This window comes from Eumetopias jubatus, unplaced genomic scaffold (genome assembly GCF_037043125.1).
Source record: "Eumetopias jubatus isolate StellerSeaLion01/CBP00866 unplaced genomic scaffold, mEumJub1_p1.0 scaffold_3, whole genome shotgun sequence".
NCBI lineage: Eukaryota > Metazoa > Chordata > Mammalia > Carnivora > Otariidae > Eumetopias > Eumetopias jubatus.
The window spans coordinates 856,169-1,099,961 of NW_028274809.1; the positions used below are offsets into that span (position 1 = coordinate 856,169).

At 57.1% G+C, this 243,793-nt stretch overlaps 11 protein-coding genes across 15 annotated transcripts; 4 read left to right on the plus strand and 7 right to left on the minus strand.

Annotated features, from left to right (window-relative positions):
* The first annotated feature begins 22,209 nt into the window (after window positions 1-22,209).
* Window positions 22,210-25,022, plus strand: FAM240C (family with sequence similarity 240 member C). The gene is made up of 2 exons (XM_088021941.1): window positions 22,210-22,355; window positions 24,923-25,022. The coding sequence occupies exons 1-2, from the start codon at window positions 22,210-22,212 to the stop codon at window positions 25,020-25,022; spliced, it is 246 nt and encodes an 81-aa protein (XP_087878067.1).
* Window positions 25,023-30,322: 5,300 nt separating this feature from the next.
* Window positions 30,323-34,060, minus strand: RTP5 (receptor transporter protein 5 (putative)). The gene is made up of 2 exons (XM_028105364.2): window positions 33,894-34,060; window positions 30,323-31,947 (listed from the first exon to the last, which is right to left on the minus strand). Exons 1-2 carry the CDS (start codon window positions 34,043-34,045, stop codon window positions 30,525-30,527), a joined length of 1,575 nt encoding a protein of 524 aa, XP_027961165.1. The 5' UTR covers window positions 34,046-34,060; the 3' UTR covers window positions 30,323-30,524.
* Window positions 34,061-41,858: 7,798 nt separating this feature from the next.
* PDCD1 (programmed cell death 1) lies at window positions 41,859-53,156 on the plus strand. Its single transcript, XM_028105022.2, has 5 exons — window positions 41,859-41,983; window positions 49,724-50,083; window positions 50,448-50,609; window positions 51,786-51,820; window positions 52,044-53,156. Exons 1-5 carry the CDS (start codon window positions 41,908-41,910, stop codon window positions 52,275-52,277), a joined length of 867 nt encoding a protein of 288 aa, XP_027960823.1. The 5' UTR covers window positions 41,859-41,907; the 3' UTR covers window positions 52,278-53,156.
* Window positions 53,157-58,991: 5,835 nt separating this feature from the next.
* Window positions 58,992-61,687, minus strand: NEU4 (neuraminidase 4). Its single transcript, XM_028105029.2, has 3 exons — window positions 61,487-61,687; window positions 61,135-61,390; window positions 58,992-60,013 (listed from the first exon to the last, which is right to left on the minus strand). Exons 1-3 carry the CDS (start codon window positions 61,685-61,687, stop codon window positions 58,992-58,994), a joined length of 1,479 nt encoding a protein of 492 aa, XP_027960830.2.
* A 7,178-nt stretch (window positions 61,688-68,865) lies between these two features.
* GAL3ST2 (galactose-3-O-sulfotransferase 2) lies at window positions 68,866-74,650 on the minus strand. Its single transcript, XM_088021942.1, has 4 exons — window positions 74,505-74,650; window positions 71,742-71,825; window positions 70,361-70,625; window positions 68,866-69,692 (listed from the first exon to the last, which is right to left on the minus strand). The coding sequence occupies exons 1-4, from the start codon at window positions 74,648-74,650 to the stop codon at window positions 68,874-68,876; spliced, it is 1,314 nt and encodes a 437-aa protein (XP_087878068.1). The 3' UTR covers window positions 68,866-68,873.
* A 16,421-nt stretch (window positions 74,651-91,071) lies between these two features.
* D2HGDH (D-2-hydroxyglutarate dehydrogenase) lies at window positions 91,072-114,576 on the minus strand. Its single transcript, XM_088021445.1, has 10 exons — window positions 114,520-114,576; window positions 113,271-113,638; window positions 107,823-107,880; window positions 107,009-107,148; window positions 106,163-106,356; window positions 105,472-105,640; window positions 103,399-103,542; window positions 99,141-99,283; window positions 96,101-96,266; window positions 91,072-92,133 (listed from the first exon to the last, which is right to left on the minus strand). Exons 2-10 carry the CDS (start codon window positions 113,626-113,628, stop codon window positions 91,874-91,876), a joined length of 1,632 nt encoding a protein of 543 aa, XP_087877571.1. The 5' UTR covers window positions 113,629-113,638; window positions 114,520-114,576; the 3' UTR covers window positions 91,072-91,873.
* A 1,607-nt stretch (window positions 114,577-116,183) lies between these two features.
* Window positions 116,184-139,034, minus strand: ING5 (inhibitor of growth family member 5). 3 transcript variants are annotated; one of them, XM_088021446.1, is made up of 9 exons: window positions 138,962-139,034; window positions 136,760-136,831; window positions 134,165-134,331; window positions 132,550-132,661; window positions 132,292-132,385; window positions 121,528-121,663; window positions 121,328-121,389; window positions 119,818-119,980; window positions 116,184-119,588 (listed from the first exon to the last, which is right to left on the minus strand). In XM_088021446.1, the coding sequence occupies exons 1-9, from the start codon at window positions 138,996-138,998 to the stop codon at window positions 119,139-119,141; spliced, it is 1,293 nt and encodes a 430-aa protein (XP_087877572.1). In that variant the 5' UTR covers window positions 138,999-139,034; the 3' UTR covers window positions 116,184-119,138. The 3 variants fall into 3 exon arrangements, with proteins under 3 accessions (XP_087877572.1, XP_087877575.1, XP_087877574.1); XM_088021449.1 differs by lacking the exon at window positions 119,818-119,980 and having other exon boundaries at window positions 119,461-119,588; XM_088021448.1 differs by lacking the exons at window positions 116,184-119,588; window positions 119,818-119,980 and having other exon boundaries at window positions 120,650-121,389.
* Window positions 139,035-146,569: 7,535 nt separating this feature from the next.
* Window positions 146,570-157,758, plus strand: DTYMK (deoxythymidylate kinase). The gene is made up of 5 exons (XM_028105205.2): window positions 146,570-146,718; window positions 147,319-147,427; window positions 151,634-151,724; window positions 152,861-153,058; window positions 157,321-157,758. The coding sequence occupies exons 1-5, from the start codon at window positions 146,589-146,591 to the stop codon at window positions 157,429-157,431; spliced, it is 639 nt and encodes a 212-aa protein (XP_027961006.1). The 5' UTR covers window positions 146,570-146,588; the 3' UTR covers window positions 157,432-157,758.
* A 2,003-nt stretch (window positions 157,759-159,761) lies between these two features.
* On the minus strand, window positions 159,762-183,907 carry ATG4B (autophagy related 4B cysteine peptidase). Of its 2 annotated transcripts, none has more exons than XM_028105108.2 (13): window positions 183,799-183,907; window positions 175,700-175,801; window positions 175,480-175,551; window positions 173,524-173,622; window positions 173,039-173,140; window positions 172,333-172,405; window positions 169,280-169,359; window positions 165,279-165,472; window positions 164,884-164,962; window positions 164,430-164,575; window positions 163,002-163,058; window positions 162,449-162,542; window positions 159,762-161,419 (listed from the first exon to the last, which is right to left on the minus strand). In XM_028105108.2, exons 1-13 carry the CDS (start codon window positions 183,806-183,808, stop codon window positions 161,346-161,348), a joined length of 1,182 nt encoding a protein of 393 aa, XP_027960909.2. In that variant the 5' UTR covers window positions 183,809-183,907; the 3' UTR covers window positions 159,762-161,345. The 2 variants fall into 2 exon arrangements, with proteins under 2 accessions (XP_027960909.2, XP_027960910.1); XM_028105109.2 differs by lacking the exon at window positions 183,799-183,907 and adding an exon at window positions 183,231-183,368.
* Window positions 183,908-184,390: 483 nt separating this feature from the next.
* THAP4 (THAP domain containing 4) lies at window positions 184,391-223,739 on the plus strand. Of its 2 annotated transcripts, XM_028105251.1 has the most exons (6): window positions 184,391-184,542; window positions 186,793-187,940; window positions 208,558-208,717; window positions 209,720-209,829; window positions 210,690-210,793; window positions 223,475-223,739. In XM_028105251.1, exons 1-6 carry the CDS (start codon window positions 184,466-184,468, stop codon window positions 223,592-223,594), a joined length of 1,719 nt encoding a protein of 572 aa, XP_027961052.1. In that variant the 5' UTR covers window positions 184,391-184,465; the 3' UTR covers window positions 223,595-223,739. The 2 variants fall into 2 exon arrangements, with proteins under 2 accessions (XP_027961052.1, XP_027961053.1); XM_028105252.1 differs by lacking the exons at window positions 184,391-184,542; window positions 186,793-187,940 and adding an exon at window positions 200,978-201,493.
* A 6,540-nt stretch (window positions 223,740-230,279) lies between these two features.
* Window positions 230,280-241,620, minus strand: BOK (BCL2 family apoptosis regulator BOK). The gene is made up of 5 exons (XM_028105275.2): window positions 241,540-241,620; window positions 240,865-241,116; window positions 238,093-238,221; window positions 232,223-232,386; window positions 230,280-231,078 (listed from the first exon to the last, which is right to left on the minus strand). The coding sequence occupies exons 2-5, from the start codon at window positions 241,085-241,087 to the stop codon at window positions 230,953-230,955; spliced, it is 642 nt and encodes a 213-aa protein (XP_027961076.1). The 5' UTR covers window positions 241,088-241,116; window positions 241,540-241,620; the 3' UTR covers window positions 230,280-230,952.
* Window positions 241,621-243,793: the final 2,173 nt, after the last annotated feature.

Here is a 243,793-nt window from a genome sequence, read left to right on the forward strand (position 1 = left end):
GTCCTTAGCAATGTGGAGCTTCAGCTCCTCTCGGCCGAAGCGGAGTCCATCTCCCAGCCCCTGGCAGCCGACCTCAGGAGGCCTGCCTGCTCTCACCTGCTTTCCTGCCCCTACGGGGAGGGTGTGTGGGCAGCTCCCAGCAGTCTCTGGCCGGCCTGCTGAGGACAGGGACACGGGACAGCCAGGCCAGCCCTCACCACACCTGCCCACTGAGCTCAGAAGCATGGTCAGGCCTTGCCCGGTCAGCCCAGCCCAGCTCGGGCCGGCACACCCACCGGCCTATCTGCAGGCTTGTGGGAAATGAATACAGTTCTGTGGATGGTTTGTTACACGGCAGGAGCTAATGGACGCGTGCATAGTGAGTGTTAACTGCTTTTCTCTTGCTGCAACAGGATCGGAGGGGGCTGTCTGACCAAGACTTCCTTGTCATGTATAAATTCATCAGTATGGACACAGGCTGGACTCCCAAGCAGATGAGAACCCCACTCTCACCTCCGGCTCCTTGACATGTGTCATGTGTCATCAGCCCAGCACTGAGTGTCCAGCTCCAGAACCTGCAGCTCGTGTCCCTCACGTGAGTCCTTCAGTTCCCGGCGATGGAAGGGGCTCACACCCATCCCCAGGCCTGCTCTGAGAAGTCAGCTATGGAAAACACACAGTAGGCCACCATAAATGTGGTTCAGTGCCTGTTGGCATCCTGAATCCTTCAAAACCTCATCTGAAGCCGCTGAAACCAGCAGCATGGAACACGGAGACCTCGAGCTGCTTTACTAACGCATGAGGCACTGAAGACGGGCGCAAGAGGGGGAGCCCAGACTGCCCTCGCTCTCGGTGGCTCGGGCCTCAGTGTGTTCCTTTCCCTTTCACATGGTTTGATGTGAAAAGAATCTCATCCAGAAAACCTCCACCGCCACCAGGCACCCCATCCTTCGTGTCTCTCAGAGAAGTCCCACGTGGTGATTCCCTTTAATCCGTCTCGGTAAAGCCCCACATCCTGGAGGGCAGCTCCGGAGCCAGTGGGGACGCTGCCGGGACTCCGTCTGCGCCCATGCTGCCCGGAAGCTCTGGGCCAGGTGGCAATGCGGCCGTTCCCTCTGAACAGTGGTAAACACCCTATCTGACGGTGGTGCTCGTCTGTGTATTCTCTACTTCCAAAACGATCCTTAGGGAGGTTTTAACACATGACACAAACTATTAAAATAGAAAACCAAAGCTGCACGAGAAGGGGTCAGTGAGTGTGATAAACAGAGAAGCCCGGCGGGCACAGCCGACCCCAGCTGAGCACACAGCCGACCCGTGGGCCCGGGAGGGGCAGGTGCACCCCCAATGCCCAGCAGGGGTGGGTGGATGTACTGAGTGGTGCCGCCCCCGCCCTCCACTGCCCCGGCTCCTTACATAACTGCAGACGGACCTTCGGGAGCCTGGCTAGAGGACCTGTGACTCCTTGTTGCTGAGTCTCCCAACAGCCCCTCCCATGGATTAATAGGCACTTGAAACTTGATCAGCTCTGTTCCATTTACTTAAAATGATGGCGTGACTTTAGTGCTGCTCATAAACCCCAGGGCTCAAAAGAATCTGTCCTGATGTTTGCAGTGCTTTCTTAAAATCTTAAAAGGAGCTCTCAGTCATCTGACGCCCCAGCTTCCATGGGCTGTTCTCCTTCCCCATGGGGCGGTTTGAACTGGATCACAGCCCGTCTCCCTTCAGGGGATGAACGTTTGTGGTCCAACCACAAGGGGAGAACGTGTGTGGATTTATGCGCTGGGCGCTCAGTGTTTACGGCCTTTCAGCCTGATGCAGGCAGCTGGAAGGAGAGGGGGCAGCATTTCCCATAAACATGCCCTGCTAAGAACTGCTGAAACATGAAACCAGCTTCACAGTTTCTGAACAGCGAGTGCTCCTCAATGAAACCCCTGAGAGGCACATCTTCAGCGCTGGGGCCCCGACACATGACTCATTTCCCTTGTGATGCCACATGGCCTTTCCGCTAAGCAGACGGATGCACCGTTTGGAGCTAAGATTCGTTCAGTCGATCCATCCACCCAACAGTCACTGTCCAGCAAGGGCAGGGGGTGAACACTGGGGACACAAGGGCCCCTGCTCTCGGCACCCCTGCTAATGTCTGGCCAGTCGAGAGTCTGAGGGACCCAGGGGAGTGGTCCTGGGTTCTCAGAGCCCACCCCTGGGGTTTGCCTCCCAGTGTCCACGCCCCTCCTCCTTTGTTGTCAGCTGCAGATGCACTTCTCTTCCTCTGCCGGTCATGTGCTCCAGGTGGGACACCGAGGCAAGAAGACCTGCCCGGGTCTCCTGGGACATAACAGCTCTCTTCCCACCGGGTTTGAACAAGGGCAGGTGAGCTGAGAGGAAAGAACACCTGAGAATGGTCACAGAAAGGAGCAGAACCAACAGACCAGAAAGAAGAAAGCTGCTCCTCATCACATTGATTCCCTGGATCCAGCTGTACCTGAAGGCAGCCCATGCTAGATTTTTCAGCTTTGTGACCCAATGATTTCTTTCCCACCTGATTTTTTTTTTTTTTGAGTCAGTTTTTTGTCATTTATGGACAAGATCCTGACTTCTCTTCCCTTCTAAACAGACTCTGTGTTTGATTCCTGCAACGTGGTAGTTTGGAGATACGGTGAGCCACGGGAGGTGAATCTCTGGGGTCACAGGGCTTCTTACACCCACACTTTCTGTGCTGAGGGTGGGACACCTGAGGATATACTTTCAGGGGTCAGGGAGTCCTTGAGATTTTTTAAATGCTGTGTGCTAATCTTAGTGATGATCTGAAGCCACAGAGAACAACACTTTGGCTCATACCAGTGACACTCAGTGTGGAAGTTTGCCACCAGGTTTCAGAGCTGAGTCTGCAAGCGGGCTTACCGTCACATCCTCGCCAGTGGGCCTGGGGGGCCTCACAGGGCACTGTAAGGGCCAGGTGTGCATGTGGTGTGAATACAAGAAAGCGGACGGGTCTAGTCACACCCAGCACTAAGCAGAGCAGGAAACACGAGACGGCAACGTCTCCTTGGAAAAGTCATCTTCATTTCTCAACATGACTTTGGGCATGCACCATTCCATTGATTATCCCATCAATTTGATGTGTCGATCAGTAAAGTTACTAAAAATGAAAAATAACCATGGTAATGATGAAGATCCAAATGACAGTTTGTCTGGGTAGAAATTCTAAAATCCAGGTAGGACACTAAGAAAGCATAAATAAAGAAGCCAAATACGCCTGTGCTTGAATTCAGCACCGGAATTTTGTTTCAAAAGAACGTCACCACGCCACTAAATCAGGGCTGTCACTCGGAAATGGACTGATGTTGTGGGGCATCTAAAACTCCATTTGGTCAGTACCTTTGTTCTTGCTGTGTAGCTGGAAAGAGGTGACAAGAATTAGATGTTTCTACCCCGTTTATGTTTGCACACAATTTAGCAACATGAATAACAACATGTTGATACTTTTCCTTGTCAGCTGCTACAACAAAATACATTCACTGCTCACAGTTCTGCAAGATCAAGGTGCGGGCTGGGCTGCCTCCTGGCGCCGCCACATCCTGGTTCACGGCCATCAGCTTCTCGTTGCGCCTGCCCAGGGAGAAAGGGTGAGGGAGCTCTGTGGGGTCCCCTATAAGGGCTCTAGCCCCATCCTGAGGGCCCTGCTGCACTTGCATCACACTGGGGTCAAGATTTCAACACATGAACTGGGGTGGGGGGGACATAAACATTCAGACCATAGCGTTTGGGTTTAAGCACTTTGATAATTTTGCAGGAAGGATCCTGAGCCCGAAAAGTGGAACAGTCTTCCCCAATCTCAGAGACAGTTTTGCGCAGGGGCTGGAGGGGCTGGAGGGTGGCCAACCCCCACCCCCACCTGCTCGAGCATGTGTTTCTAGCAGGGAACGGAAGGCCCTGACTCCAGCCCCACAGGACAGGGGCTGTGGCCCCCAACCCGCTCCCTGCACCACACAGCGCGGCAACACCATTTCCAGACAATGTGCCCCGCAAGTCCACCATGAGATCCCACAACTGGTGGGGTCGGTTAAAGCCCCTTAGCGTCCAGTTGCGACCTCAGGATAGCAGCCTCCCTGGAGCATCAGAAAGGCAGGACCTCAGACCCAAGTAGAGCCTGCGGCCACACGCCCAGCTCTGGGGAACCTGCCGTCCCCGTCCCGAAACTCCAGTGAGGGGCCCCCTCCGAAAAAGCCTGTCTTTGTGCTTCTCCCCGTGAACCACCACTTATAGGCCCCTGAAGACAAATCAGGGAGAGAGGGTAACCCTCAGGAGCTAGTGCCGCTCCCATGACGGCCAGCCATAAACAAGGTCACGGGGTGACACCTGTGTCCTCAGGAAGCCACCACCTTTAATTGCCCCGTAAACTCACTGACTCACTTCAAAATGCAAGGGATAAAAAGCAAACTAATGGTGAAGGCGCTCCTGGTTTCGAGGTCACAGATTAACCTTCAGAGAAGGCAGGAAGTCTCCGCCTTTTTAATCTGCCTCCGGGAGCTCACCCACCAGCCCCCGCTGTCTGACTGGGATTTAACCAGAATCACCCCGAATCGTTACAGAGCTCAATGGTAGTCCCAGCCCCCCAACCTCCATCCCACCTGCACCCCTACCCCCACCCCTACCCCCCATCCCTCTACCTCCCACAGCCTCTCTCCAGGCTAGGTCTGCACACCCCATCTCCAGGCTGTGACCAGGAAGCCCAGGCGCCCCCGCCACCCGAATGAAGGCCCTGCCACTGCCCAGCGCATCCAACCTGCCTCACAACAGCCCTCGCCCCACGGCCCAAGCCGGGGGACACATGGCCCTGGGGGCAGAATCTGTGAACGCCATCAAGGGACAGTTGGCCCCAGACAGCCGTGGAGTGAACACTGACCAGTGGCCATGGCTGTTATAACCGGTGGCCACAGACTTGGTGGCTAAAACCACGGAGAGGTGTTCTCATAGCAGCGAGGGCCAGCATCCTGGATGTTCTGGGACAGTCCCTCACGCTCACATGGGGGGTTGCCAGCAAGTGAGACACCATCTGCTTACGACTGCTCCCCTGCATCCCATGTCTCCTCTTCTTGGAAGGACACCAGCTACTGGATTTGGGGTCCACCCTTGAATTAACTGATGACACCTGCAAAGACCTTTTTTCCAGATAAGGCCACATTCTGAGCTTCCAGGTAGACATAGGCTTCGGGACACTGTTCAACCAACCGCAAACATCAAAGAAAAAGAGCAGGAAACTGGACCCTATTCCCTCCTACAGCTGCTCATCCCCAAGAAGAATGGCCGTGTGGGTGCGTCCACTCAACCAGCCACCGTCCCTGCAAACCACACCCATGCCCTTCAGTCCCCAGCCCCCAACTGCCCGCTCAGAGCTCAGCACTGTCACCCTTCCCACTGTGGCTCTGTGATCTCTGCTCTCAGACCGGACGAGCTGGCCAAGGCCGCACAGCTGGCCTGTCCCCACAAGTAACCACGTCAGCTGCGTGCGTCTCCCCCTGTGAGGTCTGAGCTGCCCCTGCACTGTTCCTCGGGACCCAGGCCCGCCCTGACACGGGCCCCAGCACACTGCCCGGCCACATGGCTCCCAGGGCTCCAGTCCCCCTCCCCTTCCCTGAATGCCAACCCCACCCCAGCGGAGGCTCCTTCCATCCAGGGCACACCCCAATTCACCCACCAGGGCCAGTCCTGGGCTTGAGCCCAGCACACCTCCCTGAGGGCGCCTCCCTCGTGTTCCCACCTACAGCCACACACAGCACTGCATCCGACACCCTCAACACAGCCCCACACATGCCCACGGCAAAGGTTGGACCACTCACACAGGCTCCTGCTGGGTGTGCAGCACCCTCTCCAGCTCCAGGGGCACAGTGAGGGCAGGGTTTGGCGCTGTGATGTCCGCAGACTCTGCTCCTTCTTCCAACCTACCTCCCTGCACCTGCATGGCCCTTCTTCATTTAAAACGACTCCCTTCTTATCTCCAGGAGACACTCCAATGGCCTCCTGTGTCTCAGGGTCTCCTACCCGAGCTGTGAAATGGGACAGAGAGAGCGGGGGCCCGTGAGATGGAGAATCGCAAAGCCCCATTCTAGGGCCAGCAGCGTGAGGTTTAGAGAGGGGGCCAATCACAGGGTTATAAATGATTCATGGAAAGTTGGGACATTTCTAAGAGCTCGTCAGCATGTGGGGAATGGTCAGCACACCTGGGCATCTCTTTCCAATCAAATCTGACAAGTTTCAGTAGCACTCCGCGCCCTGGGCTGGAGGAAGGAGCCCAGGAACCCAGGCCCCCAGAGCCAGGAGGTGAGGCACTGACTGCCCCAGCCCCCAGCTCTGCGGCCCTCGGATGCTGCACAGGGAGGACCTCAGTGCAATGAAGCAACATGACCGAGGCAGGCAGTGCGCTGGGTGGCATGAAATAGGCAGGAGGTCCTCATTCCTTGTTTCTTATCACAAAGATTGTTATTTTGTTGTGGTGGTTATTTCTACCTCCGTTTGTCCCACGAGAGTTTGAGCACTTTCTTGTGTGTCTCCCTGGAAACCTGCAGCTTTCCAAAGCAACTGGTGTATGGTGTCTGCCCTGAAGCCCGCCCCGCCCGCAGGAGCCCCCCCAAGGAAGGACAGGCTGTGGGGTTCCCCAACGCGATTCAGGTTTCTCTCCGGGGTCATTACAAATGGACCTGCTGCATCATTTGCCTGCAGGTCTTTGCACGAGGGGGTTTGTTTCTCTGGCGTAAATTCCTGGGAGGGAAATACCTGCACCACGGGGCAGGTGCATGTTCACCTTTGTAACAAACTGCCAAGCCGTCTTCCAAAATTTCACGCTCCTTTTCCCCACAGCCTTGCCAGTGCTAGACAGGACCCATGCGTCCACTCCAGCACTAGAAGCGATGTGTCGTGGGTTTACTGTGCGTGCCCCTAATGCACGGGGAGGGTGAGCATCTTTCTGTGTGCTGCTGAATCTGTGAAGTGTCAGTCAGACCCTGTGTCTCCCCTTTCACTCAGTTTCGGGAAGCTTTTATATGCTCAAGATACAAGTCCTTCATCAGATCCATGATTTGCAAATGTGTTCTCATCTGTGGGTTGTCTCTTCGTGCTCTTAACAGGGTCTCTCAAAAAGCAGAAGTGTTGGGTTTCAACGAAGTCCAGTGAACGTGTTGTTTCTTGATGATTGTGCTGTCCAGTGTCACTGCTGAGGAATTTTCCCCGGCCCGTAGTCACGGAGATTCTCTTTCCCCTTAGCCCTCCTCTGGGTGTGCTAAGACTTGGTCGTCAGGAGATGCGCTGGAAGGGATGCCTGGAGCCACGGGGCATTTGCAGGCCCATCCTGGCTCTTCACTTCCAGGCCCCCAGGGTTGGGGCAGGTTCCAGAAGGAGTCTGGACTCCTGCACACCTGTCCATCTGTGTGATGGCACAAGGTGAGGCAGCTCCCCGTGGCCCAGCCACAGACACATGGTCGTCTGAGTCACCCACAGGGACACACAATGAAGCTTCTCTAAAATGAGCAATCAGGAACTCCTTCTGTTTTCCGGTAACACACACAATTAGGCCACTCTTACTTCAACTTTAAAAAATGCACCCATGTCGGGGCTGCCTGGGTGGCGCAGTCGGTTAATGGTCTGCTTTCAGCTCATTTCATGATCTCAGGGTCCTGGGGATGCGGACTGAGCGGAGTCCCGAATCCTAATTGGCTCCGTGCTCAGGGGAGTCTGCTGCTCCTTTTGCCTCTGCCCCCTCACTCGCTCTCTCTCTCTCTTGCTCTGTCCCTCCCCCCCAAATACATAAATAAAATCTTTAAGGAAAATGCACCTGTGTGTATATGTCAGGAAAAGCCACTCCTTCCACCTTTACAGTCTTGCTTGAAGGAGAGCATCTGCCTTTTCCATTTCTCATGTGGAGTGGAGAGTAGCAGGCTTCCAAAAACCCAGCAGAGGAGAACATCTCCCAGGAATGGCCTGTGCCGTTTGGAACGGCAGACAGTAATACCTGTTAAAGGGAAATACCTGTCTTAGATGAAACACTGGGGTCACTTGACAGATCGATGTGGCTTCTAATGCCCACGAGACCGTGCCAAGAGGTTGGCTTTTACAACGTATTTTGCCAATTCAGCAGTTCCTAATTAACACATTCTCCTACTAATTAAACACCTGTGTACAGCTTTTTCAGTTATGTGGCCCCAAGAACTTGTGAATAGCAGAATTGTTTCACCTTTTCCATTTTGAAATGACCAAGTTTGCAGCTGGAAAGTGGCTGAAGTCAACGGTCTCGAATGATTCCACTCCATATAAAGAGAGCGAACTGTTTTGGGGTTGATCCCATGACACACGCACACGGAAAGGGGTGTGCGTTCCCCGCATGCAGCTCATCGGACCGCCGGTATCGAGGACCCCGGCCTGGACCCCTGCGGGACCCTCTGGACTCCGCACACTGGGAACCTAGTGCGTCTGTGCCTCTAGCCTGGCTTCTCTTATCTCCCATTTGTCAGATTCAAACGCATTGTTCTGTATGTGGTGTTGCTAATTTCCATCACTGGGTAACAATCCATTGTCTGAATACAACACACCGTTGACTGGTCCGCCGCCGAGGACATCTGGGCTCTGGGGGAGGGTCTGTGCACGTGCCGAGGAGGGGACTTGCTGGGCAGGCTGTGCACATGTATGATCATCAGGCCGTGTTCTGAGCGCCGTAAACACCTGTGGTCCCCAGCAGTGTGGGAGGCAGCAGCCCATCCCCGCCAACACTCGATGTTCCGGGCTTCTCCCTGTTGGCCACAGGCTGCCACAGGCGTCGTGGGGTCTAACTGTGGCCGCGCTCCGCGTGGGGCCAGTGCTTTGTCCTGAGCCCATTGTTCTTCCCGTTTGTGAGGCGTTTGGGATGACCTTGCACTGATTCTTCAAGTCCCTCAACTGCTTCTTCCGCTTGATTTGTACAAGTTCTTCCCACGTTCTTCCCACGTTCTTCCCAAACCTGTTACAATGTCTTCTCCCATCCTGTGCTTGCCCTTTGGGTTCTGTCTTTACTTTTGGTGGTTTTCCAACCTGAGTTTTGGTTCAGTGCTGTGCACCTGCTCACCTGTAACCAGTATTTCTGAGTTTCTAGGGTTTGTGCTTCAAAGGCATGCTTCACGCCCCGGCCGCATGTGCGGCAGAGTGAGGACGGCCTCCACAGCCTGGAAGAGCATCGCTGCGTGGAGACGGACGTTCAGAGGACGCGCCAGCAGAGCCATAAATAGCTCTCAAGCCTGGGCCAGCTTTGAGAACTGACATCATCTAGCTCTGTGGAGGTTGGGGTTTTCCCTACTTCCCTAAGTCTGGCTGAGTAGAATTTCTATTTCTCCCCTTAGAAAGTAGTCGGTTTATGTACTTACAGCAGCTAATTGCATTTGAGGGGGGCTTATTGAAACTGAATCAGAATGAAAAATTAATATATTAATATGTTAATATATGAAAAAATCAGGGTCCAAGGAAAATAAAGGCAGAAAAAGTCAGCAGTTTCCTGTAGATGGTGGTCCCGTTTGGTCTGGGGATGAAATTCAGATTATCTAGAATGATGTTAATATTCAGCTTGTTTACCAAAGTGTCAAAGCATGTGCCCCAGGATGTTGATAGGCCTTCCACAAACTAGAGCTGGGTCCCATTATCAAATACATTCAAGAGATGTAGGGTTGGACTGAAATGCAGGGGCCACCCAACCCTAGAACACTTCCAGCGAAGGATCGTACCTGAACCCATAAGATCCAGCATCCCTGAGTGTAAAGTCCTCTTCTGCGTGCTCTACAGGGCACAGATGGGGAAACTGAGGCCAGGAACCCTTAGCCCGGTGACCAAGTTCCCGGGACTCCAGTCCCCGGTCAGCACCGGCCAGGAGTTTCAGTCATATATCCCGACAAGGACCCAGAGTGCAGGGATGCTGCCCGCGGGGCCGGCCACCCTCGAAGTCACCCAGTGAGAGCTGGGCCCAAGTGTCTGTCCCCGCTGAGCCCGCTCCCATCACACTGGTAGCCTCCTACATCCCCAGGCAGATTTAAAGTAACAGCCAGAAAGCGCTGGGAAACCACCAAAAGCAGACAGGAACTGGCAAGGCCGTGGTCCCTGGAGGAAGGCATGCGCTGGACATGTTTCTCTTTTGGGGGCGTTTTGCCTGTGAGCAGCTAGCCCCACACAGGCAGACAAAACCTGCCTTAGAAAACCCACATCCAGCCGGTGCGAAGAACCAGAGCACGGCTGGGCGGCCACCATGGTGGGGGGGGTCCCAGAACGGGGAGCAGGAGAGGAGCCCCAGCTCAGCTGCAGACCCCAAACACACACGTGGGACTCTCAGCAGCCCTCGGGGACTGGTCAGGGAGTCGGGGACTCAGAGCTTGGAATTTACCTGATTAACCTCATTCGACAAGAGCCTGACAGAACACACCGTCTGCACAACACACCATCCAAACGTCCAGGACGCACTCCGCGGTTACGCACTCAGGAACGGGGAGCTGTGACCCTCATCTTCACAGAGGCGGCGAGCCCAGCCTGCCCCGTGGCCCAGGTGTCCAAGACAGCAGACTTGGGTTCTGAAGGGTGGGTAGAATTATGCTCATTTTGAATGAAAAGAAAGGAAATTTCCAACCACAATGAAAACGATAGTCAGTGATCCAGTAGGAACCGCGGAACTCAGAAACACAGCATCTGACGGGCTCAGGGCAGATGGCAGGTGAGGGAAACGGGGCGCCAGCATCCAGCCAGCCCAGGAGCAGGGGGGCCTGTGTGGTTGGAGCCACAGACGGAAGATGACATGGGAGGGACACGTCAGAGTCATCCTGCTGTGATGAGAGGTGGCAGACAGCTCCTGCATGGTGTCCCCGGCCACATCACAACATCAAGCACGCACACGGTGCTGGGGGAAGAAACTCAGTGCCCAGCTGGGCGCCCGCGTGCCCGTGGAGCCCTCCAGGGACATAGCGCAGACAGCAGGCCTTCGAGGGACCTGGAGACACTGCCTGGGGCGGCTGGCACGCCTCGTCAGCCCTGGGCCGGGCCAGGCCTGTGCTCAGCACCCCTCTCTCCGCCTGGAGCCCGGGCCGAGCCCCGTGCCACCTCAGGCCCAGGATCTGCCATCTCCTTGGGAGCTCTGGACACAGCCCAAGCTTTGGGGTGAGCCACTGTCCCCGGGGAGTCCATCTGGGCCTGCTCTCCACCCTCAGGGGCCCCTGCTGACCCTTCCTCTATGGGGGCACTGGCCTTCTCCAGGCCCCAGGAGCTGAGCCCAAACTGGACCCCCAGCCCAGCCCCTCTCTCCCGCTCCTCCCCTGTCTCTGCCCTGTGCAGGCGGCCCCACTGCGTCCGGGTGCTGGCCCCCAGGTGGCCCCCAGGCTCGGCGTCATGGCACCTGGGATGCACTTTGTTCATTTCCCCGGGGGCCCGCCCTGGAAGGGAGCAGGAGCGTCTTCCCCCACAGGCAGGTGCCCCCGGTGTGGACTGGGGGTCGTCACCAGGTGAATCATCCGGCCAACGGGCTGGAAGCTCGCTCACGGCCTCTAGACCCACTAACCGTCAGGGGTGCCTCTCCGGGGCCGTGACCACAAATGGGCGGCTTAAACCACCAGACGTTTATCGTCTCCAGGTCAGGACCGCAGAATCCCGAGCTCAGGTGTGAGCAGGGCTGGTCCACTCTGAGGCCGAGAATGTGCCCCGGCGCCGCGCCCCGGCTGCAGGCACGCAGTGTGGACACGAAATCTCCGCTTGCCTCTCATCTGAACCCACAGCCCTTATCCTCTTGTGCCTGAAGCCCCTCCTGGTACCCCTCTGGGGAGAGGCTGGCCGCACTCTAGGAGGCAGGAGGTTCGGGGCATGGGGAGAGCCTGACCCCCAGGCCCGGAAAGCTTTGGGGTGTGGCCCGGCAGCCCCCGGAGACACAACCCTGCCGGCAAGATGGTGGCGCTGGTCGGCTTCATCCCCACGTACTCCTGTCGGGGACATTTGGGAGGAAGAATACAGCTTCTGAAATACGTTTGGGGGGAAAACAGCTCGATTTAAATAAAAAATTACATCAAGCAAACCAGGGCGTCTCAGCAAAGATGTTAGGAAGCTCTGGGCTTGCGGAACAAGTCACCGGGCCGCCGGAGCTGAGGCTGCCGCCGGCAAGTCCTCAGGACCGGCCACACAGGGTGAAGGGCAGGGCCGCTTTAGGAGGGAGCCTCTCGATGCCAACACACGGCGCGGAGAATACGCCACATGGAAAATAAGGAAGACCCCTAACGAGACACGCGACCCTGGACATTCGAGAGCGAGGCTCCCGGGCCCACTTTGAGCTATAGCCAAACACACACATGTGCACACGCACGCACACCCCCTCGTTTCTCCTGGCCAGGGTCGGCCAGCACTCAGCTCCTGTTCAGCACTGTAACGAGGCCAGTGGCCCCTGGGGCTGGTGGGGAAGCAAGCTGCCCCTTCGGGCAGAGGGGACACGTCTCCTGGGGGCTGACCCTCCGACCTGGGCCTCTGACCCCGTCAGGGGGCCTGTCGAAGCCGTGCGTGGCAGCCTCAGCCAGAACCGCCTGTTGCCCCAGCCGACCGCAGCTGGGGAGGGGTCCCTGACCAGGGGTGGGGTGTCGCGGCAGACCTGGCATGCACCCCTGCAGGCCACCCCGGGCAGCTCAGCGAGGGCTCAGAAACTCCAGAAGAAGGGGCTGGTACCCCAGCACCCCAGTCAGTGAAACGCAAAGAGAGGAGGCGGCCGGGTGTTGCTTGCTCGGCACAGGCTTGGCGCCTGCCCGTAAATCCCGACAGACCGCATCCCTGCTGGCCTAGAAAAAATAAAGCATCTAGGTAAAACTCCCTTGACAGGTGGTTCTGGTCAGGAAACTGATAATAAAAAGGTGGTTCTGGTCAGGAAACTGATAATAAAAAGGTGGTTCTGGTCAGGAAACTGATAATAAAAACTCACCTCCCACCCAACACCCCATGACCTGGGAGCTGCCCGGCTCCTGTGTGTGTCCGTCTGTTCCCTCCCGGCCGTCCTCACGCAGTGCGGCTGGAGGTGACAGGCCCGGGGCTCCTGAGCGTCTCCAGGCAGGGGCTTTGTCTCCACCCGGAGCCCGGATCCCCCGCGGTCCCGGCGGGCGCCCAGAGCTCCCCACGCCTGTTGGTCTGGCCCTCGTGCAGTTGGCTGGCTCAGTGACTTCACGTTACATAGTGTCAACACTTAAAATCTGGACATGTCACCTGAACGATCCAGACTTGGAGCTTCTACCGAGAGGTGTCCTCCGAGCCTCAGTGAGCCTGGGCTGACAGCCAGCTGCCCCTTCCTGCACGGCTGGGCGTCCGTTTGCCACAGACCTCACCGCCCCTCAGCGCTCCCGACACTGAGCCAGGTCAGTAAAGGGCATAGACGCCGGGGCGGTGGGGGGAGTCCCTGCCCCCCGCCCACTGCCCTGCCCAGCCCCTCCCCTGCCTCACGGTTCCCTTCCCTGTCCTCCTTGAGCTGCCGCTGAGACCCCACTTGTCTCTCAAAACCCAGTGCAGAGGCCATCTCCCCCTGTGGGGCCTTCTGGGATTTCTCTCGCACCTTGCGCTCCCATGGCACTGGGGCCTGCTTCCGTGGGAGCACGTACAGCTCTGGGCACTCATCCCTTCGATGGCCAATGACTGTTACAGCCTGGACACCGCTCCAGTGAGCACGGCAGCAAACCCCTGCCTCCGGGAGCAGCGTTTTAGTGGGAAAGCATGGTGCAGTCGGAGGGACAGGGGGCTGTTTCTATTTGGGGATTCGCCCAGGGAGGGCTTGCGGCCACCAGGCTGGCGGGCTGAGTGCCAGGAGACCCATGCACCCCTGGAGAGCAGAGTCCAGGGCAGGCTGCTGAATCCTGAGGACCCTGCCTGGGCATCCGTGGAGCCTGGAGCGTGGCTGCTGAGCCTCCGGGAGGAGCGGGAGGCCGGGCCACAACCACAGGGACCACGCCAGCCTCCCCGAAGCCTGGGGGTTACTGAGGGTCCCGGGACCCTCCCTCCACGTGGGGGCGACTAACGCAGACACAACAGAGGAGGTGGCCAGGTTCCCCGGTTTTAAGGGAGGGTGCTACGGATCTGCTGGCGCTGTTTCCTGGTCTTCTACCACCATCTGTTGGCAAAGGTGGAATTCCAGAAGCGGGAGGAGACGCAGAGTCCTCGGGCAGGTGCCACCTGGCAGCCTCAGAGCCCACCACGCCCCAACGTGCTGCGTCCATGCACTCACCAACCACAGACCCACAGACACGTGGGGACATTTGGGGTGAAGGCATTTCTCCTAACAAAGCACCTCATCGCCTGGCTTGCTACTTAGTCACAAGTGTCTCCCAGCTTAACCAGGACGGCAGCACGCACTGACCAGCCCCTCGTGGCTGCCAGGAGCCGGGCTCGCACGTCCAGCTCCCAGGGCCCCGCTTCTCGCCGCCCATCTGCCATCACCCTGCTGTCCCGTGACCTCCTGTCCCTTCCCTGTTCCATTTGCAAGTGGACTCCACCTTATTTCCCTGCAAAAGCTCTTTGCATGTGGTAGACACTTGTCATTTCCCTAGCATCCGTTCTGTGAGGTTTTCCCAAACACATCACTGGCAGGCCATCTCTGCTCGCTGCCTCCCTGCAGTTGAAAACCCATGTCTCATTTTAACTTGACCACCTCATCATCCAATTGGGGGTTTTTGCAGGAAAAGTCTATTCGGAATATCACAGATCCGACCCCTAGGTCATCCTGGGTCATGCACCAGACTTGGGAAGTTCAGAGGAGAAGCCAGGGAAGTTAAAGCCTCCACCTGGGGCAGAATGTGTCCTCCCAAATGCCTCCCATAACTCTGGTTTTCCAACTGGACAAATAACTTGTGCTCAACACAAACACTTCATGACCTGTCAAGGAAAGGAAGGCACACCTGATGACCTTTCGACCTTGATGGAGCAGGATCTGCGCTGTGGAGACTCTTGTTCCAGAGGTCCTGCCTCATATGTATTAAAATAAAGGGGTCTCATCCAAATGGCCAACAGGTACATGAAAAACTGCTCAACATCACTTGGCATCAGGGAAATCCAAATCAAAACCTCCATGAGATACCACCTCACACCAGTCAGAATGGCTAAAATTAACAAGTCAGGAAACGGCAGATGTTGGCGGGGATGCGGAGAAAGGGGAACCCTCCTACACTGTTGGTGGGAATGCAAGCTGGTGCAACCCCTCTGGAAAACAGTGTGGAGGTTCCTCAAACAGTTGAAAATAGAGCTACCATACGATCCAGGATTGCACTCCTGGGTATTTACCACAAAGATACAAATGTAGGGATCCGAAGGGGTACGTGTACCCCAATGTTTACAGCAGCAATGTCCACAATAGCCAAACTGTGGAAAGAGCCAAGATGTCCATTGACAGATGAATGGATAAAGAAGATGGGGTGTATATACACAATGGAATATTATGCAGCCAGCAAAAGGAATGAGATCTTGCCATTTGCAACGACGTGGATGGAACTGGAGGGTGTTATGCTGAGTGAAATAAGTCAATCAGAGAAAGACATGTATCACATGACCTCACTGATATGAGGAATTCTTAATCTCAGGAAACAAACTGAGGGTTGCTGGAGTGGTGGGGGGTGGGAGGGATGGGGTGGGTGGGTGATAGACATTGGGGAGGGTATGTGCTATGGTGAGCGCTGTGAATTGTGCAAGACTGTTGAATCACAGATCTGTACTTCTGAAACAAATAACGCAACATATTTTAAGAAAAAAGAAAAAGAAGAAGATAGCAGGAGGGGAAGAATGAAGGGGAGTAAGTCGGAGGGGGAGAGGAACCATGAGAGACGATGGACTCTGAGAAACAAACTGAGGGTTCTAGAGGGGAGGGGGGTGGGGGATGGGTTAGCCTGGTGATGGGTATTAAAGAGGGCACGTTCTGCGTAGAGCACTGGGTGTTATGCACAAACAATGAATCATGGAACACTACATCCAAAACTAATGATGTAATGTATGGTGATTAACATAACAATAAAAAATTAAAAAAATAAAATAAAATAAAATAAAGGGGTCTCTCACACTGTTTGCTCTGAGTCGGAGACAGGCACTTTGGTTTCACTGGTGGGCAGGCTGGCTACCCCTGTCTCTCCTCCGTGGGCCGGCACCAGACAGGGCGACCCAAAATATCCCTGGTGCCATATTGGGTGCATCTTGGTTGTTGTTTTAATGTGATCTGCAGCGTATCAGGTGCGAAGGCCACCATTCCCAAGACACAGGCCTGTGACCCCGCATGATGTTCAGCCAGCCCGCATGCTCGGGTGGCGGTCACGCCCGGGTGCCACAGTCTGCTCGCCCTCCAGCTCCCTGTCCACACACCAGGCTCCCTGGGAGCAGCATTTCAAGAGGACAAAGCTGTTGGCCACCATAACACCATCTAGCAGGGAGCTTGCTCAGCAGACTCCACATTCCTGGACAGAGGACCGAGGGATGCATGTCCACCAATAACTATGTGCCAGGAGCCAAATTATGTCTCCAGAGTCTGCGGCCAGACAGGACGCAGCTCATCTTTCCCAGCGACTGAACTGATGCCAAATGCCACATCACGAAGCCCATATAAGAGTGAGCGAGCGCAGAGGAAGCCAACCCCAGGAAAGACGCCCTCTGACACCCAGAGATCTGGCTGAGGAGTGCCTGAAAAGTAAGCTCTGTCCGATTTGCCAGACAGCACTAACCTTGGGGGAGCCAGGCTTGGAGTCTGAGGGGCCCCCATAGATGAGCACAGCAGAGGAGAGATGGGGCACATGAGAACTGGCGTTTTTCCAGGCGAATTTCTGGTAGTGAGGTCCTCCCACGTCTGCCTCCAGGGTCTGTCGGCGCTCTGTGTCCTCCGCTGGCTTTCCGGTTTTCCCTTTGTCTGTTGGCTGGTTGTGTCTACCCAGGAGGGCTTGCCGGGCGGAGGATAGCAGCCTCAAGCTTTTACTTGCCGTGCATGAACCCAACACCAGGCCCTGCTTTCTCTCGGGGGGCTTCTGCCCAGACACCCGAGGGGTGCCCAAGCTCCCTGTGGACTGCTGGGGGTGGGTGTGGGGGCAAGCCCTGTGTCTCAAACACTGCTGTTCCCTTAACTGGGACAGTGCCGTTGTGTTCCTCCCCATCAGGATGGAAGTCAGCCATTATGGGAGGGCCCATCCTGAGATGCAGGCAGGGGCACAGGGCCTAGTGTCGCTCCCTGGGCCCCGACAGCCGGGGCGTTCCCGGTACAGTGCGGGGCTCGGGGGGCTGCGGGCTCCTCCAAGAACCTGGTGCTGGAGCATAGGGCCAGCTGCCCACGGAGACCTGGGCCAGGCCACGGCGGGCACCCAGGCAGGACCCAGGACCTGTGTGCCCTCACAGGGGACCTGAGAGCAGGAGTCCAAGAGGATCGGTCACAGAGGACACGTCAGGCAGCCTGACTGACCCCTCCTCTATCCAATAGTAGAACTGAAATTTTTAGTGTGTTCTGGCACATCCGACCCCACAGCCAGGAGTATTTCAGACCAAGGGTTAGCCGCCATCAGGAAGCCGAGTGAGGGTCACCCCAGGGGCTGGTGACGGGGTTGGCCCACAGTCAGTCCATCTGCTGCACAGCCATGAAACTAAGTCTGCCGGACAACCAGTGGTGGTGGGCTTGTCGGCCACATGGACGGGCCACAGCTCCGCGGCCACGGCTCCACGGGCCACAGCTTCACAGGCCACGGCTCCACGGCCACCTTTCCCTGAGACCAGAGCACTCCGAGGGCTGAGCGGGAAGCAGGAGACACACAGAGAAGCTGGCCTCCTGGGGACCCTGCCCTTCTCCAGGGAACTTGCCCTCCTCTCAAAGCTTCTGCCTGCTCCCAGATCCCCCCGCCCCCTCCTCCCAGCATCCCTGCCTCTTCCAGAACCCTTGCCCCCTTCCAAGGACCCCTGTCCTGTGCCCGGACCCCACCCTCTTTGGAGGCCTGGGGAACAGCACTGAGTCACTCTCCAGAGCCCAGGGTCCCTCCTCTTGGGTCCCATACTTCCTGTTGTCAGAACACAGAAGTCTCAGCTTCTTAACTGACAATCCCCAAATCCTGCAGTCTCCTCCTGACCCTGATTAGGTGTGAGGGACACAGGTCTTGACTTGCTTCTAAGAACCCCCAGAGAGCACGGTTGGGGCAGCCCTGCCAGGCTGACCACCCCCCACCTCTGGGCTCATGTCCTGGGCCTGGGCTTTGCTGCGTGTGCCCACAGGGCACCCCCATATGCCCGACCCTGCCCGCCCAGGCATGGAGCCCAGAGGCCCTGGGGAGGGGGCTTCTCTCCCAACCTCCACACCCTCTGGCCTCAGGCAGGAAGCCCCCTCACTGCCTTCACCCCCAAAGGTCACAGGGTTGGGGTCAGGAGGGTCCTCAGGGCTCCGCACCGCGTGCTGGCTGCAGAAGGGGCTGAGAGCCAACGATCACCCTGAGGTCTGGCCCAAGCCCTGCACACCTTCACGATGCTTTCCTTGTGAGCCTTTCATTCACGTCCTGCTCACTTAGCCGATGTTTGCACGTTGCTGTGGGCCCCAACTTTGTAGGTGTTACCTGGGTGTAGCCATCCTGGGCACTGTGGATGCTTCCAAGAAGGATCCCTGCAGCCAGAGAGGAAACGACAGGGTCCCTAAGGTAGGTCAGGCAGGCAGGGACACTGGTTCCCCCAAACCTCAACTTCCGGAAGGAGCCGCCAGCTCCAGCCCGTGGCCACAGCTCCTGGGCTGCTCGCGGTCAGTGGGCACGCAGAGGGCGCAGGGGCAGGAGCGGTCAGCGGAGGCGTGAGGTGGACAGAGAAGCCCCCGGTGGAGCGATCTGGACAGCATGCCCGCGGGGTTCCTCAGAGCCACCGTCCGCGGCCCGGTGGTGTCCAGTCCGTCATGGATGGGCACTCTGGTAAAACACAATAAAATAAATTGTAGAAAATGACATTTAAAAGACATCAAATACAAGCCCAGATTTTTTTTTACGGAATCCACACAAAATTCCTGTCAAACAGCCGTGAACGTTCCTAGCCTCTTCCCCGCTGTGAGCCCTGAGGATCCCTGGTCCTGAAGGTCCTGCCGCAGGGCCGGCGGGAAGGGCCAGGCGGGGGGAGGCATCCGACCGCGGAGCCAGGACCTGCGGAGTCAGGACCGGTGCCTGACAGTGGGCGGCCCCTCGTCCGCCTCGCTGTTCTCGGTCTGTGCCCGTGTCCCTGCGCCCCCAGGGCGTCCCCGCTGTGCCCGGCCGTCCCTTGCCCTGAGCACAGCGGCTCCGTTTCCTGTGAGGAAGCCCAAGCCTCCAGCTTTGGAAGACACATGTGTGAAGCACGATGTCAGAAGATGGGTTTTATAAAATGTCACTTTAAAGCTCCTTATTTTTATTTGTGTGCCGCTGACGCACGCTTAGAGGAGTTGCGGCGTGCAGCCGAGTGCCTGGACAGGAGCGTACGTTACGCTGGGCTCGCCGCACGTGTGGCCCCACCTGTCACCACGTGACACTCTCGCGGGGTCACTGACCGCAGCCCCCGTGCCGCACCTTCCATCCCCGGGACGTACTCGCTCCATAACTGCAAGCGGCAGCTCCCGCCCCCTGCCCCCTGTGCGTTTGTGGGTCTGATCCTGCTCTTTGTGCGATTATTCATTTGTTTTGTGTTAGATTCCACATACAAGTGAAATCCTGCGGTATTCGTCCTGCTCTGTGTGACTTAGTTCACGGAAAGTGACGCAGTCTCGGGCCACCGGTGTTGTTGCCGATGGCAAGATTCCAGTCTTTTTTATGGCTGGATAATGTCCCATTGTGTACACACCACACCTTTATCCGTTCATCAGTCGATGGGCACTGGGGCTGCTCCCACGTCTTGTATATAGTGCTGCGATAAACATAGAGGTGCGTTATCTTTTCAAAGTAGTGGTTTGGGGGTTTTTGGTGGAGGGGGCAATACCCAGTCATGAAATTTCAGGATCATAGTGTAATTCTATTTTTAACTTTCTGAGGACCCTCCATGCTGTTCTCCACGGTGGCTGCACCAGTCTGCATCCCCACCAACGGCGCGAGAAGATGTCTGTTCTGTGTTGTTGACTGTAGCCACCCTGACAGGTGTGACGTGGTATCTCTTGTGGTTTCCATCTGCATTTCCCTGACGATGAGTGATGCTGAGCATCTTTCCACGTGTCTGTTGGCCATCTGGATGCCTTCTCTGGAGAAATGTCTGTTCATGTCTTCTGCCCGGTCTTAATGGGATTGTTTGGTTTTTGTTTTGTTTTTTGGCGTTGAGTTGTAGCAGTTCTTCGTATGTTTTGGATACTAGTTCTTTATCTGATATGTCATTCACAAATATCTTCTCCCATTCCCCAGGCTGTCTTTTAGTTTTGTTGACTGTTTCCTTCACTGTGCAGAAGATTTTATCTTGATCAGTCCCAAAAGTTCATTTTTGCTCTGGTCCTCCTTGCCTCAGGAGACGTGTCTAGAAGGGAGTTGCTGCGGCTGATGCCAGAGAGTTTACTGCCTGAGCTCTCTTCTAGGATTTTATGGATTCAGGTCTCCCATTCTGAGCTTAGTTTTGTGTATGGTGTAAGAAAGTGGCCCCATGTCATTCTTCTCACGTGGCTGTCCATTTTCCCAGCACCATTTGTGGAAGAGACTGTCTTTTCCCCATTGCATATTCTTTCCTGCTTTGTCGTAGCAAAGGGCTTATTTCTGGGGCTCTCTGTCCTGTTCCATTGATCTGGGTCTATTGTGGGGACAGAACCGCACTGTTTTGATGACTACAGAAAGCTCCTCCTTTGTCCAGGTAAACACCAAGTAAGTTACGAGTCGTCCACAGGTTTCCGTGACAATCTCGTAACCCTCTGGCGTCCTTCCTCCGTGCCGCCCTCCACCCACCCTGGGCCGCTCTGCTGCTTTGTGACCATGTCCACCCTGACCTGCTTCCCCGCACACAGAAGGCTTCCGCAGGACTCCCATTTCACTTCCTTCCTTCCAGGAGTGAGCATCGCCTCGCATCCCCGTCGGGGTGGGCTTCCTCTTCTCCGCTGTCTGAATCACTTCCGTCCATGTGTTGGTACAGCCCCGCCGTCTGATGAGAAGTAACTCAGTGTGCAAAGCTCTGCATTCATGGCTGGGTTTTAACCTCCCTCCGTTATCACGGGAAGGCATCTCTGATGAGCCGAGCGCACCCACAGCCGATGGAAGCCGAGAGCCCCGAGGCATGCTGGACGGCAGTGCTCTCGGGGGCAGATGCTTGGGGCAGCGTCGTCTGTGCTGTGAGCCTCAGGCCAGGCCGGCGCCGGACGCAGGCAAACCTGGATGTTGCTGGCAGGGGTGCCTACCTCCCTGGCAGATCCAGGGCTCCCCAGAGTCGTGGGGCCTGCAGCTAGATGTTTATTAATTACCGATTCGCGGCAGGCTCGGCTACCAGCCGCTCTCTCCTTCTGGACTCCCCAGTTTTTGCCAGAAGGAAGGTAACCTTGTCCTTAATTCTACCCTCATTATTCAGTAGTGTTTCACACTGCGTGGGCCTTCTCTCAGGCGTCGAGCTAAGGAAGAGAAGTAAGACCGCTGTGAGGGGAACTCTACCCTGACTCACAGTGGGGTTCCAGCACCCATTGTGGGGGCTCTGCTGCAGGGACGCATCCACACGCCCGGCTTATCGCACACGGTTCCCACGTCTCCCGCTTCCACGGCGCGCATAGGACACCCACAGCTGTTGTCGAGCCGCTTCTAAAGGCAGGCGAACAGGGGCGCCGTCTAGGAAGCGTATCTTCCAACCACTTGAGTCTGCCGCGGCTATTCCCGAGCCTTCTTGCCGCGTGGCTCTGCACCGCCTCGGGCTCAGCCACCTTGCTCGGCCGCTCAGCTCCCAGCTTGGGTCACGCTGCGGCAGCGTTCCAGACAATGCCCACCCCCAGCCGGACCCCCTGAAGCCACCCACGCAAAAGCACTAACAAAACTAGAGCCTTATTTGAGTTTGAAATAACCCAAAGCCCCAAACGGGATTTGCTGTTAGCTGCTACTTGCATTCGTGCAGGAAATGGTTCGGAGGGCAGAGCGCCTGCTGTATACAGCCGCGTGCCTTCTGACGCCTGACTTCCCGACACCATTTCCACAGGACGCTCCCAGAAGCGCGGGGGGACATTCCGGTGTGTGGGGCTGAGCCAACCCCATGGTCGTTACCACGCTGTCCCATCCACAGAGCACAAACGCCAAGTCCTGTCAATTTTCCCTTTTCCAGAAAATGAGTAAGAGCCACGCTCTGAAGCGCCCGGGAAGAGTAGCCTACGATGTTGGTGTGATAACGGTGTTTTGGGAGAAAAAAATTGAGCTGCACGCAAAACACCTGCAGAGTGAGGCCACGAGGACCTGCAGCAGCGCCCTGGACAGGTGAGCTCGCAGAGCAGCAAGGCCTGGGCTGCTGCCGACAGGAGTCGCCCACGCCGGGCCGCCTCCACCCTCACCGCTCGCAGCCCCAGGCCACACCGGCCACCACACGGCCCCCCGGGTCAGCGGCCACAGCAGGAGGGGCTGCAACTGCGAACAGCACCACAATAACTCAGCTTACAACCACCACCTGGTCACCAAGTGGGAGAGGGGAGCACCACACCCCCTCCATCCCTCACCCCACCCCTCCATCCCTCACCCCATCCCTCCACCCCTCCATCCCTCCATCCCTCACCCCACCCCTCCATCCCTCACCCCACCCCTCCACCCCTCCATCCCTCACCCCACCCCTCCACCCCTCCATCCCTCACCCCACCCCTCCATCCCTCCATCCCTCACCCCACTCCTCCACCCCTCCATCCCTCACCCCACCCCTCCACCCCTCCATCCCTCACCCCACCCCTCCACCCCTCCATCCCTCACCCCACCCCTCCATCCCTCCATCCCTCACCCCACCCCTCCACCCCTCCATCCCTCACCCCACCCCTCCACCCCTCCATCCCTCACCCCACCCCTCCACCCCTCCATCCCTCACCCCACCCCTCCACCCCTCCATCCGTCACCCCACCCCTCCACCCCTCCATCCGTCACCCCACCCCTCCACCCCTCCATCCCTCACCCCACCCCTCCATCCCTCCATCCCTCACCCCACTCCTCCACCCCTCCATCCGTCACCCCACCCCTCCACCCCTCCATCCCTCACCCCACCCCTCCATCCCTCCATCCCACACCCCATTCTGCATTCCCCCCACCCCCCTACTCTGGAGGGTCTTGTGGGAAGTTGTCAAAGAAGCCGTGTCTAGTTAGACTGATTTTCTGACAGTTGCCCCCACTGAGTGCAGGACAAATTCATCATATTCCTTCCCACACATTAGCAGGTCCAAAACCCCTTTCATCCCTGGGATGGAGGCCAGGGGCTGTGGGTGCTGAGGAGGGTCTCCTGGGTGACCCCGAGCAGACTGAGTGCCTGGTCCCAGGGACAAAGCTAGGAAGGCAGATTAACACATAATTCGCACCTAGACGAAGGCTCAAGTGGACAGATAATCCAAAATGGTCATGGCTTTCATCCCCAAATAGCACCATCAGCTGCTGCCCTGGGAGCCCAGTTGGAACGAGGAAGCCTGGCAGCCACGGTGGGACCAGACTTGGTGCTGACCTTGCCAGAGGTCCGGCTGCCGGGCAGGCCACCCCCACCCTGTCATCCAGGACATCTCCCCCATCCGGCACGGTACGGGAAGCCACGGTGCCATTCCCCAACCTCTCAGGCCGGGGGTCCCGCACAGAGCCCAAACATGGGGGGACGGGACCTGCACTAAGGCCTCCTACCAGCCCTCAGCAACCTCCTGCGGTCCCCACGGCGTCCTCCTTGTGTCCCACACATGCCATCAGGCCCTGGAAACTTCTGGGTCTTCTGCCCACGGGTGCAGGCCCCAGGGATGGGCTCCAGGGCAGACAGCGAGAGCACGGTCAGGTACGGCCGAGTTAGTCACCAAGCATCTGGGCTGCTCAAGGACAGACTGTGGAGTGACATTCTGTGGGGGACGTGTGGTTGGTTATTAGGCCGCAGACCACAGCCAGAAAGATTGTGCCCTGTCCCCTGGACAACAGCAACTCCTCACAGCATCCCCTCAGCCATCCTATGGGCCCCCAGGAACCAGGGGCTCTTCAACGTGTGGCCCCAGGTCCAACTGTCAGCAGCCTCGGCCCGGTGAAGGGGCAGGAACGGGGCCTTCACATGGGGGACCTGCTGCTGGGAGACTCCTTCCTCATTTAGGACCCTGGGTATGGGAACAAGTGTCCATGTACCTGCCTTTTACCAGTTTGTCCTCCAGCCCCTGAGGTCTGCAGGAGCTAGGCCCCCAGCCCACACTGCACCCTCCAGCCCAAACCACACACGGGGGCCTGAAGCCGTCGGATGGCCGTTGCCTGCTCACGGTCGGCCAGGCCCTTCCCACCCAGATCGCCCCTGTGGGTCCTGCTGGGGTCCCAGCCATGTGCCATCTTCCCAGGCAGGTGGGCTGGGCAGGCGGGCAGCACAGGGAAGGAGGGAACGCCAGGCAGGTGGGCTGGGCAGGCGGGCAGCACAGGGAAGGAGGGAACGCTCCAACAGGGTCACCGGTGGGGGCCCTGGCCTACCCTGGGGACGCTGTCGAGTCTCGGTGAGCACATACTCCTATGCAACAAACCAGTTCAGGACATGGCTCAGTCTCTCTGGGCCTCAGAAGATTCCAGAAGCTGCTTCCCGGGCAAAGCACTTTCCCTCTCCAGGCTGGAGACCCGAGTGAGGCCCTCCCTGTGGGGATGTGGCCCCCCGCCAGGACTGGCCAAGCCAGGGAGGCTGCAGGGCTCTCTGGGACCCCACAAGGTCACAGTCACGCTGGCAGCACGGGGGCCGGGGGGGGGGGGGGTTGCTGGGCCATGTTGGAACATGTGCTCAGGTGCCGACAGAGGCCTGGCTGCCGCCTGGCCCTAAGACATTGACTCACAGGCTAAAATTATCGCTGTTCCAGGCTCCGCGGCGAGTGGGCTCGGATGCTGGAGGGGAGGAACAAGGCGCCACAGGGCCCCCCGGAGGTGACCTTCCCCACGCAGGACAGCACCACCGCCTGAGGCCTGCACACTCATCCTGCCCCGGGGTCCAGAAGCGCCCGAGGCTGAGTGCGCATGTCCCGGCACAAGCATGACGGGGGACAAGGGCAGCTGATGAGCTCACGGGCTCTCCTGGCAGCAGGGCCCTTCATGGTTTTGCTCTTCTAGCACATGGCAGGTGCCCAATAAAACCTAAGATAATTGGATTACATGTGTTCTGCAAAATTTTCCCCATATCGTTAAGTCTTGCACACATTAGAAGCTTACTGTGATGCTGCTAACCTGGGACAAGCCACTGGAGGAAGCCGGAGCCCAAGGGGGACCGGTCTGTGCGCCTGTCTTCTCTGCCTGCCACTTACACACGTCCGTCCTCCCTCTGATCAAAATATGCATGTTAATCTCCACACCGGGATACCGCCCGATGTGACTTTGTGTAAAGCTTTGTGCTTGTCTGAATCCCCCTGAACACTTCGTTCTTGACCCAGAACATCTCAGGAGACTACACATCCCTATTTTCACGGTTGGAAAGGTGTGTATTTCCGAAGTCCGTGAAGGCCCTTAGTGCCGGGATTCAGTGCTTCGCCGCACTCCGTCCTGTCTGGGGCCCCTGCGGTGGCTGTGACCGCCCTGGAGGGGCAGGGGTCCGAGCACACAGCAGAGGCCAGGCCACAGGAGGCCCTGGGCCACATCGACCGAAGGGACCCAGACTGCAGCTGGCACCAGTCCCGACAGGGGAGCCCAAACCCCACCTACTGCAGGCACCCACTGTCGTCACTGCACCCTATCCTCAGTGACACAGGACCCCAGCGTGGGGGATGGGATCTAGCCCCGTCCTGTCTCCAGACACAGCTACTTATTGGGTTTGGGTCTTGTTCTGTTGTGACCCCATGATCGAGTTGGCTTCGCCAGTCATGGGACCCTCCCCAGAGAAAACACACTGACCAATAGCTACGGGACATTCGGACCCGAGCACAGACTCCTCATAGGGCACTTCCAGAGCTGACCACACAGACCGAGCAGGAAGGCACGTCCAACCCGACACAAAGCATGGATGTCTGGGTGGCCAAATGAGCAAGTGGAGCGAACCCAGCCAGTGTCCCTTATGACACCAACCCATGAACACGTGTTCCCCGGGTCGCCCCCCCCCCCCCCGGGCTGCCAGTCATCACTCGTGACTCAGGAGATTCCACTGATGAGCTGGGGAATGTGGCCATTAACAGCCCCAAGTGGTTCCTGAATAGAGGTCACTCACTGACACCCGCCAAAGCCCCAGGCTGCCGGAGGGTAACTCTACCTGATGATACCCTTAGAACACTATTACTGTCAACACTTATCAGCTGAGGGGTCCAGTTAGACCGTGGTGGGCGGACACAGCGGCCCTTGCCGCCAGGCTCTGAGGAAACTTCCAGAACAGCCGTGCCCTCCTTGCTGTATGTCAGAGCCCATTCCCCTCCGATGACCCACTGCCTTCCAATGCCAGGCAGTTGACCAGGTACGTCTGTGCTCCCTCCACCACTACGCGGCCCCCGGACAAAGCCGAGCCAGGCTCCCAGGCAGGAGGCACGGGGTGAGGAAGGGGTGAAGCATGGGGGGCGGCGAGCTGGATGCAGCTCCCCTCCGCACGCCCCCCTTCAGGAATTTGCCTCAAACCTTGGCTCTGGAGCTTGAATTTCAACAGACACTTGCTGATGAGAACAGCTGGACCATATGATAGATGTGTTTTCTAATCGAAGTCAACAAATTGTCCTCTGACTTTTCAACTCAGAGAAAAGATGATAGAAATCAGGTGGGGCAGCTCAAAGTCAGAAATGCAGCAGGTGCCGTTTGCAGAGTGGGATCCCCGCTGCAGGGCTCAGGCGAGGGCAGCTGGTACCTGCAGGATCCAGCCACATGACAGGGCAGGTGCTCTGGGCTCCTCCCACATCCCTGGGCAGGGCATCACTGTTCACCCGGCTAATCAGGGTCCGTTTGGTGGAGCCCCCTCAGCCCTACCCTGCAGATGATCTCCTTGAAGTCCTCCCTCAACAGAGACAGGGCCCTTGTTTCTGCCCCCCAGCTTGAGACGCTGGTGTCACCGTGCCCACTGCCGATGGCACAGTAAGTGTGACTCATTCCTTCACCAGAACATCTAGCAAAAATCAGGAAACTGTTCACATTTTGAGGTCCCCAACTTTGGCTGTAAGCAATTGCATTTAAAATGTGTCTCCCTTTGGTTCTCTTTGAGATGTTTTAGACATTCCGTGTCTCCATTATCGAGTTCCCAAAAATAGTTATTGCTACATCACCCTGAATTAGGATGTATAAGAGACAGGTGTGGAATCAGGTGCAGACTCAAGTACAGGCTCAGGTGTGGGCTCAGGTGTGGGCTGTCTTAGATTTGAGTCCCAGGCTTGCCCTTGGCGTCTTAACTGGTGTCTGAGCCCAAAGTTTCCCATGATTATGAAGGTGAGCATGGCACTCAAAATACCTGATATGCTAACATATGGGTCTGCCCCCGAGCAGGTGCGTAGACAGCATCCGCTCTCAGTGTTATTAATGAACCTTAATTCTTTTCTTTTTTTTTAAAGATTTTATTTATTTATTTGAGAGAGAGAGAGAATGAGAGATAGAAAGCATGAGAGGGAAGAGGGTCAGAGGGAGAAGCAGACTCCCTGCTGAGCAGGAAGCCCGATGCGGGACTCGATCCCGGGACTCCAGGATCATGACCTGAGCCGAAGGCAGTCGCTTAACCGACTGAGCCACCCAGGCGCCCACCTTAATTCTTTTCTGTTAAGGTTTTATTTATTTATTTGAGAGAGAGCGAGCGAGCATGGGGGGTGGGGCAGAGGGAGAATCCCAGGCAGACTCCCCACCAAGCAGGGAGCTGATGTGGGGCTCGACCTCACGACCCTGATTTCACGACCTGAGCTGAAACCAAGAGTCAGACATTCAGCCGACGGAGCCACCTGGGCGCCCCTGATGAAACTTAATCCTTAATGAATTAATTAATAATGATTTAGTGAAATTTAGCTACTCATAAAGACTACTGTTAATGATGCTGATGATGGGTGGAGTTTGTTGGGTTTTAAAGGGAAACAGTTAAAACAGGCAATCCATCCCCCATCGCGGGGCTGCGGTGCCCGCTAGCGGCCACACGGGGGCGCCGCAGGACAGCGCGGGCTGCCAGGGCTGGAGCAGGTGCGGGATGGAGCAGGAGCCCGGGGTCTGGAGGAGGAGGGTTAGGGGTGTCCCGGGACCAGGGGCCGGAGAATGGGCCGGGGGGCTGGGGGAGGGGGCGGGGGGGCTGGAGGGAAGGGCTGGGCGCTGGAGGGCGGGGTTAGCGGCCTCCGGGACCGGGGGCTGGAGGAAGGGACCAGGGGCTGGAGAAGGGCCGGGGGGGGGTTGGAGGAGGGGGCGGGGTTAGGGGCAACCGGGGGGCGGGGACCAGAGGCTGGAGGAGGGGGGCTGGGGGCTGGATGAAGAGGGCCCAATGAGGCCAGCAGGGCGGAGGGACGAGGCAGACTGCCATGTCCTTACTCCCACCGGGGTGGACTGGCGTGGATCCCTCAATCAGAAGAGACGCCAGGCTGGACACCCCCATTTCAGATATTAATCCCCTCCCCAGGGCGGCCCTGTCTGGGCAGGGTCCCTGAGCTGCAGGAAGTCCGCCAGAGGGTTTCCTCCACGGGGAAGGGCAGGTGCCTCTGACCAGCCCGACGCCCCCGCCCACGCAGGGCAGGAAGGTCTCCAGCCGCTGGCCCAAAGGGATACCCCAGGACGGGGTCCGCCCTTGGACCCGCGCCACTGCGGGCGGGATGTCCCTGGAAAGAGTCCAGCTGCAGTGCCCACGGTGGGCACGGCTACCCCAAGCAGCCAGTTCCAGGGAAAGCCAGTGAGCGGGGCGGGTGCCCCCGCTGTGTGGGGACTAGACAGAGAGCCTGGCCACGTGGAACCTTCCTAAGCAGACACACCCTACCCAGCCACCCAGTTAGTCTTCACACCCAGTGTAGACAGGACACCCAAGGTGGGAGGGTGCCACCTTCCTGCCCTCGGACAGAGGGCTCTCACCTGGGGTAGACAGGCCCCTGAGGGTGGGCAGTGGGTCCTGCCCTTACAGTGAGGGTCCCACCCGGTGTAGACAGGGACCTGGAGAGTCTGGGTTTAGGTCTTTCCCGGATCCCAGGGGTGTGAGGTGGGGGCTCCTGTTCAGGCTGGTGGAGGTCTGCAAACCTGTCTCACACAGGTTTGGCCTTCAGTGTAGGGTGGAACCTTCCGGGTCCCGGTGTCTGTCGGGTTTCTGTGAGCAGGCGTGCAGGACTGGACATGAGGTCCCAGTGCTGACATGCAAAGCCTCGCCTGCATCTCCCCTGTTCCCGCCAACAGCGCCCGCCCGTGCGGGCGCCCCCTCTCCCCGCACCTCCCCCAGCGGGGTCCGGTAGCTTCCAGGTCAGGCTCAGGGCAGCTGGGCAGAGAGCCCTGGACGGAAGTCTCCATACACTCACCCCTCCCCACAAGGCAAGGCTTCCCCAGACCGTCTCATCTGACCCCGGGGTCCCTCCAGACAAATCCCAACCTCCCTGCGGCCCTGGGGGCCAGGCCCTGCCTAGAAGAAAAGGGTGTGGTGACCTGACACCATCGTGCCCGCTGCCATAGCCCCACCTCGCTGGGACCCGCCCCTTAGAAATGGGCCGTCTGGTCCTTGAAGATGGAAGTCCAGACTGCGACTGACGGACGGGAGGGTTCTGACTTCTGGCATGGACGGCCTTTCTCAAACCACATCAGTGCTGGAGGGGGTCCACAGTCCCGGGGTTCGGGGGGCTGGCCGGGCTGTGTCTTGGGCCCTCCCCTCTGGGTGGGATGTGCCTTCTCAGCTGGGGGCCAGGGGGGACACCTTCAGTAAAGATGCATGCGGGGGGGGTCACCAACCAAGCCTCAAGGGGGGCTTTCATCTTTCCCCAGAGTCGGGGGCGCACCCAGGAAAATCCCGTGGGTGCCCACGGAACGTGGCAGATGCGTAGCGGGCAGAGCCCTGTGCTGAGAAGGCACAGGTTGGCCTGGGTGTCCTGTCCCGCCGCCCTGGCCAGGAATCCAGAAGCCATCAGAGGAAGAACCCGCTCCCCACCGGGACTGATGGGGGACAGTGACGTGCCCACCACACCCTCCCACCTCAAAACCTTGTCCTGGGGGCTGGCTTCCTCGCAGCCCAAGCACACCGTGTGGGTTTTTTCCTTTTCGCTTTTATTTTATTGGACTGTAACACTCACACGGACAAGCGCCTGGACCACGCGTGGGCAGCTTGGCGGATAATCGCGGTGTGGACATCCATGAAGCCACAACTCACATCAAGAGACTACACACACAGAAGCAGGGGGTGGAGGGGAAGCCTGAGGGCGCACACTCGGCTTAGGGAGGGCAGGCAGGGGTGGCCTGGGGCCCAGGGTGCGGGCCGGGGCAGGGGGTCCCACTGCTCGGCTGCCCGGGCGGCCCTGCTGGAGGGGCATATGGGGGGACCCCGCCAGGAGGCGTCAAGACTCGCACGGGCCGTCAGGGGCTGGCCTGGTACAGGTACATGATCCAGAGGATGCAGACGGTCATGGAAACCCAGACCCACACTTCCTCGTAGGGGTCCAAACGCGGTGCGCAGCAGGCACAGCCCAAGTCCCCCTCCCTGCCGAGCCCGGCCCTCGGCTGCCCCCTCTTCTTGTCACAGCCCCGCGTGGCCAGGCCACCGCTCCGGCGGCCACTGGCGATGGAGCCGGGGCCCTTGTACTTTATGATGTCGAAGACGGAGAAGGGGATGGTGATGGAGCCCTCGCTAATGGTGACGGGTCTACGGGCGCGGGTCCCTGGAAGGGGCTCACGGCCAGCAGGGGCAGGGCCGTCACCGCCATCCTTCTCTTTGCCTTGGGTGCTGTTGGCGGAAGCATTCTTGCCTTTGTCTTCATCAGTGAAGATGAAGGGGAAGGTGACGGAGCCGTTGATGTTGGGGAAGGAGTCGTCTCTGATGATGTTCGCCAAAGACGAGGGGAAGGTGATGGAGCCCTCGCCGTCATCCGTGAGGCCAATGATGTAGGACACCGGCAGTGGGCCATTTCCGGCGGAGCTGGGGACGGAGCCCTGGCCTTTGAAGATGAAGCCTTTCAGCTCGAAGGGCTTGATGCTGCTGATGAGGAGGCCTCGGCCATGGAAGATGGGGCATTTGATGTTCACCAGGAGGCCTCTGCCCTTGGGCGTGGCTGTGGAACTGGCCGGCAGGTAGATGGAGCCCTTGCCGATGACGAGGGGCCCGCCGGGGTCAGCCGCTGGGAGGGAGCCCGACCCTGGGCTGACACGGCCCTTGGCCCCAGCGGCGGGCCCCTTGTCCCTCCCCACATCCACAAGGGAGAAGGGGACAGTGACAATGTCATCATCCTGGCTGAAGAAGTTGCTGCTCTCGGAAATCGGGTTCCTGATGAAGTCGGCCACGGAGAGGGGGATGGTGATGGAGTTGGGGGTGTAGCCCCTGGCGCGGTCGACCACGGGCCCACTGCCAAGGGTGAGCAGCTGCTTGCCGGCGGCGGTGCTGGCCAAGCCGCCGCCTCCGTACAAGGTGTACCTGCCCTTGATGGTGGTGGGGCTCTTGACCTCGGGCCCCCAGGCTGGGTCTGGGGGCTTCTGGAAGAAGCAGACGCCCAGGTCGCAGGCCTCGCAGCGCTCACCAAAGCAGATCTCGGGGCACTGGTCTGAGCTGAGGCTCTCGCCATAGCACTTCTGCAGGATGAACAGGACTAGCTTGTTGAGGAAGAGCCGGACATTCAGAAGGCTCACCTGGCAATGTCCCTGGGCGCCCGGTGGGCACAGCCTGCACTGTTGGCCCCAGATGCGCATCTTCACCAGCCCCAGGTGGCTGCCCTCGTCCAAGCACGTGTGGAAGAGAATGTGCACGTGGGCCGAGGACCAGCCCCACTGGCAGCGGCCACACTGGAGCCTGGGGGTGGGGAGGAGAGAGGCGGCAGTGAGTGCAGGGGAGGGGGACGGCCCTGGTCCCCCCCCCCCCCAGCTTGGAGGCCGGCCCAGCACAAGCTCCGGGACCGGAGACCCGGAGACCCCTTCCGCAGGGGTGCACCCCTTGCCTGCGCGCATAATCTGGAAAGCTGAAAAACAAATGCCTTTTCACCGGTTTGGCTCAGAGCCTGGCTTGACACGGTGGGAGTTCACTGCCCTGCTGCTTTTCTGCCCTGAGGACATGTCACCAAGAGCCAAAGGCAGCCCTGCGGATACCTGTGGGCTACCTGTGAGCTACCTGTGAGCGGGGGAGAGCCTGGCTCCCCCAGGGGAGGCCCCTTCCTCCTCCGCCGCCCCCCCTCCCCGCAGGCCCCTGCAGGGCAGGCCATGCCTGGCTGGGTGGGGTCCCGGCAGGCCTGGCCCATCCCTGGGGCTGTCCCCGTGACAATGCAGAGAAGCGATGGGGGGCCCTGGAAGGAAGAGCCCCATCCCCGTGGAGAGAAGGTGAGATGGAGGGGCGGGGGAGTCTCGGGACACAGAAGGCGGGGAGAGCCCAGAGGGGCTGGGGGCTCCCAGGACGATGGCGAGTGAGCCCCTTCCACGGGTCCGCTCTGACTCCAAACACCTGAGCAAGCTGGCCGAGCACCACTGGGGCTGAAGAAGGTGCCGGTCTGGGGCCTCTGCGGCCGTGTGCCCCAGGGCCGGCAGGGGGGCCCTCTCTCCAAGACCCTTAGGTCACGGACAAGCGACCACATGCACGTGCACGTGGGAAACCTGCCCAGCATCTCCCAGGCAGCACCGTCCCACGGGACTTTCCGCGATGGTGAGGATGGGCTCCGTCCTTGCGGCCCAGCCAGCAGCCTGCAGCCACAGGTGGGGCAGGACACGGCTAGTGCCCTTGGGGCTGGACTTTCAGCTTCATTTCAGTGTGGCCAGCTGTGGCCAGGGGCTGCTGTGTGCAGAACGAGGGACAGTGCCCTGTGACCCTCCCACTCCCCGGCATTTTTAGCTGTATGAAAGCTGAAAGGCAAGGGAACAGTGCTGGTGACCCTCTGCCACTGAAAGCAGTTCTCCAGCTTGGCCGTGGGAACAGGTGCTTCTCGGACACGCCAAGGGCTGATTCTCCTAACACCTGGGAAAGCCAGCGTCCCACTAAACACCTGGCCCCAGGGGTTTCAGACACTGGGTGGGGGCTGTGGCATCCGTGTCAAAGGGTGGCTGCCCAGAGAGTCCCCGTGGTGACCCCTTCCCCCACCGCCCCCCCTCCCCATGGGCCCCTGCAGGGCAGGGCAGGGCATGCCTGGCTGGGTGGGGTCCCCACAGGCCTGGCCCATCCCTGGGGCTGTCCCCATGACAATGAGGAACGGGGCTCACATGGTGACCCCCACGACACTGGGGCTCCCAACCCGGCCCCTGCTTGGCCGGCAGCCCAGCCCAGACACAGCCCCCACCTCTGGGCCTGTGCCCCCCTCAGGCACGACTCAGCCTCCCTCCCTTCAGGCCCCTGTGCAGGGTGGGTCGTGAGCACAGGCGCCTGCCCATCCCCTGCTCTGGCCGTCAGCGCTGCCATGGAAACCAGGAGATGCGGTGAACAGACAAGCCTCTCACGCGTGGGTGGCCGCGTCACACCCCCAGCATCCACCCCGCCCCCACTTCTGCCGGGCCCCTGACTGGGGTGGCCGGCACCGAGGGACTGCACAGAGGTGGCTCCCCAGCCCCCCACCTCCCGGAAGGGAGAATGAACACCTGGTCCACCTACCTGTCGGCGGCCAAGAGCCGGCGGGATGCGTGCCCCTCTCCGGGCCCACATGGGCCATACTGCACCAGCCCGGCCTCCGGACTCAGGGCACCCCAGGCCGGTGCTTAAGCAGCTTCAGCCCCTCCCTGCCCAGCACCCCACAGCCCCCCCCCCCTCCGCCTGCAGCGCACCTGGAAAGCCCCCTCAGCCGGTACTGAAAACCGCCGCCCTCCGTGTGCCCGGAGGCCAGGTTCTCCTCAGGGACCAGCTCCCAGGTGTCCTGGGGTCTCCTCTTGGCCATCAGCTGGGCCAGGGTGCTGGCCCACACGTCCACCCCGTCCATGCTGGCGCCGGGCTCCGCAGTGCGGTCTGGAAGCTGCCGCTCCAAGGAAGCCTGGGATCCCACATCCTGCGTCCTCACCAGCCAATCACCGCCTTGACAACCGTCCGGTCTCCACGGCAACCAGGGCCGGCTCCGGGGAAACGAGAAACAGGCCTTTTTTTCTCGTCCCCTCGCATGTTTTCTTGTTACGCAAGCGATACATTTTCATTTTAGGAAAAATGAGAAACAAACAGATAAATGCAAAGGAAACAGACAACAGAAAATAAACTGGTACATAATCATCACTGTGGTGCTGACGTCCGCACATGGCCCCACACGCACAGGCATGTGTAAATCTTCGTATTGTTTCTCACAAGCAGGAAATCGCACTCAACGTGGCCTCCTTAGCCCACGACACGCCTCGGACAGTGTTGCCCACTCGTCCGCAGCTGAGCCGCATCTGCTGCCCGGCCTCTATCCCGGCTGCTGGGTGCTCCTTCTTTACCATTGGAAACCAGACCGGGAGGAAGTGCCCTGAATATGGGTCCTTGCAAAGTTCCCCATGGTTTTTTCTCAGACTTCATATTGGCTAGAATGTAGAACATTTACGTAAACAACGGCTAAAACATAACACAGAGCATCATGGTTACCGTAAAGCCTCGCGGGGCCCCTGAAGGGCAGCCCCCCACCACGCTCCACGGGCTCCTCCCTTGCAGAGGTAGGGTCAGCCTGGCCGGGACCCCCTAGGGCTCCACAACCAGAGACATTCCCCTTTGCTACTTTGGGCTTTATGCACACAGAATCATGCAGGACACATCTTGTGCGTGTGAGTCTGGGCCCCCACCCTCCCCGTGGGCGGACGGAAGCATTGCTGCAACCAGCCACCTCTCACGCACGGGGCCGGGCTGCTGTGTGCCCCAGGCGAAGGTCATGCACCTGCTGGACAACCATCCTCAGGCTTCAGAACTCCCGCTTTCATGCCTCCCGGGAGCTGGGCTCCCTGGGCCTTTCTGGCCACCCGAGCCTCCCCTGCTCTGGAGGACCGTCCACCTGTTCCCATGTCCCCGTCCCCCTGCATCCTGGCGGGGTCACTGTTTCATCTTTCACTGCCTCTCTAGGGCTTCAGATGCTGCGCTCTGGTCCTGCTGCTTTGGTGGTGGCCCCAGAAGCTCCAGCGTGTGAAGGGAGCCCACCACTTTCAGAGGGTCGAGCAAACGCTCTGCCCACCACCGGCCTCATCCCCTGTGGTGCCCAAAACCCCTCACTCACCCTCAGTGCCTCCACCACTGTCTCTCTGACCTGCACGCAGAACAATCCTTCTTTCTCAACGGCTGACGAATTCTCTGCTCATCTTTGTCCAGTCTGCAGCTAATCCTGGCAAGTGAGTGGATGTCCTTTTCATATTTTGCATTTTTCTGAAGCTTGTTTTTGGCTCTCTCAGCTATATGCGCCATCTATCTGCCTTGCAGCAAAGCGTGCTCACGGGATAGGAGAGGAAATTATTGGGATGTGCTCCTGGGAAGGCTCCATCCTGCAGGACCAGCTAGCTGGGGAAGACCCACGCCCCCCTGCACTGTCCCCTGAGTCTGTTTGTTGATGCAGACGTGATGACTGGCACTCCTGCAGCCCCCTTGGACCATGAGGTGAACTTGCAGATGGAAGCCATGTGTGGAGGAAGCAGAAAGGCAAGACTTTGGACCCTTGATGACAGTCGGGGTCACTGTACCACCTCAGGATCGCCTACCTCTGGATTCGTTGTTCAAGAGAGAAGTAAACATCCAGCTCCCACTGTTATCGTAAGGCCCTGTGCTCTGGGTTTTCTGGCTCATCAGACAGCCAATTGCAGCACTTCTAACTGATATGCTGGGCTGTGCCTAAGGTCCTGGGTTTTGCTGGTTGGTCTAGGGCCATTGTGTGTAGGTGGGCATGCGTGTGGTCCTGGTCACGTGGCCAGCCGGGGTCCGAGGGAATGGCTGTAGCCTGGAGGCTGTGCGGAGGTCCCCACAGGGCTTTTCCTCTCCATGTGGCCTCTCTGGACCCAGCGCCCTGACTGCTTCTACACCATGCTGGGCGTGGGAGCCCACGCTCCGCCCCAGGGCTGTACCACAGCCCCGTCCACCCGGCCCACCCCACTGCCTCCTCCGCTCTAGAAACCACAACCTGCCTCTGAGTTTAGGGAAGAGTCTTGGTATCATGACTGACCACCACCACCCAGAAACAATCTATTTCGCTCCGGAACTTCCTTATACCTCTCCCAGGAGACTGCTAGAAAGGCATAGGTGGCAGACCCAAGGGAAGCCAGCCTCCACGTGCCTCTTCCCACGCCCGTTTATCCATCTCCGCAAGCCCCTAAACCAAGCTCTCTGCAAAAGCTGCTCACACGGTCAGCTAACAAGTCAGTTGGCTTCTTTACCAGAGGGGTGACGGATGAGGCAGAACACGCACAATGCTCCGCCGACGCCCAAGCTGGTCAGCGGTGTGTGGTCCACATGCATGGATGCAGGTCCCTCCGACATGGACTCTAGGAATGAGGCTTGCTAGCAATCCCTTCCGCCCCTGCTCTGTCCTCCACCCTCTGCCCACCACTCTGTGACCAGCCTCCCCGACGCATCGTTGACTCCAGAATGGGTTGGGCTCGGGACAGAGAGTGATGTCAGGGGCAACCAGGTACCGTTTCAATGCTACTGCCCCACCTCACGGAGACAGCGCTCTCCTGTCCCCCACGGACACTCTCCTTTTGGCTTACACCGACCGGCCTGGCACTCACTTCTTGAGTTCAGCTTTTGGAGAAGGTGGCTGGAAGGCAGAGGTCAGCCCTCACCACTGGGTGACCTCCAGGTGGAGCATTTGAAAGCAGACCTTCTGGCAGCCCTGATGAGCCATGAGGACCGTCTCCTGCAGGTGACGATGCTCAGAGCCTCTGTCCCCCTCTTGGCCTGGGCGTGGCCTGGGCAGGTTCCCCCAAAGCCGCTCCATGCCATGCTGGACCAGAGGAGTGCCAGCTTTGGGACAGGACAGCACAGCAAAGGAGTCAAAGCAGGAGACCAGGTTGGGAGAGGGAGGGCATCCCAGGGTCCAGCTCCAGCAAGGCCAGCTAGCTAAATGGACCCCACCCTGTGTGTCTGGAAGGAGAAGGGTTGAGAGAGACAGACAGACAAGGAGAGCAAATCGGGTAGAAATAATGATGCCGGGTTCACCCCTGCCCTCCCCCAAACCTCGGCTCCAGGGACACAGGGCAGCTGGGCAGACCCCAGGCCCAGCCCCCAGCATGCAGGCACGGTGGGTGTCTCTGAGCTGCCGGCGGGCAGGGGCCCCGGAGTCGGCGGCCAGGACAGCCACATCTGCACGCCGGCAGCCCCTCGTCCAGCGTCCCGTCCCACGGGCTCTTCCCACCACCTCCCCAAGTTCCTCGCTCTGCTGTCCACCGAGCTGCTGCTGAGCAGGGGGCCAGTCTTGTCTGCCAAGCCCTGGTGGCGTGGGGGCTCACCCTGGCAGGAGCAGTGAGAACCACAGAGACCGGCCTTGGGCCACAAAGGGACAGACCAGGGACCTCAGGGCCAACGAGGCGGTACCCGGGTGGCTGGCCCTTTGGCCGTGGATATCTTGGCTGTAAACATGTTCCCCACATAACTGACTGGCCACACGGCAATTTTGTGAAGGATAAAAAAATAACTGGCTACTAACAGCTTGGTTTGACAGTTCCATTTCCTGACGCTGGTGGACAGTTTGGTTTCATGTCTCCATTGAAATAAGCAGGTGTGCGCAGAGCAGGGCGGGAGACCCTCCCTCGGCCACGTCCGCCGTGTGGAGAGCGGCAGTCCCGGGGTCAGGTGGACGGCGTCCCAGCCCGCGGGGGCTGCAGCGGCACCACCTGGCTGACCAGCCAGCAGGCAGGCCGAGCGGTGTCCACGGCGAGAGATCAGACATGACGCACGTCTCACACACCCATGCGAGCACACGCACGCGAACACACAGACACATCCAGGTATACACACAAACACACGTGGAAACTTAAAGTGCAAGATCACTTTCAAACAACAGCATTGTAGCAAGTTGGAGTAAGGAGTAAGGTGAGTCGGGAATTCCCGTGTTTTTGTGATTCTGCCACCTTAGCAAACAAACAACCCAACCATCTCTATTCTTGTGTATAACAAACGGTGTCATATTTTGTTCAAATTTTTAAAATCGGGTTCTTAAATTGGGCAGGTAATTTGGGTGCTCTTTTTTAACTTCTGGGAAATGCTTCAAAAACAGGATAGAACAAAAAGTTTTTATTTGCAAACACTATTAACCATTTCCTGTTCCGACCTCAGAAATAGCTGCGAACCTGCTGCCACCTCCCGGGGCCACAGTCGGTCCAGGCCGGGTGACATCACCTCCCTGCCAGCTCAGAGGCAGTTTCGGGATGATCCTTCTGCTTCCTGTGTTTTACCATAAATGGAAACTTCCCTGTGACTAGGCTGCTGCCTCGGGAAAGCGCAGGGGGATCCCCCTCTCCCCCACTTTCCATCGTGCTGGCTCATGTTCCGGCTCCCCCGCCCGCCCGCACACCCTTGCTTGGCGTCACAGTCACTGCTCGCCTGGCACCTTGGAAACCAGACTCGCTTCTCGGGAGGGTGGGAGGCACCAGGCAGGAAGCTTCTCCCGCCCGGAGAACCAGACCCCGCTTTGGGAGGGAGGGCAGCACCCACCTTGCAAACAACCCTCCACCCTCGGGGCCTCCTGAGGGGCCTCGGTAGCTGGTGGCAGGCTTCCCCAGGCAGCGCACGGCCAGGACAGGAACACGGGCCCACGGGCCCACGGCGCGGAGCACGCAGGACAGGCAGCCCTCATGGGACAGAGTCGGCAGCTCACAGACTCCCTGAGCGTCTCCGCCCCATCACAGGCCTCAGCCCAGAAGGGCCCAGCTGTGCTCAGCCCGCACAGAGCACTGTGCGGGCACAAAAAGGAGCCCTCTGGAGACACGCACGCGTGCAGTGCAGGAAGGAGGACCGGGTCGTGCCACAGGGAACCCAGCCCAACAGGCCACACGCCAGATCACCCACGGCGTGGCGGTGCGCAGACATGAGTGGACAGGAGGGAGGGGCGGGGACTCCTGTGTGCGGAGCGCAGGGTCGTCCCAGAGCGGGCACTGGCCACACAACACCCGCCATAACCCCACACGGGAACCCTGACTGTGCGCAGGGGACAGCACCCGTGTCAGCGTCCTGGTTGAGATATCAGTGCCAGCTGTGCAACATGTTACTGAAAGAACCCCAGCCACGTGTGAAGGGCCGGCTCTCCCCTGTTTCCGAGACTCCGAGAGAACCTAGTTACCTCAGTGACCACACGCAACATCCTTCTTCATCAAAGATCCCATGAACTGGGGGTCCTGGGTTGCCCCTGACGCCCGGTTACAGGTGGGGACAGGGACGGAAAACCCCAGGCTGGGACCTCCCAAACCCGAAGGGGTGAAGCCAGGACACAGGGCAGGGAGGAGAGGGCTAGCCAGTGGGGGGCACAGGCAGGGGCAGACGGGACCCTGACCTCGCCCCTCCTTCCAGCCAGGGAGCCTGCCCTGTCCCTAATGAAAGATGGGGAGGGAAGGGGACAGCGTGTGGTTTGAACACTAAGCAGTGGGGGCAGTGTGTCTTGGGGGACAGTGTGTGTGACGGGGACAGTGTGTTTTGGGGGGACATGTGTGTTTTGCCGGGACAGTGTGGTAGGGAGAGTATGTGTTTGGGGGAAAGTGTGCTGACAAGTGGTGGGGAGCTCCCCTTGGGAGTACAGCACCCCAGCAGTCCCTGGGACTCCCGCCCCCCTGCCCCCCGTCCCAGCCTGCTCCCCAGGCTCTGATCCCATCACCGGCTGGTCCTGCCACCCCAGGGTGCAGTGTGAGGCTCCTCCGGGCTGTGTCCCCCTCCCTCTCCGGCCTGCACAATCTCTGTGCCCTCCTGTGCCTCCATATCGGCCTGCCGACCCAATACTCCCAGGGTGCAAATGCCCCTTTCAGCCTCTTGAGTGGGCCCTGCACATAGCCCACCACCCCAAGGGAGAGGTTGGAGGGAGGAGAAAGGAAGCGACAGAGGGTGGTGGGCAAGGAAGGGGACAGTGCATCCCCATATTCTCTGGCGGGCATCTCTGGTCATTCATCCAAGCTCTTGCAGATGGAATCACAGCTGGTGTGGCTGGGGGGTGGGAGGTGGCCAGGGATCTGACGCTGTCTCCCATCCCAGAGCACACCCCCCAGACTGCCCCACCGGCCCCTCCAGCCCCAGGCCTCCGAGGGCGTGACCCCCAGCGCAGAGCCTCAGGCTCCAAAGTGCAGGGCGCCAGGGGCAGGTGCCCACGGGGTCCGAGCCTTCCTGGGTGCCTGGCAACCCCAAACCTGACCTGACCCACGTCCCCAGCCCCGGACCCTCCGCCTGACGGCGGAGGGGAAGCCACGAGGGCGGGCGGGCCAGGGGACACCTGTCCGGGAGGGGCGCCCCCACAGGCCGGCGGTGCCCGCACACGCCAGAGCCCACGGGGCCGCGCGCCCCGCCCGCCAGCCGCCCACGCGGCCGCGCGGGGCTCGGGGAGTGGCCCTGCGCTCACCGCCGAAGCTTCCTTTGCTCGCCCTCGCCTGCAGACACCATCTTTGATGCTCTTTTTCCACCGTTTCAGTTTTCTTTAATGTTTTCCCTCAGCAGCCGAGCCCGAGCGTGAATGGGGCCGGGGCGGCGCCAGCTGTCGGGCTGCTACTCGGGCTGCGAGACCCACGCACGGGGCTCGGGGCTGCGGGTGTCAGCAGTTTCCTCTACCGCTTTCCATTCATCCCCCAGAACCGCTGACAGCAAACCCCCCGCCCGCCCCCCCGCTCGCCACCGCGCGGCCCAACATACGCTGCGCAGCGAGCCCGGCGTCCTGGACACCCCGGGCCACGACCGCCCCCGCCCCCGCGGGCCGGGCTTAGCCAGCGCCAGGGGCGCGGGCTGGGGGGCGCGGGCTGGGGGGAGCGAGGGGAGGCGCGGGGGGGGGGGAGGGGGCGGCGCTGCAGGTTAAACCCCCAGCATTGGGTGTCCTCAGGAGGCCCAGCAGGTGGCCCCCCTGAAGCTGGAGGGGAGGGGAGGGGAGGTGCCAGACCTCCTGCAGCAGCCCCTCCCCTCCCCCCCCCCAGGGACAGGGCACTCCAAGGCCTGGGGCAGGGCTGGAGGGGAGGATCTCACTAGGCCTACCGGAATTACCCGGGCATTACCAGGGCGCAGCCCCCGGGCTCAGGCAGACCCTCGGCTGCCCCAGTGTGGTGGCCTTGCAGTCCTGGGGGGAGGGGCGCGCCCTTGGCAGTGGCTGTGCCCCCACCCTCCCCAGTAGTGGCAGAGTGTGGTGGGTTCAACCCCTCAAAAGGAGACAGGGTGGGCATGGGGTTGAGCCCACCTCTCACTGCAGGCCCAGGGGCGTGAACCCAGACAACCCACCTCCCAAGGGCAGGACGATGGCTGGGGGAGGGGAGGGCAGAGGGCCCAGTATCCCTCATCAGCCTCAGCAGAAAGGGAAAGAAGCAACAGTAAATAAAGGGACAAGTCGCTCAGATGGAGAGACCCCACAGTGGAGGAGGGGCGGCTGGGCCTCCCCCTCCTCCCCTGCCTCCGCCTCTCTCTCTGTGTCTCTACCCTCCGTATTTCTCGCTCCCGCCCATCCCCCTTCCCCGCCCTCCCCTACTCCATCTCCCCCATCTCTCCCTCGGTCCCCCAGTCTCGCTCAGGCTAGCTCCAATCCCCACCCACGTGCAGGAAGAGGAGGAGGAAGAGGGGGCGGGGCTAGGGCGTGTCCCCCGTCCTAACCCGGGGCAGTTTCCTTTCCGCTCACACCTATGCTAGAGCAGTGGAGGAAACTGGCAGGGGAGGCTGGCAGGCGCTCTGGGCATGGGGAACCCACGGGCGCCCTGGCCACTCATCTGGGCCATGCTGCAGCTGGGCTGGTGGCCAGGATGGCTCCTAGGTACGTGGGTCAGGGCTGGGTGGCACAGGGTTAGGTCTCAGGGAAAGACTTCTCGCTCTTGGTCCCTGGCAGATAGATAGGGAGGGGGCTGTGCTGGGGCCAGGCCTGGGCGCTGTGTGGCTTGGGCAGGTGAAGTGCTGTCTCTGGGCTCCAGCTTCTTGCCTGCCCACCTTACTTGGTGGTGAGTCCAGGCCTTGCCTCTGAGCAGGCAGGAATGTCTCAGCTGTTCCTCAGGGTCCCGTGGGACAGGCTTGCCCCCCTGTAGGATGATAGGGCTGGGCTGACTAGAGCCCCAAACCTCAGCCCAGATGCCTCATATTTTCCTGGGGATGGGACCAGCCCCCCAGGGGTCTCTGCAAGGTCCCAGGCTGGATGGCCAAGAGACATTTCTCTGATTATATCAGAAGTGTAACCATTCAAGTGGAGACTGTTCACCTCTCCAACCCACCAGCGGTGGGCCTGGGGTCTCTGGTCGAGAGAGAATCTTGGGTATATAGTGCCTGGGTATGGCTGCGAGCATCCGTGACGGGTTCCGGCAAGGGGGCCCTGGCCCCTAGCCCCCTTGCACAGGTTGTCTACCACCGGGCAGGCCCTGGAGGCCCTTGGTCGAAGCCCGATGGTCAGGGAGGGGGGCCCAGCTGCCCTTGTCCTCGGCTACTTCACAGACGGCAACACCGGGAAGGTGGGTCCCTGGGATGGGCCCAGGGTCTCTCCTCTGGACCTTGCTGGGTTGGGAGGTGTGACGGCCCCCAGAAGGACCACGACAAGGTCCCCACTGGGGCTGCCCATCCTGGAGTCTTGGTGCCCCTCCCGGGCCTGCTGGGCAATGGTGGGTGCACCAGCCTGGCCTGGCTCTCCAGGAAGGCCTGTAGGCGGCTCTCGGGATCAATGGTGGAAACTCAGAGCAGAGGTCGGTGGTCCAAGGGCATGCGGCCAAAAGGTGGCCTGGGGGAGTGGGCCTTGCGGGGGAGCCCAGACACAGAGGCAGAGGTGTGGGTATCACCCCAGGAGGGGGAACCGAGCAATAAAGGGGGGCCTGACTCACCCCTGGTGGCCCACGACTCACTAGGACCCCTTCCCAAAGCAGGGGAAGGTAAGAACGAGATTCTGCAACCGCTCTCCAGAGTCAGAGGCACCTGCTTGTGGCGCAACATGCCTCAGTTTCCCCATCTCAGCCCTGAGCACTGCACGTTGATGATATCATATGTTGGGTCGTCCTCCTGCTCTTCAAAGCAGCAGACTCAGCTCCCGGCTGCGGGGACGTTTGGTTCGAGCCATCTCTCTCCCTTCCTAATTTATTCGCTGTACTTACGATTTTGGTCATTCCCGTGGATGTCTCCCCCCATACTCCTTACGTACAGGTTTCTCTTGCATTTTATGCACTATCTCAAAGCCAGTAGTTGGCCGACCCCGATCCTAGTGAACGAGAGTTAGGAATAGTGGAAGGGGACAGGCTTGAGTTCAACCAAAGGCACGGTTGACGAGATCTCTGGCAGGTCATCTCCTCTCACTGAGCACGGGTGCTCTCCCCTGCGGCCGGGACCCTACCTGCCTTGCACTGAGAACTCAATCCGATCAATTCTAAACACCATCCGTACAGCCCAGGATATGTCTTTTGAAGGCAGATTTGTTTTAGTTATTTTTCCAACTTAAATTTTGAAAAATGTCTGAAATATAAAGGAGAGTCACAAGAACACAGCCGTGAACACCATTTACCCCGGGTCGTCAGTTGACAATATTGGCACGTTTGCTTCTGTATTGATTTGATGGGGCTGCCGGAACAAATACCAGCCCCCGGGAGGCTCAGCACCTGAAGGTTGTGGTCTGGCATTTCTGGAGGCGGGAAGTCTGAGACCAGGTGTGTGCAGGGCTGGTTCCCACTGAGGCTGTGAGGGAGGGTCCCTTCCAGGCTCTCCCAGCATTTGGTGTTTGCTGGCAACCCTTGGGGCTTCTCAGCTTGTGGATGCATCGCCCCATCTCTGCTCCAGCGTCACATGGCGCTCTCCTCATATGTTGGTGTCCAAATTTCCCCCTTCCTGTAAGGACACCAGCCATGTTGCATTAGAGACCATGGGTTCCAGCTTATCTTAAGTAATTAGGTCTGCAATGACCCTGCTTCCTTTTTTTTTTTTTAAGTGGTCTCCACACCCAGTGTGGGCCTTGAACTCAAGACACTGAGATCAAGAGTCACAAGCTCTACCTAGGGAGTCAGCCAGGCGCCCCTACCCTATTTCCAAATAAGGTCACATTCTGCAGTGTGCTGAGGCTTAGGGTTCCAGCACATGCACTGGGGGGCACGGTTCAGCTCACCTCACTCACAGAGGTCAGACCTCTCTGCTAATACTCCAGAGGCTCTCCTCCCAGGATGGTAGCTTTGACCCAGGCCCTTCGTTCAGATGCTCCCGCATCCCAGTCCAGCCCTCTGGCTGGATTATCTTTCCCCGATGGGAGCCAAGTCAAGGGCCGCCTGCCTCGTTGGATGTCACTGTCCTCGGCTTCTTCGGACTCTGGCCAGACCCCAGCTCTCTCTGTCACCACCCCTGCCATTCTGGTTGGTTTTTTTTCCTTTTTTAAATCAAATCTTAATTTTATTTTCGATACGGAAAACTTAGAATTGGGAATATTTTTATTGAGGTATAATTGACAGCATTATATTAGTTTTAGGTATACAATGAAATGATTCACTATTTGTATATATTGCAAAACAAACAGTTAACACATGTCACCACACATAGTCACAAAATTTTCTTCTTGTAATGAGAACTTTCATTATCCACTCTTCTAGCTACTTTCACATATGCGATAGAGGATTATTAGCTACAGTCGCCATGCCGTACATCACATCCCCGTGACTTACTCATTTTATAACTGCAAGTTCGTGCCTCTTGACCCTTTCATTCATTCCGCCGAAGCCCCACTCCCCACCTCAGGCGGCCACTAATCTGCTCCCTATATCCATGCGCTCAGTTCTTATGTAATTTGGTTTTTGTTTTTAGATTCCACATGTGCATGAGATCACCTAGCATTTGTCTTTCTCTGAGCGACTTACTTCACTTAGCATAACACCTTCCTCGTCCACCGTGTTGTCACAAATGTGGCAAGATTTCATTCTTTTTAGGGCTGAGCGATATCCCATTGTGTGTAGACGCCACACCTTCCTTAGCCATTCATTTCTGGATGGACACTTGGGCTGCTTCCATACCTTGGCTCTTGTAGATAATGCCGCAGTAAACACAGGAGTGCACATAGCTTTTTTCGAATTTGTGTTTTTGTTCTCTTTGGGTAAATACCCAGTAGTGCAATTGATGGATCTTAGGGTAGCTCCGTTTTTAACTTTTTGAGGACCCTTTCCACGGTGGCTGCACCAGCTTGCATTCCCACCACCAGTGCACGAGGCGGCCTTTTTCTGCACGTCCTCACCAATCTTGTTGTTTCTTGTGTTGTTGATTCTAGCCATCCTGACAGGTGCGAGGTGGTATCTCATGTGGTTTCCATCTGCATTTCCCTGACGATCAGTGATGCTGAGCATCTTTCCACGTGTCTGTTGGCCATCTGGATGCCTTCTTTGGAGAAATGTCTGTTCAGGTCCTCTGTGCATTCTTTATCAGATGATTTGGGGTTTTTTTGTTCTTGAGTTATATGAGCTCTTTACATGTTTGGGATATTAACCCTTTATCAGATAAGTGATTTACCAATATTTCCTCCCGTCCTGTAGGTTGCCTTTCCATTGTGTTGATGGTTTTCTTTGCTGCGTGCAGCTTTTGAGTTTGGTGTAGTCCCACTTGTTTGCTTTCACTGTTGTGCACGGCCCTGGCGTCCCTGAGGGCTCCTAGCCAGGTGGGCAGGCGCGTGCCGGGTGGGCGCGTCTGACGTGTGTGGGAGATCACAGACATGTTGGTCCTTCTTGCGGCACCTTCAGGGACCCCCCCAGCAAAGAGGTGGAGGCACCCTGTCCCCCTCCTGATGAGTGAGAGACCCGTGGGGGTTGCTGGAGCCCCGACCGTCCACCGGGGGGACGCTTCCAGCACCACCAACGGCTCTTGTGTAAATCAGCTTCCAGGGGGTGGATGTAGCCTCTGGGACCGCAGGGGTTGCTGTGGGCGCTGAGCTCGTGCCACGCAGCCTGTCCCCACCACGCTGGGCCCCGCCCTGAGATCTCCCCTCCAGACCCGGCCAGCGCACACTGCTTCCTCCTCAACCCACTCCCCAAACGATAACGACCCTGGGGGCCCCTCGCCAACACTTTATTATCAAATGTAAGGTAAACAGATGACATTTCAGTGTTTAAATCCAAACAACACAAGATTTACATATGTCCCTACCGTAGGGATGAAGTGAATCGCACCCACTGCACTCAGAAGTGGGCTCTGCCACCAGCACTAATCTGGGAAAGAGTTGGGGTTGACTGAAAGGTGTGCGTACGCAGGGTCCCAGTCCCGTCTGGTTGTCCTACCTGCTCCCAGGAAGCAGAGAGCCCAGGGCCCACCTAGCCCCACTCTCACCCCAGTGAGGTCTCAGCTCCGTGCTCCTGCTGATCCTCTTCCCTGGGTGTCCCTGAGCTCCCGTTCCAGGGAGCCCATCTTCCTCCATCTGCGCAGGCCCCTGAGCACCCAGCTGGGATCCCCGCCGTGGCCCTGAAGGCCAGCCAAACCGCCAGAGCCCTCGACAGCCACCTTGTGACTTCGGGGAGGTGGATGCTCCCTGGTCAGAGCGGGTGCTCCCTGGTCAAGGTGCTCCCTGGTCAGAGCGGGTGCTCCCTGGTCAGAGTGCTCCCTGGTCAGAGCGGGTGCTCCCTGGTCAAGGTGCTCCCTGGTCAGAGCGGGTGCTCCCTGGTCAGAGCGGGTGCTCCCTGGTCAAGGTGCTCCCTGGTCAGAGCGGGTGCTCCCTGGTCAGGATGCTCTCTGGTCAGAGCAGGTGCTCCCTGGTCAGAGCGGGTGCTCCCTGGTCAGAGTGCTCCCTGGTCAGGATGCTCTCTGGTCAGAGCAGGTTCTCCCTGGTCAGAGCGGGTGCTCCCTGGTCAAGGTGCTCCATGGTCAGAGTGGGTGCTCCCTGGTCAGAGCGGGTGCTCCCTGGTCAGAGCAGGTGCTCCCTGGTCAGAGTGGATGCTCCCTGGTAAGGGTGCTGCCTGGTCAGAATGGGTGCTCCCTTGTCAAGGTGCTCCATGGTCAGAGTGGGTGCTCCCTGGTCAGAGCAGGTGCTCCCTGGTCAGAGCCGATGCTCCCTGGTCAGAGCAGGTGCTCTCTCTGGTCATAGCAGGTGCTCTCTGGTCAAGGTGCTCCCTGGTCAGAGCAGATGCTCCCTGGTCAGAGCGGTGCTCCCTGGTCAAGGTGCTCCCTGGTCAGAATGCTCCCTGGTCAGAGCAGATGCTCCCTGGTCAGAGCCGGTGCTCCCTGGTAAGGGTGCTCCCTGGTCAAGGTGCTCCCTGGTCAGAGTAGGTGCTCCCTGATGAGGGTGCTCCCTGGCCAGAGCAGGCTCCGGGGCAGCAGCAGGGTGAAAGGGTGCCCCTTCCCGCACTCCCCACAGGGAACACTACCGTGACCTGTCTCGGGCCAGACCCACAGCAGCCGCTGCATCCAGCCCCTGCCCCCCAGCTGCCGTGAGGCCCCGGGGGGGTGCAACAGGCACAGAGATAGGGGTGTCCTGGGGAGGGGTCCAAGGAGAAGCAAGAAAGCCGTGGCGCCCAGAGGGAGTGGGGCCTCGAAGGCCACCAGGAGGGACCTCAGTCTGCGGGACCGGAGCAGGACCAGGAGGCTGCCATGTAGAGACCTAGGCAGAGGCTGGGCTGGGTGGACGGGGGTCCAGGCAGCCCAGTGTGCCTTCCTTGCCAAGTTCAGATTCCCGGAGAGGTGCCACAAAGAGCCAACCAACAGGCAGTGACCCAAATGGTCTCAAATTCAGGTGAGGGGTGGGGCAGATGAGGGCCTGAACCAAAGTCCACTCGGGAGCCCTGGGGAGGCCTGCTGGGGGGGGCCTCTGCAGGAGGGGAGGGGATGCCATGCACCACATGGACCCCCAAGGGCCACTTCTCGGGGGCCCTGATGCCGGGAGGGCAAGGGTCTGTCTGGAGGCCTCGGTGGGGGTGTGGGTCTGAGGGCGGGGCACGCAGAGTGGGGATCCCTGGAGGGCACTTGTGAGGAGGCAGGTGCACGCACACCTTGGGTGGGAGCTGGGGGGCATGGTGCCGGGCGGGAGACGCACAGAACAAGGTGGGTCAGCGGGTCCAGCAGTTCAGGACCGAGGCTGCGCGGCCGACTTCTGCCTGCTTGCACTGTTACACGACGCTCTCTTTGTAACGTGTGTACTTCTCAAATAAACGAATCAAGAAGACGTGCGTTAGGACCGGCAGGGAAGCCCTGCTGTGCTGGGCCGGTTCTGCGTGGGTTGGACACGCAGGTACAAATAGGAAAGGGGCTTAGCGTGGGCCACCCTGTTGTGGGGGTCACCCTTGGGAAGGCCAGGGTAGGGTCTGTGAGCAGATGCCTGGCTCCACAGGGCAGTGGACCTCTGATCATCGCAGTGCTGGGGGAGCTGAGGGGCATGGGACGTGTTGGGTGGGCCAGGAAATGACCTCACAGGGCAGCATCTCGGGTCTGGGTGTTACGTCCCAGGCGAGGAAGCCAAGGCCCAGAGCAGTGTGGCCGGGAGGAGCCCATGGGTCCCAGGCACAGCCCCCTGGCAGGGGCCAGAACAGCCGGCTGCAGACCCAGAGCTGGGCCTGGACAGAGCAGCTTGAGGCCTGCTGCGTCCTCCCTCTGAGCCTTAGTTTCCCCATGTGTCGATCAGGGCTCATGGCCCAGCCTCCCCGGTGAGCCGACGACAGACACTGGAAGGCTCGGCACGTGTGGGCTTGGCCGTGGCTCCCAGCCCAGGGCCCTGGGAGCCCCTGGCCCGTTCTTGTGCTGCCTTGACCACGTGGGGTACTGCTGGTGTGTCCCCTGGGCCCAGATGGGAGGGCCTTCCTCTGCTGCCGAGTGTGAGCAGGTGAGGGCAGGCACACAGGTGAGGGCAGGCGTGGGTGCGTTAGTGAGGTAGGCCCTTGGTGGAAGGAGCCGGGAGCCCCTCCAAGGATGTGGTGGTGTCCCCGGGCCAGGGCCTGGCAGTTGGGTGTTCTTGCAAAGCCTTGTTCTGTGGAGTGCGGGCCAGAGCCCAGGACCATCAGGGGCAATGGCCCAGCTGGCCTCTGAGCTTCAGTCCCAGAGCCGTGGCAGAAGACAGAGGGCCCCACCTTGACCTGGTCCCAGCTCTGAGCTTGTCCTGCGATGGGCCAAGGGCTGGACCCTGAGCCTGCCGGACACTGAGCTTTCCATGGGAGGCCCACACCGGCCCGCCCCAGCATCCCAGATGCCCACCCCCTCCACCCTCACGGTGCACACAGGACCAGGCTGGCCCCCGATGAGCCGGGGACCCAGGATGGTGGAGCTAGGAACATGACCGTTAGGCCTGCAGGGACTAGCAACCTGGAGTCAACAAGGGAGGGAGGAAGGCCCTAACCACCACTGTTTGGGGGAGAAACGGGGGACCTGGGCGTCAGAGCCGGAACACAGCCCAGGCCTCGGGTCTCAGTACAGTCAAACCCCCCCGTGGATTTGCTTGTTGGGAAGTGAGCACCTCATCCCTGGGGGTGTGTAAGGAGAAGCTGCAAGGCTCTGCGGCCGTGCGGCTGGGAGTGCGAGGGGAGGAGGGTCTGGACGGCCGCCAGGCCCACCACCCTCCCTCACCGGCTGCTGGTTCTCCCCCCAGACTCCCCTGACAGGGCCTGGAGCCCCCTCACCTTCTCCCCAGCGCAGCTCACAGTGCACGAGGGGGACAACGCCACCTTCACCTGCAGCCTCTCCAACATCCCCGAGAGCTTTGTGCTCAACTGGTACCGCATGAGCCCCCGCAACCAGACGGACAAACTGGCCGCCTTCCAGGAGGACCACATCCAGCCAGGCCCGGACAAGCGCTTCCACGTCACGCGGCTACCCAACGGGCGGGACTTTCACATGAGCATCGTGGCTACCCAGCGCAATGACAGTGGCACCTACTTCTGTGGGGCCATCTACCTGCCCCCCAACACACAGATCAACGAGAGTCCCCACGCAGAGCTCACTGTGAAAGGTGTGGCCCTCAAGCCCCAAGACTGGGGGCGGGGGGGAGTGGGTCACAGCGGGCAGGGACTCCCCAGGCTCTTGTCCAGCTCTGTCCACACCCAGGCCACAGTGACCAGTGGCCGCAGCTCTCGGGATGGGAAGCGCCCCAGAACCACTACTCCTTAGGGAAGGCAGAGGCTGAGGGGGGCGGCAGGTGGGGCGCTGCCCAGGAGGAGGCTAAGCTGGGAAGCACAGCAGAGGTGCGGCGGGGGTCAAGACTGCTTAGCGCAGGACTAGAAGCCAGGCCCCTCGGGACAGGGAGAGGGGAGGGGAGGGCGCTGTGTCCCCATTACCAAGTCGCCTGCATGAGTCTCTGTCCGTTTCCCCCCCAGAGAGAGCCCTGGAGCCCCCCACCGAGAGCCCCAGCCCCCCGCCCAGACTCACGGGCCAGTTACAGGGGCTGGTCGTCGGCATCACAAGTGTGCTGGTGGGAGTCCTGCTCCTCCTACTGCTGACCTGGATCCTGGCCGCGGCCTTCCCCAGGGCCGCCCAAGGTAAGGCCCCGGCCCAAGCCCACTGCTGCCTCCTGCCCGTCAGAGCCCGAGGCGCTGCCCCCAGCCTCATGCACCGGGGACCCCCACCCTGCTTCACCGTCCCCCCCGCCCAGTCTTGCGCCCAGTGCCCTCCATGGTGAGCACCCCTCCGCAAGGGCCTGGGGCTGGAGTGGGCGCCCCAGGTTCTGGGGTCCCCTCCCCCGGCACCGGCTCTAAGGAGGGGTCTGAGGGGGTTGCAGAGGGGGAAGGCAGTGGCCGAGGTCACACAGAAAGTCAGAAAGCAGCCCCCCCACGGGCTGAGCCACCTACACTGACCACAGCAAGGCCTCCCCCAAACCTCAGGCCACACACAGCCCACAGAGCACTGGAAGCACCTCTCACAGCCACTAGGCTCTGCTTTTGACAACCACAGCCACTGGGGTGGTTGCTGTGAGCCCCCGCCAGCCCCGCTCACCCCCACTCTGCACACACCCTGGCCCCCTGGTGGTCCCACACAGCCTGGGGCTGGTGCTGAAGGGAGGAGCCCACGGGGACCCAGCCCCGGGGCCAGCTCCTCTGCGGGCCCGGTCGTGGTCTCCTGGGCCAGGAGGCACTTCAGGGGACATGTGGCCAGAGAACAGGAGGCTCCACAGGGTCCCAGACGAGCCCCCGGCAGCCGCTGGCCTCCACGATCTCCCCTGCTCACCAGCCAGGGGGTCTGCACCCCTGTGGCGGGTCCCCAGTGGGCATTCACTTCTCTGCTGGCCACAGAAGGGGGACATGTAGCATTTCTGGGTGGCCTCCGTTGGAGAGATGCTTGCCGCGGCTTCGCTGACAAGGCGCCCACTGTGCTGTGGGTTTGGTGTCTGCTGTGGGCACGTATCTCAGTCGGAGGTTTGTGGCCAGAGACGGCAGGCGCCCGTGGCAGGGACGGGGACTGGAAGCCAGTGTTCCAACCCGCGCAACTCACGGGTCCGCGTGGGACCTCTGGTTGATGAGCAGGGACTCAGGTCCTCGCGTGGGGGGTGGGCGTAGCCAGACCATCGGGCGGCTGAGAGGACACTCAGTCATGCCGGGCGGGAGCCCCTGGGGAGGAAGGGGCTACGAGCCCCCCCCCCGCCAGCTCGTGGGCCGTGGGGTGTCCTGGGCCTCTTCAGGCCAGATGCATTTATTCAGTCCAGACGCATTTCTTCATAGGTACCTGTGCCTGTGGCAGTGAGGACGAGCCCCTGGTGAGTTTCCTTCCCTTTGCCACCCTGGGGTGGTCCACAGGGCTCAGGAGCTGCCACGCCACTGAGTTTGAGCGTGGGGACACCAGGCCCCAGAAAGGGTCGGGAGCACAGGCCCCACCCCAGCCTTGCTTGGCTTTGGCCCCACGTATGCACGCGTGCCAGTGTGCACCTGCCTGTCTGCCCCCCGGGGACAGCTGACACCTCTCTCCTTCTCTCCCTAAAGAAGGAGGGCCCCTCTGCGGCACCTGTGTTCACCGTGGACTACGGGGAGCTGGACTTCCAGTGGCGAGAGAAGACGCCAGAGCCCCCTGCCCCCAGTGCCCCCGAACAGACAGAGTATGCCACAATTGTCTTCCCAAGCAGGCCGGGGTCCCCGGGCCGCAGGGCCTCAGCCAACGGCCCGCAGGGACCCCAGCCTCTGAGCCCCGAGGACAGACCCTGCCCCTGGCCCCTCTGACCGGCTTCCTCGCCCAGCCTGAGTCCCTCAGACCCTCCACCAGGAGCCCAGACGGGGAGGAGTGTGTACTGGGGAGGCAGTGAGGGCCGCCCCAGGGCTGAGCCCGGTGACCAGCCCTGCCTGCACCAGCCCTGCTCGACTCTCCTCTCGGGACTCGCGCGACCTGGGGGCAGGAGGTGTCCCTGTCCCTGTGGCTGTGGTCGGGAAAGGAGACTCACCCAGGACTCCAGGCCCAGCCCCCTGAGCCGGTCACTCTCCAGACCTGCTGCTCTGTGCCTCCCCGGGGGTGAGGGTGGGCTAGCGCTGTGGCCTCCTGAGGGTCAGGCTGCAGGAGTCTCTGCGGCCCCCCACCGCCTCCAGGGGAGCCTGATGCCTGGACACGGGGGCACAGGGACACCAGCTGGAGACCCCGCCTTGGAGTGGCCCGGTGACATGCCCCCACAGCCAAGGGTCCCTTGTGCACCTGGAGGGGCCCACGCATGGGGTGGGGGCCTCGTGCTCCTCCAGGCCTGCCTGGGAAAGAGCTCCCGGCACGGCAGAGCAGGTGCCCTTGGGCCACCCTCATGCCCGGCCCAGCCCACCAAGCAGCCGGCGGGGGCGGGGGTGGGGGGGGGACAACAAGGGAAACAGAGCTGGAGTCACCCCAGCGAGGCCGTCCTGGGGGCCCCTGGGAGTCGCCCTCCCCTTGGCGCCCGTGCACGGTGCTATTTAAAGGGGCCTCAGCCCGGCACACGGCAGGTCAGCTTGGGGCAGGCTGGCCAGTGGCTACCCGGGTGTCGGGGACTCAGGAGCACATATCCTGGGCCCCACAAACACTTCAGAACCCCTCACCCTGCTCTGTTCTATCATAATTAAATAATGACGAAAGCTCTAAGGAAATCCCGAGTTCTCTCCTGCTCTCGTGGTCGTAGGGAGGGGGGTAAGGTTCTGCCGCAAGATGGAGGACGCAGCCAGCCCTCCCCAGGCCTGGCCCTCACCCACCAGGCCCTCGCCTTCACTGTCCCAGAAACACACAGACCCACCGAGGCCTCTCGTACCCGCTCCCCCGGCATGCACACCCCACGGCCTCCGCGGGGTGAGTCCCAGGATGCCAACAGGCGCCACCCCCAGGAAGCCCGTCCCCAGACCGCCTCAGCCTGGCGCACCCGCCCCCCACCTGAGAGTGCCTCCTAGGCAGTGCCAGTGCCCTGGACTGGGGCGGGGGGCGGGCTGCACAGGGGGAGGGAGTGGAGCGGCACCAGCGGGGAACATAGCCCTTCCCATTCGCAAAGGGCACGTCGGCTCCCTCCTCCGGATGAAGATACAGCACCGCCGTGAGCACCTCAGTTCTCATCCCCGACCGCAGTGACAGACACCCACCCCCGGCCTCTCCCCTTCCGGGTGCTCCTCGTCCAAACCTTCAGGGGCCGCACACACAACTGCCCCCCTCCCCACTCCCCAGCCCCCTGCGTGCACACCCCGGCCGGCCACGCTGGGGTTCTGTCCTGGGTGTGGCCCAGGAGGTAGGAGCACTGCGTCCAGGACAACGCAAGGGTGCCACTTTGCTCTGGGGCTGCCGGCAAGATCACCATCGAGGGAATGCTGAAGTTTGCAGGCTTGTGTGCCTGGAGAACCCGACGGCTTCTGTGGAGAAACCAGGACAGAAACGAGAAGATGTAGTCAAGTGGCGCATCTAAAATATATTGAAACAGTAAGCAGTCAGAAGGAAAAGTGGCCCAGAGCATCTTCCACCTACAACAGCAACAGAGAAGATGAAATGCCTGAGGCACCGGTTTAATGAGAGCCGCACAAACGCACAGGCAGGAGGGCAGAGCAGTCCTGCCAGCGGGAACACACCATCGAGAGGCCAGCTCTCCCCACGTTAACTTGTAGATGTAACACGATCCCAATAAAAACCCACATCTCTGCAACTGAGAAGTTCATGCGGAGACATAAACAAGCAGGTAGGAGCCAAGGAAACCAAGAAAAGAAAGTGAAAGACAGCAACTTTATCAGATGTACAACTCACAATGGACGGTGGCTCCCTCACACCAGAGGACGGCCGTTGGCGGAGAAAGACAGACGTGGTAGTAAGTGGTGTTAAGAGCTCTTTGAAAAAGTATTAGGCAGACTCCCCCCTCATGCCATGGACTTGCACAAATCCCAAATAGAAGTATAAAACAGAAACCCTGCAAGACCCAGAAGGCGGGCGTGAGTTCCTTTGCCGCGGGGCAGGAAAACCTTCCTAAGGCTGGCTCGAAATCACAGCGCCATTAGAGAGAAGATAGAGACATTCAATTCTACAAATTGGGGAAAACACTTTAATGTGGTAAAAAAAAAGTGTCAAAGCGAATTAAGGGGAAGTATTTGTAATATTACATAAAAGGTTAACACTCCAATTAAATAAAGATCTTCTAAAATATGGAAAGGTCCAAGTCACAGTGGAGAAGTGAACAGAAGATAGGAGGCACTTTCCACCTTCACATATGTGCATGTACACATGCAAGTGCACACACACACGTGTACACACATACATGCACACAGTGCACACACGTGTACACACATGCACACAGTGCACATGCACATACATGTACGCACATGCATGCCCAGTGCACGCACACACGTACGCACATACATGCACAGTGCACATGCACACACGCACGTGCACACATAGACTATGCACTCGTGCAACACAAATCTGCACGTGCACACACATGCGCATATACACACGCATATGTGTGCACACGTCTGTGCATGCAAATGCACATGTATGTTCGTCCACACGTGTACATGCTCCACACAAGCCACAAGCGCTATACATACGCACACATACATATATTCCATGTATGTATATACATATCCCTTAAGCAACAAACGGATGTTCCATTTTACTCATAAGAAAAATGCAGATTATGGGGCGCCTGGATGGCTCAGTCATTAAGCGTCTGCCCTCGGCTCAGGTCATGGTCCCAGGGTCCTGGGATCGAGCCCCGCATCGGGCTTCTGCTCTGCGGGAAGCCTGCTTCTCCCTCTCCCACTCCCCCTGCTTCTGTTCCCTCTCTCGCTGTCTCTCTCTGTCAAATAAATAAATAAAATCTCAAAAAAAAGAAAAGAAAAGAAAAACACAGAATTCAATGAACCTATCCATGGGCAACACTCCGAGCGCATGACTCTGCACTGCTGGCAAGGATGCGGAGACACAGGCCCCTCGAGCACTGGGAGCATGGCGGGCGGGAAGGTCAGACTGGAGATCTGTGTACTAGCCGGCAGTTAGCCAAGCATTTGCGGTCTGATCCACGAACCCCACCTGTGAAATACCTCCCAGGGGTGAGCCATGTGCCGGGGAGGGCCCCAGGGGAGGCGGCCAGAGCAGGAGGGCCTGACTCAGGCTCTGAGTGAAGGGACCTTTGCCCATGCTGGTCAGTGCGGGCCATGGGCAACTCGCTGCCCCAAAAGGAACCAAGTGGGTGTCCTATCAAAAGACAAGGGAGCACTTTGAGCATAAAAAAAAAAATACCAAAATTAAAAGTAAAGATCTAATTGATTAACACATTTTGAGTATGTTGTTTTTAAAAATGAGTTCAGTGGTTGGCTCCATAGCTCAGGGGTTAGAGCACTGGTCTTGTAAAAAATGAGTCCATATTCTGGAAAAAAAAAAAAAAAGGCCAAAAATGCACACAGCAGAGAGGGCAGGAAGCGGTGGCCTCAGCAAGGCGCCGGCCGGGCCACCCACTGGCAGCACGGCGGCTCAGATAAGAAGCCAGCGAGCCGGGCACAGTCAGCACTTTTGCTGCTCACCTTCCCGGAACGCGGCCTCGGCAGCCCGCCCTCACTCACTTTTTCCGTCCCCTGCTCTGCCCCAGCCCCATGTGTCAACGGCCCCGGCTGGGGCACCTCGCCCACCCCCACCCATGCCCGCCCAGCGGGTCCCTCCCTGACAGCCCCGCGCATGCCCCGGAGGGTGGCCGCCAGAGGACCTGGGGGTGAGCCTGGGCTTCTCGAATGAGGCCTGAGACCCTGGCACAGGGAACACAGAGCATAAGGCCTGTGCCCCCCCACAGCCCGGGCCCACCAGAGCCCCTCTTTCCAGGAGGACAACCCCTCCCACTACCTGTGCCCACCATCTCCTGGTCTGCAGAGCTGGAGACAAGAGCTGGTCACCTCCAGTGAGGGATCCGAGGTCGTGTAGGACAGAAAGACAGGAGTCCGAGCCCTACCCTGAAATCCAAGGTGGGGGCCCTGGAGGACCAGGTGGGGGTGCTAGCGGGAGAAAAGCACAGACCGCAAAGGGACCCTGGCCTGGGATCACGAAGGCAAAGCTGGCGGCCTGGGCCCTGGGGTCTCAGCCCCAGTAGGTTAGTTGTTTGGTGGGGACAGTTGCCTCTTCATGTCAGGGTGAGGCTCCTGAAGTTTTGGAGAATTCAGCGGGGGTGTCCTCCTGAGGGCAGTCAAGGTGGCAGAGCCAGCACGATGCCGACCTGAGTCGCTGGAGCCCCTCCACTGCGGCTCAACCGCCCCCCTCGTGGCGGGGTCCTATGTCCTCTGACTCCAGTCCGGCAGCACCCCCCCGCCCCTCGTGCGGTCTGTGTCCGTGGCTCCCGAGCTGACTGACTCGTGGTGAGAAGGCTGATGACATTTTCTCGAGTCCCCTGGCCACTTGACTAGGCTCAGGATTCTACAACTCTCACTATGCACTTTCTCCTTTCTTACTTCCTGAGTTTATAGCTATAGTGCTGTCACAATTGTAGATCCATTTTAAAGCAGTTTTAGGTTACAGAAAATCGAGCCGTGATTCTCAGCTTAGATCACACCCCCACGCCCCCACACATACAATTTCCCCTCGGTTAACTTCCCCCATTGGTGGGGTACAACTGTTGTAACTGATGAGCCAACGGCAAATACAGTATCATTAACCAAAGTCCATCGTTCACACCAGGGCTCACTCTCCGTGTCGCGTACTCTGTGGCTTCGGACAAATGTCCAGTGACACGTCGCCACCGTGACAGCCTCACACGGAGTCTCTCTGCACCCTCACCCTGCACCCCACCTGCTCACCCCTCCTCCCCACAACGTCTGGCAACCACCGATCTCTTTACCGTCTTCAAAGGCCTGCCTTTTTCCAGAACGTCATATGGAATCACACAGCATGTAACCTTTCACTTAGTGGCACACATTTCAGGGTCCTCCATGTCTTCTCTGTCTGGATGGACCACCGCTGGTGCATTCATCTGCTAAAGGACATCCTGATTTCTTGCAAGGTTTGTCAATTATGAATAAAGGCGCTATAAACATCCATGCGCAGGTTTTTGTGTGGACATGAGTTTTCAACTCATTTGGATAAGGACCAAGGAGCGCAACTGCTGGATCCTACGGTAAGAGGCTGTTTCTTGTAAGAAACCATCAAACTTGTTTTCCAGCGCGGCTGCCCGGTCCCCGAGGGAGAGCGCCTGCCGTTTTCATCCTCACCACCAGGCGGTGCTGGCCGCGTTCCAGATCCTGGCCCTTCTGATCGCGTGCAGGGGGACCCTACCAACCCCCACCCCCTTGACATAGGATGCAGAGCGCCTTTCAATATGCTCAGTTGCCAAAATTTACAAACAACGCTTAAAACTCACCAATAAAAAAACAAACAACCCAATTTAAAAAGAGGCAAAAGCTCTAAACAGACACTCATGCAAAAGACATACAGATGGTGCGGCCCCTTTGGGAGACAGGCTTGGCAGTTTCTTACAAAGCGCAACTCTCCGGTAAACCAGCGTCGTCCTGAACCGTTCCACAGAGTTCACGGGGAGAGCCAGGCCACCTGAGCGTTTCCTAGTGTGCAGATTTTAAATTACGGCTTCTGAGTCTTCAATAGGATTTTTCTGACTTTCTAGTTCCTCTTTAATAAGTTGCATTTTTCCAGGAATCGTGCATTTCATCTAGGTTTTTAAGGGTATTGGCATAAAATGGTTCCTAATATCTTCTTGAAATCTTTGGACATCTGTAGGAAACTCGCATGCCCTCTCTCATTCCTGATGCTGGTTATGCGTGTGTTCTTTCTTTGTCACCAGTCGCACAGGGGTCATCAGCTCTGTAAGTTTTCTGAAAGCGGACCCTGGCTCCATCCACCCCTCTACCCTGCGGTTCTTCCCATATCCACTAGTTTTGCTCCTGACTCTTCTCTTTCTGCTCCTCTCCTTGGACTCAGTTTCCTGCCCCTCTCTACGGTGGGGGCGTCAGCGGCGGACACTCTTCAGCTCATCTCACATGTTCACATAATTAATTCCAAATTCTGTTCTCATTTTCACTAGAGCTTCTTCTTTGAACCAGGAGTTATTCAGAATCGTGTTTCTCAATTTTCAGACACAGGAAGATTTTACATTTCATTTTTATTTCTAGTTCAATTTCACTGTAATTTTCAATCCTTCCAAGTCTTGTAGAGACTTGATTTCAGGATCCAACATGATGTCAAATTTATATCCGGGTATATTTGAACAGACTGAATAATCTGTGGGGTTTTTTTATTATTATTATGTTAGGTTAGTGTTCTGCGGTTGTTTTATGCTGTGTTCTGTATGTGTCAATTAAGTCAAGTTTGTTAGGCAGGTGGGCCAAATCTTCTGTGTTCTCACTGATTTTGTCTGTTTGCTCAATCGGTTACCGAGACATGTGTCTAAAATTTTCTATGACAACTATGGCTCTGTTTTCTCCTCTAGGTCTGCCCACTTTTGTGTCATATTTTGAAGCATAGCGTTAGGGACATACAAATGGGTCTGGCCAGAGAGCCCATCGGGAAGGCTGGCAGCGCTCCCGAGGCTTGCCCCGACGGCTGGGCGGTGCAGGGCCCGCCGGCACGTTCTGCAGGACCTCAGCAAGGGAGAACATGCAGAAGGAGATCTCCTCGTAGGAGACCCTGGCCCCACTCTCATACAGACAGGCAAAGGTCAGGGCTCCCTTGAGGGTGGGCCCGATGGATGCCAGGTCAGAGTAGCCACTGGGGCCCTCATAGATCACCCAGGGCTCTGTCCAGCTGTAGGGGTCCAGGGGGGACTGGCTCAGGTGGATTCCCATGTGGAGCCGAGCCCTGCGCCCCGCCGGGTGGGAATACAGCAGCCAGGTGGGGCTCTGAGACAGGGTGGCAGGGGGCCCAGGGAGACTCAGAGCCCAGGCGTCCCTGGTCCCACTGAGCCCAGGCCCCGGGCCGGGCTCCTCAGGGCTGTCCTTCCACCCCTCCATCCCGCCGAGCCCCTGGTCCCCTTGGGTGTCTGCAGTACCCTCCTCTGAGGGTTGCTGGACTCCAGGACAGAGGCGTGGGGACTCGGGGTGGTTCCTGGCACCTGCCGACCATCCCTCACCCCTGGGCCTGCCGGAGAGTGGGGCAGGAAAGCCCAGGATGCTGCCCTGGCAGCCCCGGGCCGTCTCAGCCAGCACCGGCACGAGCTCCCCAGGCAGGAAGGAGGCGCCCTCATCTGCGCTAAGCGCCTGCACGCGGCGGCCCAGGGGGCTCCGGGCGTTGCAGTAGAGGATGCTGCCCGCCTGCTGGCCGTCCACCGCAGCCAGCTGGCACTCGCCCGAGCGCAGGTTGGGCACAAGGCCTCCACGGTGCCAGGTGCGACCGTGGTCGTCGCTGTAGAAGGTGAAGGCATGGGGGCTGGTCCTGCAGATCTTGCCAAAGCACTCCCGCCGGTCCACGCGGTACGCGTAGGCTGGCACCAGCAGACGGCCTGAGCGCAGCTGGATGCCGTGGCCCGGGCCGACAGCGAACGTGGCCCAGTCTGCAGAGGAGAGGGCCTGCGGTCATCCCAGCAAGGAGACGGCCATGGCCGCAGCCAGGCACCACCTCCCTCCCTGGGGGCTGGGGAGGGTCCACAGCCAGTGCCTCAGATTAGGGGACAGCTCCTGAGGGAGTCACCCCGGGTTGTGCCCTCACCCCCCACTCCTGCTGGCCACTCTGGATCGTCCAGTGCTGGACAAGCCTCTCTCCAGCATCAGCAGGAGCCGGGAGCCCAGGCAGGCTACTTGGCCAAGTTCTCAGCTCGTGAGCAGGTAGTTAGTCCCTGCATGTCGATGGACAACCATCGACATGCCCAGTGTGAGCACTGTCCAGACAGAGGGGCAGCCAAGGGCAGAGGGGGTATGCGGACCTTCAGGGCGGGCTTGAGCCCTGGGCCTGAATCCCGTGGAGTAGGGTCCACAGGAGCAGACAGTCCTTTAGACCGGCTCTGTGTGTCCTGTCCATGCCTCAGAGCCGGTCACACCCCTCAGCTTAGATCCCACCTACAAGGGTGAGGGTGACCCCTGGGTCAGCGTCCCCATGCCAGGAGTGGGGTGGCCTCAGAGGGCAGTGGGTAGTCAGGCCCCTCAGCAGGAGTGGAGGAAAAGCTTTAGGGTCAGGCCACCTGCACAGCCCTGGACCCTAGGGTGGACACCCCCTGGGTGGGGGACACCCCTGGGTGGGGTAAGAAGGCAGAGGGCAAGTGGTAAAGGTGAGGAGCCAGTGGGGTTGGGGTGCTAAGAGGGAGGGGGCCCCAGCGCTCAGGCAGAGACGGTCTCAGTGAGATGAGCCTGTTCTTCAGGCCCAGTGAGGGTGACCAACACCCACTTACAGGACTGAGGGGTTCAGGGAAACGCTGTGGTGGCCCTTGGCTTGGGGGGTGGAGTAGGCAGCCCTGTGACCTGTAACGGACCCTTTCCCCGCCCCTCCACCGTGCGGACCCCGGACCCAGTGCGGATACCACCACGCCACTGTGCAGACACCTCCCGGCGAGACCCCGCCCGCCGCTCTGCGGGCCCCCTCCCAGTGCAGACACAGCCAGGTCCGGCCCCCGCCCCTCCCCTGGGAGGCCCGCCCTGCGCCCCTGTGAACAGCGCACCCGCCCACCCACACCCCGCCTACCCTGCTCGGCGCTGCCCACCGCCTCCTCAGTGAGGTCCCTGGCGGCGCCCCAGCTGCGCCCCGCGTCTCGGCTGGTCACGCAGCAGAGGCGCGCGGCGTTCCTGCCCGTGGCGATCTGCGTGGCCTCGGGTGTGCGACCCCGCACCGCGATGAAGAAGAGAAAGATGGTAGCCGTGCGGGCGTCGTGCACCGGGCAGGGGTTCATGGACCGGTGCTCCTCCAAGGCCGCGGTCCCCAGCACGTGCGCGGCGCCCCACTGCCCGGGGAGGGAGGGCGGGCGACCTCAGTTTACCTATGCGCGCGGCGGTGCCCCGCCCGCGCCCTGCCCGCGGTGCGCGCCCCGGCCACTCACCCGCACGGAGCCCCCGGCCAGCGTGCCGCTCCTCTGCACCAGGCGGTGGGCGTGGGCATCGTCGGGGCTGAGCCGCTGCTCCGCGAAGGCCAGCAGGGTGGGCGCGGGGGGCACGGGCAGCAGCGCGGGTACGCGGTACGTCAGGCCGCTCCTCTCGCGCTGGAAGAGCACAGTCCGCTCGGGGACACGCGGGGCCTCCATGCTCTGCCGAGCGGGCCCAGGGCCCCGGGGTCAGCAGACCACAGGGTCAGCGGGTGGCGCGCGCTCGCTCCCCTCCTGTCTGCCTACAGTGGGGAGGGGGCTCTGCAGGTGCAGACACCCCCCAACCCGCGTGCCTCTCTGTGCCTGCCTCCTCGGAGAGGGCCCCATCCCAGGCTCCTCATCCCAAGACTAGGGCAGCCCCTACCCCCCTCCCTCCCTGCCACTGCACCCCGGAATGTCTGCAGTCTGCCCTTCCTCCTCTCAACCAGGTCCCCGGAGCAGGGGCTGCCTGGCCAGAGTCCCCTGACTCTGCCCACCCTATTCCTGGGACACCTGCCCAGCAGGACGCTGGCCGAGAGGACAATCAGGGCCCAAAGTTTTGGACCCTCAGGGGTTCAGTTTCCCCAAATAGGGGCCCGATGACCACAGGCCACACAAGCATGGGGAGACACAGACACACAGAAAGAAAGTGACACAGGGAGAGACCTAGGCGCGAAACAGAGGCGCACACAGATGCATGCACATTCACCACGCGCAACGCTGGAGACAGAAAGACACTTGCATTCCACACACTCGGACACATACTTCTTGGAGAAGGTGCCCCAGCTGCCGCTACCACCCTTCTTGGGGGGGGGGGGTTGTGGGATTCTTGGCAGTGGCCAGGAGGGATGGGGGCAGGGGAGTGGCCTGCTGAAGGCAAGAGGGGAGTGCCAGTGAGTCTCCTGCAGGGAAAGGGCCCGGAAGTCCAGATCCTAGCAGGACATCTGCGGGTGCAGGGAACCAAACACCCTGCCCTTTGGGCTCCTGGGCAAAGCTGGGGGTCATGGGAGGTCCAGCAGAGCCGCCCCACCCATAGGTGCCCCAAATGGCTCCCACATGTGCCCCAAGGGAGCTAAAGGCAGTGCAGGCCAGAGGAGCAGTGAGAGGGACCCCCAAGGAGGCCAAAGAGGTCACCCACCCTGCTGTCCTGCCCCACCCCCTCCTGGCAGAAAGGGGGGCCAGGACACTTTAGTCTGTGCACTGGGGGTTGCCCTTGGAAAGGAGCTGCTCCCCACAGTGTTGGGAGGAAGATAAACACCCCCAGTGTCCGTCTGAGCCCTGGCAAGCTGCTGCCCACAGAGGCCAGAAGCCAGGCTGCGGGAGGGCGTGCTGAGCCTGGGGGCTTCCAGGCTGGGGGGGCCTTCCTGGAGCCGAAGGCTAAGAGGGGATGGGGGAAGGGCAGAGAGGAGACCACATCCCAGGCACCAGGGGAGCCCAGGCTGGAAGGACCCCGGGAGGGACTCAGCAAAAGGACAAAGAAGGCCCTTCCCGCTGCAGTCCTGGCCTCTCTTCCACAACCCAGGCCCCAGCCGCTCCTGCCCCTGCATCCCGTGCCCCTACACAGCCCAGCTCCCTGAACCTCGGCCGGTCCCCCGGCCCTCCCTTACCACAAGTCAGGGCTCCTGTAGGGGTAACAGGCAGCAGCCTAGGGCAGCGTTTCTGGAGGTAGCCTCATCCCGGGAGTATGCTCCCAAGGGAGGCTCATGAGGGGGCATATTTGGGGTGCCCCTGGGGTCTGCAATCCCCCGGATGGGGGCCTCTTTCTCTAATTTGCTCAAAGGCAAATGTGGGCTGGCCTGGCCCCCTGGAGGGACGTGAATCAAGGAGCGCCCTGGTGGTCCTGCGGGCGGCAGGCAGTAGAAGGTGGTAGAGCCACGTGCCAGACCTGGAGCAGGCAGAGCCCGTGGCCAGGCACTGGACGGTGGCTAGCACACAGCACCGAGGGAGGAGGGGAGAGCAAGACTCCCACATCGTACTCAGGAGCATCACTCTCAGAGCTCAAGGCCCTGCACACAGGGGCTTGGGCAGTGCACGTCAGAGGAGACAGTCGGAATGGACAGGGGCTGGCCGGTGACGGGAACGAACACCCCTAAACAAGAGTGGCCTTGCTCAGACACGTGGGAGGGTGTGCTGCCTGGCTCAGCCTCCACTCCCAACATCCCCAAAACATGCAGACACCTCCACCTCTGTCCACCTCTGCCCAAGGCCACCTACTCCCGAAAGGCTCTCGTGGGCAGCACATTGGCCCACTCCACAGCCCGCTGAGCCCAGCAGACCCCCTGCCAACCTCAGGCCCGCCCCCACCCCCACCCCGCCACAGCCTCTGGGGCTTCGAGAGCAGCTTGGTGTGTCTGGAAGCCCTGGGCTCCTCCCCGGTCTGCCTGCAAAGGGCAATTGTGCCCCAGGGCAGGAAGCAGCTGCAGCTGCCGCCTGTCCCTCCAGGCTGGATGGACAAAAGAGGACATTCTCTGCCCTTGGCTTACTCCGCAGGGCCGGAGCCACCTGGACTGCTGTCAGTGAGAGCAGGGGGTCTGGGCCCACCCCCGCCCAGCCTGCAAAGCTGCACAGACCAGCTCCTCACTCTGCCCACTGCACCGAGCAGGACGAGGGCACCCAGCGCCACCCTTGCCTAGGCCCCAGGTCTCTGCAGAGCCCCAAAGTCCCGGGGAGACCCCCCAAATCTAAGAGGAAGAGCAGAGCCTCATGGGCAGCTGGCCCAGTTTGGCCAAATCAGCGGGGTCCAGGGCTTTGGCTTGACCAGGATGGGATGGCTGTGTCCCAACATCCTGTGCGGACTCCACCTTGGAGCCCTCCGGACAGCCCAGGTCCCCCACCCACAACCTCCGGGTGAGCACAGCCCCTGTCGTCTGGCCTGGGATCCCAGCCTGTAGGGCACTTAAAGGCCCGTGTATAAAGAGCAAAGGGCTTTGAATACAAGCTGGGCAGAGGGGCCTCCTGGCTCTGTCACTTCGGGAAGGGTCTCCAGTCTGACCTGAAGGACCTGTGCCGTGTGAGGGGCCAGGACTCAGTTACAAAGCTCGGGCCTGGTGGAGCGGATCCCACACACCCGTCGGCTCCCACAGGCCCAGCCCAGTGTACATCACCCAACCTCTACCTCTACCCCGGGGCCCTTCAGCACCCCTTCCCCTCAGACCAGGCAATGATCCCACGGGGGGCTTCCATGTGGAGCCTCTGGCTGGACAGCCCTCAGTCCACGCATCCTGCCCTCGGCCCGAAGAAGGGCAGCCAGGGAGGGCAGAGGAGCCCATTTCTGGCCCTCAAGGGCTGGGGTGCAGGTGAGCAGGGAGGGGACTCACCGGGCACCAGAGGAAGGCTGCAGAGCTGGAGCGGCGGCAGGAGCGCCTGCTTCTCCAACCCGGCCAGCAGGGCAGAGACCAGGGCCTGCTGTGTGGGCGGGACCCGAAGCTGGCTGGATCCCAGGGCTGCGTCAGGACCCAGGGCCCAGGACCCTCCCGCCTGCAGTGTGGCTTCAGGGAGTGCAGGGAGAGGGTGGTGGTGCAGGAGCACCCTGGGGAGGGGCCCAGCACCACGACCGCATCTCTCCGCCCTGGGGTGCTTGGGATCTGGGGGCTCGCCCTCCCACAAGGCTGTGCTGGGGCAGCCGGCTACAAGGGGCCACGGCTGACCTCTGAGGGGCACAAAGATGTCCACTGCCCCCAAGCCTCCTCCAGAGACCCCCTCCCACGAAAACCCCAGCGAGCACTCAGACTCCTGGGGAGGTTCTTCCCGCCACAGCCTGGATGCCCAGCTGTGCCCCCGCCACTGGCCCCCAGGACACCGGCCCCTTGGGCTCTCCCTGGGATCCAGCTCCATGTCCATGCTAGGCCCCCAGCTCAGACTGCACCCCACCCCCTCCCCAGCACCAGCCGCCTTGTCAGTGCTCCTGCCAGCTGGCCCCTTCCACCAGTGACCACGTCCCGGTGACCGCTGCCCAGGCCAGGGCCTCAGGGGAGCCCTCAGCATCCCAGCCCTATCAGTGAAGAGGGCTCTCTAGATGGCCGTCCCCCTCAGGGGTTCCCTGGGCCCCACCTGCACCAGCAGGACCCTGCACAAAAGACCCCAAGACCTGACCTTTACTGCCCATCTGCTTGTACCCACTGACCTTCATCCCACATTTTTCCTGAAGCTCTTCTTTCCAGCTGATCTCTTAACTCAGGCAAAGACCCAACAGGTAAAGTATTTGGTGATGGAGGCTGAAACTGCTCCCCCCCACCCCCAGGCAATATCAACTGCTCGGACCACCGGGACCAGTGGGAGCTCAACCCCCGACTTATGGACTCACACCTGTGCAGATTTATCTGGTGCAGTTTCTCTGTGGGACTCACCGAGGAGTAAACTCAGGTCCGTTCAGTTACAGTAGGACTTCAAAGGGAAAGCAGGGCTCTGGGAAAATGGAGACATCCTATGATGTCCGTGTGGAGATGATAATAAACCTGTCGAGTGTTCAGGTCCTCCGGGGAGCTGGGGAGGGGATGGATGGAAGCCCAGGGCTCTGCCCCAGAAGAAAGGGGGAGACTGTGGGAAGGAGTCACTGATGTGGGAAACAAAGGCAAAAGAAAAATTAAATTTCCTTACTACCCACAGCCCATGGACAAGTCCTTGAAACAGGCAGAGTGACCTTCCTCTAGGGACTCACCTGCCTCAACCTTGATACTTTGCTGAGGGCAAAAGGCAACCTTACCTTGACCCCCAGGATCCTGTAAGTCTACTTTAACATATAGAACCTTCCTTTATCTCTAAAGCCCCCAAGATACATGCTGGCAGTCATCCCCCGAGCACATGACCCCCCGATGTACATCTGGAGGGTCTCATGACTCAGCTTTTATTAGACGGTAGAAAATGACTTTTCCCCACCACAGCTAGCCCCCTCAGGACCCTGGAAACCTTGCTTCCTAATCCCTTAGAGACTTACGCTCTCCCTAACCCCCTCCCAACTCAAAAGTATATAATGGGCCGCCCCTCGTGGCCCCACGCCTCCGTCCTTTCCCCAGGCTTTAATAAAACCACCTTTTTGCACCAAAGATGTCTCAAGGATTCTTTCCTAGCTCTTCATTCCGGACCCCAACGTTTCCACATCAAGTACAATCTCCCCCCTCTCAGGGCCTCACCCAAACCATCCCCCTTCCGCTGTCCCCCACGGCTGGGCCTGGTGCAGTCTGATGGGCCCCCTGCTGAGCCTCCAAGCCCCCAAAGACCCCAAAGCCCCCCGGGGCCAGGCAGGGCTGTCTAAGCAGGATGCCCACTGGGGCCATGGAAGGAGGCGCCCCACACACGGGCCTCATTCCCTCTGCTTAGGGATTTGGGGTTTCGGTTTGCTGTTTGTTTTTTCATTTTGAACAACACCGAAGAATGCTTAATAAATAATTTAATCATTTGAAAAACTTTTATTCATAGAAGCTTTCAACAATACGGTGAAAAAATTGTAAGTAAGCTATTAACAATCTTTCGTGTCAATCAATCCAGGAGCTAGCTGTTTTTCCTATGTTACAGTTACCTTTCCTCTACAAACAGAATAAGAGATCTGTGGGTTTTGTTTTGGTTTTTGTTTCCTCTTGAAGTATAGTTGACATAAGACGTCATATTAGTTTCAGGTTAGAACACAGTGACTCAGCAATTAGGTACATTACAAAACGCCCACCACCACAAGTGGTCACCATCTGTCGCACACAGGACCACTGCAAAGTGACAGATTATATTCTCTCCCCGTCCACCATCATTACTTGTTCATCCCTAAACCGAAAGTTTGTATCTCTAATCCCCTCCCCCATTCACCCGCCTCCTCACCCCCTTAATGTTTTAACAAGACACCAGCCTTTTTTTAAATGTGGAGAGTTCACAAAGAAACCTGTATTTCCAGCTTCTCTTGACAAATCAGAAGGGCTGGCTCCTGGGTGTCTTCCGTCCTCCATGGCCGTCATAGACCCTCCCAGCCCCCTGCCCCCCCCAACCTCCCCTCAGCATCACCCAAGCCCCGAAATCCCTCCGCCTAAAGGGAGTTTCTGCAGACTCAGTGCTCCCAACGTGTATCGGCTGCACACGACTTCAGCGTTTGAAACCTCCCTCCGGGATGGAGTTCCTGAGCAGGCTGTTTTCCGAGCTGTCTCTTGCAAACCACACACACACTTTACATTGTAATAAATAACCCCGAATTTCCTCCCAAAGAGACAGAACGAGTCTATGTTCCCGCCAGCCACAAAGGCAGAGCGAACACCCTTGAACTTCTACCGTAACCTCGTGGTCCTGGTCAGCGTGCCAGAACAGACGCCCTTCTGTGATGGCGGGGACGGAGGCGGCCACCTGTCTCCCTTACCCTGGGCTGGCAGGCTGGCCCGGGCGACTCGTGCAAAGGCCTACACATGGAGCCCCTCCCCAGGTGCCCCGGCCAGGGTCCTGGGGTCTTCATGGCTGAGGACCCTCACGTGGAAGAAAGACCGTGGGTACTGGGCAGAAGGGACACAGGGTCTACGGCACTGGTGTGCACCCCACTCTAACCTCTGGGCCCCCAGGCAGCCAGGATCACGTCCTACTAGGCAGGGGACCCTCTGTCCCCCCCTGCAATTGACAAACAGCGGTGCCTGGAAGCCACCCTCCTCTGGGACTGCATCCAAGGTGGTCTCCAGGGCAACGGGGTCTGCCGTAGGTCCATGGGAGCTCCTCTAGCAGGTCAGACGCCGCACATTCCAGGGCGGCTACCCCAACAGGGAGCTATGGCACGAATCCTCAGCTTGCGCTCTGGTTAAACCATTTGTCTCCTAAGCAGTTTCAACATTTCTCAACCTAAAGCCATTCTTTCTTGCGAAGAAGCCTCCTCCAGCCCTAGATGGGAAGCCAAACATTCCAGATCCTTGCTGCCTCATACCAGCTTCCAAGGGCTACCAGTGGGTGTTCCGCAAGGTCTCTGTGACCAGCGCCATGTTCCACAGCAAGCACATTCGGAGAGCCACCTGGGCTCCTTCGGGGACTCCCGGCCCTGCTGCCCAAGCCCCTCTGGATCCCCTGGGTTCGAGTTCTTCTGATGGTCAATGTGCCCACGTGTGTTCTTTCCTGGGGCAGTCTGTCACCTTGTAATTTAGTATCAGTGACTTTCCCACCTTGTAAGTCTTTTCTACCTGCTAACAAGGTTCACACCCTCGGACCAAGTGTGCCTACTGTCCCAGAGTGGGGCCCTCACCAAAACGGTGCCTCCAAGAGGATGGATCACTGGTGGGTGCCTTCAGAGGGGTCTTCAACCTGACCAGCAGCTGTCCCAGGAAACCCACTCCTCACGAATTGGTGCCTTGGTCTCCCAGGGATGACGGGGGGGGGGAGGGGCTGGGACGGGGACCCTGTCCCTGGCGCTGTTCCTCTACTCCAGGAAGGGGATGTGTTTGGGGTCCTTTTCCGGGAACTGCAGGGCATACAAGTGGGCCATGTACTGGAGCTCAGGCATGACCATCCTCTGACACATCCGCTGCGTCTGGTTGTCCAGGCCCTGCCTGAGGTTGTAGCCCAGGATGTCGGCCTGGCCCGACTGGAAGGGGCGCAGCTGGGGGTCGGTGATCTGCGACTTGTTCTTGGCCACGCCGTCCTGCAGGCACTGCGCCATGAGCTCGCGCCGCCGCGCCCGCAGCCGTGTCACCTCGGAGCGCAGGCGCCGCGGACCCAGCTCGGCGTGCACCCGGGCCCAGAAGGTGCGGTTGAAGTGCTGGTAGAGTCGCCAATCCAGGGCGCACCAGCGCTTGGCGCGCGCCTGGCCCTCAACTGTCACACCGGCGACGCTGTGCGCGCTCCGTGAGTTGAGCCGGAAGGCCACCACGTCGTCCAGCCCCCAGCGCAGCAGGTGCCGCAGCAGCACCATGGACTCGTCAAAGTACTCCGCGATGAGCACCAGCTGGAAGCGCTGCTCCACGTCGGCCAGGCGCGCGCGCACGTAGCCCTCGTCGTCCTCCTGCCCATTGTTGTCGAAGCCCAGGTCGAACCACATGTTGTTCCTGGCCAGGGCATTGTGCAAGCTCGCGCTCCGGTTGTAGTAGGTCCAGGGGGAGGCCAGGAAGGCATCCAGGCTCTCCACGCCCCTGAACGCAGGGACGTAATCCCTGTAGTAGGTGAAGGAGGACTCCAGCTGGAAGATGGGGTTTCTGATGATGGAAAAGTAGAAAGTGTCGTTGGGCATGACTTTCTGCACCTGTGTGGAGATGCAGTGGGAAGGGCTGGTGACTCTTGGGCTCCTTGGAGCAACCCAGGAGGCTGACGCTCTCTTCTCCACCTCCCCTCGGCCTCGGCCTCGGCCAGTGCAGGCCGCCTGGCTCCCCGCCGCACCCTCCACCACTGTCCAGAGGGAACCTCAAACACTTGATGTGGGCCCCGACCTTCCCCTAGGCGCCCCCATCTCCTTCTCCCCACCCCCCCGGCTAAGCCTTTGGAAGGCAGATCAGGAAAACCCCCACCAAGGAAGTGACCTCTAAACTGAGATGCCAGTGACCCAGATGAGGAGCTGTGACGTGTCCCCTCAAAAGCAGACCACGTGCAAAGGTTTGGGAAGCCAAAGCAGGGGTCCAGAGAAGCAGACGGTGAGAGCGGCAGGCCGAGAGGGTGCCCACATCTGATTCCAAGAGTGATGGCAGCCGACTGTCAGCAGGGGAGGGGAGCAGGGTGCGCGGCCGCCCCCCCCCCCCCCCGCCCCCAGGTGAGGCTCTGGCAGGGACTGCACGTGCACACACGCACGGCCGCGGTCTCTCCAGGGTCGAGGCCACGACCAGCCCGCATGCTCACACCTCGAAGGCACAACCACATGGAGAGCCTCAGATCGAGTCCTACCACCCGCACCACTCCCCTCCTTTCCATGCCCCGCACCTCGGGCAGGTTGAACCTCAGGTGGTTGCACATGATGTTGAAACGCTGCCGTGGTCCGTGGGGCTCTGAGCGCTCCACGTAGCGTGCCAGGAAGTACCAGGGGTAGCCCAGGTGGAAGTGCGAGCCCACGGGCAGCGCCACGGACAGGTTGTGTGTCTCTGCGAAGCGGAACAGGATGTTGAGCACCGTGCTGCTGGCCGTCTTGTGCGTCTTGAGGAACATGACATTGATGACGGGCGGTCCCTCGGCCTGGCCCCCGAGCAGGCTGGGAGGAGAGCATGGCCACCGTCAACCAGGGAGGGTCTGTGGACCCCCAACCCCGGAGACCCCCAAACCTCTCCCCGACCCAAGATCCCCTAACCCACACTTTCCCTACCAGTGACGCCAAACCCTGCACCCCCAGCCTCACTGATCACTGTGCTTCCACACACCGGGAGACCCCCCAACACTGCAACCCCAGAGGACCCACGGGCACAGACCTGACTGCTCCCTAAGCGGCCGCTTCCTCTGTCCCCCCACATGCCACAGGTTGGGCCCCCGGGCCCTGGCACCCCCTCTCTGGCCCCCAGCCTCCCCTCTGGTCCCCAGGGCACCCGACATGGCTCTGGCCCTGTGGTCTGGCCTTTCCTGGCTGACCTCCGTGCTGGGACCAGCCAACCTGACTGCAGGCTCAGAGGGGTGCTGGTGCCCACTCTCGTGACCCCAAGACGGCACCGACCCAGCTGCGCCTCCAGCCTGGAGCAGCAGGTACCTTTCCGGCCCCAGTGCAAGGCCAGTGATAACCCTGGAGAGAGGGGGGCAGGGTCCAGGGGACTGTGCCAGCCCTGGGGACAATGGGGGGACGAATGGAGAGACCCAGGGAGTTTGGTGCCCCCGGGGAGACCCAACCAGAGAGGTGGTGAGGCAGAGAGAGGAGACCTGGAGCCACAAGACCTCACGGCAGGCAGGCCAAACACTGGGCCTACATGGCCATCCCTGTGGACCCTGGGCCTCACAGAGGATGAACCACTGGCAGACAGGGGAGCAGGGGACCTGACCTTCCCAGAGCCACCATGGACCCTAGCCCTGCCTCCTAGCACCTGGTCACCCTCTGCACACAGCAGCTCTGCCCAGGATATGCCCAGCCCGGCCCACTCCCACCCTCCCAGAGCCTTGCCCAGAGGCCTGGGCAGCTTGTTGCCCACAGGAGACACTGGAGGGCTCCAGAAGGCTATTGGATCCCCAAAAGGAAGGGCCCACCCCTCACAGGGAGGAGGAAGCGGAGGCCCAGTGGAGAGGCGTGAACCTCCATGATCACAGCCAGTGCTGGATGCGACCCAGAGGTGGACAGGCCGGGATCACAGGCACTGCCCTGGGAGTGGGCACCCAATGCAGAACTCACGGTGTGAGCAGCCCCACATCCATGTGCAGGATGCCGGCCAGCAGAAGCATGATCAGGGCCAGGAGGAGAACGGCCTGGAAGCACCTATGGGGAAGAGGGAGCCCTTCAGCCCCCAGGCAGGGGCATGGGAGGGCCACCACCCACCACCCCCACCCCCAGCCATCACTGTGTATCTGTTCCTATGGAGTATGTACCCGCACCCGTCCCATGGGGACCCTGGGGTAGGGGAGCTGAGGCCCAGGAAGAGCCTGAATCATCAGATTCCACCCCTCCTCGGCCCCCTAGGGCATCCTCTGTGGCTCAGAAGGCAGGAGAAGCTGGAGGGGCGGGTATGGAGAGGGGCGAGCTGATAGGCTCTGAGCAGGGTCGCCTGGGAGACTGTGGCCCAGCAGAGGCCCCTGAGCTCACACACCCCCAGGGGCACAGCAGGGGAGGGGGCTGAGAGGTGGGGCATCCTGGTATTCCACCACTGGGGGAGGGGGGCCCCACAAGAGAGGCTCTTTGGAGGGTCTACGTGCGTGCCAGGCACTCAGCAGGTGGGGTGGGGGCATGGGTCCCTTCCAATCCCCATCACCCAGGGGAGATGCTGCGACCAGATCAGAGAAGAGGCAGGACTGGGAGAAGGGGAGCCCCACGGAGTCCGGTGGGCACCCCCCTTGTCCGGCCATGCCCTGGACAAGGGAGCCGCCGCAGCCGGACCACCATCCCACCCCGCCCCACTCCTGCCTTCCACCCTCCAAGGTGCCCCTCTTAGGGCAGGGCACTGCAGAAGCACTGGACGGCAAGGGAACTGGCCATAAGGGTCCCCTGCCCCTGCCCACCCCGAGGCTCCATGGGGGCGCAGGGAGTGGCGGCCTGGGAGGGCACGGAAGCTTCTGCTGGTCTCCTCTACAAGTATTACTGGTGCGCAGGCCACCCCAACTTCACATCCCCAGCCTGAGCTAGCCCCAAATCCCCACTGGGGTGGCAAAGGGTCCAGACCGCAGCTCCTGATCTGCCCCCCAAAGCCCCTTGCCCTTGCAGACAGCGGTGCCTGCCACCTGCTCCGGTTCTGTGGCCCCACCAAGTGCCCGTCTGTTCAGTCTTGAGCCACGGCTGCTCCCCTCCCCCTGCAAGGCTCCTGGGACCAGGGCAGCCTGCTGCCCCGGTGGTCCACATGCGTTCCTGCCCCCTCCCACATGCGGCCCACTCTCCCTCAGCAGCCCAGGTGACCCTTGCATTCAAAAGCCCAGTGTGCTCACACCCACACCCTTAACTAAAAAGCGACTCTCCAGGCCCCTCCTCTCTCCAGCCACCCCTTTCCCCCAGTCCTCGTACACCTGGCCTCAGGGCCTCTGTGCTTACTGAGGATTCAGCTGCTGCACGCCTCACCCCCAGCTCCTCCAGTCTCTGCACCATGCCCACCTTCCCCAGTGACCTCCCTGACCCTCCTGCAGGAGCGCCCACCACCCTGACTTGTTTCTCCCCACAGCCTCCCTGCCACCCGGAGGGGTCCCATACGCCTCTGTCCGCTTACAGTCTGTACTGCCCACTGGTGCGTAAGCTCCTCGGTTCCTGGAAGAGCAACTGGCACGTGCAAGATGCTCAGGTCACATTTGCTGAGTGAATAAATAAAGCCAAGCACACATTCCCTCCCCCTGCTGTAGACTTCTCAGTTTGAGATGGCATGGGATGGAGGAGAAAGAAGGTGATGCGGCAGAGGTTCGGAAGGTGGGGGAGCTAATCTGTGGGTACAAAATGTGCTGGGACCCCCAAACGGAGATACCAGCCAGTGGCTGGAAAAGGAGTCAAAGCTCAAGGAATTGTGGGGGCTGTGAAACACATTTGCACGTCAGCATAAAAATACCACATCACTTAGCTCCTCGGTCCCAAGAATCAGAAAACAATGGTGGATTTCCCTCACCGATCTAGGAGTCTGGAGAGGGGAGGCTGCTGATTCTGACAGACTCAGCCCCTCCACACTGAGGACGTTGAATCTCTCCCATCTTGGTCACAAGATGGCTGCAAGTTCCAGACATCACATCAACATTTGGATCAACAAGAAGGGAGAAAGGACAGGACCAGCCATGATAAAGACTCAAAAAGCCTTCTAGAGGCCCCTAGCAAACCTCTACTTGGCCAAAATTCGGTCACATGATCACCTCTAGCTACAAGAGGGTGCTGAGAAAGCGTTATCCAAGTGTTTACAGCCTCTGTAGTGGGGGCACAGGGAGAAGGTGGTGAGTGCTCTATTTCTATAAATCTATGGGAATGGTGGGCTGCCGACTGGGCCCAGGCTGGGCCTGCTCATGGAGGCAGACACATCTCTGAAAGAAATACAAGTGGCTGCCTCAGATGTGGCCTGGCTCGTGGCCCGGGACCCACGTGGCCAGGCCAGCAGCAGGGGTCCCTCGCAGCCCAGGGCTACCCGGCAGTCAGGCCTCTGTTCATCCCAACACTGGGGTGGCAGGCACCTCCCAGACGCCAGGTTCTGCAGACAGGATTCGTGAGCCCGACGGCCCGGGACATGGAGCCACGGCCCCCCACCTGCAGGCATACGGCAGCGCGCTGGGAAAACCCCCGTCTGCAGGGCCTCGGGCAGTCCGGGTTTCCAATGATTTTCCTGACATCTGACTGATAAATCCCTTATGTTGCTGCCTGTTACTGATTCCAGCCCTAGAGCACGGAAAACGTCCATATGCATCGAGGTATCTTGGGCCGTGATCTCCAGCAAGCTGACCTGCCACGTGGCTGCTCAGCGGAGAACCACGTGGACCTGCTCACTGGACAGTGGACAGTACCACCCCCGCACGTCTCACCAGCGCCTTGCCCTCGTGCAGACGGGAGTTAAGCTGGGGAGAGGCAGGGGGCTCTTCTTCCGCCTGAGTCAGAATGCCGCCAGGAGGCGCTGCAACCTCTTTGGAGCCCATGGCCCCCGTCACGCCCGGCACATGGCCCGGCCATCCGACAAGTGACCTATATGGTTTAGTGGACTGTTGATTAGATTCGTTCTGCATCCTGACTTCTTGGAGAGCAGAAGCACCTACACAGACCAACTTTGTGGATGACAACCCTGGGCTTGGATTCTGAGCTCTGAGAGGGGTGACCCGGGAGGGGCTGCCCAGCGCAGACCCAGGAAGACTCCACAACCGTCCTTCCCAGGTGGGTTCCAAGTTTTCACGGCCTTCTCCAGAACACCTTCCCGGCCACCTGTTCCCCACAGACACGGATATGCCACGGAGTGGACTCCCAGGCCTCTCCTTGGACAAGATCTGCGGTCAGAGGGAGAGTTGCAGATGTCCCTGTGTTTGAAGACAGAAAAGGACAGAGGGGTCTCTCCGGGAGCCTGACTCTAGGGCCTGAGTCTCCCCAACAGGCTGTGCCTGGCAGGTCAGACTGTCTCATGGGCTCCAGCAACATGGAGGAGCAACTGGTACCAAAAAGGCCACCGAGCAGGGGAAGTGGGGCCAAGAGGGCTCTGCCATGGGGCCCTTGGCCCTTAGGAGGTCAAGTTATAGGTTATGAGGGGACTAGATGCCACAGTTGGACTCTAGAGCTTAGCATCTGGAGAGGACAAAGAGAGGAGCTTCCTGCTTGGACGGGGGTTTTTACATAGGGCTTTACAGAGTGCATAGGAGTGTGACAAGCAAATGGGGACGGAATTCCAACCAAGGGGAAGTAGGAATGAGAAGCTGGCCTAGAAGAACCAGGCAAGAGGTGGGCACCTCCCTCAGGGTGACACTGGAGCAGCAGGGAGACCAGACTTGGCTAATAGGACACCTCTCTTAACCTTCCCCCGGCACAAAAGTGGATTAGTACGGGCTGACGCTTCAGTGGCAGAATATCTGTCCACGCACCACCCAGGGGAGTGGGAAGGAGGGCACAGCATGCCCGGTCACAGTCCTCTGGCCCTGAGCCTGAACGAAGAGCAACAGGAGGCCCTCACCCCTGTACGGCTGTGGCCAGCACCCCTCCATCCTGGGGGAAAGGAGATGACCATATTTCTGCAGAAAATACTCTCAAGTTCAGGGGCATCCAGGTGGCTCAGTCGGTGAAGCGTCTGCCTTCAGCTCAGGTCACGATCCCAGGGTCCTGGGATCGAGCCCCGCATCCGGCTCCCTGCTCGGTGGGGAGTCTGCTTGTCCCCCTGACCCTTCCCCTGCTTGTGCTCTCTTCCTCAAATAAATAAACAAAATCTCTCAGGGGGGAAAGAAACGCTCTCAAAGTTTAATAAAAAAAAAAAAAAATAGGGCGTCTGGCTCAGTTGGTAGAGCATGTGACTCTTGATCTCGGGATTGTGAGTTCAAGCCCCACAATGGGTGTGGAGCCTACTTTAAAAAATAAATTAAATTAAATTAAATAAATAAAATAAGATACAAAACACTCTGGAAGTTTAACATAATTCCCAAAAGAGCATTTTTAACTAGTAAGTCAACTTTAAAGTTCAAATGGAAGCAAATCATACAGGAATAGCCAGGGAAATCCTTAAGTGATAATGAAGAAGAGTACCCTGTCTATACCACAAGGCCTGGAAAACCAGTCTCTGGAGCTCCTCGGTGTTTGAACAGGACGGAAGGAGCCCAGGGGCAGGGGTGGGAAGGTGGCTTTCTGGGCAGGGAGCAGAGCAGATGGCACGAGCATAGCTCTGGAAAAGGATTATGTTGGATTTCTACCTCACGCCATCAATCAGAATGCATGCCACATGGGCCGCATCTCAACGTGGCCGGTGTGAAGAGCCCAAGGCTGTCCCTCGATGTCACTGGTGTCCCGACTGGCACCACCTCTTGGGACCTCTGAATTAAAATGCACAGGGCCCTTGCCCAGGGAGGCTGTGTCCCAGGACTCATCCCATGGTCACCATGGATCCCCAACCTCAGCACCCAACCTGCTCTACCCTGTGGAGTCCCCACGGGTGGCTGCTAGCCACTGGGTGGAGGGAAGTCGCGTGCCTGGCCCGAGGCCCCACGCCGGGATGCAGCGAAGAGGCCTGTGGCCCAGAGCTGTGCTCCCGGAAGCCCCCACTGTCCCCACCTGTACAGCCTTCGCCGCGGCCCAGCTGGGCAACAGAAGGAGGAGTGCATCAGCGTCCCTCCCTACGGAGCAGGGCCAGGACTCCAGGTGGAGGACGTGGCCGTGGTCAAGAGCCACAACGTGTCCGGTAGAGAGAGAGCCAGGTCAGAGCAGCGCCTGTTGTGGGGCGGGCAGAAAATGGGGGACCCCAGAAGCCCGGGAATGGAGATGAGGGGGAGTTGGTGCAGACGTGGAGCCGGGGCTTCATTACAATGTTGCCCTCCCACGGGAAGCACCGTGTCCTCTTTAACCAGATTGTCAACCTGGGAGCTGGAACACAGTCTGGCTGTTTTCATGACAGAGGTCCTGTGCCTCACATCGCATGTATCCTGGTTTGCTAGCTTTCGTTGCCACTGTCAATGAAATATTTATCCAGCTCCCATTTCTGGGTGCCTACCACTAGAGAAGAAGACCACGTGTTACACATTATGGCTGCCACTTCCGGCCACGCCACCACGCCACCTGTTTACCATGCGTCAAGGTTTCATTCCAGAATTCTGGTGCCCCTGCCATCTGGGCTTGTCTTGTGCTGCTCCTGGCCCAGGCCCAGAGCCAGCTGCATCTCCAAGGGGCCCTGGGTCCTCCTGGTAGGAATGGTCTTTAGGGACCAACATCGGCAGGCCGGGGTGCTCAGGGAAGGGGGTAGTTTCGGGGCCTGTCAGGCGAGAGAGGCCAGAATCCCTCATGAGCTCACACTGGTATGTCCAGCTCCAATTTCAGCTAAAACCCCAAGCTGCAGCTTTTGGAAGGAACCTCTTTCTACTGCGTCTCATCCCCATTCTTGCATAGCAGTGTGGTCTCAACCTCATGCGAGAAGGCAGAATCGGAGTCTCCCATACTTACTCAGTTGCTCCGTCCACACTGCACACACAAAACCAAAGCGAGGCCACGTGTTGGCATATTCTGTCCCTCGCCCACAAAGGCAGGAGAGCACACCACCAGCACGGGAGCGGGGCCCCAGCTGGACGTGCGTGATTCTCAGGGGGCCTGGGCACCTGCAGCAAGTGACCAAATGGGGGGTCCTCCAGAAGGCCACACCGTGGTCACGGGCTCTTGCACTAGGTCGAGCTGTTTCCACTGAACCCTTCCCTCCCGGGGAAGGTGGTTTGGGGCCCCCTTGGGCACGAGTGCTGAGGAAGCCACAGAGGTTTACAGCCCCACATGTGACTGTTCTAACCCCAGCTGGGTAAGGTCCACATGGAACATCAACCAGGCTGGTTCTACCCCACGATCTTACTGAAACACCACACTGTTCCACCACATAAAACTCCCTTCTGCCAACACCACGTGTTTACTGGCCTCCTGCAGAGGGGCTCAATAAAATTCCTGCACACGCTGACCATCTGTTTGAGATTTCTGCTTCAACATTTACAGTCACCCCTTTGGCCTTGAGGCAAGAGGAATCTGTCTCAGTTCTTCCCAGCTGTACGACTGGAACAAACAGTCCTCAGAGAAATCTGTTTGTAAAGGGAGGCTCCTCTTTTGCAGAAAGGCCCTCTGGTCCAAACAGCCACAGGGTCCGCAGGGTCCTGGGTTTTGGAGCCGCCAGGGTGCCAGGTGGCCAAGCCTTGGGGCTGCGGCCGGGAGCCACTTCCGGGCCTGCAGGTGGGCAGTGTGTTCTGCCGAGGGGCGAGACGGGGTGCCCGAGCCCCTCTAGGGCCTGTGCGCTCCTCACACACAGAGCTTCTCACAGACACGCATTCTGTAAGGAGAGCCCAGTGCATGCGCAACTTTAAATGGGTCCATTGTCTGGTATATGAATTACACGTCAATAAGACTGTCTAAAATGATAAAAAAAAACAAATTAAAAAATATTCTTAAAGAGCTCAGCTGCCAAAAAAATTGAAAGCCAACAATTGTGGGAATAAATAAACAAATATAGCTGGAAATGATTACCATGTGACATGGCTTCCAAGGGGTCTTAGCTAAAAGGGGCTTCTTACAACCCCCAGGGCCTCGCCACTCAAGCACGAGGGTCTCTGCCGAGCTCCCTTTCCTTTGGGGGTCGGCCTGCATGCTCAGTGGACAGATTCCAAAGAGTCTCAGACTTCCTACATCTGGAATCACCGGGGAGGGGGCTCCGGGCCCAGCATCCAGATGGCGGGCCTGCTGCCTGCCTCAGGAATGTCTGCAAGGCTCGTTTCCAGCAGCGGCCGGGGGGGGCCAGCAGGCTCTCGGTCAGGCCTTGCCATTAGGGGCCACACAGTCCCAGCCCGTGACACCAGAACCCCAGCAGCAGAGACCTGACAGCCGATGTTGTCCGTCAGACGCGGCACTGGCCCGGTTCTGATGGGACCCAGGGAGAGCTCAAGGTCCTCAGGCCCCAGAGCCCCAGGTGAGCAGCCAGGAGACGGGAAGCGCCTGAGTCCCAGGTGAGCAGCCGGGGTGTGGGGAGCCCCTGAGGCCCAGGTGAGCAGCCAGGGGACGGGGAGCACCCCAGGTAGGTCTGCCCTCTGGTCCCTCAGGGAGAGTTCCCCAGCACCTGGGTAAGAACCAATCAAAGATCTAAAATCATGGATAATAAACAGTGTTAAGACATCCCCAGCACCAGTTCAGGGAGCTTCTGGTTTCACTGAGCTTGTTTACTATGAGGGAGACTCAGGAGGGTTTTTATGGAAATGGATTTTTTATATCCAGGATCTCTCACATACACACACACACACAGAGTTCCGTCTGAGCAGCTCCTGTTAGACAAACATCCGCCTCAGTGGGACTGTAGAAGGACACATGTCTGACGGACATCCAGTAGCCAACCAATTTTAGCCAAAATCTAGAGGAACAATACTGAGCCTCATCTCAGGAGCTGACAACTCAGCCCCACAAAATGCACCCGGCCACCTGCCCAGCCACCCTGACTCTTCCCTCGGTGGCTCTCGGTGGCCCCACGGCCTGAGGGAAGCAGAACAGACTAGAAAGAGCTAGCCCCCCATACACACTCGTGCACACAATGGTCAGGTTACAAAGCCCTCTGTCTGTCCTCTGGGCCCCCGCCCCCAACCACGGGCTTTTGTAGAACACGTTCTCCCTCAGCACATCCAGGGCCCCGACTCAGAGCTCATGCGTAGGATCCAAAGTTGTCAGATAAAGCAGCCCCCGCACTGTTCACCCTTCACATGGTCCTCACTGAGCCCCAAGTGCACTGTAGAGCACAAGGGGCACAGGTGTGGTAGAAGCCTTTAATTCGTGGGGGCCAAGGAGAGGACTGGCCGCTGCCCAGGGCTCCCTCCCCACAGCCAAACACTTGGCCTGAACGGCTACATCCTCAGGAAACCAGGCCCTGCAGGCCCCTCCCCGGCTCAGCAGCCCAAGAAACTGCAGTGAAGAACTGGCCTTGGACCCGCATGGTAGATCGAGGAGTGCGGGCCCAGGGCAGGGCTGCCCAAGGTCTCCCCGAGGCTGGGCACAGCTCCCAGCGCTGAGACTCCGTCAGCGCCAGGGTGGGGAGAGGCTACCGGCCAGGGAATCTGAAGCACAGAGCCGTCCATATAAAGGGCAAACCAAAAAGGAACACGGATGGATGTCAGACGCCCAAACTCAACATCTCCCAAATAACAGAAGGGGATGTGGGCCACCCTCCACCCAGGGGCTTCTTCTAGGAAAAGAAAAGCAGGCCACGTCATTACTGTCTGCTGGGTACGTCAGAGGAGAGATGTGGCCACAGGCGCCCGTCCCTACACCCACCCCACGGCCGCCTCCCTCCCATCCGGACTATTGGAGCCCATTGCCCCCCAGGAGTGATGCCCGGGCTCTGACCAATAGAACGTGTCCGAAGTGATGCTGTGAGACTTCTGGGGGGGCCATAAGAATCTTGCAGCTTCTACTTCCGCTCCCCTAAAACACCCACAGAGACGGCCCCCCAAGGAGGCTGCTATACTTCCAGAGGAGCCCTGAGGCGGCCCAGCCAGAAGCCAGTGAGTGAGGCCGTCCAGAGCCTTCCAACCTCACAACCACCCAGCAGAACACAGCCACCGGGGATGTGCCAGGCAGGACCCCGGGAAACAGCACGTCATCACGTCCAGGGCTGGGTCTTGGGTGGCTTGTCGTACAGGCATCCCCAGGACAGGCCGTCGGCTCGGAGGGACGGCTTCAGGGCCTCCTTCCCTCCCACCCCAGAGCTAGGGGTGGTTCCTGGGTGGGTGACCCTAAGGATGGTGCCCAGCCTGGCCCTGCTCCCGCTCGGCCGCCCTGGCTTCCCCCACCCTGCCTGAGGAACACCCCGCCCCCGCCCCCCACGTCCGAGCGCAGCCCGGCCAGCACTCAGCTGTGCAAAAGGACAAACACCGGCATTTTGGAAATAAATGTAATCCTCCCTGGTGCAGAAAGGAAAAAGGATCCCCTTCCTTTTCTCAGAGCATGGACTTTAAAAACTCGTAGTTATGAATTCTTCCTCTGTACCCCTGACATGTGTGTACATTTTTAAAGAGCGAAATGGCTTCTTGCCAGTCTTACAAGCCGGAAACTTCCGTGTTCTGCTCTGAGGCGGGGTCAGGGTATCAGGTGAGCCCACATGGGGTGGCACGACTCCCAGGTGATTCCACGCCCTGTCCGTTTCCCACTGAAAAGGACGCCACACCCCAAGGCCGCAGCCCAGCAACCTGGGCAGAGCCTGGTCCCCGAGGCCCTCCTCAGCCTGAGCCTCCCACAGCGAGCTGACCAGCTCCTTGGACCCAGAGCCCACTAGGCCAGCCAGGAGGACGCCCCCTCTGTGCCAGGCCCTCCCGTCAGAGCCCCACACAGCCAGACCCACCCCCGCCCGGCCTGCACCTTCCCTCCTCATCGGCAGCCAGGGAGGCCCCACCCCTTCTGCTGCAGCCCCCTCACTGACCTCAGGGGACCCCAAAGTCTGCCTGATGCCTGCACGCCCTGTGGCCATGGGGCTGTGGGCGCAGGGGGCATGTAGCCGGCCCCTCCTCTGGCCCCGCAGGTGCCAGTGTCCTGGGCTCAGGACCCGCAGACCCAGGAGACCTGCTGCCTTGGTGGGTCAGGGAAGGTGCCGCCCACGCCCCACCAGCAGAGGCAAGAGGTTCTGCCGAATCGGCAAGTGGATCCTCTCAGGGTCTGATGGGGGCAGGCAGGACCTCCTGGTCCCCCTGAGCTCCCGGGGTGGCCCCCAGGGGGGAGGCAGCCTCAGGTCCCTTCAGCAGACCCCGTGGAGAGTGGCCTCCTCTGCTGGCCACCCCACCCTGCCTCCACTAGAGCACCATGAAGGCGGTAGGGCTGCAGCCCTGCCCTCTGGACCCCTGCAGCGTGCACGGCCACCAGGCATGAGTCCAGGAGGGCCGGTGGTCGTGGCTTTTGCTGCAGAGGCCAAATAGGAGGCTGGTGCCTCCTGTCTCCCAGGCGGGCCACTCCAGCAGGCACTGGTGGACTGTAATGCTGGGAAGGTAGGAGACAACTTGCAAAGCATGCCCCATTTGTCCCTCTCAGAAGCTTCCATGGCTCTGAGAAGCCTCGGGGCAGACCCGGCCCAGCCCTCAAGGGGTGCCTGGCCGGGAGGCTGGGAGCCAAGCCTCTTCCGGGGCTAGGAGTGGGGAAGACACAAGCTGAGTCTTCAGACCTCCGCCCGCCTCCCAGCCCCGCTCCTGCCCAGCACAGACGAGGCCCGCGGGGCACCAGCCGCAGGGGCCAAGGGCCACATCTCAGAGCTGCAAACACAGGGCCTTCCGGAAGGCGTGGGCCTGAATGCTCCTGAGCACGGCAGGAGCTCCCCTCTAGGGTGTCTTCCAGATGGTTCATTCCTTGGTCCACTGTCCCCAGACCCACACGCCCCCCCCCCCAGCATGCCCCTTCCTCGAGCAGGAGCCTCGGGGAGACCTGCGCCAACCGGGGTCGGGGGACACCTCGTCTCAGCCAGCCAGCTCAGCGGACACCCGTCCACGGCTCAGTCAGGGATGCCCACAGACAGGCCAGAACACTTACTGTGGTGGGGGGACAGGTTTCAGGCAGAAGCCAGGCTTTTCCCAGGAGCACTGGTGACTCCTGACAGCACTAACCCACCGGACCACAGACTGGGGGCGGCATCCTGGCTGCGGCGGTCAGCCCCCACCCCGGCTCCCACTCCCGCACCCTCCCTCTGGGCTCCAGCCCATTCACAGCCCCCATGGTTGGGCACCAGCAGACTTCCCAGGTTCCCCTGCACCGACCCCCCCCCCCACTACTCTTAGAACTGACCCCAAGGCCGGGAGCCACAACCCCCATGGGTCACACACCTCCCATGGGGTCACACACGGGGTCACACAGCCCCCCCGGGCAGGACTCCTCAGGGCTCAGCACTCCAGCGGCTACTCGGTTCCCAGAAACAGAGCTGAGTCTCAAACCAGACACACAGGTTTTCAGGAGACGCGCCAGTGAAATTCTCAGGGCCAGGACTTAGAACATCGGGGTTTCCGTTCTGCCGTACAGAGACTCTGCCACCCGGGGCTGGGGTCCCTGGCAGCCACAGGAGCCTGCTGGGGATGCCACCCACGTCCAGGGTTGCTCCAAACCTTGAGGCAGCTGAGGAGGATTGTGCTTTGATCCATCACAAGCCCTGGACTCGCTGAGATCAGGGAAGGTCTCGTCTCTGCTCCAGGCAGCTCCTCGGACCGCCCAGGGCCACTGGATACCTGCGCAGCCACCTCTGCCCAGGGTTGTCTCCTCCCTGTGCCCAGGGCCTCTGTGTACCCACCTGGCCAGGTCCACCTGGGACCATCCCCCTGCCCTCAGGGCCGTGGCTCAGTTCACCTGTCAACCCACTAAGCACACTGGCCTACGCAGGAAGAGCCTCCAGACGTTTGCACAATTTGAGGAAAATAAACAAGAGGTTCTGGACAGTCCGTGCCTCTTAGGCTGTGGGGCTAGTAAGTGAATGTGGCCACAACCACCCAGGGAGCCCCTTCCTCCTGGGCTTTGAGCCAAACTGGGGAGCCCGGGGCACGTGAAGCAGCTGCAGTTCCAACCCTGTGTCAGAATGGTTCCCTTCGGGGGCGCCTGGGTGGCTCAGGTGGTTAAGCGTCTGCCTTCGGCTCAGGTCATGATCCCAGGGTCCTGGGATCGAGTCCCACATCGGGCTCCCTGCTCAGCGGGAAGCCTGCTTCTCCCTCTGCCTCTCTCTCTCTCTCTGTCTCTCATGAATAAATAAATAAAATCTTTAAAAAAAAAAAAAAGAATGGTTCCCTTCGGTAGGACTAAGACGCGCCATCCTGCTGCCCTACCAGGCAGTCTGCTTCCTGGGGCTCCCCGGGGGCCCCTCACCTTCCGCATCACCAGAGGCCTGGCAGCCAACGGGCCCCAGGCTTGGCCTCCAGCTAGCAGAGCGATCCCTCCCAAGCCTCCATGTTTCCTCCTCACAGCGTGCTGACCCCGTCCACCTCCACGGAAGGGGTGGACACCTGGACCCTCCCCCTCGGCTGGCTCCTGGGGGACCCCGGTCCTCACCCGAGGAAGGCAGGCACATCTTCAAAGAGATTGGTCATGCCCAAGCCCGGGGCCCACGGTGGGGCATGGGGGGCACCCAGAGGCACCGGCTTCTCCCCAGAGCATGTGGGGTGAGACAGAGGAGGAAAACGCAAAGCACTTCCAGGCACACCCACCTCCCCTCCACACCTAAACTGTGTCAAAAAATCCAACTCCTTCTGTGTATACTAGAGGAAACATAGCGCTTAGGGCCCAGAGCCAGCAGGGCCGGGCACCTGGACCCTGTAAAGGGGACTTGCTCTAAGCCCCTCGGACCCCCCAGCGAGCACCCTAACACACACACACAGGTAACTGGCCCGAAGGACCAGGGGCTCAGGCTGGCAACTCCACCGATGCGGGAAAGCCCTTGACGCAGATACAGGGACTTGGCCGTGGCGCAAGGACTACAGGAACGAGGCCCGGAGGTCCCGGACCCCCAGCTGCTGCCCACCCAGGCCTTGAGCCCAGACACCAAAACGTTGTCCTCTTGGCTCTGAGCCCCGTAACCCTCAGAGGCCCAGGACCAGGGCTGGGCCTGGGAAGACAGGGAGGGGTCACTCACTGTCTGAAATGAAGCCCCAGCACGGTGAGTTTGGGGCAGCATTAGAGAGAAATAGCCCCAAATCTAGCGACTCCCTTTCAGAGACACAAACAGCTTCCTTCTGCCAGGTCCTCAGACTACCCAGGACTTAAAGAGGGGCTCTGTCTCTGTGCTGACACAACGACCCCCAGCTTACCTCTGTGTGCCCCCTGGCAGGGGCAGCATGCTGGCGGGCCAGGTGGACAGAGCCAGCTCTCGGCCCCTGGGCGCAGGCACCAGGCAGAATGTGAACTGCACTCCCAGGGGAGTTGGCTTGCGACTCAGGTGCGAGGCCACACCCTCCACCCCAGTTGGACAGCTTAGACTTTGGTTCCCAGGAAGAACTGGACTTCCCTGGGGCCCAGCTGACGGGGGGAGTCTCCCCTCCGGGCTCACCCCCCCCCCCAGGCTCCCACCTACTCCCAGGGGTTGGTCAGCCCAGGGTGGGCTGGGGAGCCGTGGGCAGCTTCAAGGGCGTCTGGATCCAGAGCTCAGGGTGAGGTGGGAATATTCATACGTGAGGTGAAGCCTGAGGGTCAGCCGATCCCTCGGAGGATGAATAAGGGAAGCACGGGATCAGACGCAAGACCTGTTCTCTCCTTCCTCAAAGCTCGCTTTATGCGGGGAGAAAGTTTAACTATTTTTTTACATCTTGGGATGGAAAAGAACTTTAGAACAGGGACATTGCAATGCAAGACAGAAATGAGTACATCTTACTGCATGCAAGTTCAGGTCAGGAAGTAAGTAAACACGCTTTGAAGACAAAGGACAGACGGGGGGGCGGGGGGGAAGGACCTGCAGCTCTCACCCAAGCGTTAAGTCTATCAGAAAAGGACAAAAACCCCTTAAGAGCCAACGAGGCAGCACTTGGTGGAGGCCCCTCACCACACTGGCCGCCCAGCACCTGCAGTTTCCTGCATCCTGGCCAGCCAGCGAGCCACAGGACATCACCCCCCGGCCCGTGGGCCCCCTTCCCACACGGCCCCCTCTCCGGGCCAACCAGCCCCCAGACTGTCCGAGCCCCTCAGCAGCCTCCCCGTCCTGGCCGGGTGGCACAGTGAGTGCATTAGAAATAAGGTGGGTGAGCCGAGGGCTTCGAGGAGGAGAGGGGTGCCGTGGGCGGAGGCCGGGCTGGGGACCGTCCCATGCCCTCTGCTGCCGGGACTTCCACCCCTTCATCGGCCAGCAGGAGCATCTCCCCACCACACATGCAGCATCACGCAACTCCTGGGTCCAGCTCAGAGGGCAGGGCGTCTGCACCCCCAGGACAACCCTCAACTAAATGGGGTGGGGTGAGGCCTGTTTCCACCGTCCCTGGGGTCCTAGGAGGGGTCTTCAGGGAGCTGGAGCAAAAGCACCCGTCCCCAGGCTCATGGGTCTGAGGGACTGGGGCTCGGTCCCCCGTGCTGCTGCAGGTTGGGGGCTTGTTCTGGGCCCGAGCATGCGCTCAGACAGCTCTCTTCCAGGAGGGGTCACAGGGAGGCCAGAGCGCACCTCACCCCCCGCTGCAAACCAGACCCTACATCTCACAACCCGCGAAACCACATGACTAAGCCCAAGGTCAAGGGGAAGGGTGTGGGGCCACCACGAAGTGACGGCCTACACAGGGGGTGGGGAGTAGCTCCCCCACGGGAGGCCCCTCCTGGGGGTGGGTGTGACCCGTGGGACATCCTGTGCAACACCCCCAGCCCCAACCCAGGTGCCCCAGGGAGGGTGCTCACAGACGGAGGGGCCTGGCCCCGGGCCCTGGACAGACTGAGGACCCCCTCCCCTCTGTCCAAGTCCCTCGTCCGGTCCTGGCCACCATGTCCTCGGCCCCCTCCCCACAACGGGGAGCCCAGTCCAGAGATGTCCGGTCCTTCCTGCAGCGCAGGGCCTCCTCTGCTTCCTTGGGGTCACCCCTCCCCGGGCAGAGATGCAGGTGCTTGCCTGGCCGTCCGGGAAGGGCTGCCGTGGGGCTGATAAAGCAGGGCAAACGGCCATCACTGTAGCTTCAAAGTGTCCTTCGTCCCCGTCAGGAGGGCCCCCAGCCCCCTTCAGGGAAAGAACCCTTCTGGCTGACTGAGGGCAGCCGTCCATCTGTCCACTTGGAGACGGAAGGAGCCCCCACGTGGGCACAGGGCCAGGACTCTCCGGCACGGAGACCCCACTTCCCTGCCTGCCAGGGCCTCCGATTTCGTTGTTGCTGGGAACAATTCCCTTCCTCCCGATATGCTGCTTCTGGGACCCTGATTGTCCACCAGCCCCCAGGTGGGCATCCGCTGCCGCTCCCGGGGCCAGAGTCTCACACACGGTGGTCAGGCCGCTGTGCCAAGCCCCATGAGAAGCGCCTGGCTCCATCCTGAGCCACTGGAGAAGCCACAGAGCTGCCGGTCCTGAAGGCCTGGCCCTGCCCGTGGCCCGGGCAGTGACGGGCGGGGCTCAGGGTCCAGGGTCCAGGGCCGCTGTGGCTGGAGGCACCTGGTGTCTGGAGCCACAGGCCCCGGGAGAGCCCTGCAGCCTGGAGGGCCACCGGGGGCTGGGAGGCCGGAGGGGGGTGGGGAGACAATGAAGGATGGTGCCGAGCTCGGGGAGGACAGGGCAGGGACTGACCACGGGGCGGGGAAGGCGGGTGCGGGGGCTCCGGGAGGGGAGACGCCCATGGGGGCCACCCTGGGGACACAAGCCCACCCCGCAGCGGCATCACGAGGCTCTGAACTTGGGAGACCTGGCTGGATGACCCTTTCTTCAACCCTCCAAGGCCTGGAGACAGGATGGGGCAGACGAGGGACCTTGGCACCACCCTGGGATGCCCCTATCAAGGTGGTGGGCTCAGCGAGAGGCCAGTGGGCTTCTTGTCCAGCCCCCACAGAGGCCCCACTTGGGGCGGATGTTGCCCTGTGCCCTGTGGCCGGGCGACCCCACAGGCAGGACAGGGTGGGTATGGCCAATCTCAGAGGGGGTCCTGCTGCCCCTCAGCTGTGATGCACCCACAAGCCCCAGCGTCCACTCTGAGGAGGGCCCTGGGTGGGGGAGCAGCACGTCACCCTCCAGAGGCTGTCCAGGGGAGGCCCAGAGGGCAGCGTGGATGTGGGCCCCCAGAGATGCCGCACTGCGTCCCTTCCCTGCTTTCCCACACCTGTGGCCCAAAGTCATGGCTCCGATGGGAGGTGGCAGACAACTCTCCACCTGGACACACCGTGCAGCCCCCACATCCTGCCCTCTGTGAAGTCACGGGGGGCCACCCTGCTCCACCTTTAAGGGGAACGCTGCTGTTCCACCCAGCTGCCCAAACCTAGAATGTCGTCAGCCAGGAGTCAGCGGGAGTCACCTCTCTGATCCCCACACTTACAGAGGCTGGGGCCCGGGGATGTGGCAGTGCAGTTGGGGTCCCCCCCCGGGTCCGGGCAGGAAGAGTGGGGGCTGAGGCTCGGGGCCACTCGCCGCACGCCCCCAGGCCAGACTGGGGCTGGGGAGCAGAACAGGACAAAGCAACGTGGCGTGGAGCCTCAGTGGCCCAGCCCCAGGGATGGAGGGAAGGAACCACCGTGGCCCGGAGCCCCCACGAGGGCAGGGCCACGGGGTTCTAGCTTACCCACAGCAGGAGGACTCCAGGGGATGCTGGGAGCCGGCGCAGAACCGCACCCGAGGGCCCAGTGGTCACTTCCATGCTGCCCAGCTGCAGGGTCCCCGTCCACCCTTTCCCGGCCTGCCTCGCAGGAGGGGCCATCGAGCAAGGGCAGGGCGCCTCCACCGCGGGGCCCTGCTGGGGCTCCCACTCCCGTGCTGGGCAGGCAGTCTGGTCCTGCAGGGGACGGGCTGACGTGGACACACGCCCTTCTTGCAGGCCCAGGGCTCAGGACCTCTGCCAGCCGGTGTCCACAGAGCAGGCCCTCAGGGCCCTGGCTTTGAACCACGTACGTGAACTTCTCCCTGGGGCCCGAGTTGGGGGCATGACCAGAGCCTGGGGAAGAGGTACTGCCCCCCACTTCTCTGCTTCTGGGGCCAAGGGCAAGCAAATACACAAGCAGCCAGGTCTAACAGGTCCCAGCCCTCCTGCCTCTGCACCCTCCCAGACCCACCTGCCACCCACCTCCCTTGCTGTCCAAGGCCCATGGCCACAGCACCCAGAGGCAGCTCTGGGCCCTGCACCCTCTGCCCAGAAATGAAGGGACATGATCTGACTGGGCTACCGTCCCATGGAGCATGTACTTTCATGCCCATGGGCCAGAGCCAGCAGGGAGGGGAGCCAGGAACCAGAACTACCCAGGAAGCTCCCTCCTCACACACCTCTGCCCAGGAGCTATTCTGGAAACTTCACAGCGCCTCTGGTTGTCCCCACAGAGCAGGGGGCAGGATATGCCAATGCACACGGGAGGCTCGCCCAAGGGCCACTGTGAGGCACGGCTGCCCGGGGGGGGCGGGGGGGTCCAGCCAGCACACTCCTCCTCACCACCCCAGGGAATAGGCCATGTCCCCACCGCCCACCTGGCCTTTGGGGTCTGAACCTTTGGCAGGACAAGACCCAGTGGCTCTCCCCAACTCCTGAGGTCCGAAGGGCCCCAAGCCTAGGATGGCAGGTGGTATACTAGGGAGCAGCAGGGTGGGAGAAGCCTGCTGAGTGTACCCCCAGTCCCCGTGAGGGTCAGTCCTGGGGCTATGTCAGCATGAGCACGGTCACTGGTCAGTGGGCACAGTGTCCTACAGCCTGTCACCTCTTCCCCTCCACGGGGCAGCACCCTGATGGATGCCCTCAGGGGCCCTGTGGGGCCACCGGACCCCCAAACTCTTCCTCCAAGCCCTCAGGGCCCACAATCATCAGAGAGCACAGCCCTGAGCTTATAGGAAGTCAGCTCCCCCAAGGACTCTGCTCCCTGCAGGCCTGAGGAGGGCTGCCCAGCCCGCAGCCACGTCCCTGGGGTTGAGGGGTGGGTAGCCTCCTGGGCCCCCAGCGTACCCTGGGCTAAGACCACCAGGCCCGCTCCCTCCCTCCCTCATCCAGCAGCTCAGGCCCCTGGCCGGGGCTTCTTCCTCGCTACGCCCTGGGCCCCTCCAACTGGGGGCCTGGCAGGCACCGGCCAGGAGCGGTGAGGGGCACTGGCCCCTCTATAGTACAACCTCTTCTTGTGTTGCAGCAGCTTAGAGGCTTAAGGCAAAGATCATAAATTCTTCCTAATCCAGATACAATAGCACCCCTCAACTCCTCAGGCACGTTCGGGGATTATCCTCAGCAGAAGCCCCACCTGCTGCAGAGCTGGTCCCAGAGGGAGCCGGGTTCGTGGCTGGAGACAGGCTTTGCGTTGTCAACATTCCTGACAGCCCGGCTTCCTGCTCTTTTCACATAATGTCTGCTGTGGCCACGTGGCCGTGAGAGGCAGGATGGTACGGAATTCACTGCACTCAGACCGACGCCCACCAGGATTCACGGTAGCCCACGGCCGCTGGAGAGCCTGTTCGCCACATGCATGAAGGCAGGTGGCCAGCACTCCGTGGGTCTAGGGCGCTGTCCTAACAGCATAGCGTATGTGTGTGTGTACCATACATGTGCACTACATCTGTGTATGGACTGCGTGTACACACGTGTGTGCCATACCTGTGTGCTACATCTGTGCACGGACCGTGTGTACTGTGTACCATACATGTGCGCGACATCTGCGCACAGACTGCGTGTACACGTGTGTACCATACGTGTGCACTACATCTGTGCACGGACCGCGTGTACATGTGTGTACCATACGTCTGTGCTACATCTGTGCACGGGCCACGTGTACTGTGTGTGAACGTGTGTGTGTGCAGGTGGATTCTGCAGCGCACACCCCACGAGTGGGCCACTTCACATTCTGACATTTGGGGAACCAGCTCATCCTCCAGGGAAATGGAGGTTCCTCCTGCCACCTCCTCCCTGGGACCCCCAGTCACTGGACCTCCTTAAAGTTCCCCCTACTCTCGCAGAAGACACCTAAAATCTTCCACCTTTTAATACATCATGCATGTTTCATTCTCCACAGTAAACCTGCTGAGTCCTCCGACTCGCTGACAGCTGCCTTGCAGCCTCAACACCCCCAGCGCACACCGCCACCACGAACCGCCTCCCACAGCTCCAGGAAACCCTGGGGAGGCCAAGCCCATGGGGTTTTAAGTCAGTCGGGGGCGGGGATGGGAGCAAAGGCGTGAGGCCTGGAGTCACTGTGTCGGCCCCCAGTGTTCCAGTGCTCAGGGAACAGGCACCTGCAGGCACCTCACCACAGGCTTCACGAGATTTTTCTAGTAACAGAAGCAAGGAGAGCGTCGTGATTAATTCCCATTTTACTGGAAGTTCATTACAGCCAGAAAGAAAACACGTGTCCAGACCTTCCCCACAGCCCCAGGAGCGGTCCCAGGCCTGGGCAACAGCGGGGAGCAGGTTAGGGTGCAGTGTGTGTGCCAAGCCTGCCCCGCTGTGCACTCACGCCCGGGCACATCCTGGCCTCACGGATGTTGGATGCTGAAGTGGAGTGCAGACACATCACTGCAAACCACCAGGGTGAGCCATTAGTGACTAACTCTGACAACTGGCTTGCCAATGGATGGGCCTTCTAGAAAATGGGGGAACCATGCCTTCCAGGGTGGAGACCCTCCCTGTCACTCTGGCCCAAAGCCGCCAGTGACCCAGGCCGTCGGTCGGAGTTCCGGGACGGGCCCCTCACTGTCCCACGGAGCTTATCGCCTCTGCCGGGGATGCATATACTGCGTGGGGGATCCAGTGATGGGACCACGCATGCCTCCTCCCACAGCTGCAGCCCACCGCAGAGCGGAATGTGGCCTGGTCTCCCTGCCCACCCGGCCCCCCCAAGACGTCAGCAGGAGGCCCTCTCCCAGCGGGCAGAGGGGTAGACGGTGCCCGCGCAGAGGCTGAGAGAGCAGAAGCCAGAAAGAATCCCGCCTGGGGGCTGACTGGGCCCCTCCAACCGGTGGCTGGACCACCCCACCTGCGGCTGCCCCACGGCACGGACCCCCGAGCTCACCCCAACCCTGCAGGCCCACCACCACAGGCAAAACCAGAGTCAGGCCAAGGCCCCTCCTGTGTCTCCTGCTGACCCTGCAGGCCCCGTCAGGCCTGGGCGGGCAGTGTCTTGTAGGGGTTCAGGATGCCCTGGGGGTCCAGGAGGGCCTTGAGCTGCTGCATCAGCCTCAGGGCCTCGGGCGGCTTGCTGTAGCTGAGGACGCCCCTCTTCCTGAAGCCCAGGCCGTGCTCGGCGCTGACGCTGCCCCGCTGCCTGGCTGTCCACTCGTACACGTAGGGTTCCAGGGCATCCAGCAGCAACGGGCTGAAGGCCTCTGACGTCACATTCAGGTGCAGGTTACCATCCCCTGCAGGGACAGGGGTCCCTGAGTTAGGCGGAGACCCCCTCCCCGACAGGCCCCAGGCCTGCCCTGCCCTCACGCCTCGTTCCACTGGTCCCCGGCATGCAGTGACCGAAGCGGCCCGTTGGTGACCACTCCAAGTCCTCCCCTCTACCTGCACGGCCCCTCTGAGGCCCCCGGCTCACAGTGACCGACCGCCCGCCCGCCCGCCCAGCCAGCGAGAGCCCTGGGCCCAGACCACACCCATGGCTATCACCAGACCCACACCTCCCAACAGTGCCCACAGCAGCCTCTGCCAACAGCTCCACATGCCCCGCCAATGCCCGCCGCAAAGCCCTGGCCCCATGCTCTCTGGCCTCGCTGAGACATCCAGACACGCCCTGCCTCTGGCTCTGTGGACGGCCTGGCTCACCGCCCATGTGCACCTCTCTCGGGGGCCCCAAAGCAATGACGAGACACAGGATGAAGCCAAGGCAAGGCGGGCAGGAGATCCAGGGCCGGGGCCATGATAGCTGGCTGCCGTCTGGCCAGCAGAGGAGGGAGGCAGGACTCCGTGGGCCCCGGCAGACCGGCCTGTAGTGAGGCCCTCTCCCGGGAGGTGAACATTCAGTGCAGGGGCAAGTGCAGATACGCAGACAGGAGGCCCCCACTCCCAGACTCAGAGGTCAGGAAGGTGCGAAGGGCCGAGCAGATGGGGGGTCGGGCCCAGGGAGAGTTGCTGCCCACCGTGAGGGGCAGAGAGCCTCGTTAGCCAACAGGAGGGGCTCCTAGAGGCTGGAGCAAACAGCAAACCCCAGGGCAACACAGTGGGCAGGCCTAGGGCCTCTGACCCGGTGACCTAGAGCTTCTCATGTGCCACCTCCCTCCGGGCCTGTCAGATGTAGGGAACACGAGAGGGAGCCCCCTCCCACCAGAGCGAACTGCTGCTACCTGAGGGCAGAGGCTCCAAACCCCCACGGAGGGCCCTGCACACCCATCAGCCAGCCTGCACAGGTTCCGGCTAGAATTCCCGCTACCTGGGTGGTCCCACGGACCCTGAGCTGGAATATGAAGATGGGAGAGGTTTCAGCAGGCAGGACCCCAGTCCCCACCCCCACTTGCACCCCCTGCACAAGCAAATCACCTCCGACCCAGGCCTCAAGTAGTCCCCACAGACAAAGCCCTGAGATACACGAGCCCACGCCAAAAACTCCACACACACAAGAAAAGCAGCCACGATGAGCAAGAGCCAGCAAACCTGACCCACAAAGTCTTCAGATCCTGCAATTTCCAGAAACAGAGCACAAATGCTTCATATATTTACACAAATAAGAAATAAAGAAGAGAAGACACTGATCAAATAAACAAATATCTCAACCAACTTCCTAGAAATGGAAAATATCGATCACTTAAAGGTCAAAGTCAACAAACAGTTTTTGACACGTGTTACTCAAGGCAGAGATAAATGACAAGAAGAGAAATCTGAACGCAAGGTGCAGTCAGAGCTGGGCAGCAGGGAAAGCGGATGGGGAGCCGCAGGGGTCGGGGGAGGGGGACAGGCAGAGCCATCTCTACTGCCACCGCCCCACGGCGCCCGGGCAGACACGCAAACACTCACTCACCCAGACAAACCAGCGACACGGAAGAGAAGAAAAACCAGATCCCTGCGGACAGCAACACGGCAAGTCAGCACCGTGGAGTGTTCGAGTCAAAGACCAGGCAAATGAAATCCATGAGGCTCCGTCACCTCCTGTCTCGCACGACAGGAAACGAGGCTGAGACTCAGACAGAGGCCGCGACACCAGAGAGGGATGCAGGCATGGCTGAGCCTCCACCAACACAGCCACGTAACACCGGCACTGCTACCCGGGGCGGAAAACAGAACTAAAATACGCCCCAGGAGGGGCGGCTGGGCTGCTCAGCTGGTGAAGCGTCTGCCTTTGGCTCAGGTCATGATCCAGGGTCCTGGGATGGAGCCCCACATCGGGCTCCCTGCTCAGCGGGAAGCCTGCTTCTCCCTCTGACACTCCCCCTGCTCATGCTCTGTCTCTCTCAAATAAATATTTTTTAAAAAAATAAAAATAAAGACAACAAACGACAAACTGCATGACAGAGAGACCATCCCCGTGTCGTCTATAAAAGACACGTCTAAGCCATAGAATGGAAAACGGTGGAAAGTAACGGGAAGAAAAACAACATGTCAGAAAAAGACTAAATTCAAGGAGCCCATGTGACTGGTCCGAGGCCAGAGCGAATCCAGCAGTCAGAAGAGTCTGTCGTGCTGAGAGCCCGTTTACCCCGGAATGAAATGACAGGTGCGAACTCCCATCCTCGAGGCTGATGGAGCCACAGAAGGACGCGGCCTGTCGCCGTCGTGCAGACTGTTGACCCCCGCTCCATGGCCGGCGTCCGCGGGACACACAGCACAGACCACGCACGCAGGCAGTTGATCCGGTGGGTCCCACACTGGCCTCCCAGACGGCACAGAGCACGTTTTCCACAAGGACTCATGAACCGCCAGGAAAGCCGACCGAGGAGAACACACCAGTGTGACCAAGACCAGGCTCTCTGGCAATGATGCAGTGAACAACAAATCAGTAGTTTTTTAAAAACAGCTAGAAAGGGGCGCCTGGGTGGCTCAGATGGTTGGGCGTCTGCCTTCGACTCAGGTCATGATCCCAGGGTCCTGAGATCGAGTCCCGCATCGGGCTCCCTGCTCCTTTGGAGCCTGCCTCTCCCTCTGCCTCTGCCTCTCTCTATCTCTCATGAATAAATAAATAAAATCTTAAAAAAAAAAAAAAAACAGCTAGAAAACTCCTGTAAGTTTGGGAATTCACATTTCTGCCTAACTGATGGGTCAAAGAAACGAGACTGGGAGTCAGAAAACACGTGGAACTGAGTGTGGTCTCAGCACAGACACCGCGACAGCGCCCACCGCGGAGGCTCTCCGCTCAGGCAGGCTGGCCGCACCCTCCACCCCGGCCGCTCCCCAGAGCCTGGGGCCGAGGTCAGAGCAGCAGATGGGACAGAAACCAAAGGGCGGGAGCCAGTAGCACTGGGGCCAGGAGCCCAGAAGCCCAGCAAGCAGCACAAAACGCTGGACACTGGCTCCCCCACGCGCCCTCTGGCTGAGTGCACAGGCATGAGGACACCTGGGCTCCTGGACCAGAGTGACCGGGTGCCCGTGCTGGCCGCCCAGTGCACAAACCCTCCAGCCTCGAATCTTCACCGCAGCTCCCGCCAGACGGCCAAGGAGGCGGTAACGCCAACCAGTCAGACCCCTCGGGGCCCAAGGGCGAGATCACGGTCACGCCGCTGTGGGGTGATGATGGCGTCCACACAGACCCGGGGAAGGGACACGCTATGGCCCAGGACGAGGCTGGGGAAAACCCTGCACAGAACACAGGCACGCGGACCAAACAACGCAGAGGGCTGTGGCCGAGCCAGGCGACCCCCGGACCACAGCCCCACCTGCACAAGGGGCTCGGTGGGAACGGCCTTGCTGGCCCCAGGGAAACCAGCCCAGTCGCCCCGCCAGACGCCAGAGAAGCTCCCCACTCACACAGTACCCGCTCCTGATGTGCCCAGTGGGTGCCCGGGCTCCGCCGGTGGCAGAGGCTGCACTCAGTGCCCCACGAGGAGGAAGGCTGGCCTGCGGCCTCCTCTCCCCACGCCCGGCCCTCGGACGATGCCAGTCCTCCACCACCCTGCACCCCCTGCTTCTCCCTCTCTCTCTGCCTGCCACTCCCCCTGCTCGTGCGCTCGCTCTCTCTCGCAAATAAAATCTTGAAAATAAAAAATAAAAATAAAACGCTTGCAGCTCGTGGGGGGGGGGGAGGGAGCTCGTCAGTGACACCGTAGGCCAGGCCGAGGGAGGGGCACCGCGGCGGCCAGTCAGAGGTCCTTTCCAAAATACCCACAGAAGCATGAAGACGATTAGGGCTCTCCCGACAACCAGGACCCCCCATCGCTGCCCGACTCCAGAACGGCTCACCCAAGTGGCCATAGCCCACCACGTGGTTGGCCCGCGAGCCAAGGCGGGCGCGCAGCTCGGGCACGAGGTCATAGAGCCTCTCAGCGGGCAGGGAGAGATCATATTTGTACACATAGCCATCCTGGCTCAGCGCCTCCGAGATCCTCTCCCTCAGGGCCCACAGCGCCTAGGACAGACAGAAAACAAAGTCAAAGGGAGCACTGTGAGGGTGTCTGTGCCGACGGCAGTTAGAACGCTGGTGGCCTGGCATGACCAGGAAGGTCACAATGGAACCTTCCAGGTGACTGAAATGTTCTGGGTTGTGACAAACATGGGGCTCTGATCCAAGAGTCTGTACTGGATAAGGCCCCAGAAAGCGGCCACGGCTCACCCCAGGACACACTGACGGCCCCTCTTCAAGAGGACGGAGGACACCCTGAGTGATGGTTGGGGCCACCACTCCGTGAAGGAACCTGAGCGATGGCAGTCGGGCAGAGAAGACACTGCAGAGGGCACAGGGCCATGGGGCCCTGGGCTGCCCAAGACACACGTAGGCTGTGGGCGGGCAGGGTGCTGACAGCTGGAGCAGAGGGTGGCGCAGGGGCGCTGAGGGGGCCTGGGGAGCGGGGGGCTCATCACATCACTGCCCTTCCAGACAAAGCCACCCGTGGCTTACTGGCTCGGCTGGCTGACCCGTCACGGTGGACACTTGAAGTCCGGGTCACAGAGCAGAGGAAACAGAGCCGAATGCGCCATCACTCCGCTGTGGGGCTGACCCTTGTCCTCTGCCCTCCACATGTCCCCCGAGTCAGGAACTGTCGCGGCAAAATTCCAGCGCGGGAAGCACTGGCTCCTCCTGCTTTTCCACACGAGCACAGAGCCAGGACCGCCCCCAAAAGAGCAGCAAGAAGAACCCCTTACTGCCACGGACACCTGCCAGCGTCTGGTTTCCCCGATTCTCATTGGCTTTCGGGGTCACTGCGAGGTCCCTCTGTGCCCTCTCCCCGACTCTCTGCACCCAACCTTCAGTGGCTCCCGCCCGCCACCTTCCTCACACACCCAGACCAGCAATGACCCTGCACAGCTTGCCACGCTGCTGGACCCAAGCTGGAGCACTGCAGGGCCGTCCTACCGCCCACGGGCTCCTCCCCGTCCATTCACATCCACCACATGCTACCACGGCCACAGACTTGCCCCTTGCCTGCCACCCACCCTCCCTGCTCATCCCACCATCTCTGGATGTTCTGGAACCAGGCAGGCACAAGCCCCTGGGGACACCTGTGCTCCTGCAAAGGTATCCTTGAGGCTTGTTCCTGCTTCCCTATCTTTGCTCAAAGGTCCCTCCAGGAATGTCCCCCGGCTACAACCATGCCACGTCCTGCCCACCAGGGCAACGCCATCTGCGAGGGAAGCCGGCCCACCTCCTCCGGTGTCCCGGGGCCGCTGGAGAACGCTGCTGTGGAGTCACCGGTCCAGACCGAGCAGGGACCAGCGTGGGTGCACGTGGCAGCCCCATGCCACTGCCCACCCCGGGCAGCGGGCTCTCGGGACTCGCTGTGGCTGACGAGCCTTGAGCAGCACCGCCTGCCAGCCCCCACCACAAGCCTGGAGCACCAGCTTCCCTTCTGGTGGAGATGGGACTGGGCACGGGCCAGCGCGCAGCGGGGAGCCTCTCCTTACTGCCCCCAAGGTTGCTCCTCACTCCCATTGCTGACACACAGCGCATTTAGGAAGAAACAGAGACAAATGTGGAGACACAGTTGCACGTCTTTGGCAGCAGAGAATAGCACCGAGCCTGTGCTAGGAGTGAATGACTTGCCCACGTTCCTCCAGCTGGCACGGCCTGCACAACACTGTGGTAGACACACAGGACACCCCGGAGGACACAGCCAGACGCCCTGCCCGGTCCTCCCTCCAGCGGTGAGATCACCCAGTGGGGGCAATGGAGCGGTGGGGGCGGGGCGGGGAGACAGGTCCTCACTCCCCAACAGGATGAGACTGCAGCACGAGGCCCTTCGTCTGCAGGTGGGGTCGGACGCACCTCAACAGTGTTGGAACTCCTGACTTAGTATTTACTAAACTCACAAAACAACCATGAAAAAGAAGGTTTAATAACAAGGCATACCAGGAAACCCAACAAGTCCATCGTAAGAGCCAGCCTGAGACCCGGCTCCCCACTCACACCCAGGGGCGCCCAGACTCACATACGGCCCTGGCCCAGACGCACGTCCTCCCTTGACCCTGCCCAAGCTGGCCACTCTCACACCACAGCCCCAGGGACCACGGTGCACAAATATGGGACAGTGCCTCCCAGTGCCCTGGGTCCCCCCCAGGATGGTGACGGAGGCTCCCAGCGCCCCAGGCCCCCCAGGATGGTGACAGAGGTTCCCAGCGCCCCAGGTCCCCCAGGATGGTGACGCAAGCTCCCGATGCCCCGGGCCCCCCAGGATGGTGACGGAGGCTCCCACTGGGTGGCTCAGTCAGTTAAGTGTCCAATTATTGGTTTCAGCTCAGGTCAGGGTCTCAGGGTTGTGAAATGGAATCCTGCATCACACTGCACGCTTGGCGGGGTCTGACGTTCTCTCTCCCTCTGCTCCTCCCTCCAACTCACGCTCACACACTGTCTCTCAAATAAATAAACCTTTTTTTTTTTAAGATTTTATTTATTTATTTGAGAGAGAGAGAGCACACATGACAGAGAGGAGGGTCAGAGGGAGAAGCAGACTTCCTGCTGAGTAGGGAGCCTGATGCGGGACTTGATCTCGGGACTCCAGGATCATGACCTGAGCCGAAGGCAGACACCCAACCAACTGAGCCGTCCAGGCGCCCTCAAATAAATGTTTTTTAAAAAGTAAATAAAAAATTAAATTAAATTAAATCAAATCAAATTAATAAAATAAAAATACCGCTGATAATGACGAGACCCAAAGTACATGTCCCAGCAGGACACCTGCTCACGTTCAGACACCACGTGCTCCGAGCTGGACACAGGGCCCTGCGCAGACGTCCTGGACCAGCGGAGTGCGAGGGACGCAAGGAGGCACCAGCAGCACCCACACACCTTGAGTTTCATCTGGTCCGTGGCCACAGTCCCGTCCGTCACCAGGCCGGAGCTCAGCACCTGCTCCAGGAAGTCACTCAGCTTCTCAGCATCGTGCTCCGCTCTGGAGCCTGAGGTCTCGATGAGGACATAGAATGGACTTTCTGGAAGGCACAGAATGGGTGAACAGAGGCTGTCGGACAGAGCTAGGAGGGGTCTGGGCCGGCCTGGCTGAGCATCTCTGACGGCCCTCGTGCGGCCCACAGAGCAGGAAGACTGGGTCCAGGCTTTATCTGCAATGGCTTAAAAACAGGTCCTTCATGGGGCACCTGGGGGGCTCAGTCGGTTACACGTCCGACTCCTGGCTTCAGCTCAGGTCGTGATCTCAGGGTCGGGGGATCGAGCCCCGCGTCGGGCTCCGCGCTCAGCAGGAAGTCTGCTTGTTTCTCTCCTTTCGCTCCTCCCCACGCTCTAGCGTGCGCTCGCTCCCTCTCTCAAATAAATATAAAAAAATAAAAATGGGTTGGGGCACCTGGGTGGCTCAGGCGTTAAGCGTCTGCCTGCGGCTCAGGTCACAGTCCCAGGGTCCTGGGATCGAGCCCCGCGTCGGGCTCCCTGCTCCGCGGGAAGCCTGCTTCTCCCTCTCTCGCTCCCCCTGCTGTGTTCCCGCTCTCGCTCTCTCTGTCAAATAAATAAAATCTTAAAAAAAAAAAAAAAGCAACTGCCCTGATCTTTAAAAAAATAAAAAAATAAAAATAAATAAAAATAAAAATAGGTTCTTCATGGGGCACCTGGCTGGCTCAGTGGGAGGAGTGTGTGACTTCTGACCTCAGGGTTGTGACTTCAACCCCCACACTGGGTGTAGAGATTACTAAAAAAATAAGCTTAAAAAATAATAAAATAAAAAAAAAAATAGGTCTTCCACTGGGAGAGAAACCACACTCCCCAGAAACATACGAACCACCCTGAGCAACGCCATGGGCACCTGCATAGGGCTGTGGGTGAGGAGCCCCCTCAGCAAACCACGGTGGTGGGGAGGCCACGGGCTAAGGAAGAGGCCCCCGTGCCCATGACGGCCTGTGATGCCCACAATGCATAGCGCAACATGTAAAAAAGGCATGATTTTAGCCAACATATCTCTCTTTTAAAATTTTTAAAAAAATGCTTTAAGAACTATAAAAAAATGTTAAGCCTCTTTTTCAAGGCTACTGTGAATTTATTTTTAACTTACTGAAATCAATCAATGAAAACTCACCAAATGCACAGTTCTTCCTTTTAGCACTACATTAAAAATACTACCCTACCAGAAAAATACTACAAGCCTGTTCTACTATAAAGAGAACAAGTGTTTTCCAGATACCAGCATTTTTCCATGCTGAAATGCAAATTCTGCTCTTTAATTTATCTTATGTCCTAGAAAACACTGAGAGGGTTTTAATTTCTATTGGCTCCTTTTCCAATTATAAAAGTAAAACATGCTTATAAAAGGGAATTTGGAAAACAAAGACAAGTAAAAATAAAAAAACAAATTTCCCAGTTTGCAAAATATAGCAACCGAGCATGTTTCAACAGCGCTCCTTCCTGTCTGCTTCCACAGTCAAAGAGATCTGCCCGGGACAGTAGGGTGGCCTCTACTGGGTGGCAGTCCCTCCATCCGCCCAGGGATGCTGTCCACGCAGGGACCCTCCATCCGCCCAGGGATGCTATCCACACAGGGACCCTCTATCCACCCAGGGACCCTCCATCCACCCAGGGATACTGTCCACGCAGGAACCCTCCATCCACCCAGGGACCCTCCATCCACCCAGGGATACTGTCCACGCAGGGACCCTCCGTCCACCCAGGGATGCTATCCACACAGGGACCCTCTATCCACCCAGGGACCCTCCATCCACCCAGGGATACTGTTCACGCAGGGACCCTCCATCCACCCAGGGATACTGTCCACGCAGGGACCCTCCATCCACCCAGGGATACTGTCCACGCAGGGACCCTCCGTCCACCCAGGGATGCTATCCACACAGGGACCCTCCATCCACCCAGGGATACTGTCCACGCAGGGACCCTCCGTCCACCCAGGGATGCTGTCCACACAGGGACCCTCCATCCACCCAGGGATGCTATCCACACAGGGACCCTCCATCCACCCAGGGATACTATCCACACAGGGACCCTCCGTCCACCCAGGGATACTATCCACGCAGGGACCCTCCATCCACCCAGGGATGCTATCCACACAGGGACCCTCCATCCACCCAGGGACCCTCCATCCACCCAGGGATACTGTCCACGCAGGGACCCTCCATCCACCCAGGGATACTGTCCACGCAGGGACCCTCCATCCACCCAGGGATGCTATCCACACAGGGACCCTCCATCCACCCAGGGATACTATCCACACAGGGACCCTCCGTCCACCCAGGGATACTATCCACACAGGGACCCTCCGTCCACCCAGGGATGCTATCCACACAGGGACCCTCTATCCACCCAGGGACCCTCCATCCACCCAGGGATACTGTCCACGCAGGGACCCTCCATCCACCCAGGGATACTGTCCACGCAGGGACCCTCCATCCACCCAGGGATGCTATCCACACAGGGACCCTCTATCCACCCAGGGACCCTCCATCCACCCAGGGATACTGTTCACGCAGGGACCCTCCGTCCACCCAGGGATGCTGTCCACCCAGGGACCCTCCGTCCACCCAGGGATGCTATCCACCCAGGGTCCCTCCGTCCACCCAGGGATGCTGTCCACGCAGGGACCCTCCATCCACCCAGGGATACTGTCCACGCAGGGACCCTCCATCCACCCAGGGATGCTGTCCACACAGGGACCCTACATCCGCCCAAGGACCCTCCATCCGCCCAGGGATGCTATCCACACAGGGACCCTCCATCCACCCAGGGATGCTGTCCACACAGGGACCCTACATCCGCCCAAGGACCCTCCATCCACCCAGGGATGTTATCCACGCAGGGACTCTCCGTCCACCCAGGGTCCCTCCATCCACCCAGGGATACTGTCCACGCAGGGTCCCTCCATCCACCCAGGGATACTGTCCACGCAGGGACCCTCCGTCTGCCCCAGGGATACTGTCCACGCAGGGGCCCTCCATCCACCCAGGGATACTGTCCATGCAGGGACCCTCCGTCTGCCCCAGGGATGCTGTCCACGCAGGGTCCCTCCATCTGCCCAGGGATGCTATCCATGCAGGGACTCTCCGTCCACCCAGGGATGCTGTCTACACAGGGACCCTCTATCCACCCAGGGTCCCTCCATCCACCCAGGGATGCTGTCCACGCAGGGACCCTCCGTCTGCCCCAGGGATGCTGTCCACGCAGGGGACCCTCTATCTGCCCAGGGACCCTCCACCCACCCATGGGCCCCTCAACTTTCCAGTGATTGTATCATATCTTATTACTTTACTACTGGATATTTAGATTGTTTTCTGGTTTCTTGTACTAAAAGCAGCACTTCAATAAAAATTTAGAGCATAAAGATCTTTCCGTATCTATGACTGCTAGAGACTAAGTTGTGTTCCCCCTGAAATTCCCACAGTGAAGCCCTCACCCACCCCCAATGTGACTGTAGGGCGGTAATTAAGGTTACATTAGGCCATAAGGGTGGGGCCCTGAACCCACAGGGCTGCTGCCCACTTTGGAGGAAGAGGCACCACTAATCTCCCCCTACACACAAAGGCCACGTGAGCACACAGCAAGGACGTGGCCAGCCGCACCGGAACCCGGCCGAGCTGGCCCTGCAATCTCACACTCCCAGCCTCCAGGGCCGTGAGAAACAAGCGTCTGGTGCGCACGCCCCGAGCCTGTGGTGTCTGCCGGGACCGCCTGCGCTAAAACCACCACCGTTTCTGTAGGAAGATCACAGAAGTGGAAATACCAAGACCCACAGCGGAATGCTCTGTCCTCCAGGCGCATGACACCAAACTGCTTTGTGAAACACTGAGTCGGTGTTCTATTGGTAATGCGCAAATGACGTGCTGCAAGCCTCCACGGAGGGGTGGCGCCTCTCGGCCGAAGAGAAGCATTTCTGACCAGCGCACTGTGGCTTCCCAGAGACCCTGGAGCTCTGGGGGCACATTTACGATGCGGCCAAGAGAATCACAGGCTCGTCGGTTATGGCGACGCTGGAGCCGCGCAGGTTGCTCCCTGCCACCCCCCGGCTCTGCGGACAGGACTGCCAACCTGGGAGCGGGCCCCACGAGCTGGGCGTGAGGGCAGCGGCGGGTGCCGCCTGCCCACAAGGGGTCAGTACCTTGCACCGGGCTGGTGAGGCACAGGTGGTGTGTGACCAGCCGCATGCACTCGGCGTCCATGAACTCGTACGCGGACAGGATCTCACCCAGCAGCCCCCTGCAGCTGCTGAAGGTCTGCAAAACCTCAGCAAAGCCTGGACAACCTGCAAAGACAACAGGACCTCAGGCACTGGCACCAGAGCCCCGGCCAGACCACCCAGGGGCCCCTGGAGGGCAGCTGTGCCAAGCGGCCCCGGCGGGTGGGGATCCTGGTGAGCAGGGCAGCCCCGCCAAGCAGCAGAGCACTCCACAGGGACACCTGCTGGTCAGTGGCACGCACATCACGGGTAGCGGCGATCGAGGAGGAAATGTTCGTCTGAGAACCCAGGGCACTCAGGAATGGGGGGGGACCAAAGGGGCCGTGGCGCAGACACAGGGCCAGAGACGGGGCCATGCCGGCCAACGGCTTCACCACGTTTCTCTCAGCACAGTGAGCACTGGGTTTCCAGCAGCCCTGGGTGAGTCACTCAACTTACGGAACAAGGAGAGTCTCTGAGGCGTCCCAGGCCCAGGCAGCCAGCTGTGCAGCGGCTGGGGGCAGATGGGAAGGGCCCAGGAGACTGACCCTGCCCTGGGGAGCGGGTGGGATGTGCAGGGTCTTCCGGGCCGAGATGAGACGCACTGACCAGCCCTGTGGGTGTCAGGGGAGTGTGTCTGCAGAGCGCAAGGCCAGGCGCAGATGCCTACTCTGCACACCCAGGAACACGTGGAGGTTCCACGGCTGGAACGTGGGGCTGGACGTGGCAGGCTCGGCTGCCTGGGGACCACAGCTGACAGGAACACTGGCAAACGGAAAACAGACGGGAAACTACCCACAACGTGACGCGAGTGTAAAAGGGTGGAGTCCGTGGGAGAGAGATTAAGAGCACAGACTGCAAAGCGGTGCCGTGGGTCCAATCACAGTCCTCAAGGGGGAGGAAGACGGCGCAGACTTGAACCGATGAGACACCAAGACACAGGCTTAGGAGGCTCAAAAGATCCGGGGTAAAAATGTGCACTCACAGACGATATACCCCAAACCACAGACGACCAAAGATAAGGAGATAATCTTTAAAGTGACCAAAGAACAAAGCACCAGAACCATGGGGAGCGGCAGCCGCGGAGGGTGGCGGGCCTCCCCACAAGCCTCCGCGCAAGGGCAGGATGTGGGATGATCTTCAGCTGCCGGGCTTGTGTGACGGTGTCTCCAGAGCAAGGGGGGTGAAGGCATTTCGGACGGGCCAGCTGTGAGACCGAGACCATGCTTACAGGGAGCACAGTCCCAATGCAGGAAGGCACGCCGAGCGGAGGAAACGGCACGTTTGTAAGAAAACGGTAATTACAGCTGGAGAGATTAGAGACCGTAAGATCCTGCATCCTGCTGTGGGCACAGACACCGCTGACAGCGCTGAACACAGGACTGGGGAGTTGAGTCGCCCGCAGTGACCTCGAGAAGACTGGATGTCTCCACAGCTTCTGAACTAGCAGAAGAGGGTTAGGCTCCGAGCGGAGACGAGGCAGGACGTGGACTCAGAGGGGACAAGCCACGTTCACAGTCTGGAAGCAGAGGACCCGACGGGCAGCTGGGGAGCCCTGTGGGGTCAAGAGGGCGCCCCACGATGGAATGTCACAGAATGCACGGTGTGCACTGACAGGGACGGCAAGGGACGGCAGGGGAAGGCAGGGGACAGTAGGGGACATCAGGGGACATCAGGGGACACCAGGGGACACCAGGGGACATCAGGGGACAGTAGGGGACATCAGGGCACAGGGCGGGCAGTGTTCCTATGGCTGTGACTGATTCGGGAACAAACACCAGAAATGACACCATCTCCCTCAGAGTCAACGAACCAGACAGGGTGGCAGGACTGAGCAAAGCCCCAGTTCTGCTCCAGAACAAAGTGATTCTGCCCCGAGACGGGAGAGGCTCCCCTGCAGACCTCACTCGGGGAGCACCATTCCTCCGGAAACAGAGAGAAGCCAGGAGAGACGGGAACGGCCTCCCTCACACCGACAGACAGGGCGCCGAGTGGTGCCCCCGACAGCCTGCCTACCGAGGAAAGCCACATTCACCGCCGTGGGCTTGGGCGGACACTGGATGGACACAGCCGTGATGACCCCCAGTGTACCCTCCGACCCGATGAAGAGCTGCTTCAGGTCATAGCCCGTGTTGTCCTTCCGCAGGGAGGTCAGGCAATTCAGGATGGTGCCGTCGGCCAGTACCTAGCCAAGGAGGAGAGAAGCAAGGCCCTACACATGAGCCCTCGTGGACACCCCTCTCCTCCCGCTCCCACGCCAGGGGGGCCCTCAGGAAGCAGAGCCAGGCATGAGCCCCCACCTGCCCCAGTCGGAGGCCCCAGGGTGACCCCAGGCCTGAGGCGCCCAATCGGGCTGAAAGAAGGACTTTCATGCTCCCACCCCCAGGGAGCTCAGGGCCCAAAGCAGGGTGGTGAGGAGGCAGGGTGGAGCAGGGCCGTGGCAGAGATGCACGCTGCACCGGCCGCGCCCCGTAGACCCCTCATCCACAAGGCTTCCCGACCTCACCCCGCACCGCCCCAACCGCCCCTGAGACCCAGAGAGAGTGCCCGAGGGGGCACAGACCCCACAGAGCCAAGCCGGGTCGGGGCCCCTGCGGAGACCTCACACACTGAGCACACTCAGCACTGGGGAGAGGCTGGGGAGCTGGGCCACTCAGACACAGGCACCGGGGACACCGAGGAAAGCGGGAAAGCGCCCCCAGCTCACCACTTCCAGGCCCAGGACAGTCCCATGCAGTGAGCCGTAGCGCAGAAACCGCAAGCCACCAGCGTTGGTTGCCACGTTCCCCCCGATGTGGCAGCTGCCCTTGGCCCCCAGGTCCAGGGGCATGACGAAGCCCCTCTCCTCCACATAGCGGCTCAGCTCCTCCAGGACACAGCCCGCCTGGCACACCAGGGTCCCTGCCGAGCCAAAGCGCTGCCGCGGGTGCTCTCGGCCCAGGAGGAGCCAGGAGACTCATCGCGGGGCCCCTGCGGGGGTCAACCACCGGGGTGGGGGTCCCCCTCCAAACCCGGACCGAGGAAAGGGAGCGTGTCCCCAGACCCGTCCCCCAGAAGTCACCCTTATCGTTTACCACGAAAAAGAAAAATTGCTAGGGCAAAAGTAAAGGAAAAAAATCCTCAGGCACACGCTCTTGCGGAAGAGAGCAGAAGAGCATCACTATAAGGCAGTGGCCCCTCGCCCGGGGGTGATCCCACCACCGGGGACGTGTGACTTTGGGGTGCGGCTGGCATGGAGCTCCCGTGCCCAGGTGCCCCCAGCACAGAGGATGCCCCACCCCGAATGCCCTGCTGGACAGACTGCTGGGGCCACTGAGCAGGAAGCGCCTGATACTTCCCTGTACCCCACCCTTTGCACCCCATTTCCAAGGGCCGTCCTGGTCAGAAAACGTCAGAGTCGGAAGGGCTGTGGCAAAAGCCCACCACCTTTCACCTCAGCCCCAGCGCACGAGCCACCTGAGGGACCGACCAGAGAGCACCCCCAGGGCAGACAGAGCCAGGCCTCTCCTCCCCGGCCCGGGCCCCCCCCCAACCTGGCCGCATGCAGGCTTACCGGACACGCTGTGGAAGCTGATGACCTGGTTCATCTGGGCGGTGGACAAGATGATCTCATCGAAGACAGGCACGCTGCCCCCCACCATGCCCGTGTTTCCCCCCTGCGGGTTCACAGCCAGGTTCCTCTCGTGACAGTACCTGGGACAAGCACAGGACGGGCATCGGGGTCCCGTCCCTCCACCCACACCACCGTCCCTGCGGGACGCCACCGAACCCGGAGTCCCCCTTCCTCCTGCCCGGGGCCTCCATGGGGGCCTCCTCGGTCCCCATGCTCAGCCGGTGAGTCTGAGGAGACCGGGGTCTACCATGAGGCTGCATGGTCCCGGAAGGGGTGGCATCCGTGGCGCGAAGGTCCTGAGAGCCCACACCTCTCCCTGCACAAGGCCCAGCCAGCAGCGCCCCCTGCTGTCCACCAAAAGCAATGCAGCCCCCCACGTGTCCGTTAGACCTCCGCCAGAAACTGGCCTGGAAGAGCAAAGAGCACCTGGACCTGGGCACGGAAATGGCCAGAAGGGGAAGGAAGAGAAGTGCTCCCATCACAGACACGATGTGACAGCAGTCAACCACTCCGGGCAGAGAAGGAGCAGCTGGAGGGAGCAAAACCCCTCAGGGGCACCTCTGGAGGGAAGAGAGGGCTTGCTTTCGCGGGGTTTTCTTTATGGTTTTCTGTTTTCCAATTCCAATGTGAGTTTACTGGCATAGAACAACGAAAGAATGCTGTTTGCAAGAAAAGGCCTGTCTCCCTCCCTGATGCTTGCCCTCCCCAGGCGCCCGCCGTGGCCCCGTGGGCCCCCGCGGTGCCAGCTCCTCACCTGAGGATGTGAGCCACCTCCTGGGAGGTCCGGGGCCTCAGCAGCACCTTGCTACCACCTGCAACACCAAGGAGCACGTTACACACGGAGGGCAGCACTCAGTCTACCCTCCGGAAAGAGAAGATCCTCCTTCCACTGCAGGCCACCCGCACAACCGCGGTCAGCAACAAGCCCGCGAACCTCAAGGACCAGGGCGAGGTGTCAAAAACGGGCCCCGCCTCCCTACGCGGGGAGGCCACGGCTGGGATGTCCAGGCCCGCGTCCACGGCCAGGGGCACCTGCCTGGCCGCTTGCTGGGAGTGACTGTGTTTCCCCCATAACTGCACATCTCTTGTGGGGAGACACCTGACATCGAGCCAGTGACCTGTCTGAACCCATCCCTCCACCTGTGTATAGTACTGGACTTTCTGCCGTGGGGAGGGGCTTCCCATTCCCCTCCTGTGTTTCATCAAAGTGGTGTGCGCTCACGGCTCGTTTCACGCGCCAGGTGCCGGCTCTCAGCTGTTTTGATGTACGGGATGCCCAGAGGTGGCCAGCAGGAGTCCCTGGATACCAGCCTGTCGGTGTTCCTGACCACCGCCTCCCAGAGACAGGCAGGGAGGTCTCTTCCGTGCCCAGGTCCAGGTCTCTCTGCCCCTCTGACTTTGTTCCAAATGCAGAAGCAGCTGAGGAGGCTTCAGGAAGGCGGGAGGCACAGGAACCACCCCCCTACCCCGCATCAGTGACTTCTCATGAGGCTTTGAGATCTGGCTGTAGTTCTTAACTTACATTTTTTTTATTATAAATTATAAATATAATATGTAATATATTTATAATATATAAATACAAGTATTTATAATCCTTGCTTTAAATATAATTTAATCATATATTTACATAACTTAATTTTTAATAAGGGCTGTTTCACAACTGGCTTGATGCAAAATTCTAACAATTTTTCAGTAACTGGCTCTCCCAGCACACCGAGCCTCCAGGAGGCCTTAGGGTTCTACTGTCCACCTCAGGACACGGGCCAAAGGGCGGCAGCCGTGGACGTGTGGCTGGATGATGACTGTGTTTCCTCTGGAATGTGTGGGAGGAAGCAGGGAAGGAATCTTCGGGCAGACTGCCCCCAAGGTTCAAAACTTTCAGCTATGCCCTAGTCCCCTCTCTTAGGTGCACAGAGCCTCAGAGGTTAGGGACGGACTCAAAGGACAGAGGGGAAAACAGAAGCGGGAAAGGCTTCAATGCAGAAGGAGCAGAGTCACAGCTCTGGAGGGCGCCGGTCAGGGACGAGCTGGGGCGAAAGCGTGGGTCTCTGTGGCCCTCAGCTCGCGTCCTTCCGCTCGACAAAGGCAGGCTCAGCAGACTGGTGGGGGACAGACGCCTTTCACTGGTCTCAGCGGCACCGTCTGCATGCTGCCCATCACCTGCTTCTCGGCCCTCTTGGCTTCCCAGCAGCCGTCCGAGGCCTTCGCTCACTCGGGGTGCCACTGGGCTTGGGGCACGAGAGGACCCTCCTGCGGCATGGCCTGTCACCTGTCACAGCACGCACACCCCCAGGGCTCCCAGCTGGCGGTCTCCCCGCCTTCCTCCCAGTGACCAGAGCACCCAGCTACACCAGGGCTGGCAAACCCCGTGTGCCCGCCACGCCCAGCCCGGGCCACGTCTTAAGTGGAGCCGCGTGGAAACAGTTTGATGCCCATTTGTTTGGTGTGGCTGCTTTCGGACGACAGACTGCGGCAGAGACCAAGTGGCTGGCAAGCCTCAGATCTTCCCCATCTGAACCTCTGCAGGACGCTGCTGACCCTGACACGTGAGACTTTCACCTCAAACTCAGGTCCTGCCTCTCCCCTCCCAGCTCCCTGGGAACCTGGGCCGAGGCTCTCGCGCCCCAGGCTCCGGGAATGACTCCCCAGCGTGCTCCCTCCCGCCCCTGGGCAGCAGTCCCTGGGCCCTCCCTGCCCTGCCTCCCGGGGTACAGAAAGCAGTCTCTCACACGTCTGCCCCCTCCCACAGACCGCAGCCCCCACGGCCTCCCCCAGCCTCACGTCAGCAGCGCCCACCTGCTTCCGCACAGGCCCCCACTGCCTTTCCCCCCCGAGACTGCGGCCCCTCCCTGGGCCCAGGTCCCTCTACGCCCGCCTCCTGGGCGACTTCACGGCGCCCCCCCGTTTCTCACCAAGCTACCTGCTCTTCCCTCTCTACCAGATCATTCCACCATTAACCTGCTGCGATGGCAGGCTCATCGGAAACCAGCCCCGAAAAGGAAAAAAAATCTCCTCTCGACCCCGTCCCAACAGCCTCAGCTCTCTGTCCCCCATGACAGCACAGTGCATCCACCAGACAGGCATCCTGTCTGCCTCCCAAACTCCCATGAACAGCTCCAGCGGCACATGTGTCCCTTCCGCACTTCGGACAGCCTCCCACGGTCCCCAGCGCAGCAGCTGCTCCCAACCTGCCGACCCCTGCCGACCCCTGGCTCCGCCTTTCTTCACACACGCACCAGGTTCCCCGGAGCCCTGGCCACACCTGCTCAGTCCCCTTGGCTGGTGCCCGCTCACCCCCACACACCACAGCGGTCACCAGCCTCCTCGGACCCTGCCCTGCGCTAGCTGGCTTCACAGCGCAACGGGCCCCCTCACATGTCCATCTGGACTTGTCCAGACCCAGATTTCTGGCTTCCCCACAGAGCGGCACCTCCTGCCATTTTACTCAGCGACTGGAAGGCCAGTTCTGCAACTGCTCAGGCCAAGGGTCCCTGCATCCTGACTCCTCTGACACCCTATTTGCCCATGAGCACGTCTTGGACTCTTCCTTCCGCACACACAGAACCCCATACCATTTCAGCTGACCACCCTCGAAGACTCATGCTCTGCTCACAGCTTCCACGACTGCGGAGTGAAAGCCTCTCCCCGACACGGCAGCCACCTCAGGCCATGGCCCCTCTCTCCTCCTGGCCTCCTAGCAGCCCCGCATCAGCTACCAGGACTCACACAGCCCTTGAGGTCTCGACGACCCGGCCCCCTCGCTCTCTGACCTCCCCCTCGTCCACCCACTCCAGCTGTACCTGGGCCTATGGCTCCGCAAACACGTCCCACCTGCCCCAGAACACCCCTCCAGGTAGCTTCTCCAGACTCCAAGGAAACAGCCTGTGACGGGGGCCTCTCCTGGGCACTCATGCCCACCTGGCGTGCAGCTCACGGCACCACCCCTCACGTGAGCCTCCTGTCCATCTTCATGTTTGCGACCCCAGCCCTGCACCAGGTGCAGACACACGATGAGGCGCTCACCGAAGTTTATGGGGTCCACCCATGAGCAAGGGATCTAATTTTTGGACAGGATACTTACTGTTTCCATTTCAAATAAAATCCATTTTTAAGAAAATTGTAAAATCCTAATCAGCTTTTATTAGCTGTGTTTTCTGTAGAACTCTGAGATTAAAATGTTAAATGATCTAAGTTTAGACATGCTTTCTTCCCAAAAGAAAGCCACATAAAAGGGTTATTTAGACAAAAATTGAACAAACTACTTCAGCAGACACCCACTGGGCAGGTGCTGTGCATCAAGTCCTGCGGATTCAGACAGGAATAAGCCCCAGTGCCGCCCTCTTGAGCTCAGGTGTCAGCGGCCGGGGGTGGGGGTGGGGGTGGAGGGTCATCCACACAGGCACACAGACCTCCAGGAAGAGCCCCCAGCACACAGCCAACCCCTGTCCAGGGAGGGAGGACAGACAGTCCACATCCCAGTCACAGCACGCCCTTGCTTTGGAAGCCCCCGGAGGAAGACGCCCTAAGCCTTGAGCACCCAGCACACTGTGTTCTTACCTCTGAGGTGGGTGCCCCATCCCCAGTGTGTGGGGCTTGGCGCTCAGGCAGCAGTGCCGAGCCAGGGCCGGGGCCCGGCTTCGTTGAGCCCGGGGTGGACAGCACCCTCTCCTGCCTCCAGGAGCACCGCACATGGGCCTGCAGGCCCTGTGTGGTGGTGGGCTGGCAGCCTGGCAACATTCCCCACCCCACCCCACCCCGTGGGGCCCTGACTTCGCAGGCAGGGTGGGGCTAGAAGCCCTTCCAGTCTGGGCACTTGGGCCATAAAGAACAGCCCGAGGAGGGCGCCTGGGCGGCTCCATCGGTTAACATCTGCCTGGGATGGACAGGAAGCCTGCTTCTCCCTCTCCTCCCTGCTCGTGCTCTCTCCCACTATCTCTGTCTCTATCTCGCTCTCAAATAAATACAATCTTTAAAAAGAAGAAGAACAGGCCGAGGACTTCCAAGGTCTCCGGCCGGTCTTTCCCTGTGAGTACAGCGCGTCTCCGTTATCTGAGCCACACCCTAACTCCACATGCTCAAGACTCCGCACCATTTCCAGACGCACTGAACTTCAGGCCGCAAGCTGGTTTGGACCCTCTCTCGGAGTTTTCCCTTGCAGTGGCTGAGTCGCTGCCACACAACACCCCCCTTGACTGCTCTTTCAAGTCCCACGTGCGCCGGATCCAGGCTGCCTGCGGACCTGGCTGCCCAGCGTGCCCCGGCATTCCGTGTCCAACACGGAACCTTGTTGTAAACCGGCTGTCTTCTAGCTCTCTGTAATGTTCTAGCAAGAACTTCAAATCGGTTTTTGTAATTGTCTGAATAGGCAGCTTACGTTATCTCCGAAAATGTTCCAGGAGAGAACACAGAGTGTCAGAAGCTCTTTCTCACGGGAGAGGGTGTGCTGGGTCTGGAAGGCTGAGAATCCCAGAGCTGATGATGCACAGGCGTGTGCTGGGAGGAGGGAGGCATGGGCAGCCAAACCAGCACCCCCACATCTTGCCTGAAGGAGCTGCCATGGGCAGACTGGGCCTCCCAAAGTAGGTCCACATCCTATCCCTCAGACCCTGTGCACATGCCCTTATTTGGATAAAGGGTCTTTGCGTACGCAATCAAGCTAAGGATCCCGAGATGAGAAGGTCCTGGACTTAGGGTGAGGCCAGGTGTCCTTAAAGAGAAGCAGGGGGGAGATCTGAGACACAGACACACAGGGAGAGGCCACGAGGAGACAGAGCCAGACACGGGAGTGAAGTGGTCACAGGCCCAGGGGCGCCTGGAGCCCCCACAAGCTGGAAGAGGCAGGAAGGAGCCTCCCTGAGCCTCTGGAGGGAGCACAGCTCGGCCTATGCCTTCATGTCAGACCTCTGGCCTCCGGGCCTGGGGGAGGGTAAGCTTCTGCTGCACAGGGTGTGGTTCTCCGTCACAGCGGCACCAGGCATCAATGTGCATCCCTCAGAGCAGCCAGGGGGCTCTTTTGTCTTTTGATTTGCAGAAGTCACGCACCCACCAATAAACCTCTATGAATGTTCTCAGAAGACTTTAAAACCACAATACAGCTTTTTGTCAGCACAAGAAACGGTATGTGCCAGTTACCCCAAGCTCCTCCACCCAAAGCTCATCACACGCCCATCCCCCTGAAGCATGAGGACAGACCCTCACTCACCTCGGACCGTCCTCAGCCAGTCCACGTTGGAAGCCTCCAGCACCTCCGGGTCAGTGACGACCCTGCCAGGGATGATGCGTTCAAAGGCTTCCAGGTCTTCCTCAGACACCACAGAGAATGGCAGCCGCGTCACAGGGTAGCGCTCCTGGGTCAGCACCACCTCGGGGGCACAGGGGGATGTGGAGGAGCTGCTTCTGCAGACCAGGCGGCTGGTGCCCATGGCCCCCCAAGGGCTGAGCAGGCTGGGGATCCTGGATGCCGCTGCCCATGTCCTGGGCTGCACAGAGGCTCCCCGAGCGCACGCCACCTGCCACCGGAAGAGCCGCACCAGCTGCCTGGGCACCAGATGGGGCACCATCGCTCCTGCCCTAAAAAGCAAGTGACAGGACCTGCAACTCTGGAATACTACAGAGGAGGCCCAGCTCGGCCCAAGTCCAGGTCGGGTCCAGGAACAGAGGTGTCTTCCAGGGTGAGGCAGTGAGGTTTCGGCCTCCAGGAGAGGCGTGCTGGGGCACATGGGGGACAGAGGCCCTGGGCGAGCTGCCCTTGAGCCTGACCCAGGCATGGGTTCCCCTCCTGGGAATTCACTGGGCTGCCCACGCGGGCTGGGGGCGGGCTCGAGTCCGATTCTAACATTGGCAATAACAGCTCCCTCTTAACCCCTCCTGCTTCAGGACAAAACCAGGGTCTAAGGCACTGAAAAGGATGGATGCCACTAAATTATGCAATTTAAAATGGTTCACATGGTAAATTTTATGTCTTATGCACACATTGTCACGAGTTGAAAAAGTGCAGAAATTAAAAACAAGGGTGGGGAAGGGAAGCCTCCCCGGCCGCCGGCCGCGCTGCGGGCGGGTCCCGCACCTGCACCAGCGGGCCCGCACAGCCGCCCGGGCGAGGGCCAGGGGCCAGGGCGGCGTCCCGCCGCGGGCTACTCCGGCACCCGGCGCTCGGGCCGCCCGAGCCGGAACTTGGGACAGTGCTGCCCTCGGGGCTCGCGCCCGCCCTGTGCCCCCGGGAAGGCGAGCGCGGCTCCCCGCCGGGGGAGGCGGTCGTCGGGGCCGAGGGCCGCGGCCCGGGGCCACCCACGCCAGGGAGGGGACGCAGCCCCGCGGGCTCCCACTCGAGCGCGGCCTTGGGTCGCGACGCCCCCGCCGCCCGGCCCCCGCGGCCCCGCGGCCCCCCCGGCCCCCCCGGCCCCCCCGGCCCCCCGGCCCCGCGCCCCCGGCGGCCGCGCGCGCGCACTCACGTCCGCGCCCCCGCCGCCGCCGCCGCCGCCGCCGCCAGCGCCGCACGCCCGACCCGGGCCCGACCGCGCCTGCGCACTGGCGCCCTCCGACCCGCCCCCGCTAGGCCCCGCCCCCCACAGGACAGGCGACGTCCAGGCCCCGCCCCTGGCCCTGCGGGCCGCCGCTGCGCCCCGCGCGTCCTCTGGCCCGCCTCGCACCGCGGGGCCGCCGGCCTTGACCCGTGTGCCCAGGAGGGCTCCCCGCACGCTCTCCCGCCCTTCCCGAGGGCCGGCTCTACCGCAGCCCCACCCTGACCGCCCCCTTCCTCGTCCTGCTGCGGGGCTCCCTGCCGGGACCTCGGCCCCCCCAGGGGTCTCTGGCTACCCCCGGAGGACTGTCCCCCCTCCCCGCAGACCTCTGCCCCCAGCAGGGAACTCTGGCTTCCCAAGCACTCGGCACCTTGCCCCGACCCCTCCTCCAGCTGAAGGGCAGGGATTCCAGCATTCGGGTGGGCATCCCCGGCAGAGCCCACAAAGCTCAGACGGCAGCCGGTGCGCACGGCCTGGACCTTTTCCTGAACAAAGGCCCAGAGCTGGGACTCCAGTGAGGAGAGGTCAGAGGGGCCGCACCAGGCCTGCGTGACGCGGACACCAGGACCCAGACCTGGCGGGAACGCTGCTCTCTCAGCCCCTCCAGGGCCAGGCGCCCTGGGCTCCGGCCCGCCCTTGACCTCTGGCCCGCGGGGCCTGTTAGGCAGGGCACCAGAGGAAGACAAAGGCGGGGGAGGGGTGTCCCTGTGGCATCACCCCCAGCACTGCCACAGCTCCGGTGTGTGTCGCCACATTCCCGCCGGGCAGCACGCTCCCCTCAGATGTGAGTCCCAGCTCCACAGGGCACCCCCTTCCCTGCTCCCCACCTTACCCGCAGTGGTGCAGCCAGCCCCCCAGCTCCAAATCCTAATCAGCGCCCCTGCTACAAGCACACGGGTCTGTGGACACACTCAGACACATGTTACCGGTCACTTGATCACAGCAGGCCCTCCTGGACTAGTCGACCAGGGGCATCGTGGACCTCTGCGACTCAGCAACCTGTCAGAGCCAGTGGAGATTACCACACCCACCCCAGAACACCACACTGGTGTTCCCTTTTCCTAGGCAGTCACCCCCACAAATGGCTGCAGGCACCCTTGGAGGGCCCAGAGGGAAACTCCAGGCCCTTCCTCCAGAACCTCACCCTCCCTCCAGCAAGGACTCTGGGTCTGTGAATTGATTGTCATCTGGAAAACAGGTCAGAGCCTGGGCCTCTCCATCATGGTGACCGAGCTGGGTTTCAGGACCCTGACCATTAACACTCTCAAGGAAAAATGTCCTAAGTACTATTTAGTTCCCAAAGGGGTCTTCACACCTGTGCAGATTTGGGAGGGCAGATCTGTTCCAGAGAAAGCATTTGATGCCTTTATAAAACAGCGACTCAAAGTATTCTACACAGACATTTCTTGTGGGCTCAGGCACCAGCTCCTGACACCGCGGCAGCTGAGGCCAGGACTGGCCCGGGCCCATGGCAGCCAAACACCTCTCCTCCCGTTCACTGCACACCCCTTTACAGTTCAACGGAGGGTGTACTTACCATCTCTGGCCACAGCACCGAGGTCTTATCACTTCCTAGAATGACTCCTTCTCAAACGTTTGTTCCAAAAAATACTTTATTTATTAAACAATATATCCATAATCTATAACATGATCCAAAAATACAGATATACATCTTTACATTATTTAATAAAAAGATTTACAATATTATCTTTCCTTTACAAAGGGAACATAGATAATTCCTTGAAAATAAAATGTAACATTCATGTTAAAGCTGCATCATCTTTTTGGATGAAATGTGGTAAAAGTGAACACCACAAAATACATTTGTAGGAAGAAAGAAACTTCACAGAACTCTCTCCCGAATGAGAACATTTTTCTTAGACTTTCTGTTTTAAAACTCCTCTCGGCACAGGTAATGAGGACCAGTCATGGCTCACTAACAACTGAGAAAAACCTCCTATCTCCAAGGCCCACGGCGAGTGTCCGACTTCCGGCCGCAGCCACACCGGGAAGCTGTTCTCCGGACAGTGTTATTGCTCGAGGCAGACCCTGCCAGGGCTGCCAGCTACCAGTCGGGAGTGCCGCGTGGCCGCCCAGGACGAGGCCACCGTCCCCACGCGTCCCAGCAAACCCCCGTCATTCCTGTGCAGACCGGAAGCCACCAGGCTCCCGTGGCCGTGGCCAGTGGCATATCACACCCGCCCGCCCAGGGACCCCAGTCACACAGGCCTCAGCTCAGGGTCTGCAGCTGCTCCATGAGCACAACCACGGATGTGGGGGGCTCACTTTAACAAATTACTTTTGTAAGTGTAGCACGTGTTGTTCCAGAGGAAAACGAGAGGCTATTGGTCAAACTGCTGACTGCTAACAGAGCGCTGAGAGCAAGGAACATGCTGAGTCCCCTCTGAACAAGGGGCTCCTTCCCTACAAGGAAACCCCATAGCTGTGGAGGGCCTGCACCCTTGGCTCAGGTGCAGCTGCAACAGGGACCTCTGGGCCCAGCCCAGACCCCCCTCAACCCAAGGGACAGGGCTCTGCAGCCGCCTCCGGGTCGGATCTGGTGCCCAGCAGGCAGACGGGGTCTGGTGGGCATCACCCCGAGGTAGGTGGCCAGGCCTCACGGGGCGATCCTCGGCTGGCGCCCACCACCCCCACAGGGCTGGAGCCGGGCCAGGTGGCAGGACAAAGTCTTTCCCAAGCAAACAGCGTTGTCACGGTGGCGTTCACAGTCAGGGAGGGGCAGCGGACCCGTGCTGGTCCAAACGGCGTTCCAGGGAATAAATCTTCCTACTCTGCTCATGTCTTATTGTCTCCAAAGCTCTATCTATGGGTGTTGTTTTGGAGACATTTATGCAACCGACAAAAGCAAACACTAGAGACAGCCAGGCACAGAACCTACAAAGAGAAAGCCGGCAGCTGGGCCGTTACACGGCGACCAGCGGAGGACAGCATCACATTCCAGCTCCCGACAGGGAAGTCAGGGTCCCTCCTGCGCAGTGAGGGAGGGCCCTGCCCAGCCATCAGCCCACACCCCCAGGCACCGGCTTCCCCATGATGGCGGCAGCCGGGAAGTGTTCTAAGATGCAGTGCAAATATTAAACTACCTTCCAAAGAATCATCACAAACTCATGTACTTACCTATCCTCTCCACAAAAACTGATAGAAGAGTGAAGAAAACAATTTTCCACGATTTATTCCCCACAATCTTTAAACACCTGTGTTAACAAAAAGCTAAGTTACTAAATACAAACAAGCCTCATTTTCGGCTGCGGCTGAGATGGAGGGGCACGTGCTGGCCGGCGCGCGTTCTGAGGCCCCCACCCCTCCTTTCTGAGCAGGAGGAGGGCTTCGGTTCCGGGATAGCTTGTCAGGCCAGCTGCTGACCCCCTACCCTAACCACGCAGCCCGGGACGGAAAGGGTGGCCCTCTCCGAACTGACCTCACCTGCAGTCAGTCCCCTGGAAGCCCCAGAAAGGACGGCAGGACAGCAGGTCTGGTGCAGGCTGCCACGCCAAGAACCACAGACACGGGGTCGACCGGGACCCTCCCTGCCCTCTGACGTCGGAGTTAACATTCAGCTCTCATTTACCGACCAGGAACTGCCTTGGTGAGGAGTGGCCCATGCAGGACACAGTCCCCCAAGTTTCTCTCCGTGTCATCTCCTGTCCTTGGTGAAGTATTAGAGAACAGGAGGGAACATTCGGTAAACAAGGCCACTGGAGGAAGCAGCTGCACCGTTCCAGAAGGCCTCCTGATAAAGAAGACAAGATTCTTCTTCAATTGGGAATTTGACATCTCGACTCCGCCACCTGGATTTCTTTTCCTGCCTCGAGGACAGAAACAGGTTTCCCTCTTTCTTTGGGACTCTTCAGGCTCCTCTAAACATATGCTGGAGGATCTCAGAGTCCACGCATGCTCCCAGAAGTCACACTATGCACCATCACAAACGGATCTCAGCACACCAAACATATGCAATTTCCCCCAATTATTCCCCAAAACAGGGTTCAAGATTGGTTTGGTGAATGCAGATTAAACAGAAAACACACTCTAGTTTCCTAGCTTCATTCCAGAACTGCGTGGCACAAGAAATTCACAAATCGCATCACATAATCGTTGTCCCCTCGGACATGAGCTGCTGACTGGTGTACGACATAACAGGTTTAGAAAAATCAGCTCTTACTGGACTGGACTCACTTCACATACACACAGACCCACGATCTTCATGCTATTACGATAATTTCATCTTCACAGTAAAAACGTCAGGAATTCCCAGAGAAACGGATCATCAGTTGTCTGTCACACGTCTCTTGCGGACCGGTCACGGTAATGACCACCCATGTGCTAACGAAGAGCCATTTACTCCAGAAGGTAAAACCCTCACAGAGGGAACTGGGAGTCCAGACGAAAAAGGCAGTGCACAGCGAAGCAGAGACCTCCTCCTCCAGGGAGAGCCCGCCCTTCCCAGGCAGGCCAGGGGCCCTGGCCCAGAGCTCGGATGCGGCAGACGCCCTCCAGCAAGGCCTCGGCCACGTCCCACAAGCGTAGGCACCTCAGCGGGGACAGATGTGCTTCCAGAGGTACTGGGTGCAGCCCCAGGAAGCAGGGACAGACCTCGCAGGCTCACGCCTCAGCTGCAGAGTGACGGTACTGCACAAGCTGGGCGGTCCCCGCCGCAGCCCCCACAGAAGGCTCGGCTCCTCGGCGCGCCTGCTGGGCTTGACGCGGGGCGGTACAAAGTCTCCAATAATGAAGTCACTGTGGCGAGTCCCCGTTAGATGGCTCCTCGTGCAAACAGGGCTCAGGTGGATTCTTGTTTGTTTTAGGAAGTATCCAGAATTACAACTGGCCACTGAGTTTTTAAATATCATTTGAAACAAGGTAGTTTTAAAATGAAGAGAAAATATTGCAACATGAAGAAGGAATATATTAACTTGCTCTTCTAGTCCAGGCATCAGCCTTACTTCTTCTTCCTCCTTTCCTGAACGCACCGTGGACAGAACCTGAGGAGAAAGACACGGTGATCGGCCCTGTGCATGCAGAGGCCCACAGCCCGCCTCCCCGGGCCACCGGGACGGCGCCAGGGGAAAGCGCACAGAGCACAGTGGCCCTCGCATCGGGAAACCCCCGGCGAGGGGGAACCCCAGCAAATCACCCTAGCCAGCACGTGTTTTGGAGTCGACAGATACGAATCAATGTGCAGGACTGTTTCTACGCATGAACACTGCTCACCATCAAGTTAACTGGTCGTCCCTGTGTGATGCCGGGGTCGTCAGTGATCAGAGTGGAGGCGACACCCACAGCCACGCTGGCAACCAAGCGCGTGGAGCATGGTGCGCGGAACATGGCGTGAGGCACACCCAGCCAGGCGGGCAGGCCGAGAGGGCCCTGGGACCTGCGTGATTAGCCAGTGCTCCTGGTGACCCTGGGCCAGCAGGGTCAGCGCCTCACACACAGGAGGCGGCCCTTGGTCACTCCTGGGCCAGGGCAGCTGTGAGTGACACAGGGATCATTCCTGCTGCTTTCCACCTCAGCCCTCCTGGCTCCCGATGCAGGAGGCAGCTGATGCGACGGGATGCACCCACCCAGGCCCCAGGCCACCACTTGCCAGTGTGTGCTCCGTGCCAGGCAGTGAGCTCTGAGCACGCTGCTGCCGCTGCCCCAGAGAAAGCAAAGCTCCCCCAGCAAACATGCTCACATGCGGCTCGTGAGGCACCAACACGTGTCCGAGCTTCAATCCTACTTAACAGGGAAGGAGCCTGAACACTGACTCCAGAGAAACACGGAGTTAGACAGCAGGAGTGGGGCCCACCCGGCCTCCCCAACTCTGCTTGTCCTGCCCTGTTCCTAGCGCACGATGGGTAGACGCCCATCTGCATGGCCCCCCGAGAAGCAAAATGGTTTTCCATCGCCTACGGACTCTTCCCAGAAGTTCCACAAACAACTCAAACCCCTGTCCAAACTCAAATCAGATCTCCCTGCCTCGCGCCCCACCACAAGTCACACCTGCCCCACAGGTGGCCAGCAGCCCCCCACCCCCGCCACCCCCCGCTCAGGTGCCCGCCCGGCTGCAGGGAACCCCACCCCCACTCAGGGGCGCGTCCCATGACTGCTGACTCCAAGGTGACCCGGTGCTGGGACTGCACGTGGCTGCCGTCACCTACTGAAGCCTGTACGACACAGCCTGTCCTTCAGGGCTTTCTCATCTCCTCTGGAGAACAAGATTCCCAAGATTTCATTTTAGGGCAGATGTCCGTTTTAAGCACAGGTAAGTAAAAACCTGGTGTTTATTTAAACGAAATCTCAGAACACAAAAGCTGCCATTGAGCACAAGGATCAGGAACCAGAAAGTGCTCATGTGCTCTGAACACCTTCTCAATTAAACAGAAGCCCTTTGGCAGGTCCCTGGCCTGCGCCCAGGTTTGGATCGGTCTCAACGCTCAGGCTCTTTGCCTTTTCCCAAAATTTCTCCAGGGAAAAGAGCTCCCCATTTCACACTTGTATTTAAGAGTATCTCTACCTCAATCCAAAAAGTCCAAACAGCTGTTCTCTAGAAGAATCACGAAAACGTCATAAAAGACTTGCCCCCAGGTGAGGTGGCAGCAGGTGTCCCTCTACCAGCTCAGCCTCAGGAACCAGGAGCGCTGAACCGGAGTGCCGAGGCCACAGCCCGGCTCTGCAGGGGAGCAGTGCACGGGACGCCCCGCAGACAGGGAAGGACAGAGCAGCCCCCCATACTGACCATTTTCCTTTGGGTTTCGTGGTCAGGTCCACACAGGCGAAGTGAAACCACTCAATAGGACACTGCAAGGCAGACGGGAGGCCACAGTCAGGACTCTGTGCTCCATGTGCCGGACACCAAAAGACGACAGCCCCCACCCGCCACCCCCCACCGGGGCCACAGGGCCCCGCCCGCGGCCTGTGCCCAGCGCCCACACTCACGTCTGGGTTGTCACAGCCTATCATCTCCCCATAGGACACCTGGTGGCACAGGCAGTAGGTGGGCTCATTCGGGTCCACAGGCATGTCCAGCACGTCAGAGGGGTGCACAGACAGGATGGTGTCGGTGAACTCAGACCTGCAGGGAAAGCACAGCAGTGAGCAACAGGTGGGTGCGGACGGTGCGCCCCCTTGGTACAAGAGGGGTACAGAGGCCTCCCAGAGGTGTGGGGGGTAGCAGGCACCACCCAGCACTGGGGTTTGGCACTCTGGGGACATGAACACATCCGTCTTGTCCCCCCATCTGGACAGGACCTACTCTCTGGGCTCCCTGCCCACCCTGCCCCAGGTCCACCCTTCCCAGCCTCTTAGGGACCCTCTCCCTCGGGGGAGTCACACCCCCACGCAGCAGCTGCCAGTTGATGCCATCTGAGAACCCCTGACCCCAACCCAGACTGATCCAGCTGCCTGCACACCCAGTACCACCCCTCACATGCCCACAGCACCGTCACCCCAAAACCCAGAAACCTCCAGATGCCCTCCCCATTCCTGGAGCCCTAAGTCTTGGGAACCCCCTCCCACCCGCCAGCTGCCCACCCGGCACCATCACCCACCCACCCCCATGAAGCAGGCCTATTGCCCCCCACTCCCCACAGCCACCCTAGGTCACTAACCAGTGGCCAGCCAGAATCTAGCCTGCCCATGCCTCCCTCCCTGTCAGCTGCCCACAGCTCTGCAGCCAAGCAGCTGGGCGAGCAGAGGGGAGTGTCTGCCTGCGTGAGAGCAGGGAGGGCTGGGGTGTTCACTCTTTCCTGTGATTCAGTAGCTTTCAAATAAACCTGTCAGCTACAGGGAAACATAGACAGTATGCTCCAAACAGCAAAGAAAGCAAGCCTTCCCCACTGCACCCTCCAGAATCAAGAACACGTACATAATTCAAATACACAACTGCTGTGGGGACACAGCCAGTTCACACCAGGAACCTGAGGGGAAGCCAAGAAACTGCAGCAGGTCACAACTGTTGAAACACCAACAAGTCTGGTCCCAGAAGCAATCACCAACCCTTTCTCCCATGCTGCCTGTATAGAAACACTCCGTGCCTCTGGAGTCAGCTAACCAGGCTCAACCATGCACCTCCACGCCACACTGCCCCCCCCAGAGAACGCCCTCCTCTGACCCAGCGCCCCCCCCACAGAGCGCCCTCCTCTGACCCAGCGCCCCCCCAGAGCACCCTCCTGTCCCAGCGCCCCCCCACAGAGCGCCCTCCTCTGACCCAGCACCCCCCAGAGCGCCCTCCTGTCCCAGCACCCCCCCCAGAGCACCCTCCTCTGTCCCAGCGCCCCCCCACAGAGCGCCCTCCTGACCCAGCGCCCCCCACAGAGCGCCCTCCTCTGACCCAGCGCCCCCCCGAGTGCCCTCCTCTATCCCAGCGCCCCCCCCAGAGCGCCCTCCTCTGACCCAGCGCCCCCCCAGAGCGCCCTCCTCTGACCCAGCGCCCCCCCAGAGCGCCCTCCTCTATCCCAGCGCCCCCCCCAGAGCGCCCTCCTCTGACCCAGCGCCCCCCCAGAGCGCCCTCCTCTGACCCAGCGCCCCCCCCAGAGCGCCCTCCTCTGACCCAGTGTCCCCAGAGCGCCCTCCTCTGACCCAGCGCCCCCCACAGAGCACCCTCCTCTGACCCAGCGCCCCCCCAGAGCGCCCTCCTCTGACCCAGCGCCCCCCCAGAGCGCCCTCCTCTGACCCAGCGCCCCCCCAGAGCGCCCTCCTCTGACCCAGCGCCCCCCCACAGAGCGCCCTCCTCTGACCCAGCGCCCCCCCACAGAGCGCCCTCCTCTGACCCAGCGCCCCCCCCACAGAGCGCCCTCCTCTGACCCAGCGCCCCCCCAGAGCACCCTCCTGTCCCAGCGCCCCCCCAGAGCGCCCTCCTCTGACCCAGCACCCCCCAGAGCGCCCTCCTGTCCCAGCACCCCCCCCAGAGCACCCTCCTCTGTCCCAGCGCCCCCCCACAGAGCGCCCTCCTGACCCAGCGCCCCCCACAGAGCGCCCTCCTCTGACCCAGCGCCCCCCACAGAGCACCCTCCTCTGACCCAGCACCCCCCCAGAGCTCCCTCCTCTGACCCAGTGTCCCCCCAGAGCGCCCTCCCTTATCCCAGCGCCCCCCCCAGAGCGCCCTCCTCTGACCCAGTGTCCCCAGAGCGCCCTCCTCTGACCCAGCGCCCCCCCCACAGAGCGCCCTCCTCTGACCCAGCGCCCCCCCAGAGCGCCCTCCTGTCCCAGCACCCCCCCAGAGCGCCCTCCTCTGACCCAGCACCCCCCCAGAGCACCCTCCTCTGACCCAGCGCCCCCCACAGAGCACCCTCCTCTGACCCAGCGCCCCCCCCACAGAGCGCCCTCCTCTGACCCAGCGCCCCCCCAGAGCGCCCTCCTGTCGCAGCGCCCCCCCAGAGTGCCCTCCTCTGACCCAGCGCCCCCCCCAGAGTGCCCTCCTCTGTCCCAGCGCCCCCCCACAGAGCGCCCTCCTGTCCCAGCGCCCCCCCAGAGCGCCCTCCTCTGACCCAGCGCCCCCCCCAGAGCGCCCTCCTCTGTCCCAGCGCCCCCCCACAGAGCGCCCTCCTGTCCCAGCGCCCCCCCCAGAGTGCCCTCCTCTGACCCAGCGCCCCCCCAGAGCGCCCTCCTCTGACCCAGCGCCCCCCCAGAGCGCCCTCTTCTGACCCAGTGCCCCCCACAGAGCGCCCTCCTCTGACCCAGCGCCCCCCCCAGAGCGCCCTCCTCTGACCAACCCCCCCGAGCACCGTCCTCTGTCCTTGCAGCCCCCCAGAGTGCCCTCTTCTGACCCAGCCCCCCCCAGAGCGCCCTCCTCTGTCCACTGCCTCCCCAGAGCACCATCCTCTGACCCAGCGCACCCCCCCCCCCGAGCGCCGTCCTCTGTCCCAGCGCCCCCCCCCCCCCGGAGAGAGCCGCCCCCGGGGCCCTTGGGGTGAGTGCTGCCCGTCTGAGCAAGCGATGTCCCTAAAGGCTCCAGAGCCTGTGGGAGCCTCTTCCCTCCACAGGTGAGCTGCTCTGTCTCTGGGAACAGTGGGGACTTTCTCGTTTTATCTGAAATCTGCAGGCATCACAAAATGCATCCTGCTCCACAGGCCTCGGGCACCCCTCCGGACTGGAACGTGGTTTCTTCTGTGTTCTGCCAAACAGATTTCTCGGCTTGGCCCCTGACACCCTCACCCCGTGCTGGACCTGTGTCCTTCCCATCAGTGGGCTTGTGTCGCCGGGCACTCACCTGGATGATCAGTGCCAACGCGCCGTGGGTCCCCCACAGACGCACTCAGGGCACTCAGGGCACGTGCCTTCCAGGTGCCCGCTGCGCTTTGGCGGCTGTGTGCTCTGCTGGCAAAGCCTGACTGAACTCTCACACCGGGGGCTGACACCTGACCTGAGCCCACGTCCCTCAGGTTCAAGGGCACCACCCAACCAAGGAGGAGGCCCAACGGCCACCCCCTTTCCAGTCTCACCTGAGGGGGCTCTGGAGCGGGAGGGTGGAGGGGAGCGCCAGGAGGTCCCAGGAAGGCCAAGCCCACCGGGGCATTTCCTGCTTGCTGGGCAGGCTGGAGACCCCACGTCACCCGTGCTGGCCACCTCACTCCGGCCCTGCTGGGCACAAGCAGTGTCCTCCAAGCTCATTTCACCGGACAATGCGGGCATCCCTCACTGGAGTCTGCCAGGGATCCCCCTCCCGTGCCTGAACCTCCTGATGTCCTTCCCAAGCACAAGTCGTAGCCAGACTTCAGGGCAGCCCCCCAGCACCGCTCACACACCCGCTCACACCCCCCCTCACCTCAGCCCCGCTGGGCTGTCCCAATATCCATACAGTAGGACAGGAACAGCACTGCCGCTCAGGGGGGCCGTGGAGAAGGAGTTCACGCAGAAGGGCCAAGTCCAGCCCGACCTGCCTGCCAAGGTGTTCTGCAAACCTCCCCACCCGATGTTCCCCTTCTTAGCTGCAGCCAGCCCAGAAGAAAGGCTGGGGAAGCAGTGACCAAGTGATCCACCTCCGGCACCACCAGACAGTGGTCAGCAATGCGCACACCGTCACAGCTCTGTTGAGGGAAAAGCCAAACGCCCATTCATCTCAAGTGTGTCCACAGAGATGGCAGCAAGACATGGGTCACCATGAGGTCTGAGCACAGCCAGGGGCATGCCCCACCAGGGAGGCTCCAACCACGCCGGAGAGCTGGGGCCTCGCTCCCTGCAAGGGGACCCCTGGTAAGGAGGAGGCCAATGAGAGCGTCCACTGTCTCCAAAATGGCCACTGGCCCTTTGGGTTCTGATCAGCAAGGAGCAGGAAGACTCAGAACCCTACGGCTACAATTCAAAAATATAAGCCCAGTAAGCTGCTAAGACCACATTTTAAAGACACTGGCGAGCCGTGGAGTGACACGGACCAGATGCGCTAGGGCTGAGGGCGGCCCCACCCCTGGGCTTAGCCAAGGGCTGGCTGCCCTCTGGAGGACACATCGAGCCGGACACCTCTGAACCTTACGCTCAGGGCAGCAGTGACCCCACAGCCCGTTTACTGAACCCAGGGGCCGTGCAGACGCTGCAGAGTGGCAGAAATGGCAGAGCAAAGATCCGGGTCGTGTCCTCGGGGAAGGGGCCTGCCTCCTCCTGACCTCCGCGAACCGCAGAAACAGGGCAGGCCGGACACAAGAAAGGAAAGCTAAGCATCACCAGGGCACTGTCCAGCCACATACGCAGCCTTTCGGGAAAGAAACCGTGGGTATTCCATCAAGAGCTGGGGAGGGTCTCCCCTAATCAGAGGGGACTGGACCCAGGTAAAGGGGCCTCGGTTTGCCTGGACCAAAAGCAAAAGAAACTCCTGGAGAATAGTGGAACCCTCACCCTGCGCACTCTCTCCCACCTGAAGTCAGGCCGACACTAAGAACTACAGGGTGTGAAGAAGAGCAGGAGAACATGGCCAGAACCCCAGGAGAGGCCAGCTAACAGAAGCAGAGGCACCAATGACCCGAAGTGAAAACCAGCAGACAAGGGCTTGAAACGGCTACCGGAAAGAAAATATGAGTAAGACAAATGCAAACATGGACACTTTTCAGAAAGGAACTCAAATCTACAAAAAAAGGAATCCAGTGGATGTCCTAGAACAGAAAACAACAATGTATGAAAGACCACATTGGTGGTCTCCTCCCTCTGTAACTGACACAGCCAGACTGCAACCAGAGAGGCTACCATGGCATGAGCCCGTCAACCCCTCCAGACCCACAGAGCACCAGCTCAAGCAAGTGCACACACAAAACTAGGCATCCCCAAATATCAAACAAATCCACTGAGCACATGAGGACAAGCACTATCTAAATGTTTAGTGAAGATATACTCTCCAGGTTTCATGTCTTGTCAGCAAAATCAAGACTTTGGGAAATGCTGGGAGTCAAACAGTCCAGGTTCTTCAAAAGGAAAATTGTGGAGAAGAGAAAGGGATGGAGAAAAACTCACACATGAAAGAGACTTACAGGGCTTATCTACGCAAGAAAAGAAAAAAGCTTCCACTTCTGACCAGGACATAACAACAGGCACCGAACTTGCCCTCCTACTGTGAACAGCTAGAAAACGGGACGGAGCATGTGACACAGAGGTTTCCAGACGCTGACAAGAGGCAGCTCAGGATCGCAACCCTAAGAGAAGGTAAACAAACACGGCGAGCCCTGCGATCTCTCAGCTTCCTGCTGGAAGCCCTTCCCATGCCCCAGTCCACCAGCAGGAAAACCAAACGCAGCACGGGTGTCTAGAACTGAGGAAAAAAACCAAAGTTCCAGGAGAATAAGGCTGCCGGAGCTGGCGGCAAGGTGCTGGGAAGGAAGAGAGGGTAAAGAGAACATGCTCCAGAAATCTGCAAAGGGAGTCACAGAAAACTAACCTGTGTACAGGGTGAGAATCCCTGAGTCCAGGCAGAGAACACAGGGGAGCCGTTGAGTGCAACAGCGGCCACCGAGGCTCAAGACATCTCAGCTCCACCCAGCCAGCACGGAGAGGCCTCATTAAATTCAAAAGGCATTCAGAAGAGAACCCAGAAGGGTCACACCTTAGCAGTACAACTTAACCAACCCTAGAATAAAGGCTACCCTAACCTACGGGTTGGCAAAATATGGCCTGCAGTCGGCTGGCTGTTTCTGTAAATAAAGTTTTATTGAAACACAGCCACATCACAGAGCTGCAAATATTTTTGTGGATGCTTTTGATATAAAACAGAAGATTTGAGTGGTCACAACAAAGACAATATGCCCTGCAAGCCTAAAATATTTACTATTTGGCCCTTTAAGAAAGAAGTTTTTTTTTTACAAAGGTTAAAAATGAGCCTGCAAGGACACCTGGGTGGCTCAGTCGGTGAAGCATCTGCCTTCGGCTCAGGTCATGATCTCAGGGTCCTGGGATCAAGCCCCGCATCAGGCTCCCTGCTCAGCAGGGACCCTGCTTCTCCCTCTCCCTCTTCTCCTCACCCCTGCTCATGCTCTCTCAAATAAATAAAAAAAATCTTAAAAAAAAACGAGCCTGCAGGGGATCAAGTTGATCCACAGGTGATTAAACCACTGAACAAAAATTAGAAAATTAAAAAAACAAAAATTCAACACCCATTAAGTGAAGACAACAAAATCCAGACACTCAACAACATAACATTCATACTGTCAAACATCCCATAAAAAATTACTAGACATGTGAAGAAACAGAAAAATGTGACTTTAACCATGAGAAGAAACAGACCTGCCAAACTATCCAAACTGTGTATGTTAAATATATAAAACTTTTTGTAAATCAATCATACCTTTAAAAATTGGTTTTTAAAAAAGAAAGAAATAGGGGCGCCTGGGTGGCTCAGTCGTTAAGCATCTGCCTTTGGCTCAGGTCTTGGTCCCAGGGTCCTGGGATCGAGCCCCACATCGGGCTCTCTGCTTGGGGGGAACCTGCTTCTCCCTCTCCCACTCCCCCTGCTTGTGTTCCCTCTCTCGCTGTCTCTCTCTGTCAAATAAATAAATAAGAAAGAAAGAAATATACTTGGAAGTAACAAATAGATTCAGAAAAGATCTTTCAAAAAGCTATTATAAATATTTATGTTCAAAGACAAAGAAAAATATAAATGTAGTAAGGAAAAGAGAAAGTATAAAATATAAACAGAACTTCTTTACAAGGGAAATCTCTTAAGTGGAAGATTCACTAAAGGAAACTAAGATTAAATTAGACACCAAGGAAGAAAAGACTTGAAGATAAAGTAATAGAAACTATTCAAATAGAAACATAGAAAGAAAAACACTGGTCAAAAAAATGAGCAGAGCCTCAGTGAACTGTGGGAAAATATTAAGCTAACATACCTGTAATTGGAGTCCCATAAAAAGACAAAAGGAGAGCAGAAAAATGTATCTGAAGAATGAATGTCTGAAAATTTTCCAAATTTGATATAAACTATAAAGAAACAGTTCCAAGAAGCTCAATGAGCTCCAAGCAGAATACACACCAAAAATCCACACCAGGACAGATCATAATTAAGTTATTAAAAATCAAATTGCTGAATGGAAATCTTAGAAGCAGTAAAAATAAATAAAGTCACTTACATATAAAAAAATCAAAGATAAGATTTATCACTAATTTCTCATCAGAATCAGTTCAAGATGGAAGACAAAAGGACGACATCCTTAGCGCTAGAAGAAAAAAAGTCAACCTAAAGTTCTATATCCATCAAAAATATCCTTCAAAAAAGGAGATAAAAGAGACATTTTCAGAGAAAAGGAATTGAGAAAATTCATCAGCAGCAGCCCTGCACTATAAAACAACGTTAAAGGAAGTTCTTCAGGCAGGAGACGTGACACTAGATGGAAATCTGCATCTACATAAAGAAATAAAAGCAGTGGAAATGATGTGTACATGGAGTGACAATAAAACGTCTTCTCATGTCTGAAAATCTGTTTAATATAATCAATGGTTTAGACCTAAAGTAGTAACAGCAATACGTTGTGAGGCTTATATCATGCAGAGAAGTAAAACTTTTGACAACAGCACAAAGGACAGGAGGAAAGAATACTTGCGTCGGTTCTCACATTAAACCTGGACACTGTAACACTACTGGCAGTGCATTGTGGCAAGTTAACGAACAGTGCGGACACACGAGAACAGTCCTTAAATACAAAAACAAAAAACAAAAAAACCCTAAAAAAACTAAGAAGACACTAAAATAAGAGATGGCACAGACAACTAACAGTAAGAGGGTAAATTTAAATCCAATCATATCAGTAATTACATTAAATCTGAGTACTCTAAATATTGCAGTAAAAAGCAGAGATTGTCAGACTAGATAAAAAAAGCAAGAGTCAGCTTTGCTGACTTCAAGAAACCCACTCTAAATACAAACACAAAAATATGTTGAAAGTAAAAGAATGAAGAAGGAAAAAGATCCACCATGCAAAAACTCATCGTGACTATCATATCAGACCAAGCAGACTTCAAAACAAAGAATATTACAAGAAATAAAAAAAGGGAGACATTTCATAACGATGAAGGAGTCAACTATTTTTAGAAAAATCTAAATTCGTATGTACCAACAAATAACAGAGCTTTAAAATATGTGAAGCAAAAACTGACAGACAGAAAGGAAAAATAGACAAATCCATAGCTAGAGTTGAAGATTTCAACACTCTTTCCTTAGTATTATCAATCGAATAATCAGAGGATCAGTAAGGATACAGAAGACCAACAACACTATCAACCAAGCTATCTGATTGAGATCTACAGAACACTCCACCAAAAACAGCAAAACATGACATTCTTTAAGGGTGTATGGAACATCCAGCAAAACAGGACCACAAACCATAACAAGTCTTAATCGATTTCAGAGAATTTCTATTATATGATATTCTCTGATCATAGCAAAATTAACTTAAAAATTGAAATCAGAAAGTTACCTGGAAAAATCCCAAATTATTTGGAAGCTGAGAACAAACTTCTACATAAGCCATGAGTCAAAGAAAAATCACAAAGGAAATTTTAAAATATTTTGAATGGAATAAAAATAACACAACATATCCAAATTTGTGGGATGTGCTAAAACAGTAATTAGATTTAACAGTAATTAGAAAAAAATTTATAGCTTTAAATACTTATATGAGAAAAGAAGGAAAGTATGAAAATCACTGATCTAAACTACTTTCACCTTAAAAAGCCAGAAAAAGAAAAGCAAAGTAAATCCAAGTACTGGAAAGGAAAAAATAAAACTATGAGCAGAAATAGGGGCGCCTGGGTGGCTCATTAGGTTAAGCATCTGACTCTTCATTTGGGCTCAGGTCATGATCTCAGGGTCATGAGACTGAGCCCTGTGTAGGGCTCTGTGCTGGAATCTAAAATTCTCTCTCCCTCTTCCTCTGCCCTTCCCCCCTCTAAAAAAATATATGAGCAGAAATCAATGAAATAGAAAACTGAGAAAATATAAAAACCAACAAAACCAAAATCTAATTCTCTGTAAAGATCAAGACAAGATGAGAGAAGACATAAATTATCAACATTAGATCTAAAAGAGGAATCATCAGTACAGATCCTACAACAGAAAGATGATCATGTATTATGAGCAATTTGATGTGAATAAATCTGACGACTTACATGAAACAACCAATTCCTTGAAAGACACAGATGACCAAAACTGACTCAAGAAGAAACGGAAAGCTGAATAGTTCCATAACTTTAAAGAAACTGAATACAGCATGCAACAGTAAACTTAAAATAAGAACATTTTATTGTATGTAAATTATTCCTTAATAAAATTAACTTTGAAGGTTAAGAAAAAAATAAGCAAGATTAAACTACAGTGTCCAGGAATGCACATGTTGGGGATAACACTACAAAGAATGGAAATAAACACCACATTAAGTCTGGGTCTTGTTTACCTGGGGCAAAGGAAGGCGGTTATGGTTTTGACAGGTACATGAAAGTGTTACTGATAGCAGTCAGTGACAGACAAGGATGTGCCTGAGAGTAATTCATTAAACTACATGTTTATTCTGCATGTGTACACTGCAAGATGGCATTTGGCGTTTTTCTTAAAAGTTTAAACACCAGGTTTAAGAACCAAAACTTCTCCCTTTTTTTGGTCAAGAACTGACTCTCTGAGATCTCCCCCTAACTGTCAAAACCATGTCCACGGAAGCCATTGGGCACTTTACTGTTTTCTCTGTACTCTAAAAATCACTTCTGTGGAGCAACACAGTAGCTTGGGGGATGAGGGAAGCAGGTGGGAGAAAGCTTTAAATGAAATATTCTGAAGTTCAAGGTAAATAACACACATATTTAATAAATGTAGTCATGCAACTTAATAACAAATATATCCAAAATATATATTTATACATAAAACAATGAACGGCTATATATTTAGCTGTTAAAGCGTGGCTTAGCCTGAACTGCCAATAAATATAGTGTCATTCAAGAGGCAGGACACACAGTGGCCAAGAGCGTGGGTTGTGGAGTCAGACCACCCAGTGTACACCCAGCTCTCCCACACAGGAGCTGTAAAACCTAGGGCCGGTCTCGCTCCCTGGGAACCCCGTCGGGCTGCCGAGCACAGCAGAGCCGGAGCCTGCACGCGGAAAGCATGCAGAACTACACCCACCGCGGGCATGCAGGAAGCACTTCCTCGCTGTTAGCTGCCATTGGTGTTTCTAGATGCTAAGGAAATACTGATGCCAAGTAACCTTTGGGGAGAAAGAGACAAGGAAAAGAGCCTCTCACCCTCCTTTGTGCTTCTTTTTCTTTGGAGTATCTTCCTCTGAGGTCCTCCTGCCACGACCCCGGGAGCCTCTTTTTTCTTTCTGACCTCGACCTTCTGAAAGACAATAAACACCCCAATTATCTTCACAGAATTCACTGAAGCAGGACACGAGTTACTCAAATATATTTACCATAATGTTCCTCACATATTTATCACCAAAATTCTTCAAAACTCCAAAGATTAACAGTAACAAAATAAAGAAAAATTAACAGACTTGCTTTTTAACCCTCGTCCTCCAGAGCTTTCAAAGTCACTGCCCTCCATCTTGTCCTTCAGATCTGCTTCAAAGCGCGCCAGGTCTGCATCAAGCCTTCGAATGTGTTTATCCACCTACAGAGAAGGATGCTCACGAGTCTTATTTAAAAATGAAAGCAACACAGCTCAGGAATCACAAACACACTGGAAATCAACCGGGAAGTATTTTCTTGCCCTTTAATTGAGTTTTCAATTAAGAAAGCTCCTAAAACAAGGTCTACTATCTCAGTTTATGAAGGGTCTTTGTCCCCACATTTTGAAACCTTAACAGAAGAAAGCCTACTCAGGAAAACCACGACGGCCGGCAATAAGGGGAAACAGGGCTGTGAAACGCAATGGAATGGGGATATGAGGACATATGATACTGAAGCCTAATTTAACCCTAGTTTAAAAATCTGAAGAACGTACACATTCTCAGAGAAAGGGCCTCTAACGCTGTAGTCAGGACAAGATGGAAGAAAGAAGAAAGAGAAGGCAATGGGGTCAAAGCATGAGGATGAGACAGTGACCACCCTGCCCCGACGGAGAAGGCCCCAGAGAGACGGCACTCTGGGCCCCTCACCCAGCGGGCTCACAACAGTCAACCCATTAACCCACACCATGTGTCACTGTCCAAAAGGAGGACTTCTCTATCCATCCGTGTCTGGAAACAAACTATAATCCCAAACTCTGTTATGCATCAGAGAAAATCTGACTTTGACAACTGATCAAACCTAACTTTTAAAAAGCAGGCTGCTTACTGTAAAGATTCAGCACTTTGGAGGGGCACGTGGGTTAAGCATCCAACTCCTGATTTTGCCTCAGGTCATGATCTCAGGGTCTTAAGATCAAGCCCTGTGTCAGGCTCAGAAAGGAGTCTGCTTGAGATTTTCCCTCCCCTCTGTCCCTCCCCCCCACCCCCATCCCCCATATACATGCACGCTCTCTGGGGCTTTCTATCTCTCTCTCTCTCTCCCTCAAATAAATAAATCTTAAAAAAAAAAAAAAGATTCAGCACTTTAGGGCATCAAAACCCCAAATATAAGCATTACGTTCTCCTTCTAGAGTATTCTTTCTCGAATACAGCTTAATTCAGGTTTTTAAAAAATTGTTTTTTATTGGGGGCGGCAGGGAACGGAGTTAGGTGACAGTGTGTGAGGATGACAGAGCTTCCGTCACTACACAACCTGATGTGCATCACGGGACAATGGCTCTGTGCTACCACATGAGCCCCATACAAGGCCTACTTGAGAGAAAACTGGACACAACAAATTCTAGGACTTTACCTAGAGCTGACAAAATAAGCACTAAGGAAATAAATACAAAAACTAAGAGAAAATTAAAAAAAAAAAAAACTAAGAGAAAATAAAGTGTCCAAATATACGAGCACAAAGGGCATGGAAACCAGACTGCAGGACGGTCCCTGAGAAAGGACACCCCAAAGCATGCCTTGTCTAGAAGCATCTCTCTGTCAAAATCTGACCCCACTTCAGATGCACCACTTCTCAACAGCTGGTCCCTTCCCACGTAAAAGGGAGGAACCCGGGCCCCCAGCTGCCCCCCCGGGGCCCCCAGCCCCCCAGCCCCCCACCTCCTCACCATCTCATAGGTCTGCATGGCCAGCTGCACCTTATCATCACTGTACTCCTTACACTTGCTGTAGGCACTCTGGATCTTCTGCAGGTGCTCCACACGCTGGTCTGGAGAAAGTGTCTTCACTGTGGATATATACTCTGCAGCCAGGATGTCGATCTCTGCCTTCTTATCTGACAGAGAAATGGGGGAAAAGCTAGTCCCTGCAAGAGATTCCAAGGTAACAAGTAAAGCTGAACAGTGCCGAGTTGCGGGGCACCCGGGTGGCTCAGTCGTTGGGCGTCTGCCTTCGGCTCAGGCCATGATCCCAGGGTCCTGGGATCGAGCCCCGCATTGGGCTCCCTGCTCCGCGGGAAGCCTGCTTCTCCCTCTCCCACTCCCCCTGCTTGTGCTCCCTCTCTCGCTGTGTCTCTGTCAAATAAAAAAATCTTAAAAAATAACAAAACAAAAAACAAAGCCAAGTTGCAGCAAAAAGGTGGCTGACTCAACACAGAGGCACCGCTGGTGGGAGCGCGGTGGGCACGGCCTTTGGCAGACAGTCCAGCACCAGAGGCCGTGGGGACACCGCAGCGGGGGCAGCACACCCAAGACGTCAGTGTCTCAGGGCCCTCCCAGGAAGTACGCACGCCGACCTTTCTGACTCCCCGCGGTCCCTCTGCTGGAATCGCAGGTTATGTGCTCACCTTAGCTACAGCTGGCATACTAGTCCTCAGCACACACACCCTAGATTTAGGATACATACGGGACAACATTCATAAATGCAGACAACAGGAAACGAGCCAAATGTGCAATCCACAGTAAAACAGACCAATAAGCTGTGGTCCATTCACACAGCAACCAAAACAGCACAACAACTATTACACACGGCAATGTGGGTTAATCCCACAGAAGGGGGCAGTGAGCCAGAAAAGCGAGACACAAAGGACAACATACTGTGAGATTCCACTGATATTAAGGACAGACACATACAACTGTGAACTCTTTGGTTTAGGGAGGTGAGAAACTTGTTGCCGGGGAAACTGAGAGTGGGAGCCCCTTGCAGGGAGGGGCAGTACGCACAGCAGGCTTACACAGGGCCCCAGGCGCCCGAGGCCCCACTTCTCCATCTAGGGAGAGGTTTGCAAGGTGCTGTTTGTTGGGCAATTTACAAACACTTGTGCTTATTCCTGAATGTAAATGTTGTTTTTCATAATAACAGAACTCTCTGTATCTGCGATCTGCGAGCCAGGAGACTGTAGCTCAGTGAAAAACCACAGCTATTCTGACCTTACAAAACCTGTGGCAGGCACAATGAATGAAAAATCACCCACACCCAAGCACATCGCCACAAAACAAAACCATAGGGACAAAGACAGCAGCCCAGAGGCTGCCTAAGAGGAATGGCGAGAAGACCACAGGTATAAAGGATGAGGAATCCAAACAGCATCAGATCTCTCAAGGGCCACAGGGACGCCGGGAGACAAAGCAGGAGTGCCTTCCACACGCTGAGGGAAAATGACTGTCAAGCTGGAATTCTATACCCAGCCAAAATGTTCACCAACTATGAGACCAGAACAAGCACGTTTTCAGACATATGGCATTATAAGAAATCTACCTTCCCATGTACCGTTTTTCAGGAAACTACTGGAGGAAAGGCTCCACTAAAACAAGGGACCAAGAGAAAGGATGTTTACAACACAGGAATCAGGGTCCTGCACCAAAGATGAGCAGAGACAGTGCCTGTGCCACAGGCCTGGAAACAGCCAGCCCAGACAAGACCCACAGGGCAGGAGGCTCCAGGGGAAAGGTCTGAGTGTGCAGGGTGTGCAGGGCAGACTGGGGGCTGGCAGATCCCCTGGGGCAGCAGACACAATGAAAACATGCAATGTGTATGGAACATGGAAAACAAGGCAATTACGAGCTCTAAGAAAAACAGTTATTCAAAAAAGGTCTCGTAAGCATAGCGTGTGATGTGGCCCAGCTGCAAACCACCTCCACAGGAGTCCTAAAGGAAACGCCATCCCTGGTCTATGGCAGGCTCAGATTCTAAGACACAACACCAGGAGACGGCGGGGGGAGGGGGGATGCAAACCTTCATATTCCACAATAACAGAATAAAGCCCAAAGCAAAAGGGAAATAAAGTAATAAACAGCAGCAAAAAACACAATGTTTAGAAACAGGGAGCTATGGGCGCCTGGGTGGTTCAGTCGTTAAGCGTCTGCCTTCAGCTCAGGTCATGATCCTGGGGTCCTGGGATCAAGCCCCACATCGGGCTCCCTGCTCTGCGGGAAGCCTGCTTCTCCCTCTCCCACTCCCCCTGCTTGTGTTCCTGCTCTCTCGCTCTGTCAAATAAATAAATAAAATCTTAAAAAAAAAAAAAGGAAAAAGAAACGGAGCTAGATACCAAAAGACCGCCAAGTGCTATCTGTTTAAACCACGTGTACACAGTTTGAAACCAGAAAACCTTTTAAAGGAAAGGAAGGGTAATGAGGAATGGATGATGATTGTAAAGATGCTACAGGAAGATGTGCTAGGACCCAAAAAACTAAGTCGAATTTTAAAGTGTCAGCGTTGTCCGTAAGACAGGGCCACCTCTCCCCAGCTGTCAGAGCCCAACCCACCTTCTGTCCTCTGGTCCAGCTCTCGCATGAGCTGGAAGTTCCTCTGAAGCTCACACGGAAGGTTCTCAATGCCTGAAACACAGAGACGTGTACTTCTCAGTAGCAGGACAAAACCTGCCTTCCGGACTTTATACCTAAGGTCTACAAAGAATAAGCTCCCTTCATTTTCTGTTTCCGTTAGGATTTGAGGAACAGAAGGATTAAGGTAAGTCTTTGGGGGAGACAGGCTTCAGACGGTTTTGGAAGCTGGAAAAGTTAGAGGGGGACTTACCCTCCAGCTGCAAGCAGAGGCTGGGAAGGTGGCCCTTGTGACGCTTCCATCCCACACCCCCAGCCAGTCCTCCCCTCTCAGGACCCCCACAGTGGGTAAGACCAAAGCCCTGGGGTCTCTGTACTCTGACACTCAGTGCATGGGGTGGTGCCGGCCAGTGCTGTGGGGCAGACTTCATGCAAGGAGACACGGCCTGAGCTATACAACACAACAGCCATGGGCCACGGGGCTGCTGAGCACCTGAAATGGGGCTACCACGACTGAGGAACTGAACTTTTCCTTTGCTCAAGTTTAATTCAAGTTACACAGACAGTGCCGGCCAGCACAGGTCGAGGACCCCAGCCCACACTGCTTTCCCCACTGCACTGCCCTGCTCCTACTCCAGGCCAGCCATCCAGCCCGTCTGCAAGCTTACAGCTGCCCAGCTCACCCAGAGAATGGCACACATGCCCTCCCCAGCCTCCAGGCTCACCACAGCCTCCCCAAGGACCTCCCTGTTCTGTCCCATCCTGGGCTCTGCAGGACAGTGTCTCTCACATCCGGGTCTCTCACAGCCTGCTGGGCTCCTTCATGCCCCTTAATCTGCTGTGAACTTTTTAAAAAGTCCACTTGCCCCATTTGAAAGTAAGTTCCAGGAAAATGAGGACTGAGGCTTAGCACACAGCAGGTGTTCAAAACTCAAGCAGGCACCTCCATTCTGAGCCTGCACACAGGTGCCCTGTGCATGATGGAACTCACAATCCTCAAACTGTCTTCCCAGGGCTCACTGGGCAGGTACCAGGACAAGAAGGGCAAGCCACAGTGCTCCCCAGCAGACAGGTAGGCGCAGCAGAGACAGGGCAGGCAAGGGCCTCCCCTCCTCAGTGCTGTCTCACCGGGACCCCCCTCAGGGCTCAGGCTGAACTCCCCCCCACCCCGTCTCTCCCAGGGCAGGGGCTCACTCCCCACCGTCAGCAGCTGCAGGTACCAATGCCCGTGGATATTCCCACTGCAACAGAGAGCTCCAGAGCACCCAGCCCAGCCCCCCCCAGCCGCCCCCCAAGGCCATCCGCAGCCAGAGCCAGATCAGCAGCGTTCAAACGTGGGCTCTCCGCTGTGGAGTGCATGACCTTGACAAGCTACTTGGCCTCTAAGGCCTGCGTTTTCCCATCTTCTCAGAAGTTCTCAGGAGGCCCCAACCTGAGCTCCATGTAGACAGAAGGACGCCTGCAGAAGAGCCTCCCAGACGTCTTTCCGAGGGACCATCACTGTCCTCAGCACCTGAACCAGCCCTGCCAGTCCCCTCCCACCAACGCCACGCGGAAGGACAGGCACCCTAGGAGACTCTCCCCGCCAGGAGTGGCTCCGCCAACTCCCAGGTCACCGCACGAGCAGGCACAGAACCCCGGCCGGAGCCCCCCAGGACCAGCCCAGCGTCCGAGGAGGTTGGGGCTCGAACCTCGGCGCCTGACTGTGCGGTGGGGGCGGGGGCGGGGCCGGGGCGGGGCCTAGGGCGGGGGCGGGGCCAAGCCAGCGGATGGGGCCGGGAAGGGCGGGGCGGGGCCGTGAGGGGGGGCCTTGCCCGGGAGAGGCCGAGGAAGGGGAGGGCGGGGCGGACGCTGAGGCCAGGGCCGAGGGCGGGGCCTAGCCGGAGGGGGCGGGGCCGTGGCACGCAAGCCCCCGCCCCGTGCCCACCAGCCCCGCCCCCCCGTGACGCACCTGGAATTGGCGCGGCAGTGACGGTGGGACCCCGCGCCGCGCCCCCCGCGCGTACCTCCTCGCGGCCCCGCCCCGCCCGGAGCGCGCCCCCGCCGCCCCCGCCGCTGCCGGACGGCTCCTGTCGCCCCCACGAGCCCTCCGGGTCCGCGCGCGGCGCCTGGTGCCCGCGGGGTGGACCCGTGTGGGGAGACCCTGCGCGGGCGCCCGGCCCCAGGGCCGCGAGGGGCGCTTACTGTCCAGGTAGTGCTCCAAGTACATGGCGGTCGCCATCTTCGTCCGCGGCCGCGCTCTAGGTCTGCGCGGGCGGGCGGTGCCGCGAGGGGCGGAGGCGGGGCCGGCGCGTTCACTATTAATGAACCTCGGGCGCTGATTGGTCCGCCGGCTGGGGCGGGGCGCCGTCTGGACATGCCCCCCGGCTTCCGGTCGGAGGGCTGCGCGCGGCGTCGCGCGGGAGCGGGGACTGGGCCTGGCGCCCCGCGGAGTGGGGTGCGGGCCCGGAGGTGGGGTCGAGGGCCCCGCACATCCTGGATGCACGTCCCTGCCCGCGTGGCCGGGGCCCCGGGCTCCAGTCCCCCTCCCTGGCAGCTGCTCTGGCGGGAGCAGGTGCGGGCGGGGTGTGACGAGCGCGGTCCCGCGAGCGCGCGCGGAGTCCCCAGCGCCCGGCGGGGCGCCCGGCGGCGCACGTGCAGGTGGAGCGCGGGGCTCGGGACAAGGGCCTGCGCCCCGGAGGTTCAAGGCCGTCCTCCCGCTGCCTAACACACCCTGGCCAGTGGAGTAGCAGTGTCGTTACTAAAGATGGGTGTTTGCACATACAGTCCCTCTCGTGAGCTCTCCCCTAAACCTGCCCTAGTCCAACAAATGGAAACACTGCTTTTGCCAATTTCACGTTCACTGAGAAAATTCAAACTACACAGGAACTTACAGTTTCCCCATCTCCTCAGGATACAGATCTGTGACTCTTGTTCACCTTCGAAATTTGAATGTTAGCAGTTTGGGTGCATCCCTTCTGGCCTCCTTCACTGCTTGGGAAAATGCACACATGCACAGGTACGTAACTGCACACTACCGACCTTTGGGGCTATGTTGTGTTTTTTTTTTTTAACTAAATAGACTATTTTTTAGAGTAGTTTTAAGTTTACAGAAAAACTGAGAAGAAAATAGAGTTCCTGTGTACCCCTAAACACGTGCGCGCGCGCGCACACACACACACACACACACAGCCCCATTACAAACACTTTGCACTAGGGTGGTACATTTATTATAACTGATGAAATAATATCAATACATTATTATTAAAGTCCATAGTTTACATTAGCGTTCACTCTGTGTTGTACATTCGATAGGTTTTGACAAACGTATAATGACATGGATTCAACATTACAATATGCAGAATAGTTTCTCTGCCCCCAAAGTCCTGTGCTCCACCTTTTTATCCCTCTCCCCACTCCCCACACCCCTGACAAACACTGATCTTTTTACTGCAGTTTTCCCTTTTCCAGAATGGCATCACACAGTATATGCAGACGTTTCAGACTGGCTTCTTGCACTAAGTAAAATGCATTTAAGTTTCCTCCGTGCTTTTTTGTGGCTTGGTAGCTCATTTCTTCTTAATGCTGAGTAATAGTTCGTTGTCTGGATGGACCACAGTTAACCCATTCACCTATTGAAGGACTTCTTGGTTGTTTCCAAGTTTTGCCAATTATGAATAAAGCTACTATAATCATTTGTGTACAGGTTTTTGTGTGGACATGTTTTTAATTCCTTTGGTTAAATACAAAGAAGTGTAAGATTGTCTAGGTTGGTAGGAAACCACCAAACTGGCTTCCAAAGCGGCCATATCATTTTGCATTTCCACCAGCAAAGAATAAAGAGTTCGTGTTGCTGCACATCCTCACTAGCATTTGGTGTTGTCAGTGTTCTGGATTTTGACCATTCTGATAGGTGGGTAAAGATATTTCATTGTTCTATTTGCAGTTCGCTAATGACATAATTCCCTAATGAGCACCTTCTTACAAGTATACTTGCTATCTGTACATCTTCTTGGGGGAGGTGTCTGTTCCTAACTTTTGCCCATTTTTTATTTTTTTAACTTTTTTAAAAAGGTTATTTTTATTTAGAGAGAGAAAGTGGGGGATGGGCAGAGTGGAAGCAGACTCCCCACTGAATGTGGAGCCCAATGTAGGGCCAGATCCTGAGATCACAACCCAAGCTGAAACCAAGAGTCAGATGCTGAACCAACTGAACCACCCAGGCGCCCGATAACTTTTGCCCACTTTTTAAATTGGGCTCTTGGTTTTCTTAGGTGAATCATACTATCCACTTTTCTACTATTTACATTTTTAACTTAACACTCTTCGCAAACATCTGACCATGTTTTTTACTCAAAACTACTTCATTCTGTTTACTAGATATATTTCATTGCATTGGTGTGCCATACCTTAACAATAGATGTACAGTGTTTTGATTGTTTCCAGTTTTCATTAGCACAAATAATGCTCTGGTGAACATTTATTCATATGGCTGTACTTATCTGTGTGTTCCAGTTATTTATTGCTGCATAATAAGCTACCTGAAAACAATTGCTTAAAAGAACCATTTTATTGTCACTCGGAATTTTTGAGTCACACATTTCAGCGGAGCTCAGCCAGGTGATTCTTCTGTTCTATGTAATACTATAGAGGTCACTGGGGTGGCTGGAAGGTAGCATTTAATTGGCATTATGGATCAGGATGCCTACATGGGGCCTCTCCAGCACAACAGTCCCAGGGAGTGGTACTCTTCATGGCCATGCAGGGTTTCCAGAGAGTTCCAGGAGGCCACGGTAGAAGCTGCAATACTTGCGAACTCTCCTGGGTAGTCCCGAGACATCTCATTACATTTTATTGGTCAAACAAGTTGTTGGGGACAACCAGATTTGAGGGGAGGGGAATTAGACCCACCTCTCAATGGGAGGAGTAGCAAGGGTTGAGGCCGTCTCTAATTTACACCTTGTCCTATTAGTTCTTTGGGATAAATTCTTAGAAGTGGAATTGCTGGGGCACCTGGGTGGCTCAGTTAAGCATCTGTCTTTGGCTTGGGTCATGATCTCCGGATCCTGGGATTGGGCCCTGTGTTGGGCTCCCTCCTCAGCAGGGAGTCTGCTTCTCTCTCTCTCTCTCCCTCTCCCTCTGCCCCTCCCTGCTCCTCTCCCTCTAAAAAAAAAAAAAAAAATGGAATTGCCAGCTCAAAAAGTATTGCATGTTCTAAGGGCTGATACTTTTAAATGAATTGCCCAAGGAAAAAATTATACCAACTGACACTTCACTAAGTATGTTTTTACACTTTGTCAACCCTAGATTTTGTCAGGCTTTTTATCTTTACTAACTTGATAGAAAAAAGAAATAACCAAAAAACCAACCTGTGTTTTGATTTGTATTTCTTTGATTTTAAGTGAGGCTAAACATATTTTTCTATATCCACGGGCTATTTGCAATTCTATCATTTTATGTCCTTTACCCATTATCTATGAGAAAACTGATCTTCATGCCTTCATCTAAAAAAAAAAAAAATTAGAAATCAGAGAGGGAGACAAACCATGTGAGACTCGTGACTCTGGGAAACAAACTGGGGGTTGCAGAAGGGAGGGGTGTGGGGGATGGGGTAACTGGGTGACGGGTATTGAGGGCACTTGATGTGATACGCACTGGGTGTTACACGCAACTGATGAATCATTGAACACTACATCTAAAACTAATGATCACTGTATGTTGGCTAATTTAAATTAAAAAAAAAAGTTAAGGAGCACCTGAGTGGCTTAGTTAAGTGGCTGCCTTCGGCTTGGGTCATGATCCCAGGGTCCTGGGATCGAGCCCCACATCGGGCTCCCTGCTCTGTGGGGAGCCTGCTTAAGCTCCCCCTGCTTATGCACTGGTACGTGCTCCCTCTCTCTTCTGACAAAATCTTTAAAGAAAAAAAAAAGTTAAGGCTAATGGCCCTTCATATATCAGATATTGAGAATAACTTCTTCCAGATAGCAGTTTGTCTTTCATTCACATAAGAAAACTGATGAATTCTCTTAGGAAGACCCTGTTCTAGAAATGACCAGAGAGGATTCCTTTTATTGCAATGTGAAGAGCAGGGTTTCTGAGGCGCCTGGGGGGCTCAATCGGTTAAGTGTCTGCCTTCAGCTCAGGTCCTGGGATCGAGCCCCATGTGCAGGGTGCCCGCTTTTCCCTCTGACCCTTACCTGGCTCGTGCTCTATCAAATAAATAAATAAATAAAATCTTAAAAAAAAAAAAAAAAAAGGCAGGGTTTCTCAACCTCAGGACTTGATATTTTGGGCCAGGAAACTCTTTCCTGGGGCGGGGCGGGGGGATAGGGTTGTCCTGTGCCTTGTAGGATGCTTAACAGCATCCCTGGCTTCTACTCAGTAGATGCAGTTAGCACCCCCCAAATTATGACAATCAAAACGTCCACTAACTGAGCAGTGCTTTAGGGGAAGGCTAAGCTAGTATAATGTAAAGAAACCCAACCAAAATCCAGTGGCTTAGAAAAGAAAGAATTTTATTTCTTGTGCAACAGTCCCAACATGGTTAGTCCGGGGGATGGCAGCCATGCTCCACGGGGTCACTCAGGGGCCCAGATTCCTTCCAGCATGTTCTATGCCCCCAGGGCATTTTGCCTTCATCAGCACAGTCACGGCCAGGTTGCAATAAGGGGAAGCCACGGGTAAAGGGAGAGCACGGTCTGCTGTCTGAAGGAACACACATGGCGTCTACTCACATTTCGTTGGCGCTGGGCTACGTCGCCACCGCTACGTCGCCACCTCTAGGTGCAAGCGGGCCTGGGGAAAGAAGTCTAGTAGGGCGCTCATGTGCCCAGCGGACTCATGTGGAAGCAGGTGAGTGCTATGGACTGAATATTCCCCCAAGCTCATAGGTTGCACCCTAACCCCCAATGTGACGTTCTTTGGAGAGGGAATTAAGAGGAAGAAGAGACACCAGAGACTTCTCTCTACACCTGTGCAGTGGGAAGACTGGTGCCATTGGAGCCCCGCGGTCTGTGGTGTCTTGGTATGGCAGCCTGGCTAACAGAGTCAGGAGGACTTTGCTGACACAATCCCATGAGGCGGGAGGTACAACACACTTGAGGAACAGGGAACAGTAAAAGGGTTTTAGAGTCTTTTTTTTTTTTTTTTTAATTTATTTATTTGTCAGAGAGAGAGAGAGAGAAAGCGTAGCAGCAGGCAGAGGGAGAAGCGGGCTCCCGGCTGAGCAAGGAGCCCGATGTCGGGCTCCATCCCAGGACCCTGGGATCGTGACCTGAGCCGAAGGCAGACGCTTAACCATCTGAGCCACCCAGGCGTCCCTTTTTTATTTTTTTAATGGACAATCCCAAACACGTTAAGAGTAGGGAGGCCCTAATGAGCCCCGTGTGCTCATCAGCCAGCTTTGGCAATTAGCACCTGACAACCCATTTTATGTCCCCTCTGTCTCCAAGCCCACTTAGACCCAGGACCCTGTTATTTCCTCCACCAAGTGGACGTCCTTGTGCCCATCTGAGAAGGCTTCTATGGTGCTGTGAAGAGATCCTGCTTGCACTGCTCCAGGGCGGACCGTGCTGACAGTCAGGCCTGAGACCTAAACTGTCCATGCAGCAGAGCAGAAAGGAGGCTGAATGTCCAGATGCCAGGGTGCTCCTCTGCCCATGGCGGGGCCGTGAGATCAGCACTGGGTGCACGGAGAGGCTGAAGTCACCCTGTGACCATGAAGGAAAAGCTAGAACTGCTAAAATGTGGACCTGACCTTTGCCATCACCAGTCAGCAGGAGCAGTTCCTGGCTGCCTAACTCTGGACTTCGAGTTATGTGTGATAACGAAATATCCTGATGATGTCAGCCAGTTAGGTTGGTATTCTGGTACCTGCAGTTAGTGTCATTCTGATATAAGAGGCAGGACATGTTGGACGACCGAGAAGCAAACTGCTTGTTGTACCCTAATGACAAACATCACCGTACTTGTGCTAGCTGAGCGACTGCTGGGATCAAAAGGGCACTCCACCACCACCCTGCATACAAGGCTCCAACAGCCAGGTTCCTGCATTTTTACAGGCAACCAGGAAGGCCGTGCATTCACAAGCTGAAGCACCACATTACATGTTTTCCCCGTTGCCCGGTGAGCTCATCCTACAGATGTGCTGCAAGGCTGTGCTGGCACTTGCCGAACCCTGGGGAGGTTCTCTTCTGCATTCTAATTCTTCCATCCTTCGAAGGCTCAGGAGATGGACATTTTAGAACAGGAGACATCGAACCAAGGGCTACTGCCTCCCTACCTATGACAACATTAAGCACTAGCCTTTGTATCAGTGAGCCTTCCCTAGGTCATGCTGCAGTAACAGGGGGTCCCAGAGTCTCCGGGAGGAACTTGGAATGCCGGTGGCTTACTTCTTGCCGGGCTCCCTATCAGTCGCGGTGGTTGTAGCCTGGCCCTGGTTGTATTTCCTTCACTGGAGATCCAGGATGAAAACGCAGCCCTAATGGTGTATATGCTCTTCTCACGTGGCGGGGGAGGGGATGGGCGAGCCACACAGCAGCTTTCAAAGCTTTCTTCCGCCTCAAAGCGCGCAAGTCAGCTGTGGTGACCACAGCATCTGGAAGTCGCACAGCCAAGATCAACATCAAGGAAGGAGGCGAATATAATCTATCACTCTTCCAGAACCCAAGACCACAGCAGGCAAAGGTCGGTCGGGGGGACTCAAAGCCACTCCAGCTAGCTATCTTAGGGAGCCACGTTCCCAGGGACCCGTGCAAACACGAGAACTGGAGGAGGAAAGGTCGGGGAGATCGCGGAGGGTGGTGTCCAGGGCTCCGGGAGGCCGCTGCCGCTGTCCACCCTGGAAGCGTCGGCAGGCTCCGGCGCTGCAGCAGTGAGGCAGGCGCTCCAGAGAGCTCACGAGGGAACGGCCCACCACAATTCCAGCTGCAACGGCCTCCGACCCCCGTACGAGGGCCTGCCACCCGCAAACTCTGACCAGGCTACGGGGGGCGCCCTGGGAGACGGGGCTCCTATAGCTCGTCCTGCCCCGAGTGTGCCGTCGCAAGCCCCGCAGGTTCAAGTGCTGCCCGCCTCCCGCAGTGGGATGGCACCTGGGGGTGGGCCCTGGGGCGGCGGGGGGGGCCGGGCGCGCCGCACGGCGCCCGCTGCAGGGGCGCACGGTCTCACCTGAAACACGCCCAGGCGGCCCGGGCGCCCCTAAAATAGTAACAGCCCCTAGGAGCCAGCGCCTCCCGACGTGACGGTGACCCCCATCGGAGCAGTCGGGCCCGAGGGGCGGCACGGCCGCCGCCTCCCCTCTCCCGGGAGTCGGCCCACGTCGCCCCTGACGATCGGTCCCAGCACTGGAACGGCGGCGGCGACACGGCCTTCCCGGCACTGTCGAGCCGCCGGTGTGCGCACGGCCCCGCCCCCCGCCGCGGGACGCCGCCGGGCTGTCGCCGAGCAGACGGCCCCCTCGAGGGAGCGGGGATGTCCGCCCGCGGCCAGCGCCACACGGCCCCGCGCCGCCCCTCGGCCTCCCCGCCCGCGGCCCACAGTCCCCGCCACCAGCTCTCCCGGCCCCGGAAGGCGGTGACTCCGCCCGCCGGAAGGGGCGGGGCGACCGCTGCCGCCTTCGCCCCGCCCCCGGGCCGATACCAGCCGATCCGCGCAAGGCCGGAAAACAGCAGCCAATCCCAACGTGCGGCCCCCTGTCGTCAATTCCGGAGCGCGCGGCTGTGGCGACCCCATTTCAGCCAATCCCGGCGCGCGCCGCGGACGCCCGCCAATGGGAGCTCCGAGCGGCGCCGGGGCGCGCGGTGGCGGCGGGCGGCGGGAAAGCGCGAGCATGGCCGGCCGGCGCGGGGCCCTCATCGTGCTGGAGGGCGTGGACCGCGCCGGCAAGAGCACGCAGAGCCGCAAGCTCGTGGCCGCGCTGTGCGCCGCGGGCCACCGCGCGGAGCTGCTCCGTTTCCCGGGTGGGTGCGGCGCCGGCGGGCCGGGGGCCGGCTGGGGACGCGGTCGGGGGCGCCCGCCCTTCCGGTGGGGTGGCGGCGGGGCCGGCGGGGCCGAGGCTGTGGTCACGGGCCGCGGCCTGTGTCTGTGCCCCCCCCCCCCCCCAGCGGCTTCCCGCTGCGGCCGTGGAGTCCGTGCGGGTTTCTGGGTCGGGGTGGCTGCTGCCCTCGGGGGGGCCTGGTGGGGTACGCGTCCTCACAGTGGCGTTGATCTTCGAAGTGCCGGTGAGCTTACCCGGAGGCGCCTGCCGGCCTACGAAACGGGTAGGGGGCCGGGGGAGGCCGTTCTGGACGTTGGCCTCTTCCAGGCTGGAAGCCGGCCGGTCCGCCGGTCCCGTCCGCGCCGGCTCTGAGGTCCTGGGCCGGACCTTCCTCCCTCTTCGTGAAGCGTTTTCCATCCCCGTGTGTCTGCACCTTGCTGCCGGTTCCCAGGGGGGCTCCGAACCCGCGTGGAGACATCCCGAAATAAAACTCAGAGCGCTTGAGTTCAGCCCGAAGTACGTTCTAATTGAGGTGGAAAGCCTACCCTCACTTTGGTATTTCTCTCTCTCTCTCTTTTTTTAGAAAGATCAACCGAAATTGGCAAACTTCTGAGTTCTTACTTGGAAAAGAAAAGTGAGGTGGAGGACCACTCGGTGCACCTGCTTTTCTCCGCGAACCGCTGGGAGCAAGTGTAAACGCTACCTTTGTGCTGCACACCCCCCTCCCCCCCGCGCTTTGCCTCCTGCTTGAGATTTGGGCGAACGCAGCTCTTGTTTCGGAATATGGTGTCGGCAGTAATGCCAGAGGCTGGACCTCTGCAAGCCCCCGTCCTTAGCCCCAGGTCTTAGAGCTCCGGTTCCCGAAGAGCAGGAATTGATGCTGTTTCTTCCTCCTGCCCTGCCACCTTTTTGTAATTAGTAGACTTTATTTTGTAGGGTAGTTTTACATAGTTGGAAAAGCTGGTGATAAATACAGCGTTTCCCCCCTACCCCTGTCCCTCCCTCCCACCCCCAATTTCCCATATTATTTGTCTTAGCTTAGTGTGTTACATTTGTGACAGTGGATGAACTGATGTTGACACATTTTTTTTTTTAAGATTTTATTTATTCAGGAAAGAGAGAGGGTGGGGGGGTGGGGGACAGGGAGCAGAGGGAGAGGGGCCAGCGCGCTCTGCTGAGCCCGAGCCAGGTGCAGTACTCGATCCCAGGACCGTGAGAGTATGAGCTGACCCGAAATCCAGGGTCAGACACTCCACCAACTGAGCCCCCCCGGTGCCCCATGTTGACACATTATTAGCGGAAGTTCACAATTTACTTTTTCCCCCACCCCTTTTGTTTTACGTATTCTTCTACCTCCTCACTCAGCATTTAACTGTGATCAAGTGCCTGTGGCCTGTGCTTTTAGATGATTTTTTTTTCCATTTATATACACATACGTCATTGGAGTAGTTTGGTTTAACATAAATAAATGGGATCCTCCCATACAAACCATCTCATAATTGGCTTTCTGATTGTGCTTTGCAAAGCTCTGACTTTCCGTTCGGTCTGGGGTGCTCTCCAGAAAGGCTGTCCCCAGTAGATTCAGCCAGATACCTGTCCGTGGTTTTGCACTGGCACCTCTTAAAAGCAAGCCTGCACTGCTTTCTTCTGGCTTAACTGTGTCTGGTTTGGAAAGGCCTTCCCACTCCCAAGGACGAGAAGAAAATGAGATCATTTTTATAATCTTTAATACATCTGGAGTTTATGGACATAATTGTTCCAATTTGGTTTTTGTGGCTTTGTAGAAAAATAAGGTAGGTCCACTTAAAAGTGGAGAGTAATGCTGACACTTCCTAGTGATCCTGTCCCTGCCACACAGGCCACGTGCCCGTGGTCCGTCTGTTCTGCCGCAGCTCCCACGGCTGCCCACCAGCTGGGTGGCCGTCGGGGTGCCCCACAGCAGGTGCTGGTGAGGGTCAAGGAGAGCTGGCCAGGCAGGCCTGGGAGTGAGGGCTTAGTAAACCTGGGGTGCTTGGAAGCACTTTGTGAGAGACTGGTTACTTCCTCCAGCCCTTTAATTGTCCACCTTTTTGCTATGCTTCGTCTTAACTTGAATCAGTTGCTGCTTCCCAAAATACTTGTCCTCTGGCATCTTTACAGTTTGGCGGCACAGAGCGTGTGGTGCTCTCCTCACAGGATGGGGGCAACACCCCACCTTCCCTCCCCCATCTCTGTTTGCCAAACCCAGCGCTCCTCCAGGGGCATCTTAAATAGCACTCCGTGCAGCAATTCATTCCTAGAAACGAGCGATTTCTTTTACTTCCCGTATCAATCTAGCAATTTTCTACTCTACTTATTTTTAAGTTTTTACTTTAGAATAATTTCAGTGAACTGGAAGAGTTGCAAGAATAGTGCCAAGAATTCCTGCATGCCCCTCCAAACTTCACCTATTATTAATATTTTGCAGCATTTGTGTTATCATTTGCTCCCTTTTTAAAAATTACAGGTCATTTATTTTATAAAATTCAGGGTTGGTCTGATGTTTCCTCACAAATAGATTTGGGTTTGTATTTTTGTCAGGAATATCATGGAAGTGACATTGGGTCAGTCGTCTTTAGGACACTGAGCCAGGAGGGATGCAGTGTGGTTTGCCCCCCCCCCCCCGGATTGCTAAGTAGTCAAAAGGGGAGGGACACCTGGGTGGCTCAGCCGGGGAAGTGTCTGCCTTCGGCTCAGGTCATGATCCCAGGTTCTGGGATCGAGTGCCACATCAGGCTCCTGCTCCGCGGGGAGCCTGCTTCTCCCTCTGTCCCTCCCCCCTGCTTATGTTCCCCCCTTCTCGGCAAATAAATAAAATCTTTAAAAAAAATCAGTGTAAAAAAGGGGGGCAATACTACAAAACTCATAAATATCCCCTTCCTCATCAAACTTTGATTTTTTACTTTATCATTCATTAATAAATCTTCCTGAGTCTGTTGTGATTTCAAATGGTGATTTTTCTATGTGTATTAGTCGGCTTCCTATGTAAGGAAGACTTTCCTGCCTCCCCGGGTCATCCATGTGTCCATCACCAGTGTGGACTCAACAGGTTCTTTTTTACTTGGTGAGTCATACTGCCAGTTGTTTTAATGTTTAGATGATTGCAAATTTGGCCTCTGGAAATCTCTTCATGTTGGCTTGTGTCCATTTGCTGTGTTCCCAGGCCTCATTTTTTGAGAACTTTTTGGTAGAACAAGATGTTCAGGTTTCTCTTGTGTTTTATCCTGCTCCAACCCAGGAACCAGTTGCTCTTTTCTGTTTAATGGAGAGTGGTATTTAGAAACCAGCATCTGGGTACTGGGTGCTTGCTGCCAGTGAGCATCCCTGCCTCTAGGCTCCTGTTATGGTTGGACCTGCGTGTAAGTTTATCTTGGTCTGTGTCTGTTTACCTCTCTAGGTCTGTGCTAACTGAGACCTCCTGTTCCAGCCCGGCACCATGCTCTTCCTGGCTTGCGGCATCCTCAGTATACCCACCAATGTAAAAGCCTTTGGAGAGGTCAATGCTGGTTTGCAGCTCTATGCTTAAAACAAGGGCACACTGAGGGCAGTGTTCAGAGGTCTCTTGGGGCAGGATTTTCCCATCACTGTGTGTTCGTTTGGGATACAGGTTCATTTGACTATATGATTTTAGGGTTTTTTTCCCATCTTGATTTAATTTTAGTTTTTGGAAACATGAAACATTAAATGGTTCTAAAAGTCAAAGTCAGGGGCGCCTGGGTGGCTCAGTCGGTTGAGTGTCTGCCTTCCGCCCAGGTCATGGTCCCAGGGTCCTGGGATCGAGCCCCGCGTCGGGCTCCCTGCTCTGCGGGAAGCCTGCTTCTCCCTCTCCCACTCCCCCTGCTTGTGTTCCCTCTCTCTCTGTCTCTCTCTCTCTGTCAAATAAATAAATAAAATCTTTTAAATAAAATAAAAGTCAAAGTCGTAGAGAAAGTTCAGTGCCTTACCCACCCACTTTTGCCCTCCCTCTGCGGGTAACCTATTCATTTCTAGTGTTCCCCTCTAGAATCATCTTATACACAAGCAGAGACGTATGTGATGTCTTAATTCGCCAATTTGCCGCCTTCAAAAACATAGCCTGCCGTGTGTTTGTACTCTGCTTTCCTAAGGACATCGGGAGATGGTGTTCTTTCGGCTGATAGCTCCCTCGTTCCTCATACAACCGCGTCATTCTCGTGTGCGTGTGCTGGAGCTGTTTGTTCTGTCAGTTTTCTGCTTATGAGGTCAGGTAATTTTTTTAATAGTTTGCAGTTACAGGTAATGCTGTGATGGAAACTGCATTTTACTGCCGGAGGTGTGCCTTCTGTCTCCCTACTGTTCTGTGAGCTTCTCAAGGTCACAGGTAACAAACATCTTTTTGTTCCACAAAGTGCAAGTGACACTTCTTGCTAATGTCAGGCTCTTTGTGCACATCTTCCTAAGATCTTGGGGCCAGGGGATGGGGGTTGAGCCGCCATCACCTGGTTGAGGACATCCTTGGCCACCCCATCCACCCTTGTCCTGGCCCTTCAGACTCTAGGCAGCGAGCGTCATGCCATCCTGGCTGCGTCTGCGCCTTTGCTCTCCCGGGCTCTCCTTCCCAGTGGGGTGGCCTGGCCCTCCACACCCCTGCCCAGACAGCCAGCGAGCCTTCGTCCGTTCATCCGTCTTCATCAGTTGTGTTTGTTTTGCTTTCGTGGACTTGTCTTTTTCACATTGGGCTTTGCTGGGAGCACCCTGGTGGCCTCTTCTAAGGAGAAGATCCAGAGCTTTTCTGAATACCCACAAGGCCACAGATCACCGCCCTCTCATCCCTCTACTGTGTTGGTTTCTGTATCAGTGAATTACACCATCAGGGCCTGTGAAGCCAGGACCATGGCTCAGAAACACACTCTGTTTTTTAGGCCGCTGATTAAGAAGAAGTTGAGCCAGGGCGTCACCCTCGTTGTTGACAGATACGCATTTTCTGGTGTCGCCTTCACCAGCGCCAAGGAGGTGAGTGCCACGTGGTCCCCGGTGGGAAGATGCGGGCTGTGGACTCAGGAGTGTGTGGAGTGTTAGGATTCTTCTCTGCTTGGTTAGTTTGCTGTGTACCGTAGGAAGAGCAGACGTTTCTGGAGCCGCAGCTTTGCTGTCGGATAACTTGGATGTCACCACCTCCCTTTCCCAAGGTGGTTGCTCAGCAGCACTTCTCCATCCAGTGTCTTGTTTTCAGAGCAGATGGTGCGTGTCTGGGCGCCTTCTGTGCGGTTTCCCGGCCTCCCCGTGCCGTGGAGCTGTCGTTCTAGGGGTACGGTAGCTCTGCTACCGCTTTGTTCTGCTTCTTACTTAGAAGTTTTCAAATATATACCAGCAGAGAAAACGATAAACCACCAGCACCGACACCTGTCTCAGAGCCTTCTGGTCTCGTCTCGGACCCATCAGACACATCACCGGCTCCTCCACCAACATTTCAGTTCACATCCCAAAAGTGACTTCTTACAAACATCACGTCGCCTCAGACAGCAGGTGTTTCGTGATACCGTCATTCGGTCCGTGTGCGAAGTGGCCAGTTCGGTTAGAAAGTATTTGATTTGTCTTGTGTTTCTACAGTTAGACTGGATCAGAATCCATTTCAGGGCCATACTTGAAGTGTCTCTTAAATCTCTTTTTAAAATACAGGTCCTTTTTTCTGTGCATTAGAATTTTTTAAAACTTTATTTTGGGGCGGCTACTTGAAGAAGCACGGGGCTCCCCTGTCAAGAGCCGCAGGGCATCTGACTGTCTGGTTTGTGGTAACAGCCCTTGATGATGGTTCCTTCACGAGGGGTTGCAAAATGATAACCTTCCGATTCTGCCCGGCCTTCCTCGGGCGCTGGCTGGAATCCCTCTGAAAGGACACTTGCGCTCTGAAGGGTTGGTCAGTGGGACTCCAGCTGTAGAGGAGGACAGGGAAAGTGACCGTCATGCCCCGGACTGGCTCCCTCACGTCCTCCTGATGTGCTGCTGCTGGGGGGCTGTGGGGGCCGACAGAATTCTCAATTTTTGGTATGTCAGGGATTAGCTCATTTTTCCCCTTTTATGAATTTTGAAACTAAACATTAGACCCCATTAAGCCTTCTTTCTCTAACTGTTGGGTTCTGTGCTGCCAGAACTTTTCCCTGGATTGGTGCAAGCAGCCAGACGTGGGCCTCCCCAAGCCGGACCTGGTGGTGTTCCTTCAGCTGCGGCTGGCCGAGGCCGCCGTGCGGGGGGAGTTCGGCCGTGAGCGCTACGAGAGCGGGGACTTCCAGGAGCGGGCGCTGCGCCGCTTCCACCAGCTGATGGCCGATGAGACTTTGAACTGGAAGGTGAGGGCGTCTTCCACCGGCGCCTCCAGAATGGCCAACTGGGAGCTGCCGGAAAATGGCTCAGAGTCCTGCTACCGAGCAGAGACGTCAGCCGAGCACTGCTCCATCCGGCAGAGCCTTGGGGCGCGCCTCTCAGGCGTAGCAAACTCTTTCCTTCGTGAGTGTGCAAAGCAAGGGAGTTTGGGGCCTGGTGGGTGAGTTGGGGACACTTTGCCAGATAGCAGCTCCCAAACAGCAGTCCCGCGTGGCCAGCCGTGCTTGTCATCTAGAACACACAGCCCGTGAGTCACTCCTCACTTTGCCTTCCATCTGTAGCCTACAAGTCGCACTCTGGCTCAATGTGTCTGTCGGCCCCCCCGCCCCCAATCTCCTCGAAAGTTGAGTTTGGTTGGTTTGGGGCTCAGCCCCCAGCCCCTGGGAGTCATTTGCTGCCTCCCTCTCAACCCTTTCCTGCCAGTTCCTGCCCCAGGGCTGTTCCTCGTTTCCTCTCATGGGGATGAGCTCCTGTCTCCACGCTCACTCCCCGGCCTGGGCCTCGCCCGCAGACTCCCGTCCCCCCTGCATCACCACACTCGGGCCGGCTCCCTGTCTCCCTCTGCTCAGGGCCCCGCAGCCCTGCTCCCTCCGTCTAAGGGAACCTCACCCAGGGCCCGGCCCCAGTCCCAGGGGCCAGCCTCACATCTCCCTCCCTGAAGGACCATCCACTGTCCTCCCTATGGACACCAAAGCTGGCCCCTTCCCCCTTCCTCCCTGCACGCACCCATCCCCAGGCCCACCTCGTGTGAACACACCTGGTCGCCTGGGCCCACCCTTGTCCCGTGTGGTCAGAGGCCGCCCCTGGCAACAAACAAGCTGACAACGTTGACAGCTGACAAGTCTCACTCCCAAGACAGGCTGCACTCTTGCTGCTCTGGGGAAGGTTTAAGGGTGTTGGCTTTGGCTCCTGGTTTGGCCGTCTTGTCTGATTGATGCTTCTCCCGCGACCTGCCTGTCTGCGGCCCTCCCCACTTCTCCACACTGACTTCTGCTCGCTCGTTGCCAGGGTGGGGGTTCCTCTGGGGGGCTCCTTTGTGGCGTAGGTTGCACACGTATTTTTAAAGTATGGGTTGCACCACTAGCTAAAAGTACAGCGTTCCTATGAAATCTCTCATAAGCGAAAATGGCATAAAGCAAAGAAGCAATTACCATTAATTTATATGGAAATGTTTTTTAATGTTCCCAGACCCAAAAAACCACCTTTCCTAGGCTTTTGTGACACATCTTGCTAACAGACGCACAAAATCAATGGAGATGAAGCCCAGATGCTCCCAGACACAGCTCAGAGCTCGGCGGCTGGACGCCAACATGCCGAGAGAGGCTCCCGGGAAGGAGCTGGGGGCGGGGGGGTGCGCACTGCCCCTGGGACGGCTCGCTGCAGAACCGGCACGGAATGCTATTTTTGCTTTTCGCCTTTTTTTGTAAGAGCAAAAACACTTTCTGGATTTCCTTCGGTTAGCAAAAACAGGTACTAACATAAATCTTTCACAAAAGCAAAGTGGTGTAACACAAACTTTCACAAAGCAGGGGACGCCCACATACCCACGGCCTTTCCATCTGTTTCATGTGCTCACGTCAGTGCTGAGCCCACACAGCTTGTCTCATGGTCTGAGAAGGGCATTTCTTTGCCCACATGGAAACTTGAATCCCATTTTTGTACTGGTTGATTTTATACGAAAAATTGCTAAGTTCTGTTCCCTTTGTTTTTCCTTTGTCAGTTCTATGTGGCTTCAAACTAGTCTGGACTTATAACACATTTCAAACCCTGCAGGGAACAAGACAAGAAGGTATGAAATCAGGAATGGGAGTGGGGAAGAAACAGGAAACCGTTTCCTGCCGCCCAGTGCTGGCGCTCTCCGCCCCGAACCTCCCCACTTTTCATCTCATTTCACTTCCTTTAGCTTAAGAACGTCTTTTAACATTTCCTGTAGGGTGGGTCTCCTGGCATAGAACTCTCAGCTTTTGTTCATCTGAAAATTAACTTTTTTAACAGTCTTTGAAAAAATTTTTAAACAATAACAAAAAAAAGGTTACAGCTTGCAAGTACAATACAAAAAAACTCTTCCTTGGAACCGTTAACAAATTAGTCTCTAATGCCCCCTCCCTGCCATGGACTGTCAAAATCAGGACATTAACGCAGATCCCTTGCTGTCCCCAGGTCCCCAGGTGCCCAGGCCCCGTTCACGTTGCCCCGTTGGTCCCACTACTAGTGTCCTTTTTGACAAATGACCCAGTGTACAGTCTGTACGGTCCCATCTCTGGTCTCTAGCCTGTGTGACTTTCACAACATGGACACTTTCGAAGTTCATTAGCATTTGATCTGTAGATGAGTCTCAGATGGACGTGGCTGTTTCCCCATGATGGGATTCACGTGCGTCTTTGGCAGGGTGGCCCGGGAGGGAGGCTGGGTGCTCACTGCGTCCTGCCGTGTGGGTAGGATTTCCGTTTGTTCACTTCTGGGGATGTTCGCTTTTCGGGGTATTGATTCTTATTTGTGTGCCGCTGACGCACGCTTAGAGGAGTTGCGGCGTGCAGCCGAGTGCCTGGACAGGAGCGTACGTTACGCTGGGCTCGCCGCACGTGTGGCCCCACCTGTCACCACGTGACACTCTCGCGGGGTCACTGACCGCAGCCCCCGTGCCGCACCTTCCATCCCCGGGACGTACTCGCTCCATAACTGCAAGCGGCAGCTCCCGCCCCCTGCCCCCTGTGCATTTGTGGGTCTGATTCTGCTCTTTGTGCGATTATTCATTTGTTTTGTGTTAGATTCCACATACAAGTGAAATCCTGCGGTATTCGTCCTGCTCTGTGTGACTTAGTTCACAGAGCGCGACGCAGTCTCGGGCCACCGGTGTTGTTGCCGATGGCAAGAGCTCATCGTTTTGTACGGCCAAGTGACGCCCCGCTGTGTGCGTGCTGGCTCAGTGGTATTTGCCAGGCTTCTCCACAGTCACGTCACTCTCTCTCCCGGTGTAATAAGTATTTTGTGATGAGATTTTTATAAACCATATAAAAACCTCACAGCTCATCAGATTTTCAGTTTACCTGTACGTTCATCTCCGTACGGATTTGTGGTCCTGTTTGACTTACCTCGGTCTGTGCTGCCCGCCCCGCCACCCCACCTGACAGCTCCTGTTACCTTCTCGCGGGTCCCTGCACTTTGGGACGCTTACTGCTTCCCAGCACGTTAGTACCTTCTGGGTTCACCCTGTACGCTTCCCGCCTCGCTCTGGAATCGGCTGCTTCCCCAGGTTTCCGTGCTCCCGTCTTGTGGAGAAAGCCATTCTAAAGCTGTGTGCGGGGAGCTCAGTGCTGTCTCAGTGCTGTCACTGCTCCCAGGCCCTCAGACAACTGGAGATGTGGTTTCTACGTGATACGCCTGCGTGGGAGTTCATACGTAGCGTGTGCATGTGTAGTATCCGTGTGTGCGAGTTTGTATGTACTGCGCGTGCGTAGTACGCCTGTGTGCGAGCGTACATGCAGTCTTGGGCCGCGCAGTCAGACCTCACGGAACGGTCATACCCGCGTCTGAGTGAGTCTACACCCCCCGCAGCTCCTCCAGAATTGGCTGAGCCTGGACCGGCAGTGAGACAGGGCACCCCCCTGAGCACACAGAAGCTTCTGTCCAGCTTGGTCTCCCTTGCTTCGGGCGGAGAGCAGTTCTTGGGTGGCTGGCTCCCTTAGTGACCAGAGGTCCCCATGCTTTTCACGTGAGGGCACAGCATCAACACATCGAGGGGGAGAGCAGCCCGGCTGGGTCAGGACGAAACCATCTTCCCCAGGAGGAAAGGATTCCGACCCAGGGTTGGCTTCTGTGCAGGGCTTCCTTGAGCTCCGAGCAGCATCCGGGCATGGCCTGGGGGAGGGGCGGGGGCTCTCCCTGCCTCCCCTGCGGAGATCGGCGCTCCACCGGCCGGGGTGGGGGGGGCGCCTCAGTGCCGTGCGCGCCGGCGGGAGCTGGGGGAGGGAGAGGGTCTGATCAGGAGCGAGACTGGGTGTTTCTCTGTATCTGGGCCACAGCAGGAGCGTGGGTCGGCTTCATCCCAAGGACACAGGCAGAGGCCACCCTCCCCAGCCAAGGGCAAAGGTCAGACTAAGGTGTAAGATGAAGAATCCGAGTGTGTACCGTACGCTCTGGAACCCAGCCCCGCCTGAAGTCCCCACGCACAGAACAGTGACAAGCGTTAACGGTTCTCTTTTCCTCCTGCCTCCCCGCCCCGGGACAGATGGTCGACGCTTCCAAAAGCATCGAAGATGTCCACAAGGAAATCCACGCCCTCTGTGTGTACACCATCCAGGCCGCCGCCCAGAGGCCGCTGGGGGAGCTGTGGAAGTAGCCATGCAGTGCCCCCTCTGGTCCCGCGGGGCCGAGCCGGGGGTACGTGGACACCCCGACGCCGCGCTCACGGAGCAGGACGCAGAGACAAGCCGCCGCAGGTCAGCCCCCCAGGAGCCGGCGGGGCGTGCCCGGGGCGCCGTGCGGGCAGTGCTGTGCCGCCGCTGTCCTCTGTCCTCTCCTTCACCCCCAAGATGCCAGTAAATTACTGTGTTCTGTGCTTTCTTATGGAAATTTAACACACATGCAGGTAGTTTCAGTGAAATGGTAGTCAGTTAAAACTGTCCCGCATTTCTTACAGGCACTAATAAAAATTCATTTGAAAAGACACCGCAGAAGCTCTCGCTTTCCTTAGCCACCGTGGGCTTGACGGGGCGTCCTTCCTAGCGGGCAGGGGCTGCGTCCCGGGGGCAGGGGGCCCGTCCAGCCTCAACGCTGCAGGCGCAGGCTCGGCTGTTCGCTGTGTTTTCAGTCTGCCCCGTTTGAAGCCCCTCGGAGTGCTCTGTTGACTTCTGGGAGAATCCGGAGTGGGAAGCAGTGCAGAGTGCTGGATGGAGGGCAGGCAGGGCTCCCCCCGTCCACCCAGTGGGTCTGGGTCCTCCCGCCTGGAGGGGCAGCTGCCTTCTCCTGTGGCTGGGACGTGATCTCTGCGTGAAGGCCAAGTGGTGACCTGGCCATTCCGGCGGGGCCCGGGCAGAGCCTGCGTGCAGCCACGAGGGCCCGTGCTTGTCTGGTCACAGGCAGCCGGCCCTCGGTCCCGGTCCTTGGGTGGCACCTCAAAAGGGGGCAAAGGACGTGACAGGTGAGCGTGGCTGGTGGCTGTGTGGCCTTGAGTGAGGCCACGAGGGGACAGTCGTGGAGACGCAGTTCTGTGTCATCTGCTTACAGAGGGGACTCCAGCAGCTCCTGCGGTCCTCCTGATGGCCGTGCACCCAGACCGGGCAGCCCACGTGTGGTCAGGGCCCGGGGACCCGCCACGGAGAGACGGAAGCCATCAGAACTGCACACGGGGTTCGACTAGAGCCCCGGGGTCACCCACAGGGACGGTCCGACAGCACTGTCCGTAACCGCCTTTGCTTCTTCACACAACCGAGGCCACGCACCCTGTGAGGAAAACGCGAGGCAGCCTGAAGTCCTAAGACCCCAAACCAGCCTCTCTGCCTCTCGCAGCCTCGGCGGGGGGCCGAGCGGGGGGCAGTGGGGCCAGAGGTGGAAGGAACGTCCTTGGGAGGAACACCCGGAGCAGAGAGGGCCCCGCAGGTGGGGGGCAGCGGGGCCAAGACGGGGGCAAAAACGGTCCGACGCTTAAACTCTCTGCAGTTAATACAGCATGTGTCTTGAGACATCTGGCCAACGAGCCGGGGCTGGGCGGGGCGGGTTACGGGCTGTGACACGGTCCAGAGCCCCTGGCTCCAGTGGCTTTTGCACGGGCGTGGGCGGAGTAACGGTCCCTGGAGAGGGACCCGCGGTCGTCCTGGAGCCTGGGGACAGAGCACCTGCACGGCGAGCTGGAGAGGCCATCCCGCCTCGTCAGGGAGGCCCGAGACGCAGCCACAGGGTCTCTGGCAGGGAGGCAGGAGCCCTAGTCAGGGACACTGGTGGCAGCAGGATGGGTCGGAGGGCACTCAAGGTGGAAGGAGGGCCGTGCACCCAGGGAATGTGGGCAGCTTCCGGAAGGGGGAAGAGGGGTAAACCTTGTCCCCTGGAGCCTCCAGGAGGAAACAGGCCTGTAGAGACCTTGACTTGGAGCCCCGGCCTCTGGGATCCTGACAGGAAGGCTGTGGCTGGAAGCTGCTGAGCGTGGGAAGGTCCCCCGGGCGTTTTCTGGAGGCCGCGGTGCAGGTGGACTTCCTCAGCTGGGGATCAGCTCAGTGCTTCCCACTCGTGTCTGCCTCGGGCCCCTCGCAGCGGCACCGGAGGCTGGGGGGCACCCCCGGCCGTCCCACCCGGGCCTTGCCCGTGCCCTGCGTGTGCCTGCCCGTGGCTAGCAGTCTCAGCCCACCTGGAGGGACGCTGCTTTCACAAACTAAGGCTAACACCGCGCTGGGGACGCTTTCTACAAGGCTTCTCGTCGAAGGAGCTACCGTGTGTTCTAAAAGCAAGTCCCCTCGTGGTGTTCACTTCTGCGACCACGAGGCCAAGGACAGCAGCACCGCTCGCAGGCTGGGTGGGGCGTGGGGTGGGTCTGGGGCCCTGGGCAGGCCACAGCCGCCCGCGAGACCCCACCCCGGAGCCCCCCGTCCCTGGCAGCAGGAGCCTAGGCAACGCTCCTGCTCCGTCTTCCCACATCCACCTAGAACGTGAGGAGAATTCAAGACACAGACAACCAAGCGTTTTCTACTGAAACTTATTATTTGCCATTAAGAATTGCAAACTACACTACAAAGAATGAACGACATTCTCTTCAGTAAGCCTTTTCCAAAACACATGAGACAAAGCTCCCTGTGGGTCAGGCCGTCGCCCATGTCCCCGGTTTGTACCAGCTGCAGGGGCTGCCAACACCCCCCTGGCCCCTAGCCCGCGGCGCGGCGGCACATTTGTTCGTTCAGAGAAATGCAGCGCTGGAGCAGTGGACACCGGCCAACCTTCCCTGCTCCCCCAACTTGACCTCACGGACGGGGTGCAGGGAACAGAAGGGAAAAAGGAAATCGCTTATGTGGGCAACACATGGGCCGGCAGGACGAGCAGGCCCGGGGCAGACGTGTGCTCCAGCCCCGCCGGCCCGCCCGCCCGCACAAGCAAGGGCTTGGAGGAGGCTGCGAGTGGAGGCGCCCTGGGAGAGGCCGTCACCTCCACCTGAGCCCCCCAGAGCCCCTTTACGCTGCCGGTGGGACAGAAGCCAGTCTTCCAGGACGGACGGCAAACCCGGGTGGGAGTGGTGCAGTTTGGGCCTCGAGTACGCGGCCTAAAGGCCGCAGGTGCTGACGTCAGTGCTGACAAGGGTCTGGAAACGTCTCTGACTGGTACACAGAGGGATGGGGGCGCCGGGCTCACGCGTCAAGCTGTGGGCTTTATTTACCCTCTGGCCCCAAACCATCTAAAGCCTTGGTGACCGGGAGGAAGGCCCTGGATGGCAGCGTGCCGCGCCCCCTCTCCCCAGGCCTGAGGGCCACAGACCCCTGACCCAGGGGAAGCTGGTGCGACAAGCAAGCGGCAGCACGCGGGGCCCGCAAAGGAGGCGTGAGAAAGGCGCATCCCACTCGGGCTTTACCTGCGGCTCCGGGAGAGCAGGCATGTCCCTGTCCTAGTGAGTCACATGCACGCTCGGTGACATCTTTGGATTTCCACCACGCCCACCACTTCACTACTTTGCTCCCCAAAGCAAGGAGAAACCTTGCCAGAATTCTTTCCATCTGATCCCCCGCTGAGGTAGCCCTTGACAAGCACGCCGGGCGGACGCCGCGGAGAGCAGGGCCCAGGCTGAGTCCACAGGCACCACCCCGCACACGCCCACCCTGCAGGTCTTCGGAGAAGATGACTAGGGACACGCCCCACAGAAATGCATGTCCTTGTAACTTGAAACAAGCAAACCCAGAACCGAGCGCCCAGGGGGAAGCAGGGCAGAGGCGAGTGCAGGGCTGGCAGTGTCGCAGGGAGAGCTCTGGGAAGTGTGGAAGGCTCTGCTCTCAGGAGCTCCTGACCGGCTGCACGGGGCTTCCCGCGGGCAGCTCCTCCTTTGTGCCCGGGAGCCTGACGAGCCCTCCAGGCCTGCGCAGCCCTGGGGCTCGCAGGAAGGCCTCCGGGACAGGGCAGTCCTCCGTCTGCGGGCGGAGGCGGCACGGGGCACAGGCATTCAGCGGACGGGCAGGCTGGATGGATGAAATGCGGCGGCGCCAAGCGCCCCGAGGCAGGGCCGGGCTCTCGAAGGTGCCCCCAGGGAGGGCCAGTGGATACCGTCCCCCAACTCCAGGATTTTCAAAGAGACAAGATTTCAAAGTCTTCATCTTCTGAATCAAAGAATCTTTCCAATCGCTCTACGTCAGAAGAGTCTAGAAGAAACAAGACAACACCTCACCAGACGCCTGGCGTGGGGTGTCCAGGCTGTGGGGACGAAGAGGCACCGCCCCCCACACCCTGCATCTGGCCCTCGGTACAGCAGGAGGTGGCACACCAGGCCCGGCCCGCTGGGGCACTGGCCTCCCGGGCTGTGGGTCTCGGCAGGCCAGGAGCTTCAACTGGTGAGGGGAGGGGCAGGGAAGAGAATCCCACGGGCGCATCTGAAAAGAGAACACGCTTCTTGGCGGAGCCCAGAGGAAAGGGGCAGGGGCTGGGAGGGCAGGGCTTCCCGTCCCAAGAGGGGGTGGCACCCCCTGTACCGTCTGGGAACTGATGGGACATCTGTCCCGAGTCTCCCATGCGGCACCCTGCCTCCCTTCTGGTTTCTGTTAGACAGTGGCTCAGTCACCATCCTCCATGATCTTCTCGGAGGGACAGGGACACGGGCCTCATCATCGTCCCAGAGACAGATGGCTGCGTGAACTGTGCTCATGGCCTTCCGAGTCCCAGTTCTCGTATGCCACACGTTGACTCACTTCAGGGAAACTGAGGGCCTGAGTGAGGGAGGAGGCCCTGGGCCTAGAGCCACTGAGCAGCAGGACACGGAGCCCACCTGTGGCCTGCCACCCCAGGGCTGGCTCCCGTGCCAGACCTCGCAGAGACACTGGGCTGTCGCTGAGAGCCTAGCACATCCTGGCTTGCAGGGGCCCAGGCGGCCGCGTGAGGAGCACACCCAGCTCTGTGCTTGGGGGCCAGCTTATGGCGCATGAGGTGAAGGACAAGGCAGCAGACTGTGCCGCTGCCCACTCGGGGCCCCACACAGGCTGTTCGGCAGCACCCCGGTCCCACACACACACCACCAAAGGGTCACATCCTGGGCTCATACAAATCTTAAAGGTCAAAAGCAATTGGCACAGGGCCTGGGGGAAGCAGAGAGATAAGACAGAACATGCACAGACCACCCCACATGCGGAACAGCCGTGCCCCCACCCGAGACAAGGCCCTGTGGCCTCCAGACTCACCTAAGGACAGGTTCAGGACGTCGGGACAGGCCAGGTGCGAAGGTTGTTGCTCCACCAGCTCAAACATGGGCAGGGCGCCTCCGAGCAGCGACACCTGTCGGCCGACGCAGCCGTGAGATACAGTGGCGGGGGTACAGCCTAGCGCCCCCCACCCAGGGATCAGCACTGCCCGCGGGGGGAGCCGCGCAGGAGGAAGGGGAGGCGGCCTCCATACAAAAGGCTCTGTCAGGCCTCTGCCGAGTCGGCGCATCGTCAGGTCTCTCCGACTGCTCACACGGAGGGCGGCAAACCAGCAGCCCTGGGGGCAACTCCACGTGCTGCCTCCGCTCAAGGTCATGGCCACAACACTGACGAACCTGAAACCACCCCCCCACCCCGCCCGAAGGCTCACGAGCAAGGTCTGTGCCTGTGTTCTCTACACACGACGAGGTCAATGCCATAAGCCATAGTGCAAGCTGTGCGCAGGGTGCCAAGGGAGGTGGGACCCCAAACTGGAGACCCCAAGACGGCCCACCCCCAACTCCCACCCCACGCGCGGGGACCCGCCACCCACCTGTCTGACTTGTCGGCACCAGTCATCAAAGTCGTCCTCAGTCTTACAGAAGAACCCCTGGAACAGAAATGACCGTGAGCGACACATGGCAAGGCGCATGAACAGGCCACACTCCGGTGCGGCGTGCAGTGCGAGGTGGCCTGGAGAGAGGCCAGGGTCTCCGCTCGCCTCTGGGGGCTGGGTTCCCGGCTCGACCCTCCGCCCTCTGCCCTGACCGACCAGGCCTTGGAGGCCATGTGCAGGTTAATGGCCTGGCCAGTGGCACAGGCCACCAGGACCCACAGTGCATGGCACAACTCAAATGTGGGCCTCCCACCCAGGTGGCACCTAGCTGCAGGGAGCCCTGGGTCCCGCAGAGAGTCAGTGGCGATGGCGCGCTCCTAGAGCCATCCCCACGAAGCTCCGACGCCTGGACACGTTACTAGATGCTCCAGGCACCGCCAGGACTACAGGCATGACCACAGAATGGGCGCCCGCTCTCACTGCGAAGACCATCCACACTGCCCCAGGCTCTGGCGAAAGGACACGGGCAACGTTCCACTGGAAGACGGGAAGCTGGTTTCTCCTGAGGAGACCGCGCACAGCCTTCTTCTCTCAGGTGAGAACGGGGTCACGCCTCTCCGCCCCCCGTCTGCGCACCTGCTGCGGACGGCACTGCGGTCCAGGCTGCTCTGTGTCTACACGAGCACCAGCCCCAGTCCCCTATGGAGACGCGTTTACTGCCACAGCGTGCCTCACGCTTGCTGGACGGGGGCTCAACCCTCCAACTCCGGCCACGCCCCGCCACCCTCGGGCAGCTTCCCCGGCCACCAACCTCAGGACGCACTAAGACCCACAGACCGCGCGTCCAGAGAGGTCTGTTTCAGGACCGGGATCTGCCTTGTTGTCTGTGACTCAGTTAATCGCTCCCTGAGGGACACCTTCCCTTCCAGAAGTTTCTGACACCCCCATCCCCATCAAATGCATTTTGAGAATACATAGGTTTACGTAAATCACTGCCTAAAATTCCACCTTGTAATCAGAGCAAAGAAGCTCATTCTTAGCAATCATCTCCCAGATCCCTGAAGTCAAAAAACTGAAAGTCAAACCCAAAACCCCAAAAAGGTGGTGCAGAGCAGGGAGTGGGGCAGACTACCACTATGTTCAAGGGGGCCGCTCGCTGTGAGGGCCATGAGGACCACATGGGCTAGGGCCCCTGGTGGGCGTAAGTAGCTAACAGACATTGTTAACCCTTTTGTGCCCTAGGCACTCGAAACCACGTGAATGTGATACCTACTCCAAAACACTGGGGGAAAAAAAAATATCCTAAAAATCAGAGACCCTTCCCTTCCATTCCAGAACAGCAGGACTGAGCACAGACCGACTCAGAACACCTGCCCACCAGCTCACATGGTCAGAGGAGGAGGCAGGACGCAGTGGGGGACGCACCACGGCAATGGACGGGTCGAGCTCCCCGATGCTCATCCTGCTCGGCGGGTGCCGGCAGTGGAAGCTCTCGTCCGGGATGAAGCAGCTGTCGGTGAACTCCACCGCTGGCTGCGTCGTGTGAGGGTCCAGGTAGATGAGCTCCTCACCTGGGGAAGACGACGGGGTACTCAGCGGAAAGGGAGCAGACCGGGGTCCCACTGAGACGCGCCACACAGAAATCCACTTAGCTGGACACGCCAGGCTGGGGTGGGAACCCGACTGCTGGGGAGAAGAGGGTCCACAGGAGGCCGGCTCCGGCCGGGTGGGGACACTGACCCCTCGCGGGAGCATGCTGCTTTTTAACTGGACACCCTGGGTCAAGCCAACATCCTAAGGATGTTTAGGCTGCTCTGCAGAGGACTCCCTCTCCCTCAGCTCCTGGCTGACCTCACATGCCCGCAGAACCACCACTCACCAACGTAGCCGATGAAGTAGTGGGCACTGTTGGGCTTCCCTCCAATCACTCCCAGGGACTGGGGCATCATGAAGCAGCGCTGCAGGACAGAGGGCAAGGCAGGGCAGCTGAGCAGGCCACCCGACCATGAGTCTGTGTGCTGCGGGAAGCCAACCCCAGGGCCCGACAGGGTGACAGGGAAAGGAGAGTGGGAAGACGTGGTCCCCAAGAGCTTAGTCAGGAAGAGCAGAGACCGCAGGGTGAGCGCAGAGGCCAGTGGGAGAGGTGGTCAGGACTGCCCGGAGGCGGGCAGGTGGGGGCCAGGAGTCCACAGGGGGCCAGAGGGCAGAAGGGGCCGACATGGCGACAACAGGCAGCAGAATCTCTCCCCGCTGCTGGTCAGCGAGAAGACCCACCTTCAGGGTCTCCACGTAGGCCTCGTTGATGTCCGTGAGCCCCAGGCGCAGGGGGATGAGAAGCACCAGGGGTCTCCACGGTGCCGGCCTATTGGTGAGCTCAGCTCCCGCAGGGAAGCCGTTACAGTGCCGGCTGGAGTCCGGGGGGAGCGCGGCGGCCCCCGCACACGGAAGGCTGCCTCTGCACAACCTTCCTGAAAAAGAGACATGCTTTCAAGGGCTGAACAGCAGCAGACAGAAGTTTACCCAAAAGGAACAAGTACATCATTACTCAGTCATAGGCAACAAGTATAAAAAAGTCAAGCGCTTAACACAATCCGAACCTGGAAAGTAAGTCCTGCCGCCCACAGAGAAAAAAAAAGAACCAATCGTTTTCTACGCATGTCCAATTTAAAATTGTTGTCACGAAATGAAGTCTCAAGTGAAACAAAGCAAACAGTGCCGTGCGTCCCGGGCAGCCGCCACGCTGGTGGGCACACACACTGGCCCCACACCAAGGACGCCATCGGGAAACAGCCTTGCTCCTCCCTTGTCAACGTGGAAACAACTTGTTTCTTCTAAGCGCACCGCTAATCCTTCATCAGCGTGCTACCGAGGAGGCTGGTGGTGGGGACAGGGACGCTCCAGGGGCCCCAGCCCAGCAGGCGCCCAGACCGTGGTTTCTGAACACCTTTCCCCGCTAAATGGAACCAGGGCTCCTCAGAGAAACCGCTGATCCCTGGCCGGGGGCAGAGAAGACAAGGTGGGCCAGCCACCTTGCCAGCCATTAAACCCAAAGGGAAGGATGGTTACAGAAGCCACCATTCCAGGCAAAGTCCTCAACACGCATTCGGTATCACCCCTGGATCCCCGTTAATCATAGGGAAGCAGGGACACGGCCCGAGCAGGTGACCCGAGGAAGTGTTACTGACGGGCCTCCGGCTGTGGTGCTGAGGACACAGCCACCAGGTACCACCAAGAGGCTTCCCCCGATCTAATCTTGATGAAGCAAATACATCGAGTGTGGGGCACTGCACCAAACTGGCCTGGGTTCTTCAAAATGTGCCACGAAAAAGCAGGAAAATAAACCAAGGAGAACTTTCCAGATCAGAGGAGACTGCACAGGTGTGGGAACCACATACAACCCCGGCCCCTCGACCACGGGCCAGGGCGGGCCAGGGCGGGCCAGGGCGGGCTGGGGCGGCCAAGCAGCAGGAAAGCGGGTGAGCTGACGGCCGACAACTGGGGACGCAGGAGGGAGGAAGACGGCCGCGTGAACACGGGGCCGGAGTTTCTCAGCACGAAGGACGGGGGTGGGGGCTACTGCTGACTGCACCCTTCCCACTAGCACAGACCCTCACGTGGATCGGCTCGAGAAATGACCGAAGCAGGGCCTGTCACGCAGCACTTCAGGGACTCCCCGAGGCTGCATGTGGCCCGTGATACGGCAAACGTCCAGGCACCCACGGGTCCCCCGGTCACGCTCCCTTCACATCCCCACCACGCATGAGCTCGCTCCGAGCTCATCCGCGACAAGAGCTCCACACCGCACGCCGCCTCCTCAGCACGCTGCCCCGGCCCCACCAGCACCTGCTGCGGCAGGAAGACGAGACGGCGGACCCGTCTCTCTTCAACGGCAGCGGACCCGACAGAAGCCGGGCCAGCGGACCGCCTCTCTTCAACGGCAGCTTATCACCACCACCACTTTCCTCCGGACGCTTCCAAGTGCCCGTCTCTGCAGTTTGGAAGTGTCACTAGGAACACGCATATTTGAAGAACCCCTGGTTAAAATACTGGGAGGTGCTCAGCTGTGAAAATTCCGGCTCGGGCACAGGGAGGCTGGCTGCCCGTCCCTTCGCGGTCACCCCATCCTCACCTCCTGGAAGTTCCAACCACAGGCACCTCTGCGTTATTTCTGCCGCCAGGGTCTTTCTGTGGCATACCTTCGTGTGCACTGGCTCGCTGTCTTCTTCGACCTGTGAGTCCTCCCCAGATGCAGTGCCTTCCCAGTCTCTCACAAAGCTCCAAATTCATCCAGGGCAAGCCCTGGCGGAGGCTGCTCCGGGGGTCCTGGCTGGTCCCCCAAAGAGGACGGCACATCTCCACCAGCAAGGCTCCCCCACAGAGTACTCTCCCCCCGAAATGGACAGGGAAGGCAGAAAGCTGGTGCTTTTGCCAGGGAGCAGCTCTGGAGACCCAGACAGCCCTGGCTTGGCCAGTATTGGTTCTCCATTTGCGTTGGTGAACTGGAGCTTTCTCTCCCACACCTGTGACCTGGGGCAGCCGCGACTACAAAAGTGGCTCTTTGCCTGCGGCCTTGGTGTCCCCTCTAACCCCCTGGGGCCCCTAAAGCCAAAAGCAGTTAGCACAGCCATTCAGACTCCCCACCATCTACCACTCACCTCACTAAACTGTGCACAGGACCCCAGGCACTATTTTTGGTCCCAGCGTCCTTACTGGTGGTGTACTGATGCTCTTCTTCCTAAGCTGTCCCCGTGAAGAGCACGCATCACTTCTGACTCAGGAGGGGAGAACCCCAGGGCCCTGACCATGGCTGGGCGGCCACACACACCCCACCTGGGAGCCTGTTAAATCTGCAGGCCCAGGTCCTCCCCAGAACAGACGCACATCCTCCTCAGACAAGCCCCAAGTCCGCGCCTCATCTCCAGTAGTGCTGCTATGGATGACCTGAGACCCCGAGAGCCAGGGGCCAGCGTCCGGACACATGGCCCGAGTCTCCTCCAGGCCCCAACCAGCACCTCCCCCCCTGCCCCTCCCCCTCCCCCAGAAATGCAGGCTCTGGAAAGCAGCCTGTCCCTCACTCCTTCCTGGCACCACACCGGTGAGCCAGCCTCGGAGGACAGGCTGGGCAGGTGACTGGGTCGACCCTGAGGGAGGTGGTTTCCCCAACACTGGGGGAAAAGGGAAACGGACATGCACTGGGAAATGAGCAGCCAGACAGCAAAAGGCTGTAACGTCCCCAACAGAAGACATGCTCTGGCCACGTGCAAGGGCTGCTCAGAAAGACAAACACCAGGGGGAGCGGCATCTCCACATCAGTAGGAACGGTTTCCAAGTGGTTTTCTCCCCCATTCTCTGTATGTTTCCAGTTTCCCATGTTTCGCAAAAATTTCAAGAAATAAAACGTGAGGAGAAGGCAGAAAGGAAAAACACGCCTCCCTGAGTGCAAGTCGCTAGTTTGTCAGCTCTTAGGGGCAAAGGGTCAGGGAACAGGATCAGCGGGCAGGGAGGGCTGGCTGGCTCCCCCAACTCTGCGAGGTCACGATCCCCAGGCTGAAGAAGGGAAGGGCCGGGCAGCAGCGAGGAGCAACACCACCGTGGTGCCCGTGCCTGCAGTCATGACACGAGGCCCACCTCCGACCGTCCAGGTAAACCCCAGATCAGCACGCTCAAAGGGCTCTTTCTTAGGTAAAATTCAAAGCAAGGCAGCAGCAAATATGTGGAACTTCAATAAAACTGGAGTGGAGGGAGCTCTGGCAAATTCTTTGGGGAAAAGGTATTCCTAAGCAAAAACCTAAGACATTAAATAGAGTTTTGTCAGCTTGGTTGTGTAACAGGATGTAAACTCCAAATTCAAAACTCACTCACTAGAGGCCATTTGCCAAACCGAGCCATCCTTTTCCTCCTGGACTAAAACGTCAGCATGCCTGGGCTCCTTCAGGTTTCCAGTGGATCCTTCCAGAAAGAGGAACAGAGCTACGCTCCCCTTTCCTGTTACACCTTGGCTAGAAAGCTGCTCTTGCCTGTCCTCAAAGAGCATGATGCCCGTGAGGGGCTGACCCAGGACACCTGAACAAGTTCTTGCAACGAGGACACAGAGCAAGTCGGGGTACAACGCAGCCCAGCTCTGCGGAGAGTCTGGGTCCTTCCCCTTGGCCTGCTGTACACGGGATGCAAACAAGGGATCCCCAAGCTGCACGCCAGTCGAGGCCCGCCCGTGGGCCAGGGAGCCGCGCCCCGAGTCCCGCCAGCTACAACCCCCGCACTCTCAATTCACTTACTGATGTCCTCCATCACCACCGTGTTGTCCATTGCTATGTGGACTGCCAAGGCGCTCCAGGTGTCGAAGACAGCCAGTTTCCTAACGGAAAGGGGGAGGACACACCAGTAAGTCTTCACAATTCAAAGACGTTTCCCTTCCGCGGGACAAGCAGAGGAAACAGCAACGAACGCTCCAGCAGTGTTGGCGGATGAGAAAGATCACGGCTGAGACGTTCATGGCCAGACGGGAGTAAAGCTGAGGCTGCCGCCTGCTTCTTCCCACCCGGGCCCGGTGCCCCTTCCATTAACCCCAGCTGCCACGTGGGGACAGGGTCCCCGCACAGAAGCCCTGCCCGTGGGGCGTTCTGTCCTGGGAAAGGGAGCACAGACCCTGTCTCCGCTATACCACGGGTTCTCCCAACACAGGAAGGCCCGGCACCCCCATTCCCCATGGTGCCTTCACACTCTGCTCCACCTCACCCCAAAAGTGATGCACTGACAAGCAGTTTGAGTCCCCACAGAGAAATCTGTGGCTTAACAACCCCAAGAACCCTGGTCAAAGCCCCGAGCCTCTGAAAGACAAGCCAACTACAACAAAAGGTCTAGTGGGAGAACCTGGTCCGTCTGGGGACACACGTGGAGGGCGCGGGGCATCAGGGCAACCACACCAAGCCCCTCCCCACGGGAAGGCCAGAGTGGCGGAGGAACACGTGCAACACTCCACGGGCTGCCTCTCTCTCTCACCTGCAGAGGGCCAGGTATGGGGCTGAAACCCACTGACACACGAGACAAAGCAGCCCCCCCCAAGACGCTGACATTCCAGACACGAGGCAGGCAAAAAAGAAGTAACCGTGGGTACTGAGCACGATGGAGACCAACAGAGCAGTAACTACAGGCGCGACCAGTGCAGGTGCAGGAGGCCTTGATGCTGGGGGAAGGCTGGTGCAGGTGCAGAGGCCCTGGGGTGGGTGTGTGCAAGGGGCACGCCGTGGAGACAGGCCCGGGAAGGTAGGCAGAGCCGTGCCTACACCTGCAGCTTTCCCTGGAGTCAGCTAGGACCCCCCAGGACGGTTCCAGTAGAGAAGGGGCAGACGGCCGACCTGTATTTTACGAGGATGACACCTCTTGCTATTTTATTTCTTTCTTTCTTTTTTTTTAAGATTTACTGATTTAGGGGCACAGTCGCTTAAGCGCCTGACTTTGGCTCAGGTCATGATCTCAGGTTCCTGGGACTAAGCCCCACGGTGAGCTCCGCACTCAGTGGGAAGCCTGCTTCTCTCGCTCCCTCTGCACACTGCCCCCTGCCCCGCCACCTGTACACGCTCTCTCTCAAATACTCTTTAAAAAAACTCACTGATTTACTTTAGAGAGTGTGTGCACAAGTGCAGCAGTGGGGAAAGAATCTCAAGCAGACCCCCCACTGAGCACAGAGCCCGATGCTGGGGGGCGAGGGCTTGATCCCACGACCCTGAGAGATCATGACCTGAGCCAAAATCAAGAGCCGGATGCTTAACTGATGGAGCCACCCGGGCGCCCCAATGCCTATCCGTATTTTAAAAGAGCCTTGAGGATGTCAAAGAAAAAGGAAGAGCCACGAGGAGGCAGAACGTGGGGCTTGGACCGGGGTGAGGACAGGGAGGCAGGGAGCACAGGTCAGTCTGGATGCGTCCGGAGGGGGTGTGTTCAGAAAAGGAACCTAGCACGACCCCAGTTTCTGGCCTGAGTTCCTGGAGGACAGCATTCCCTGTAGAAGGGACAGGCCGAGGGTGGGGAGAAGGGTCAGCTGTGGCTTCGGCCGGGAGGCTGACAGGCCCCTCAGACATCTAAGGGGTGCTGCTGAGGAAGTACCCGGACCTCAGTCTGGGGTCTGGGCACAAACCAGCACTGGGGGCGTGACACGGGGAGCCGTGCCATGCAGACCACAGCTCACACTGGTGCTGGCAGAAAAGAGAAGCAGCCGAAGGCCAAGCCAGCACCACAGTGCTCACTGAGGGGGGAGGGAGCCCCACCGTGGAGCCATCGACCACCAACAGGGACCACAGGGCAGGACTGTGTGGCCCACGGCTTCCGAGACAGAACACCGGACAGAACATCAGGAGCCACCTGCTGGACAACTGAGTAAACAGAAGACCGAAACCGGGCGCTGGGATATGGGACTAGATGGACAGCAACCTCGAAGGAGCTGCTTCACAGCAGAAGTGGGGACAGTGAGAACCCGCAGCAGACCACGCCGGCAGAACCCACGTGCAGGCACACACAGACCACACACACAGGCCGTGCAGACGACTCATGCAGGCCGCACACGTACTACACGCGCACACCACACACTGACCATGCAGGGAGACAGACCATGCAGAAAGGCTGCTTCCAACGCATGCAGGGCTGGACCCAGGGTTCTAAGGGGCATGTGGTAGGGGCTCGGCAGAGTAAATGGGGGCGCTGGGTGAGGGGACAGAGAGACAGTGGGCAGGCTTGGGGAACAGCTAGAAGGTGGGTGGAGGATCCCAGAGAACCTGCCAAGAGCAGCCAGGTGGAGAGGGCAGCCCTTCACTGGAACAAGGAGAAGCGGGCTGGGGGATGAGGGGGGAGAAGGGCGGGTTCAGACACCCCAAGGAAGGAGCCTGGGCAACAGGGGGCAGGCAGCAGATGCACGAGTCTGGATGTGGAGGGAAAGCCGCAGCTGCGGACGCAGGGTCCAAGGCAGGAAGAAGTGGGGTCAGCACAGAAGCAGAGGCAGAGGCCCACGGCACACCCGCACTGCTGTCACTCCACAACAGTTTCAACCTCCCAGACCATCAGAAAAGCACCCTAGTGGATAGGCCCACGTGACAGACACAGAGAGGCCCCATCCAGTGGGCGCCATCTGGATGAAGACACTCATCCCTCAGGAAACATAAATTCCACACAGGAGCGCACTGGGTGTGGCCGCCTCTGAGGACTCTCAGGAGGGCCGTGAGGGGAAGAGTAAAAGGCCCCTCATCTCCTTCAGCAACCAAGACGCAGGAGAGTCTGAACCCACACGTCATGCTCACGCTACCCCGAGGAAATGGGAGGCATGGGGCTTGGCACATACTTGAGCACCTGGGCAACGGTGTTGGGCCCGTACCACTGGCCGATGGACTTGCCCTCGCCAACTCCCATTTGTGCTGCAGGAAACAGATGCGATTAGTGATGTGAGCCCCCCTCCCCCAGCCCGCCCAGCCCCCAGAAGAGGCCCATCCTGGCAGCAGCACGTGGTAGCAGGAGCACTCCACGGGAAGCCTGGACGGGCACACCCCCCCCCCCCCCGCCTCCAGCAGGAGCTCCTGAGAGACCCCAGGACTCCTCCTCCAAGAGGGACAGAGGCTGCCTCAAGGTCTGTCCCTCACGACGAGTCAGGGCCCTAGCCCTTCAAGAAGGAGCAAGATGGAGGAAATCAAAGGACTCAAAGCTATGCCTTTACTTCCTTCTGTAGGTGAGAACGAGACGCTCAAAACAAAGGAGCATTCAGACTCAGTGATGGGTGCAGAGAGGGATGAGCCCCGGAGACGGCACCCCACCCGCACAGCCGCCACGATGCGCAGCTCACACACCGCTGCGGCCACACGGCCCCCCGCGCCACAGCAAGGCCCCGGGGCCAAGCCGGCCTGGCCCACGACAGCAGCCCCGGGTGGCTACAGGCCGGAGGGACCTACAGCCTCACGCCTCGCACACCCGATACCAGGGAAGTGCTCAGGGGGGAACCCAACGACTCGGCCTGCTCTGAGCCGTGGAGACCGGCTCACTCGGCAATCTCCCACCTATCTGGTGAATGGAGTAGTAACTGTCCTTTCTGTCGATGAAAGCGTTGAGGACACTGAAGTAGCTATCCGGCTGCCTCTTCCGCTGTGTCCACCTCCAGTCTATTGGAGAGATGCAGAAGTTCAATTTTACCAAAAGAGGAGGAAGAAGCCTTTACATTTATGAAACACTCAAGCCACAGATGATACCCTTTCTTGAACCTTTCCAAAGTTAAAAGCCAAATCCTCCAGGATTCCAAATTCACATATGCTAACCCACCAAAACAAAACCCTGTAGGACAGAAAATGGTTTCAGTGATGTAACGATAATTTCTAAAAGACAAACGTTCATCAATATTCTTTAAAGTCACTTTTTTAAATCAACGATTATCAGTGGGTCACCACTCAAGAAAACCCTGGATCCCAGTCTGTGTGCTTTGGGTAACCTAACCCCACAGTCCTGTTTGCTTCCTAAAAACGCTGTCGTCCCCGGTGCCGTGACTTACCTCGGCCTAAATGGCGGCACACCAGGGCCTGGGCAAAGATCATCTGTCCACACCGCAGCATGCAGCCCCAGCCCGTGTCCGAGGTGGGGCCGGTGCCCCCTGTCATGGCGGACAAAGAGAGAGGGCTCGCCGTCAGATGGCCCAGCAGGTCAGGAGTCCACTGGCAGGAGGCCTTGGCCCTAGCACACTTGGGTCAGCCCTACACCGCGTCAGCTCCATCTCAGGTGACAGGCCATTTAGAACCTGGTCATGCCAAGGGCACATTTACTGGGCAATGATATGTCCTGCCAACCCCTCGAAATGGGCAAAATATGTGAATGAGTCAGTCACAGAGAATTAAGAATGTCTGGAAAACATACGTAAAGACACTAAGTCTCATGAGTAACCTAGGAAACTCCAAGTCAAATAAGGAGGACCTCTCTCCAAGCACCAGAAGGGCAAAGATGCAGTTGGTGGGAGAGTGGTCATGCATGCAGGAGGGCAGGAACACAACCCAGGGGTGGTCAGCAACAACCCTCAGCACTTAAAGCACACTTGCTCCGGGGCCCCTCCACGTCACGCCCACTGCCAGGGCACAAAAGGATGCCGACACTGGGCACCCCAGCTCTGCGTGCAGTCCGAGACGGGCCCCAGCATGACAGGAGAAGCCCCGACCATCCTAAGTACCGGCCAGGCGAGAGGCATGAGGTGGTGGCGAAGCAGAGACGCCAGGGCCAGCCCAGCAAGCTGCAGCCCTGGCTGGCTCCACCATTTCCCTGCAGCATCACCTCGAAGCCTGGGGCGGCCCCTCCCACAAATGTGGGTGGACAAAGCCTCGAGGAGCAGAGTGGGGTTGGGGGGGTAGACAAAGAGCAGTGCTCGGGACGTGCGGCAACAACTCCCGTACGAACTAGTCATCTCTCCGTGGCTAGGGAAGGAAAGACCATGCTGGCCCTTAGCGGCAGGCACCGTCCTCCTCAGTGACTTTACCAAATAACACAAGGCTCCTCTCAGCCTGTCGCTGCTCTGTGAGTCCAGACAGAGACCTGCAGGAGAGTGGTGGTCCCCCAGCACTGCCCAGGCTTGCCCCGTCCTCAGGGCTGAGCAGAGCACGGGTGGCACAAAGGACATCCCGGAGCACAGCGGACAAATCCCATCATTAGGTGGCCTGTGGTGGCGCTGGCCTCGTCTCCCTACCCCGCGGCACTCCTGAGTGTCAAGCCCTATGGCTGTGCGCATCCAGCTCACTTCCAGAAGACACAGGCGACTGCATCTTGGTGAGAGGCCTGACAGAGACCCGCCACCCGGGAGCCGCAGCCTCCTGTTGCCGACTCTCTGGTCTCAGGTTCTCCAACCAGCAAAGGCAAGGCCAAGAGCTGGGGCCCCTCCAGTGCCCACCTCCAGGGTCACGACGATGGAGAGCCACTTTGAATGGGGCATACGTTAGTGCTGAGACATGGCACATCCACCTTGCCTTTCAGCTCTCCCCACTACTAAGTGTGGGACACGAAAGAAAAGGTGGTAGACACAGAGCAACGGCCTCCAAACGTCCTGGGCCCACAGTCCGAAGCACACTGTGACAACCGTGACCCAGGACACCCTTCCGACGTACAAACTGAAGCCTCCTGAAGCCATACGCTGCCTCGCTGTGGAAACACACAACTTCACACTCCATTCTGCTCTATACTTTTAAATGCTGCTTATAACTCATTATCCTGATTTTAGATCCCAGTAAGAAACCAGGACCAGCAGTTGGAAAATCCCTGCCCTCAGGAGAGTCAGGAGTCCTGAATTTGGACCCTAACTTCACCACGCGAGGCCCAAGACCTCAGCCGGCTTAACGTCACTAGGGTTGCCGTGAGGTCTGAGATGAAGTGACAAGCACCCAGCATACCGAAGTCAACACTATACCCCCAAGTTGCCCTCCTTATAAAGCCTGTACCTACCATCGTGTGTTGTAACCGACGGCGTACTTACCAATGGCTGGGAAGTTTTTCCTGTATGTAAACCAAAGTCTGGACGCCACGTCGGACAAGATCTCATCCTTTTCTAGGGAATGTTTAAAAGAAGAAAACACACACAACCTTAACTTCGTAGATCGTATGTTACAGAAAGTTAACAGATAACTATCATTACCACAACATGCTTTTCATAGACTGAGCCCTGAGAGCACAGCAGGCTCTGACCTGGCTCATACCTGTGAAAATGCTGTATTTTCTACCCAGTATCCACACAGGCTCTGAGGTCTCCGGGAAATCTTCAAACTCAGCAAATCGAAGAGTGTCGTAGGTCAGAGTAGCTATTGAAACCAAACACACATTGATCCCATTTTTATAATTTCATAAAACAACATGAAAGATCATTTCTAGCGTTTCTGCGTGAAGAGCTCTGTGTAATTCTGCGTCTCGTCAGGGCTGTGACAACCACCAAAGCCAAAGCAACCGCAAGCAACGGGCCAGCGGCTCCTGAGTCTCGCCTTCCGGCAGACCCGAGAGTGAGGCCGGCAGCACCAGGCCCAGGGCGAGGAAGTACCTGACCTCAGGACTGGTTTTAGACTTACACCCACGGGACAAAAGTCATCCTTGCATCTCAGTGTGTAAGCGAGGCCACACACTGAGTAGAAGGTGGAGTCAGTGTCCCCTAGGAGCCGGTGTCCAGAGGCTGAGGAGAAGGCAGGTACTTCACGGGCGAGAAACACAAGCTCGGGGACGATGACGACCAGCCGTGGAGGGGCAGGTACTATTCCTGGGTGGGACACAAACCCCCAGAAACAGACAGACCCTTCTGCAAAACTCCCCGAGGCTCTTGCAGCTGTTTTCACTTCAGGAGGCTCCCGGAAGAGCGCGGCCACCAGCTCCCACCTCCTAAGAAGGTCGCTGTGTATGCAGCTAACAAGACCTGAGCGCCATTTTATTCTGTGTTGCGTCAATTAAGAAACTAGAGAGGCCCAGTGTCCCTCTCTGTGTTTGGAAGCCGGCTGAGGAAACCCTCTGTACACAGTTCCCAGATTCAGCAGAGCAAGACTGACACCCGCAAGGCAAGGGGCAGTGTATCCCGGGTCCGCCAACTCTTCAGCTGCTCCTCAGAGAACCCTAAACACACCGTTCTCATCTGCTGCCTCGCAAGCCTCAATGGTACCTAGTCACTCGTACTCTTCACCCGCAACTGCCCAGATAACTTTGGAAAATCTATTATAATCGTTTCTTCCACATCTGAATTTACTTTTTGATGACAGCTCCACCTTTGGGCAACAATGACGTATTAATTTTTAAAAACCCAAAGACTACAAAAATATTATTTAAAAAATCTTCTGCAGCTTCACACCCAGCAAGGAATCTCTCTCCAGAAGTCTCTGCGTAGATCCATAAAGGAAACCATACCACACCTGTGATTTCCTCGTCTCTAGTCTCTCAACGGTGATAGTCCACACAGACATAGCGCTCTAGCAAATGTCTGACGGTCTCACAGCACCCCGTCCAGGCCATCGGTAACTCCTGCACCCCATCGAGGTGCTCTTAACACACCCTGCGGAGCATCCCTGCGTGTCCCTCTGTGCTGTGCACAACCCCTTGGGGATGCCGGGGGTCCAGTGCTGGCTCTGGTGCCTGGCAGTGGAGGTTCAAATCCTCGCTCAAGTACCCCCAGGTTGTAGGTGCTTTGGGCCCCTTGAGCCCTCAGTGTAAAAATTTCCTTACTCATAAAACGGGGGAAAAGTAATAGGATGCCCTCACAGTGCAGCTGCAAAGTGTCCGTGAACCCCTTCCCACGAGGTGCGCACACACAAGCTGGCAGACAGAAGGGCGCCAAGGTCAGCCAGTGTCATTAATACCGAGGACGCAGAACTGCAGGCTCAAAGGCATACGATTGTACTACACCCAAAAGGCTAAACTGGATGCGCAGCTAATTCCCAGGCTCAGGGTTGGGAAAGCAATGCTCCATGAACAGAGAAATCCACAGCACCCGAAGACCCTGTGTTCGCTACTTCAAGAATTCTCTGGCTGTCAGGAACCCAGACCCAGCTCCGCCTTTTCTTCTTCCCACTAGAAACCTGACAGCGTCAGGGCAGTCCCAGTGTGCTTCCAGAACAAGCTGTGCTTCCCAGGGCGCCTGAGCCGATGGCGGGCACGGGGGGCCCTCCCCCGCGGAGCTTCATGCAGGGGGTCTGCTCAATGTGTCCGACTCGCTGGTGCTTCCACAACGCCAACCAAGCTGCTCTACGCTTACAAACAGAGTCCAGGTTGATCTCCCCCTCTTTTCTACGCAAGACGACTTGTTTATGCACGTGATTATCAAAGCTACGCTGGAGTGAGCTCAAGTTCCACCTTCTCGAGGAGCTGCACACGGTGTTTGTTACTTCTCTATTGTCAGGAAGCCCGGGCTTTAACTGATATGTAGATTAAAACCCAAACATTTACTCGCAAGGAGAAAGGATGCAAACAACCCGACTGCACTGCAGGACATTAACTGTCCTCCTGCCCTACTGATGCCCAGGACCCTTTGAACACCAGAGCCATGAACAAACGATGCAGAGATGGCTAACAATCCTGGAGGGCTACTGAGTGCTGTGGGCGAGCATCTCGCGTGCGCTTGGTGCCAGAGGGGTGCGGCACCTGTCAAAGGACCACAACCCTGTTATCAAAGCTGCGGCACCTTTGAAGTAGACAGGTTTTCATCACTGAGGTGGCAAAATGCAAAACACGCGTACTTCCTAGGTTTACTAGCAAACTTTACAGGCAACCAAGCCAACTTCAGAGGGAAAGGAGTAAAAGGTGTTCTATTAACTTAACATTTTATCACCCAATTTCCTAAGACAGCTAACCAAATTATGGGTTGTGTGGCCTCAGATTCTTTACTGCTTCAGCCAAAACCAAGCAAGGAGACAGACACACCCGAAGGGAATGAACTACCAGGAAGTGACCCCAGCTCTTGCCAGATGAGCAGGAGCCTCGAACTGAGGGTGCACATTTATCATCTGCAGGCTCCCTAAGGAGTGCTCCCACGCCCCTGTGTCCCCCATGCCCCTCACATCACTGCTCCTCCTGCCTCTGCCCCTCCAGCTGACTGTGCGTGCGAGCCGCTCCCCCTGAATCCTGCTCCTGTTGGACGCAGGTCACATGTGCCTCTGGAACTGGCTGCAGACACAGCTCCCCCATGGCATGGCAGCTTCCTCAGACAGGGACCGTGTTCGTGTCGGTCCTGGGGAACACTGCGCAAGGAGTGTGTGTCCATCGTGCCTGCTGAACACAGTCCCCACTGTGGGCAGCCCGAAGTCTGACCCTCACTTGGTGGTGACCTTACCGTGCCTCAGTTTTCTCACTGGTAAGACAGGAACAGCTGTGTTTCCCTCAGGGACGGTGTGAGGAAACGTGGAAAGCTTTGCCCCATGCTGGGCAACAGGAAGCACGTTTCGGGGTGGGTCCCCTGGGAGTCACTGGGACGGGTAAGTTGGTGATGCCACAGTGTGCAATGAAGGCCAGTCTCCATGTGCTGTAACAGGTGTGGCACTCAGTGCGACAGACACAGGAAACTCACCCAAATATGTGATCTACCTCACTAAAGCTGAATGTAAGCAACAAGCTTTCCTCACAAGACTGGGGTTTAGGGAGCAGAAGCCAGCCATCCGAGACACTTCACAGGCTAGTTCAATGTCCTGAGGCTTCTGCCCTGGAAAATGAGCATAGAGTCCCATGGACCCTCAGCACTTCCAACCAGGAAAGCAAGTGAAGGGCTTCTCGTCCCCATTTAGCCAGCAGAGTCTTGACTGACCGTCGGCGGCTCTGCCCTGCCCCGCCCCGCCTGCAGCAGAGGACACTGACACCTGGAATAAATGTCATAGCCTGGGTGCCCTCACGGCTCCCTCGGACAGAGGCATGCTCACTTAGCACAGGCTGCCAGCAGACCACCAAGCTCCCGGACGTTCCGGACCTCACTCTCTGATAGTACTTTCGAAAATACCATTCATTCCTGACGTTCAACTTTCTCATCTCTACAAAGATTTGTTTTTTGGAGACAGAGAGCCCACTTGCCAGCTGTAGGACGCAAGGCCCTGGTCCCCGGGCCACGAGGCGGGACACAGCTGCTGGCTCTGCCCCAGGGGGCAGGAACGCAAGGCCCGGGCCAGGTTCCAGCCACGTGTGCAGCACCTTCTCTTCCTCCTTTTCGTATTATTTCAAGCCTTGTTATCTGTAAGATGAAACTAAATCTTCCTTGTCCCCTACACAACACCACTTTTGTCGTCAGTATTAATTTAGTCAAAACACATATTAATATTTCCGTAGAACAAAACACATCACAGAGTGCCCGTTCAGAAAACAGTTCAATAGAAAAGCTAGTACTTTTCTATTTTAAAACGAGTTCACAATCAGTAACATCGGCACAGATCGGCCAACACAGAGGCGGCTCAGACTGACCTCCAGCTCTCTGCTCAAACTGACCAGCTTCATGGGGGCTTGATCTGCATCCTTCCCACAGCGGGTCACCCCAAATTAATTAGGCCTCAGAATAATTTCATCATCACCACATGCAACATATCATCATGTGAAGCAGTTCACATACCTGAGTGAAAAGGGGTCAAATCTCGAAAAGAATGCCAATCTCCAGACCCCAGGAAATGGTTTTAACTTCCACTAAGAGGACACGCAGGACAAGCGAGACTGACAGGTGTCACCAGTTAAGAATGAGGCTCTTGGGCGCCTGGGTGGCTCAGTTGGTTAAGCGACTGCCTTCGGCTCAGGTCATGATCCTGGAGTCCCTGGATCGAGTCCCGCATCGGGCTCCCTGCTCAGCAGGGAGTCTGCTTCTCCCTCTGACCCTCCCCCCATCTCATGTGCTTTCTCTCTCATTCTCTCTGTCTCTCAAATAAATAAATAAAATCTTAAAAAAAAAAAAAAAAAAAAGAATGAGGCTCTTTCAGAGGCACTCTCCCTCATTTGGTCACTTGGGTCCCAGACACTCATTTTCCTCTGAGATGTCTCTGACCACACCCAGAAGAGGAAGCAGAAAGCCCTTTAATAGTATGGTAATTCCATTAGAAACAAATGTTTTAATATTATTAATCTGGCAGAAAAATAGGGAATTGTGCTCAATGAAGGTAACCAATTCGTCTGCACTTAGTACCAATCACACTATAATCTAACCAGGGAGAACCACAAAAACACACACCACTACCTTTCTTTTAGAGCTTACTATAAAGCATCACTTTTCAAAGATACTTCCCCCAAACATCTATAGCTTCTGAAAAATTATGCTTTACAAATAAAATCAAAAGAAGGGTTCTCCCTTTCCTTTAGAAAATGTTTATGTTTAGGGACGCCTGGGTGGCTCAGTCCGTGGCTCAGGTCATGATCCCAGCATCCTGGGATCAAGTCCCACACTGAGCTCCCTGCTCAGCGGGGAGTCTGCTTCTCCCACTCCCTGCCACTCTCCCTGCTGGTGCACTCGCTCTCTCCGTCAAGTAAATAAATAAAATCTTTAAAAAAAAAAAAAAAGAATGTTTATGTTTAGAATACACATTTGCAAGTAGTTACTTTTTATTTTTTTTTTAAGATTTTATTTATTCATTTGAGACACAGAGATACTGAGAGAGAGAGAAAGAAAGCATGAGCAGGGAGAGAGGCAGAGGGAGAGGGAGAAGCAGGCTCCTCGCTGAGCCAGGAGCCCGATGCGGGGCTCAATCCCAGGACCCTGGGATCATGACCTGAGCCGAAGGCAGACGCTTAACGACTAAGCCACCCAGGCGCCCCTGCAAGTAGTTACTTTTTAAAATCCCAAATAGTTTTCATGAAGATGTTGGTAGTTCAGTTTTGAATGAAAAGGAAGGAAGAGGAAGGAAAAGCACCCAGAACGTCAGCTACACCAGAGACCTAGAAAAGACTGCGCTCAAGAGCACACTGGACAGAACACCACACTGAGCCCCCCTGCCCTGCAGGGATCAGCAGGCCCTTCTCACCACTGACACCTTACACACTAACAGACTCTCTAAACTGAAGTCCTTATAGTGCAGGAACGTTTAAGTTGCCATGAATTCAAGTTCTGCTTCCTCGACTACCAACCACATGCCAGACACAACTGAAGCCCTGGAGACACAAGCTCAAGATACGGGCTCTGTCCTCAAGCCACAGACAGCACAGCCATTTAACTGCGGGCACCCACCACTCCTTGAGTCCTGAATGTGTTCTCACACACAGTGCTGGGGGCTCGGTGGAGGACACAAGCAGCCTGTAGTCCGCCTGCCACCTTCTGGACCTCTCCATGCCAGCCAGCAGCCCTGGGTGCCCCTCCCAGGCCCCTTCTCTTTCTTCCTCTTCTCAGACCCTCATCCAAAGCAGCTTCCCACACATCGACCGCGAGTCCAGGCCTACGCCCTGAGCTCCAGGCCCGTGGACCCAAAGCCTCCCGGGACATCATAAGAAAGATGTCTAACAACAGTCAGCACATACAAAACCAACAGCTCCCCCACCAAGACCCCCAAAGTCTTCCCCACAAGACATTCTCAGTTCGGCCATAAACCTCAGCACCATCTTCAAGTTCTCCCTCTCCGTGCCTCCCACCACCCCCATCACTTCTAGTCTGTACAGAGTCCTGCTATCTCAACCCTCAAATACACCCAGAAGTCAACCTCCTCTCTCCACCCTGAGCTGAGCTTCCACGGCCTCTCACCTGGCTTAGCAACAGCCTCCTAACTGGTCTCGTTTCTGCCCTTGCCCCTCTTCAGGACAGGCTGTATATCCTGGACAGGGCAGCCAGAACCAGTCCGCTAAACATCCGTCCCGTCACATTATTTCTCTACTCAAGACCTTCCAAGACTCACCAACTCATTTAGAATAAACGCCCCAGTCCTCACTATGACCCAACCAGGCCCCGTGACTGGGCCAAATTTGTCTCTCTGCCTTCAGCTCCTACTTCTCTCACCCCCACCTGCTGCATCCTGTGGCCACACGGCCCACTTGCCCTTCCTCCTGCACTGCTTTTGGGTCTGGGTCAAAACTCACCTCTGTCTGCAGTGAGATTTCTTCCCTGGCCATCCTGGCTATGATTCTAACTCCCTCCTGCTTGGCCCACATCACTCTCCCACGTGAGCCCCATGGTTTTGTCTATTCTGTTCACTTCTCTGGCCCCAGGGTCTAGAACAATGCCCAAGACAAACCTCTCATTCAATAACAAATGCAGTTTCTTGGATGGATCACTGTAAAAACAACTAGAAACTGCGTAAGACTTGGTCAAGAAAGGCAGGCTTTGTAAGGAGTCCAGGGATCAGAGGAGGCTGCACCATTAATCACCCCTAAAAAGATGTGCAGCATCGTGTCAGAAAAAAGCTCTCCACCACAGCCTCCAAAGATCATATGTATTTTTATCAGCATCAACAGCAGCCTTCAAATACAAACACTTTTTTCGACTTTGAAATACCCTTCAACTTTAACCTGATGACTTTCACGTTTAAGGTAACATGACCAACACTGAATTGTGTTTTTCCACCTTTCCCAAGTCTCTCCTACAAAGTCTAAAATACCCTACAAGGAATGAAAGGACTAAAACTACCCTGGGATGAGAGAGCCCGTATCAGTTAAGCCTACTGGACAAAGACCCAAAATAGTTTACAAGCAAAAATTAAGGAATCGTCCCCTCTGGAACAGAAGCGTGATAAGACAGGCCAGAAGGCCACATATGCACATACCCCCACGTGTACACGGACACACATGTACACATACGCCCTCCCACCCGCCACATACTTCGCATCAGGACCCCAAGAAGTTAAGATATGACGCGATGAATTCAGGTTCTCTCTTCAACCACGAACAGGAAACTTGCATATGATCTGCCGGCCACTGAGATGCGCGTGCAGTGAGTGCTGGGAGCGTATTTCTCGCCTCCAGCCTCCCCATGTAACTTCCTAAGAGTTAAAGAGCTTCCACTCCTTACGGCTTGGGGCACGGGGTGGGGGCAGGCACAGCATATTCTCCGGCCGCCGGTTCCGGAGCCAGCTCCGCCCGGCGCCCCTCCCGCCCGCCTCGGACACCACGCTGCCCCCGCTTGTCCGCGCCGGCTTTGGGCCTGTCGCCGGGCGCCCGGGCGCTGCGGGCGGGGCTGAAAAAGCGCCGAAACACGCAAACCGCCGACTGTCAGACCCGCGCCGGCCTTCCCACAGACGCCGTCCCCGCCCCGCTCGGCGCCAGCGCCGGCCCCGCCCCGCGGCCCCGCGCCCGTCCCGCACCCACGCCGCGCTGGGAGAGACCCCGGCGGCCGAGGGGCCAGGAGGGCGTCGCCCGTGGGTCTCCCCGCGTCCGCTAGGGCCCTCACCTGCGTCCATCTTCCGTCTCCGGCCGCCGACTGAGAGCGGCGTCGCTCCGACGGTTCCGCAGCGCGACGCGACGGGCCGCTGCCGGGGCCAATCCGGGCCTAGAGGGCGAGGGCGCGGGCGGGGCCGGAAGTGCGGGAGGAAGGGCACGTCCGCCATCTTGGCGTACGGTGAGGCCCAACGCCGAGGGCTGGGCCCGCGCGCTCGGCTCGCTGGCGGCCTGCGCCGTTCGCTCCGGGGACCCTGACAGCGACCCGTGGGGGTAGCGGAAGCAGACGCGGACGAGCGGCGGGGCCCCGGGGAGGACGTGGTAACCCGCCGTTCGGCCGGGCCGCCGGCGCGGCCATCTTGCCGTACGGACGGCCCGGCGCGCCATGCCGCCGCACGGGGCCGCCGGCCCAGAGCGCCCCCGCCCACCCCCGACGCCGCGAGCCGCGGGCTGCGCCCCGCCGAGCACTGGGGAACCCGGGCACGCCGAGGCCCGGCCGGGCGGCCGGGCGGCGGGGCGGCAGGGCGTGCGCCGCCATCTTGCCGTACGGGAGCCGCGGGGGCCGGCTCCCACGTCCCGCAGCCGTGTCGCCGCGCGCCCTCCCCTCGGGGCGGTCCCGCTCGCGGCGCGGCGAGGCGAGGGCCGGAGCCTGGCGGCGGCGCGGCGGCCTGAGGCCCGAGATGGTGATCTGCTGCGCGGCCGCGAACTGCTCCAACCGGCAGGGCAAGGGGGAGAAGCGCGCCGTCTCCTTCCACAGGTAACCGGGCTCCGCCCGCCGCCGCCCTGCCCGCCGCCCGCGCGGCTCTGCCGGCCACGCCCCCGCCCGGCCCGGCCCGGTACGGCACGATGGGGAAACTGAGGCCGCGCGGCCCGGCCCGAGGCGGGAGGCCCTCGGCGCGCCTGGCCTCGGGGCCGGTCTGGCGAGTGAGTCAGCGCCGGGCGCTGTGTGACCTTGGCCCGGGCCGCCGTCTCTGGGCCGGGCGTCGCGGCTCGCCGCGGCCGGCTGCGCCCCCCCACCGCGCGGCCCCGCGCCTCTCGCCCTTCCGCCCCGCGGCGCCCAGCCCACGCCGACCTGGAGGCCCCCCGGAGGCCACCCCCCGGCCACCGCCGCCCTCCCCCCCCCCCCCCCCGCGGCCACGCTGGGCTCCATTGATTCGGGCTGGCACCGCCGATTTCCAGACGGTGTGTTCTGGAAACGCTCTTGGGTCACTTGTCTTCTCGCATTTGCTGTGACTTCTGTGCTCTTTCGATCGCGAGGGAGCCCGCCTTGATCTGTGCGGCCGAGGAAATGTAAGTGGTACCTCGAGGGCTGACGCGCGCTCGCACGCGCGGGGAGCGGTGGCCCTGCTGCGCTGCGGGCCGTCCCCGGACAGGCGGCCTCGCGGCGCCCTGCGCTGGAGCAGGACGAGGTCGGCTCTCGGCCAGAGGCTCGCCCTGCGACTCGTGCGCGGGCCCCGCTCGCCCCTTCTTGCTTGGACGCGGAGGCAGAGAGGGCTCTGTCTCCTGGCTTACCTGGCTCCCTTCCTGGGGGCTTCTGGAGTTCAGCCTGATTCAGCGAGTCCTCTTCTGCCCACTGGCTCCCTGGAGAGCCTCCTCGCAGATACTTGTTTCAGGGCACGGGGAGTTAGGTTTTAGGGACTCCAGTGGTGTCTGTTACCTGTAGTTTTATTGGAAGTTCGCAGTGGTTTGTTCTCTTAGGCTGTTACGATCCGTCAAACATAGAGGCCAGCCACCATGCTTTCTTGAGAGTTTCCTTCGGAGCCTGTGTCCAGAAAGTTTTGCTTTCAAAAACCAGGCAAAGCACTGCAGAGAAGGCTGCCCTTGGCCTTCACAATGGTCTTTGCTGGTATGGGGCAAAGGACGTGGGAATCGGGGTCTTGGAGAAGTGGGTTCACAAAGCATTGAGGAAGCGTAGAAGGTCATGTTGCACAGAACTTCCTGGGGAGTTAGTATCCGTCTTGGTCCTGGTTCTGGTGCACAGTGGCCACAGGTGGGTTAGATGACCTCAGGTGGAGCAGATAGCCCTCCGGAATAACCACCCACCCCTGGGTAGAGTTTCCTCCCAGTTTTCTAAATAGAGCTCTTGTTTAAAAGAGAAGAAATAATTACTAAGTATCTTATTCAGTATTTTCCCTGAGCTGGCTGCTTTTTAAAAAGCAGTTTTGCTCCTGGCAGTGGGACTATAGCAGGAACACGGGACTGCAGCTTTTGAGTCTGGCCTCGTCTTAGTCTGTCTCGCATCCTCAGCTGCTTGAGTCACAGCTCAGGCTGGGCTCAGGCACGGTCTGGGATGCTCTTCTGGCTTCTTGCTCCCTCTCTGCTGGCCAGCGCCAGACCTGGCTTCTGAGCAGGGAGGGGAGCCAGCCACCCCTGTTTTAGCACCCAGCCTGCATCCGAGGCGCACCAGGAGGGTTGTTCAGCTGTGTGATTCTAGCAACTATTTCCAAGGCTTTCTGAAGCCTTTCCTGTTGTTGGATGCCATCCTGTGCAATCTCTCCTACAGGGCATTTACCACAGCCTGGGAGGAGTTACCTTCATTCTCTATCTGCCCTACCATTTGTAAGCGCCTTAAGGGTAGGCAGTGAGCCCATTATCTATCTCGTGATTACTTCCAAGTAGAAGGTGTTCCTTAAATTTTTACTAAAATTTTATTTTTTTATTTTTTTTAAAGATTTTATTTATTTGAGAGAGAGAGAGAGAGAATGAGAGATAGAGAGCACGAGAGGGAAGAGGGTCAGAGGGAGAAGCAGACTCCCTGCTGAGCAGGGACCCCCCCCCCCACCATGTGGGACTCAATCCCGGGACTCCAGGATCATGACCTGAGCCAAAGGCAAATCACTTAACCGACTGAGCCACCCAGGCGCTCTTTTACTAAAATTTTAAACGGGTAGAGTCAATACAGGATTGGGTATTTGCAGAAACACTTGTTTTGCTTTATTATAGTTGATAAATTTGGGAGGAGACATATAGTTACTTCTTTCTAATTCTGTTGTCATTTTTCCTGCAGGTTCCCCCTAAAGGACTCAAAACGTCTGATCCAGTGGTTAAAAGCTGTTCAGAGGGATAACTGGACCCCCACTAAGTATTCTTTCCTCTGTAGTGAACACTTCACCAAAGACAGCTTCTCCAAAAGGCTGGAGGATCAGCATCGTCTGCTCAAGCCCACAGCGGTGCCCTCCATCTTCCACCTGCCCGAGAAGAAGAGGGGCAGTGGAGGTCATGGCCGCACGAGGAGAAAGGTCACCAGAAAGGCGTCGGGGGGCCTGAGAGGACACGCGAGCGGGGCGGACGGGAAAGGAGCTACAGGTTCATCATCGTCCTCGGGTGAAAACCTGATGGCCAAGCCAGGGTCCCGGAAGGTGAAGCAGGTTGCACTGCAGAATGAAACTGCGCCCAGGGCCTCCCAGGAAGCCACCAGTCCGGAGCACACGTGGCAGGCCCCGGAAGGAACTACAGGCGATGGTCTGGCCACAGCCGCGGCAGGCAGCCAGGGAGCAGCTGTGGATGCTGGTGGTGAGAGCGCCGCCCCCAACCGCGGCAACCTGGTGGATAAGAGCGGCATTTCCATGGATGACTTTACCCCGCCAGGGTCTGGGGCTTGCAAGTTTATTGGCTCACTTCATTCTTACAGTTTCTCCTCCAAGCACACTCGAGAGAGGGCATCTGTCCCCCGAGAGCCTGTTGACCGAAAGAGGCTGAAGAGAGATGTGGAGCCCGGCTGCAGCGGGACCAGCCTGGGGCCCGACAAGGGCTTGGCCCAGAGCCCCCCGAGTTCATCACTCACAGTGACGCCTCAGAAGCCCTCCCAGAGCCCCTCTGCTCCTCCGACAGACGTCACCCCGAAGCCAGCGGCCGAAGCCGTGCAGAGTGAGCACAGTGACGCTAGCCCCATGTCCATCAACGAGGTCATCCTGTCGGCGTCGGGGGCCTGTAAACTCATCGACTCGCTGCACTCCTACTGCTTCTCCTCCCGACAGAACAAGAGCCAGGTGTGCTGCCTGCGGGAGCAGGTGGAGAAGAAAAACGGCGAGCTGAAGACCCTGCGGCAGAGGGTCAGCCGCTCCGACAGCCAGGTGCGCAAGCTGCAGGAGAAGCTGGATGAGCTGAGGAGAGTGAGCTTCCCCTACCTGAGCAGCCTACTGCCCTTCAGCCGCGGTCAGTACCAGAGCCTCGCGCTCCCACACTGCCTGGTCGTTGGGACGGGTTTCGTGCCGCGTGGCTGACGGTCCCTGAGTGCTTCTGTGTGTCGCAAGCGCCCAGGTGTCTCGAGAGGAGGCTCTGTACTTTGTAGAGAGGTTGCCCCGGTTGGAAACTTACTTCACTCCGGGGCGGTCGAGGGGCGTTTGTAGCTGTGAGGGTTTAGCCCATGAGAAGGGAGGCATTTCACATCCACTGGGAGAGCCACGACTACTCACTGCGTGGTCTCCCACCGGAACGGGGGAGAGGCCGCTTCCGCTGCACGCCTCACACAAACCTCAGTTCCAGCCGAGTTAACGTCTCGCTGCAGAATGAAGTAGACACAGTAAACTATTAGAAAGATGGTAGGAGACTCTGAAGATCGCGGGGAGTTTTTTTCCATTTGTGTTTTAATATCCTTGAGGTTATGTCATTTTGAACATTAATAATTTCCTTAAAATTTTAAGCATCTCTTTAAATAGAATATATATATATAGTTTAAAGATTTATTGTCAGCGAGAGAGGGAGCACAAGCAGGGGGAGCAGCAGACTCCCCGCTGAGCAGGGAGCCTGCCGTGGGCCCTATCCCAGGACCCTGAGGTCAGGACCTGAGCCAAAGGCAGACGCCCAACCGACTGAGCCACCCAGGTGCCCCGAATATATTCGTTTTGTAAAACTTAAAATACTACAGGAATATATGGGCTAAGAAGTGGTGAGAGTTCCCTTTTCTCACCTCCCACCTTTTAGTCCTTGTTAAAATTTCTTGTGTGATTTTAGATTATTTTCTATGCTTTTACATACGTGTCTTTGTACCTATACTGATAGGTTGATATATATTTTTCATGTTTATTGGCTTTGTTTCTGCTTTTTGTCTTAGTGCTTGTAAAAATTGCTTTCTAGATTTTCTTTGCATTTTGAGTATAGTATCTTTTACCTGCTGCGTATGGTGGAAGATGTTTTCCTGCTTATTGTTCATTTAATCTGGATCGATATTTGTCTTCCTGGATACAGTGAACACTTGGTGGGGCGGCTCTCAGGGTGACAGGCTGTTTAGGACCTCCTGGACCCCAGGGCAGCAACCATCAGTACAACCAAAAACAAGCAGAAAAACAGACCCACCCTGTGCATTTCCAAATGCACGCTGGGGGAAGAACAGCTCCAGTTGAGGACCACTGATGTACTGGTCTGCTATCATTTTAAAGCAGTTTTTGTAGTTTCTCGTAGCTGGTACTACTTTGGTACCTTTTTCTGTTCTCGGTCAGACTTCCCCAGGTCTGTCACGATTACAGGTCTTTTCAAACAACTAAGCCTTTGCTCTATCGAGCAAGGCTGATTTGCTGTTTCCACTTCATTAATCCTCCCTTCTTTCTACTTTTCTTCGGTTTTATTTTGTTGTTCTGGCTCCTGGAAGGAAGCGCTTAGCTTCTGCATGTGCAGTTTCTGTTTCCTGATACTACTCTTGAAGGTGTTTCACTTCTTCCCTCCCGTTGTCCCCACAAGGATTTATCTTGTGCTTCTCTCATTGCTGTTCATTTCGAATAGTTGGTTCAGTCTTTATTCCCTCTTTAACTGATTTAGAAGGGCTTGGAAGTTTTTCAAGTGGATGGGTTGAGGCAGGGGAGCTAACTTTTTGTGATTTTTTTTTTTTGACAGGTTCAGCTGTTCTATTAAGATTTTATTTTTTTAAGTTCCAGTGTAATTAACGTGCGGTGTTGTATTGGTTTCAGGTGTACAATCGTAGACAGGACTCTGCTCAAGATAAGTGTGCTCTAATCCCCTTCACCTGTGTCACCTGTGTGTTTTTTTTTCCCCTTTTTTGTGATTATTTTTAAGCTTTATTGTTTTAAGGTCCAGTGATTTGGTCACATAAAGATAGCTACTTTGGAGGTTCTTTTTTGGGATTTCATTGTGGTTTACGACTCAGCTTGTTTTTGTGACTGTTTCATTGTGGTTTGAGAAGAATGTATCAGCCCCAGTAGTTGGTTACATTGTTCTCTGTCTCACTGAGCCTGGGTCTGGCTTGTGAGTCAACAGATCTGCGCCCTGACTTCCTGAATCCCTCGATCCCTGCGAGAGAGCACGGAGGCGCCCGGTTCTGCTGGATGTCTCCCCGCCCTGTGTCAGACACTCACGTGTTCCTGATGGTTATCAACATGGAGCACCCCTTCTTTGTCCCAGTTTAAGTGTTACTTCTTTATCCTTATTTTTCAAACTTTTTTATATCTCTTTATTTTTTTTAGCTACAGTTTAACTCAATCTGCAAGTCTTTATTTTTTATAGAGCAGTTTAATCCATTTAGCTGTGATTGTTAATAAGTTGGAATCTGTGCCTGTTTCATTTTTTAATTTGTTAGGTTTTCTCGTTTCTTTTTCTGTTCTTCTAGTGGATGTCTTTTGGCTTTTAACACTAATCATTGAAGCTCATCTCTTTGTAACACTTAGAGCTGTGTTCTGCTGTGCTCCACGCCCCCGGCTCCTCCCCTCCGCTCCCCTGGCCAGGACTGTCTGTGATCTTGGTTCCCTATTCCCAACTTTCCCATCACAGCCATAATTAGATGTAAGTACACATCTGATCGGTTACTTCACTCACCACCATTTATTGTATCCAAATGTTTCTTCCTTTAGGGAATATTTAATGATATTTTTGGAACTCATAGCACAGTAAAATTTTGAGAGGCATTGAGTTTGAGATGCTCCTTAGGTGCCGATGCCCGAGAGCCAGCACCTGTCCTCTTAAAGTTTCATGTGTTTGTCTGCAGTGTCGGAATGAGGTCAGGGGCATTTAAAGCCATGGGACTGAACGAGGTTTTGTGGAGAAACGATAGCTGGGGAAGGGGCTGGGGCCCAGCCTAGGAGCAAGCTGTGTTTGTGGAGGGGTGGTGGAAGAGGGCCCAGGAGAGGAGAGTGAAAGAGGGAATGTGGGGTCATGTCAGTCTGGAGGGGAAATGAGGGTTGATCAGCCACGTTGGATCAAGCTCTGATCAGAACGGAGAAAAGACGGCTGGACTCAGCCACATGGGGTCACTGGTGATCACGTTCTCCTTGGAGCAGTGGGAATGCTGCTGGGTCCAGAGTGGCTGAAGGTGGGGCTGGGGTGAGGCATTTGAAGAGGTTTAACCGTGAAGGAGTGGACAGTAACTGAAGGGGAGCATGGCTCCAGGGGAGAGTTTATTTGTGGAGACAAGCAAGCAGCTGTCTGTGCTGCTGGTAGGCAGGACGGAGGAGTCCCGAGGGCCAGGAAGGAGTGTGCTGGGGCCCTGGAGAGGTGCCTGGCGAGGGGCTGGAGGACAGGGTGTACCTGCACCGGTGTGCCCCTTGGAGGATGAGGCTGGTTGCTGGCTGGGAATGGAGTGGAGGGGAGGGTGCAAGAGGTGCTAGGGAGTGGCGGGGGGAGGGAGAGTGGCTTCTCTGGCATGGTCTCCAAGGGCTGCTTGGAGCCCCTGATTCAGGATGTCTTCCGTCTTAATGGTTTCCAGTGCTATCGTGAATTTGCTAGTCAGTGAAGGAAACTTTTTAGGGATTTTATGTCGAAGGAGCTATCCACGTGTTTATCCAGTCCATTATCTTTAGCCCGTCCTTTATTTCTGGACAGATTCTGTACAACAGGGCAGCTGGGCCAGGGGCCTGCAGGTTCCAGGTGCAGAGTTTTGCCCTCCAGAAAGCTGGTGCTGATTGGCCTTCTCACAGGGCACCCACAGGGAGGGGTTCGCCCCTCTTCCTGCCACGGTTTATTTACATGCTGCCTGACCCCGTGCTGGCCCACCTGTTAGCCAGGGGTGCAGTTCCTCAAGTTGGGGACCAACCTCGATAGATGGGTACTAAGGAAGTCCTTCCTGCATATTACAGTGTAGTGTCTTGCACTTGGATTTTGATAAATGGGTAACCTCAGTACCCTCGGGTACCTACCATTGCCCTAAAAATCCCTGTGCTCCGTGTGGTCTCCTCCTCCCTTCCAAGCCCTGGCACCACTGATCTTTTTAGTGTTTCTGTCATTTGGCCTTTTCCAGAATGTCCTGTAGGTGGATCTATGGAATATATTGGAATATATGGATCCTATGGAACAGATACGTAGCTCTTTCAGATTGGCTTCTTTCACTTAAGCAATATGTATATGTTTAAGGTTCCTGTCTGTCTTTTTGTGACTTGATGGCTCATTGTTTTACCTTTTTTTTTTTTTACACTTAGTTAAAATATACAGAACAAAAAAAATTTACCATTATAACCCTTTTTAGGTGTAGAGTTCGGTGGTATTAAATACATTCAGATGGTTGTGCAGCTATTACCACTGTCCATCCCCATAACTCTGCTTAGTCTGAAACTCGATACCTATTAAACGGTAACTCTGCTGTCTCCCTTCCCCTCAACCCTTGGCAGTCACCATTCTGCTTTTTTTGCTGTGAGCTCGACGCCTCTTGAGTGGCTTGTGTAAGAGGAATCATACTTTTATTTGTCCTTTTGTCACTGGCTTATTGCACTTAACATAATGTCCTTAAGTTGTAGTATGTCACAGAATTTGCTTCCTTTTTTAAGGCTGAATCGGCTTATTCCATCATGTGAATGGACCACATCTTGCTCATCCATTCATGGGTTGTATCCACATCTTCATTATCGTGAGTAATGCTGCTGTGAACAAATCTCTCTTCAAGACCTTACTTTCAGTTGTTTTGAGTATATACCCAGAAGTGGAATTGCTGGATCATGTGGTAATTCTGTGTTTAATTCCTTTGAGGACTCCTGTGCTGTTTTCCACACCGACTGCACCATCTTAACGTTCCCGCCAACCGCACATGGGCTCCATCTGCATCCTCACCAACACTAGCTGTTTCCTGTTTGCTTGATCCCAGCCGTCCTGGTGGATGTGAGGTGCTATCTCATTGTGGTTCTGATTAGTGCATCCCTAATGATCAGTGATGTTAAACATCTTTTCATGTGCTTATTAGCCATTTGTGTATCTTTGGAGAAAAGTCTTGATTGCCCGTTGAGTCGGGTTCTTCCTGTTCCCATTGCTGAGTTTTAGGACTTCTCTGTCTGCTATGGACATCAATCTCTGATCAGAAACAGGATTTGTAAATATTTCTCCCATTCTGTGAGGTATCCTTTTATTCTGTGCGTAGTGTCTTTTGATGTACAAATTTTTAAAATTTTCATGAAGTCAAATTTGTCCATTTTTTTTCTTGTATTACCCGTTCCCTTAGTGTCATATCCGAGAAATCATTGCCAAGTCTGTGGCTGTGAAGCTTTTGTGCTGTTTTCTCTTAAGAGTTTTATTGTTTTAGGTCTTACAGTTAGGTTCTTGATCTATTTTGAGTAAATTTTTATAGGTGTTAGGTAAGGATCCAACTTGATTCCTTTGCATGTGGATATCCAGTTTTCCCAGCACCATATGTTTGAAAACATTGTCCTTTCTCCGTTGAATGAATGGTCATGGCTCCCTTGTCAAAAATCAGTTGACCATATACATACAAGGATTTACTTCTGGGCTCTCTATAATCTGTTCCGTTGTTTTATATGTCTGTCTTTATGCCAACACCACACTGTTTTTATTACCGTGGCTTTGTAGTGAGTTGTAAAATCTGGAAGTGTGAGTCGTCTAAGTTTTGTTCTTCAGGATCATTTTGGCTATTCTGGGGCCCTTGAGATTCCACATGAAATTTATTTATTTATTTATAAAGATTTTTCCTTATTTATTTGACAGAGACACAGCGAGAGAGGGAACACAAGCAGGGGGAGAGGGAGAGGGAGAAGCAGGCTTCCCGCAGAGCAGGGAGCCCGATGTGGGGCTCGATCCCAGGACCCTGGGGTCATGACCTGAGCCAAAGGCAGATGCTTAATAACTGAGCCACCCAGGCGCCCCTCCACGTGAATTTTAAAATGCGTTTTTCTATTTCTACAAGCAACATTATTGGGATTTTGATAGGGATTACATTAAATCTGTAAATTGCATTGGGTAGTATCAACACTAACAATAGTAAGCCTCGATAAACGTAGGATGTGTTTCCGTTTATTTATGTTTATGTACATGTCCATTTGTTCCAGCAGCATTTGTCAAGAAGACTGTCTTTTCTCCACTGAGTTGCCTTTGCCCCTTTGTCCAAAATCAGGTGCAGGAATTAGTGTGGATCTATTTCTGGACTCTGTGTGTTGTGTTGATCTGTGTATCTACTGTTTCGTCAGCACCATGCTGTAGTGATTATTGTAGCTTGTAGCTTTTACTAAGTTTTGAAATATAGGGGATTGTGAGTTTTCCAACTTTATTCTTTCCCGTGAATGTTGTGTTGGCTGTTCTGGGTCTTTTGCCTCTCCATATAAACTTTAGAATCAGCTGGTTGATTTCCAGGAAATGGCTTGTTGGGATTTTGACATTGGGATTGTGTTGAATCTATAGATCAGCTTGGGAAGAATTGACATCTTAACAGTATTGAGTCTTTGGTGCATCAACATGGAATATCCATCCATTTATTTAGATCTCTTATTTTCATCAGAGTTTCATACTCCGGTTGTTTCTTGCTGGTGTATAAGAGAACAGTTGACTTTCGTTTGTTAATCTTGCATTCTGCAACCTTGCTGTCATTGCTTATCAATTCCAGTTTTTTTATCAATTCTCTGGGATTTTCTACATGGATAGTCATGTCATCTGCAAACAAAGATGGTTTTATTTTTTCTGTCCCAACTTGTATACCTTTTATTTCCTTTTTTATTACATCAAGTAGGATTTCCAGCACATTGTTGACTATGAGTGGTGCTGATCTTAGTAGGAGAGCTTTTGAGTTTCTCACCATTGAGTATGATGTTAGCTGTAAGGTTTTATCAGTGATGTTCTTTATTAAGTTAGGAAGTTCCCCTTTATTCCTAGTTTATCAAGAGTTTTTATCAGGTATGGGTATTGGATTTTGTTAAACACTCTGTCTGCATCTATTGAGGTTATTATATGGTGGTTTTTCTTCTAGCCTTTTGGTGTGGTGAGTTACATTAATGGATTGTGGAGTGCTGAACCAGCCTTGCATACCTGGAATAAACCCACAGTCGTGGTGTATAATTCACTTTCTTACATTTTTGGATTCAATTTTCTAAATGCTTGTTAAGGATTTTTGCATCTATGTTCATGAGAGATATCTGTCTGTAGTTTCCTTTCTCGTAATATCTTTGTCTGGTTTTGGTGTTAGGGTACTATGCATCTCATAGAATGAGTTAGGGAGTATTCCCTCTGCTGTCTTCTACGAGAGATTATAGAGAATTGGTATAACTTCTTCCTTAATTCTTTTTTTTTTTTAATATTTTATTTGTTTATTTGACCGAGAGAGACACAGTGAGAGAGGGAACACAAGCAGGGGGAGTGGGAGAGGAAGAAGCAGGCTTCCCGCTGAGCAGGGAGCCCGATGTGGGGCCCGATCCCAGGACCCTGGGGTCATGACCTGAGCCGAAGGCAGATGCTTAACCAACTGAGCCACGCAGGCGCCCTAACTTCTTTCTTAATTCTTTGGTATAGTTCATTGATAAACCCATCTAGGCCTGGTGCTTTTTGTTTTGGAAGGTTATTCAATTTCTTTGAGGGATATAGACCTTTTCAGATTATTAGTTCTGTGTGAGTTTTGGTAATATGTCTTTCAAGGAATTGGTCCATTTCACCTAACACCCTGACTGACCTTCTAATGTCCACGGATTTGTAGTGATGGCCTTCTTTTATTTATAATATTGGTATTTTATGTCCTGTCTTTCTGTTTCTTTGTTCTTACTTAACTGGACTAGATGTTTATCAATGTTACTGATCTTTTAAAAAACCTTTGATGTTGACTTTTTTTGTTTATTGTCTTTATTTTCAATTTCATTGGTTTCTCGTCTGATTTTTTCTTCTGTTTGCTTTCAACTTAATTGCTCTTCTTTTCCTACTTTCCTAAAGTGGAAACTTAGATTATTGATTTTTAGGGGCACCTGGGTGGCTCAGTTGTTAAGCGTCTGCCTTCGGCTCAGGTCATGATGGTCCTGGGATCGAGCCCCGCATCGGACTCCCTGCGCCACGGGAAGCCTGCTTCTCCCTCTCCCACTCCCCCTGCTTGTGTTCCCTCTCTTGCTGTGTGTGTCTCTCTATGTCAAATAAATAAATAAAAAATAAAAAATAGATTATTGATTTTAGATTTTTTTAATATACTCATTCAGTGCTGTAAATTTTCCTCTAAACATTGCTTTTACTGCACCCTACAGAATTTGATAACGAGTATTTTTCATTCTGTTCAGTTCAAATAATTTTTTATTTCTCTTGACCCACTTATTTAGAAGTGTCTCATATAATCTACAAATATTTGGGGATTTTTCAACTACCTTGCTGTTACTGACTTCCCGTTTAATTCCATTGTGGTCTCAAAGCATACTTTGTTTGATTTCTAGTCTGTTAAATTTGTGAAGATACGTTTTATGGTTTTGGTGAATGTTCCATGTGAGCTTGAGAAGAATGTGTGTTCTGGTGTTGGATGAAGTAGTTGTTAGTTTGGGTTCTTCAGAGAAACAGAACCAGTAGGACATGTCTGTATACATAGAGAACAGGAGATTTTTTTGTAGGAATTGGCCCCCATGGTTATGAATGGCACGATGGGGTACCAGAAAAGCTAGGGGCATCATTTAGTCCCTGTCCAAAGGCCTGAGAATTGTCAGTGGGGTGAGGGGATGGGGTGCGAGTCCCGGTCTGAGTCTGACTGAGTCTGAAGACAAGAGTGCTGATGTCCCAGGACTGACAGACACCCGGCTCAACCAGAGAATAAATTCACCCTTCCTCTGCCTTTTTGTACTATTCGGGACTTCAGTGCCCACCCACATAGGGGAGGGCCCTCTGCTTTACTCTGTTCACCAGTTCACATGCTTCTGGAAACTCCTTCACAGACGCACCCAGGAGTAATGTCTTACCAGCTCTCAAGTGGACGTATGAAGTTACCTGTCACAGTAGCTCATAGACATCAGTTACATCCAGGTGACTCATGATGCAGTTGAGTTCAGCCAAGTCCATCTGATTTTCTGCTGTCGGATCTGTCCATTCCTGGCAGAGGAGTGTTGAAGTCTCCAACTGTACGGTAGACTTGTGTGTTTCCGTTACAGTTCTGTCAGTCTTGGTCTCGCATACGTGGACATCAAGGATTCTCCTGTCTTCTTGGAGTGTTGGCATGTTTGTTATATGATGCTCCTCTTTAGCACTGCTCATTCTGCTTGTCTGGAGTTAATACCGTCTTGCAGCTCTCTCTTGTTAGCATGGTACGTCTTGCTCTACTTTTGATCTGCATCTTTATATTTGAAGTGGATTTCTGTAGATGACATATACTTGGGTCTTTTTCCTCAGTCTACTGACAGTCTCCATCGTTTGATTGGTGTCCTTGGACCATTCACGTTTCAAGTAGTTATTGCTACAGTTGTACTGATATCTCTCATGTCTGTAGCTGCTTCCTCTTGGCTTCTTGTGTGCCGTTCCTTTTCTGCCTTCTCTGGTTTTGATTGAGTGTTGTGTGTGATTTCCCCTTCCTTAGCAGATGGATTTTACTTCTTGCGGGAACTTTGTTCATGGTGCCCTGGAGTCTTCACATTTACAGGTCCTCTGCGTCCACTAGCAGATGGTGCTGTTTCCCCAGTAGTGCCGGCGCCTTGGAGTGGGACATCCCAGTTTCTCCCTCTCGTCCCTTATAAAATTGCGGTCATTCATTTCCTTTGTACATGTGCTGTAATCATACCATCATTAATCTGAACAAACATTTATCTGTTGGGTCAATTAAGAATAAGAGGACTTAATTGGAACAAACTGAAAATCAGTGGGCCCACTGATTTCAGGGGCACCCGCCTGGCGCAGTTGGTTGGGGCACCTGCCCAGTGATTTCAGGGGCACCTGCCTGGCGCAGTTGGTTGGGGCACCTGCCCACTGATTTCAGGGGCACCTGCCTGGCGCAGTTGGTTGGGGCACCTGCCCACTGATTTCAGGGGCACCCGCCTGGCGCAGTTGGGGCACCTGCCCACTGATTTCAGGGGCACCCGCCTGGCGCAGTTGGTTGGGGCACCTGCCCAGTGATTTCAGGGGCACCTGCCTGGCGCAGTTGGTTGGGGCACCTGCCCACTGATTTCAGGGGCACCTGCCTGGCGCAGTTGGTTGGGGCACCTGCCCACTGATTTCAGGGGCACCTGCCTGGCGCAGTTGGTTGGGGCACCTGCCCACTGATTTCAGGGGCACCCGCCTGGCGCAGTTGGTTGGGGCACCTGCCCAGTGATTTCAGGGGCACCTGCCTGGCGCAGTTGGTTGGGGCACCTGCCCAGTGATTTCAGGGGCACCTGCCCACTGATTTCAGGGGCACCTGCCTGGCGCAGTTGGTCGGGGCACCTGCCCAGTGATTTCAGGGGCACCCGCCTGGTGCAGTTGGTTGGGGCACCTGCCCAGTGATTTCAGGGGCACCTGCCTGGCGCAGTTGGTTGGGGCACCTGCCCACTGATTTCAGGGGCACCTGCCTGGCGCAGTTGGTCGGGACACCTGCCCACTGATTTCAGGGGCACCCGCCTGGTGCAGTTGGTTGGGGCACCTGCCCAGTGATTTCAGGGGCACCTGCCTGGCGCAGTTGGTCGGGCGTCTGACTCAGTTACAGCTCAGGTCGTGATCTCAGGGTCGTGGGAACAAGCCCTGTATCAGGCTCTGCTCAGCGCAGTCTGCCTCAGACTCTGTTCCTCTGACCTCCCCACTCCCCCCACCTCGTGCGCTCTCTCTCTCAAATAAATCTTAAAAAAAAAAAAAAGTAGTAGTAGTAGTAAAAGAAAAGGTTTTATTTTCCCTTCACGTATTCCTTCTCCAGCGCTCTTCTCTGCCTGCACATTCAGGTTTCTGACCTACATCCTCCTCCCTGAAGAACTTCTGATATTTCTTACAGAGCATGTAATTCCCTCTGTTTCTGTTTGAAGAAGTCTTTAGTTTTTCTGTACTCTTGAAGGGCAGTGTTTTTTTAAGTTTTTTAAATTTTCATTTCATTTTTAATTTTGTTTCTTTTTAATTCCAGTCAGTCAGCATATGGTGTTGTATTTGAAGGACTGCCTCACTGGATATAGAATTCTCCTCTTGTTTGCTTACATGAGTCGCCCACTGTGATTCTTACCCATTTTGTTCTGTGGGTAAGAATTGTTTCCTCTGGCTTCTTTCAAGACTCTCCATCTTTGGTTTTGGACAATTTGAATATGAAATGCCTAGATGTAGGTTTTTTGGCATTTATTGTGCTTGGTGTCGTCTGGGCTTCCCGGATCTGTGGTTTGCCGTCTGACATCAGTTCTGAAAACTCTCAGCTGTTACTTCACACGTCTTCTTTCTTTCTGTCGCGTCCACTGTGCGTACATACCCCTTTTGTAATTGCCCCCCAATCCCCCAGTCTTCTGTGCGCACTGCTCTTGGCATCTCGGGGCAGGGGGTTCTACTGAATATCCTCAAGTTCACCGGCTCTGTCCTTGACCTCATGCGCCCCGGGCTTCACTTCTGTTGCCACGGCTCTCTTGTGCAACCTTTCCTTTGGGTTCTTCCTCAGCAATCCCTCCTCCTGCAGAGCTCCTCTGGTCATGCACGAGTGTGCCTTCTCCATTAGAACCTTAGGTGAATCAGAGTTCTTTTAAAATCCAAGTCTGAGGATTCCAGAACCACTGCCTCATCTGCATCGGGTTCTGATGTGGTCTCCTCGGATTGCGTTTTTTTTCCTTGCTTTTTAGCATGGCTCGTAATTTTTTTAAAAGGTGGGCATGGTATAACAGGTAATAGAAGCTGAGCTAAACAGGCTTTTGGCTGGAGGTATCTGGTTGGCCTGCCTGGCAGGTGGGTTGTATCTAATCTTAGTGCAGAGTCTTGGTGGCTTCAAATTCCTCTCCAGTCTTTACTGTTTGTCTCAGGACTCCCTCCCAGTGAGAGCACCTGGGGCTTTTTCTGCTCTGATCCCCTTACCTGCTGGAGCCCTGAGGAGTGGCATGGTGGAGGGGGACACTCTGCAATGTCAGGGTTGAGGTTCAGCCTTGTGTGGCCTATGTTTGGGGGCTGTGACCTTCCTGAGTCCTCCTGGAGTGAGAAGGGAAAGGTGCAGGGGCTTGTGGGGAAAGCCCTGCCCCCAGGGGAAGTAAAGCTCAGGTAAGATCATCTCCCCTGCCGAGCCTCCTTTCCTGTTGGAGAGTGCTCTGACTTTAGTTCAGAACTGTTCCTTCCCCTCCCACTGCAGAGACATGGGTTTTTTTTTCCTTGGATTTTCACGGTGAGCACTTGTTGGGTTCCTGGAAGTCAGACCCATGGAAGCATGGGGCCCCCAGCAGACTGTCATGCTCGTCTGCACTCAGCCCCAGCCTCCTACCCAGTTACCATCCGTGGTCCCTATCAGCTTGCGTCTGCTCCCACTAAACAGGTCCTCCAAGTTCTGGGAGACCTGGGACCTCACTTCTCTGATGGTACAAGCAAGGTCACTGATTTTCAGTTTGTTCCATGTTTTTCTTGTTGTGAGTACAGGAGTTAGGGCTTCTAAGGTCTTTATAGGTCAGAGTTGAACCTTGAAGCCCCCACCCCTGCTATTAACGTGGTTATTGTTGATATGTAGGAAAGCTACTAATTTTAATAACCATTCTATCAAAATCACTAAGTCTAATAGTTTTTCAGTGGAGACTTTTGAATTAAGTAGATAACCATCACTTTTACAAATTAAAATTACTGGGTCTCCTTTTATGTCTTTTGTATTTTACAGAAATACGCTCTACTTCCTGTCATTTCTCTTTTTTTCCCTGCGTGCACACACACCTTCCCATCTCATGGGTAATCATTTCAGAAGAACAGCCTCCCCGGCTGTGCTGTGCAAGTGGGGTACAGACTGGTCACCCATGGCAGGACAGTATCTGCCCCGCCTGGGACAGCCAGTGCAGCCTGGGCTCTCTCCCTGTTGTGTCGGAAACTGTTGTCACTAACACAAAGCAGTGTGAGGGTGGGAGGCGCCAGGAAGCAGGCTGTCCCAGTGAGTGTGTCTGCTCCCTTCCTGTTCTTGGGGCCCTCCCACCTGCTGACACCTTTGCCCGGAGACCGAGTAGTGTCCGAGCCTCCACTCTTAAAGCCAAGATAAGTGGGCCACCAGCCCTCTAGGAGACAGACAGATGGGGACGCATCAGGAGTTTCCAGAGTGACTCTTCCAGAAACAGCTTTTGCTATGTGCCTGGCTCCGCCCGCTTCCCCACGACACAGATCGGTTCCCTCCGGGGTCCCCGGTGGAAGCAGCAGAGGGCAGAAGCCCCTTCCCCACTCCCTGGCCTGTCCCACCGTCGTCCGAGTTGACTGGGTCTGCTCCCACATCCAAGGTTCAGTTCCCTCCAGGTCTCTGTGTCCCCACGGGTTTCTGAGGAACCATCTCCTAGGGTAGAACTACAATTCCCAGAATGCCGTCTTCAGTTTGGTATTATTCACTTCCTGCCAAGCTGCTAACAGCCAGGTGCAAACGTTTCCCGTCAATGGGCAGAAAACAACCTTGAAGAACCTTGACCGAGTCTGGAGTTCAGAAAACTTACCATCACTGATGGGTAAGCCTGCTTGCTCTCTTAGGCCAAAAAGTGAAAATTTAATTTTCTTGGAGAAAATTTAAATTCTTGTTTTTGCATTTTGGTTGAGATGTTAATAAAAGAAAAAAGAAATTAAAAAAATTGCATATAAAAGCCTATCTGTAAGAGGTTAAAAGTGGCAAATAGGCCTAAATCCCTTATTTTTTATGTTTATTTGTTTGACTTTTAAGTTCATTTTACTTTTATCTTTCTAGTGAAGTATGATTCACGTGGAGTAAAATACACAAATCCTAAAGATTTAGTTGGATGAATTTTGATATATACATGTAGACTCTTGTAATCTGACCTTTGGGTCTCAGGGTTACCTTGTTGGTTCTCGCTTGCAACGCTTCCTTGGAAACGAGAGGAGAGACCGAGGCTGTGGTGGGCAGGTGGGCAGTGGGCGGTGGTGCGAGGGGGTGGGGGCTGCGGAGCCCGCCCTACCAAGCAACCTGGCTGTGCTGGCCGCCGTGGGGCGGCAGACCTGGAAGGAGGCGTGGGACCCACCTGCCCGCTGCTGGTGGTTTAGCGCCTGCCCCATACTCAGGTAAGATTATGACAGCCAGCCAGGAGAGCTAACTTGGAAGTGTTTCTGGGAGCCGTCAGGAGCGCTGACGCAGAATCAGTTGCGGCTTCATGGTATTGGGAGTTTCGTGTGTGTGCTGGTCGGTGAAGCTGGGCCAGAGAGGGAGAGTCTCCTGACGTTGATTTCATAGCATGCACCTTCAACTCCACGCAGGTGCTTGCTTTTTCTTTTCTTTTTTTTTCTTTATTTTTTTTTAAGATTATTTATTTGACAGAGAGACACAGTGAGAGAGGGAACACAAGCAGGGGGAGTGGGAGAGGGAGCCCGATGCGGGGCTCGATCCCAGGACCCTGGGATCATGACCTGAGCCAAAGGCAGACGCGTAACAACTGAGCCACCCAGGAGCCCCGGTGCTTGCTTTTTCTACTCAAAATGGTGCTTCTGATTTTTTGAGAGTCATTTTAGAATTTTTTAACATGCCACCAAGTAAAAGGCTTCCCTTTCACCTCATGTAGTGCTGTGGAGCACTTGTCTGTAGAGGCAGGAGCTCTGTGGCCCTCAGAAACAGCCAGCATCTGAAGTGAGTCATGTTTCTACAAGGCCTGGACAGCTTCACTTACGGAGCCCCACATAACCCGCGTGCGCCTTCCCACCGCGGCAGAGTCATGGAATGGGTTTAGACAGAACTGGTTAGAGGCAGAAGTTAGGCCCTTGGCCATCTCTCCCCCTTGCTCTTCTGGAGCCACTCTCCCACCCCGTGTTCAGGTGCCATGACCACGCTGCGCTCACCCCCCTCGGGGTCCTGACCAGTCCTGGGATGGCCTCTACCCTGGTCTCCCGTACCCCTCCGGGCTGCCAGCCTGGGACACCAGCCCCTGCTGGAACTGACTTCACCTGACCCCCGCCTGGCCTCCTACCTCTGATCTCATCCACTTTCCTGACCCCATCACCTCCTAAGCCCCTCTTCCTGTGTTCTGGTTCTGGCAACTCTGTTCTCCGGGCTTCCAGCCTCCATCCCTACCCCGGGCAGGCCGTCCCCCTGTTCCACCTCACCCAGCTCCTCCCCTGCGGTCCTCCTGTCCCCAGCCTGAGCCCCCACGGCACAGCACCTGCACTCAGACCTGGCCTGGGGACGTTGACACCCGGGAAAGAGCAAACAGGTCTGAGCGGGGCTAGCGGACCAGCCTTCGGCGGCTGTCTTGTCCCAAGGCCCTGCATCAGTGCCCCGAAGGTATAAAGGCTGCAGGCCGGGCTCTGTGTTTGTCTGCATTTGTTAGCCGGGTGGTTGGTCACGGTCTCCCGTTCCCTGTCCCTTCACAGGACCCTCCCTGGGGCACTTTTTCCTGTCTTCTCTCTCCTGCTGGTGTCATTTTCAGTTGTTTGTACAGACATCTCTTGCCTACTAGCAGACGAGGGCGAAGGCAGAAGGCTCTGGGGTTCACCAAGGATCATCTTCAGGGCCTGGGCCCCTGGGAGGGGTGTCCGGAGGATGTCCACACGTCCGGGCCCTGGCCTGGGACTGCTGTGCTCTTACTCCCCACTGACCCACGCCTCACACGCAAAAGGTTGTTGCTTTAATTCGAACACATCTTTAGAAATTGGGATATTTAACCCCCCAACCAATAGTTCTGGATTTTCTTAAAATAGAAGATCTGCAACAGAAGGCCCTCTCCCCGTGGGCAGCAGTTGGCTAGCACGGACCGGAGGCCCTGGGAGGCTAGGCTGGTGTCACCTCACCATCCATGACCCCGTGCTGCAGCAACATAGTAAACAGGTACTGGGAAGGCATTTCGGGCTCTGATTTTTTGTTTTGCCTCTGAATGTTTTCATTGCGATACAATTTTAAGTAAGTGAAACAGCCCTTCGGTGCTCCCCCCGAGACTTCGGATGGGTGCAGACACCTGTGTGACGCACCCCCATCCAGAATATCCCAGGCTCTCTTGAGCCCTCCCACCCCAGGCCCCACCCCACCACTGCTGTGCTTCTCATCTTCTAGAATTTCATGCAGATGGAATCACAGAATGCGTACATGTTAGCGTCTGGCTTCTCTTGTGGCATAACATTTTTGAGGGAAATCAGATAGTGTTTTAATTTCTAGCCTTGCTGCATCATGATCAGACAGTGTGGTGGGAACTCTTTCTACTTTTTGAAACTTAGGGGGTTTTCTCTGACCATTTATTTTATTTTTTTAAACTCGAATAAATGCTTCAAGCAGAAGTTTTTTTATTTTTTTTAAGATTTTATTTATTTGACAGAGAGAGACACAGAGAGAGAAGGAACACAAGCAGGGGGAGTGGGAGAGGGAGAAGCAGGCTTCCTGCAGAGCAGGGAGCCCAACGTGGGGCTCGATCCCAGGACCCTGGGATCATGACCTGAGCCGAAGGCAGACGCTTAACAACTGAGCCACCCAGGTGCCCCTTTCTGACCATTTATAAGGTCCGTTTTCATGAATATTCCAGAGGAACTTGAAAAGAAGGCGTGTTCCCTAGTTTTCGCGTGCAGGGTCCCCCCACCATAACTAGCTCCTCGTTGTAGGAGGTGTGGAGTTCACTTGGACACAGTGCAGGCGGGACTCCCTTTCATTGCTTTCTGTGAGCATCCGTGTGTCTCCCGCAGGTCCTGTGCTGTGAATGCTGTGCTGCATTTGGTCTCGATCCCGAGACCCTGAGATCATGACCTGAGCCAAAGGCAGACGCTTAACAACTGAGCCACCCAGGCGGCCCTAGAGCTTACTTAAAAAAAAAAAAAAAAAGTAAAGACAAACAGGTGAAATTAACTTTATATTCTTTTTAACTGGGGGCGCCTGGCTGGCCCTGACTCTTGATGTTGGCATTGTGAGTTGGAGCCCCAAAGTTGGGTGTAGGAGTTACTAAAAAGTAAATGAATAAAAACTTTAAAAATAATAATAGGGGCGCCTGGGTGGCTCGGTTAAACATCCGACCCTTGGTTTCTGCTCAGGTCATGATTTTGTGGGGTCCTGGGATCGAGCCTCGTGTGGGGCTCCTTGCTCATCAGGGAGTCCGCTTCTCCCTCTGCCCCTCCCCCGCTTATGGTGTGTCTCTCTCTCTCTCTCTCAAGTAAATATTTATTTTAGTTTATTTTAACCCGATACTGTCCAAAATATCATTTCAACATGTAACCATCAATACTTAAAAGTTAATAAGATGTGTGAAGTTCTCCTTTTTGCCTTGAGGTTTTGAAATCCAGTGTGTGTCTTACCCTTAAAGCACATCTTGGTGGACCAGTGAGGTCAGATGTCCACGTGTGGCCATGAGGTCGTGGCCAGTGTCAGAGAAAATGGCGCTCGCTCTCCTGTGCATCTTGTGAGTGCGGCTCTGGCAGCTTCCGCTGGGCACTGCTGTGGAGGAGCCCCTGGTCTGCTCTCCCTTCTCACGTAAATGGAATCCTACGGCGTGTGGCCTTAGCTCTGGCTTCTCTCCCTTGGTTCATCCATGTGGTAGCATGCGTCAGTGCTTCATTCCTTTTTATGGCTAATGATCCACGTCTAGCAACTGTGAACAGCAGACCCTGTGTCGTCCTGTCACGGGGGGACACCCAGCAGAGGGACTGGCCAGGCTGGGCTCCGCGCGCGGCCTCAGAGGGGTGGCCACTGTCCCTGCGCAGGCTGCGCACTGCACATGCCCCCCCAGCAGGAGGGCCTCTCGGCCTTCCTGACTTTTTCATTTCACTTTTCTCTCCCCCTCTGTGGTGTGGGTCTGCCCTGAGTCTCTCACCGTCCCGGGCCACTTCCAGCTTCCTTGTGGTGGAGCTTCAGTCTATCTCCCCTGACTTCCTGCACCTCCTGCTTTCTTGCCACTTCTTTCCTTAGTTCTTTTTTTTAAATAAATATTACTATATCTATTTTTTTAGTTTTTTTTAAGATTTTATTTATTTGACGGTGAGAGAGCACAAGCAGGGGGAGGGGCAGAGGGAGAGGGAGAGGCAGGCTCCCCGCTGAGCAGAGAGCCCGACATGGGGCTCGATCCCGGGACCCTGAGATTGTGACCTGAGCCAAAGGACCAGACGCTTCACCGACTGAGCCACCCAGGCGCCCCAAGATTTATTTATTTTAGAAAGAGAGAAACTGCTCTAGTGAGCGCGGGTGGGGGGAGGGGCAGAGGGAGAGGGAGAGAAGCAGGCTCCCCAGTGAGCAGGGAGCCCAACACGCCCTGAACCCGGGACCCTGAGATCATGACCTGAGCCCCCCCGACTGTGCCCCCCTTCCCCTGTTCTCCCGTCCCTCATCGGGCCTCTTTCTCTTCAGAGCTGGTGGCTTCAGCTGCTGCTGAGCGGCGTGCTCGCAGCCTCACCGGGGCCCTGGCGGCGGCGGGTGGTGCGCCATCCCTTGGCTCGCTCACCGCTCCTCCCAGGCGTCGGGCTCCAGGCAGGGAGTCCGCTTTTAGGCCAACTCCCACCCTTCACACAGTCAGTCTGAAGGAGGAGCTGAGTGCACCTCGGCGAGTGGCACATGACGCCCTGTGTGTCGACACAAACGGGGTCCCAGGGCCCCCCCCCAGGCCGTCCCCTCCGCCACAGCCCTCAGCGTATATTCGGGGGGCTGTGACCTGTCTTCCCGGAAAGTCCAGGCTGCAGGGGGCAGCGGGGGTTAATTCTGTGTTGGTGTTTTTTAGTATTTTCTGGTGGAGATGATAATGCTCACTTACCCTGTTCCCTCAGACAGACCCCGAGAGACTGTGAGGGTGGGTGAACAAGACCCAGCTCTCTGTCTGTCCGGGTCTTTCCCTGTCCCTCTGCCTGCCTCTCTCCCTCCCCGTCTCTCTGTCACTGTCCCTCTGCCTCTCTTCCCCCTCACCCCACAGTGGAGGCGCTCCCCCTCCCTGGGTGGCCCTGAAGAGCAGATTTGATGAGGACAGGGCTCCTGCCCTCAGGGCCCCCCAGTGGGGCCGGGTCTCAGGGGAGGGGCTGTGTGTGGACTTGCAGAGGCCGGCCCGCCCCGCGGGCTGAGGAGCTGCTGGGGAGGGGCTGTGGTGGCCCTGGAGGCTGGGGGGCGCCATCTGGGGCAGGGTGGGCTCATCCCCACCACTGCCTGCCTTTGAGGGGGTCCGAGGGGGAAGCATTGGGTGGCAGGAACGGGAGCGAGTGGTCCCGCGGCTCTGACCCAGGAGAAGGGGCGCAGAGGGCTCCTTCCTGGAGGCGGCAGGCCGCTGCAGTTGCGTCCCTGGCTCCCTAGGCGGCGGGCTGGCCCGAGAGATAAAGCACGCCGCCCCACCCCGCGGTCCGCTGCGTGTGGACACCAGGTTAGGGCTAGGCGGGCCAGGCCGGCGGCTTCACAGCACACGGGCGGGCTTTCCTCCCTGTCGCCCCAAGCGCAACAAGTGCCCCAGACAGACAGCATCTCAGAGGCCACGGCTGGGTAAATAACAGCGATTTCTATTTATTCTGCAAACCGCAGAATGTGGGCTGTCAAGCGAGTGGCTGTTCGAACCCCCAGCCCAAACTACCGGTGCTCTTCCGCTCACCTTCTCTGTTGTTGAGGCTGTGAACCCTGGGGGTGCTGCTTGCTCTCCTGCCCCACGTCCCAGCCATCAGCCCTTTCCACCGGTGACCTTGAGCTCAGGCCGCCCTCCTCCCGTGCTCTGTGCCTCCCGCTCAGACCTCGCCAGGGCCCTTCTGGGGGCCTCCCCGGCCAGGCCAGCCCTCCCCGCCCAGGACCCCCCAGTCCACGGCGTGTCTGCAGAGCAGCTGCGGGCCCCCTCTTGCCCGCGACCTCTGCACGCCTCTCAGGGAGCGGTCCTCGGTCCTCACAGTTTAGACCTCAAAATGCCCAACAGCCCTGTGTCCCTTTCTGGCTTGTCAGCTCAGACACGTTACGTTCAGCACCCTTTTCTTGGTGTACTGCTGTCTTTGCTCAGTGGGCCGCAGGTGTCCCGGGTGGGCAGGGGTCAGCGCCTGTCCCGCTCGGCTGGTGGCAGCAGAGCCCTGCGATCCAGACCTTGGGTTCTGAAGCTTTTACTCCTTATCTCCGCTCTAGATTGTAGTTAAGCGTCCTGACTTGACTTTCCTTGGTGTCTAATTGGGAGAGTTTGATCGCACAAATCCCAGTTGTTTGCAGGCGATCAGAAGAGGCAGGACTGGAGGCGCCCGCCAGGTGGGGCAAGAGCAGGTTTCGCCCACCCTCCCCGTCCCGGCTGCCCGTGTTGCCCCCTGCGGGCTCAGAAGTTGGAGGTGCAGCCCTCCGTTCTCCACCCGCAGCGGTGCCGCCAGCCGGTGGAGCACGACCCTCCACCCCGGGTCCCGTTGTCCTTGGGCCTCCAGACCCTCTTGTCTTTTCTGCGTAGGAGCTGCAGAGAGTTGGCGGTGGCAAGGTGACCTTTGCTAATTGTTTGTCCTTTTTCTCCCCCTCTTGACAGGTGGCTAGTGGCATATTCTGGTCATGCAGGGCGTGTGAGGGCGTGCTTCCACACAAAGTGTGTGTGTCCACACAGAACTCAGCAGGGCACGCCTACAAGGAGTCCAGTGGACACGGAGCCCACTGACCGCCTCTTCCTTCTGTCCACAGAGCCCCCCACAATGAACCCAGTGGTGGAGCCCCTGTCCTGGATGCTGGGTACCTGGCTGTCAGACCCACCAGGATCCGGGACCTTCCCGACGCTGCAGCCTTTCCAGTACCTGGAGGAGGTGTACATCTCCCATGTGGGTCAGCCTGTGCTCAACTTCTCGTAAGTGCCCGCCCCAGCTGCCTGCCAGAGCAACTCCAGGCTGACAGACAGGCAGGCAAGAGGAACCTGGTTGTGTTTCAGAGAGGCACCCACTCCCTGCCCTGAACCTGGTCACACGGTGGGTAAAGATGGTACTTTCTGGGTCTCTCGTGTTTTTGAAGCTGATCACAGAATCTCGGGCTTGCGAGTGCAGACACGAAAGGAAGTGCCTGTGCTGTACCCACCCCCCCAAGTATTACTGAAAATAAAATGACGTGGATTTCTTTTAGAATCTCCCCCTGAGCTATTTGAGGTCCCAGAGAGGCTTAGTATTGTGGTTCTCAGAGTCTTATTACACAGGAAAGCGAGAGTCCTCAGAGTGCTCCAGCCGCATCCTGGCCCAGCGCCGGTTCTGTTTCCTACCTGTGAATTGCTCACAAGAGGCAGAGCCTGGTATAAGACTGGGATTTTACTGTGCACATAGGATGCTTGGGACCACGAAGCATGAAGGAGCCCTGGGGTGGGGGGGCTGCTGAACTTACAGATTTCAGGGTCAGGGTCAGTCATGGCAGCTGGGAAGAGAGGGAAACAGCACGCACAAACGACGGAGGGCGGCGCGTGTGGGGGAGCTGCTTCCGGGTCCGAGGTGGAGGGTCCTGGGGTGCCTGGTGGCCAGGGCCCACACACGTGGTCTCTCACGTCCCTTATGCTGTGTCTCTTATGCATCCCTCTGTTTCCACACGAACAAGAAACTGCATCTTTTTTTTTTTTTTTTAAGTTTTACTTAAGTCATCTTTCCGCCCAGCATGGGGCTTGAACTCACGACCCAGAGATCAAGACCTGAGCTGTGATCAAGAGTCAGTCACTTACCGACTGAGCCGCGCAGGCGCCCCAACTAACTGCATTATTTATATTTGGTGGGTGGGGCTGCTTTATAGAGTGAGAAAAGTGTGTCCACAAAGCCCGGCACTCTCTGGGGGGTCAGTCGATACCTGGGGCTTCACCTCTCCTGCTTCCCACTAGGTTCAACGCCTTCCACCCGGACACACGCAAACCCATGCACAGGGAGTGTGGTTTCATCCGCCTCAAGCCCGACACTAACAAGGTGGCCTTCGTCAGCGCCCAGAACACAGGTACCCCCCGCTTGGCGGCCCGTCCCTGGCCTGCTCCTGCCCATGCACCATGCATGCCAGCAGAGGGCTGGCCAGCCGGGGAGTCGGCATCTGCCTCCTGCTTTCAGGGTGACCTTTGGGGGTGTCCGTGCTCATGGGCACGTTTGTGGGGAGTGACTGAGTGCTTGTCAGGGTGGGAAACGTCAGGCCTTTGGACGGACTCAGCGGGGCTGACGGGAGGGAGCTGGTGAGAGGGGCTGATTCCCTTTTCTCCCTAGTTCTCGCAGCACCAGCTCATGACAGAGCCTCTCTGTCTGCCACAGCACATGGGTGCTTCCTGTGTGCACGAGAACGGGAGGCTCACTGTGCAGCTGGAAGCTGTCTGGAAATCCACTCTGCCCCCAGTGGGAGACCACCTAAGATAGTTAACCAGGCTCATTAGTTAGAAAAGACTCAAAAACACACCTGCTTGACCTTTACCTTGCTCCCTGGCTCGAATGAGTCTCACTTCCTAGAAACTGGTGGACAGTCAGAAACTAGCCCATCCTGGAGTGGGCCTGCCCAAGGCATTGGCAAGTTAGAAGTCGGGGGGCAGCCAGCAGCTGGGGCCGGGGGGAGGCTCCCTGGCCTGTTCGATGGGTCAGGGCTGGGGTCAGGGCACCTCGCCCCTTTCCCGCTCCCCCTAGCCCCCGACAGGGTGATCCTCCATAGACCCCCTGCCCTGGCTATAAGAGGACTTGCAAGTCTTTCCCCCTTGGTGCCTGGGAGGCTCTGGCTTCCGAGTTCAGACCTGTCGAAGCACTGGGTGCAAAAGGTGGTGGTAGGAGCAGTGGCATCAGCAAGCCATGGGCAGGCTGCTGAGGACTGATGGCCCCCTGCAGGCATCGTGGAGGTGGAAGAGGGCGAGGTGAATGGGCAGGAGCTGAGCATCACGTCCCACTCCATCGCCAGGATTTCCTTTGCCAAGGAGCCCCACGTGGAGCAGGTGAGTCTGCCCCTGCAGCCTTCCCTCCTCCCACCATGCACTTGCAGTCCTCAGTGGGGCCACAGATCACCCCTTGGCCTGTCTGCACCGTCACATGGTCACTCCCCACACATGCGGAGGTGGGGGTGTGCCGTGGCGGAATCCGGTCCCTGGCCGGTGGGCACTTAGGGGTTCTCAGGTCGGCTGCGGTTTTTCAGTCACAAACATCCTTTTACGTTTGGGCTGTCCGCTTTGGCAAAATGAGTCCATATCTGTTGGGGAGATTTCTCCCAGTTGAGTTGCTGGATTAGAGGACAGGTACATTTTGCATTGCTTTTCTTGACGACTGTCCCCTCCAGCTCTGCAGGGACCTACCTGCTTCTCTGCACTGTCGTCTACATGGCGTGTTCCAGACTCACTGGTCTTTTGAATCTGATCCATAAAAGGTGGTAGCTCATTTGTGTTTGAAATTGAATGGATGCAAGGGAGCATTTCCCATGCTTGTGGGCCGTTTGTGTTTCTTGCTCCATACGGTTGATGTTCAGAGCCATTGCCTGTGTTTCTGTGGGCTGCCATCTGACTGGTTTACGGGAGCTTTCTATGTACCGTGGCTGTTTGTGCGGCAGATGTTTCCCCATTTGGTGGCATATGTGAGTTTGGTTTATGATGTGTTCTACTCAACAGATTGCGAGCTTTTCTGTGGCTCTCTCTGGGGGTCTTTTCCTTTATGGGGTCTGGATTTGGATTCTTGTTCTGGAAGGCATTTCTACTCACATGATGAAATTAGTCTTCTGTTTTCCTGCCCTCTTATAGCTTTCCCTTTTACACTTAGACCTTAGTCCCTCCCAGATTGGTTTTCACATGATGCCACGTACAGACGGGTGACCAGCAGTCCCCCAGATTTGAGATGTCCTGCCTGTCTTAAGCCCATCCCCATAAATAGGGGAGGAGGGTCTGTTCCTTTTGTCTATTTCTTCATCGACAGTAATTTAAAGTCATGTAATAACTTAGGTTACCATAGCTCTATGTCCTATCTTAATATCTGGGGAAAGTTCCTGATATTCTTTACTCCACATTTTCTTGGTTAATTCTTCTGCATTCCCTTTTCTGGGCGGACCGTCTGGTGAGTTTGTCCGGGTCCACACTGTTTACGCCGGGATCGTATAAACACATGGATTAATTTGAGGACAAGGGGAGTACTGGTCAGTAGCAGTAGACAGCAGCATGGTGGTCTAGTTTGGGGTACTTCAGTGGGTACCAAGTTAATTCCTTTATAATTTTAATCATGCAGGTCTTGGATGTTGCATAGCTGGGTAACGCTGTAGCGCTTTCTAGTTTTTGAGGGTGTGTCAATGGCACGTGGCCGCCGTTCTGTCTTCTGAGTGTGTTGATGGGGGGGTGGGGGGGCTCTGGCTCTGTGCTTTCTGCTGAACCGGGACATCCCATCTGACAGCTGGCTCTCGGGCACAGCCCAGATAGAGCGCTTACCCCGCAAGGTGCTTGCCCGAGGCTACCAGTTTGTATCTTTGCCCGCCTCTGCTTCTGAGAAACATAAGTTCTTGATTTTGTGTGTCGGGTAAGCATGTCCTGTTTCTACTGTGGTGAGAATTATATTCAGGAATGGGTTTTGGGTTCCATCAGATGCTTTTGCAGCCTCTTTTGGGAGGATTCTGTTTTTTCCACTTGAAGCTGTTGATGCAGTGAATTGTATTAATAACTTCTAAGTGTTGAGGCGTGTTTGCTTTTTGAAGATAACTCCTACTTGTCCTGATTTTGGTATCAGAGTTATTCATAGAGAGACCTGGGCACTTTTTAGCTGTGTCTGTTCCTGACAAGGAGGGAGCCCCATCGACATCGCCTGGTCCTCCTAGATGTCCTCAGGAAGGCGTCTGGGCCCAGTGGGGGGAGTGCCCTTGCTCTCCTCCCTGCTTACCTGGCCCTCCGACCTCCCTGCATTTGCAGGGTCAAGGTTCCCAGGACCAGTGCTCTTTCATCTAGATTTTCAGAGTTTGAGGAGGAAGTAACACTCACTGCTTTCTCTGCATCTGCCATTCTGTGTCCCCTGTATATTTCTGATCTTTTGCATGTCTGTTTTCTCTTTTTCTTGCTCATACTTGACTTTATCAGGGATTTGGGGGGGGTGGATTTTGTTTGTTTATTTTTGCTAGAGAACTAAGTTTGGGCTTTATTAATGAAACACAAGAGTGCCTCTCTGTAAAAGGAGGGAGGAGGGGAGGGGAAGCCGCTGAGGGCACAGTGAGGGGAGGCACCCCCATGGGGTGGGGCCAGAGCAGGGCTCAGCTCTTCAGGGTGACATGCTGACCAGCGGTTGACTGGGTGCGGCTGGGTTGGCCTGCCTGCTGGGTCAACATGCACAGAACCTGGTAGGGAGAGGGAGGCTTGGGCTGGAAGCATCTGTCTGTCCTCCCAGCAGCTGGTGGGCAGAATGCCTGGCTTCTGCAGATGCCCGGGAGCGGCAGGTGTGGGGGGGGGTCCTTGCTTATCTGTTGTTGAAGCCTGACCTCACCCCTTCTCTGTTGCCCTGCTCTCGGTGCTCGGTCACTGAGGACGCCACACAGCCCACCCAGTGGTGCCCTACAGCAGCCCTGAGACAGGACAGGTCCAGGCCTGTGCCCCCATTTGATGCTGAGGATCAGAGAGGCCCCTGCCTTCCAGAACCTCCCCCCATTAATGCTCGCTGCCTCCTGAGTGGCTGCCCCCTGCGGCCAGAGCTGCTCTGACGGCCAGCGTCCCGCCCTGTCCTGCTCGGTCCTCGGGTGGGGGCCTCTCCAGGTCCTCTGACCACTCCCGCTGCGTCTGCTCTCCTTCTCTGAGTTGGATGTAAGCTCCTCCCCGGTTACTGGTGTGGCCATTACCCCTCTTCCGGTTTGTGTCTTCGCCCCCCCTTCTGCTTCTGAGAAACAGAAGTTCTTGATTTTATGTGGTTCCATTTCCCAGGCTCTCCTTTCTGGATTGGTTTTAGAATGTCTTACTTAAGCAGGCTTCCCTGAAAACAGGTCAAAAAATACATCTTCTATATTTTTTTTTCCTGGAAGCATTACAGCTTGACCTAAAACCTCCCCTTCAGGTCATTAATTCACCCATATTTGAGTTTTGTGCAGTTGAATGCCGGCTGCCCCGGCCCCTGCTGGCAGAGCCTGCCCTCCCCGCCCCCCACCCCTGCCAGTTCCCGCTAATTACCGTGGCTTACTAGAATTTTTTTTTTTTTACTTAAAAAAAATCGGCTGTCTGGAGGTGTAATTTACATACAGTTAGTGCATCCAGTTCAGGTGGACACCCTTGGAACATGCCCCGGTCAGGATGAGAACAGCCCTTCACCCCAGAAAGAGCCTTGTGCTGCCCCTGTCAGCCCCCAGCCCCCCACAACCAGGGCCAGATCTCTGTCATTCCACTAGAGTTGCATCTTGTAGGATTCCCTGTAAATGGAGCCATACAGTGTTTACTCCTTTCATTCAAGGTAACATTTGTGAGATTCATCCATGCGGTTGCGTTTAGTGGTGGTTTGGGTGTTTTTGATTGCTGAGTAGTGTTCCACTGGGCAAATATGTCACAGCTCCGTCTGTCTCCCCTCTGTTGACGGACACCGATTAGCTTGTTTCCAGTGCTGGGCTGTTGGGAATAAAGCTGCTGTGAGCATGTGTGTGGACGTGTGTCTTCCCGTCTCTTGGGTGAGGACCTAGGACGGGGAGTGCCAGGTGAGCGAGCCGGAGCCACCGGGCTGGGTCTCGTGCCACTCCACCCCCCCTGCCACGTTGGTCCTTGAGTGACCACCGTCCTGGTGGCTGCACAGGGGTGTTTCATGCAGTTAAATACACTTCCCAGGGGCGCCTGGGCGGCTCAGTCATTAAGCATCTGCCTTCAGCTCAGGTCATGGTCCCAGGGTCCTGGGATTGAGCCCCACATCGGGCCGCCTGCTTGGGGGGAACCTGCTTCTCCCTCTCCCATCCCCCCTGCTTGTGTTCCCTCTCTCGCTGTGTCTCTCTCTGCCAAATAAATAAATAAAATCTTTAAAAAAAAATACATTTCCCAGCTGACTGATGATGTCGGTCCTCCTTCCGTGGTGCTTATTTGCCACTTATTTCTTGTTGAAGCAAGCATTCCGATCCTGGGCCGCTCTCTACAGCGGGTTGAGTCCTGAGAGTTACATGTTCCAAGTACAGGTCCTACATCAGGTGCATGTGCTCCCAGCTTATGACAAAACATTTGACTTTTCATGTTTGCTTACCAGCTTTTTCTTTTATGCTCTGTCCTTTTTGTGCCCTGTCTTAAATTCTTTTGCCTAACCCAGGCTGCAGAGATTTTTAACCTGCATTTTCTCCAAGAATTGTTAAGGTTTTCCCTTTTGCTTTAAGGTCTATAATTCTGGAATTTGTGTTTTTGTATGGTATGAGGTAGGCATCAAGATTCTTTTATTTTTTCCCCCCGGATAGATACGCCATTGTTCCAGCACCGTTTGTTGAAAAGACTGCCGTTATTCCCTCATCCCGCAGTGAGGTGCACTTGCATGGGTCCAGTTTGGACTCTCTTATGCTCAGGTGATGTCTGAGTTTCTGTGTACACTGAGGCCACGTGATCTGGATTACTTAGCTTTACAGTAATGTTTGAAATCAGATCATATCGCTTGTCCAACTTTTTTTTCTTTTTTACAAAATTGTTTTGGGTACCCAAGGACCCTTTGCATTTTCGTATGAAGTTTAGAATTAGCTTGTCAACTTCTAGAAGAATTTTTTAGGATTACTTGAATTTCGAGATTAATTTGGAAAGTACCATCTTCAGCAAACTGACTCTCCTAATCCAATACCATGTAAATCTCTCCATTTACGTAGGATTCCCTCACCCTAAATTGTGTTGTAGTTTTCAGTATATGTGTTGCATGTATTTTGTAAAATTTATGCCTGGGTATTTTGTGGTTTTTGGATGCTGTTAGAAATGATTTCTTAATTTTCTGAATTATTTGTTGCTAGCGTATAGAAATACATTTGACTGTTACACATTGATTTTATATCACATAACCTTAAATTCACTTTTTTATTTTACTCATTTTTTAATAGATTCTTTGGGGTTTTCTACACAGTCATGTCATTTGCTGTTAAAGTGTCACTTCTTACTTTCCAGTCTCGATGCCATTTCTTTCTTCTGCACTAGGACTTTGGAAAGGGCAGCCTATGTAACGTTTGGTACCGGTAGTGGGAGTAGACGCCAGGCCCTGTTCTCTGTTCATGGGAAGCACTCCGTCTTTCACCATTGGGTGTGATGGTTGCTGTCGGGTTTTTACCAATGCCCTTTACCACATTCTGTTTTCGTATATTTTTAGTTTGCCGGTTATTAAAAATTATAAATGGGTGTTGAATTCTGACAGGTGCTTCTGCTATTCAGATGCTTCTGTGATTTTTCTCCTTATGTGGTGAGTTATAGGAACAGGGTTTCAGATGTTGACCCAACCCCACATTCTTCAGATAAACCCCAATAACAGATAATTTGTCACTTTTAGTTATTGCTGTTTACATTACTAAAATACATAAGTTGAAGGATTTTTGCATCGTTATTTCTTTTATTCTAATTATCCTGAGTTTAATTTCCTCTTTTTTGATTTCTTAAATGGGAAACTTAAGTCACTGATATTTAGCCCTTTTTCAGTTTGTGATGCACCACTTGAAACTATGAATTTCCCTGCAAGCCCTGCTTCAGCTGCATCCCGCAGGGATGAAGAGTGTGCTCTTATTACCTCCAGCTCAAAATACTTTCCCTGGTGACTTTCTTATTTGAACTGGGTCATTTAGAAGTATGTTACTTACTTTCCAAATATTTGAGGATTTTCTACATAATCTCTTGCTAATGATTTCTAATTCAATTCTGTAAAGCCCAGAGAACATGCTTTCTGAGTTAGTCTGCCACAATATATGATGTAACTTGGTGAATACTTCATGCACACTCCAAATAAATACGTATTTGACAGTTGTTGGGTGTAGTGGACTTAGTTCAAGTCGATTGATAACGTCATTCCGATTTCCTTTATACTGCTGATTTTTTTGGGCGGGGCGGGAGAGGGGAAGGTTCTGGTTCTGTCTGATTACTGAGAGGTGCTCAGATCTCCAAAGATGATCGAGGCTATCTGTTCCTTTCTTGGGTTCTCTCTGTTTTTGCTTTATGACTTTGAAGCTCTGTCGTAAGATGCATACATGTGATGATATGTATTATATTTATGAAATGTCCCTCTTGGTAGCTTGTAGTATGTACCTTGAAGTCTGATGGTAACAGAACCGCACCTGCTGTCCAATGCTTGTTTATTTGGTGCATCTGTTTTCCTACCCTTTTTTTTTTTTAAAGATTTTATTTATTTATTAGAGAGAACACATGAGAGGGGGAGGGTCAGAGGGAGAAGCAGACTCCCCACCGAGCAGGGAGCTCAATGTGGGACTCGATCCCGGGACTCCAAGACCATGACCTGGGCCGGAGGCAGTCGCTCCACTGACTGAGCCCCCCAGGCGCCCCTTCTGTTAGCTTCTTATCTGTGTCTTTCTTGTTTCTTTTAATGGTTGCTTTGAGGCTAACAGTGTAAATACTAAACTTGCCAAAGTCTATAATCAGTATGGTACTGTTACAGTCTCCCACTTCACGTTGATCTTGGATAATCCCCACTACTTTACAGCTGACACTTTCCTGCTCCTGCTTCTGGGTTGTGACCTTACAGCTCTGTAACCCCACTGACCATTTGTTACACTAGCATATATATGTAAATACGTATGTGAAATGTGTACACACACATATACTATACACCTTTACAGAATTGTTACTTCCGCTTTTTTTTTTAAACATTTTATTTATTTGTGAGAGAGAAAGCAAGCACGAATGGGGAGGGGCAGAGGGGGAGGGAGAGAAAAAAATCTCAAGCAGACCCTGTGCTGAGCGCAGAACCTGACGAGACGGGGCCCAATCCCACAACCGCGAGATCATGACCTGAGCAGAAACCAAGAGTCAGGGCTCCTGGGTGGCTGAGTCTGTGAAGCGTCTGCCTTCGGCTCAGGTCATGATCCCAGGGTCCTCGGATCGAGCCCCGCATCGGGCTCCTTGCTCAGCGGGAAGCCTGCTTCTCCCTCTCCCACTCCCCCTGCTTGTGTTCCCTCTCTCGCTGTGTCTGTCTCTGTCAAATAAATAAGTAAAATCTTAAAAAAAAAAAAGAAACCAAGAGTCAGACGCTTAACTGACTGAGCCACCCAGGCGCCCCAGTACTTTTGCTTTAAAAATGAGCTGACTTTCAGAGACATTACAGTGAGGGGGTAAAAGCAGTGTCTCCTACTTACCCACTTATTTTCTATTTTGTGTTGTTTTCACGTTCCTTAGACCCATGTCTCCCAGGGCATAGTTTGCCTTCATCCTGAAGCCATGCGTTCATGCCTTCTTTGCAGTATAGGTCTGCTGTTCGCTCGGGGTTATTTCAGTCCCTATTTAACTGTGGTTCAAATGCAAATAACAGACTTTAGCATCTTAACAGTTCCTGAGGCTACACTTAGGTGGTGTGCAGACGTCACCGCCATCCATCGCCAGAAACCTTGCATCTTACAAAACTGAAGCCCCGGTGCCGTTAAGCAATAAGTTCCCCCCTCTCCTCCCACACCCCCTGAGGTCCCCCATTCTGCTTTCTGTGTCTACGAACCGACTACCCTAGGGACCTTGTGTAGGTGGAATCACACACTAGTCTTTTTGTGACTGGCTTATTTCGCTCAGTGTTCCTCCATGTTGTAGAATATTGTGGAATTTCCCTCCTTTTTCAGTCTGAATGGTTGTCTGTCGTATGTGTGTACTGACGTTTTGCTTATCCATCCGTCAGCGGACGGCAGAGTTGCCTCCGTGTTTTATCTACTGTGAATAATGCCGCCATCAACTTGGCTGTACAGATATCTCTTCAAGACCCTGCTCTCAGTCCTTTTGAGGGTGTACCCAGAAATGGACTTGCTGGGTTGTAGGGTAGCTCTATTTTTTAATTTTTTGAGGCACCGCCATACCGTTTCCCAAGCGGCCGCACCAGTGTGCGCTCCCGTCAGCTGTGCATGGGCCCCAGCTCCCCACGCCCTCACCAACACTGGCTGTTTCTGCTTGTGTTACAGCAGCTGGAGTTCTCCGCTATCTCAGAATCCCTTATCAGATATGCGGTTCCCAAATATTTTCTCTCCTTCTGTGAGCAGCTTTTCCACTCTGCTTATAATATCTTTTGATGCATAAAAGTCTTTAATTTTCATGAATTACAGTGTGTTTGAGTTAGTTTTTGTGTGTGGTGATAGGTAAGCATCCACCTCCATTCTTCTGCATGTGAATGCTCAGTTTTTCCAGCACGTTTGTTGAAGAGACTGTCCTCGGCCCATTGAGTGGTCTTGACAGCTTTGTTGAAAATCATCTGACCACACATGTGAGAGTTTGATTATTTCTGGGTTCTCTGTTCTGCTACGGTCTATACGGCTGTCGTTATGCCGGTGCTGTGTGCTTGTGAAATCAAGAGGTGCCTGTCCTTCAGCTTTGCTCTTCTTCCTCAGGATGTTTTATTCTTCCTATTCTGGGTCCATTGAGATTCCACGTGAATCTTAGGGTCGATTTTTCTATTTCTGCAGAACATATCATTGGGATTTTCATAGGGATTTCGTTAATCCTATACATGTTTGGGCAGTATTGATATCTTACTCATATTAAGTCTTCTAAACCATGAACATTGGATGTGTTTCCATTTATTTATGTTTATTTTTGTTTGGTTGGTTGGTTGTTGTGGGCTGTCTCTGCCGAGGAGCCACCTGAGATGTAAACTGAAGGTCTTCTCGGGTCTTTTCTGAGCCTTTCCCTGGGCATGTGCACTCACTTTCTAATTTCTCCATACGTGTCATTGTTTGTCCTAGTCTCTAAAATCTGGGTCCCCAAACCAGAAAAAGTTAAAATGAAGGGGGTGCTGGCCCTTCGGATCTCCCGTGAGCCCCTTGAGCTGGAGGGGGCAGGGCCTCTGCTGCCCACCGATGACAGGCACCGATGACAGGCCGCCTGTATCTGGAAGACAGGGTCCTCGCTGCCCACCCTGGCCCCCACAGGCCGCTCCAGAAACACCCGCACGGGGGCCCATTTCCTGGCCGCTGGACAGGCCGCTCCAGAAACACCCGCACAGGGGCCCATTTCCTGGCTGCTGGACAGGCCGCTCCAGAAACACCCGCACGGGGGCCCATTTCCTGGCCGCTGGACAGGCTGCTCCAGAAACACCCGCACGGGGCCCATTTCCTGGCCGCTGGACAGGCCGCTCCAGAAACACCCGCACGGGGGCCCATTTCCTGGCCGCTGGACAGGCTGCTCCAGAAACACCTGCACGGGGGCCCATTTCCTGGCCGCTGGACAGGCTAGAGCAGCTGTGTCCGGCGGGGAGGCCAGCTCCAGGGTTTCCTACTCAGCCATCTTCACTGAACCCTCTTTCACTCCCAGTTTTGAAGGGTATTTTTACCATAAATAAAATTCTGGGTCAACAGGAATAGTTTTTTAAAGTAATTATTTTGTTCCATTGTCTTCTGACCTTAATTAGGTTTGTTGAAAAGTCAGCCAAAATTCTTTATGCCCTGTACATGATTTGTCTTTTTTCTCTAGTCATTTTTTTAAAGATTTCATGCATCTATTTGAGAGACAGAGCACAAGCAGGGGGAGCAGCAGAGGGAGAGGGAGAAGCAGGCTTCCTGCGGAGCAGGGAGCCCGACGCGGGGCTCGAGTGCTCGCCTCGGCAGCACATATACCGACTCGGGGCTCGACCCCGGGACCCTGGGGTCATGACCTGAGTCAAAGGCAGGTGCCTCACCGACTGAGCCACCCAAGCATCCTTTCTCTAGTCATTTTTGAGGTTTTTTTCCTTCATCTTCCTTTCACTATGGTGTTCCTGGGTGTGGTTGCCTTGTATTTATCCTGTGTGGGTCTCCTGAAATTCTTGGATCTGTAAGATGGTGTTTTGGGTCATATTTGGGGATTTTCTGCCATTGTTTCTCCAACTTTTTCTGTTCCGTTCTTACTTTTCCCATCAGAACTGCTACTAAACAGATGTTGGGCCATTTAATACTGTCCCACGTGTCCCTGAAACTCTTCATTCTTCTTCAGTCTGTTTTCTCTATATTAGTCATTTTAGATATTTTAAAGATTTTATTTTTAATCTCTGTGCCCAGGATGGGGCTTGAACTTGTGATCAGGAGTCACACACTCCAGTGACTGAGCGCTCCAGGGACCCCCAATCTGGACATTTTTATTGACGTGTTTTCAAATTCACCGAGTCTTTCTTCTGTCTCCAGTTTGCTGTTAAGCTGTTAAGGGAATTTTTTATCTTTCTGTCTTTGTGCCTTTTCTCAAAATGATACTTTTTCCCAGGTTCCTCTCCTTTGCCTGCCCTCCTGCCACACCAGGAGCCTTTCCTTGTCGTCTGTGAGGGGCAGGGAGGGGTTTGGTTCCAGTCATGGCACAGCTGTGTGTCCATAGCTGTGAAACAAATTCTGGCCCTGGACCCCCTGTGGGTGAGCTGCTTCGCCTGTTCAAGGACACGGAAACACGTGCCCACATGTATGTGTACGTATACATACACACACACACAAGGAATATTATTCTGCCGTTAAAAAAAATTAAATCCTGCCATTTGCAACATGAATCCCTGAGGGGATTACACTAAGTGAAGTAAATCAGTCCAATAGAGAAAGAGAAATACCGCATGGCTTCATTTACATGTGAAATTTTTAAACAGAGTAGAATGGTGGTGCCTGGGGGCAGAGGGATGGCAGGTTGTAGGTCAAAGGGCACAGACGTCCGGGTGTAAGAGGAGAGAGTCGTGGGGAAATGACGCACAGCACGCTGTCTGCACTTAATACGCGTCGTATAAAATTTGCTCAGAGAGTAGATCTTAAAAGCTCTCACACTCCACACACACAAGGTAACTGGGAGGGGACCAGGGTGTTGGCTGACACCATACACACACGTGTCCAAGCGTAACGTTGTAGCTTTACACCCACACAGCGCTGTGTGCCGGTGCCATCTCAGGAAAGCTGGGGTTCAGGGAAGAACCTGAGTGTTTGCGGCAGGCAGTGTGCACATGCTCTGATCCTCGGTCGTGTTCACTGGCGGCAAGCCATCATTTCTGTAAAGACGGCCTAGAAGGGGCGCCTGGGTGTCTCAGTTGTTGGGCGTCTGCCTTCGGCTCAGGTCATGGTCCCAGGGTCCTGGGATCGAGCCCCGCATCGGGCTCCCTGCTCCGCGGGAAGCCTGCTTCTCCCTCTCCCACTCCCCCTGCTTGTGCTCCCTCTCTCGCTGTGTCTCTCTCTGTCAAATAAATAAATAAAATCTTAAAAAAAGACGGCTTGGAAGCTTTCGGCACACTGGGATTCCCATGCCCAACAAGCTGGGCCCTTCCTGCCTCCACACCCACGCCTGCTTTACAGGGGGCGCAGTAGCCACCATGGCTTCCTAATGTCTTTGTTTTAGGGCCTGAAACACATCCACAGCCATCTTCCTCCTGAGCTTCCTTTTCCACCTTTTCCCTAATGAAGGAAACAAACAAAAAAAAAAACGCTTTGAGAAAGCATTAAAACGTGGAGAAATTCTCACATCACACTTCCCTCCACAGTCCTATTTCTGTGGGGTAGGTGCAGTCTTGGGAAAGTGAGCACACTTGGCTAAAATAAGAACTTGTATTTGTTCACATGGACGCTTCCTGAACCCTCAGAGGCCACAGGACCTCTTGACCCGGCTTTGTGTGCAGGAGCTGGGCTCTGGGCTGTGTGGGCGCGCGGCCTCTGATCCCCCGACAACCTGAACAAGCTCCCCTTGATGTTGTAAAGACTAGTGGTTGCCTCCAACCCCCTCTTTCTCAAATGGGGATCCATCTGTGGCGCAGACAGGTCTTGGTTTGATGATGCTTTAGCTGTGGTGGCCGACTCAGGATGACCACAGAGTTATTAAGAGTGAACTCACCAGATTGCTGGCTGTTGCCAGAGGCCATGGGAACCAGAGTGAGGCTGTGCGCAGCCTGTGTCAGCGTTAAATCTTTCTAATGACTTCCACTGGAAGAGGAAGATGGCGTGGGAAACGTCCTCTGAGGGACTGCGAACCCAAAGGAAGCCTACAGGCGACCCCTATTTCATACCTTCCTGGAGGCCCCGGTGTGTTCCAGAACACTGGGAAGATGTCGGCCGTCTGGTTGTCTCTCCACCGTTGCTTCACGCTCTTTAAGGATAGGACTTTCTCATTGGCCGCCACACTTTGGGTAAATTAGTGGTTCCAAAGGTGGTTGCACTGAGTTTTTCGAGAACACGGGTGACGTCAGTTCAAGTTGTAAGCATGGAAGGGAAGGGGGGGTAAAGCAGGAATGCATCGGAAGGTCAGCTTTTGTCTGAAAGGAAAAAGTGGCTGGGTTCTAAATGAGCTGAGACGAGACCAAGTTCCGTGCATGCCTGTTGGTCTTCTGGGGACAGCCGAGGGGCAGAGGAAGGGCCCAGGGGTCAGGACCCCTTGATCTTGGCACGCCTCGTGGCGGCTGTGGGCTGAGTGTCCGTCACCCACTGGCGGGGACACTGTGCGGCCCACAGGCCTCTGACAACGGGGGCGGCATGTTGCAGCCCAAACAGAGCACTTGGCCCATGGAGGGGCCAGCTTTAGAAGATAAAACTAAGGTGTTTGTTTTGTTCTGCTCAGATCACCCGAAAATTCAGGCTGAATTCTGAAGGCAAACTTGAACAGACAGTCTCCATGGCGACCACTACCCAGCCCATGACTCAGCATCTTCACATCACCTACAAGAAGGTGACCCCGTGACCCCGAGTGTGTGTCGTGACCCTTCGGCTTCTCCGTAGACACTCGCAGCAGGTGCGGGTGTGGCCACAGGCCTCGTGGGTTCCAGAGTATTGCCACGGGTTCCTGTAACAGCGTAGAAAAACCAAATAAAAGGCCTTTATTTTTATGACTGAGCATTTTGAATATTATCACTCGTGTAGACTGTGCGTTTCTTTCATCAGCTGGTGAGTACTTGTTTTCCAGTTGTTTCCCTAAAAAATTAAGGAGTGACGCTTTTTCCCTTTCTTTTTCTGCTGGTAGTTTTGGCAAGACCTAAAATATTTATAAGTTTTCCTGGAGGAAGTAATAAGCTGACGACAAACGGACAGAAAGGGTGACAGTTATGTTACTGTTTTTGAAGCTGACGGTCTCGGGCCCCACATCCACACAGATGAAGGGCATCCCCGAGGCCAGAGGACGGTCTGAGCTCAGTGCCCTCAGGTTCATCTTATGCTGGAGCAGAACACTGCTTCCATTTGTGTGTTCGCTGAGAAGTCTCCCAAACGTACTTGAACCCCTCATACTCATCACCCTGCTATTTCCCACCAACGGCTTCCTCTGTTCTCCCTTTTTTTTTTTTTTTTTTTTTCTGTTCTCCCCTCTTTTGGCTGGCATATTTTTAAACAAATTCCGGGCATTCACCCCTGACCGCTTCATTATGCATGTAAAAACAAAACAGAGCCGTTTTCTTCTCCCTCACACACCACCGTATCCAAAGCCTTGCCAGGAAGACGGAGCCACGTGCGAGGGAGGTGGTGCTCCAGCCCCGGGGAGACAGCCCCGGGGCTGGGGGACCACAGGCATTACCAGCTGGGGTCGCTAGTACCTCGGAGCTCAGACAAGGGACCAGGGCTGGTACCCCCAGTGCCAAGGGGTGGGGAGGTTGATGCTGGCTTGCCGAGTAAATCAGGCGTGGGAGACTCGAAGTGTAAATTCACCCCGAGGCAGGGTCCCCTCTAGCTGGGAACCTGTGAGATGAGACCAGACCATGAGCTTCCAAAGCACCATGTCAGGACAGGGTTGGGTGGACATTCCTGGGCACGTCCAGAACCCGAAGGTGTCAGAGGACTCTCTTTGGCTCCCTGTCTGCCATCCAGGCCCGTGGGGCGGAGGTCCTGCCTCCACAGCTTCACTGGGCACAGCCCACGCTGCCGGTGTCTTGGATGCCCCCCTTACGGGATTATGCAAATACACCACATGGCTTAGATGCCATTCTCTGGGATCTCTGTGGCTGGAATCACACACCAGTGGTCCCACCCACGTGGGGCGCTGGTCTCTGCCTGGGTCGAGGCCAAGACTCCTGGCCACTTCACCCTCCAAAATCTAGATGGAGATAGCAAAGCCCCTCTGGTTAGGATTTCAGCATAGGGGTTTGGGGAAAACAAGCATTCAGACCTTAGCACCGAGGGAACCGGGAAGTACCTCAGAGCCGAGGGAAGTCCTCCTGCCCTCCTCCTGAGTCTCGCAGGCCTCCCCGGGGTCTGGGAGGTCAGCCCCCAGACCTGCATGCAGGGTGGGCTTGGAGCCCAGGACAAGACGCAAATGCCCTGCACAGTCGTCTGGTCTCCTCCTTCCGTGCCATTGACTCGGCGGGAAGCGGGTCCCTAATCCCGGAAGGGTTCCCGGGCTGGATTCTGGGTGTGTGTGTCTGGTTCCTCTGACCCCTCTGTTCCCTGCGGATGGGAAGTTCTCACCGGATGCTCTGTTCCCAAGGCGTGCCCAGCGCTTCTGTCCTGGCGCCAGGAGCCTCACCTGTCCGCCTGCCACCACTGCTGATGCTAAAATTAAGAGGCGCCGCGGGGCACCTCCTCCTGAGCCAGCCCCTCAGTCAGCGTCACAGACTGGCCGCCTTCCTACTATGGTCATTTCCTTGTTTTTAGGTTTCCTTATGCATCTAATAATCTCTGTGCCGAGTGTGGGGCTTGAACTCATGACCCCCGGATCAAGAGTCATGTGCTCTTCTGACTGAAACAGCCAGGCACTTTTTTTTTTCCCCCTTTTTTTGCGCATAGCCATTGTATGTTACTGGAACTGGTGTATTTTTTATTTTACAAAATATAAAGAGGAGCCAAAAATGCAGAGCAGTCAACAGTATTGTGATGGGCAAGGGGGCTCCCCTGGGCCCTTCCCCTCAGGTCCTGACGGACTGGGGGGGGCAGGCTACACGGAGCGAGCAGGAGGCCGCCCAGCAGGAGTGCTGACCTGGGTGGGACTGGGTCCTGTGGTTCCTGCGTTCTAGGTGTGCCCAGGGGCATCTCTGGTGGACTGAGCAAAGCGAGAGCCCGGGTGCCCTGGGCGCAGATGCTGTGCCTGCCTCCCCCTTCCCCTTTCTTGACAGCAGCCACTGGATGGCCCCTGACTCACTCCGTGCCTCCAGGTCTGGAAGAGATGGCAAATGGAGGCCGAAGTTGCCGCCACCACGGAGGGTATCAGCTGGGACATCTCTAACCCACACTCCCCTGCTGCTGCCGCCACCCCTACAAACAGGAAGGAAGGAGGGGGAGGAAGTCCAGGCATGAGTCAGGCCCTCCCGGGATCCTGAGGAGGGTTTGGAAGTTTCTGGGGTGTCCAAGGAGACCGCGTCTTCTGAAGAGCTGGGGTGGCAGACCTGTGGGGCTGGGAGCTACAGTCTGGCACACGTGCACTGTCCCCAAGTCTCCAGGCCTCTCTACACTCTGTCCCGGCCGCCTGCGACCTAGCCGGTGGCTCCCTCCACAGTCTTGTGCCCCTCCTGCAAGGCTCTCAAAGGCCCTGGTCTGAAGGGCCAGGCAGTGCCACGGATGGAGAGGCCTAAGAAAGGAATCTTAGCGGAAATGGGTGAGATCAGGGATGGGGGGAGCGCCGTAGCAGGAGGAGGCATTCTGTGTAGGGCTGTAGTTTCTCTAGTGGGGACGGGCAGAGAAGAACCACCTATTTCATGTAGCAGGGGCGCCCTGGGCACTGAGTGTCAGGAGGAAGAAGATGGGGGCTGTTGGGAGTGGGGAACACCCCACAGACACACTCTGCCCACGCCCCAGCCCCTTTGGCTCCAGCAGTCTGGATCACTGAATCCCCCACAGCCCCCAGGGCAGGGCGAGGACAGAGCCGGGAAGAGAAGGGCAGGTTCCACCAGGACCACGGACCCACTGCCCCGGGGAGCTGGCTGACCCCGTCAAAGAGCTGCATGGGCCTCACGATGTTCTTGCCCCGTAGCCATGGTGTGAGAGAGGCAGCATGGGGAGAGAGGAAGAGAAGGAGCTCGTCAGACGTGGAGAGGGACGTTCAGAGACAGGCAACGAAGGAGACCCCCCCAGACACCCGAAGTAGGGAAGGGACAGGCCTCCCACCCCCGACTTGGTTCTTAGTAATCTCTCTGGCGGGCATGGGGCTCAAACTCTGGACCCCAGGACCGAGAGTCACATGTGCCCCTGGCTGAGCCAGCCAGGCGCCCGCAGCTGTGGTCACCTCTGCGTTCGGGGATGAAGCGCCCTGGAAGAACCTCCCTCCACGTGCATCAGCCTCAGCTTGGTTGCCCTGAAATAACTTCCCACCAGAAACCCAGCGTGAAAGAGGGATTCTTTCCTTTAATTGTCCACCGTTGGCATCAGGAAGCCCAGGAGCCTCACGCGGAGGCTGTGGTGGAGCTGTAGCGGGCAACACGGGGCCAGGGGGCAGCTGGCGTCACAGCAGGTGGGGCGGGCTCCCAGGCCGCAGGCGCACTGAGCCCTGCCCCCCGGCCCAGAAACGGCCTCGGGCTTTGTTTTCTCGAGACATCCTTGTGTGGGCTGAGATGGTGGTACGGCACCTCTGGCTGGCTCCGCGTGCGTCACACGCTTCTGCGTTTAAAGACAAAATATTATGCGTCCGAACCATTTCCAATGCACGTTTTAGGATTAGAAAATGTTTTACTTAAGTGCTTGGATTTTGACCTCTTCTAAGGTAAAAAAATCTTGGTTCTTTGCAATATTATTTGCTTTATGCTACAGAGACCTATGATGTTTTCAGGATAATGATACTGTTATTAACAACAGGACCACGCCTGGAGCTTGCAGTTTTTCCTCTTGTTTTTGCACCTTTCACAGCAAAGAGATAAAGTTAAAATATAGGATAATTGGAATAATTGGTTTTCCTGGGTGCTTAGCTCACCGACCCGAATACAAGCTCATTTGTTTAATTTCCACAGATCGACCGTTCCCAAGGTGGCTTTCTTATGAGACACCTCCTCCGTGACTTTATTGTCAGAACTCTGCAGTAAGGCGCGCTTCGGCGGCCCCGGGTGAGACGCACAGGTGCGGGGATGGCACGGCGGCCAAGCCCCGGCTTCCCGGGCAGGTCCCCTCCTGCTGGGTGCCCGCACTGCTTCCCGGCTTCAGCTGATGATGTCACATGAACAACCTGTCGCTCGGGGTTTCTGCCGGCGTGTGCGGGCTAGATGTCGAGGGGTGGGGTTGTCCGCGCTCAGGGAACGGCAGGCAGGACCCGTCCCCGCGGGGACTGCGCCATCCCACCCCCACCGCCTGCCCCACTGACCGGCTGTGGTCGGCGCTGGGACGGGCTAGCCTACCGGGTGGGGAGAGGGAGCTGGGGTCGATTGGGTTTGCATTTCTTTCTTTTCTTTTTGTTCTGGAATTTTGTAGCTGAGCTCTTTTGAATTAGCAGTATTAATCCTGATATTCTTAATGTTCAATTACGGCTTTTTTATTGGGTTAAATACACTGTTGGAACATAAAGCTCACCATCTTAAAGTGTATAAAAACTAGAGTGTGCAATGCAGTGGTATTTCGTATATTCACAGCATTGTGCAGCCGTCACCACTATCCACTCCCAAGACGTTTCTGTCGCCCCAGGAGCCCCGTAACCGCGTGACGGTCACTGCCACCCCCCAGCCCCAGGCCCTGGAGACCACTCCTGCTTTCTGTCTCAAGTGAAAATATTTTTGAAAATGTTAAATGTTATAATAAACATTTTTACCCAGTATTTTGTCTTTATTGTTCCTGAATTCTGAGTCATACTTAGGAAGGTCTTGTCTACTCCCCAGTTACAGAGAAAGATCACCCATTCCTTAGTACTTACTTCGTGTTTACACTTAGCCCTGTGATCCACGTGGAACTCATGTCCCACCTGGTCTCTGTCTACGCTTGTCAGCACGCGCATCTTCTCCACACCTTCCTCACTGACTCCGTGTCGTGGGCACCGGGGTCTGACTGTGGCTGTCCCAGGTGCCCCGGCCACCACCCGCATGTGGCCCCCCCACTCAGGTTCCACGCCAGATGCCACACAGGGCTCGGCGGCAGGCAGACTGCTCCCTCACCTCTCTCCTTTTTAAGGTTCTTCCTGGCTATTTTTGCTTTTTAAAGAAAGTTTCCTCCCACGTGAACCTTGTAATTAGTTTGTTTTAAAAAAAAAAAAAAACCCATTCTGGGGCGCCTGGGTGGCTCCATCGTTAAGCATCTGCCTTCGGCTCAGGTCACGATCCCGGGATCCTGGGATCGAGCCCCGCACCGGGCTCCCTGCTCCGCGGGAAGCCTGCTTCTCCCTCTGCCGCTCCCCCTGCTTGTGTTCCCTCTCTCACTGTCTCTGTCAAATAAATAAAATCTTAAAAAAAAAAAACCCATTCTGATATGTTTACAAGGATGGCATTAAATGTATAAATTGACTTAATGAAGAATTGTCTTCATGAGATGGATTTCGTCTTCAGAACGTGGCGTTTGTCTGCTCAAGCCCACTTGGGGTCTTGAAGGTACATCAATAGTTTTCCTCACACAGGCTCTCAGGCTTCCCGTATGGTTGATGCGTAGGAATCTGATCTTTTTGTTGCTGTCGGAAATGGAGCATCTCTTCCGCTGCGTTTTCTAACCCTGTCAGAGCGGCCTCAGACCCCGCTACTGTCCTGAGCATCCTCTCTGCTGCCTGCCTGCCTCAGGATTGGGGCCGGGCGTGAGGGAGGACGCGGGGCAGGTGCAGCAGACCTGACCTGACCAGGGCACCGGCCCTGGCGAGGGTGCAAGGGGGCCAGGCAGGGCTTGGAGGAAGCAACAGGCCTCCCAGCGCAGCCGACTCCCAGCGAGGTGTGGACAGGCTGCTGCTTGTGCACAAAAGCGTCATCTGTCAGGATTCTTGCTTCCCGGGGAGGCTGGATGGGAGGGCAGGGCCAGCGACCTCAGCAGGCCTCAGCCACTCGTCATCCAGAACAGGAACCAGACTGAGAGAGGCCACATCGCAGCCCCCCAGCACCATATGCCTGTGGCCGAGCAGGAGTCGGGCCCGCTTGGGGATAGTGTCCTTGCATCAGAAAGCACAGAGTGAGGACTGCCGGGAGCCAACCGTGAGGTGGCCGCAGGGGAGCCCAAGAAGGGGGTGGAGGCTGTTGCTGGCCAAGAGAAGGCATCGAATGGCCTGGCTGGACTGTGGAGCCGCGCCGGGCAGGACAGCTGAGCAACCCGCCCCTCGTTACCGGTGCATGTGCATGAGCATGACTAGGCGTGCGTGCGTGTGCGTGCAAGCATGTATGCGCGCACGTGAGCTCCCCGGCGTGGGGCATGGCCAGACCCCCTCATCAGGGAAGATGCTGGGACCCTCGTGGGCTTCACGTTTATCACACTGGGCTCACCGCCTCTGTGCGGGCCCTGGGTGGCAGCACAAGGATAGGCACAAGAAAGCAGACGGGTCACCCTCCATGGCCGTGACACTTTATTGGAACTGAACACGCACACACCAACCTTCCTGTTCATGGGCTCGTGCACTTAAGTCAGTGTGCCATCCTGGAGCCCCACACCCCTGGTCCCTGCCACACAGGACCCTGCCATGGGAGGGGGACACACCCATCCCTCCAGAAATGGACTAAGCAACCAGCACATAAGCTTTATGCCCTGTTTGCAAGGTCAGTAAGACCCCACGGCTCCTCCAGCCTTGGCCAGGCCAGCGTCACCTTCCGACTGAATGAGCAGGGCCCACTGCCCACAAGAACCAAGGCCACCTCATGTTCTGACACGGTCCCTCTTCACGGAGGGGACCTGGGTGTCAAGTGAGAGCCTGGTGTTCCCAGCTCCCTTCCTTTCAGACCTGGGAGGTGACCCTGACTTTCTGGCTCCAGAAAGAGGACGAGCAGAATTTCCAGGGGGAAAGGGAGCAACGGGGAAGGCACTGAAGCCCAGCTCCAGGCCAGGGAGGCCCCCTCTGCTGCCCCTTCCAGAGGGCCTGGGTCTGCGGGCGAGGGGCTCAGGGCAGGGCCTCCAGCACGAAGGCGGGGCTCTGAGCATCGGAGCCTTCCCGGCCCGGTCGAGAAGGATGTGGATGCTCTTGGGGGCCCAGGGCCTCCTGGGTCGGAGCGCCCGGCTTCAGCCTGGGCTGGAGCCAGCAGCTCATCTCTCTGGCAACAGCACGAAGAAGGCAGCCTTCAGGAAGCGTCCAAAGCTGCAGAGTGCGGCCACGAGCCAGTGGGAGCGGAAGCCGGGCTCCGTGCTGACCACACACTTGAGGACGTCAGTCTGGGAGGCAAGAGGACACGGTTAGAGAACAGCGCACCTTGTACGGGACGTCAGCCGACTCCCATGAGGAGGTGCCTGAGGCCGTCAGGGAAGGTCTGTGGTCCGCTCTGGACCACGGGAGGGGAAGGGAGGAGCTCGACGTGGTCAGAGGCCTGCAGACGGGACACTGCCCAGCTGGGGACTCCACCACCATCCCCAGGCCAGGTGCCAGCTCCCAACACGGCCTCCTGCCTACTGCCCACAGGACCACAAACACCCCCGCGTCCTGCCTCGGCACAGTGGAGCCTGGGGTCCAGGAAGTGACCAATCCAGCTGCACCGTCCCTCAGAACAGGAGTGGGAACCGAGCTTTCCAGAAGCCCAGGGAACGGCCATTCCTTATTTCTTTCTATTCCCGCTGCAGTCTGGATGCTGAGCGTGGGGTCGACCCGTGCTGGCTCCATGGGGGGGACAGCAGGAGGACAGAGGCCTCGGCGAGCTCTCTCTGCTGAGGAATGGCCACAGCCAAGGGTCAACCTGGAAGCAATCTCGTCCCCACCAATGGCAACTCCAGAGGAGACCGCAGCCCCAGGCACCGCCTGACCTCAGCAGAGGCTAAGCTGTCGTCCCAGCCAGTGGACGTCACACACCCTTGCCCACCACCCATCACAGAGGAGAAAACGGAGATTTCCTCTGGGGGGGCTGGCCCCCCAAGCCCAGGGCCCAGCAGCCCCCGAGGCCTGGCCAGGGCTGGGCGGGCAGGTGGGGGGTATGGAGACGGTGGTGGGTAGGACTCACACACCCACCCCTGCGGGCTGGGCTGGTCTCATTCTGGCATCGGAACATGGCTGGGAGGGGGTAGGGTGCAGAGGCTCTGGGCAGTGACAGGACTTTCCCTCTCACAGGCCAAGGGGCCCATGTCTGCAGACCACCTTCTGCCACGCAGGGGCTGTGGGGCGGCAGGTCTTTAGCACCGGAGCTGGAGGAGGGCGCTCTGGGCGTGGAGGTAGCAGAGGACAGGTCAGCACCGGAGCTGGGCAGCAGGAGCAGCTCTGGGCCTGGCAGCCCGGCCTCACCCCTCCTCCAACCCCCCACAACCCCACCCCGCAGTTGCTCAGGCTCTCAGCCATCCCCACCCCCACCCCAGCACCTCAGGTCCCCCTCACCCATCCGCCGCGCCTTCGCAGCCAGGGCGCCAGGGTCTTGCGCACAAATTCCCCGAGGCAGTCGACGAGCGCGTGGACCATGGCAGGCTGGGCCTGCCGCACACAGTCTATGGCCAGCCCTGCGGCCACCGAGTACAGGGACACCACCTTGCCCCATGTGATGCCTGCAGGGAGAGAGACAGACGCTGGTCAGCAGAAAGCCACCCAAGCCCTGGCTCCGGTCCAGCCCTCGGGGTCACATGAAGGCTGAGATTCTGAGCCACGTCCCCTGCCATTCCTCTGACGCTGCCCCTCCCTGCAGCTCCCCGCCTGCACAGGCGCCCTGTGAGCTGACTGTGGGGTGCGAGCCCCAGCCACCACCCACGACACGTCAGTCCTGCCACCCTCAAGAGCAGTTCTTGGGCGGAGATTTTCCAAGCCTCCATCATACACCTGCGCACCTGCGCCAGAGCCCAGGCCAACCTCACCCAGCCCACCATCCACTGGAGGAGGTGAGGAGACAGCAAGGCCGTGCAGGAAGGAGGAAACTGAGGCTGGGGTGGGAGCAACTGACTCAGAGTTGCACACACTGCACAGGGAGCGGCCTCCAGGGGCACCTGCCCCGGGCCTGTCTGCTCTGATGGGCCAGGTGAGGGCACCAGGACACTGTCTACATAAAGCAGCCGAGGCCCGTGATGGGAACCACCTTCCCCAGACCAAGGAGCCGCTGGGAAGCAGAACCACCATGGAGCCCGCCTGGTGGGAAGAGGCTGCCGAAGGACAGTGGGGGCAAGCCTGCCTGCCAGTGCTAGGGCGTGGGCGTCCTTAAGTGTAAGAAGAGTTCACGAGTCAGCGAGAGCAAAGAGAAACCTTGCAAAAGAAAGAGGAGCACAGAATAAACAGCTGCTTCACAAAGAAAAACTACAAATGCATCAAATGTCTGCAAAACATCTGCCCTCGCGAAAAACCAAAGAAAGGTCAGAGAACACAAGGTAGAGATGGCCATCTATCAGATTAAAGCTTCACATGTCAGTGTGGGCTGCTCCTTGTCAGCCGCTGGGGCAAACAGCCGGAGGGCACCCGCAGCCTCTGTGAAAGGCCACGCCCCGCACGCACCACCCTCCTGCACGCACCACCCTCCTGCACGCACCACCACCCGCACGCCCCACACACCCCGCACACCCCGCACGCGACGCCGCCGCGGTGCTGGCAGGACAGGAGGCCCAGGAGGCAGCATCTGCAGAGGGCACCCCTGCCCCCAGGGCACCTGCACACAGCAGCCAGAGCCATCAGTCCCCAAAATGAGGAAGTGACAAAGCGCCCATCAAGTGAAAGGAAAAGCAAAGGGAGACAGGACTCAGCCACAGAAAGGGATGGAGCCCTGACACCTGCCACGGTGGGGGGCGGGGGAGCCTCAGAAACACGATGCTCAGTAGAAGCAGCTGACTCAAAAGGCCACGTACGCTGTGCTGGTCCAACCTCGTGAACAGTCCAGAACCGCTAAATGCAGGGAGACAGAAAGGGAGCAGGGGGGAGGGGTGCAGGGTGAGTGCCGAGGGGGCTCCCGGTGTCCTCCCGCGGCGAGCGGGGTGGATGGACAGCACGGTCGATGCACCAAAGGCCACTGAACGGCGCACTTCGCGACGCCTGAGTGTTATGTAAGTTTCATCTCCAGAACAAGACAAAGTTTGAAGCCCATACATTGGAGCTGCCTAAAAGCCTCCTGTTACTGTTACTTTCCCTGTCTCTCAAAATAATCCAAGTTAGGTAGCACCCGCCCGGCTGGCTCACAGTCGGTGAAGTGTGTGACTCCTGATCCCGGGAGTGTGAGTTCAAACCCCACCTTGGGTGTAGAGCTTACTTTGAAAAAAATCCAAGTCTGAAATCTCACCTGAGCCCCTGGCCCCCCGAGGCCCCATTCCCTCCACCCAGGTCCTGCACACACTACCACCCGCCTCCACGGGCCGGGCCGTCAGGGCCCCGGGTCACGGTGACAGGGGTCTCGCACCGTGCTCCCCAAGGTGAACGCCACGTTCTGTGCCGCGACTCGGAGAGACGCCTCACGGTCCCACGAGGGGACAGCAAGCTCCACGTGGCGGCTACACTTGAAGGGCCTGGAAGGTGCCGGCTCGCGGGTCTCCAGGGGGCGGGCCTCGGGTCTTCTGCATCTTGTGTCTTACGGAGAGATCATCTCATTACCATAAATTGGTAATAAATTACCATACACTACAGCGGCCTTCAGGTGCGTTCCCCAGCTCCGGCTCAGCCCCCACCCGCCAGCAGTCAGGCCCCTGGCCCGGCAACCGCACCTCCGCTCTCTGCGTCCGCGGATTTCCCCATCGTAGGCATCTGCGCTGAAAGGGCTCACACCCAGCTCTCCATGTTGGGTCTGGCTCCTTGCACCGGGCACAGTGTCCGCAAGGTCCATCCGCGTGGTCGCGGGGGTCAGCGTTTCTCCTGATGGCTGCGTGGTGTTGTGCTGTGTGAAGACACCACACCTCGCGCACCCGTCCATCAGACGGTGGGCGTCTGGGGTGTCCGCACGTTGTGGCTATATTCGGAGTGACGCGCTCTGGACATCCGCGTAGCAGACACGAGCTTTCATCTCTCACGGCAGACACCCAGGAGGGGGAACCCCGTTCAGGTCAAACGGCGTTCCCGGGGCCGCGCCGCTCACGTCCCCGCCGGCGCTCCTGCTCCAGAGTCCGCCACCCTGGTGCACCAGCGGTGGGGCCTCACGGCGGGGCCCCTGTGCGTCACCCCGGGGGCTGGGGAGGAGCACTCTTCGTGGGCTCCCAGCCAGCTGCACATCTTCCTCAGGGAAACGTCTATTCTGATCCTTTGCTCATTTTTAGTATTGGTTTTAAGACTTGTTTATCTGTTGCATTTTCCGATCTTTCTGTGGTAAACTATTTTGCTCTTGTAATAAGAAGAAAAAAACAAAAACTCCTGCCAACTTTTAATCGGGGAGGGAAAAATCAGTGTTTCCCCTGAAGGGAGCTGAGCAGCCAAAGGGCGAACGCTGCCAGGAGCCACGCTGGTGGCCGCTGCCTCTGACGGGAGCACGGCCGCTCAGAGACGCCTCCACAGGTCCCTGCCCTCAAGCTGCCCCTGCCGCCAGCCAGAGCCCGGCCTCAGGCACTGCCCGCACCCCAGGGGGCTTGCCAGGAGGCAGTGGGGGCGCAGGGTGCAGCGTGAGGGTCAGTGTGTGCAAGGCCAGGCCCCCTGGGGGGGCCGCGGGGAGACAGGGACGGACCAAGGCTGGCCAGCGCCTTATGGCTGGGGCTGACCCTGTGGAGAAAGGGGGGTGGACGAGGGGCAAAGGGGAGGCCTGGCAGCAAGGGGGAGGGTGGAAGGGGCAACCGAGCTGGCGAGGGGCACGGTCTGAGAGCCAGGTCACTGCAGAGCCGGCAGATCTGCAACGTCACTCTCCACGGAGCCCTGCCCCTGCTCCCTTTCCAGGTGGCCCTGAGGTTCAGAGATGTTAAGACACCAGCTGCAGGTCACACAGCCAATGAGGGAGCGGCTGCCCCAGCGCCCCGTGGGGCAGGTGCAGGTGTGGAGGCTCTGCCAGAAGGAAGGGGCGGGGGGCCGCGTGGGGCAGGCCTGCGGGCGCCGAGTGGCTGGAGGTGCTTGAACGTGAAGGGGTATATTCGGTCCCATCTCAAATGAAAATCACAAGACTTTAAGTGAACTCCACAAGTGGACTGAGCTGCCGGTGGCCTGTGTCCATTATCCCCACCCCTCCCCCATCCCAAGGCCTTCCATCGCCCTCCCAGAGCCCAGAGCCTTTCTGAACCTCTCAGGTCTGTACCCACACCGAGCAAGGCCGGGCAGGTGGAGTGGGTGCGCCGTGTTGGGCCGCCTGTCCACTGTCTCCTGCCCACACGCCAGCCACCACCCAGGGGCCTAGCCAGGCCTCCCGGCTCGGTCCCAACCACCAGCAGGCCAGAGCTGCATTCTCAGAGATAAGCCTTCCTTTTAAAGCCAGACCTCGGCTCATAAACCAGCCGCCCAACCCCCGAGACAGTCACAGGGTGGCCACCCACGCACCAGCAGCATCAGGCCCAGGACACAGAAGCGCAGGGAGGGCTGAAGGTGGTCACCAGCCTCGAATGCCCGCTGCACCCCAGGCTTCCTGGGCCCTACCTGCTGCCTCCTCCTCAAGGCACCTTCCCACGTCACCCGCACGGGTTGCCCCAGGACCGAGGTCAGACTGTTAGAACACTCTGAAGGAAGCTGGCCCTCCGACCAGCCCACCCAAGCTCCCCCGTCACGATGTCCTACCCTTGCTGACCCCTGGGGGGTCAGTGCTGACTGGGGGCAGCCTGGAGAAGGTTGGCTTCTGCAGCTGGCCATCCTGTGTCCCCACCGCACCAGGAGTTGGTGGGGCCTCATTGGGAAGGGACACTAGAGGTCAACATGTGGTCACCCCGGAGGGGTGTGGTCAGTGGGGCTGGACATCAGCGGGGCTGGGGGTCCACCTCCGATGGGATGAGGTGGTCCCTCTACTCCATGTCCTTTCTTCCCCTGCAGTGGCGGCGGGGGGTGTTCCCCTGCAGAGTGTGGGCTGCATCTGCAGGGGGTGGGGACTGTGGCTCCCCCTGGCACCCCCCCCACCCTAACTCTGCTGCTGTTCCAATCATCCTATGGACAAGGAAACCAAGGCCAAGGTCACTCGGCTGGTCAGCAACAGACCCAGAACCGCCTCCCAGAGGAGGGGGTATGAGGCCTCCCTGCTGCCTGGGGCCCTTCCAGAAAGCATCAGAGGGAGGCTGGCCCTCCCCACTTGGCACATGACTACTCACTCCCCACTCCAGCTGGGATGCAGCATCTGGAACTCTCTAGCTCTGCGGCCCCCAGCTTTCCCTCCCTGAGGGCTGGGACCGGCTGTCCCGTTCAGCACCTCGGGATGCCGGGGAACACCTGCGGGATTTGCTGACGGAGGAGGTGCTGAGTGGGGGGCTGGGGCTCCGGTGGCGTAGATGGCAGAGCTTGGCCCCTGTTACACAGCAGGACGCAGGAACAGACTCACAGAGCGTGGGTGCCAGGACAGGGCATGAGGTCACAGGTGGGGGGGTGAGGCCTATGGAGGTCTACGGACCACAGAGAGCCCAGCAGCGTTCCAAGGAGAGGACATGGGGACAGGAGAAGGGTTGGGAGGGGTCCTGTAGCCTCCTGTGAGCCTGGAGGTGGGTGTACAGACAGGAAGCAATAGGGGCTGAAGTTGGGGGTGAGGGCACAGACGGGGCACCAGGAGATTCCTAGGTGAGTGTGGGCCAGCCAGGTGAGACAGGTGTATTGCGATTCCCCACTGTCTAGCAAGCCGCTACACTGGGGCTCATGCCCTCCTGAATCCCCCTCCCTGGGATGTGGGGCTCCCCCGGTGACGTGCCTTTGACAAACAGAATTTGGCAGAGTGATACTGTAACTTCTGAGGTTACAGCACAAGAGCCTGACAATGCCCACCCAGGCTGTTTGTGACCCTCCCCTTTGGGACCTGGTGCCACGCCGTGGGACGCCCATTCCCCAGGCCCCAGGCCACGTGCAGGACACACTGGGGACAGCCTGGCCCCCCTCCAGCCAACGAGCAACACCAACGGGCAACCTGGACCACGCAGCCCAGCAAGACCTCAGTCCACTGCACCCCAGCTAATGCCGGTCAGAGCCACGTGAGAGGCCTGGGCCCAGCTGCCCAGCAGACAGACCCACCATCCTCAGAACCTGGGGAGGCACCGCGCATCACTGAGTCAAGCTTCTGGGCCGGTTTGTGCAGCAGGAAGATGGCTCCAGGACCTGTGGGGCCTACTTGCAGCAAAGCCCTGCCCTGGCCCACAGACCCCGGCCCACCGCAGCACCGTGGGCGCCCCGGGGTGGGTGCCCAGGCCTACCTCCGGAGAAGATTTGAGAGGCCACAGCCAGGAAGGCGTCGGTCACCACGGTCTCAGACTGCAGGGAGATGTTTAGCTGGCGAGCCACATTGCGGTAGACGCTGGGCCGGATCAGCTCCAGCTCGTCCCCTAGGCAGTCACACAGAGGGTCAGAGGTGGTCCTGCCTGCCTGACCCCAGCCCCGCTGTCACCAGCCCATTGCTCATGGCCCAGGGCCACAACTGGCACTGAACAGGCCTGACCCCTGACCCCTCACTCAGCCTGTCAAATTCCCACCCCCACTTGACCCCACCGTGGCCCCTGGGGACGAGAAGACCAAGGGGGTACCGTGGGCACCCCCAGACCTGCCTCTGCGGCCCGCACCTTCTGACAAGCCAGCCACTCCCCACCCCCACCCAGGGCCAAGCCTGCTGGGCCGGTGGGGCGGGAATCCCAAGCAGGAGCAAGGGCCGTGCCTGATGTGTGACTCATGGCCCACAGTGAGCTGCCCGGGCAGCAGGCGGACTGGGCCGGCAGCCAGAGCCCTGTACGGGCGGGGGCTGTGCCAGCGACCCCACACAGGTGAGGCCCCTGGACGCTGCCTCAGAGGGGCGTCCTCGCTCAGGCCCTGGCTCCGCTCCGCGAACCAAGAAGCTAAGCCATTGCCCGGGGCCACCAGCACCGCCCAGGCTCAAACCTGGGCTCCCAGTGCCAAGTGGGTGTGTCTGGATGGGCAGCCACACTCAGCAGAGGAAATGCCCTCTCAGTGGCCCTGCCCGCTGCCCGTGCTCGCCGCGGTGCCCCTGGCGGGGATGTGCCAGGAATGCCACACAGCCCGCAGACTGGGTGTCCCCCAGCCCAGTCACTTATGCAGCCAACGAAAACAGGGAAATGCTGTGTGGACAGGACAGCCCGGGCCGATAAGGGCGTCCGCGTCATCCCTGGGGCCAGCTGCACTCCATCTAATTAACTAAGATCTGGATGCAGAGCAGAAACTGGTGAGGCTGGTGGGGGGTGGGGGGTGGGGGGTGGGGGGCGGGCGGGGGGCATGGAAATTCCCAGGGCAGGCCTGGCCGTTCCCACATGCAGACCTCGGGGCTGCTGGCGACAGGGCCCAAGAGACCGCCCATGGGGACGTGACCCAGGCTTCTTCCTGTGAGCTGCTGCACCAGGGGCTAGACGTCTGTGCCGGGGGGGGGGGGTTAGGGGCACACTGTGGGGGCAGTGGGACAGCGCCAGCCATGAGGGGGCTCACGCGGAGCAGCTCCAAGAGCAGAATGCAGCAGAAAGGCACGAACGAGAGGGCTCTGGGGGTCCGAGTCATCGCCCTCTTTAGCCATCTGCCAGGGCGGAGTCCCAGGGACTACACAGAGCCTGGCGCTGGGGAAGGACCTTGCAGGCCCTGCTCGTGAGCCGGCCAGTGCTGGGCACCCGGCCAGCCCCTGCTCCCCAAGAGCAGGCCCGAAGCCTTGGGGCTCTCAGGGCGGGACACGGGGGACTGAGGGCGCAGAAACCAGCCTGCTCAGGACGGCAGAGTCCGAAGCAGGCTTTCCAGACAAGTTTAAACAATAGGGACTCTGGGCTCAGGGCAGAGGCAGGACCCAGCTCCTGTTCACAGACAAGCAGACAGAGGCGGGGAGGCTGGGGGCAGAGCCGCAGAGCAGGCCAGGACGGAGGCAAGACTTCCTTCTGGCTACCCCAGGGTTTGGGGGGGCCTCTTGGAAGACCAAAGAACCATCTTCTCCAGGGACCTCTAGAATGTTCCGCCAGTGCCATCCCCACTGCCCAGCTCTGGGAACGGCCATTGGTGGCTGACCTCATGGGAGTCCAGGCCCTCTGGCCCCTGCCTGATTCCCCAAACCCCACTGGCTCTCCACCTCCCCCGGGGCCTGGGCGGGCTCGCAGGCTTCCTAACAACCTTCTACACTGCCCCCGCGGAATCTGTGTGTCTGCCCACCCCCCTGCCCCACACCTGGGCAGCTGGGTCTACACAACACAAACAGGGCACAAGCAGACTCTGGTGTCAGTCTAAGAGACAGGGTGTCCCCTTTCACAGAGCACCCCCTACAGCCCTGCCTCCTGGGCCAGCATTTCCCCACACTCAGTGGGGAGAGCCACCCCACCAGGGCTCCATCTTCGCTCCCCACTCCCAACAAGCAGTTATAGAGTGAGTGACCTCGGTCCTGGTGGTGAAGTAAAACTGAATCAGCGGGGCTGGCCCCACCCCCTCAGAAGATGAAAACAGTTACTGTGCTGGGTGGCACCCCTCTCCAACCAAGTACCCGCCCCCCCCCCCAGCATGACCCACTGGCCTGATGGGATTTAGCTGCCCAGACCCATGGTGGCTTTGACCCTCCTGGGGCACCGAATTTCCAGAGGGAGCCCTACCAGGCCTCCACATCAAGAGCAAAGAGCAGTGGGATTTCAGGCAGGAGCTGCAAAGACCTACTTTCCAAAACAAACATCGGGACACGTGGTCCCACAAAGGATTTTTGTGCCCAGCTCAGTACAAGGGTCACTCTGGAAGTTCAGCTACCAAAACAGTGTTCTTCCTGGAGCTTTCTAGTCTTTATGGCCAGAATGTCTGAAATCTGGCCTGAGCGGGCATGTTGGGGAGCTATGTGGCGAGTGGGCAGGCGAGCCTAAGGGGTAAAGAGGGGAGTGTGAGTAGGTGTGCCTTGCACAAGGCTATCCCCAACACCCCCGGCCACCCCCTCTCTGCCCGCAAAGGAAACTGAGGCCCAGCAGCGGAGGGCGCCTCCGGGGGACCCGCCGGCCGGGGCCCGCACTCACCCAGGCGCAGCAGCACCGCGCACACCTCGGCCAGGCGGCCTCCGGGGGCGGGAGCGGCGCGCTCGGGCGCGCTCCAGGCGAGACCAGCGCGCAGTAGCCGCGCGTGCACGAACTCCCGGCCGAGCGCCTTGGCCTGGGCCACCAGCTCCTTGTCGGTGGGCGAACGGTCAAAGGCGTCCATGATCTCCGCGGCGAAGACCGAGGAGCGCCGCAGCACCTCCATGGCGAGGACGCGGGCCAGGGGCGCGGCACCTGCGGGGAGACGAGCTCAGCGCCCCGGCCTGGCTGGCGGCGGGGAACCAGCCCCGGGAGGAGGTCGCCCCGCGGGGAGGGCGCAGCGGGGCGCGGGGAATGGCTGCCGCCGACTGCGAGGGACCGTTGGTTTTGGGGCCCCAAATCTTTAAAAACATGGTGTCACATTCTTTCGGATTCCAAGTTAAATCACAAAGATCCCCACGGCTGCCCGGGAAGGACCGCGGGGAGATGGCGATATGCTTTGGGGCCGCCGTGCCCGCGCTCGAAGACGAGTGCGCGGGCAGCGGAGGCGCGGGCGGGTGACAGGCGACGGCCAGGACCCTGCCCGGCCGCGCTCTCGGAGCACACCCGCCCCCGGGCCTCGCCGTCCTCGGTTTGTCCCGGGCGTCGCCGTTTCCACGGCGAGGTCGCCCTGCTCACCTCTCCCGCGGCATGTCGCGGGCGCGGGGCCGTGGAGGGGCTCTAGCCTCAGGATCTCCTGGCCGCCGTCTCCGCGGACCTCGATCCTTCCATCCAAAGCGGCGAGGACACGCACCCGCCCCTCGCCAGCCCGTCCGCGCCCGGGCCCGGCTGGCGCGCTAGTGCACGGGCCTCCGCGCTCCTGGGGGGTGCGGCGGCGGCGTAGCGGCGAGGGGCGCGCGGGGCGCACAGCGCGGCTCTCTGCCGGCGAGAGGCGAGGCTTGGGGCTTCGCCTTCTAAGGAAAAGGCAGCCCCCGGGGCGGAGCCGCGGCCCAGAGCTTCCCCGCCGCCTCCCCGTTTAAGGAGGACTGAACGAGTTCCCGGTGAGGCTCGGAGAGGGCCACCGGGCAGGAGCTGTTCCTGCAAGGCCCGGTGATTGGAGCCTAGCTCTGGCATCAGCCGCCTGGGTTCACACCCGGCTCCATTTTCTTATTGTTTCGTAGAGGTTCTTTATATATTCTGGATATGTGCGGACCGAACCCTGGCACATGGTTCGGTATTGTCGATGGATACTCAAAAATGTACGGTATTGAAGATACTGCAGAAATCTTCTGCCACTTGTGGTTTGTTATTGCTTATAATGAACGGAAGAGATTCTCAGTGAAGTCCAATTTATTTGTCGTTTCTCTTATGATTAGTGCTTTTTCATTGGAATATTCTCCTACGTTTTCTTTTAGAAGCTTAAATGTTTTACCATCTATGATGGGTCACTATTCTTCTGAATAGTGTCCTAGAGGCCTGAGCGCTTTTTTTAAAATATGAATATCCAGTTGACCCAGCATCATTTATTGAAAAGACCATCATTTTCCCCTTGAATTGGAAAAGAGCATCCATTGTAAATCAAGTAACTGTATATGTGAGGACCTGTTCTGGACTCTGATTAACCAGCCTGCTCTAATCTCAGCAAGATTAACCAGCCTGCTCTAATTCACATACATACAGCATTTCACCCAATAGCTGTAGAATATATGTTCTTTCCATGTGCACATAGAATCTTAATCAAAATAGGGGCACCTGCGGAGGCGCCTGGGGGGCTCAATCAGTTAAGGGTTTGGCTCAGTTCAATGATCTCAGGGTCCTGGGATCCAGCCGCTTTCAGCTCCCTCCTCAGCAGGAAGCCTGCTTCTCCCTCTCCCTCTGCAGCTCCCCCTGCTTGTGCTCTCTCTCTCTCTCTCTCTCTCTCACAAACTCTCTCTCTCAAATAAATAAAATCTTAAAAAAAAAAATAGGGGCGCCTGGGGACACCTGGGTGACTCAGTCAGTCAAGCAACTGCATTTGACTCAGGTCATGATCCCAGGGTCCTGGGATTGAGCCCCTGCATCAGCTCCCTGCTCAGCAGGGAGTCTGCTTCTCCCTCTCCCTCTGCTCCTCCCCCCTGCTTGTGCTCTCTCGCTCTCTCTCTCAAATAAATAAATAATCTTTAAAAAAAAAATAGGGGCACCTAGCTGGCTCCATTGTTGAAGCATTTGACCCTTGATCTCAGGGTTGTGAGTTTGAGCCCCATGTTGGGGCTTTTTTTTTTTTTTTTTTACTTAAAAGTAAAATCTTAAAAAAAAAAAAAGTTATTCAAAATAGACCATATCCTGGGCCATAAAATCTCAACAAATTTCAAAGGACTGAAATCATACAAGTTTGTCCTCTCTGAATTAAATTAAAACTCAGTGTCAAGAAAACTATTAGAAAGCCTCCAAGTGCTTGGAATCTAAACATCACACTTCTAAATAATTAAGGGTCCAACAGTAAATCACAACGGAAATTGTAAAATATTTTGAAGTGAGCAATAGTGAAAATAGGACATATCAAACACAGTGGGATGCAGGTAAACCTGTGCTTAGAGGAAAAGTTATAGCTTTAGAAGAAAGGTTGATAATTAATGCTCCAAGTTCCAACTCAAGAACTAGAAAAATAACAAATTAAACCCAAAGGTGAAAGAAAATAACAAAAACAAGAGCAAAAACTAATGAAACACAGCAAAATCAACAATTTTCTCAATTAGAGAAAATCAACAAACCAAAAGTTGGTTCTTTGAAGAGATTAATAGAATTCATAAACTCCTGGAAATGTCTAGTGAGAAAAAGAAAACACAAATTCCAATATCAGGAATGAAAAAGAGGACATCAAGAGATACTATAAACATTAAAAGGATAACAAGGGGCACCTGGCTGGCTCTGTTGGTGCAGCATAAGACTCTTGATCTTGGGGTTTGAGCCCCAC

Bases quoted from the DNA above. Each gene is read 5' to 3' on its own strand.
- DTYMK (XM_028105205.2), top strand. From the start codon at position 146,589: ATGGCCGGCCGGCGCGGGGCCCTCATCGTGCTGGAGGGCGTGGACCGC. The intron at 146,719-147,318 runs GTGGGTGCGGCG...CTCTTTTTTTAG, and splicing joins GGAGCTGCTCCGTTTCCCGG to AAAGATCAACCGAAATTGGC. The intron at 147,428-151,633 runs GTAAACGCTACC...TCTGTTTTTTAG, and splicing joins GCGAACCGCTGGGAGCAAGT to GCCGCTGATTAAGAAGAAGT.
- PDCD1 (XM_028105022.2), top strand. From the start codon at position 41,908: ATGGGGAACCCACGGGCGCCCTGGCCACTCATCTGGGCCATGCTGCAG. The intron at 50,084-50,447 runs GTGTGGCCCTCA...TTTCCCCCCCAG, and splicing joins CGCAGAGCTCACTGTGAAAG to AGAGAGCCCTGGAGCCCCCC. The intron at 50,610-51,785 runs GTAAGGCCCCGG...ATTTCTTCATAG, and splicing joins CTTCCCCAGGGCCGCCCAAG to GTACCTGTGCCTGTGGCAGT.
- GAL3ST2 (XM_088021942.1), bottom strand. From the start codon at position 74,650: ATGGGCTCCAAAGAGGTTGCAGCGCCTCCTGGCGGCATTCTGACTCAG. The intron at 70,626-71,741 runs GTGAGTTCTGCA...CTCTCCTCCCAG, and splicing joins GATGTGGGGCTGCTCACACC to CCTGCTCGGGGGCCAGGCCG. The intron at 69,693-70,360 runs GTGCGGGGCATG...ATCTCCACACAG, and splicing joins TGAGGTTCAACCTGCCCGAG to GTGCAGAAAGTCATGCCCAA.
- D2HGDH (XM_088021445.1), bottom strand. From the start codon at position 113,628: ATGGTGCCCCATCTGGTGCCCAGGCAGCTGGTGCGGCTCTTCCGGTGG. The intron at 107,149-107,822 runs GTGAGGAGCTGG...TGCTTGTCCCAG, and splicing joins GAGGTGGCTCACATCCTCAG to GTACTGTCACGAGAGGAACC. The intron at 96,267-99,140 runs GTGTGTGGGTGC...TGTCTGTCCTAG, and splicing joins CGGACCAGATGAAACTCAAG to GCGCTGTGGGCCCTGAGGGA.
- ING5 (XM_088021446.1), bottom strand. From the start codon at position 138,998: ATGGCGACCGCCATGTACTTGGAGCACTACCTGGACA. The intron at 134,332-136,759 runs GTGGGTTGGGCT...TTTCTCTGTCAG, and splicing joins GCTGGACCAGAGGACAGAAG to ATAAGAAGGCAGAGATCGAC. The intron at 119,981-121,327 runs GTCAGTATGGGG...CTAATCACGCAG, and splicing joins ACGAAACCCAAAGGAAAATG to GTCCCAGGGCCCTCTCGGCC.
- FAM240C (XM_088021941.1), top strand. From the start codon at position 22,210: ATGAGTAAGAGCCACGCTCTGAAGCGCCCGGGAAGAGTAGCCTACGAT. The intron at 22,356-24,922 runs GTGAGCTCGCAG...TCGCTGTTCCAG, and splicing joins TGCAGCAGCGCCCTGGACAG to GCTCCGCGGCGAGTGGGCTC.
- NEU4 (XM_028105029.2), bottom strand. From the start codon at position 61,687: ATGGAGGCCCCGCGTGTCCCCGAGCGGACTGTGCTCTTCCAGCGCGAG. The intron at 61,391-61,486 runs GTGAGTGGCCGG...CTCCCCGGGCAG, and splicing joins TGGCCGGGGGCTCCGTGCGG to TGGGGCGCCGCGCACGTGCT. The intron at 60,014-61,134 runs GTAGGCGGGGTG...TCTCCTCTGCAG, and splicing joins GGTGGGCAGCGCCGAGCAGG to ACTGGGCCACGTTCGCTGTC.
- BOK (XM_028105275.2), bottom strand. From the start codon at position 241,087: ATGGAGGTGCTGCGGCGCTCCTCGGTCTTCGCCGCGGAGATCATGGAC. The intron at 238,222-240,864 runs GTGAGTGCGGGC...GTGACTGCCTAG, and splicing joins CGCGGTGCTGCTGCGCCTGG to GGGACGAGCTGGAGCTGATC. The intron at 232,387-238,092 runs GTAGGCCTGGGC...CTCTCCCTGCAG, and splicing joins CTCTCAAATCTTCTCCGGAG to GCATCACATGGGGCAAGGTG.
- RTP5 (XM_028105364.2), bottom strand. From the start codon at position 34,045: ATGGACGGGGTGGACGTGTGGGCCAGCACCCTGGCCCAGCTGATGGCC. The intron at 31,948-33,893 runs GTGCGCTGCAGG...CCCCACCCCCAG, and splicing joins CGGCTGAGGGGGCTTTCCAG to GCTCCAGTGTGGCCGCTGCC.
- ATG4B (XM_028105108.2), bottom strand. The intron at 165,473-169,279 runs GTAAGTGAATTG...TCTCTTTTTCAG, and splicing joins GGTGGTGATGGAGGACATCA to GAAGGTTGTGCAGAGGCAGC. The intron at 162,543-163,001 runs GTGGGTGGCGGG...GTCGGCCGACAG, and splicing joins GGTGCCGACAAGTCAGACAG to GTGTCGCTGCTCGGAGGCGC.
- THAP4 (XM_028105251.1), top strand. From the start codon at position 184,466: ATGGTGATCTGCTGCGCGGCCGCGAACTGCTCCAACCGGCAGGGCAAG. The intron at 187,941-208,557 runs GTCAGTACCAGA...TTCTGTCCACAG, and splicing joins CCTACTGCCCTTCAGCCGCG to AGCCCCCCACAATGAACCCA. The intron at 209,830-210,689 runs GTACCCCCCGCT...GGCCCCCTGCAG, and splicing joins CGTCAGCGCCCAGAACACAG to GCATCGTGGAGGTGGAAGAG.